Here is a 253,934-nt window from a genome sequence, read left to right as displayed (position 1 = left end):
ACGGAACGCCAAGCACAGGCTTCTGGTGATAAGTGACCCTGGATGCAGCTAGTAATCAGCACCACTGATTAAATCACTTTTAGGGTCCATCCGGTTGTTCTGGTCCTCTCTACCCTAGAAATTAAGCACCAAGTTAGGATGACTTCCAATTGTGACGTGGAGCTTTTTCAAAAGCTTGGGTCACCTAACCTTCATCTAAGTTGGGAGTCATTTTTCTGATTCACCAGATTGGAAGCTACTACCCGCTTAATGTCTTTTACCACGTTCATGATCATAACATATTAATAGTTGTTCAGAAATACTTATTGAATATATTCTCCGTGCCAGGGACTGTGCTAGAGGCTAAGGGGACGGGTCAAGGACACGCTCCCTCTTCCCCAGGGAGCTCATGGTCTGGTGAGAAGGGGAGACAGATACCTTGGAATGCAGGGCCGGGTGGTGAGTGGCGAGCCAGAGGTCAGCCAGTGTGCTTGTAGGCGGTGAGGAAGTTCCCCCAACTCCGGCCGTGGGGAGACGGAGGAAGGTGAGGATGTTTGCGCCAGCGGTGTCTCGAAGGATGAAAGAATGAACGGGCTGGGCTGTGCTAGCCCCCAAGTAATGGCTTAGCCAAGGGACAGTATGGCTTGTCCTTCCATTTCCTTGTCACTTGTGATGGTGAATTTTCTTAACTCCCTTAAAATTTAGCAAAACAGCCATCCTGACTCTTGTTGCCGACCTCTGGTAGCTCTCCCGCATGGAACACAACGGGTGGGTGTTGGATTAAGCCAGTGACGAGCTGGCCTGCCCTTCCAGAATTGAATCTTTCTGCTGACTCGCTGGGGGGTCTCAAATGTCCAAAGGGAAGCCGCCTTCAGCAGTCCTTGCCTGATCCAGTTCTGGTCCCCTGTTGCCTAAGACGCTGAGGGGGCCCTTGGGCGGTGGAGGAGGAGGGAGGAAGAAAGGACAGATGGAGTGTGCCCCTCTGGCTCGTGCCCCTTACCACTTACTACTCTGGAGGAGAACGTGGGCTTTGGGGCGCCCTTTCTTAGACCTTTGCCCTGGAAATTACTCGCTGTGTAACCCGCAGCAAGCTTCTTAGCCTCTCTGTGCCTGGGCGTCTGCATTTTGCGGCAGGACGCTATATGAGCTGTTCATTGATACCTTCTTTCCCTCCCAGCCCCCTGGGCCTCTGTGTTTCTAGAGCAGTGCTTCCCACCCTCTTGTGCACCGTCGCCACTTGAGGGGTTCCTACGCATTTCTAAGAGCCCGGCCTTGCTCCCCAGATACTCTGATTTATTTTCTGAAAAGCTGTCTAGGTAATATTAATATGCTTCCAAGATTGAGAATGGCCGTTTTAGAAAATGCCCATGGCGCAAAGATGAAAGGTATGAAATTCGTAGCTTTTAAATTTAAAAAGTTGCCACCCCGCTCAACAGAAAATGATGAAAAAGAAATGTGAGCAAGCAGAGTAAGGACTTTTTTCCTTTTTTTTTTTTCTTTTTTCTTTTTTCCCCTGCTTCCTGCTTCCAGGGGAACTGGGGAGGGAAGAGAAGTTCGACGGAGAGTTTCGACCCGGCTGTGTCTTCCCTTCCCTTCCCTACGCTCATCAGAGCAAGGAAGGCCGGCCTTGAAATCCGATGGCCACATAGTGTGAGAAGTGTTAGGAACAGAGTGGGTGTCACTTTGAACTTCCAACCCCCCCCCAGTGGTATAGGAAGACCCCTCGGGGTCCCCGTGAGTGCCTTGTGGGGTGTGAATATTCTTGAATATATCCAGTAAGTACTTCTGAACGTGCGTTGGGGGAGAGAGAACTAGCTAGTGAGCCACCATTCCCAGGAGATTGGAGAGACAGAGACTCTGCAAACGAAGGAAGCAGTGCAGCCAAATCCCCGTGGAAGGTTCTAGGGCTGCCCTGGGGAGAGGCAGGGGCTGTGTGGGGGCTCTGCCTGCCGGAGGAGCGCTGGCGGCCCCTCATCGTGCTGCCCCAGGCCTCAGGGGGGCTGCCCTGTGGCTCCCACGCTGGTCCACCTGCCAGGGCTTGGCCGTGGAAGCCACTGGAAATGAGCGGGTCCTTGCCAGGACCCCTGAAGCAGGGAGCCAAGAAGTGAACCTCAGAGGAGTGCGGCCTGAGGCCATCGGCCAGGGGCCACCGGGGACGGGGCAGCCTCACCCGCTGAAGTCTAGAGTCACTGAGCTGTGGGTCGTCCTGTCCGTCCCCACCGCACACTCTGCGAAGAGGAGCTGGTTCCTGGAAGACAGGAGGGCCAGCACATCAGACCACCTTTCCCCTGTAACTCTCCAACACAGGAGGGGGGGGGGGGGTCCAAGCAGGGCTGAGAGGGGGGAGAAGAGGTTTACTTAGAGACTCAGAAGAAGAGAAGATCATGTAGCAACATAGGAGCGCTCTGGTCGCTGCAGCTAACGGAGAGGAAGGAACCAGAACCAGCTGCCCGTAAGGGAGCCTTCTCCAAGCCAGTTGAGGGAAAAGCACAAACATTTTGTGTTTATCCTTCAAAAACCTTGTTACCCCTCAATAAATCACTTACGCCATATAAAATTCTTCGCAGAAACCTGTTGGACGCATCTGCTTTTTTCCAAGTTCCTCCAGGATTTCCGGAGACAGGCCCTGGAGCCCTAAGCTATGCGTGGACGCTCAGAGGATCCAGATGCTTCTTCTTCGTTATGAAGGGGCCTATCCTCTCCGGTTCCTCCACACGTGAATACTAAAGCTCACTCCCGAGGCCTTTACAACTTTAAAATGGACTCAGTTTTAAATAGCGATCTCTAAAACACCCCGAAACGTATTAGTTTTCTAAGATCTCAGCGCAGGGCTTGTCACCCGCGGCACGGCTGACACTTGGTGACCCACTTTGTTGGGTTGGAAGGTGCATAGGAGCATCGTTGGCCTCCCCTCGCTGGATGCCAGCAGCGACTCCTCAGTGGTGACTACGGAGCGTGGCTCCAGAAGATGCCGATTTTCTCCTCCAAAGTCATCCCCAGAGGAGAACCATGGCATCAACTCTCCCTTGAAGATGCAGAATCATCCTGAATAAAAGTGATTGCCCCGCGTGGTACAGTGAGGCCTACAGTACAGCTCTGCCCCCAGGCTTCACCAGGAAGGGGCTTTGCCCATCATTTCTACAAAGAAATGTCTTGTCTCTTTCCGTCCATCAGTCATTCCTGATTTACTGCCTAAACAGATGCATTGTCTGAGAAAGGACTGAGAGGGCTTTTACCTTATTCCTAAGGAGAAAGAAGAACAGGAGAAGGCAGGAGGAATGATGTGCTTATTGCCCTGTAACTCTGTACAAGGAAAGTACTAGAAGGTTTTGTTTATTTTTAAGGTTAAACCAATCCATTATCAGTTCTGCCCAATGATACCTTTTTTTTTTTTTAAGATTTTATTCATTTATTCATAAGAGACCCAGAGAGAGGCAGAGACACAGACAGAGGGAGAAGCAGGCTCCCTGCGGGAAGCCTGATGTGGGACTCGATCCCAGGACCCTGGGATCACACCCTAAGCCCAAGGCAGACGCTCAACCACTGAGCCACCCAGGCGTCCCCCAATGATACACTTGACCTTCGAGTGACAGTGTTTTGAGCCCAAACTCTTTTCCTGAGAGAGGGGCATCAAAGAGGATTGGGAAGACGTTACTTATGTGGGCCTTCAGGCTGGACTGAGACCATCGGACACAGGAATCGAGAGCATAGAAACAAGCCTAGGCCTGCACCAGTCATCTTGTCATTAGCACGTGGCTTTCATAGGTTCCAGAACCTATAGTTTGCAAAATTGGCTCTTTTCAGGCTGCTTGCATTACTTTGGTTTACCTTTGGGTATTTTTTCCTGCTTAGCATGGAGTATGTTTCCTTTCGGAAACGTTCGACTCTTTCAGTAGCACTAAGGGAAGAAAGAAAAGCAAAGTGCTGTCAGCAGGGCTAGACCAGCACAGCACTTGGTGGGCGTGATGGAGACAAGAGAACTCCAAGAGAGACGCACAAAGGGTCAGGAAGAGAAGCTGAAGGCCTCTACCATGCAGCCAATTCCCTCACCACTCGGTTTGCTCGTTCTTTCGAAGATTCTTGACTTATTTATTCAAAAGTGCAATTTCTTTCCAGCTCGCTGGTGAGTAGAGGGCTCTGGCGGTTAGCGGCGGTGCTTCTAGCGGCTGCCCTCGTGGAGCCTGACCTCTAGATCAGTGGGTATTGCCACACCATTCTCATTCAAGAACAACAGGAAGTCAGGTGCTCTCCAATTCTTTTTCAGACACAATGTGCACCCCTGGCTTCATTGTGTATGAGTGACATTGAAAAATTAGAGAAAGGTTAAGTAGAACCTCCCCAAGATTATTGATAAGGTCCTCAGGGATAGTGCAAAGAGCCAGGAGGCTCATTTATTTTGGTAAGCAGAAGTCGGGGTGATGTCTTGACAGCACATGCATCCATCGTCCGCAGTTCTGGGATAGATGACAAGCGGCAATGCAAAAGGCAAAGGAGTGTTTGTTGAGTGGCCACAACAGTGATTTTCCAAGACGTCAAAGTGACTTTCACACTGGGAACTAATCTAAACTGGGTCGTAAGTAAATAGGATAGACAATACAAATTCATCATAACAACTATGCTGGAGGTCGATAACAACCCACCACCATAAGCTGTGTTATACCAGTTTAGGCCCAGGTCAAGGACGTGCCTGGTAGGTACGCGTGTCTCAACGGAGATCCAGTCAGAAAGCTCTGCGAGGGATGTGAGTAAGTGAACAATGTTATTGGCAATCTATAAAATGGGATGAAACGACTTAAACTTGAATTTGAAGAAAGGCGTATTGCACAACATTCTCACGTGTCTGTGGAGGAAGGAGAAAATAAACCCATTTTCAAAAGGATCATTTTGAAACTCCATAAATATCAATTCCTCGAATATTCTGATATTTTAATATTTAATATTCTAATATTTGGGATGCCTGGGTGGCTCAGCAGTTATGCATCTGCTTCCAGCTTAGGGTGTGATCCCAGGGTCCCGGAATCAAGTCCCACATCAGGCTCCCTGCATGGAGCCTGCTTCTCCCTCTGCCCATGTCTCTGCCCCTCTCTGTGTCTCTCATGAGTAAATAAATAAAATCTTTTTAAAAATACTCCAATATTTACACTTTTAAATGAAGGCCACCAGGGAAAATGTGCTTACAGAATTGTGCAGAGAAAAAAAACATTTTCATGAGATCTTTCTTAGAAGTTCTCGTTTTTTGGTAGGTAGTCCTCCTCATATGGGAGAGGAAATCTATTTCTCTAGAGAACTTTCCTGCAATAAGTTGAAGCAAATTGTATGGGAAAAATTAGTAAGTTAAACACATCCTATGTGGTATTAAGTCATAACTAACTCAGGAATTATCTACGTTTTACATTTACTAATTCCAGTCAAGCACATATTCTAGGTTTAAAAAAAATCTGTAAATTTTATCTTATTTTAAAAGATTTTATTTATTTATTTATTTATTTATTTATTTATTTATTTATTTATTTATTTATTTTAGAGAGGGGAAGGGAGAGAGCATGCACAAGGGCAGGGCCAGAGAGAGGGAGGAGGGAGAGAATCTCAAGCAAACTCCACACTGAGCTGCAAGCCCCATCCATGCAGGGCTTGAAGCTGGATCTTACCACCCTGAGATCATGACCTAAGCCGAATCCAAGAGTCCAAAACTTAACTGACTGAGCCATCCAGGTGCCCCTGTACGTTTTATTTTATTGCTCATGGATACAGAATTGTTATAAGTTAATCTCATAAGTGAAAAAGTTGTTTAAGCATAAAATAATCCTGTTTTATTGTGAAAATCTGTGAAATGGTTTTTGGTACATTTTTAAAAGTTCATCTTTAAAATTAAAAAAAAAATCCAAGAATTTTTATCATTTTTCTTAAGGTTCTGATGAGGAGGAACTTTGAAAATTTCAACTAATACATTTTTTTCACCTCATGCATCAAAATTAATTCTGTGGAAACTAAAATACCAAAATTTTTTAAGCTAAGAAAGACTAGAAGAGGGTGACTGGGTGGCTCAGTCAGTTAGGCATCTGCCTTTGGCTCAGGTTGTAATCTCAGGGTTTTGGGATTGAGTTGCACGCTCAGCAGGGAGCCTACTTCTCCCTCTGCCTCTGCTCCTTCCTGCTGCTTGTGCTCTCTCTCACTCTCTATCTCAAATAAATAAAATCTTAAAAAAAAAGAAAAACTAGAAGAAAATATAACTGACTACTCATTAACTTTTAAGGTTTGTGGAGTACTTTCAAAGGTTAGATGTGAAAGAAATTATAAGGAAAAAGAGGAACATATTTGGCTTCAAAAATTAAAACTTCTAATCATCAAAATAAGCCAAATTAGCAAGTTGGAAATTAACAAGGACAATAGGAAAAGGTATGAACTTTCTAGACTTGAAAAGATCTATATATCTATAACCTCGATACCAAAACACAACAGGACAGTCCTAGGAAAGAAAATTATGCAAAATTATTACTATTAATGTAAAAGTTCTAAATAAAAGGAAGGCAAATAAAATTCAATGGTATATTAAGTGCATGTGTGTGTGAGTGTGTGTAATACTTAATCAATCAAGATCGAACCCAGGAATCCATGGATGATTGGACTTCAGAAAATATAGAAATGAAACCAGTGGAGTGCTGGAGCTAGCTTGTACTGGCTATGGGAGCTGACTGTCAAATTTTCAGGGAATAGGAAAGGATGCTATTCAGGAAAAAAGAAAATGAATAAAAATGATAGGTAGAATGATAAATGTAGAATGGAATGAAAAACAAATGGTGAATAAGAGTAATAAAGCACAATAAACATTGCGTAATATAGTAAAAAATAATGTTCTGCAGGGTTTAACATATGTATGGCATTTTAAAATAGCACACAATTTTATGTATGTCAGGAGTTTCATTCAGCATTCTAAGTTTCTTACATTGTCTGGGAAGAGAGTAAAATCACCATCAAACCTTAGAGTTAGAATGAACAATTTAGGCACCACAAAACAGAACAAATAGATATTAGCCCAATAAAAATGGGCCAACATAACAAAAAGGCAATTCAAGGAGAGGAAATAAAAATGACCAACAAATCAATAAAAAATATTCAGATTCACTGGAAATCAAGGAAATGCAAATTATCATCACAACAGGACATCAGGCACCTACAACCAACTTAAGAAGGAGGTGGATCTACTGATAGTGGTGTCAAGAGGAAGAGCAAGAGGAATGCCCTTTAAAATTACAATTCCAAGGAACTGATAATACAATAAAAACTATCTGGTAGCATGCAAAGGAATATGATACGAGATTCTCTAAATAAAAAACCAACATAAAAATTATAACCAAAATGTAGTCCAACCATGTTGAAAGCTGGGGAAACTATGTGTCTAAACAACTGAAGGAAGTCCATGTTAATCATGATTGTGTTATGAGTGCTTTGGGTTCTGTGTTTTTCTAGTTATGCTTTAATGAACACGTATTCGTTTTTAATTTAAAAAATTTAATTAAATATAAATTTAATTTAAAAACTAATTTTTAATTTAAAAATATAATTTAAGACTGGGTGATGGGCACTGAGGGGGGCACTTGACAGGATGAGCACTGGGTGATATGTTATATGTTGGCAAATTGAACTCCAATAAAAAAAATAATACTAAATAAATAAAAATGTAATTTAAAAATTCAATGTAAAGCTTAGAAAATTACATTAAATTTAAAACATTAATTTAAATTTTATTTTGTTAAATTTAAATTTAATTTATTTAATTCAAAAATTTAATTTTTAATTTAAATTTTAAAAATTACATTAAGGAAAGAAGCAGGTGTTATATTGGTTGGGTTAAATATGTAATATAATTTTTATATTCCTTTTCCACTCCAATGTCATTTGTTTCTTATTTTTGCTTATCATAAAACGGGGCTACTATGTACATTTTTGTAAACTTATTTTGGTGTAATTTTATAACATTGTTGTTGAAGTGTATACTCAGGAGTAGAAGGATATAAAATATTCAATTTGATGATAAAACTCCAAATTATTTGGGGCACCTGGATGGTCCGGTCAATGAAGTGGTTCCAGCTCAGGTCACGGTCTCAAGTCCCGAGTCAGGCTCTGTGCTGGGAGTAGACAGAGCCTGCTTAGGATTCTCTGCCCTTCCCCTACCCTCCCTCCCCAAAAAAACCCTCTAAATTACTTTAAAGATTGTTTTCACTTCTGCTCATATTCTCTAACAGTGTTTAAGACTCTTCTCTGTATCTGTGCCAATATGTAAAAATGCTTCGTAAATTGTAAAAGCTAGGTAATAGAATGAGTTAATATTATCAGTATTGATCTTCATAATTATCTCACAAATTTCATCAGTCTGCTTATTTCCATGAATATTTTTTATCTAAATAGAATGTTTCTTTTGGTGATCTCCCTCATTAATTCCTACTATTGCTATTAGTAGGAATTGCTTTCTTCCACATCATGGATTATTCTCTGTTGTATTTCTGACTTCTCAACTTGAATGAGTAGCTCCTTCATGCTTGCTTTTCTTTTTTCTAACACATACAAATGAAGTTATGTATTCCCTTCTAAACATCACTATACTGATAGCTCGAAATTTGCTATCCAGTGTTTTTATTATGATTCAGTTCTAAGTCATTTTAAGTTTTAATTTTTTTAAATTTTATTTATTTATGATAGTCACAGAGAGAGAGAGAGAGAGAGAGGCAGAGACACAGGCAGAGGGAGAAGCAGGCTCCATGCAGGGAGCCCGACGTGGGACTCGATCCCAGGTCTCCAGGATCACGCCCTGGGCCAAAGGCAGGCACTAAACTGCTGTGCCACCCAGGGATCCCCTTAAGTTTTAATTTTTATTTCTTTTTTGACATAAGACTTTTTTCAGAATTATTTTTTTAAAATTTAAATATATGGGGTCTTATTAAATGATCTTTGTGTTTTCTATTTCCAGTGTAACTATATTGTGTTTAACAAATGTAGTCTTTATGACTTGACTGCTTTGAAATTTGTTGTCTCATACCGTATCACCTAACAAATGTATAGTCAATATTTGTAAATTTTCCACATATGTTTAAAGGAATGTATGTACTCTCATTCATTAATATCTACACGTTCTTTAGATCAAACTTGTTCATTACGTTGTAAAGATCTTTTATATTCTGATTCTTTTCTGTGCATTCAAGCATTTACTGAGTTGTGTATTAAAGCTTTTCACTATCGTGATATAGTGGCTAATGTCTCCTATTTAGAGTTGTTACATCTTTCCAGTGAATTTAATCTTTTATCCTGACTTAAGTGTTCTTTATTTTGCTTCAGAAATCTGTTTTAACAAATATTAATATGCTAGATTTCTTTGGGTTTGTATTTACTTGATATAAATTTTTCCAACTTTTAGTTTCAACCTTTTGCTGTCATGTCTTGTAAAAAATCTTGATTATTCTTTTCTTATTCCACCTCCTCAATCTCCAACCCACTTGTGCCAGAGCGCTGCCCCAGCTGCCAAATGTTTTTCTTGTTATACCTAAGAATCTATTCCCTTAATGTTGATTGTGATTATTCATGTTTTAATTTATTTCTGTCATCTTATTGTATACATTTTATTCTAATTTTTGTTCTGGATCTTCTGTTTCTATTTATTCCACTTCCTTGTCATTTTCAGTACATACACATTTCTACTCTTTTAGAGATTATCTTTCATATTTTAACACATATATTTAAGAAAAACTAATGTTAGGTAATACCTTTATCCTTCCGCATAATATAGAGAATTTAGAAAGCTTTAACCAATCAATTCTATCCACTTTATATCAATTGTATTCCATTATTTTAGCTTTGTCATGTTATTTTTAACTTTTAGGTTAAACATTATTGCTGTTTTATTTTTTTTCATTTTTTTAAATCTTTTTTTTTTTTTGCTTCTCAGATCTTACCTCTGCGATCATGTACATTTTTAGAAGTCCCTTTCTCAGTGGCCTCTGAAAGAAAATTTGTTTTTTAATCCCAGGTTGAAAATCAATTTGTTTCAGCCTATTAAAATATTATTCCATGTCTATGGCTTTTATTGCTCCAATTGAAAAGTTAGCTACTACACTAATTTTATTACTCGGTAAGTCACCTCTGTTTTTATTCTGGCCTCTTTTGATATAATCTCTGTTTCTTTGACATTTTGTTCTGAGACTTCTCAATATTTGTCTCTGGATTTCATTATGTTTATGGTTGGGTTTGTGATGCTATTCTTCAATCAAGCCTGGAGAATACTAAGTCATTAATCATTTTAAATACCAATTCTCTTCTATTGTCTCTGCTATTATTATCCTCATCTACAGACATACAAACTGAGTCTCGGGTTATTTGGCTGGCTGATGTCAGACAGCTACTAACAGTGGAGCTGGGATATGAACCCAGCTTCAATTCCTTAGCCTCTATTCTAAACACACATACCAGATAGCCTCTAACCTTGTTACTCTCCGTTCCTGGGGACCGTCAAAACATTACTATCAAAGTTTATTCTGGAATAATATTAAGGAATACTCAATAAAATGTACAGTGAAAACCAAATTTAATGGATAAACTTCACTTGAAATAAGGGTTACATATTATCAGCTGAAGAATTTGATGAAAAAAAATGCTGACTTTACATCTGTACTAAGATTCTTCGCTTCTTGTGCATCTAACAGATTGCTATTTGTTAACCAATCGCCTTTTTCAGAGAAGCAAGAAGAGGACTGCTGTGTCCGTGAGCTGGGTCAACAGCTGAAGTATTCCTTTGGAAAATGAACACGACCTGACAAGCCGAAGGAGTTCTCAAGCAATGTGCCATCTCAAACTGGTTTAGTAAGGAAAATGGGCAATTATTCCCCTTAACTGTCAAATGAGTATAGCTGCCCCTCTAAATGCTGGGAAATAAAATCAATTTGAGAACAAACAGGGTTCGTCAAACTGCTTGAACAATTCAATGTCCTGGAGATTAAAAAAAAAAAAAAAAGAAAGATTTCCTCCCCTTTTTACTCCTATATTCAAGGAGTTTTGCTTTCTGCCTTATTATTCTTTTTCACTCCACCTCCCCGATCTCCAACCCACTTGTGCCAGAGCGCTGCCCCAGGCTGACACACGCACACACTCACAGGCTCACTCTCGTTCTGGTCACTCACAATGGGAAGATTCACAACCGTGGTCCTCTACGTCGGAAGCTAAACTGCTGCCCCTACTACATCTGTCATCTTCTCCAGAAGCAGCAAGAGGATTTTGAAGGACACAACATAGTTATTCAGATACAAAGGAAATAATTTTGTCTATTATCTGTGTGTTGCCGTTGAGCATTTGGTAGGCCTTTCGTTTCTATCATCATGAGTCTCTATTTGCTGTCACTCAGATCTGCTGGCCATCCCGCTGAGAAGGTACGATGCTTTCTTTGCTTTCTACATCATTCTGAGAAGTCGAGGCTGTCATTGCTTCCAGTGAGGTCCATTATTTTATTTCGCAAGTATTCTTCCCTTTTAGTGGCACAAATTGCTGCCTTCAAATTTGTAATGCCCCAAAACTGTTTAGCTCTCCTAGTTTAAAATTCATGACATGTAGTGATTGTGTTATGTTTTCTACACGTGGATCATTGGTGATTCAACCATAACCTAATTCATTTGGCAGCCTCTGGTTTTTCTCTTTTTTCCTTCCATTCAGCCAACATACTGTTACCAATGATCTTTCTAAAATGCAAATCTAATCATGTTATTACTGTTTTATATTAAAAAAAAAACTCTCCATCATGTAGGGGCATTTCTCAAAATTTATTCCCTCTGATATTATATACATTGTCCCTAAAATAAATAAAAACAAGTAAGGCTGGGTCCGTTGGTAGAATATTGACTCTTGATATCTGGGTCATGAGTTCAAGCCCCACATTGGGCATGGAGCCTACTTAAAAAATAAAAAATAAAAAAAAATACATACAAATAAGACAATATTAAAAAAACTAATCCAAGATTAAACATATTGGGAAATCTGCATATTGTAATTCCCTCTTAGAGTTTTACAGTGCTGTGACAATTCCTGCAGTTGAAAATGCTGCTTAAATTGGACAAACTCAGAATTTCCCCAAACTGACACTACATACTCACACACCCACCCACTCCCACCGGCCGCATACATATTTAGGGGCTGGTGAGGGAAAACATTTACTAAAATCTCATGGAACTCCATTCTTGGGAAAAGGAGACTTTACGTGAAATAAGTTTGCAGTCTTCTGTATGACACAGGGGGCCTTCCTTGCTATGGTCAGGCCCTCCCTCTCTTCTTGCCCTCTGCTTCCAGCCAATCACTCACTTGCACTTTGGGTGCATTTGTAACATCTTGTAGCTTCCCCGATGACTCAGTGTTTCCACAACTTTGTATCTTTACTTGTATTTTATTTTTATTTTTATTTTTTAAAGATTTTACTTATTTATTTTACAATGAGAGAGAGAGAGCACAAGCAAGGGGAGGGGCAGGCAGGGGGAGAGGGAGAAACAGGCTCCCCACTGAGCAGAGAGCCTGACACAGGGCTTGATCCCTGGACCCTGGGATCATGACCTGAGCCGAAGGCAGATGCTTAACTCACTGAGCCACCCAGGTGCCACTTTACTTGTATTTTAATCTGTGTTGGGAAAGGTCTTTGTCTGCTTGTCCATCCAATTAATGTCTCATAATTGTTTAGGATTCTGTTTTTTTTTTTTTTTTAAACTGGTTCCTTTTGTGAAGCCTTCCTTTGTCAATAAATGAAATATATTGATAAAAAATAAGGTACCCTAAACTGTTGTAAGAGATATTATTCTGGTTGCTACTGAAATTGAAATCTTCTATATTAATAATTCTATATGAAGTGTAATTATACATGCTTAAAGCACGCTGGTTTTCCATTTATGATAAAAGAAACCTGGTTTTGAAAAAATATATTGATTTTTTTTCTTAGGGAATAAATGAGTTTAAAAAAAATAGTAAATAAGTAACGGCTCATTAGGTTATGGCAAGATAGCATGTAAATGATAAGGCCTTGAGGAAATACTGATGGAAATCAGCTTAACACCTCCCTATTCAAGATTTGTAGTGTCCAGTAGGAACACCAGAGGGCTCCCAATCACAAGCACTTGAAAACATATGCTTGTAAAAGATGGCCTTAGCTCAAGAGAAACAAATCCAGCAGGGGTTAATAGCTCTACTTCCTTGACTACTAGTTTGGTTTAAAACATTTTGCTAGGCAATTTACATACTTAAACTCATGTATTCCTCACAATACCCCTTAAAATGAGCTGTTATCACCTCCATCGTATGGGTAAGCAATTCAGATAAAGGACATTGTTTATTTTTTTGTTTTGTTTTGATCTGATCTTTGGAATTCCACATTGTTTCATGCCCTGTGCTAAGGAAGGCTTTGATATAGGAGATCTCAATTATAATTTGCTGTAACCCTGTGGATTATATTGCATTCCTTATATTTGGTGAAGAAACAGGCTTAGAGAGACTAATGTTGCCCAGGATTACATGGTTAAGGCAGTGTAATTTTACAGTTTACATCACAAATTCATGTGCTTAGAGCTGGTGAGAAAAATGTCTGTATTTATATATATTTATCAGAAAAAAAATAATTAAGAGAATGAGCCACTAGCTTGTGATTGGGAGCCCTCTGGTGTTCCTACTGGAACAAACCTAAAGCCATCGTTGATCACATGACTCAGGGTTATTCTAGAGATGCGAGGATTAAAATACCTTTGCCTCAAGACCAAGAAAGTGAGTGCTCTATTAAAAAAAGACAGAGAGAAAATGAACCAAAGAGAGATTCCAGGGTAATAGCTATAATTATTATGGTTTAATAACTCTGTCTCGATTCAGCCAATATTTATGCTGCTAAGAGCATTTCACTAGAATCTTGGGTATTTGCCACAAAAACTTCCATTTTATTTTATATTACAGTAGAAATATCATGCAAGAATTTTAAATCTTAAAATTTTAAATGTGATAGTAGTCCTACATTAGAATATTTACTTTAGTAATAAATAGACTAGGAGAAAAACGTGACTAGAGCAGCCTTGGTTCCTGACTGCAAAGATCACTATAGAACGAAGCATTGGCCTTTGCACAGGTTTGTCCCATTTGCGTGTTCTGGCGCTCTGAACAAATATTTCCCTGTAACAAGCCTTTCTACCTTTGATAATGAGATTGTCCTCTAAATTGTTTTGAAATGTGCAGATCCTAAGTTATAAGCAAGAGCCTACAAGCTATAAGAAGTTATAAGCAATATGATGAGTTCAGTTGTTTGAATTTAGGCCAAAAATGGTTATGTCTGCACAGGAAAAGCATACTTGTTTTGTTTTTCCAGTTTTATTGAGATATAATTGACCTACAGCGTTGTGTAAGTTTAAGGTATATAGCATAAGGATTTGAGTTATAGATTTTGTAAAATGATTACCAGAGGTTTAGTTAACATCTATCGTCTCATGTAGATCCTCTCCCTCGACACCAAAAAAATATATGTTTTTTCCATTGCAACAAGAACTCGGGATTTACTCTGTTAACTCCTTTCAAATATATTCTACAGTGGTGTTACCTATGGTTATAATGCTGTGCATCACCTCCCTAGGACTTACTTATTTTATAACCAGAAGAATCTTGTACCTTTTGATCGCCTTCATCTAATCACAAATCAGATCTCTTTTTCTATGACCTGCTTGTTGTTTTTGATTCTGCACAAAAGTGATATTATACAGGGTTTGTCTTTCTCTGTATGACTTATTTCATGTAGCATTATGTTCTCAGGCTCCATCCATGTTGTCACAAATGGCAGGATTTCCTTCTTTTTAATGGTTGAATAATATTCTGTTGTACATATATATACCACAACTTATTTTTCCATCCGTTTGTCAGTAGACACTGAAGTTGTGTCTCCATGTCTTGGCTATTGTAAATAATTCTGGTATATATATGAGAGTACAGATATCTCTTTGATGCAGTGTTTTTGTTTCCTTTGGGTGTATTTCCAGGAGTAGAGTGGCTGGATAATAGGGTAGTCCTATTTTTAATGCTTTAAGGAACCTCCTTACTGTTTTCCATAGTGGCTGCACCAATTTACAAGCCTACCAACAACTCACAGGTACTCCTTTTTCCACACATCTTCACTAATAATTGACATTTCTTACCTTTTTGGTAATAGCCATTCTAACAGGCATGGGGGGGGGGGTATCTCACTGTGGTTTTGGTTTGAATTTCTCTAATTATATACTTGTTGGGTTTTTAAGTTCAATTTAATTTATTTAAGAGAGAGAGAGAGAGTGAATGAGCAAGAGAGAGAGAGCACACATGCTTTCTCAAGTTGGGGGAGGAGCAGAGGGAGAGGGAGAGAGAGAATCCCAAGCAGACTCTGCACTGAGCACAGAGCCCAATGTGGGGCTTGATCTCAAGACCCCAAGATCGTGGTCTGAGCCAAAATCGAGAGTCAGACACTCAACCAACTGAGCCACCCAGGCACCCAATACACTTGCTATATAATGAGAAACTTGAAAGGACCAGAGGACTAGTTGAATTGTGTGGTCCCCACCTTGAAGGGATGGTAACTCTCATGAATGCACCAGTCAGGCAGAAATAGACTGTCTCAGGCCTTCCCTCCAGGGCTGAGTGGGGCTGGCCGCCGAAGTACTATCCCTACCTCCGACTGTCAAGGCAGACGTGGACTGGAAGAGGTTATTAGGGTGGGAAGATCTGCCATAAAAAAAACCACAGACTGGGTCAAACAACAGAAATTTATCTTCGCACAGTTTTGGAAGTCTGAAGTCTGGGATCAAGGTATTGGCAGGATTGGTTTCTACTGCAGCCTCTCTTCTTGACTTACCGAGTGCCCTGTTCTCCATGTGCCTTCAGGTGGTCTTCCCTCTGTGTCCCCATCTCCTCTTCTTATAAGGACGCCAGTCATGTTGGATGAGGGCCCACCCTAATGGCCTCATTTGAACTTAATCTGTTAAAGGCCATTGTCTCCAAATACAGTCATATTCTGAGATCCTGGGGGGTAGTATTTCAACATATGAATTTCAGAGGAATATGATTAGATTAATCCCATAATAAGGGGTAAGAATTATGACTATTATCTGAACTAATGTTCTTGTTCTCTTTCCTATTTAATCTGTGGGTTGGTGGGTGGTAGCATTACTATTTATTCACATTTTCAAGTCTATTTATTCACAGAAATGTTCCCATGGCTAATTTCTATTACAGAACCAAGAAATCATTATTTTTAAATTTTTGTTTTTATTATTTTACCAGATACGATGTACAAATAAGTTACGTCTTTTTCATGTAAGTCTATGTGTAATGCACACACATGCACAGACACACACAGCAGTGCTGTGCTGTTAAACCAGCTCTCTGCACCATCTCCCTACTCCCACCCTCTGAAAAACTTCCAAAATGCTCTGGTTTGCAAAGTTTGCCAATTCTGTAATATAAACACTCCTATCTTTGCTGATTTCCAATTATCTACTTGATGTTACCGAACATGAAGTTTGGAAAAGATGAAATAATCGACTTTCCCAAGGTGATGGAGGCCAGCTCCAGAACATGCACACAGAAACACACAAATGAGTGTGTGTTGAAGGTTAGTGTAGTTTTTCTTGCCTAAAATGTCTGAAAAATTGTCTTCTTTCCCTTCTTGTTGGTATATTCATCCCATAACTCTGTATCGATGCCTCTCATGTTCCCACATCTCCTTAGCCCATCCTTTCATCTCCACCACCCAAAGGGAATCAGCTGCTGGCAAGCGTAACCTGGTTTCCATCTTGGGAGTTCTCTTGGGAGTCTCTACTTTAGATGCTCTGTGGAGACTGCCGGGCCCTTGAGATTCATGTACAAACATGAAAGGATAAAGGAGTTATTGTTCCAGAGAGCAACCCTCGACAAATGGGGATCAGAGAAGGTGAACCCAGATCTCCTCTTCTGTCTTTGGGTGGGCAACTCTGAAACTCATTCTTCATGGCTCCTTAGAGTGTCTTGTGGGATTGAGCACAGCGCCTGCAGAGGCGACCACCTTGACAACGCGTCTGTGAATAGGAGGCTTTCCTTTCTTTCCTGTGTCATCCCACCAGCTGCTCACCTCTGTTTCTTGGATTTACTTCTCAAACTATTACCTTCAAGATCTAATTACCTTCAAGAACTTTTACCGAAGATCTAATCTTGGGCTCTGTTTTTTTTCCAGGTATAGCCTGAGAGACTAGGCTTATTACTAAAGCTACCCGATGATGATTTGATGAATTTTAATTAGCACCAGCAATACTGACGAGGCTATCAAATTTTTATCTACAATATATTAAATTTGCTTTTTTTTGGTTTAACAGCAAATGAAGATTATTTGTCTTAGACTATAACTTCTAATAGAGAAAAAGACAGTTAAATGTGATAAAATCCAAACGGTTCCTGTAAGAAAGAGAAAATATTTGTGATATAAGGTATACAAAATTAATTGCCTTGAGCTTCTTCTATTTAAGGTTTATATAACAGCAAAGTATCAAAGACAAACAAAAATATGCTTAATCAGTACACCGTATTTTTCCCACCCACATCCACAAAATATAGGTTCTTATTGTCACATCGTGGAGGTAATACATTTAAGGACACAAAAAATTATTTTTTTTTAAGAATTTATTTATTCATCTATTTTAGAGAGAGCGAGCGAGCGAGTGCGAGCACTCAGGTTGGGGAAGGGGCAGAGAGAGAATCTCCAGCAGACTCTGTGCTGAGCATGGAGCCCAATTGAGGAACTCGATCTCATGATCCTAAGATTAGGACCTGAGCCAGAAACCAAGAGTCAGATGCTTAATGGTGAGCCACCCAGGTGCCCCAACACACAAAATTCTTAAACAGTGGAAATGGTTTTGGAAATAATTGTCATAATATTATAATAGCAAAATATTTTGATTAAGCCTATTTTCACATCTGTATTTGAATTACTCCATATTCATTCTGGATTATAGGTTGGGTCATATAATTTTTGACTTAGGTTTGAACTCTTTAAGTATAAGACAGTTATTTCTGATTACTGATTTCTGATTACTTTTGTGTTTTCCCTTCTCTTTCAAATAGTCAGGAATCAAAAACTTCATACTGAGGCATGCTAATTCAAATAAAATTTAAAAAAAGAAATACTTTAACCACACAAAATAAAGAAGACAAATATAAAATTCAAATCTTTAAACTTTTAATGGAAAATACCCCAATACATAACCAGATGAGTAATATCATATTTAAGTTACTTATATAGAACAAAATAATTTTATTTTTTCCCAATTAAAAATATTTTTTAAAGATTTTATTTATTTATTTGAGAGACAGAGTGTGAGAGACAGAGAGAATGAGCAGGAGGGAGGGGCAGAGGGAGAGGGAAATGCAGACTCCCTGCTGAGCAGAAAGCCTGACCAGGGGCTAGATCCCAGGATCCAGAGATCATGACCTGAGCTAAAAGCAAACACTTAGCTGACTGAGCCACCCAGATGCCCCCAATTTTTCCCAATTAAAAAAAAAAAAATAGAATTTGAAGCAAAAGAAAGACATTTCTTTTCTTTTTTTACGGGTATATGTAAATTAGAAACTTTTTGACAGGTTCGTTGACATACAATTGACGTTAAAGCCCTATATTTAATTATAAGGTATACAAGTCAATGAGTTTCCACATGTGTATCATTTACCACTGAGTTAACATTTTCTGAGAAGTTTTGTCATGTTCCTTTGTAAACTCTTCTCTCTGTCTAGAACTCCAAGTACATATACATTAGAACTTTTATATTGTCCCACAGATCCTTAAGATTCTATACATTTTTCTTCAATCTTCTTTTTTTCTGTTCTTTAGATAAAATAATTTTTATTAACCTATCCTCAAGTTTACTGACCCTTTGCTATTTCCATTACACTCTTGAACTCATCCAGCAGATTTTTCCAGATACCACATTTTTCAATGCTGAAGTTTTCATTTGGTTCTGTTTTTAACGATTTCTGTTTCTCTGCTGAGACTTCCTCTTTTCATTCATTTCTTCTTTTTCCAGCTTTCTCCCCTCCAGGGATCCCCTTTGCCCTGTCTTCTTTCTGTAGTTCTGAAGGCAGATAAAGATGGCAGATGGTTCCACTGGGATGCCAGCAGCTGCCCTCTACAAGCATGCCTTTGGGGCAAAATCATTAGTGGACAAGAACTGAGACCCTCTCCACCGTGAGGATTGCATCTCCACATTTTGACTCCCCACCACATTCTGATTGATCTTGTTTATTCTCAACTTTTTCAGGTGGTTGGATTTTTTTGTTGTGTTCCATGAGAAAGGATCCCTTGTAGGGGGTTTACACTAGTACCCCTCAGAACATTTATTTTTATTTTTTAAAAATTTTATTTGTTTATTTGAGTGAGAAAGAAGAGAGCACAAACAGGGGCAACAACAGAGGGAGAGAGAGAAGCAGGCTTCTTGCTGAGCAGGGGGCTTAAGGTGGGGCTCGATCCCAGGACCCCGAGCAGACCTGAGCCTCTCAGGCACCCCTACTTTTGTCTTATAAAACACATTTTAGGCAGATGGAATAAAAGTATGATGCAAAGAGCTAGAATTTTATAATAAAACATGGCTACCTGAAGCTTTAAGCACTTTTGTTCAGCCTCAAAGCAGTTTTTGATAAACCCTTTTGGGTTTATTTAAGAGTAATAGCACCAAGTTAAGTTGAAGCAGCCATCTAGAAATAGGTTTCAGGTTGTTTGCAATTGATACTTCTCTGTTCTGCTCCTGGTCATATGTCTAATGAATTGGATTATTGCAATTTTTCAGACCTATATTAATTCATTTGTATGGAATATAAACAAGAAGAGTGTTCTTAAGGGCTCTTAGCAAAGATATGAGAGATATTTAACGCTGTGTCTTAACGACCTGATAATTTTTTAGCAATAATGTATGAAGTGTTCCAATAGAAACCTCTTATTGACTTCAGTGGCCTTAAAAAATCTGATTCTGGGGTTGCCCACATGGCTCAGTCAGAAGGGTAAGCATCTGCCTTAGGCTCAGGTCATGATCTCAGGATCCTGGGATGGGGTCATGCTCCACACTCAGCAGGGAGTCTGCTTGTCCCTCTCCCTTCCCCCCTGCCGCCCCACCCAAATTGTGTGCAATCTCAAAAAATAAAATCTAAAAAACAAAACAAAGCAAAACAAAACAAGAAAAAAACACAAACCCCTGATTCTGCTTTCTATTTTTGTAATTATTAATTATAGCCTAATACTGAGCAAAGTTTAAATACCAAGTAATGGAAGGTGAGAACTGGATCAATCCATTCTTTTTTTTTTAAGTTTATTTATTTAGTTTTTAGTAATCTCTACACTCAACATAGGGCTTGAACTCATGACCTCAAGATCAAGAGTTGCTTGCTCTTCTGACTGAGCCAACCAGGGACCCCTCAATGGAGTCTTTCAAAAATGTTTTTCATCAAACCAAATGGCATTGGTATTTAGCTGTGTAGTGGATCGTCAATAAATAGTCCTCATGAAGCAGCTCCAAGAATAATGGAATGATTCTGAGTGCTTCTGGTGGCCACAGGAAATTTTACAGTGATGTGTGGGGTTTAGGTCACAGATTTCCTTAGAGGAGGACTGAATGGTTCTAGCAAGGAGCTAGCAACATGACTCCTAAAGTTCTTTGAGCAGTCTTTATTCTGTTGCTCAGATTCGGCTTACGGCCTCCTGGAGTTAATTGCAGCCGCCAGCCTTTCCTGCAGGGCCAGCTGCTTTTTATGGTCAGAGGAGATAAACAGAGGCTCAATAGGGGATCTATTTCTGGCCCTTGAAAGGGCCTCTGTGCCGCTGGGGAAAGGGGGAAATCATCCAACCTCCTCCGTGGAAGGCCTGGATGATTTCTTGGGGGCTGTCCTCCTCATCCTGGCACTTCCTGTACCCAGTTTAAATAATAGATCAGCTAAGAGAAACTAGCTTTACAACGTCTTAAAGTATGCAATCACGTCTAACTTGGCAAACCAAAATTCTAATTTGGCAAGCCAAGATGTGTGAATTGGATGTTGAATTACTGGTCCGGATAAGAAGCGTATTAATTTAGGGTCACAATTACAACCCCGGGACTGTTAATAACATTCTCTGGGTCAAGAGTAATTTGCTTGAGGGAAGGGAGAAGGGAGTTTCCGTTCAGCGTGCACTCCTCTGGGCCTCCTGTAAGAACAGTATCCACAGTATACTTATTTCCGTTGTGCAGTTGTTTAAGATCTAACTTTGCAAAATGCTGAAGGAGGTTTTTAATTGCTGTAGTTTGATTCTATTACCTATTGCTGCCAAGGTCACAGCGCCCACCAACAGAAAGTAGAATCCAGGCCTCTTGACACTACCCAGACCATCACATTTAGCTGATGTGAATTTCATGGTTAGAAATCCAAGCCAAGAACAAAACCCTTCGTTGCAATAGAAACATGAGGAAAAAATATCTTCTTTTACGATGATTTTTATTTCTGCAAAGAAACAGCCTCAGGTCCATAAACAGTACTTCCATCTTTATTTTTCACTATTATCAAGTGACTACACAAAAATGCATACTGTGAAAGGAGATAGAAAAATTTGATCCCAGTTCTAGGTAATAAATGTGCCACTCAAATGATTTTTTAGAGAGATGGGGTCCACCTGTATTGCTATTTAACTGCTTAGACTCACTTAAATTAGGATCACCGCCACAAGTAGAAGGGAGTAGTTGGAGTCAGGTTCTGAAAGGTTAGGTGACTTTCCAATTTTAATGTAAAATGTTGCTGCCATTGTACTGTAACAAGCAATCACATTTTCTAGAAGAAAAACAATGCTTGTATCAAATGGGTTGTTCATCGTAAAGAATTCCCTGCATCCTAGAACTAGGTTATTCTGGGAAACAGAGGATGTGGAGCGGGTTTTCCAAGTGGAAGTCTGGGCTACTCCATAGATTGCATGGTGGCCTAGCTTGGATCCTGTCTTAGGGCTGACCAGAAAATATCTCAAGTTTCTAGAGAACTCCATATAGGAAAGAGGGGAAAGTATTTTTTTACTTCTTCAAAAATATTTGTTGAGCCATTGATCTCTGCACATCAGACAGTGTTCTAATTACTGAGGCACCACCTACCAGGCATTTTAATCCTGCAACAACCCTTCTAGGTAAGCGTATTCTAATTTTACAGATGAAGAATTTGAGGTGCAAAGAGGTTAAGTAACTTCTAGTTCCCTGAGCTAAAAAGGAGAGCCTAAATTTGTAACTTGTCTATCTGGATCAAATGTCTATGTTCTTTCTATTATGCATGGTATGCATATTTATACATGTATATACATATGCATAAGGGGACACATATATATGATATAGGATATGTATAATATATATCATAAATTAAATATTTGAAACATATTTATACTAAAAGTAATGGTAGTTCATCTAAAACTAAAATTTAATTAAGTGTCTTATATTCAGTCTGATAACCATAGGGTTGTAGTCTCCTCCTGGCTGGCAAGGAAGCAGCAAGATGTCATCATGTTGCTCTAATTTTATTTCATGTTGGATTAGGACCCACCCATATGATTTCATTTTACCTTAATTACCTCATTATAAGCTGTACCTCCAAATACGGTCTCATTCTAAGGTGCTGGGGGTTAGGATTTCAACCTGTGAATTTTGGGGGATACAATTCGGCCCCCTAAAAGGCCGTACTAGACAAGAGTGGGCCTTGAATCCAATGACTGAAGAGAAGACAACACAAGTCAAAGAATACCAAGGATTGCTGGCAACTACCGGACACGAGAGAGAGGCATGAAACAGTCTTCCTCAGGGCCTCCAGAAGGAACCAACCCACTGAAGCTTTAATTTTGTACTTCGGTCTCCAGAAATGTGAGAGGATACGTTTCTGTTGTTTTATGCCATCCAGCTTGTGGTACTTTGTTATGTCAGCGCTGGGAAACAAATACAAAGTGCTGTGTTCAGTAGTGATTTGCAAAGAATGTTCAACAGTGGAGGCCACGGTGATGTGTCCCATGTGGCACGGCCAGGATGGTATTCTGTGGGAGAGGATGCTGGGCCTGAGGAGCATGGAGGAGAAGATGTTCAGTGGAGCAGGAGAAGATAGGGAACCAGCCTGTAGAAAGACACAGGCACTTGACATGGTCTTTCCGGGTTGGAGAAAGGCTAGAATTGGATCATTTGAACTAACTTTAAAAATCAGTTACACAGATCCAAATTGAACTGCTGAAAGAGACCTTAGAGATCGCCATTGCACTCCTTATTTTAGGTATGTGGCTAACCTAGTATCACCAACCAAATTAGTCAAAGAATTCAAGATAGAAATCCATTGTCGAAACCCTTGCCTGGCACCAGTGTTGGAGCCTGGCCTTCTCCTAAATGCATGTGCGGTGATTTTTATAGCACAGCAGGAGCTCAGTACATGTTTACTGAAAAAAAAATTAACTGAATAAATAATATTGAATGGATTTTCAATGAATGAATAAGTCAGAGAGAAAATAATCTTGCCGCTGTCAAATTTTACCTTTTCATTTCTTTAAATTCCAAATGTACTGAAAAAAGGACAAGAGTCTTCTCTTTTAAAAACGTTTATTAAGCATTGCTAGATGACGTTGCATGATGTATCACACACATCATGCGAGTAAACAGCACTCCACAGGAATCCATACAACAGCTCATACAGTGACAATAAAAATAGTTGATTCCCATTACAGTTTTCATCCAAGTAGAGTGTCATTATATCCTTCCATGAGATCTGATCTCATAATTAAGATTATCCTTCCATTCTAAACCAACCAACCAAAAACAATAAAAAAAAAAAAAAAAAAAAGCCCAACCACAACAAAAGGCCATAGGGACATGACCAAAAGTCCAAAATTTGACTCCAGAATATTACAAAGTATCCACCTTTTGAAAGATTTGCCCCTAAAATTTGTGTGATCTGACACTTGGGTTGTTTTTACTGCCAGCAGCAAGTGAGACTGTATTTGCTAACAAGGAGCAGTACACTGACACGTATCCACTGAAAATTCTTGAGGTAATAGATTTTTAAATTTTACTGCTTAAAAAAAAAAATCTGTTAATTTCCAAGTCCTGTCCAGCAGGACATATCTGTTGGCAGGAAGATTCTTTTCCTCTTTTTATCTTTGTCAAATATGTACACATATTTTCATATAAAACCTGTGTCTTTGTCTTTTCTAAGCACATGATTTATTTTAATTATTCACCATACATTCATCAGGAAAAGTTCAATTATATACTATGATACATGAAGAATACAACAAAACCGGCTTTTTATATAAAGCTAACATAAAAGCAAAGACCAAGAAGAGCAAAATAACATTATACAAAATATCTTGGTATTGATAAAGCCCACTGTGAATGATTACATGTATATAGCCAAACACCATGTGGTTCCACATCTGTGTAGACGTAGATTACAAATAACATATTGCCAAAGACAAGCTGTAGGAAACAGATCAAATTCCTGAAGCTCCATATATTTACTTTTATTTTTAATGCTTTTCTGTAAAGTAGTTTTGTCCTAATTGGAGCTATAAAGGCTGACAGCCATTCCAACCTACGTTTCAAATTTTAATAATCAGCATTCCTTTTTTTTTTTTTTTGCAGTTTAAAAGTACATTTCAATAATAACGTCTTCAAATTATGATGTTTAATACCCTTTTAAAAAATTCTTTAGCTTAAAAATAAACACTGAATTTAAGAAAAATATATTGGCTAACCTGCTGTTCCAGAGATAATACAGTGGGTTAAGGTAGCAAATGCAGCCTATATACAAGACTAAAGATACACTGTCTCATCAGCACTTTAAATACAGGGGCCAAGGAACACTCACAAAAAATATATGGCTCTTTAGGTAAGAAATAAAGTCAAGTGAAAAAAATAAGGCACTAATAACATATATAAATGTTATATACTCTCATCACACAAAGCACCATATGGAAGGTTAAGGAAGTATACATTAGTGCTATTGGAAAAGGGAATTTATTCCCCATTCCTTACTTTCTTTTCAGTAATTAATGCATAAACATTGAAACGGTAGGGGGGGAAATTATATATTATACAAAAATCACAACTCATGGAGCCAACAGCAGGAAATATTCATTTGGAAATAAGCTGATTACTCTAACAATGTAAGAAGTTAAAGTCTTCGAATACTCCCTATTTTCCAACATTTTCACCTCAATGGGATCTGTTACTTCCTATTCCAATTCTCTTTCAGGGATCTCTACATAGTATTACCATCTAGTTTCTCATTTTATTTCTCCTGCCTCTTTTAAAAAATATACTCAAAATAGTTTCCTCCACATAGTTTTATGAATACCAAAGTTAATAGTATGACAAATGAAATGTAGAAAAAGTTAAAAAATAAAACCACATACACATTTTCCAATATCATTGAAAGAGAAAATCTCTTTTCAGCTAGGCTCATTTTAAACATGAGAAATATTGTAATTTATATTACCTGGAAATTGGTTACAAATTTTACAGAAAACAAAAAATACACAATTTAATGAAATGATGGACAAGATCGTTAGAAACCACTAGTGAGAGTCGTTCATTTTAAAATTAAGAAATTTCTTCTCCTTTGCTATTGTTCATGAGAATATAATTAAAATGGGACATATTATGATAATTCGAATGGGAAATGGCTATATCTAGAGCTGTAATTTCTGAATATATAGCAATAACAGATTAAACACTGAAATTTATTTTTTAGCATTTTACACTCTTTTGAAAAAAGAGAATATGAATAATTTAATTGCCCCATAGTTTTGCAATAGATATACACATATAAATATATTTGTTTCATGAATATATCTCATGCCCAATTTTATTTAAAATAAAAACAAAACCAACTTGTAGTTTCTTAATAATGTATTAACATTTTAATGCCACTGTTGTGTTCCTTCTACACATTATTTCTGTGATCTTTCAGAATTTACTACTTATTAATAATTGATTTCAAATAAGCAACAAGTTTGCCAATTAATTTTTACATTAAAAATCTATAAGACGTTGTTCTTGTCAAGGTACATGGTAATGTGCATATATAAACCAATTACTGTTCTGGGTCATAAGAAATATGATTGGTCTATTCTTTTCAATGCCATATACAGAATTTTAATTATGATGAAAATGTTCTAATAACAAAATTAAAGCATTGCCATATGAAACTTAAAAAAGGGGCCTGAGGGAAAATGTTTGTAGTCAGCTGATAAAAACTCATGATACTTGGTCTAGAATTTTCTTTATAAAGCACACCTATTTTTTAAAAACTAAAAAATTCAAATATATAAAACATTTAGATAGTTTTTACTTGAAAGAAGCAGTTAAAGTATATTTGGACATAGAGGAAGTAATATGTTAATGAAAAAATATTATTTTTAAGAATTTGACTGGATTATTGAGACGATTTCATTAGGTGAATACCTAACAACTTCCCAGGGAACTGATGATCAACAGCACAGGATCTCAGCTAGAAGGAGAAATCGGAAATAACATTATTTCAACAATTACTGGGGCCCTTAACACCCAAGTTTGACTTTCCCTTGGACTCTTCCATAACATATACCCAAACTATGCTAAATATACCTGAATGTTACTTATACCTAAATCGTATCACTGAAGATGTTGAACATTTGCAAATGACAAATGGTTTCTCTAGAATAAGGCTAATGTCACGTACATTCAATGTTACTACTTTATATTATCAAAATGTCTAATAATGTTCACGGAGTATGAACCCGTGCTCAAATCTTATATACAAATGCTATACTACTTAAAGCCAGTCCCAAGTCCAAGCTGTAGGACTTTTTGCTGACACAAAGACCCAAAACCAGACACGTGGCCATTTTGGATGAATCATAAAGGACTTGGGATCAGGTCTGATGAATATCCACATGCGCTCTCTGTCCAATTAATAAGCAAACACAACACTGACTTTACAACATTCATGAAGCAATTTCTGAAGCTTGGTCTTAGAGTATTATAGGCTCTCTGATCCAATTGACATCTGTTCATTTTATTTCTTGTCAGAGGGGCTAGGCAGGGGTCTCCAAATCCCATCAAGAAGAGGGGTGCTCCTCACATATTTCAATTTACAAAGTACGCCAAGGTGAATTTACTACCAGAGCCAAACTATGGAGTCCTTTCAGAATTTGAATTTCATTTCACTAGTCAACAGAGTTAGTGAGATGGAATTTAATCCACAGTTGGCCAAGACGGGAAGGGGACAGAAGAGGGAAAAACCTAGATTACTAGGAAATCTAAAGAAAACGGGAACTTCATGTTGAAGTATATGAGCATTACTTCAAAAACAGGGAAGAAAGTCACTTAATAATGACAGTGACAAAAATAAAACAGTGACAAAAATGTGGGATAAACTTGAAAAACAAAAATATTTTCTATGCCAGTAAGTCTGTATGACTTAAGTGCTGCAGAGTTAAATATACCTAATTAAATTTCTTTTATAAGCTGAAAGGAAGTGACAAAGAGGCAGTGGTAATATTTTGTGTATTTAAAAAATAATTTTTTTTGCCTTTAAAGTAATATTATTCTCAAAAAAGTCACTTTTTTAGCCAAAACATAAATAAAAATTAAAAATAATATAGATCGTGATACACGTAATTACATCCTTCTATAATTGGCAATCAGTACCAGGATCTAAGAGCTGTGTGATTTATGACGGCTTCAGCTAATGCTCCAAACAGACAATTACAAGTCTCACACTATGTGACTCTCTACTTCTTGGATTTTGATAAAGTCGGCTAAAGTACTACTCTCGTAACAGGGATCTACAGTAGCAGTCCCACATTCACAATTGGCTATAAAATGTGTATTAGCCCCATCCTCAGACCCAGAGTTATAAAGGAGCTCTACTGCATTTCTCCTTTGAGGATTTGCATCATCGGTTTGCATTTGAAAAGGTCACATTTCACAATCCTGAATAAATCCCAAAGTTTAGAACTCTGGTTCAGACCACGTGTTAATGCTTCTCTAAAGTTATTTCAGTTTTATATATAATTTAGATGTATGTATTAAAAATGGGATTTTGCAACTTATTTTCCAGAGGAAGGAGATCATAATTAAATTACAGAAATTTTAAAAAATAATGCTCAAGGTGGCTGTTGGTGATAGTTTTGATTTACTACTAGTTTCTAGCCAGTGGAATTTTTATAGTTTTCATGAAAAATGAAAATGAAGTTAAAATGCCGTAGAAGTGAACTTAAGATTTTAACAAACATTACAGCTAGGTTATTAGGTAACATTTATTAATTACCTGTTATGTTTGAGCTCCTGATATCAATTTTTAGAATTAGTGTAATTTCAGGAACTTAGCTATGTTTTTTTTTCTGAGGATATTTTACTTGTTTTAAATTTTTGGCTCTGATTTCTACCCTCCTCCTCACCCCAAATTTAAAGAGGTGACTTATATTTACTAATACTGTCATTCTACTGTCTCCATCAAAATATATGTAACCCCTTTTTTAATTCTGTCAAATTACTTAAATGGCACAAGTATTTTAAAGTGCATTATTGAATTTTAAGGCTATATTTATAATAGACTTTAACACAAAACAATAAAGCTGACAACAAGAAAAATTACTTTCAATAACTCGGATAGATTTCAGCAGCAGGTAAAAAAAGATATGCATGTAATCCATTGTAAAGACTCACATTAAGGCATATGGGCAGTTTGCTATAAAATTAAAAAATAAAATGGCTTTTGGCATGATTTAAAAAAATGTACTTAATGAAGGATGTCAATCTCATTTAGGCCACTAGCTTTTTCTATAATTATAAATTTAACAGGCAGCATAAAGTCAAATGTTAAACACAACTGCGATGTTTGACAAGGGAGAAGCTGGATCAATGTCTTGGCAGATGGACTTAATTTGACGAAGCTCAAGAAGGTATATTGATGGTTTGCACGTGCCAGAGCGAGCTTCTCACCTGTCTCATTTTTCCTCCTCTTTTGCAGTGAAGAGGAGCTAATTAGAGTCAGCAGAGGAATGGAGAAAAGCCAGACTGACTGGACAAGATTACAGTGGTTTGATGATATTTTAGGGGAGCCAAGGGCCATATATTTGGGTGGTAGGACTGAATGATAAAGGCTCAGCTAGGGGCTTGGGGCTCAAGAGATGGTGGGTGGCAGAGGACAGGCCATTTCCAGATAGGCACCGCTGAATCCTGATACCACAGTCCAGAAAGCACAGTGAGAGATAACAAGGTTGTGATCTTGTTGTGTTTAATTATCTTTGATTGCTTTCCTGTCTGTTCTATCTTCAGCATCAATAGCACCTATCAGAAAATCAAAGTGGTGGCAACAAGCGGTTGCTTGTACCAAAAGGTTTGACCCTTCTTCTCTTCTTAACTCCACATGCAGAACGTCTTAGGAAGCTTCTGGGATTCTTCAAAAAATGAGTGTTTCATGTTCTTCCAGACTTATAAGCATCCCAACAAACTACCAAACCTTACAAATAATCAGATTTATTTTTTGTAGATAACTGTGATCATTCATGATTTCCAATATATTGCTTCCTATTTCTCACAATGGCATAATTAAGTTCCTTTGTGGTGCAACATGCATGAACATGGATAGTATTTTAAAAATGTGCCAAACATTATCAGTTTAGCTATTTCCTTTAAATCCCTCAAATTTTAAAAAGGGGCAATCCAAATATCAATGGATCTTATAGGCATCCCACATTATCTTATAGACATCTCATTGCATTTTCTTTATTGGAATAAGATGGACTTTCCTTTATGAGTTTTGGCCACATATTTATTTGGCTAATCAAGCAGGAGGGAAATTATCCTGCAAAAGATGCTTTTCTTTAAAAACTCCTACATAATCTTTCTTTTTCTCCAAGAAAAGGGTCTCAAATATATGGTTTCATTCACTGAAAACACAGTAAAATTTTATTACAAATATCTTATAAAAAACAAATTTCAAAAGTTATGGAAATGTGTACATAAAGTGATAAAAATATATGTAAAAGTTCTTCGCTGATGCTTTGTACTAGAGAAGTAAAAACAATCTCAATGTCCATTCAATAGGGACTAATTAAGTAAAGGATAGCCCCACAATGGAATATGTAGTAATTTACAAAAGAATGAGGTAACTCTATTTAAACACTTATGGAAAGGTGTCTACTAATGTATAATAAATGAAAAATAGTCATAGAACATTAAGACTATTATTCTATTTGTATAAAACTAATACACATTGGACATATACAAACACACACATATTTGCAGAAAGTTTCTGGAAGGATGCATATCAAAACATTAACAGTGGTTACCCCTAGAAAATAAGGGGTGGGGCAGAGAAGATGAATTTGTATTTTATAATTTTATAGGGTTTGATTTTTTTAAAGGAGTATATATTACATTTACAATAAAAAGTGACAAGCTTTGGATAGAATGCTATTTATTTTATGTGTACGCTTCTTCTTCTAAAGTAGCTTTTAGAATTTATCCCAAAAGTTACTACTGTTTTACGTTCAATGTTGGCACCAACATATAAATAATCCTTCTTATTTTCTTCTTTCTTTTTAAAGATCTTGACAATACTTAGTAAAAACGTTTACAAATTACTATTTTAAGTCACTATCAGGGAAAAGCCCAATATATACCAACTTTGAAAGAGAAAAATGCATACATTAATTTTAAAAAAATCTATGAAATAGAAAAATGAAAACCCTGTGCAACACTGTGTACAGTATCTCAAGCATTGGTGAAAGAGCCTTCATTGATAACAGACACCAGTTTGTAGCTGGGAAATTGGAACGTTTCTAAATAATATAAAAGTATCTCCAAAAGATAAGTTATTCAAAGGAAGGAATAAAAATCCCTGAGTAGGTCAAAGACAAGAGATACAGTAACCTAAGAAAATAGATTATCTAAGACCAGAGAGTATATTATTTAGCCAGTTGGTATATATGTATGTGGCATTTGTATTTATATGCAGCTAAGGAAATATTATATATGTGTGTATGTAGGATTACATATATATACACACACACACGATACATACACATATCCACTAGATTTAGAATTCATAACATTCACATATTGTCAAGCTAACACGTAAGTCCAGAAAAAATGAATTTACAAAAATTAAGCACTTTTATGACAGAATGACAAGGATTTAGGATAGGAATTTTCATTCTCTTGTTTTAATACTGGAGCAGATACAATAGGCACTCAAAATTATTTCTTTGATGGATGGATGGATGGATGGATGAATGGTAAGATGAATTCGTGAAATTAGAGCATCACTTTTTCTTGCAGTGTGTCATGCTTTAGAAATATGCCATTGTAGAGTCATAAATGGCACCCTCTCCTCTACCTGAACATAGACTAGTCCAGAAATCGCAGGATAGCTATTCTGAGTGTTACTCAGAAGGAGTGGAATTGTGCTAGCTCATTATCCATGCAAGCAAACTTCACTATCATGGACTTTTTAGGCCTAATAAAAATGATAAGTACTTTTCTATTTCAGAGCCCAAGACAAACTATCCATGTTAATGCATGTTTTATCACAGAATTTATTATGATTCAGATAAGGCTGCTGACAAATAATGCTACATTGATGCAGACGGGTAATTCTAAGGATTTGGAGATAAGCACAAACTTCAGACTTCTTAGGGGTCTTTACCCATTATTCTGATGAACTTTCATGATGAAAACAAAGGAATAACATAGTTCAGTTGCTCATCCTTGTCTACTTTTTAAAGACATCTCAGTTTGGTAAAACTTCCTGAAGATATTTCCTTCATTTTTCCAAAACTGTTTCTATTTCAGAAAAACCCATGAACACAAAAAGTTGTGTTTTCAAATGACTCCATCCATAAAGATATCAACACATTTGATAGTATTTGAGCAGTAAGCATAAGAAAAACTCTTCAAAACTGTATTTTTTTAAATGAAAATCTTGGAGACTGTTAAAAAGATAAAAAAGAGAAAGAGAGAGAGAGAAAGAGAGCTGAGGGTAGTAAGTGGGGTTACCAATACTATCACAACTTGACCTAAAGCAGAATTATCTGTAATTACAAGCTGATTAAAAAATTAGAACAGTGATTTGTTTAAAGGCTTAAGCAGTTTTTGCTACAGCGAATTTGTTTTTTAAACTAAATAATCCCATCTGAAGGATTTGTTCATTTAGTAAAACATGTATGCCAAAATATAAGATCTGAAAAGACTGAACATTCTGGCCTTGAGAATTTCCTAAAAGCAGCCTATCAGTTTCATCAGTTAATAAAGTTTGATGATCTTTGAGGTGACCTTGCACAAATTTCTGGTGTATGTGTGTGTGTGTGTGTGTGTGTGTGTGTGTATGTGAGAGAGAGAGAGAGAGAGCAAGGAATAGAAAGGGTCAACATCAAAATAGACTGTTGTCTACATTGACTTTAATTCAGCATATTACCAAAATATGCCCAGAAAGGAACTGTCCTCTTTAAATACGTCTATGAAAAAATGGAAAAATAGTGTAGAGGCATAGAAGTTGACAAATACAAGGTTATTGGACCTAGTTTTAATACATATACTTATATTCACACACATTCACACCCCTGCACATATATACTCCAGTAACTCATGATTCTTCTCAGTAATTTTGTTTCATTAGTTCCCTTTTGGGCATTGAGATTTCTAACAATTACAGCATCCAAAGGATGGAGGAATTATACTGCTTGGGCCCCAGGTAAAGACAGGCGCATACGGTGAGCCTTCATCTTCTGAAAAGTGGCCTCGCTTGTTTGTACAGGTGGGATGATTTCAGCTATTCACACCAAGTCTCAGAAGAGGGCCTGCAAGGAGGTTTAGGTACAAAGAGGGTCCAAACAACGCTTAAGAGAGGCATGCTCAGACAATTCTGAGGATAACTGGTTCTTAATTAAAATATTTTCTTCCAAGAACCAGTAAGAAGGTCAGAGCTATGATACAGATATTTATAGTCTATGAAAGTGACCATTTTTCAAAAGCAGCAAACTGTATAAGGAAAGGACAGGATACCATGTAGGGAGTGCACCGGCACGAGAGGCATTGTGGCTTGCAGAGAACCACAGGGAGATGGGACAGGACGCAGTGTTTCTCAAGATGTGACTCTCAGATGAGTGTGCCATTCTGTGTGGCTCCTACCCGGCCTGGCCTAGTTACATGAAATCATCCGCATTTTACCAGTGCATTCCTGTCCGTGATCTCTTTCTCTGTTTTTTACAAAGGCAATAGATAGGAAATACAAATAAACCTGAGGGGGGAAAAGACAAAAACAAATTAGGAGGAGAGGCATTTAGGTTTACATAGTTGAACAGTTCCCACTTTCCATTTTTTGTCTTGCAGTCTTTTACAAATAATCGCCATTTAGCAATGCATACAGATGAACAGGGGGGAGATACCTATGTCATGAAGTGTTCTTTACTTCTGTAACATTTCATTCTGTGTTAGTTCTCTGTGGTTCTCTCCTCCTTCTAAGAGCCTCTATGACACCAGTTTGAACACGGGATTGTGTTTTTTGTCAAAATATCTAATCCTAGGTTTGACTTCTTTACTATCTCTAGTTGCATCATTTGCAGCCTGATAGGACACTTTGGTTTCAGGCAGGATAGCATATGGGCCATAGAGCCAAATGCCAGGTTCAATTCCTGGTTCTTCTTCAATTCCACATATGAAGTCCTAGTAAGCCTGGTTTCCTCAACCATTAAATGTAAATAGTAAGATTATCCACCTCCTAAAGTCCTTCCTAGATTGTAAGGACGTGAATACCAGTTACTGTATAATTCTATGTGTCCTGTACATGTAAATTGCTTGCTAAATAGAACTTCACATATGAATATTTGTTTTATTTAGAATAGAAAAAAGAAATCCCGACTACTATGTGGGGAACAGTCATAAAAACAATCTCTATCTATAGCGCTGAATTTAAAATTCTCTAAAGCAATGGTTCTCAAAGTGTGGTCCCTGGACTGGCAGCATCAGCGTCACCCGTTATCTTCTCAGAACTAGAAATCCATGGGCCCTGCCCTGGTACGGAATCAGAAACTGAGGGTAGAAACCAGCAACCTGTGTTTTAACCAGTCCTCAAGGTTATTCTACAGCATGCACTGCTCTAAAACACGTATGTCAATATACTTGTATGAATAAAATTATACAAATCACTCATCCATTTTCCATTTGCCAGTGCTGTGGTCTATGTTGGGTATCAGTTCCCATCCACATTGAAGGTATCTTTTTTGGCCAAGGGACCCTTTTACTAGAACAGCCCAATTACCCAAGGGTATACCAGAGTCCTTTTCCTTCATGCTCCAACCTAAACTCAGAATCGGAAAATCTAGGTTCTAGTCCACTACACTCTTTTATTAAAATACTAGTTGTATTAACTTTGGTATTGAAAGGGGATCAACAATGCTTTATAAAATACACGAATCAAGGTCTTTATAGACCACAGAAGTGTCACGCAAATACACCCTACATGAAACACACTCTTCTGAATCTATAAACCTTACAATGATTGTTTATCTAAGGCAGGCATGGGACAGTTACATCCACTTAGTAACTGACTCATATTATTACATTTACACTCATATTCTCTCTATGCCACTTAGGAAATTATAATTTCAGGATATGTTAAGTGTTTCTTACCGATTACAACTGCTATGGCCCCTAGTGCTAATCCCAAGACCAGGATTAGAGGTGCAACGAATAATTTTCCAGCTGGAAAACAAAAGACAAAACCATTTAGAGTCTCAAAACTAATTTATCCAACAATTTCAGCAATGCTTTTCAATACCATGGAGTATATTGTTTTTTTGAGAAGTCTGATTATAATTAAGGCAAATATTTCTCTTAGGAAATGTATCGGGTGTAGAACAAACATACTTATGTAAATTCAGTAACTCCACAGAAGTCCTGGGCACATTAGTCAAACATTTCATAAAGCACTGAAACTTTATAACCAAAAAAAAAAAAAAAAAAATCCAAAGTTCTGGCTCACTTTCTCCTACCAGGACCAGTCATCTTTGTGCTTTTCCTTTAGATCTCTTTCATTTTCATTTTTCAAGATTCTGAAAGATCAACAAAGGAATGACACATTCTGGGTTGGCAGGAGAAAATCTAATTAGTTCACAAAATGGAAAGCTAACAGGTGCTACAGAGGGCCTACCTCCAAGCCCATATCTGAAAAAGTGACTGACTTACTTCCTGGGTCCAAAGAAAAGTAATAATACAAATACCTAGCCAACTGAACTATAACTGGGATGCTTGAATATTGTTAGAGGGGCACCTGGATGACTCGGGTGGTTAAGTGTCTGACTCTTGGTTTCAGCTCAGGTCATGATCTCAGGGTCCTGGGATGGAGCCCCGTATTCCCTTCTGCACTCAGTGGAGAATCTGCATGAGGATTCTCTCTCTCCCCCCAACCCCCTGCTCTCTCTCTCTCAAATACATAAATATCTCTAAAAATATAAATAAATAAATGAATATCGTTAGAGAAAATTACTAATAAACATACAGTACCTTGAAGGTTATTCAAGTGAATCATTTTAATAAGTTCAGAGAGCAAACTGATGTGCCAGAGGGGATGGGGGAGGTGGGGGGTGGGATGGGCAAAATGGGTGAACGGGAGAGGGTTATATAGGCTTCCAGTTATGGGATGAATTAAGCCATAGGAATAAAAGGCATAGCAACGGGGCATAAGTCAGTGATACCTGTCAGAGCGTTGTATGGTGGCAGGTGGCAGCTACGCATGTGGTGAGCACAGCATAAGGTACAGAGAGACTGAATCACTATGTCATACACATGAAACTGATGTGACGTTGTGTGTCAACTGTAGCCAAAAGGCATTTAAAAAATAAATTGGAAGGTCTGCATTGGTCCCAGGGAAAAAGTAAAATAAAATGTGAGGGAGAGGAAAAAAAGGAAGCAGTGATAAGAAAGCTAAACGCTTCACGATGCCAAAGGATGGCATCAACCGGCACTTTCTTCCTAAATAAATACCTGAGCAGTGATCAAGTACTAGTTCCGCATAAACGGGGCGCAGAGCTCACGGTCAGCATTACACTAACTTTGAAAGGCGCTAGCACAGAAAAAGAGAGGATCGTAGTTAACATCTTGTGTAGTGATCTTGATCCGAAGGCACGTGACCCGGTGGTACGGGGGCACAGGCCAAAACAGCAGGAGACGACAAGGAACAGAGGGGCTTGGCCTTGTGGGGATGAACCAGCAACACTACTCGACAAAGTAAGGGCAGTAATTTGGAATAAGCAATTCCATAAAAGAGAAAACACAAGGCTGCCATTTGTTGGAAGTTCGTCAAAATATCAACTTTTAAAATTTTTTTATGCTGAAGGAATGGTCTTTGGAACCATGACCAGACAGAGAGAAAATTCCATCTTTGATATCTAATTTTAAAAAATCACTTTTTAATTGACACAATGTCGAATCATGGGTTTTATTTATTTATTTATTTATTTATTTATTTATTTATTTATTTATTTTTTGCCAATGACAGGATCCAATGAAGTAATACGAAATCCTATCGAACAATGACATTTTCTACATTCTGAAAGCTATGCTTAAGAGTTTAGAATGCACTGGCTTGCATATTTTATTTTTTTAAAGATTAATTTATTTGCAAGGAAAAGAGAAAGAGAAAGAGAGCAGGGGGAGGGGCAGAGGGAAAGGGAGAAGCAGACTCCTCCCCGAGCAGGACACACTGCAGGGCTTCAGCCCAGGACCCTGAGGTCATGACCTGAGCTGAAACCAAGAGTCGGACATGTAACCAACTGAACCCCTCAGACACCTCCAGCCTGCATATTTTATTTTTTTTAAAATTTTATTTATTTATTTATTTATTTATTTATTTATTTATTTATTTATTTTTAAAGATTTTATTTATTTATTCATGAGAGACACAGGGAGAGAGAGAGGCAGAGGGAGAAGCAGGCTCCATACAGGGATCCCGACGTGGGACTCGGTCCCGGGTCCCCAGGATCACACCCTGGGCTGAAGGCAGGCACCAAACCGCTGAGCCACCCAGGGATCCCAAGTCTGCATATTTTAAAGGAATCTGTTTTTTCCTATATTCATCACTCAGTGCATTCATTCATGTTTCCTTTTTAAAATAATATATTTTCATAATAACAATGAAGCATGATTGCGAAGTAACAGCACTGATTTTTTTCCCCCCAAACATCACAGAACTCAAAGAACCAATGTGCTCTTTCTTTGGGAAGTAATGAATTTATTTCAACCATGTAATCAATGTTTAATACATGTTTAATTTTACTTTTGAATCTTTTTTGAGGAATTAAGCACATACTCTCTTATTCTTAGATTATTAACAATTCATTGAAATACTATTCTCAAGAACTGAAACAAGTCTATTATATCCATATATATCTTGTTTAAATAGTCATGTAATTTTCTGTTCCTTTTTCTGTCATTTTAGAATATACCTGTGAATAAACCATTGTCAGTCTAGATTTCTCATATTTTAAAATGTCTTTCACATTACCATCCAATTTCTTTGCAAAAGAATTGTATGAAATTTCTAATTCACTCAGTAGGATTAAAGTCCAGTGTTGAGTATTCAAACTTTAATTTACATCTCTCTGACCACAAATAGCATTGACTATTTTAAAAAATGTTTATCGGGGGATCTCTGGGTGGCTCAGCAGTTTAGTGCCTGTCTTTGGCCCAGAGCGTGATCCTGGAGACCCGGGATCGAGTCCCACGTCAGGCTCCCTGCATGGAGCCTGCTTCTCCCTCTGCCTGTGTCTCTGCCTCTCTCTCTGAATCTCTCATGAATAAATAAATAAAATGTTTAAAAAAATGTTTATCGGCTACTTGTATTTCTTCAATTCTGGTTCCAGACTTCATGTTGTTGTTTTTTTCTTTTAAACTGGATACTTACTTTTGGAGAAGGGTCTATTGCTTTTGTTCATATAAATTACTTGCCATCTAGAAATCAGTTAAAGACCTACATTTTCTTTACAACTTTATGTTTTAATTTAATGCCTTGAGCATTTGTATGTAATGTTATGAGAATTAAGTATTTTTTCTCAGTCACTTTTATTCCCAGCACCATTTTTTGAAGAATCTGCAAACTCCCACCTGGGCTAAACTCATCCTCAAATCTCTGTTCTCCCTCATTCTTCAGGAGCAGAACCTCTGATCCATAGCTGGGCACATGGTCACATGGAATGCAAACCATGTTTCCCATCCTCCAGATTAGGAGAGAAGATCAGGCCCTTTCTCTGCCTCTGCCCCTGCCCAAGGACATCTGGAGGCTGAGGGAGCAGACTGGATTACATCACACAGGCAGGGCTTTGCTATGATCCCTCTTCCCTCTTATGTGGGAGGGAGAAGCTAGGGTTGTGACTCATAGAGTAATTCCTTTTCTACCCTTTTGTGTGGATGTGAGAGGTGTGGACCACCCCATTTGGAGTTCTGGTCCAAGAGCAGTTAGAGGCAGCTGTCCTGGAGGTGGGAAAACATGCGGGAGGAAGAGCTTATCTGAAAGCCAGCTGCTGCCCACGTTGTCAGGTTCGTCTTGCACACACGGAGTAGGAAATAGGCCCCAAAGAAAACCATTTACAGAAAGCGCCCTGTAAAATTTTTAAATAAAAACAGAAGAGACTGCGCAGAGAAGTTGTTTCTCTGCTGACAATGTTCATTGGCTGTGCATTTTACAGGCTGTTAAATAACTCAACTCTATTTTATGACCCGAGAAGAGGATTCTAGTGGCATCCCGAGGATCCAAGGAGACTGTGTTCCAATTATCACTGGACAAATAGGGCAGGAAATAACTTCCCTTACTTAAGAATGATTAAACCAAATAACAAAAAGGAAAAAAAAATTATGGCCAAATAAAAGATTATCTAAAATAAAACATGGAAGGAAAAAGCTTGCCACAAAATGTCACTGAAGTAGGGAAAAAAAGGAAGTAGTAGTGCAAAAAAATTAGGATTTTGTGCTTTTTGGTTGCTCTCTGTATATACAGACTTACAAATGGGTTACAGCTCAAAACTTAATTTACAGCTTATTTTTTTATTTTTTAATTTTTATTTATTTATGATAGTCACAGAGAGAGAGAGAGAGAGAGAGGCAGAGATACAGGCGGAGGGAGAAGCAGGCTCCATGCACCGGGAGCCCTATGTGGGATTTGATCCCGGGTCTCCAGGATGGCGCCCTGGGCCAAAGGCAGGCGCCAAACCGCTGCGCCACCCAGGGATCCCAATTTACAGCTTAATATCTTCATGGTAGTAATGTTATAAATAGGGGTTAGATTCCCTAGTTATCCCTCCAAAGTCTACTTAACTAAGAAGTAAATACTGGGTATACAATTACAATATATACAAGCAAATATATATTACATATATTACATATATTACGTCCCATATATATATAGCCTTAAAAACGAATCCTGACTATATTGCATGCTATTGGTTGTGAAGAATTACATTTAATTAAAAGCTGAAAAATATTAAGGACATTTTTATAGCGGTCATACAAGATTTTAGAAAATGATGGTTTCCATAAGTTAAAATGAACTTTAAAACATATGTCCCTCTCCCTAATAGAAACGCCCCATTGGCGCCAGCTTTGTTCTGATTAGCCATCGTATGAGTCTAGTAAGATGAGTGGTTTACAATAGTAATAAAGTAAATGAAGGTTAAAGAGAGATAAAAAAGATTTTCATGAAGTAACTAGGCAAAGGTAGGTAGAAAAGGGGAAATGTGGACGATGTTAGAAAGTACTGCACATACGTGAGGAAGACTCTCAAAGGGGGGAAATAGTGGAGTTGTAATGAAAAGGAGAGCAAGAGACCCCACAGCGGATCTCTTCCAAGGAAGTGAGGAGCTACTGGAAGAAGCAGGATGAGGTCGGAAGAACATCACATCACACAAAGGGGGCAGCATGAGGCCAGAGCAGGAGCCTGTGTTCATGTTGGTGTGTTTGTGTCTAAGACCCTGTACTGCTGAGGAGAGGGAAGGGCGTAAAAACTCAATTCAAAAAGGCATTGCATTTGGATATTTGAACTTGGGTTTGTATACAACGAGAGCATCTGGTACTCATTTCATTAACTGTTCGTTATTAATATTAACTAAGGATACAATAAAAAATACATACAATGGCAGCAACTATATAGATACAGTAAGACTCAGTACAGGGCTCTGAAACATAGGGATATTTATTTATTTATCTATTTGAGAGAGAGAGAGAGAGAGAGAAAGAGAGAAAGAATCCTAAGCAGCTTCACGCACAGCAAGAGCTGGAGGTGGAGCTCGAACTCACCACCCCGAGATCACGACCTGAGCCAAAATCAAGAGTTCGAGGCTTAACTGACTGAGACACCCAGGTGTCTCATAGGGATTTTCAAAAACTGTTACTACATGGCCTCCATGGATGAAGAGAGGCTATGTGTAAGACCTGCTGTTAGGTATTGTCAATAGAAAAATAAATGGAACCTTGTCCCTCTCTCATCAAGTGGCTTTTACAGTGAGGCTTCAAAAATTTAAAAGACTAATTTACATTTCTGCAGTATAAGGAATTTGTTTTTCCAACAAAATCTGCTTGCTCATAGAAGTTGTGTCTTGCTAACAAATTTATTTATTTATTTTAAAGATTTTATGTATTCATTCACGAGAGACACAGAGAGAGAGAGGCAGAGACACAGAGGGAGAAGCAGGCTCCCTGCAGGGAGCCCAGTGAGGGACTCGGTCCCAGGACCCTGGGATCATGACCTGAGCCAAAGGCAGACACTCAACTACTGAGCCCCCCCATGTGCCCCTTGCTTACAAACTTAAATTTCCATTTTAAACTCAGAAGTAGAGAAAATATCTTCCTCCTGTTTTTGGGTAAAGCCCCCCCCCCGCCCCCCCCCCCCAGGATACCTGACAGGTGCTCGAAATTACCAGGGCTATTATATTTGAGTTCTCTTATCACTGCTTCCCTCCCAGAAAGCACTCCTATGGATCAGGTCAGATACTCACCGCAGACCGACCCTCGCACTAATCTCCTTAGATGAGGTCTCTCTGGGAGGTAGCGATATTTGCAGCCAAATATACTGAGGTTTGATGTGTGGTCTCCAAAGAAACGAAGCTGGCGGTATCTTTCCCCACATCGATAACAAAAATTAGTGTTACACTGTGAGCAGGTCATATGGTCACATCCTTCGGTTCTCTGGATGTGGATCTGGATCAGCGACAGAGGGAAGGACAAGGAAAAGTTATTACAATTCTTTTTAAAAGTGAAATCCAGCAAATGGCATTGAACAAACCAGTTTCACCAGCACAAAAGCCTCCTAGGGCGCTCCTGAGGTTATCGGTTCACTTACGATCACACTGCTGCCAAGGCAGTGTTTGAATCAAACACTGTAACCCCTGTGTCAATCTCAGTGACTTTTTTTTTTTTTTTTTTTAACCTCAGTGATATTTCATGTACTAAAGCTTATTGGCTCATTTGGACCAACATATAAGCAGACATGTCCCAAAGGAAACCCACTTCTCTCGCTAGACCTATGCCTAACTCAATGGTTAGCAGGCAATTTAAAACGCTGCAAAAGTATATTTTGCTTACACTTTGATTGGCAAGAATGAGGTAACTGAGGAATGAGAAGAGATGATGAAGAACATTCCTTAAAAGAAAGGATTATGTAAAGCTTTGTGTGCATAGAAACAGGAAAGCACAGAAATCTTTTTTTTTTTTTTTTTAAGATTTTATTTTTAAGTAACCTGTACACCCGGCACGGGGCTCAAGCTCACAACCTGAGATCAAGAGTCACAGCTCCACGAACTTGACCCAGCCAGGCACCGGGAGCAGAAGTCTTTCTTTGAGGAAGGAAATGATAGCAGCTGTAAGTGTATTCACAATACCATTTCAGTTGCCAACTCTAATATCATTTGCAAGCTCGTTTCCAGGACTGTTTATACAACGCCATCTGTTAAACTCAGCATCTCCCTCTATTGTTGCCGTCAAGTTACACGTAAATACAGCTTCACCCACAATGTCACACGGATTGTACTCAGATAGTCTACTAGGTACCCAGCGTGGGGGCCAGCCTCAAGCACTGAGGCCGCGTTATAATAAAGACATTATTCCTTGAGATATAATTGGATATATGGCTCAGAATCCTTATGGACCCCGATATAAATTGGAGCCACCTTTCATCCAAGTATGTGCACCCTTTGTTGGGTGGATAACCATGAAAGAGACCCTAACGTCGCTTCATAAAGAAGAAGAATATTCAGTTACATTGTCCAACCTCTATGTGATTAAAACAGGATCACCAGACACAGTCTTCCCATTTCTCTATAGAGAAATGTCCCATTTGAGACATTGAAGTCCCATCCCGTTCTTGTTTATTTATATATTTATTTTTATATATAAGTTCCTTGCTTAGAAAATGTATTTAAAGTGTCCCCAATACCATTCTGACTATTATTAAGTTTCTATCCATGACTTGGCTTTGGGATGGGTGGGTCAGGGAGCGTTTTAATGTAATTGGGAGCTTCACAATTAACATGTGAGCCAAACTCACACCACTGGTTGCTTCTTTTCAGTGAATATGTGGCTGCAGTCCACAACTTTACACATTTTTTTTTTTTTGAAGTAAATTCTACACTCAACATGGGGCTTAAGCTCACAACTCCAAGATCAAGAGTCGCATGCTCTACTGCCTGAGGCGGCCAGGTGTGCCAACTTTACACATTTCATTTGGAATCTGACTCTCCTTCCCCTGATCCACAAGGTAGAACTTCCCCTGAACTTCTGCAGTAGTACAGTTATATATTTATATTTCTCAAAAACCCCCTCAATGATTATGGAAATGAGATAAAAATCATCCAAGAAAAAGAGAAGTTGTTTAATGTGAAAAAAGAAACTAAAAAGTTAAGAGATCAAGCTGTCCACAACAAAATATAACATTATTTCATAGTTTTTGAAAATAAAAATTTTGAAATTCCTAACTCCAAAGCATATGCAGTATTTCAGTTTTAGTGGTTAAATAGCCAAAAATTTGAACTTCAATTTAAAAGAACAATATGAATTTTTAGAAGGACTTCTGAGGGTGTTTTAAAATAACAATACATAGTAATCATAGTAATGGTGAAAGTCTCACTTGATAATACATATATTTGTGAATCCATCCTCTATCCATCTATTCATCTATCCATCCATCTACCTACCCACCCTCCATCTAACCATGTATCTACTTACCTACCATCCATCCATCCATCCATCCATCCATCCATCCATCCATCCATCTACCTATCTACTGGAAAGTTTCTAGGCAATGATGACAGTTTTGAAGAAGTAATAACTAAATAAAGGGCAGCACATTACAGGCAGCACAATGATCGGCACACAGCAGGCACTTAATAAATGATAACTGAATGAACTGAGAAAGAAAAGTGTACTAAGTGGTTGGCAGGATATTCGGTATTGAAAATCATTAGGCTAATTATAGGTTAAATGTCCATTCCCTTCCAGTGGTTGATTCTTGGCAGGTAAGCCTCAGCTCATAGGGAGGTCGAAAAAAATCTGGGCTTTGACTTCACGGAGCCCTGTGTTTTAATTCTGTCTCCAAGCTGTAGAAAAAGAGGTTACTTCTTGCTTCAATTTAGATAATGTTACTTACATGAGAATAAAAATGTGATTATATATACGGTGCCTAACCCACTGTTGGGCACATACTGAGTCAGGTCAATAGTATATCGATTCCATATATCCCTTTTCCCACCTAAAAATGTGAAAATCAAATTGTGTGATCAATGTAACTGCACAGCCCTTGATTGCCGGGTGGTCCCCTTTCTTATGTTTTCATATGGGTGATTCTTAGGTTGATGCTAAACTAGAGAGTATCTTCCTAGATAGGCAAGGTCTAGTTTGTGGTCAGGTGCGTATGAGCATCTCTGGTCCAGGGTTACTAATAAATCCTTTTATTAGTTGATAAAAGCAAAACTTGCTTTCCTGCTATTGGCCACTTCATCTTTTTAAATTAATTTTTAAATTTAATATTTAAATTTATCTTTAAATGAATCTTATTAAATTTAATTTTTTTTCTTTTACCTGACAATCCAGTCAGAACAAATCCAGATTTTGTGGGACCCGAAGATTACCTAATTGGAGGGGCCGTCCTGAAGGAGAAGAATGTAAATCACAAATACACTTGACCCTTGAACAACACCAGGGTCAGGGGCACTGATCCCCTCTCTGGTAAAAAAGCCTGCCTGTGACTTCGACTCCTCCCCCAAAATGTACCAATAGCCTACTGTTGACCTTTAAAACCTTACTGATAACATAAATCGTCAGTTAACACATATTTTGTCTATTGTATGTATTACATACTGTTTTCTTCTGATAAAATAAGCTACAGAAAAGAAGATGCTATTAAGAAAATCATAAGGCAGAGAAAATGTATTTACAGTGAATCTTCACAGTTCAAATCTGTGTTGTTCAAGAGCCAACTGCACGAATTAGATACAAGGCCTAGGAAGGGACTTGTATGGGTGAGGTCTCTACAGCTTGAGCTCTCTCTAGCTTCTGGATCATTTCTCCCCCAGTCCAGCACTTCCTCTCTCTTGTGCCTGTTTCTGTGAATGATTCCTGGGACCAAAGCCGTTTAGTAGTAATGGCATTCCACAATACCAGAGGCCAAGGGGTCTCGTGGGCCCTTGAACCATTGCTCATCCTTCTTTAAACCCCCGAGCACTAGGAGCAACCATGTTCAAAGACAGCTGCTGGGCACCCAAAATAAAGCTTACTTCATTGTCAACTCAACTTCTTGACAGTATATTGTATTTGATCTTTAAGTGGAAATAAGAACCCTTATCAAATTTCCTGGTCACATAACAGAGTGTTGAATGTGAACCATAAAGGGGAAAGGACTAATATTTGTTTAGAGCCCATTACGTGCCAAGTATTGTACATAGATTAGCACCTTTAAGCCTCGTAACGGCACCATGAGACTGGTACCCTTATTCATAACCTGAGCTCGGAAAAGTAATCTGCTTGAGTGAACAGAGAAGGATTTTGCTTCACATCTGTTTCTTTATTACGCTCAGCAGCCTCTTAGTATAAACTTAAGGCTAAAACCAGAGGGCCAACAGTATCTTTTGCTAATTGACAGCATAATCTTTGTACTGGTCAAACGTACATGTCTGCTCTCACACACCAGGCCTATCTTGAGTCTTTCTGCTTGTTTTAGCTGCTCTCTGGACCAAATTACATTCTTCCTGTAACACAATATCACAACTTTTTCTGACAGGAAACATGTACTAATAAGCAAAGCTTGTCATTGACATTCACTTGCCTCAAAAGTTCACGTACAATTGTCACTGCCATCTTGTCTGCTTGTAACATGGCTTCATTGGGCTCTAAAATCTTTATGTGGCATGTTCATTATTTCAGTTAAATAGCAAAGACTGTAATTTCTAGTCGCTTGGAACAGTCTTTCTTTCTTGCTCCCTCTCTCTCTCTTTTTAAGATCTTATTTATTTATTTATTTATTTATTTATTTATTTATTTATTTTTAAATTTTTTACTTATTTATTTATTCATAGAGACAGAGAGAGAGAGAGAGAGAGGCAGAGACACAGGCAGAGGGAGAAGCAGGCTCCATGCGGGGAGCCCGATGCGGGACTCGATCCCGGGTTCCCAGAATCACACTCCGGGCTGAAGGCGGCGCTAAACCACTGGGCCACCGGGGCTGCCCTAAGATTTTATTTTTTAAGTAATCTCTACACCCTACATCACGCTTGAACTCTACAACCCCAAGATCAAGACTTGCATGTTCTGCTGACTGAGCCAGTTCAGGCACCACTTTCCTTATTGTTAAAATAATATTCTGAACACAGCAGGCAACTAAAATATCGTTAGCCCGATAATCTTTCTGCACAGGAAGTTGATAAAATTCTAAACCTTGTACGTTGGAGGATTATATGGTTCTAGAGATTAACACAAATATCTTACACAAGACAGGCAAATATTTATTTATGAAAAAGTGGTTTCATAATTTATCAGCCTTTAAGTATGCAACACTTCTTTTCATAGTATTATAACTATCTCTTGATTATATATATTTTACAATTTGATAATTACAGAGAAATGAACTGACACAATGTGAATGAATGTGCAACAGGAGACATTACTTTTCACATGTGCTAAGCAAGTCAAAACACCCAGGGGATAATAAATTTCATGTGCTAAATGAGTGCCCTAAGTATATCGTTAAAGGTCATACTTTGACAATGCCATCTTTGTTTTTATAATTTTTTGAAGATTTTTAAAAAAAAATTATTCATGAGAGACAAAGAGAGAGAGAGGCAGAGACACAGGCAGAGGGAGAAGCAGGCTCCATGCCAGGAGCCTGATGTGGGACTTGATCCCAGGATCCCGGGGTCATGACCTGAGCCGAAGGCAGACACTCAACTACTGAGCCATCCAGGCGTCCCGCCCTCTTTAGTTTTAGAACCTAAAGCCTGAAAATATAGCTTTAAATTATATTAACATATAGTGCATTTTATTTCTCAGTGAAGCTACTTTTACTTGGTATTATGGCTTTAAAACATTCATCATTTTATCTGTTAACAAAACATTAATTTGGCATCAAAATTCTGGTTTTACTTAAGAGATAGAGTATGACAGACAAGAAACTCCTAATCCATTGGATCAAACTGATGACTCATAAACCAAAACTGTCATTTGATTTGTTATTACTCACAGGATTTCTTCTCTGCATCTATAATAAATAAGAGCGGCTGATACTTAGAAAGCTGAATATTTAAACACTACACTTATAAATCATATATTGAAATGTTCAGAATATACCAGATAATTCTTTAAAAAGAGCTTGAGGGGCACCTGGGTGGCTCACTTGGTTAAGCGTCTGCCTTTGGCTTAGATCATGATCTCAGGGTCCTGGGATGGAGCCCTGCATAGAAGCAGAGTGAGTTTGCTTCTCCCTTTTCCTCTGCCCCTCCCTCCACCACCCCAACACCCGCTCATGCTCTCTCTCTCTCAAATAAATAAATAAATAATCTTAAAAAAATAAAAGGAGTTTGATATTAAGTCCACTTATCGTTGGTTAGATACGACAACATGGACCCTTTTTGAGTCTATGGCCTTCCTCATAAGGCATATTAGCACCTGTAATAAGATATTCATTAAAAAAATCATATGTATATATTCAAGCATCTGCCATCCTCGGGTTGTTTACATTTTGTTTAGTAAAATGCCCACAAAGTATCTAAAAAACAGAAGAAGAATTCAGCCATTAATTTTCACACAGATTCCACTTATCATCAGGTGGGAGATTAACAATAAACGAACTGCTGGATATCTAACCTGTTTTATAATTAAATCAGTACAGATCCCTGGGGTGCCTGGGTGCCTCAATCTGTTGAGTGTCTGACTCTTGGTTTCTGCTCAGGTTGTGATCTCATGGGTCCTGGGATGGAGCCCGGAGTTGGGCTCCGTGCTCAGTGGGGAGTCTGCTTGGGGTTTTCTCCCTCGCCTCTCCCCTACCACTCATGTGTATGCTCTCGGTCTCTCTCTAAAATCAAATAATAAAATAAAATTAAATGAATAAAAATCAGTATACATCTGCCCATAAGTATTTTTCTCTATCTTCACTAAGAAATGAAGGCTTATTTTATTCCTTAAGCAGGAAATAATAACTAAATTAACTTACATATTATTGTCACCAAAACATAATTCATTGATGTTTAAAAGTAGTTTTATATATGTATTTGCCTTAATGTTTTTTTTTTTTTTTATCTGGAAGAATTCATTAGAAGCAACAAATATGAGAAGTTTTTTTTTAAAAATCCCATAAATAATGCTCAGTTCTTTACTTAGCTGACTGCACCAGTTCTCCATAAAATAGGAAATTTTAAAAAAGCAAACATAAACACAAAGTCTTCCAATATTTGATAAAAATCTTATGAACCTAGAATTCTTGTCCAACTACAAAATAAATAATATATGAGGGCAGAAATAAAACATTTCCAGAGATGCTAAGACTCCTCTGAGGCCACCACTTAGAAGCACTTTAGTAAATGAATGCATGTGAAATTCAAGAAAAGGCCATTGAGGAACATACAAAAAAATGTAAGAAATCTCAGAGAAAAAGCTGGAAAGCAATTAGTCCAATTTAGAATAGGAAGTCAGTTGATTTCAAGAACATCTCTGAAAAATAACAATGGAATACACACCAAGCACTGAAATTCCTGAGGAGCTAAATATTAAATAACATGATAAATAAAGTGGGCATTTCTACTCTCAGTAGAGGAAAAAGAAAAGCAATGAGGACTTTCAGGAAAAACAGAACAAAAGACAAAATAAGTGCCACATATGAGGTGTAAAAAAATATGGCCCAAGTGAGTAATTGATAGTGAGCAAGGATGCTAGAGGCATTTTTCCTAGAAGCTCTGCACTCACAGAAAAGACAAATGTAATCCTAATTCCATAATTACATGTTCTTGATTGCGGAAACATGCCATTGGTTTTTAAATGTTAGAATCATCCTTTAGAAAAAAACCCAAAGTATTAAATACTATGTTAGACTAGAATGTGAATGCTATTACATTTAAAAATATAAAAACAAAGTAACAGCTTATAGAGAATGGGAAATAAAGAAGAAGCAGAAAGAACTACAGGAAAAAAAAAAGAACTACAGGAGAGCTAGGTCCTCATATATCATCTAAAGTTGTCAGAATATCAAACACATGTTTGAATACATTATTTAAAGGTAAAAGGTCACCAAAAGAAAAATTAAAGTGGTAACTTATCAAAAATTGGAAGAAGAGAGAAAGGGGATCCGTAAGTGAAATAAATCCTCATTTCTGGTATTAAACCAAGAGTGGTCACCTCAGTGATGGTGGACTACGGTGAAAAAACAAACAAGAAGCTGACTGCAGAATTACTTGGCGTCTCCTGCTCTGTTAGCTTCTTAAAGCCAATACTCTGACAACTTTAGTTGCCTTCCGATGCACTGATGTTCTTGGTATAGAGAATGTCACACATATTTCAAGTTGAATCTTAGGACTGATTCATGATGACAAAGCTGTTTTTTTTTTTTTTTTTTTAAGATTTTATTTATTTATTGGAGACAGAGAAAGAGAGAGAGAGCACGAGTGTGGAGGCCAGAGGGAGAGAGAGAAGCAGACTCTCCGCTGAGCAAGGAGCCAAAAAGGGCTTGATCCAAGGCCTCAGGAATCATGACCTGAGCTGAAGGCGGACACTTAACCAACTGAGTCACCCAGGTGTGTGACCACGTCTTTGAGGAATGCAGAGTACCGGCCACTGCTGATTCCCAGGGGGAGACCTGTACTATAAATTAGCCTCTAATTTTCTTCCTTCTTCTTCCCCATACTTCCCTTGATCCCATGCCCCATGTGCTCAAAAATCTTCAGATGCCAGTTCTTCCCCTTTTCTCCTTCGCATTCCTCTTCAACCCTTCCTCTTTAAGGCAGTATTCCCCTTAGCCTGCTGATAGCTCTGGTGTCTTCCCATCCTGAAAAATCCTTCCTGTAATTCTACACAACCTTCTGACCGGTGATTATTGCCCCCATCCTTCCAAGGATTCTTAAAAGAATATACTCCCTCTTTTTTTTATTCACCTCTTAATCCTTCTTCGGTTGACTGCAAACCCCATGTTACTGAAACATCCAGGTCAGTTGTCTTTCTCCAGAAAATATTCATTCATTCATTTGCTCAATAAGTATTTCTTTGCTCATTGATAAAATCTGACATGGCTCTTGTGCTTAAGGACTTTGTTGTCTGAGGTGTAGACAGATATTAATCAATAATACAGATAAACAGTCACTCATAAGCTATGACAAATGCTACGAAGGAAAAGGGTAAGGTGTGAAGAGAATACTTAATAGGAGGAGCTTGGTCTGGTTTAAGGGTCAGGAGAGGCTTCTCCAAGAAAGTGACATGGAGCTGAAAGATTAAGGACAAGTAGGAGTTCAGCAGTTAAGAGGCTTCAGAGGTAGGAAATACATCCCCAGCACAGCATCTTCATGGCATCATATCCATGAAACGAGAAACAACCTGTCCAGAGTCTTCACAGCATTTCTCATTCTGTATTTTAAAACTCTCATTTATCTGTATTCCTCTGGTCAAATGCTCTACTCTCCCAGTTAATAAGATCTAAAAGGGCCCAAGATCATGTATCTCTTGTTTGTTCTTCTATTAATGGATCCTGTACCATAGCATGTTCACAATGAATATTTACTAAAAAAATAAATATTGCCCATGACCTTTTAACTGACAAATCCATTTGTTTGTTTAAGATTTATATATTTATTTGAGAGCGAGGGAACGTGTGTTGGTGGGGGAGGCAGAAGGAGAGAGAATCCTCAAGCAGACTCCCCACTGGGTGTGGAGCCCAACTTCGTGGGGGCTCCATCCCAGGACCCCCAGATCATGACCTGAGCCAAAATCAAGAGTCTGCCGCCTAATGGACTGAGCCACCCAGGGGCCCCAATCAACATTTTAAATTCTTTTATTTTTTTAACGTTTTAAATTCTTATCTCATGGTACCGCTTATGGCATTTACCTGGTTGATCACTACTTCCTTCTGACCTTTGATATGCTCTTCCTCCAATGCCACCTTTCTTCCAGGTTCTCTTTTCTCCCTCAAGTTCCCATTTCTTCACTCATCCCTTACTTCTATCCATGACCCACCATGTTGCACATACCATTTGGGGGATCTCTCCCCTATTCAAATGGTTCCAATTCCCTCCGCCGGATCTCATTTCTTCACTTACACTGTGGACCTGGCTCCTGGGCTATAGACTCATGTAACACCTGTCTGTGGTCACCCGTACCTCTGTGACTTCCAGCCATTTCAAAGTCAAATGAGCCAAACCAAACTCATCATCACTTCATGGCCCCCTGTCTCAACAACAACAAAATAAAACCAGGCTGAGCTTCATTATTTTACCTCAGTTTATGGTATCACCATCCATTTAGACACCCAAACTCAGTATTTGGTGGTTATTCTCTTGTTACACTGCACAGCCGCATATAATCACTGCGGTCAGCTTTAGCTGTTTATTTAATCTTTTTCTTCTCCAGCCTCTTGACCACTAGCTCAGCTCATACTGTCAACATTCTAGACTTCTACAACTACCTTCATAGAATCAATAGCAATCAACCTAAAATGTAAATCTGATACTATTATCCCTTGCCTACAGCTTTTCTGCCTGGAGGCTAAAATCCAGGTTTCTTTACTTTGCATACAAAGCTCAGACTTCTGCTTGCTTCTACAGCTTCACCTTTCACCACTTCCTTCTGTGAACTTTACTGTCAGGGAACCACAAAGTGCTTGTGGCTCCTGCACACAGCACACATTTCCTGGCTCTGTGCCCTTGTACTTTTATTTATTTATTTATTTTAAGATTTTATTTATTTATTTGAGAGAGAGCAAGCAAGCAGCAGAGAGGGAGAAAATGAGCGGGATGAGGGGAAGAGGCTGAGGGAGAAGCAGACTCCTCACTGAGCAGGGAGCCCTACATGGGGCTTGATCCCAGGACCCTCAGATCCTGACTTGAGTCGAAAGCAGATGCTTAACCAACTGAGCTACCCAGGTGCCTCGCCTCTGTACTTTCATAATCTCACTTTTTTTTTTTTTAAGATTTTATTCATGAGAGACACGGGGCGACGGGGGGGGGGGGGGGGGGAGGGGAGCAGAGACACAGGCAGAGGGAGAAGCAGGCTCCATGCAGGGAGCCCGATGTGGGACTCGATCCTGGGTCTCCAGGATCAGGCCCTGGGCTGAAGGCAGGCGCTAAACCGCTGAGCCACCCGGGCTGCCCAATATAATCTCACTCTTGGATACCTTTATCACGCCACAATCCATCCAACAATCCTCAACAACCTAGCTCCCCCTGGATTCTTCAAGAGGAATGAGCTATCCCTTTAACCACGAGCCTTCTTATAATACTCTCTACAAAGCCCCACTGGTTGATCATTGTCAGTGTAACAGCTGCGTCTCCCTTCTGTGAGTTTCATCAGAAAAAGGCCCACGTTTTGCAGAGCATGTCATGGACTTTCACTAAAAGTCTCTATGAGGAGGAAAGAAAAATGACATTTATTCATTTGACAATTTTCTATTTCAGCTGCAAAATATATACCCAGTTTTATTTCTTAAAATTTTTATTTAAATTCAATTTTATTTTATTTTATTTTATTTTTTTTATTGGTGTTCAATTTACTAACATACAGAATAACCCCCAGTGCCCGTCACCCATTCACTCCCACCCTAAATTCAATTTTATTAACATATAGTGTGTTATTAGTTTCAAAGGTAGAATTAGTGATTCATCAGTTGCGTACAACACCCAGTGCTCATCACATCATGTGCCCTCCTTACTGCCCATCACCCAGTTACCCCATCTCTCCACCCACCTCCCCTCCAGCAACCCTTAGTTTGTTTCCTAGAGTTGAGAGTCTTTTATGATTTGCCTCCGTTTTCATCTTTTTAAACATTTTTCCTTCTTTTCTCATATGTTCATCTGTTTTGTTTCTTAAATTCCAGAATCCTCAGATATGATACTAAGCTGATACATTTTGGTGTGCCCATCCAGATATTACTTATTCAATGCTTTTTGATAAAACTTTAAGGTATTACACAATAAAAATAACATGATAGGCTCAGTAGTACGTAAGTTACATCTGTTGTCTCATTTAAATCTCCAAAGAAAGTAGTGAGGAGGAGGTAATTACCACACTCCAAAACGTAAAAACTGTTTCAGCAAGGTGAAGCGACTGGGCCAAAAAAAAGAGGCAGGGGAAAGTGAATTATGCTCATTCATAATTTATTGTGAATTTGGAATTAAGGGAATTTACCTGTCATGATATTTCCCTTCAAATATTTTATTCTCTTAAATCCTCTAATAGGATGCTACAGGCAAGAATGTATTGATTCAGAGAAAATGACTAATTTGTTCCTGTTCACATAAAATTAACTCAAAAGCTATGTCTGCGGGCTCTAATATCCAAACCGTAGCTATGTGGTCCTGTGGTTGCTGAAGAAAGAATTTGGAGTATTGATAATGACTTTCATAGATAATCCTGCAGTTCTCCAAGCATTTCTCACATCCCCCGCCCCCCCCACACACACACGTGGGGGCTTTCAAATTGTGCTCCCTTCCAAAAATAAAGTATCTTCTCCATGGCTCCCACCTCACACAGAGTAAAAGCTTACAGTGACCATATGACTTGTCACATTCTGAACACACTTCCACCCCATGATTCCTCTGACCTCACCTCGACTTCATTCATGCCCCTCTAGCCACAGTGCCCTCCTTGCTCTCCTTCAGAAGCATCAAGCATGTTCCTCTTTCCAGGTCCCCATATTTATTTTTCCCTTTGTCTGGAATATTCTTGCCCAGCTATCTGCACGACCTCTTCTCTCCCTTCATGTCTTCCAGCAAAATTCAGCTTCTTGGTAATTAATTACGTTCTCCTATCTCAACAGGTAATATGCCCCTTAAGTGCTTTATCTCCATAGCACCACAGTACTTGTCACTGTGTAAAATAGGGGATACAGATCCTTTTACCATTTTTTTTCTTTTACCATTTTAGTTAGGATAATTCCTAAGCAACTTATGGTTTTTGGTTTTTGTAAATGGGATCGATTCTTTTTTTTTCTTCTGCCTCATTGTTAGTGTATAAAAATGCAACTGACCTCTGTGCATTGATTTCATACCCTGCAAGTTAGCTGAATTCCTGTATCAGTTCTAGCAATTTTTTGGTGGAGTCTTTTGGAAACCCGAAAGACTGTCTGTGAAGAGTGAAAGTCTGATTTTTCCTTTGCGGATGTGGATGCCTTTTATTTCTTTTTGTTCTTTGATAAGATAATGTATGTATAAAACTACAATGGAGACTGAGATATAGTAAGTATCAGGATGATGATGATGATTATTATTATGGTTATTATTATAGTTATTATATAAAATAGTTATTATATATTATATATAACAGTTATTATAACTATTATTATTATTATAACTGGTATACTGCTGATACCAAGGCATTTTTATGAATAAAATACAGATGGCATATCAGAATTCAGCATACCCTATTAATAGTTTGACATTTCTTTTTAAAAAGAAAAGTGACTGGGGACCCTGGGTGGCTCAGTCCATGAAATGTCTGTCTTGGGCTCCAGTCATGATCCTGCCAGGGTCCTGGGATCGAGCCCTGTGTCGGGCTCAGCAGGGCATCTGCTTCTCCCTCTCCCTCTGCCCTTTCCCTCTCTCACTTCACTGGTGCTCTCTCTCAAGTAAGTAAAAAAGAAAAGAAAAGTGACTATCCTATCACCCAGAAATAGGGAATAATTTGACCCTGGAATAAAATAAATGATTTATTTACCCATTAATCATAAATCATAATATATATTACTTTATGAAAGTATGTAATTTCCCAGTTAATTATCTTTATTCAATGTCTTGCAAAGTGTCCTAAACAGAGATGTGAGAGTATTGACACAAGAGGAAAATTAAGGGGTCAGCTGCATGTAATCTAGTCACCTGTGACTAGATTTGTACCATATCATACAAATGTTTATTTAAATATTTCTCTTATCGGACACTAAGTGAGATGGTAATTTGGGGGAGAGATATTTGAGTAATTCCCCTTCAATTTTCCTAATAAAAAAACCCAAAAAACCTGATCCATGCACCTGGGTTGCTCAGCGGGTTAAGTGATCTTGGAGACCCGGAATCGAGTCCCACGTCGGGCTCCCTGCAGGGAGCCTGCTTCTCCCTCTGCCTGTGTCTCTGCCTCTCTCTGTCTCTCATGAATAAATAAAATCTTAAAAAAAAAAATCCTTAGAGGTTGTGTAGGCAAACAGCGATGGTTGAATGTCTCCAAAACGCTACGATGTTATTATCCTTCAGGTCCCTTGTTAGATTTTACTTATTTTTCATCACGAACTATTTCAAATATTTAAAAAATTAAAGTTAATAATGTAACAGGCATACATGGATTCACCATCCACATGTAATAATGTTAACATATTATAACATTTGCTTCAGAAATATTTTTGAAGAGATAACACTTCCTTTATATATGTTGCTTTCTTTATACAATTGTTTGACTTCCTGCTTGCTTTAAACTGGCCTGCTACAAATTATCGGGTAAAAGGGTCTGAAGGTGTGTCTACCTCTCTTCTGAAAGTACCTTTGTTAAAAAATATATATACTCAGAAGATGGAAACCTGGCCTTTGGATAAATGGAGTTTTAACAAGTCAAAACTTTACAAAGGAAAAACATGATATGGCTAACAGTCAAAATTTGGTTAAGACAAGTAATACTAACTGACAAATATTAAACCTTTTGGGAACAACCAGGAAACTGGATCATTAATCATTTTTGCAAAGTGTTTACCCACATTCTTGATAAGATTTATTTATTTATGATAGACAGAGAGAGAGAGAGGAGGAGGAGGGAGAAGCAGGCTCCATGCAGGGAGCCCGACGTGGGAATCGATCCCGGGACTCCAGGATCACATTCTGGGCCAAAGGGCTAAACCGCTGAGCCATCCAGGGATCCCCTATAACTGTTTTTATCTATAATGAAGCTTATTAAAATATTAATGTTAGAGAGTTCCAATTCCTTTAAAACCTACCAATTATTCATGCCTTTAGAAATATCCAGCTGAGGTTTTGCTATCACCTGACAACACATTTACGAATAAATTAAATATTTATTTTGAAATTTCCTAAAATAAACAGACTTTTCAAAAAGTATGTGTTCATCAATAAAATTGTATGGCATAGCCACTTTCTGGGAAAAAAGTAAACAATAAAACAGATTGCTTTGGTTTCCGCTTTTTTATTTATTTGTTTATTTATTTATTTATGATAGTCACACACACACACACAGAGAGAGAGAGAGAGAGAGAGAGAGAGAGGCAGAGACATAGGCAGAGGGAGAAGCAGGCTCCATGCATCAGGAGCCCGATGTGGGACTCTACCCCGGGTCTCCAGGATCGCGCCCTGGGCCAAAGGCAGGCGCCAAACTGCTGCGCCACCCAGGGATCCCTGGTTTTTGCTTTTAATGTAGTTAGTGATATATTACTCTACCATTAAAGAACCATAATGACATACACTTTAGAATAGTTTAAATATTTGAACTTTTATTTTTTAATTTTTTATTTTATTATTATTTTTTATTTTGAACTTTTAAATGAAAACATAAATACCATTTGCACTTGAAAATGGCTGAGATGGCAAATTTTGGGTTTCACCACAGTATAAAACAGCACCATTTGACTCAATATAGTTTCCAAAAAAACTTCATTACAATGTAAATCTAAAGTATGTATGTGAAATTGTCTACAAAATGTGTTTACTCATTTGTTCTGTATTGTATAATCTTATGTTTGTTAATTTTTAGGTGTGCATCTCACTTTTCATTTTCTTTGGATTTGAAATTCTTTTCCTCATTAACTCAGAGTTTAATATCTAATCTGTGCTGTAAGATACAGCCTCAAAATGAATTTTTACATGAAATTGAACAAATATTCTAATACTTCCATCAAAACTGAAATCCCCTACTTGCTTTAAGTTTAAACTAAAAATGATCATAAACCAGACTTAGTTATGTCATAACTATGCTCAAGAAAGACATTTTAAAATTAGTTTATATTTTCTGTAGGCTAAGAATTTATATTAGACAGAAAACACCTTTTTAAGATAAAAAATAGTGTTTACTTCAGCAGCACATTTACTAAAATTTAAGATAAAAAATAATGTTGGGGTGCCTGGGTGGCTAAGTCAGTTAAGCAACTGACTCTTGATTTTGTCTCAGGTCATGGTCTCAGGGTTTTGAGATCCATCCCTGCATTGGGCTCCCCACTCTGTGGAGAATCTGCTTGAACTTCCCTCTCCCTCTACCCCTCTCCCACTCTGGGGCACACAGGCTATGAACTAAGAAGTAGTAGATTGAAATAAAGATGGCTAAGTAAAGTTAATCTTACTATGCTGCTATTAATTTTTTATAAGAATGTCTTACACATAAACAACTTCCAGAAATGTTTATATACTTTTACCTTGCTATAAAAAAAATCCCACTAAGAATAAATATCTTAATCACATATGGAAGAAAAATATTTCAATAATAATTCTGGTCATCTGCCAAAATTCAATTATAAGTAATAATTTTGACTTCTCAGCATAGGTCAAATCTCTTCATGATATCATTCCATATATTAAACTGGTCTTTCCACTTGAGCAAATGGCAAAATCTCATTCGGGAAGACATTACAAGCATAGTCGTTTTATTTGGAATGCTACTAAAATAATGAATTAATAGATTATCAAACCATGTTGGGACGGGTGCCTTTTACAAAAGCATAATCATTTAATACCAATATGAGCACAGAGTTTTCTTGAAAAATTAGCAGCAGCAAGATTAAGAAGTTCTTTTCCTCTGTTTCATTTTTTTTTTTTTTTAAGATTCTATTTATTCATGAGAGACACAGAGACACAGGCTTCAGGAGAGACACAGGCAGAAGGAGAAGCAGGCTCCATGCAGGGAGCCCGACGTGGAACTCGATCCCGGGACTCCAGGATCACGACCTGGGCCAAAGGCAGGTGCTAAACTGCTAAGCCACCCAGGGATCCCCTGTTTCAAGTTTTTATTTAAATTCTAGTTAGCTAACATATACTGTAATATTAGTTTCAGGAGTAGGATTTAGTGATTCATCACTTACGTGTAACATCAGTGCTCATCACAACAAGGGCCCTCCTTAATACCCATTCCCCATTTAGCCCATCCCCCCACCTGTCCTCCATCACCCCTCAGTTTGTTCTCTATAGTGAAGAGTCTGTTTTATGGTTTGCCTTCTTCTCTTTTTCTCTCCCCTCTGTTCATCTGTTTTGTTTCCTAAATTCCACTTACAAGTGAAATCATGTGGTATTTGTCTCAGAAGAGAGACTTTTATATATATTAATTTAACATGTGGCTAGAGAAAAATTGCAAATCAATGTGTGGGGGCAGAATTATTTAATAAACAAGTAGGTTGGATGGTCTTAATTTGGAAAACATTAGTATAGGTATCTAACACATAGTAAACATCAAAATTAGTTATGATTAGGTTAAAGAGTTAAAATATTTAGAGATTAAATAGTTAAAAGAAAAGGAAGAAAATAAACTGTTTATTAGATTTCTGGCTGATATATAATTTTCTAAGCTTAGGAGCAAAATATTTACAAAAGGTATGTAAATATATAAAATATGTGTATAAATATGGTGTGTTTGTGTATCCACCCAAAAAGAATGATATATTTGGTCAAACTAAAATTTTTAAAAATACACGCACATAAAAAAATTAAATTAAATTAAATTTAAAAATAAACCTCACCCAAACTATCATTGATATAAGAAGATAGGAGAGAAAAATGTCAGAACGGAAGTTAATACTTTCAAACAAAGACCTCATATAATCTGATACAAAAAATATGACCTGACCTGATCCATACAAATGAGCAAAGAATATGCAGAGGAAACTCAAAAGACACATTACAAACTAAAAAGTACATGCATTTATTTTATATTCAGTCTAAAAGCAAACAAGGAGATTCAAAATGTAAGAACAAAATATTTTTAAACTCCTAAAATAGCATTTTAAAAATACTTGAAATGGTAATAAGAAATGCCTATATAGAAACAGGTCTTCAAATGTTTCTGGTGGAATTACAAATGGTTTTATCTTTTTAGGAAGCAAATTGGCAATATGTACCAAATGTTAAAAATACTGATATCCTTTAACCCGGTAATTGACTCTATCTTTAGAAATATAAGTTTTAAATACCTAAAATAGGGGGAAAAAGGTATATTCAAGCTGAACATCAACTCATTCTTTAGAAAATAAAAAAATATATGTATATAAGTAAACAAAGTCAGCACTGGTATCTAGTAGTAGAAGGATATTTATGCCAATATTACATAGTTAATAAAATAACTGTTATGGAAACTAGTAACATGAGAAAGGTTTGGCATAATAAGTGACAAAACAAAGAATATCAAATTATCCGACTAGTACAATTAAAACTTCAAAAAGTTTCTAGATGGAGGAGATACCAGTATGTTAATAGTGAGTGTACTGGTGTGGCAAGATTTTCAATAAATCTTTTCTCTTTCTTTTCCCAATTTCTATTATGTTATATGACCTTTATAAACAAAACATTTAATAATCAAAATAATAATTAAAATTATGCATCAATCTAAGCAAATATACCTATGCAGGGTACAAAAAAATTTAAACACATTTAAGTATCATTATTGAAAACATATTCATATGAAAATATATTTAGTTCACTTGCAAGCATTATATGAAAATTTTCTTTTTCACAAACTCCTAGCATCTTCCTTTTTTATATTTATAAATTTTATTTTAATTTTTTGAAGTTAAAAGAAATGGTTTTAATATACCTGTTTTCACTTGTTAATTCAACAGTGATTTCTATTATGCATGCTTCATATATATTTATTTTCCAACATGCTGTATTTATAAATTTTAAAGGATTATTTATGAAAGCAAAGCCTTGGAGTATAAGATAAACATTAAGTCATTAAGGAATATCTCCTCATGGATTTCTGCTATAGGAGTAGAAATGTTTCATGGGGGAAAAATAATTTTAAGGTCCAACAACAACAACAAAATCACAGTTAAGAAAATGCAAAGATACAAAGTTTTATGCCTAAAAGAAATGAAAAACTGAACCATCTATATTCAAAACAAGCCCTAAAATGTGACTTAAATTGATATAAATTGTATGGAACCTGAATCCCACCAGAAAGTAGATTCTCTGCTATACACCAGTCATGTCAACTAATTCCATGGTTCCTTGGCTCCTTTCTTTTCAGCTATTTAAAAGCAAATTCCTTCTCAAGCCTCAACATTTCAGCAATTGCTTCAAAAAGCAACTAGCACGTATGCTTTCTCTCAACTGTTTATCTATATTTTTTAAAACTGTGGGAAGTTGTTAGTGCAGTCAGAAAACTTCCCGTGGGCTGCTTTTTTCTTTCTATATATCAGAGCTCATTTAATGTTAGACTGAAGGATTACAGTAACCACTGTATGTTTTTATGTATTACCTCCATTCATTCAGATTTTCCCCAACGTATAACGCTGCATTGCTCATTCAGCATATAGTCTTGGAGCCAGGCTAACTGGTAATTGTTTTCACAGCTTTCCAGAGAAATATAAAGTATACTTTTGGATAGAGTGTTAAATAGAGTGACTTAACAGCACTCCTAAATTCCTACTGGTCTTTATTTAGTTGAAACTGAGTAGTAGCAGCTTTGAATAAACTGGAAAGGCAAGAGCTAGGGGGAAGGCCTCATTTTTTTCATCATTCTTCAATAGATGAAAAATAAAAGTGTACTGAGCAATTGATGCAGTGATCTGGAACAACCCTAAAATCAAAAGGATAATTGTGGATGAATTTGCCTTCCACAGGGAAAACAAAGAAAGCTTTAGCTCAAAGTGCCTTAGACAACGCTTCTAAGAAAGCCAGGTCATCAAAACTATTTCAAAAATTTTTTCAGTTGCCAAGAATGCAACATGTTATTTCAGGCAATACTTCTACTTACTATACGGACAAACTTGAACATGAAACTAATATAGTGAATCTGTGCATAATATTTATGTTCATTAACAGGCTTCAGAATATACTTCACTACTTCAAGTTTGATTTTAATTAATTTTTAACTATTTTCTGAGAACTCAAATTTTATGTATCTGGTGCTAAGTCTTCCGGAAGGAACTGCAGAATTGTTCTTAGGCCCAATCTAGACTGATCTCTAAAGATTAATTTGGCAAAAAGTGGAAAACATTTATGGTAGAGTGTATATATATACATATATATACACACACACACACGTAATTTTCTAAAATGAGCTTTGAGGACCAAAAACTCCAAACTTCAACAGATTCCCTATCCTGTTAAGTATCAAATCCACAGTTTTCTGGCTGGCTTTACTTGCTGATTTCTCTATAGGTTAGATTTCCCTGGCGGTTTGCATGGTTGGCTTTCAACATCTAAATCTCAGCTTAAATACCTGTTAACTCTTGATTATTTATCTGCATGATAATCAGGAGAAAAATGAAAAATGAGATTCATAAAATCCCCAAGTCCTGACTTCCATTATTAGCTTCTATGATTTACAAAAAGCAGGTGATGAGCTTAATGTAATCCTAACATGATAAGCAATGCAAGAGGGAAAGAAAAGCAAAGGATTGTAAGGATTCAGCGCCTAATTGCGAAGTGATTATAATGCATGTGACAAACTAGAAATAATACTTTTAAATCAGTTCCATACTGACTTTTCCCTGTACACACTTCTCCATTTTTAAATGGAAAATAAAAACTGAAGTTTAAAGTCAGTAATTATATGGAGCCTCCTTAAATTTTGAAGTATAATGCAACTAAGAAGAATGTACATTATTTATATATAAAATCTTCCATTTAGTCATATAATTACTCTTCTAAAATGAATCAGCCTATATTCTTTTTCTCCACATCTGCATTAAGAAAGTTATGCACGTTGGGGCTCCTGGCTGGCTCAATTGGTTAAGCAACCGACTCTTAATTTCGGCTCAGGTCATGATCTCAGGGTCATGAGACTGAGCCCCAAGACCGGCTCCAAGCCCAGCAGGAAGTCTGCTTGAGATTCTTTCTCCCTCTCCCTTTGCCCCTCCCCCTGTTCACACACACATGCCGTCTCTCAAACAAATAAATTAATTAAAAAGAAAGTTATGCATGTGATTCACTTCAGTATTGTAAATAATACTGCTCAGCGATATCCAGATGCACACGTTTCTTTTCTTTTGTAGAGGTTTGTTATCTCACCTTGCACTTTGGACACTTCTGAGCGTTCCTCTGTCCATGCTCAATTTCGCTGGCCCAGTGACGCAACAATTTGTCCCCTTTTTTGTACTCCTTGCAGTTAACACCTTCATGCCAAGGAGAGTGGCACTTAAAACACCAGACGAATTGGCAAGTGGGGCACTGGATCTGTATGAGAAAAAGAAATATCAAGCACTGGTAGACCTACTGAAAGTGTTTAAAGGAATAAGAATGGTGGTGCTTGAGGAAATTAGCTAAAAAGGTTACCATTTGTCTAGATTTAAAATACTGCTCCGTCTACCAGATTGAACTATAATAAGATGTGAAGATTATATTATTAAAAGAGGAAATAATTGCTTTGGTATGGATGATAAGGCTGTTTGTACACTCTACTGGAATTAAACACTGGGCCATTCTGGAAATAATTTTGGCCTTATGAAAATCTTATATCAAAGCACAAAGTAAAACCTGAAGGCTCACAATGCCCCTAATCTACACACTCAGGCTGCTGCCTGTGATTCACCTTTCCCTTGAAACAATTTCCCAGGCATTTCCAATGCTCTTCTTACCAATGGCTTCATTCACTTTTATAAAACCAAAGCCTCATAGATACTCCATCAAATGAAAACCACACTGGGAAATAAACTACTCTTCTGGCATTTGCTAGTAAGTACCATTTCAAGTCAAGGGTATGCTTCATTTGCTATTAGTCTAAGGGAAGTCAATTATAAAATTAATACAAAGAATCCTATTAGAAGTATATCCGTATGGTGATATGGCCTGTACTTAGGAAACCATCAAAAAGACGTCTTTGTACTTTCACCACGTGAGAGCGTGTGTTTATGTTCACTGAAAATATTTGTCTTCCACTTGACATGGAAGACATGTTATCTGGCTTCCTTTATTCCGAATGATAGTGAAGTATCCCATTCTCATCTAATGTTTCTGGTCTTCGTTCTCTAAGAGCATAGGGGCATAGTTTGACTTTCTCAGCCCTGTTTGACTAATGTGAATGAATATAATGTCTCACTATGACCAAGACTGATTACAATTCTTCTCTGTGATCCTATTATTTGATGCAGCGTTGCTGAGTTCACCGACTACACTTTGAAGATTAGTTAGAATCTCTTTTGGTAGACTGTTGACAACATCACTACTTGCTTTTTGGGAAACCACTTTTTTGGACAATAATGGTTCCAAATATAGATTAACCAAGGAGCAACTATAATCCCAGCTCTTATGGTTATAACTCAAAGCACTGCAGTTTTCACTAACATCAAGAATACCCAATGTTCTTCCTATGTAAATATGAACTAACAAAAGTACTTTTGCTTTTAATTTCTATCAAAACAAAACAGAATTTTGTCATAACATTTTAAACATTCTATTTATTTATTGAAATTCTGTTATGTGTAATGTTTATACTGCTGCATGACATCAGTATTTATTTTTACCCACAAAATAATGCTAAAAAGTAGGTGCAGTCACAAGTTTACAGATAAGAAAACTGACTCACACAGATTAAATAACATGCCCAAATTAACATAGCAAGCTTGTGTTAAGAAGAAACTTAAACATAAGTTTGTCTGGCTCCGAAGCCAGCATTCTCTTCACTGTGCCAAACACTCCTTCACACTAAACAGTATTCTTTCTTTGGCAGTTGAAAATCAAAATGTAGAAGTCAAAGGTCATATGGTTAAGCTATTCAGTAAGTCAGAATTCTATACGACTACCAACATATGGTGAATTTTGAAAATCCTTTTCAAAATTTTACTTACATACATCAGAAGACCCCCCTTGGTTAAAAAAAAGAGGCATGTTACTACGTGGTCATTTAAAATAAACATTTTTGCCTTCTCTCATCATTAAAGTTAAAAATAAGTCATCCTAAAGTAAGAACAATGAGAAGAAGTGGGTAAACTCCAGATAAAACGATATAAATTGATCATTCCCCCATGTCCTTGAACAATGAGGAATAAATGCAAATTTCCCACAGGGCCTCTGTGAATACAATTTTCAGATGTCATGAATGAAATGGGGAAGAAGTCAGAGAGACTTGCTTTTCCTCACGTACCTGCCATTATCTCAGAAGGGCCTGAGTATTTAACTAAGTTGTCTTCTGTTCAACATTATTAGTAATTCTAAGTCACTGACCTCTAGCCCTGTCGGAAAAAAACAAAAACAAAACAACAACAAAAAAAACACCTCTTTGGTTTTTAATCAGTCAGACTGCATTTATGAAAAGAACAGAAGAGTGAATGAAACAGCACTTTGACACTGGGATTACCTCTGTGGATGTCAGACATCACAATGGCTCGAGGATCTCTGTGACCAAATGCTGAACTATCACCCCTGTGGTTCCCAAAGAAGACAGAAATGTGTGATTCTCCTAAGGCACCAGAATGATAAGGGGTCTTGATACTGGGGTGTCTATACCAGCGACTCTGGCTCTCAGCTTTGTGCAATAAACATCTAAGTCCCACAGCAGATCCTACTGCCAATCCTCACCAACAACACGGACTCCGCGGCAAACTGTGAACAAAGTTTTGCAGCAAGCTCTCAAGTGAAGATGAATAATTTAAATACAGACCCAACTGCTTACTGTCTCTCACTGAAAACATTAAAATAACTATTGCTTGGCTCTGGATTAAGACCATAAAAGGACTAAGAGGCAAGCCCAACCATCTTGTTCTGCATTGTCTAAATTCGAACTTTCTGATCTGAAGATGCCTTATTCCATGGTGGCCTTAACCATACTCAAAAGTGGCCTTATATAAAACACGTATCGGCATCAATGCTGCATCTTCCTCCACTCCTTTTTTCACACGTACTCCTCCCCATGAGATGCCATCTCACAACCACAGACCTCCCACACAGATTGCCTGCCTTCTGAGTAATTCTATTCACACAGAGGTCGCTATGTTCTATCCTTGCTACTCAAGGTGTGGTTGGAGGAACAGCAACATCGGCATGACCCAGGAGTTAGCTGGAAACAAAAAATTCGTGTCACAGCCCACACCTACTGAATCAGTCTGCGTTTTCCCAAGGTCTCCTGGTGATTCACATGCATGCTAAAGTCAGAGGAGCTCTGCTCTGTACCATCTGATTCCATCAGGGATGAGTCCCTAAGCAAAAGCATGTGTCTTCTGGCGGGTAGGCAGCCACCCATGAGGTGGCTGGCCTGAGCTTTATGCAGGAGGGTGCTCATTGCTGAACAGAGATGAGGCAAGGCGGATTTTTTTCTCCTGAGTGAAATGGGGAAACACATCCACTTTACCTTTGTTGTGGAGATAAAGCTAAGAAAAGCTGAGTGTCTACAGCACTGATCACAGGAGAAGGGGACAACAGAGAGTCACATTTAATGACACAACAGAGGGGCTCTCGTGCTACTAGAGTGTCCAAGTCTCTGTGAGGCCTGCCTCAGTGGCTGCTGAGGCTGCTTTCCTGCCCTTCCTCTGGAGCCTTGCAGTAAAACCTCATGAACTCAGGTAGCTTAAAAGAAAGCACATCTCTGCCTCTTGTAATTGGAGAAAGTCTAATTACCAAAATCTGTCTATTGAAATCTTATCCAGATCAAATGCTATTTGCTTTGAGATGTCTTCCTTATTCCTCCCAAACAGATTCAGCATCTTCTCGGACTCATATTAGACGTGTAGATGTCTCTAACAGACTACAAATTCACTGAGGACAAAGGCTGTCTCGGGCAACCTGTATTTCCTGAGATAAGTAACATAGAACTTTGCAATTTGTAAAATTACTTATTTTGCACACAGCACGTACTACATATTGGCTAACATGAAGTGAATTCACAGAAAAACCAACATATCCAATTTATGACGAACGGCTGAGATGGTATCCTTACTTCTTAGATTACCAGATGATGTTTACTAAATATTTTATACATGTGACATTTTACTGGGCATTAGGATCATGATCAAACTCTTCTGCAAGACATAGGGCTACAAGTGTTTCAAAAATAAAGTTATCAGAGTTAAGAATCTTGATTAACTTGTCCCCAAATCCATGAAAGATAAAAAAAAAAAAACAAAAAAAATCTTTATATTTTAAACTTCTGAATTCCTTTAGTTTTTCCAGAAATCTGGGCTACTATGACACTCAGATGACAAGTTAAACCCACCAACTTTCCCTAAGCAAATGGTATTTTCTCTTGAGAATTCATACCAAATTAAAAAAAAAAAATCACCCACAAAGTAAAAACAGAGTTCAAAACCAAAGAGCACCCCAGAAATGTCTATTTGGGGGGGCCTAAATTCTATACACTCCTATATACATAATAATTTCAAACAAATCACAGAATACTTACTTAATATTAAAATATTAGACAGTATCTATTTATAAATGGAACATTGCAAATATGAACTAAGAAAAGAATTTGCTTTATTAGAATTACAGATGCTCAATAATGAAACATATTCATCAATTCTTTTGCCTGTTTGGCAAATATTTATTGAGCACCTTTGAGTAGCACATACTGAATGTACTGATTTTAGCCACATAAAGAATAAAATACTTATCCTCAAGGAATTTACTGAAGACCAACAGATACAAACTCACAGAACTATCAAGCCATGTGATAACCACTAAAATAGAAGCTCAGACAAGTGAGTTCCTGGGAAAGGTGCTACAGGAAGACTGGAAGGCTAATGTTTAGACAGAATGTGGCCTTGAAGTTCAAGGGGGACTGTCACTGGGGCCAGTGATGGGGTCGTACTTCTGGCCCAGCCTCGGCTGCCACGGAGAGCCTGAAAGCATCCTAGTGCAGCAGGGATGGAACAAGTGTTCTAGTGGGGCCCAAACAGAGATGTCACTTCAGCTGGTTCAGTCCTGAGCCTTGATGAGGTGTCCAATATACAGGGTTTAATTAGTCTTATGTTGATGTTCCAATACTCTTTTAAAAAATTTTTTTAAATAATAAATTTATTTTTTAATGGTGTTCAATTTGCCAACATACAGAATAACACCCAGTGCTCATCCCATCAAGTGCCCCCCTCAGTGCCTGTCACCCATTCACCTCCACCTCCTGCCCTCCTCCCCTTCCACCACCCCTAGTTCGTTTCCCAGAGTTAGGAGTCTTTATGTTCTGTCTCCCTTTCTGACATTTCCTACCCATTTCTTCTCCCTTCCCTTCTATTCCCTTTCACTATTATTTATATTCCCCAAATGAATGAGAACATATAATGTTTGTCCTTCTCCAATTGACTTATTTCACTCAGCATAATACCCTCCAGTTCCATCCATGTTGAAGGATGTTCCTATACTCTTGATGTGGCTTTCAAAATACAGTGGTCCAGAAACTTCTTTCATTTAACACAGAAACTATGGCTGTCAGACTACACTGTGTCCTAAAGAAACTGATCGATATATAAATAACAGGGAAATCTTGTGGTTATAAAAAGCTTTGTGATAACTTAAGATGACTTTCTTGAAGACAAGATGATTGTGAAGAAGTACAGGGCATCATCAAGAGGAGAGAAGTAGTCTTTGATGCATGGCCTCAAAGCAGCACTATCTGCTCCCTTAATAAGATCAAATCCTAAAGCAAGAGTGGCGTGGAGGGAGGTTCTCCACATGGAAAAACATGGGCTTGACTTCTTGTCTCGAATCTTAATCCCTAAGATTAGTCTCTGAGTCCCCTCCTACTTGGGGATATCTCCCCAAACACCATGCCAGTAACACGCAGGCCTCATAAGGCACCGTTCCCTGAACACAGTCCAAATGTGGCCTAGTGACCCTTGCCTTAATTTCTCACAGCATAGCTGAAACCAAGCCGGAAAATGAAAGGGAAACTTTCCTAAAGGTCAGGGATCAAATGAGGACAACAAACAAACAAACCCCCCCGCCCCAAACAGTTAACACATGACAAGATAACCTACATGGAGTTAGACAGTGGTTATTCATAAAAATGGCCTTACCAACATCCCTCATATTGGTTTCTAGGCTCCGTTGACATATGTAGCACACTATTTATTGCACAATACATCCACTTTAGTACTGGCTTTCATTTTAAAGTGGGAGGCATGTTATTCTAGGGGTTTTGTCCTTTGAAAAGAGTCCTCTCTCCCTAATTTGAGGATCATTGTTTCATACCAATCTATTTTGTCTCTGCCGCCTGGAAACACCGTTAAGCATTTACAGACTCTTCCTTTAAACCTAGAAAACAGGGTTCAGAGAGTTATCTGTCTGAATTTATGTCTTGTCTGAGGACCTACCGCTTCATAGATGAATATAAATGGTACTGGAAGAGTCTGCCCTCATCTGTGTAGTCCCAACTCACTAGCCAGAGCAGTATGGCATCATCCCATTCTCAACAAGATGTCGGTTCTGAACACGACACAGTAAGGCTAACATCGTGTGGAGACAACCCACCAAAAGTAGCAGGAGGGCCATCTAATTATATAGCGTACCTGAGGAAATTGGAGTATTGTCTGTGACCAAGAGGTGAAAGCAAGAGATAGATCTCAGCCTGAAGGTAACAATGAATTCTTTGGAATGATTTTAGAAGTAGAAAGTTCCTTAAAAATGGAAGTGTTTAACCAGCATCTGAATGGCCACCTGTAGGTATTTTGTAGAGAGGACTTATGCTCATGTAGACTGTTGCATTAGGTTCCCATACAGATCCAAGAGGGTAAATACGGCAAGGGAGGAATGCACAGTATTTAAGTGAGAAATGCAGGCCCTTCACGTCTTCCAGACCATTTTATAATGAGCACCAGATCTGGCTTACTTTTACTCACTCTTTAGCATGTCATCAGAGAGAAATGATTCTTCAACTTGTCTCTTGGGTTGAAGACCCAAGAGATGATGTGATGAAGCAAAAAACCTCAAAAGCTTTCAATCTCATTGTGGGTCAATTTGTGGTAGCTATGAGCCTTGATTATTACAATTATTGTATTTTTTTTAAATGTCAGATGTAGGTTAAGACAGTAAATGAATTCTAATATTTGGCCTTTGTTGTTAGAAGTTCAAGTAAAGATTCCATAAAATATTATGGCTAATTTATGCATCAATGAAGGAAACAAAGAACAACTTTAGCAAAGCACCTCATTAGTAACTAGAGGGGAAAAAATGCATCCTAATAAAACGTAGTAGCTCTGCATCATAGCTGAGTATTACACATTTTTTCAAAGTTAGCATATATAACACACCCTTTGTTTAAGCTGGCTTCTTTAAACCAGACTAGACACCTTTGTCATTATCTCCCTCACAAATCTATGCTAGCAATGATCATTTAGGAAGCTACACTTGTTTTCTACAACCCTGAACATCAATGATGCATTAATGCCAGGAGAAACTGGCTCATGCACCACCTGATTCTCAATTTGTAACACTGTCAACTTAAAGTGATGGTGAGGGGGCGGGGAGGGGATGAGAGCAAAGTAGCATGCTAGCCACACTGTCACAGGGAAACTTCAAACATTTTTATACATGGGAAACAATTCTCAAATTATCTTTACCAAATGAAACTTTAAATTTATTTATTTATTTATTTATTTATTTATTTATTTATTTATTTATTTATTTAAATGACAATTGTTCATTGGAGGCACAACTGAAGATGTGAAGCTGGGATCTGAACAAAGGATTGGCAAGGCCCCAGAAGCCTAAATAGTGGGAAGCCGCTGTGCCTCTTAGGGCCATAGAGACAAAGGAGGAAAAAGGTTTCTGCAGCCCAGTGAGAATTAGCAATATGGGGGAGGGACCATCTAGGGGGGGAGGTACAGTCCTAGAGGGACACAGCTACTGCCAGACCTTTGTACTGAATCAGGAAGGGAGTGAGGAAGTAATGCATCTACTGTTCTCTCCTTCCACCCTCTTGTCTCCTGCCAATGCCAACACTTGGCTGAATCCAAATAGGAATTGAGATGTAAGGGAGTCTGGAAAAGCAGTTCAAAAAGGCAGTTTTCTGGAGTACAGGACAGGTCAGAGAGGGCTGAGTAATAGACACAGGAAGAGGGTAAATGGAGTATTACCAGAATTCCAGCCTTCCACTTAAGCACATTTTAAAGTACATTAATTAGGAACAATAAACCCATTGACTTGATTATAAAGACCTTAGAAAGGTTCTTTTACTACACAAGGAAATAATGTATTTGCACAGTTTTATAAAACGCGATTTCTACCCAGAGGGTTTAATAATTACAAGAGAGGGGGAAAAGACTGTTAACTATATAAGGTAAGAACACAGAGGGAGTTTCCCCCATGACATTTTACTGGCTTTTTCTTCCACCTTACAATGAATCAAAGTACCATTCTGTGAATTTTCAAGGTTCTGTTTATTATTTGTGGGAAAAAGAGTGGAGTTATTGCCTCAAGGAAACCATAAAGAAAACGACCTTTCACACATTCCCTGCATTGATTTATGCATGCCCTTCAACTTAGTCCAAATCAGTATGAAAAGAGGGACCATTTCTTGGTCTACACTTGGAAATGGGAGAGAAACCTAGAACTACCCCTACCTCAGTAAAACTCCCAGGCATAAAATGACTACATTTAATCATTTGTAATTTTCTCCTCTTTTTCATAAAAAAAATGATAACTTTCTTTACCTCTGAACATGTTTTATCCATTTATGTGAATGTAGTCACCTGCCCCTGCTTCAACCTCGTCAAATATTAATGCTTGCCAATCAGATCCCTCCTCAGAAGGTCCATGTTTCTTGGATATCTCCCTGAAGCCCCAAAGGATCTTCAAACTTAACATCATCAATACATTTCAAACCGAATTTGCTTTTCACTCCCCAAACCTGCTCTTTTCCAAGATATGGTCAATATCATCCCTCCTTAAAATATATATATATATTTACTCCTTTACTACCACCTCCTCCTTTACTACCACCATCCATCAGGCATCCAATCTTTTATTCCACCTATCTTATTCTTGAATCTTCTATCTCCTTCCTAGAAGCCCAGGGTTGCTCATTCTGTGGCCCCTGCCTAATAATGATAGCAAACATAAGAATTTCCAGCAAGTGTTAAGCACTCAGGATATATCAAACATGGTGCTAAGCACTTTACATGTGTGACCCAGTTTAATTCTTACTCTGCCCTCCTGACAGGTACTGTTACTAACCCCAGTAAGATGTGAAAACTGTACTCACGGGTGCAGAGCTCATATGGGGCAGACTGAATTTAAATACAGTTGGAAGCCAGTGCTCTGACCCACCTTTTCCAGCTTGGCAAATTCAACATTTCAAAGCTCAGTTTACTCTAACTGAAGCCTTTTCAATCCCTCCTGTCCTTTCTTCTCCAAGTGTTCTCAGCATTTTCTACCCATGTTTACTATAGACACATTATTATGTATGCATTGGCCCATTTCTTAGTTCCTCCAACAAATCTATTTTGAGAGCACAGTTTTTCAGATGCAGGGCTTGACACAACTTATCAGCAGTCAGCAAGCCTGGACCTGGCCTCTTAGAGACCAGTGGGAGAAACTCTAAGCAAATAATCACACACATAACACTATAAAAGCCCAGATGATAGTTGCTATGGATAAAAACTTCTGGTGCTGGGGATATGTCTGTCACCAGGCATCACATGAGCACCATTAAAGCCATAACTTCAGCATTTTTATTTTCCCCTCGCTAATGTGTTCACTGTATTGATAATGCAGTTACATTAATAAATTCTAAGAATGGCTTAGCTTAGAAATTAGATATTTTTATTGGATTTGAAATTAACTTTGAAGAAATGGAATGGTATAATATTTTGGCCTCATGACAAGAGTTGCAGGAACAAGAAGACAAATGTTATGAAGGAGAAAGACTGGATTTGCACAAAGGCAAGGTCATCTCAATGTCAATCTCTCCATTCAGGAACATACTTCTCTTTGATACAACAGTAGTTTAATGGAGTTCAGAACATAATGCAAAGCTCCATGTACTCAAACTTCAGTCAGAGGGGATATGCTGAGAGAGGGCTTGGAAGGATGTACTCTTCTTACTGCTTGGTGATATATTCTGCTTACCCCTTTCTCATTTGCAAAATACAAAGAAATTTAACAAGTAGTATTTATAAGTCTATTCAAATGAAATCCCCACATGTGACATTTTAGATTTCAAATATCACACGAGATGTACCCAAAGGTATTTCCTGCTATAAAATAGCCATGATATTTCCAAGCAATTTTAACCTTTTTATTTAAGCGCTTCTAAATTGACAGAAATCATAATAAATGTTCAAGGTGTGACATCCTGGATCACAGTATTATAATTCAATAACACAAAAAAATAATATTGAAATATATATTACAAAGAGTTTCATCAAAAGATACAAAACCCACTTTAGGGGGCATCTGGGGGGCTTAGTGGTTGAGTGTCTGCCTTTGGCTCAGGTTGTGGACCGGAGTCCTGGGATCAAGTCCTGCTCCAGGCTCCCTGCTTCTCCCTCTGCCTATGTCTCTGCCTCTCTTTCTGTGTCTCTCATAAATAAATAAATAAATAATCTTTAAAAAACACTTTAGCTTTACATATTTAAAATATAATGTTTATTATATATAATATTTTTATAATATATTATAAAAAGAGATTTTCAATTGCTCAGACATGTTAGACATTAGCAATAATCTTTTTGTTTATTTCTGTTGTGTTATGATCCAATTCATTACATTCAAGTACATTCAAGTACTTGAATTCAATACTCTGAAAGTTATAATGAACTACATGGATTTGGAAGTGGGTTCTGTTATTGGGGAAACAGAATTTTTAAAAATAGACAAACCTAAAAATATAGTCACTGATTTGCCGCAAAGAACAAAGATCGTAGTCTCAGCATAGGGTGCTATACTATAATCATGAACGTCACAGTTGGTTTGTTGAAGAAGCATCCATGTCTGACCTCTCCTTACTCATAATATCCAGACAGGCATGGGCACATAAGCCAAGAATTTATGTTAACATATAGAGTTTAATGATGAAAAATGCTATGTAAATGTTAGATTAAATAGTAAAAATCATTGCTTCAGGAACTATGTGAATTATCCCTAGAACTTTGTACAGTGTAGAATGAGGGGATTATTTACCTTTTCTGTTAGGGATCTTCTCTCCAACCAGAGTAAAGTGAGTAATAACAGTAATCATCCCCAAATTCTGCGGTAGCTTTATTTTTCTTGAAAGTTGTTTAATAGTTTTACTTTATATTGGGATTTTCATCCCTCACAGAAGCAAATTTCCTCTCTCCTTTGCTCATCAGAAGTAAAAAACTGAGCTTACTAGGTCTGAGGTCTTGATCCATTGGCCCCCTACATCTCTTCTTACCTACAACCCAATTGATGGACATTGGAGGAAGCCTGTTATTGGGAAATATTATCAGTGTGCCCTCAGTTCACTCAAAATTATACAAATATAGGATCTTATATTTTTAAATTTTTACATATTTCCCTCTCAATACAAGTGCATTCTGATAAATAATGCTCACCACCAAATGATTTGGTGACTTGGGATAAAATGAGATCTATAAAATTTTACCATAGCTATACTTGCAACTTAAGCCTTTCATCCATTTCATAAGAACAATATATTTTTAAATGATTTCTATTTTGACTCAATTATGCATATATGTTTTTAATTATTCTAAATTCCAAAATACTGCAATCTGAGTGTGTGTGTGTGTATATATATATATATATATATATATATATTTAAATATTTTATTTATCTATTCTTGAGAGAGAGAGAGACACAGAGAGAGGCAGAGACACAGGCAGAGGGAGAAGCAGGCTCCATGCAGGGAGCCCAACGTGGGACTCGATCCCGGGACTCCAGGATCACACCCCGGGCCGAAGGCAGGTACTAAACTGCTGAGCCACCCGGGCTGCCCCTATATACATATCTTTATAAATATGTATTAATTGTATCAATATATGTACTTTATAAACAAATAAATTATATAAAAATGTATATTACATATGATTCCAAATATAAGTGAGAAAAAAATATGCTAAGTTATGGCATAAGAAGTCCTCCTAAAACTGGTAATTTCTGATCACATCAGTAACATAAAATTGAAATAAAAATAACTACCTAAGAATATACAGAGTCAAATAAAAGTATATTATTGCTATTAAGTCAGTATTCAAAATCACTGTACATGTATTATTTTAGTTATACAGTTTTGCAACCTCAAAAATGTACTTTTTAGGGGCACCTGGGAGGCTCAGTGGTTGAGTGTCTGCCTTTGGCTCGGGTCGTGATCCCTGGGTCCTGGGATCGAGTCCCGCATCGGGCTCCCCGCAGGGAGCCTGCTTCTCCTTCTGCCTCTGTTTGTGTGTCTCTCATGAATAAATAAAATCTTTTTAAAAATGTACTTTTTAGACAAGAAAACAAAAGGAGTTTCCTGCTAGCTATCAGTCTAGACTGCACAAAGATAGTAAATAAAAGAACTAACTATGAGAGCTAAGCAGTTTCAAAGCCCAGTTACTCCTGAAGAGGCTAGACTAGCCCACTGTAGCTCATCATCGTAACCAGTGGGGGAAGGACTTGCTAAACCACACTCCCTCAAAGTTACAGAATGAATACCATAGTGACCACTGCTTCCAAGGCCGGAACATGGGCAAAGACTTACCTCAAATGGAGAGGACATCAAACAGCCCTTGAAACCACTTCAATCCTGCCATTCTGCTGTAATGACAAGGATGGAAAAACTACTGCCATGGGCCTCATCATCTTCTCGTTTCATTTACTGCAAGGGTTCCCAGTTGTGCTGCACACTAGCATCACTCGGTGAGCTAAAAAATGTGCCAGGCAGTCACTGAGGGGTGGGCCCGGGGCCCTGGTTGTCTAAGAGACCCCCCAGGGGGTGGTAATGGACAGTCGGTGCTGTGAACCAGGGATTAGCTCCCACACTTTCTGCTCTCAGTGCCCGGCCTCCATTCTTGTCCTCTTGTGACATGCCCTACTAATGCTGCAAGAATGATCTTTCTGTAATGCCTACAGAATTAAACTCCAACTTCTGAGCACAGTGTGAGACTCAACACCATCTGCTTTTAAATACCTGGCCAGCTGCTCTCCCTGGCTCTCTCCCCACTCACCCTACCGAGCATTGGTTTCCAGGGTGCCTGCCTCAGCCTCGGGGCCAGACTTACTCATTCCTTGCTCCGACATGTTCTCCAATGTTTGTCTGTTTACCTGCCTGGAGAACTGCATCTTCTCCAAGAACTTTTTCCTCATATCCTAGCCTCCACTCCTCCATCAGTGTTCTCAAACTATGAGTGTATTGGGGTTCTTGTTTTTGTTTGTTTTGTTCCCTTGGCTAGTCATATTGAACGACCGTTCAATTTTAGACCTGTGTTTTAGAACACAGGTCTCTCTTACCTTCATGAGACAATTTTAGAGCAAGGACTATGCCACATTTACCTCTGCAGCCCCTAAACTTAGCATACTGTCTAGCCTATACTGGCAGTTTGTACCTGCTGAATGCATGAATGCATTTTATACCATTCTCACTTATTACAGACAGAGCCAGAGGAGATCCACCTTGGGTTCACCAAAAAAGTTAAACTCACACACACAAAAAAGGTTAGTATTTACTTAATATTTAGTGACAATTATTTTAAAAGATTAGTCATTTAATTAGGCTACTAAGTGAATTTTAAGCATGGTTAAAGTCAAAGAAAAACTTTCATTAAATCCTCAAGAGTGCACGTTTATCATCAGCCTCCCCAAACTACATATTTTCAGAATCACAGTCAATAAATACTCACCTTAGACTTCGGTAAGGGAAGGAAGCCCACTTAATGCCCACCACAAGTTGGCCTAATTTGGCATCATGTGACATCTAACCCACAACTCTGGTGAACATGCTTACTTTGTATTTGCTTTCTGATCTGGAAGGGGTGGGGATATGTCCTTTTTTCTTGAAGGTTGTAAAGTGCTTGCACTGAGGACACGGCTTGGTGCTGGAATCGATACGGCCAAGTTCCAAGAAGTACTTATATTTGATGGAATCTTCATGTGTTAAGTTAAAGACAATCGTTCTTTCTTCCAGGAATTCAAAACATTCTGTGATAGGGCATTTGATTTCTACTTGGCCAAGTTGTACCTGCGTAAAAGAGCACATGGGAGACAAAAGAAAAAAAAGGCACGGTTAACTTTCTTTTCTCTTTTTTCCCAAATATTATTGCTTATTTCATGATTACAGTAAAGGATTTTCCATCACTTTTCATGATTTCTAACATAATAAATGGTAATCACGTTGGTACCTACATTAGGCAGTACCAAAAGAATCACTATTTAAGGTTTTCAGAATGATTTACAGCATATTTAAGCATTCTCTATCATCCTATTTGTAACCTTGCATGGATCTAAGCCACTGGCTCACCAAAGAAGCAAATTATCATCTCATCCTTCGGAAAATCTCAGGGTAAAACAGCATTCAGACAACGTGCCAGCTAAAGGAACAGCTAGGATGAAAAGGTGATTCAGATTTTTCAACCTTACGACAGAGTACCTCAGCACTAAATTTAGGGAAGCTGAAACCACTTTAAAGAAAAAAAAGGATTTGAAAGTATACGGATACACATCACCTTGTAGTTTAAAAATATTCTAATAATAACTTCATTTTCCCCGACTCTTCCATGTAACGAACATATAATAGTTTCTATGTCATCAGAATCACAGGAACAAGTAAGAAAATGACATCAATCACATTTTTTTAAAATTTGTATGAGATTTGGCAACAACTGAGGTCGTTTATAAAATGAATTTCTTCCCAGGAGCACGGCATTAGTTTAGGGGAGGGGAAGAGGATGTACTATACTAGTATATGCTAGCTACACTTAGCATTTGGTATGGGATTCTAAGTAAGGTTAGCATTAAGGATGATAGCATAAGATTAAAGCGTGGTTAAAGTCAAAGAAAAACTTTAATTAAATCCTCAAAAAGTCCACAAAAGCATGGACACAACTAAATTTTGGAAGATGAAGAAAATAAACCAATTTGAACCGAGTTCCACGAATGTTTTCTGTAAGTAGTGAACCAGAGGTGTTTATTATATTTATATATTATGGCATCGTGAGCTCCTTTTGCATGGCCTACATGGCAAAGGGAGGCAGTGAACATTCCCAGTGGCAAAGCATCTCGTTCTTTTTCACCAAGGTGAACCTGACGTTCCGAGAAGGCAAAATACGTTGACCGTAATGAGAAAAAGCCCTCTGTGAAAACTGAGGGAGGAACGGGGGAAAAAAACATCCTCACAAGGAGCAATTTGAAAACACACAACTAACATCACAGTAACTTTTCTCTTAACTTTGCTGTTTATCTGGCACAGACTTGAAGATGGGTAGTTGAGAAGCCACAGGCTGAAGGATACATGGGATGACACATTTAATACAAGTAAAGGACATGAACCAGACTGAAATGAAATTCAGGACATGAAATCTGACTTTAGATCAATATCCTTAGGATCCACCTGCTGAAAGTGTCCATTGCTACATAATTTTATACTACTCTTACACAAAACACAGTCTAGAGAGGTTTTTCAAACATCAGCCCAAAACTATTTTTCTACTTATGATGTCTGCTTATAACTCCAATTGGATTTTATTATTAGACTTGTTACAGTTATGAAATGTCATTATAAACCCAATTAAGTCTTATAATACATTGTTCTCAGATATAGCTCAAGACATAAATCCTCCAAAGATTTTAAACAGACAAAAAAAACCATGCATGACATTATTAGAAGCTGAATTAAAGAAGTGTATAAGAACTTTTTAAAAAATCAATAAAAGTTTCCTCTTTCAATAGTCTATCAACATTCATGAAGCCTGCTTCCGAGCCAGTACTGGGCGAGGCACTGGAGCTTTGCAGGTGCCCATCAGTAGAGGAGTCATGACACAGAGCGGGGAGTCAGTCTGAAAGGCGACAACAGGGTGCCAGGAGAGGATACAGGGGAGGCGCAGTAACCTCACCCAGAGATTATGGGTGAGATTATAATTAAGATTATGAAACCTTAAGTACCCTCAGGAGGTTCAGGGGAGGCTTTTTGGGAGAAGTGAGGGTTTCAAGTGAGATCTTACGATGAGTAGGACTGAGTCAAACAGGGTGAAGGTGTTTCAAGCAGATAGAAGATAAGGACATGGCCAAAGGCCTGGAAGTCAGAGGACATGGCACGCTACAGCAGGGGTACTCCGTATTTTCCCCACATTGACTGGATCAAGTGGATATTGCCCTAAGGGGCCTGTATCCTAACTTAAAGAGGACAGCCTTAGAGGGACTGAATGATGACCAGTAAGACTGGACCACAAAGTGAGAGCATAGAAAGAGAAGGGCGTACAGACGAACTGGGATCAGAGCACGAGGGCAGAGCATGGAGCCATCCTAAAAGTCTGCATGTTTTCATATGAAAATTAAAGAACTCCACAGTTTTCAGTAAGTGAAAAACAATTTCTTTTCAATCCACATTGAAAGAGCTCCCTTGGGCCATTTCAAGTGACTCTTGCTTATTGGGGAGCAGGGTAGGAGCCAGTTATTTTGCTCCCAGGTCAATGTTTTAGCCTGGCCTCCCTCCCCTACCGATTTATTTTAACTACGCAAATGATAACAACGGAAGTAGTAGGTTCAGAGCCACCCAGGAAGAGTCAGGTCTTATACAAATGGGATGTAGTTTGGGGAACAAAACAAGGCAGCTCAAGGGAGCAGGTTATCTTGTTACCCCTACAGCTACCCTGCAGGAGTGTGTGTTCATTACCACACCACACTGGGCATTACCCTCCCATCCAACATCCAACCGGAGGACCTTATCTTCACTTTTTCAAATCTGCCTGCATATCAATCCCTTTCCATAGAACACACAGTTTCTTCATGCTCTCAAGCTCTCTGCATTTTGCCTTTTCCATGACTCTCTTCTTTCTGGAAGCTCCCAAATCCCTACCCCACTGCGCTGAACCAAATGTTCCCTATTTTATTAAGCAGATAGAAGCAATATGATATTTCCTCGTCTTCCCACTACCAACTCTCTCAGAATCTATGTCTGCTCCCCATCTTTTCTGTCCTCCTTCCTTTTAAAGTATAGGGCCTGTCTCTACTTCTAGGACAGCTGCTTGAGTCTCTTAAAGTGTTTGCTGAGAATTCAAGTTTTATGGCCCACCCAGGACCTACAAAATTTGAATCATCGCTGGTAATCAAGCTAGTAATGGGAAGTTTGGAAAAATTACTCATGCAGTTCTTTGAATTACTCATAGTTCTTCATGCTAACAATATCTCCCTTTTCATAATAAAATGCTATTCATGACCAATGCAATCTCTTGGCCTCTACATAACTATCTTTTTCAGAATAATTTCCTCAAAAAATCACTACCGAAAAAGTAATCATGATTAAGCAAAGTACATCCACTTATTTATTCAACAAGGTATATATTTTATCAGTTTGAGGACACATTTTTTTCAGCATTTTAGTATCTCGAAAGTCAGGACTGTCTTATCATCAATAGGCTTTAGCATTGTCCCATAGTTTAATTTGCAGTTTTTATTTTCTTGGTGGCACATAACATAATACTGCATCCTAGAATTTGATCATGTCTTAGATTTCAGTGAAATGTGGTTTTTACAGGTTGGGCATCATGGACTCTGGAGAAATGAGAAGAGAGACACACAGAGCTTCTTTGCAGGAAATCTGTGATAATTAAATAAGCCACGCAGATTACGGTCAGTGCTAGAGGGAACTGACTGACCACCAGGGAAGGGATCTCTGAGGAGGTGAGAACCTGAATGGGGAACTAAAGTGCCCATAATGCAGAAAAACTGGGGAAGAGACTACGACGGGCAATAGAAGCAAGGACATGGACCAGGGCACAAGGTGCCTAATGAGCTTGTGTTCACAGAACATTAATGAGTGACCGAGACACATACCAAATGAGCCAGAACACACAGGTCTTGTTGGCTGTGATAGGAAATCATGGATTGTATTCTAAACAACAAGAATCATCGACTAGCTTTATGAGGAGGAGTGATACACCTTGATTTACATTAAAAACATCACCCAGGCTCTTCCTGGAGAATGCGCTGGAGAAAGATGAAAGTGAAGAATGGGAAAATAATAGGCCTCAGGATTGTAGCTTTCTTCTTACCAGTGGTCTCTGACTGTTTCAGCCCCCTAGCCAGTCGATGATGGATGACTGAACTAGGTTGACGGGAGCAGCGAGTTATGGGGCACACTGTGGAAGTGGAATCAATGGGGTTTGGTGATGGACCAGATATTGAAAATGGAGTAAAGGAAGGAAGCAAAGACAACTCTAGGATTTTGGCTTGAATAATCTGATAATGGGCCGATGATACTAAGGAGTGTCTAGTAAAATATGGTCTACATGGATATGTGATATTTGCTGGAAAGGAGTCACTGCAAATTTAGTGTGGTAACAAGAATAAAGATCATTAATTCAGGGCAGCCTGGGTGGCTCAGCAGTTTAGCGCCTCCTTCAGCCCAAGGCCTGATCCTGGAGACCCGGGATCAAGTCCCGGGTCTCCCCACATCAACCTGCTTCTTCCTCTGCCTGTGTCTCTGCCTCTCTCTGTGTGTGTGTCTCTCATGAATAAATAAATAAAATCTTTTTTAAAAATCATTCATTCATCCAAAAAACCTATCTTTAGCTCCTATGATATTACAAATAAAAGATATAGGTCCAAGATATAAAGTAGCTTAAGCTGTGAATCTTGCCCTTGTGGAACTCGAGAATACAGCAATCAAATTTGTGTTGATACTGATGATTTGATGATGCTGATTCACTTAATATTTTACCCTCTGTTTAAAACATTTTTAAATTAGGGTAATCATAAACATATGCAAAAGTAAACAGATTGAGATTATGAAACCTTAAGTACCCATTCTCCAGCATCAACAGTTATCAACTCTTGGCCAATCTTGTTTCTTTTGTTCACTGACCCAGAAGGTCCTCCCATATTATTTTGAAGCAAATAGCAAACATCATGTCATTTCATTCATGAAAATTTCAGTATGGAGCTAAAGAAAATTAGTCCTTTAAAATGCATAACCACAGGGCGCTTGGGTGGCTCAGTCAGTTAAGCATCTGCCTTTGGCTCAGGTCATGATCTTGGGGTCCTGGGATCAAGCCCTGCAGCAGGCTCCCTGCTGAGCTGGAGGTCTGCCTCTCTCTCTCCATCTGCCTCTCCTCCAGCTCATGCTCTCCCTCTCTCTCTCTCTCAAATAATTAAAATCTTTAAATAAATAAATAAAATATATAACCATAATACCAAATATCTCCTCAAATGATAATAATTATTTAATATCAATTTAACAGTCAAATAACATGTCATCTAACTATTTCAAGGATTCAATGTATTTGATATATTTAAAACAAAGATATTTTACTTTTTAAAGACTGTATTTATTTACTTGAGAGAGAGAGAAAGAGAGAGTAGGGGAGGACAAGAAGGGGAGGGCAAGAAAGCAGAAAGAATCTCAAGCAGATCTTCACTGAGTGCAGCAGCCCAACTTGAGGCTCAATCTCACGACCCTGTGATCATGACCTGAGCTGAAGTCAAGAGTCAAATGCTTCACTGACTGTGCCATCCAGGTGCCCCCAAACAAAGATATTTTAAATTTACATTGTGTTCAATCTAATTCCAGTATTCTTATCACTGAAAAATATACTTCCCAATTCTTCTGGACAAAAACATGTCCATTCTCGTGAGACAAAATTACTTAATGTTAAAACAATCTCCAAGTGTATACAAGAGATACTATTATCCACTTGACATTCAAGCTAAAAGGCTAATTTGCCACTTGGGACAACTCAAAAGTTTTTTAATGGCGCAGGTGAGGGGGAGCCTCTGGAAAAGTGTCAGATTAAATCATCCAAAGAAAAGGACAGAGAAAGTTTAAAACTTGGACTTCAAAGCTCGATTTATCAAAGGTATGGTTGACGATTATGATCTTGGTTTTAAGTGTTGGTCATAATAGTTTGCAGGGTGCCTAGGACTTTTGTTCACTTTATATCAATTTCCTCTTTCCTTAAAAATGGAATGTGTTAATATGACAGAGGAGAAGAGACTACCACAACCAAAGCAACAACAATGATGAAATGTACACAGCTCCTCCTACATGCCAAACACTGTTCTTTTTTCTTTCTCTATTTTTTTTTAAAGATTTTACGTTCTTAAGTAATCTCTACATCCAGCATGAAACTCGAACTTACAACCCTGAGATCAAGAGTCACATGCTCTACTTACTGAGCCAGCCAGGCACCCCTGCCAAGCACTGATCTAAACTTTGTCTGTGTATTAATTACTTTGGGGAGCATCATAGGAGCAGATTCATTTTCAGATTAATTTTCAGATTAATGGATGACTTTTAGATTCCCCATGACTTTATCATCAGTGGTTATAGGAAAGTGGTTGCTTTACTGACAAATATGCTTTTCTGTTTACTTAATAGCTATATCAGAGCATTGTGGCTATTGAGTTAAAAACAAACAAACAAAAAAAAAACAAAACTAATGAAAAACATCAAGCCAAATATCCCAGAAGTTCTCTCAACCCCAAGCAAGATAAATCCAAAGAAAATCACATTTAAACCCACCAAGTAAAAGTACCAGGTACCAAACACAAAAAAGTATCTTAAAAGCAAGAGGAGATGGGCGCCCAGGTGGCTCACTCTGTTAATGTCTGCCTTCAGCTCAGGTTATGATCCCAGAGTCCTGGGATGGAGCCCACATCAGGCTCCCTCCTCAGTGGGGAGTCTGCTTCTCTCTACCCTTCTTCCCTTCTCCTTCTGTCCCTCTCCCTGCTCATACTTGCTCTCTCTCACTCTCTCATAAATAAATAAAATCTTTTAAAAAAGAAAGTAACAGAGGAGAGAGATACTCCCACATAGAAAACTTCAGCCCCCAAGTGCCTTGCTGGTAAATTCTGCTGAGAATTTAAGGATGAAATAATACCAATATTGCACAACTACTCTTAGACAATAGGGAAATGGGTGTGTGGGGGGGAAGGGTTACCGCTCAAGTTGTTTTATTAAGTCAGCATAATCCTGATACTAAAATCTGATAAAGACATTGCAAGAAAGGAAAATTACTGACCAACCTCTTCATAAACAAAGATGCAAAAATCCTAAAACAAAATATGAGTAAGCCAAACTGAACAATACAAGAAAAAGGTAATATATCCTGATCAGCCATCTGAGTGGCTCATTGGCTGAGCTTCTACCTTTGGCTCAGGTTGTGATCCTGGGGTCCTGGGATCGAGTCCCACATCAGGCTTCCTGCAGGGAGCCTGCTTCTCCCTCTACCTATGTCTCTGACCCTCTCTGTGTCTCTCATGAATAAATATAAATAAATAAATTTAATAAATAAATAAATAAATAAATATAAATAAATAAATAAATAAAATCGTTAAAAAAATATCCTGGTCAAAGAAGGCTTATTGTAAGAATACAAGTTTGGTTTAACATTCAAAGATCAAATTAGTGTAACTCACATTAGTAAGGGAGAAAATAATATGATTATCTCCACAGAAAGAGGAAAAGTATTTGACAAATTCAGCATTCATTCATGTTAAAATCTTAGCAAACTAAAAAGAGATGAAAACTCTTCATTAATCTGATAAAGAGTATTTATTTAAAAACCTGCAATAAACATCACACTCAGTGAAATACTGAAAGCTTTCTTCTTGAGATTCGAAATGGATCAAGTATGCACTGCCACCATTATTCAGCATTGACTAGTGCTCATAGCCAATGTGAGAAGAGAAATGATAATAAAACAATCAGAAATGAAGATAAAAAAGAAATGAAGATATAAAATCTTCCATTTCTTACAGATTGCATAATTACATATGCAGAAAACTCAAAACAATCTACAAACTATTAGGATTTATAATAGTTTGTGAATTTAGTAAGTTTACTGAATAGGTCAACTACACAAAAAACAAATGTTCTTCTATAACTGGTAACCAGGGATGTGAAAATAGTATTTAAGAAATCTTATTTATAGCAATATAAAAAACATGAAGTAATAATAAATCCAACAAAAGATGAATAATACTACCCCACAGAAATATGTGAACTATTTTTGAGAAAATAAAAAGAAGCAAATGAATGGAGGGATATATCAGGTTCTTGAATTGAAAGTTTCAACATGATAGAAATGTAAATGCAGTCATGTTTATCGATAAAATTTCCTGCAGTTTTCTATCTCCTTTCGTTGAGGAGAAAGTGAGTTCAGAATGACAAGCTGAACATAAAATACTTATGGATGGTCAGGATACTCCTTTTTTTTCTTAAGATTTTATTTATCTATTTAAGAGAGAAAAAGACAAAGAGAATGTGAGCAGGGGAGGGACAGAGGGAGAAGCAGACTCCCCCCTGAGCAGGGAGTCCAACTTGGGGCTTAATCCCAGAGTCTTGGGATCATGACCTGAGCCAAAGGCAGGCGTTTAACCGACTGAGCCACCTAGGCGCCAGGTCATGATATTCCTGATCAAGAAAAACAAAGTAGTAGAAACTTGTTTTACCCGCTATACGATGAATCATAAAGCTACAGTAATTGCATCAGTATGACACTAACACAAGAGACAGAGAAGATGGACAATGACAGCTGATAGCACAGAAAAGAGTACTGAACAGAACCACTTGCATATGGACACTAGAGACCTAGAGACACTGACACTACAGAGCAGCATGGAGGATAATTATTTTCAAGAAATTGTTCTGGGTCACTTAAATATCCTTTAAAAAATATGTCTTGACTTCTACCTCAAACTAAGTGGACTTGCAGCTATAATTATAAAGGAGTAAACAATAAAACTTTTAAAGATGATCTAGAAAAATATCTTCATGATCTCAGGGAAGGGAGATATTTCTTACACATGACACTAAACATACTCCCTACAAAAAAATGGATAAATTGGATGAAGTAAACTGTAAACCTCTGTTCACCAACAGGATACTGTGCAGAGAGTGAGACTGTAAATTAGAATGGGAGAAGATACTTGCAATGTGCAAAGACAAAGTTCTGTTCATCCAGAATATATAAAGAACCTCTCCTCTCCAAGTCAATACGAAAAAGGAAGACAACCAACTGAACAGAAAAATAGTCAATGCACTTCACAAAAGAGAATCACCAACAAACATGAAAGTGTGTTCAACTTCATGAGTTATTAGGGAAATGTATCAGGGAAATGAACATTAACACCACAATGTAATTTTAAAGAATTGAGAACTGAGTTTTCATAGCACTTAGAGAGTCAGCAAAATAATATTTAAATAGCTAAAATAATAACTATATAATTAATGCAGTATTTATTTTCTATTCAATCATGCAGCTTTTTTTCTATACACAATCATTTGCTTATGTAAAAATTCTTTCTTCTTTCTTCTCACCCAAATTTCCATGCTCCCTTATTCATTTAAGAAAAAAAATTAAATTTTAATTCAGCTCTTTGATCAAGGTCAGAAATTCTCATAATTCAAAAATCAAAAAGTATGAGGTAGATAAAAATTAGCAAGTCTCTCTCTTAAAATCATCTTCATTTTCTATCCATCCTACCAAATGGTTGCTGTTTCCTTCAAGAAATGTTTTAGCACATATAAGAAATGCAAGTATATGTATTTTGTCCCTTTTTTACCCAAATGTTAGCAAATGATAATCACTGTTTTCTTCACTTGACAATTAAATTGTGGAGATGTTTTCATATCACATAGGAAGGACTTCCTTTGTTTTGTTTTTGTTTTTTTTTTAATTTATTTTTTATTGGTGTTCAATTTACTAACATACAGAATAACCCCCAGTGCCCGTCACCCATTCACTCCCACCCCCCGCCCTCCTCCCCTTCTACCACCCCTAGTTCGTTTCCCAGAGTTAGCAGTCTTTACGTTCTGTCTCCCTTTCTGATATTTCCCACTCATTTTTTCTACTTTCCCCTTTATTCCCTTTCACTATTATTTATATTCCCCAAATGAATGTAAACATATAATGTTTGTCCTTCTCCGACTGACTTACTTCACTCAGCATAATACCCTCCAGTTCCATCCACGTTGAAGCAAATGGTGGGTATTTGTCATTGTTTCTTTTTTTAATAACTGAGTAGATTTCCATTGTAGTATGCAGCCTTATTTCTAATACTGTAGAACATTTAGATTATTTCTAGGATATATTTTGTTATGGCAAATAATGCCATAATGAATGCCCTTATATGTAAATTATTCACATGTGGGCAAGTATATCAGTAAGATAAAAATGCTAGATTCTTTAAGAGGGTAACTTTCAAATTTTAATCAGTCTTTAAGAATACTGGTATAAAGGGATTTTTCAAAATGAAGCACTGATTACTATCTAGACTGAAAGAAAAATGTATATGTAATACATGCTCAGATAGACAGAATGAGTACATATTCATTTAACTGTTAAAATTTACTTTTTGAAAGGCAGAAGTTTTAGAACAGACTAGATATTTGGTCACACATTAGAGAGGGAAATACTTCTAAAAGAAAAATTTTGAGCTTTTTTGTTTACATCTTACCCACTCTTATTTCCCCATCATTATGTTAATCTAAATAAGATATTCCAATTTCTTACAATCAGAATATAAAGACACTACACACACAATATACTGAAGGAAACTCAAAATAGAAATCAGATGTAAGACTCTGCTGCTATTTATGTGAGTGTCCTTGAGTTTCAGGGGTACGCACAATCAACTGTCTTAGAAACGACGAATTCACCTTTAGGATTCACTGCTGTCTCCAAAACTGTGTAATTATAAAGTGTGCTCTCACTTACAAAAAGATCGACAGTGCACTTAAGCTTTCCAGCTTAAGCTTCTTTAGCTCGAGCTAAAAAAAACATCAGTAGAGTGTAGTAGTTAGAAGAGCAGAGTCCAGACTCAGATTGGCTCTGCCTCTCACTATTAGCTCCTTACTCTCTTCCTCAGCTGGCATCTGCATCTGTAAAACCAGGATGGCAATATACCAACCGAACTGGGTGGTGTAGAGGACTGGATGGGCTAATTTGTTTAAAATTCCTACAGTACCTGACAGGGAAAACTCAATAAAATATTTGCTGATATCTCTCTTCCTTGATATTTAGAAAACAATATTTCACAAAATTAATTTTAGAAATAAAAAACTCTTATGATGCTTATGTCTTATTTGAGAACATTTTAAATCCTCAATCATTCCTAATTCATAATTCAGTATTCTCTTTTTTTTAAATAGATATTGAGTACATTTTTTTAAATTTTTATTTATTTATGATAGTCACAGAGAGAGAGAGAGAGAGAGAGAGAGAGGCAGAGACATAGGCAGAGGGAGAAGCTGGCTCCATGCACCGGGAGCCCGACGTGGGATTCGATCTTGGGTCTCCAGGATCGTGCCCTGGGCCAAAGGCAGGCGCTAAACCACTGCGCCACCCAGGGATCCCATATAATTCAGTATTTTCATTCATAATTCAGCGTTCTTCCTCCAGAAGCATACATTTAAAGGAGGATAAATGAAGCACAAATCACATGAATATATTGTATTCCAATAAGGAGGATTAAAATGCTGAGGTACATAAGGAAAACAGATATTATATATTTACACCAAAAGTACCCAAAAATTTTCTTAAAAATTTAACCAAGAATGGAAATACAGACACATAGATATGGAAATATAGATAGTTCATAGTAATAAATAGGAAATGGTATTTTTAGTTGATCTAGTACCAGAGTAATAATTAGCATTTAGGAGGGAAGGCTTAGTTATTTATTTTCTACCCCGAGGTTTAATTTCAGTAAAAAGAAACAAGTGAAAATTGTTCGAGACGAGAAATGAGAGAAAGAGACGAGAAACAACTTTAAGCTTTAAAACACTTACAAAACCCAGAAGAAACCTTTTATAACTTCATTCTCTCTCTCTTCATTGGTTTCTTTCTCTTGGCCTTCAAAATATGCTTCAATATCCTAAAATGCCAAGAGCAAGTGGTGGTCTAGTTATGGAAAACTATTTTGCCCTTCCACAAATCATGGTATAGTCTCTTAACAACTCTGAAAAGTGAAACAAGAAAGCAAAACTGCAAATGCAGGTGATTTTGAGGATCTAGGAGTAGGGAGATTAATACCATGGACTCAAATCTTGGGCATATTTAAGCTAATAGATTCAGGGACAATTACTGCAAAACAGACCTGTTGGCCTAGAAGAGCAACGGAGCAGTTCTCCAATTTGTTCCCTGAACACAAGATATTTTTAATTTTCTCCTAGGTCTTAAAGAAAGCATTTGCTCATTCTTCTTAGTGAGGGATCTTCAAACACTTGAAGATAGTTGTCAACGTCCCCTCAGTTGTTTCTCCCAGGGAATTATCCCCACTTCTCTAACTGTTCCTCATATATTGTTTGGAATTCTTTTCTTCTTCCTAGCTTTCCTGGTAAAAGTGTACCACCCAGAAACCAAATCCATCATTCAGGCCAGGTGGTCTGGCCGCTGGGGAAACAGGATTATCCTCAACCACAGTAAAAACTGAAAGAAAGGAATCGGAAAAAAACCCTCCCAGGAATGATAAGTTACTAAAACTAAGCCAAGAAGAAGTGTAAGATTTGAATGGGCCAATTACAGGAGAGGACCTAATTTAGGGTATCTTCTAGGAAAGCGTCTCTTCCCCAGGTTTCTCCTCTGCTGCCATAGAATATTCTCTTCTCCCTCTTCCTCTCTGTGGTTTCCTCTCTTTTCTCATCTCATCTGTTCTTCTCATCTTGTCTCTTTCTCACTTTGTCTACATTTACTCTCTTTGATCCTTAAATTGGGCTCCTACAAAAATTAATCTTACATTTCTTAAAATAACCAGCTCTTGGGCTTATGCTTTATATATTTTTTTATTATTTTCCTTCCTTTGGGTTTTTATGTTTAGGATTATCCTCTCTATGCTTTTTGTTTCAATTATTATTTTCCTAATTTCTTAAGAAAACTCCTTAATCCCTTGTTTTCTACTTTTATTCCTTAGTAACGAATACAGTTTTTTCTACGTTCTAAAAATTTTGGAATGAAATATTCCGCCTTCATTTTTTTCTAGGCACTGTATAAACTTTTCATTTCCTCTTTAAGTGTTAATTTCAATTTCTTTTTTCGTAACTTTTTTCTACTATTTAATTTCACCTTTGCTTAATTATGAATATAGTAAGTGATCTGTAAAATCTTAATTTTAAAAATATTAAGGTTTTGTTTCTAGCCAATTACATAATTTAGAAAAGATGTTTCTGGGATATTAACATCTTCTACTCTAATCAAGAGATGTAAGATTCTATATGGATTTCTATTAAATCCCAGTTTCAATGGTTTAAGTTAATTCTTCTAGGGGCTCATTAATGTATTCATGTACTCAGTCTGATTCTGAAAGAGGAATAATTAAAGCTGCTTACTATGTATCTTTTCTAATTTTTTTGTACTTCTCATTTATGTATTTTTGGTTTACATATTTAACTGCAGCGTTTCTTGGCGCACACAAGCTTATGACATTATCTTCGTCAACAGTCTTCTCCCTAGTTGGCATTTTTATATTCAAATTCTACCTTTACTTCATCAGAAATTAGTACTGCCACTTCCTTCTTTCTATAGGCATAAAACATCTACAGTTTGGCTCATTTCTTTTCATCTCAATTTCTTTGCAAAACACTTTGCTGTAAACGATTCTGTGGGTGAATTTCGACTCAATACTCCATTTTTCTTCAGTGCCTACCATGGGCAAGAATTTATAGATGAATAAAATGTCATCCTCAAGTAGGTTTTGGCTTATCAGGGGAGAGAAACATGGGCATAAATGATCACATTTCAGGCAGAGAAGCATAAAGGACAACCAGTTTTGACTGTTCATGGAGAAGGAGGTATTTTAGTTAAACTATGGATAAAAAGGACCACAGGAGTAGATCTGGCTGTCTTATTTCTTAAATAGGAAAATATATGAAAAATATTTTAAAAGATATCTGATCATGTTAGTTAAGGAAATATTAAAAATTGTTTTATGTAAGTAATGGTATATGTGAAAAAACATTAAGTGAGGGAGAAGAAGGAATGATTAAAAATTGATTTTTTGGGATAGCTGGTTGGCTCAGCAGTTTAGTGCCTCCCTTAAGCCCAGGGCGTGATCCTGGAGTTCCGGGATCAAGTCCCACATCGGGCTCCCTGCATGGAGCCTGCTTCTCCCTCTGCCTGTGTCTCTGCCTCTCTCTGTGTCTCTCATGAATAAATAAATATAATCTTAAAAAATAAAAATAAAAATTGATTTTTCATTCTGTTGTATTATTTTTTTTTACTTAATGCTCTAGTATTTTTGTTAAAATTTTGATTTTACAGAATTTTTGTTTATGCATAAGTATTTTCTGAACTATAGTAAATGGTAGATGCAGAATTGACAGAACCAAACTTTGGGTTGGTCTTGAAAACAAGACAGGATACTGAGAATTATGAGGAAATTCAAAACTGAATTAATGAATATTACTTGTTTGTCTCTGACTACACTTGGTAGTCTTAGTTTATATCCTGTACCAGGGCAGTAATGAATTCTGGGCTTTACCCCTAACCCTCTGTAGGATGCAGTGGAGAAAGTAGCCATTTCCTAAGTAAACTAAACCCTTGGGGTATCCCGCCCACACAGTGCTGCTGTCATTGAAGCTAATTCACAGAAAGCAATGTTCCTTTCCTGGAGCTGGAGCTGATGTCAAAATAGTTATGTGCAGGTTTTTTAAATCCAAAACTCTTTCTTCTTAAGAATTGTTTAACAAATAGAACAACAAAATCACTTCTTACAATACTACTTATAAACTTGAAGATACTCCAAGTTTGACACTTAAAAAAAAAATACATGTTCTATATTTTTACTCACAACCATTTAATTGTTTTTCCTACAGGTTTTGGTCTTTCAGTATTGGCAAGCATCACTGCTTTCCTAGACATTAAACCGAGTTCACATAGTTCTTTAACTTAAAAAGAGCAATTTCAACAGAGCCTTTTCATGCCAAAACAAAGTATCTTTGTGCACCATCCACCCAGTTCTAGGAATAGCATGTTCATTACCTGGAGTTTTTAGATTCAATAAAGAAAAATATAATTCCTTCTTCCTGGCTTCTATTCATTATTTCCAAATATAAAATACTGTTTAGTGTAGAGTGATCAAATTTTCCTTTATATTTCCCAGAAACAAAGTTAAAGTGTATTTGAGTATGAAAAGAGAAAAGAATATGTATGTTTTCAAAAAACTGTCCTCTTTTGATGTTTGAATTTTAATACTTCCAAAGTAGGGAGGAATCTTATTCCAGGAGTAAAGCAATCTCTTTTAAAAATTTTAGTAGGATACTAGAGCTCCTGGCTGGCTCAGTAGGTTGAGCATGTGACTCTTGATCTTGGGTTTTAAGTTTGAGTTGGATACAGAGACTGGATACAGAGATTACTTAAAATAAAATCTTTTAGAGGCGCCTGAGTGGTTCAGTCGATTAAGCATCTGACTCTTACTTTTGGGTCAGGTTATGATCTCAGGGGTTTGTGAGACTGAGCCCCTCAACAGGCAGTACACTCAAAGAGGAGTCTGCTTGAGATTCTCTCCCTCTCCTTCTGCCCCTCTCCTCACACTAGCTCTTTCTCTCTAAAATAAATAAATAAATAAATAAATATTTTTAAAAAAATAAATCAGTAAACAAAATATTTTTTAAAATACGAGTAGGACAGAGGGGTGTCCAAAAATGACTTGCCTGGTGAATGGACATACTGTAAACTCTCAGTGAAAAGTTTTGTGATTAGACTGAAAAAAGGACAAGAAGACTCATGATATCTTGATTTACTTCAGATACATTTTAGAAAATCCTACCCAGCTTCAACTGAGTTTTTTCATTCTTTAGGTGACTGCAATACAACAATAAAAATCTCTTGACTGTGCTATTGGCCAACAAGGTAAATATAGCTCATGTTTTAGAACTGAGATAGTTCAAGTGTGAGGTTTTTAATTGAAATAACAATTCATTTCAGAAAACTAGCTAAGATAAAGTATAGGAAGACAGTATGATAGAGACTAATTAGAAAACTGTGAACTATATGGAAAAAGTAGAACACATCACAATATTTTAACAGAGTAAGAAGTAAAACTAGAAATCGAGTTGCTTCTCAGAACTCTTCCACCTTTCTCTTATAAGCCAAATATGAGTATAATAACATAATTTAAAGGTTTTTATATAGTATTTATGCCAGTACAGTATTTTTATAGTATTACATATACCTGAGGCCTACTGTGGGTTCAGTTCCAGACCATCATAATAAAGTGAATATTGCAGAAAAGTGGGTTGAATGAATTTTTTGATTTCTGAGTGTATTTAAAAGTTATGTTCACACTATACTGTATATAAGCATACATTATATTAATACAATAATAGATGGATCATACATTTATTAAGTATATAATAACATTTCTTTTTAAAAGACCCAATGTATATACCTTAATTTTCAAACATTATTGCTAAAATTTACTATCAGGGTGCCTGGGTGGCTCAGTTACTACCAGGGTGCCTGGGTGGCTCAGTTGGTTAAGCATCCAGCTCTTGGTTTCAGCTCAGGTCATGATCTCATGGGTCCTGGGATTAAGCCCTAAGTCAGGCTCCATGCTCAGCAGGGAGTTTGCTTGAAGATTCTCTCCCTCTCCCTCTCTCTCTCTGTCTCTCTCTCTCTCAAATAAATCTTTAAAAATAAATAAATAAAAAATGCTAGCTATCACCTAAGCTTTCAGCAAGCCATAATCTTTTTGCTGGGGGAAGGGTGGGCAGTCTTGCTTCGATGTTGGTGGCGGCTGACTGTGTGATGGTGGTTGTGGCCGGGGTGGCTGTGACAATTCCTTAAGATGAGACAATAATGAAGTTTGCCTCATTGATAGGCTCTTTCTTTCACAAATGGTTTCTCTAGAGTATACAATGCTGTTTGATCTCAGTAGAACTTCTTTTTAAAATTAGAGTCAATCCTCTCAAACTCTGCTGCTGCTTTATCAACCAAGTTGGTGTAATATTCTAAATCCTTTGTTGTCATTCCAATCGTCTGCACAGCATCTTCCCCAGGAGTAGATTCCATCTCAAGAATCCACTTTTTTTTTTTTTTTTTTTTTTTTTTTGCAATTCAATAAGAAGCAGCTCCTTATCCATTCAAGCCAGTCCCATCTTCAGGCTCCACTTCTAATTCTAGTTCTCTTGCTGTTTCTACTACGTATGCAGTTACTTCCTTTGCTAAAGTCTTGAACCCCTCAAAGTCATCCATGAGGTTTGGGATCAACTACTTCCAAACTCCTATTGATGTTGATACTTTGATCTCTTCTCATGAATCACAGATGTTCTTATTGGCATCTAAAATAGTGACTCCTTTCCAGAAGGTTTTCAATGTACTTTTCCCAGATTCATCAGAGGAATCACTACCTATGGCAGCTATATCGTTATGAAATGCATTTCTTCAATATAAGACTCAAAATGATTCCTTGATCCATGGGCTAAAGGATGGATGTTGTGTTAGCAGGCATGTAAACAGCATGAATCCTTCGGTATCTCCATCAGAGCTCTTGTGTGACCAGGTGCATTCTCAATGAGCAGTAATATTTTGAAAGGAATCCTTTTTTTTTTTTTTTTTTTTGTCTTAGCAATAACTCCCAGCAGAAGGCTCAAAATATTCAGTACACCATGTAAACAGATGTGCTGTCATCCAGGCTTTGTTGTTATATGTATAGAACACAAGTGAAACAGATTTAGCATCATTCTTAAGGGTCATCCCATTCTTAAGGGATTTCTGGAATGGTAGATGAGAATTGGCCTCAACAAAAAGTCACCAGCTGTATATACTCCTAACAAGAGTCCACCTGTCCTTTGAAGCTAGGCACTGACGTCTCTTCTGGAGCTATGAAAGTCTTAGATGGCACGATCTTCCAATATAAATCTGTTCCATCCACACTGGAAATCTGTTGTTTAGTGTAGCCATCTTCATTCATTAGCTGAGCTAGATCTTCTGGATAATGTGCTGCAGCTTCTACATCAGCATTTGCTACCTTGTCTTACACTCTTATATCATGGAGATGGCTTCTTTCCTTAAACCTCTGCTAGCTTCAAACTTTTCTTCTGTAGCTTCACTTCTCTCAGCCCTCACAGAATTGAAGAGAGTTTGAGCCTTGCTCTGGACTAGGCTTTGGCTTAAACAAATGCTGTGGCTAGTTTGATCTATCCAGACTACTTCTTGCTCTATAGTAAAGGTTAAATTGTAAGCTTTCCAGAAACTTCTGGTATTGTCACAGTGAACTTGATGATGATGATGATGATGATGATGATGAAAGCAGCAGGGTAACATTTATTGGATATATAACAGTCACATACTGTACTAAGCACTTCCTATCAGTCACCTCATTTTTTCCTGATAAAGATCCTACCAGGATCCCAAAGCACAGAAGAGTAAGTCATTTGACCAAGGCCACACAGAAAGAAAATACTAAAGCTTCAGTTCAAACACCATGACTACCAGAGTCTGGACAGTGTCACTCTGCCCCTGCAGATCTTACCCTAACTTGGCAAAATTAGCTATTTTGACTAATAACATGATATTTTTAAAAAATATTTTATTTATTTATTCATGAGACACACACACACACAGAGGCAGAGACACAGGCAGAGGGAGAAGCAGGATCCATGCAGGGAGCCCAATGTGGGACTCGATCCCAGGTCACCAGGATCAGGCCCTGGGCTGAAGGCGGCGCTAAACCACTGAGCCACCCGGGCTCAGTATTAACATGGTATTAATAGTGGCCACTGAGGGTTCTTAAATGCTTCATCAAAAGCAGCAGATGCTTTTCTCAACATGATACTTGCATGAGCAAAAACCGTCTAACCTTTACCTGAGTCCACCGGCTGCAGTGTGTAAACAGGCAGGTGGTCTCCAAGCTTGTCTGTGCTGTCATCATTGAGTGGCAGCCCTTCTCTGGGTGGCGGGGAGTCACCCCTTCCTCACCTATGAACCATTTCTAATTTTCACTCCTCAGGGCCTCACCCTCAACCTTCCCTTTCAGCTGGCTGATACACATGCAATCAGTAACCTCACCTTCCACTTGCAGGGTAAAAGCTAATGTGGTCAGATGAGAACCCTTCAACTTTTTGTTACCCACACATAGGGGGTGCATTCTCTTCCATCCGCCCTTCCTCTTTGGTAGAAAGCAGAACCTCTCAAGCTTCTCAAGAATATATTACAAAACTGCTTTGTCAGGGATCTCAACTCTCTCTGGTAACTTCAGACAATGAAACATATAAACATGCTGAAGCTTCTCTTATCATAAAAACAAAACAAAATAAAAAGTCATTGGGACACCAAGTCCCTTAGTCTCCATGTCTTATTCTCCTTCTATTTCCAGCCAAGCTAATTGATAGAATATTTAATGTTCTTTTCTCTGTGTCCACATTTAAAAACCCACGACTATCTGTCTCACAGCTCTCACTTGAAGTCTCTCTTCTCTACAAAATTACCAATGACCTTCTTGTTACTAAATGCCCTTGTGAATCCTGGCCTTCGTCTCCTCTGCATCCCTGACACTGTTGACCTCTGCTTCCTTCCTGACCTAGTGCATCACACTCTCCTGTTTCCTGATACCACCTTCTTTCCTCTTTGTGGGTTCCTCCTATGTCTATCCGTTAAAGCTTCCCAAGTCTCCAAGGTTTTGTTTATAACAGATTGTGCTCGTTGACCTGAGTGCTATTCCTCCACTGCCACGGTTTCAACTCTACACATTCGTGGAGGCTCCCCCATGTAGGCCCCCAGCCCAGATCTCTCTACTGAGCTTCTGATACTTCTAGGTTATTCCCATGTCTCCAAATACCTCAAACTCCGTCTAAAACAAATCATCATCTCCCTATCTTTTCCTGACAGCCCACTTCATGGTCCTTGTCACAGTGAACGGCACAGTAACCAGAAAACAAAGTACTTCCTCCTGACTTCTCTTCTGCATCATCTCTCCCTCAGCAAATCAATCAACGAAATCCTACTGTCGTCACACTTCAGAGAACCATTTACCTCTCTTGATTTCCACTGCCTCTAAATCCAGGCTTGGGCTGTTACTCTTTCTAAAACATAAATCTGATCATGATAATCCACTAGGTAAAGTACTTCAATAATACTCTGTGTGCTCAGGATAAAGTAAAAATTCCCTACTTTGTGAAATAAAGCCCCACGTCATGATTTGACTACTTTTCTGGACTGCTGATTGCCATTTCCTGCCATTGCAGACTACATGCTGGTCACACTCTATTTGCCCCTGGAACATGCTGTTCCTTCTGGGACATTCTCCACACACACTTTTCCTGCTGAAACACTGCAGGTCTTAGCTTTGATGTCAAACCCCTTTGGGGAAACTTTCCTAATCCTTCAAAACTACATCATGTGATTCTTACTCACCTGTAGCTAGCCTGTGCTAGCAATCATCTTATTTATCCCATTCCAGAGTAATGGCTTGCTTTCCCCATTATCCCATAAACTCTTTGGGGGCAGGAACTGCACCTTATTTATTCTTACATCTCAAATACCTCTCCCACCACCTTGCACCGAGTAGGTGGCTCAATAAGCATTTGTTGAAATTCAAGAAGAGGTGAAAATAGCTAGTGTTGGTTTTCTAGGTAATGATCAAGTGATCAGTCTCCAGCCTCAGAAAGCTACAGGTCAGGCAGGAAGCAGAAATACTGATGAATAAGGAGGGCCTGGAGCCGTTGGTCCAAGGATAGCATCTATTACAGGGGAGGAAATGTGATTTTGTTTTGTCTAGTGTATGAAGTGGCATTGTAGGTAGAATAATTGATGTCCTGTTCTGGACTATTTTAAGGGGTCCTGGGAGTGGGAGAAGGAGTGACAGCCTAATTGGCCTTTATCAGTAGTTCTAAGAAGATAGAAATGATCAATCATAGCTACCCAGGCAGAGACCTCACACAGGCCAGAAGCCCAGCCTCCCTTGAGGGGTATGGCCACGTCCTTTGCTGGCCACAGCTCAGCTGCTGTATCCAATGTGCTAACTGAAAGAAAAAGGCTGGGATGTGGGGAAAGAAGTGCTTCTGGCCCTTAGGATTTGTCATCCCATTATTCCTTGTCCAAGTCCTTCAAAGTGTTCTTCAGTTGCTCTCACTTGAGCACAGATGTTTAAATTTTTAAAAATAATTATTTATTTTTAATGCACCAGTTGTGAGAACTGCTACTGGTTGGCCAGAATTTCGTTGGATCCCTACTATATATAGTGGAACTATATAAATATTATCTGTTGAATAATCTTTATTGTTTTTTGAGAGTAGAAATATGTTTTTCCCCCTCTATGCCAAGTAGATCTGGTTTGGGCCTCACTTGCTAAAACGAGAAGAGTGGTCAGTCATTCTGCGGGCCTGGCATGTGGGGGGGTGTTTGATGGCAGTCTCAGAGGGCAACTGAGCGTGGGCAACTAGAAATGATTCTGTGAAGGAAATTTGGAAAACAGAAAAAGGGAAAAATCTGGCTTTGTCTTATTCAAATATGACCAATATTATCTACTCACATATTTCCTTCTAGAATGGACTATATTCTACATCACTCTACATTCAATTTGGTATCTTGCCTTTCCACATAATACAACACAAGCATTTTCCATGGTATTGCCATCTAATCATTGTTTCTCAATGTTGTGTAGTATTTCAGAAAATGGAGGAGCCACAGCTAACCTGTGGAGGCTGTTTCTAATTTTATGTTATTATGAATAATGTGGTGATGAATGAGTTTATGCATAAAGCTTTTTTCTGTATCTCAGGTTATTTCCTTAGGCTAGAGTCCCAGAATTGGAATTATTGGATCAAAGTATGTGATTATTATAAGACTCGTGACACATACGCCAAACTGCTTTCCGAAAGCTACATTTATTTACGGTCCATGATAGTAGCCATTTTACCAGACCTTGCTCTGAGGAGTAGCCTCCTTAAAAAAACAAACGTACAAACTCAAACAACACCAGAGACCTCCAAATCTTTTGCCTTTAATGTGATAAGCAAAAATGACATTTTTTTTAATGCATGTGGTTTAAAATTTATTTTTCCTAACTGTAGACTTTAATATAGATCGGTTCACTTACTTGTTTTCTCCTTGTATGTAAATCTTCTGGTCATGTACTGACCTGTGATAGTCTGATGCTCTATACACACTATACAATATTTATAGAGATTATACAATATTCCATGTGAAGGAAGAATAGTTTCCAGCAAGCTGAGCCAAAGCAACAAGCCTGGATCCAGAATCCAACCTTGAACAGATGTTTGCTTGGCAGCCTCGTTGCAATAATTAACATCAGAAAGCAGGGCAATTAAAAAAAAAAAATACAACCAGATCTCACATCTATGAATCATGGTTCTGTAAATGTCCCAAACCATCTGGATGACTGGGCTTCAATCCTCCATTTCAAGAAAGACTTGCATGATAGCACTGGAAGCCAAGGGATCTCTGAATAACCAAAAGCTCATAGGATATTGTTTGTCTGCCTCTTAAATCACTTCTCATTCTCTACCTTTTAATAATAGTATTGATGTAGCTGTCTCAAGCCCTCTTTCCCTGGGATATATACTTCGCATAGGCACATGCCACATTTTATTTACCCTGGTATCCTAGGGAGTACTGGGACCCTGCCCTGCATACCGTAAGCACTTAGTATTTGTTTGTAGAAATAAATTGCAATCGAATAATCAGAGCCTAGGCAGACTTTGCCCCCAAGCCAAAGGGTGTCTCTTAATTGCTCTGGTAGCTGTTTCTCCTTATGATAAACAGCTCTGTCTAAAGGACTGCTGATGGTGCGAAGTCTGGCACGGGACAACGCACTGCTTGGGAAGAGCAACCCGAAGAGGACAGGACTTGGCTTTTCTGAGGCAGGTGGAGTGCCTTCACAGCACCATGGTCCCGGTCCAGTTTGACTCTGAGGTTCTCCATAAAGCTCACTGAGCCTGGAAGCAATCTGGGAGTTTAATCTGATAGGCAACACGGCAATGTATTCTTATTTTAATGTGCATTATTTAATCAGAGGACTTTCTTTTTCCTATTCCCAATAAAGAGATAGTAACAGGTAATTCTCAAAGGAAAAGAAAGGGGCATCCACCGTTATTAGCAACCTCAAGAGATTTTCAGTTTGTTGTCTCAGGACTATGGATGGATGGGATGGCTATTTCTACATTTAACTAAGACCCATGCCACACTGTAGGAAACATGCTTATTGCCTTCCATTCTACATTGTTTCTTTGGCAAAATCAAAACCTTCACTGAGTTCTTGTATTGGCAAAGTATTTATTAAAGCACTTTTTAAAGCTCATTTCAATATTTTATTCATTTATTTATGATAGACACACAGAGAGAGAGAGAGAGAGAGAGAGAGAGGCAGAGACACAGGCAGAGGGAGAATCCATGCAGGGATCCCGAATTGGGATTCGATCCTGGGTCCCCAGGATCAGGCCCTGAGCTGAAGGTGGCGCTAAACCGCTGAGCCACCTGGGCTGCCCTTAAAGCTCATTTCTTAAAAAATAATGCATGGCATAGTTTTTTCCTCAAGTTATTTCTTTCCAGCTTTCAATTTTGAAGCATCTCAAGTTTTTCTACACCCCTCTTTTCACTCCTCCCTCTCTCACACACACACACCCACACACCCCATTATCATTATTATTGTTGTTGTTTTCCCTAACCATTTAAGAGAAAAGGGACTTTCTTTCACTTAATGACAATCCAATCACTGTATCAGGAAACAGCACACATAAAATATTTCTACCTAATACATATCCTATATTTACTTTTCCCCCAAGTGTTCCCAAAATATTCTTCTCAGCTGATCCTTACAAATTACTTGGGTCCAACCAAGGCTCATACAATTCACTGGGCTGCCATTTCTCTTTCATCTCTTTTAATCCTTCAGCTTTTAGAAAAATAGTTTGTCACTAACATTTTGAGAAATTCAGGCCAGTGGTTTTGTAGGATGTCCCACCATCTAAAATTGTTCATTATTTCCCTTGAATCAAATCTGAGTTAAACATTTTTGATGATGTTTACTTCCCATGGTGTCAAATCAAGAAGCACATACTTCTAGTTTACACATTATTGGTGATGACAAGTGTCATCATTCAGTTATGGTGATGTCTCCCAGGCCTTTCTCTTGCAAAAGTACATTTTCCTTTTGTAAATAATATGTAATCTTACTGATGGCAAATGATACTTGCCATATGACTGTATTTTGTTCCCCAACAATACTTTACCCAATGGTTGCATAATCCACTGACAATCCTTCCATCAATCAGACATTGTGCTGGAGTTGCAAAATGGCCATATTTCTAGTTCTATTATTCCTCCTACATCTATTAGCTGGCATTCTTCTTTTTATAAAGAGAAAGGAATTTTTTTAATTTACTGATTTTTTAAAAGTTGAGGTACAATTGAAACATTATATTAGTTTCAGGTGTAAAACATAATGATTCAATATTTGTATATGCTGTGAAAGGATCACCACAGTGAATCTAGTTACCGTCCTACAAAGTGGTGCTTTTTTTGTCTTGTGTTGAGAACTTTCAGGATTTACTCTCTTGGCAACTTTCAAGTATGCGCTGCAATATTACTGATTATGCTATACATTACATCCCCATACGTATTTTGTAAGTGAAAGTTTTTTTTGTAAGTGAAAGTTTGTACCTCTTAACCCCCTTCACCTATTTTGCCCACTCCCCAACCTCCCTGCCCTCTAGCAACCACTGTTCTGTTCTCTACACCTATCAGTTGTGTTTTGTTTGTCTTTTAGATTCCACATATAAGTGAAATGATATGGTTATTTCTCTTTTTCTGTCTGATTTATTTCACTTAGCATATCTCCTTTAAGGTTCATCCTTCTTGTCCTAAATGGCAAGATTTCATTCCTTTTTATGGCTGAGCGATATTCCCAGTGTATGTGTGCATCACATTTTCTTTGTCCATTCATCCATCAGTGGACACTTACATTGCCTCCATATCTTGGTTATTAAAAATAATGCTGCAGTGAATAAGGGGTGCATATACATTTGAGTTAGGGCTTTCGTTTTCTTCAGCTAAATAAATACCAAGTAGTGGAATGACTGGATCATGTGGTAGTTCTATTTTTAACTTTGTGCGGAGCCTCCATATTGTTTTCCAAGGTGGCTGCAGAAATTTACATTCCCACCAAAATTGCACGAGAGTTCCCTTTCTCCACATCCTCCCCAATACTTGTTATTTCTTGTCTTTTTGATAACAGCCATTCTAACAGATGTGAGCTCATGCCTCACTGTGGTTTTGATTTGCATTTACTTGATGATTAATGATATTGAGCATCTGTTCAAGCACCTATTGGCCATCGGCATGACTTCTTTGGAAAAAATGTCTATTCAGATCCTATGCCCACTTTTTAAAAATTTGAAATACAACTTGGGGCACCTGGCTGGCTCAGTTGGTAGACTGTTGATCTTGGGGTTGTGGGTTCGAGCCCCATTTTAAAATCTTTAAAAAAGGGATAAAAAAAGAATTATGACCTTTCTGCTTCTAAATGAAAAAACCAGGAATGACAGTGACAAATGAGATTTCAACATTGGATATTGTGATGTTACTCAGTCTCATATCTGAACTCAGGAAGGAAACAACTGAGTTCCCAAACAGCTAAATACGCAGGTCCAAAAAATGAAGGTACTTTTTAAACTGCCACTTTCACTCCAAAGCCCATTCATCTCTTTCAGCATCCCAAAGATTAAGCACATGTTCTGCTCAGCTATGTAATAAAGACTTTACCCACTTTTTAATTAAATTGTGTTGTTTTTTGCTACTGAGTTGCATGAGTTCTTTATATATTTTGGATAATAACCCCTCCTCCGATACATGATTTGGAGATATTTTCTTCCATTCTATAAGTCGAGTTTGAGGAAGATAGGTATTAAATCTTCTTTGAATGGTTGATAGAATTCATCAGCAAAGCCTTCTGGTCCTGGGCTTGGTTGTTCAGAGGCTTTTCATTATTGGTTAGATCTGCTTACCAGTAACCAGTCTATCCAGTTTTACTATTTCCTCATAATTCAGTTTTGGAAGACTACATTTTCTAGGAATTTACCCAATTTCTTCTCATTGATGTATAAATGTTCATAGTAGTCTCTGTGATCCTTTGTATTTCTGTGGTATCTGTTGTAACTACTCCTCTTTCATTTCCAATTTTATTTTCTTGAGTCCTCTCTTTTGTTCTTTGGGAGTCTAGTCGTCAATTTTATTTATCTTTTCAAAAAACCAGTTCTTAGTCTCCATTTTGTCTTGTTAGTCTCTATTTCATTTATTTCTGCTCTGATCTTTACTATTTCCTTCCTTCTAATAACTCTAGGCTTTGCTTATTCTTTTTCTAGTTCTTTTAAGCATAAAAAAATATTTACTTGAGATTTCTTTTGTTTCTTGAGGTAGGCCTATACTGTTATGACTCTTAGAACCACTTCTACTGAATTCCATTGATTTTGGTATTTCATATTTCTGCTTTCATTTGTCCCTAGGTATTTTGGATTTCTCCTTTGATTTCTTCTATAACCCAGTAGTTGTTCAGTAACATGTTATACACAGAGATGTGATCCCCTGACCTATGTTACCAAGAGCGTCTCTGTATCCTTTAGATGTGGAGCAAACCTGAAGCTTGCCTCTCAGGCTGAAGCTCTAGGACAAGTAAATAGGTCTTTTTCAGAGGAAGGTGTGGAGTGTGTTTCAGTCTGCTATCTGTGAGATGTCCTGCGGGTGGGAGCCTGCCAAGAACTGTCTCTCCAATTGTGACAGTCCTTTGGGACTCAGGAAGACAAGCCTCCCTGGCTACCAGAGCCAAGTGATCAAGGGAAGTCTCTGGTGTGGTCTGCATCTGCCCATCTGCACATGCCCACTTCTGGATAGTGCAGGGGCAGGGCACATCTCCCAGCTTTAACAGGGCGGCAGGAGAGGGCAAGCATACGGGGGAAAGGAAATGCTTTGCACTGTGGGTGGGAATGTAAACTGGCACAGCTACTATGGGAAACAGTACAGAGGTGCCTCAAAATATTACATATGTAATATTTAATTAATAATAATATTTAATAAATAATAATATGGTCTAGCAATTCTATTCTCAGTATTTATCCAAAGGAAACAAAAAGACAACTAGAAAAGATGTATGTATTCCTATGTTTGTTTCATCATTATTTACAACAGCCAAGACATGGAAGCAACCTAAATATCTCCTGATGGATGAAAGGACAAAGAAAACATGGTGTGTATGCACACACACACACACACACACACACACACACACGGGAATATTACTCAGCTGTAAAAAATGATGAAATCTTGCCATTTGGGACAAGGAAGGGTCTTGATGAAAATATGCTCAGTGAAATAAGCCAGACAGAGAAAGATAAACACTGATTTCACTTATACTGGAATCCTAAAACAAACAAGCAAAACACTCATACAGAGAACAGATTGGTGGTTGTCAGAGGCAGGGGGTGGGTGGTAGGCAAAATGCAAACTTCTAATTATAAAATAAATAAGTCCTGGGATATAATGTACAGTATGGTGACTAGAGTTAACAGTATTGTATATTTGAAAGTTGCTAAGAGACCAAATCTTAAAAGTACTCATCACAAGAAAAAATTTATAACTATATGTGGTGACAGATGTTCACTAGACTAACCGTGGTTGTCATTTCACAATGTATACAAATATCAAATCATTATGTTGTACACCTGAAACTAATATAATATCATATAACAATTAGGTCTAAAAAAATAGAAGGCAAGATATTGGTGACAAAAGTAGTCCAAAAATTGGATATGTTAGTACTAAATCTTTTGGTGACCTTCAATACATCTGTAAGACGTATTCAGAGACAGATGCTGACAGATTAATCGTGCACAGAATTTAAAAAGCCATACATATGCAATGTTTTGCATTACCAAATACATAACACAATTTAGAACAGGGTTTTCAAAATTAGGTAAAGTAAGTTATAGATATTATGAGCATGTATTCTTAACCATCAAATGAGTGCTAACAATGTGCTGTGTACTTGACAAGAAGGAAGAGTCATCATTATACATTAGGGACACTGGAAATCACAAACATCCTCCTTAGAATTAATTTTTTTTAATGTTTAGCAATGGAAGTAGATATAAACTAAAAACTCAGTTTATGATAGAGCGTTCAAGCTAATACTTCACTTTAGAATAGAAAACTTGAGGCGCCAGGATGGCTCAGTAGGTTAAGGGCCTGCCTTCGGCTCAGGTCCTGATCTCAGGGTCCTGGGATCGAGCCTCGCATCCGGCTCCCTGCTCAGCAGGGAGTCTGCTTCTCCCTCTCCTTCTTCCTCTCCTCCCCCCAGCTCATGTGTGCTCTCTCTCTCTCAAGTAAATAAATAAAATCTTTATAGATTACATCGATTAATCTTTATAGATAATAAATCTATAGATTAATCTTTATAGATAATAAAATGGAAAACTTAAAAAGCTCTAATAAATAACTCTCCTGGCCTTCGAAGTAAAAATGCTGTTAGTGATAGGACCTTTAGCTGGAAATTGATTAAATATCCAGACATGATCACTTCTGGCTTTAAGGGTAATAAAGCCAAACTGCTTATCCAAATGTTACCTGATTTCCCATCGCCTATCAAAACCTTAATAAGTTAGAGAGCCAAATACATTTGTAGTAACACATTAAAATAGTATTAATAATACCCAACACTGAAAATATGTACAAGCACTACATCAAGTGCTTTGTATGCATCATTTTCTCTTTATAACATTCATATGAGGTTATTTTTATTGTTATAATTATTGTCATTATCCCCACTTTGAAAGTGATGAAACAAAGGCTTTTCAAAAGCAAAGTAATTTTCCCAGGGTCACAGAACTAGACACAGTTGTCTAGACAACTTAAAAAGTAGTTGGGTCAGTCACTATGTGATTGTCCACTCTATTTTTCTCAATATTATACATGTATGCTATTTTTATACATATATTTTTAAGATTGATTTGAGAGAGACCACACACATGTGAGCTTAGGGGAAGGGGCAGAGGGGGAGTGAGAGAGAGAGAGAGAGAAAGAGAAAGAGAGAGAAACTCATGCAGACTCTGCACGGAGCAAAAAGCCCAATGCAGGGCTCGGCCATGACCCTGAGATCATGACCTGAGCCAAAATCAAGAATCAGCAGCTTAACCAACTGTGTACCCCCAACCAAAATACACCCCCATGTTATGTTATTTTTAAAAGTCAAATGATTCTTACAAGGTAGATAATAAAAACAGACATCTAATACTAACCCCTATTCCTGAAAGGCAAGCTGTTTTCAACTTTTAGCTGCTTCTTTTGTTACTGCCTTTATGAGTGTAAAGAATATGCTTATGCTCTTACATCAGAGATTATCTGTTGATTTCTTCCATAGCAGATTAGAATGGAGAACAGTCATACTTTCTCACCATTTTACTTATTTCCATCCTCCCAATAGAGTTATAGCACAAGTTTTTGTTCATTAATAATCCACATTTAGAATATTTTGACTACCTAAGGAATATTTACACATTATGAAGACATTTCTTACATAACTATTGCATTCTGAGAACTTTAATTTTTCCTTGTTTTTTTTTTAAATTGAAGTGTAGTTGACATATAATGTTTTATTAGTTTCAGTTGTCCAGTGATTGGACAACTGTATACATTACCTAATGCTCACCACAGTAAGTGTGCTTATCATCAGTCACCATTCAAAGTTACTATAATATTATTGACTATATTCCACATTCTGTACTTTTTACCACCCAGACATACTTATTCTATAGCTGGAGCTTTAAACCTCTTAATCCCTTTCACCTATTTCGTCCCTCCCTCTACCCACTTTGAAAATTTTTAAATTAAAATCCCTAGTACTAATATTTGCTACAACTCTCCAACTGAATTGTAAACTTCCCCTGTAGACTATTTCCCACCTAAGCAGATGAACCAGTTTATCAAGTTCCATTTCTTCTTCCTTAGAGCACACTTTCTGGAGCCCTGTGTTCTAACATGAACCAGAGCCAGGCCTGCTGCTTCTCTCCTGTGTTGGAGTCCACAGTCTCCTGGATTCCATGTTACTCATTATCTTGCTTCATTTATTTCCCCCGTTTAGACAGAGAACATCCTTGTGGAGATGTCATGCAATCCCTATTTCAAAGTGAAGCAGCAGGAAGCTGACTGGAGGTCTGTGATCCAGCCTCATTGGCTGCCTGAATCACTGTTATCGGGTGGCGACTGGCCTTTTTTCTGGGAAATCACCAAGTGTCAGTAACCAGTAACCTTAGGTATTTCCCCTGGTGCTATTCACTTTCTCCAGAGGAGAATCCCCCAATGTTATGCCTGGGGATGTAGGCCCTGCTGCCAGTGCCGGGGCATGTGGCCAAGCCGGGTGTGGGGCATTCATTACTCCTTATGTGGATTTAGCTTCAGGTTCCCAAGGACAGATCCCAGGCCCACCACTGATCACCATCTTCTAAATATTTTGGTGCCTCATATTCTAAAAACTGAGATTCACTGTTGTGGACTAACCTCTAACCCTTCTGTAATCACCTAACTTCCAAATCGCTCTACTAAGTCACTTATCCCTCCATGTATGCTCTCATTCTAAAAATGGGTCTGGATGCTTGACCTACTATTTTCTTTTCTCTTGTTCTCATTGTCCTTGTGACTCAAAACCCAAGTTCTGTGAATGCTAATGTGTTTGACAAACCTTCAACTAAAGCAAAAATATTATGTTTTCAATGAAATTTTTTGCACTCAAAAAGATATGTCCTTGAAATAATACAATGAGCTCATTCTGTTGTATCAAAATGAAGTATGGATTAAGCTCAGTTCTGAAAAAAGTTGCAAATAATTCTCATTTTTTTACTTAACACCAGGTCCCCCCATGGAGTTCCAGCAAGTTACTTAATTTTATGAAAAGAATGATAATCACAACTTTCCTTAAATGTGAGGTGGAAGGCCTAAGAAATTAATGAAAGTACTTAACAAAATATGGATATAAAGCAGCTGCACTTCTTGGTTCTGTACTTCACTATTGATGCAAATATCAGAGAAAGGAGGCCCCTTATCATGCCTCTATGAAGAATACAAAGCTATTCTTAAATACTTACATCTTAGTCTATTACAATTCTCAAACAGCCAGTAGAACTGGCTAGTGGTTATATTTATAAAAACTCTAATTCTATTGGTTGTGTATTATTACAAGTTTGGGTATAACCAAAAATAGTATAAATGCATCAGAAAATCTTATTAACGGAAATATGTGGTAACTTCTTTTGTAAAGTGAATAAATGCTTCTCTGTATCACTGGCTTTGAAAATCTGTATGTTTTATTTTAACCTTTCACCACAAAATATGTTACTTCATTATAATGCTATGCTTGTGCCAAGATAACTACTGAACACAATTTAAATAGAAGATTAAAGTGACTGGGGCCCACACTGCAAAAATATATGCTCAGTTAAAATTAATAATAACTTCCAAAAAAGTTGATGACATTTAAATATACATAATTAGGGAAGGAATTTATTCCCTACTTTAATCACAGAATTACATACACTTGAGCTTAAAGACCTTTGAAATACATGATCTTAGTACTAAGTGGCAAGAAATGGGTATATTCCCAAAATTACATTACCTATCCAGAAACGTTTTTACTCCATGATAGATTATTTTTGTTATCGTATGCATTCATATATCTTTTTCTACACCTAACTTCTAATTCCACATAACTCTAAAGTAGCTTGTGATAAGATAAATACAATAAAACTGCAAAATAGGGGCAATAGAACACTTGCCAGTTTATTGAAGAGCTAATGTTGTTGATTTAAAACCCTTGATAAAAAATAAAAAAAATAAAAAAATAATCAAAAAAAAAAAAAAAACCCTTGATAAGGAGAACTACAGTGAATCTCCAAATTTAGCTCTGTGTTTACCAGTGTACACACAAGTTGGAAAAACAATGGGGTAAACAGCTGTTATTGTCCAATAAAGGAATCCATGCCGACTCGCTGGGAGAGAGAAAAAGATTTTTTCCAACATGAAATTCTAAGAGAATTTGTATGACTCTTCATATAAAACATATTGAATACCATGAAAGGCAGCGCAAAAGTAGCTTTCAAAAGATGTTTTCATATGGATATATATTTTATATGTATAAAATATATTTTCTTTATATAACATATATATACGTATATATATATTTTTAGTGTACTCACAGCGAAGATTTATTACAGCAAAAGGGAAAATAAGCATAGGGAAAAGATATATGCAGCAAAGTCCAGAGCAAACCAGGTGCTAGTTTCCAAGGGTCCTCTCCGAGTAAAATCCCACAGAATGTAAATAACCCCTCTAGCATCAGACAATGCGTGTGAAGTGCTATAGTTCATTAGAGACGCACGGCCCAAGGTTTCTACGGAGAAATGTTCATGCAAGCTCTCTCTGCCTAGCATGTACCAAAATTCCAGAGGAGTTTTTTCCAAGGAGAAAAGAAGTTTTTTCAGAATAAACCATACTGTGTATACAAACAATTTAGGCACACTGATCCATTCTTATCGTACTGGGGAAGTTTCCCACCAAAGTCAGAAAATGCCTACCACTTACATTCCCCTATAGCAGTCAAGGGTCCAACTTGCAAGAAGGGTTTTCTAAATAGAGCAGCCTCAATTTAACTCTGAGCAATGTCAATTTAACTCTTTTCCAGACAGATTCCATGAAAATAATGCACCAAAGACCCACTAAATTGATTTCACAACCCATGAAAGGGTCATGACTCAGTTTGAAAACACAGCTTTAATGTATCCTATCTTAAACAAACAAACAAAAATCCCTCTACTGACACCATACTTCCTCCTAAAGCTTGTGATTGTTTTCTCTGGTCTTTTTCACTTAAAATTTGTCAGAATGCTCTATGTTTTACCTTTACTTTTGCACTTCCAATTCAGTGTTTATTTTTTTTGAGATTTTTAAATCTAAGAAAGTATAAAGAATTATCAGATAAACATATCCCTTTTACCTAGTAATAATACCCATTAAGTTGTTATATTTGTTTAAACTTCCATTTGTGTATGAATTTATGCTTTTATTTAAGAAATAAAATAGCACAAATACCAAAGTTCCCTTTAATCAGCCCACTACTTTGATTTTCTTATTTCTTCTTCTAGTGGCATTCATTGTCATTAGGTGGGCAGGCCTCCTTCAAATACTCTTTACATTTATGTATAGGTACAGTCACTCAAATATATAGATGACACATTGTTCTGTATTACGCCTTTTTTCATTTAGCCTTTTTTAAGACCTACTTATGTTGGCAGATAATGATTTAATTTTTTTGGGTTGAAATGCTATATAATATTTCATCATATGAATATGTCATATTTTTATTAATCCAATCTGGCTTTGGTGAACTTTTGAAGTTGTTTCTAAATCTTAGTTCTTATAGGTAGTATAGCAATGCATATCTTTACACAGGTTATATCGTGTGAATGAGTATCTCTGGAAGTAAAATTCTTTTTTTTAAAGATTTTATTTATTTATTCATGAGAGGCAGAGAACAAAGGCAGAGGGAGAAGCAGGTTCCCTTTGGGGGCCTAATGAGGGACTTGATCCCGGGACCCCAGGATCATGCCCTGAGCCAAAGGCAGCCGCTCAACCACTTAGCCATCTAGGCGGCCCTCCAGAAGTAAAATTCTTGAGTCTTCGGGGAACCATGTCTCTTTTTACATTGTTATTTTAAGATGATGTGAAAAACTTGACGGGATGAGCATTGGGTGATATGCTATATGTTGGTAAACTGAACTCCAATAAAAAAATAAAATGAAAAATAAAAAGATGATGTGAAAATATAAAAAATAAAGAAAATATAATTATATAAAGGTTCAGCATATATGGATGTGCCATTATTCATTTAACCAACATCTACCATTCACTAAACTTTTCCATGTTTTGTCTATTATTTAATAAAGTGATGATCATTTTAGTAATAAGTATGTATATGCATATCTGATTATTTTTTTTTAGGAAAACCCATAAAATTGCTGTTTGAAAATATGAACATTTTAAAAGACATGTGATACATCTAATAGATGGCTACTTTAAAAACTGACTCTGCAATTCTATGAAGAGATTTTTTTACAAGCATGAAAATAATGAAGTTCAGGTTTGTAGCTTTCTGAATACATGACCTCATACAGGACGCTTCATGTGCCCCTTTTTGGTGACCTAGTAAAAACCAAATAGTATACCCATCTATATCAAGGAAACTGCTAAGTGGAAGCTAAGTTTAGGTGAAGTCTGTGTGTTTTAGGCACTAGGTATTTGAATCTCAATGTTCAATGTTGAATCTCAATGTTCTCAATGTTGGTGGCTTTCCACGAAAATAAAAACACAGGACTCATAAATGAGTCTAGTTACAGGACTGGTTCATCTCAGGGCATAAGTGGCCTACATAATATCGTGAGCAGGGTCAACATGGTTCGTCAGTAATCCACCAGCTATGGGTATGATCAAAAGTTAAAGCAAGCAAATGACTGAGTCCCCCCATCAGTACTATACTATGAAATAAGAAAGAGATGACCTTGATCTGGAGTAGTATTAGTTTTTAATTAAAAAAGTAATTTCCCTTCATTAAAAAAAAATAGATCCCTTACAAAATTGTACCCCAGGTAAATGAATGAGTCACTGGAGAAATAGAAGTCTTTATTACTATCCATCAGAATGTCAAGCATCTAACCAACATGACAAGTTTGGTTTTGAACCCTTTCTCACAATAATTGGCTGAAAGATTCAGTTATCTATGGAAGCCGATTATTCTTTATCCAGTTGGATGATCTAATTGTATAGAGAGGAATTCATATCCTATTAACTGAAAGGACACTGCTCAATTAATAGCTGTACCACATAATTTAGTTATAATATTAAATAGGAGAAAACAGCTTTGGGGCCCTTGAGTGGCTCAGTCACTCAAGCATCTGACTCTTGATTTTGGCCCAGGTCACAATCTCAGGGTTAGGAGATCCCCACATTACTGGGCTAAGGTCTGGCTCTGCATTCAGCATTGCATCTGCTTGAGATTCTGTCTCTCCCTCTGCCCCTTTCAACCTGTGTACACATGCTCTCTCTCGCTCCAATAAATAAATGCATCTTAAAAAAAAAAAAAAGGGAAAAGAGTGGAATTTAGGATCTGAAGAAAAAAAAAAGACAAGAGCCTTATACCATTTATAATTTGATTTTTTTTATCTCATAGTTTCATCATTTATACGTACCTCATCAAGTTTTTCCAAGGATTTAGCAAGGCATTTAAAGTAGAGCCCGGAATACAGTACAAACTCAATTAAGTGTTAATTATTACTATCATTATTATTCAAAATCTTTCCTACCCACTCTACAGTGGTGTTTTGGTGGAAACACAGAAGAGATTCCAGAGTATCCCAGGATCACTTGGTTTAGTGAGGGCCATCCACTCTGCCAAGGGCAGGGAGCACAACACGACTACCTGAGGCTACCTCTGCATATATTAGCCCCAAATCTGATACAGTGACAATTCCCACTTAAAGACTAACAAGCTGATGAGTACAAATCATAAATATAATTCTTTTTGTAAATAGAAATTGCCAGACTTAGTATAACTTACGTATATAGACTGGAGGGCATTATATTTCTAGGATTTATACTAACTCATTTCACAAATTAATTTTCTATCACATAGCAATAAATAATAACTGCCTTTACCTATTGGTGCTTTTATGTTATTTACCTTATAAACATTATCCAGTGAGTAAATAATGGTCAAGTAGGGATTTGAACTTTGATCTCTCAGACAAAAAATCTTGTGCTCTTTCCAGTTGCCCATTGAGATGGCACATTGATTGACTGAAGTACAATGAATATACATGGAATATTCTTGTTATATCCCTTCTCTCAAAATTCATATGCTAACTTTTAGGAAACAAACATTTAATATTTTATATCTGAAAAACCCCTATGACAAATGGATGTGTGGTTCAAAGATATTTTGCTCATAGCTCTGAAAGGATACCTTCAATTTAAGGCGTTATGAAGTAGGCATTTAAAAAGGAAACTGAATGTAATCATCAAAATATAATGCACGTGAATGAGAAATTTAAAGATGATCAGAGATTTGCCAATGAAGCCAAAAATAAATTAAACCAAATTATTACTTCTAATTTATTCAAAAACTGTATTAATGACACATGCATATTATAAGATTAAATATAACTTTAATTCCTACATGCTGTCTGCTGCTATACTATGCTAAGGAGACACCACCAAGGAAAAACACAGGAACAAATTCTTGGAAATTTCTGAATAGAATACATTTCAGTAAAACAGAAAATTAATGTTTTCTAGGAATATGTAAAATATTCTTATAATAAATCCACCTTTATCAATGAAGCTCAGGTTAAATTATAGTCATTATCAAAGATTTTTATTTTTCTAAGATTTATGTATTTATCCTAGAGAGAGAGAGAGAGTACAAGCAGGAGGGGCAGAGGGAGAGGGGGAGAGAATGTCAAGCAGATGCTGTGCTGAGCGCACAGAGCCCGTCATGGGGCTCGATCCTAGAACCTCAAGATCATGATCCAGGCTGAAACCAAGAGTTGGATGCCCAACCAACTGCACCATGTTTTGTCTGTCATTTTAAAAAGTGATGATCACTTTAGTAATGAGAATTTTAGGTGGCCTGGTGGACAAGGGAGGGCCAAGCATGGTACTTGGCAGATCCTAAATCATTTCTCGTATCTCTAGTCTATGGCACCCAAGCATAACAGCATCAGGGAAACTACTAAAGCCCTCTGAACCCCGGAGTTCCTGGTTTAACCTGTGATGTAATGGGGTGGCTAGGAACAAAAAGCACCTCTTGCTGTAAATTTTGCATAAGACATTAAGCAGCTTGGTCTAGGAGGCAATATATATTTCAACAGAAGCACTTGCTTTTTCCTTTAAAGTCTAAGAGCTAGTGAACTATCTACACAATGAACTATTTTTACTGAATATTTTTAAAAAAATCCAAAGAAGCATTTTTGAACAAAATTTCCTATAGATTCAATATGATACAGTTTTCATCAGAAGAACAGAAATGGGTAGAGGCATTCAAATGTGCAAAACACAATGCTCCCTTGAGCTACTTTATGAACTGCTTATTTAGAAGACAATTACATCGATGCAGATATTTAATGTTGTATAACAATTTTTTACACCAAATCAGTTCATACATTATATTTAATGAACACATGACAACAAGAAGTCTCAATCGCAACTAAAGTTGAACGTATTTGATCACTAGTAAACCAAGAATAAACAAGTACATGATAAAACATTATGTTCTGGAAATTCCTATCTTAAGAGGAAATAGTTTCTAGTCACACTGGCAGCCTTATATCTGCTACTTAATAATACTCAAAGAGAATAATTCAATTATGTGGAATGGGTGAGATGCAGGGAAGACAAACAGTACCCCCTGAGGATGGCCAGACAACTCTTCTCTGTGAAAGCTACACCTGCCAATCTGAAAACCCATCTGACCCTTGGATTTTGTCAAAAAGAATGCTGGGTTGTGTTTGCATCAGCAAAAGAAGGTGGAGGCAGACAAGCAGGAGCCAAAAACACTATTTACAGAAATAAGCGAAATTATCTGAAACAATATAGAAATCTGAATATTTTAAAAGATTCTATACTATGGCATAGATAAGAGATCACCTGGAAATAAAATTGCAAGGACATCAATAGTTATTGTAGAAATTCCTTCTAATGAATGTGCGCAGAGAAAGAATGCAGCTTGTCAGCAGGTTATCTCTGCTGCTCGTCAGGACAGTAAAGGCTTTGATACTTGTCTATGTTTTCAGAAGAATAACACAATAGAAGTGATAGTAAAGGAGGGAGGAGGGAAGGAAGGAAGGAAGGAAGGAAGGAAGGAAGGAAGGAAGGAAGGAAGGAAGGAAGGAAGGAAGGAAAGAAGGAAGGAAGGACAGACAGAAGGAAAAAAAGGAGGATGGAAAGAAGGAAGAAAAGAGATAAAAGAAACAAAAGACAAAAAGTACATCTAATCATGATGTCAGGAGAAGAGACAGTGGTTACGAACCAGTCTTGTGGCATCACGATGCATTATGACACACAGATATAGCTCTGCAGGGTATATCCTTCCCCTTCCCCTTTCTCCTCCTCTTCCCCTTACTCCCTTCTTTCCTCCCTCCCTCCCTTCCTTCCCTCTCTCCTTCCCTTTCTCTGGCTCTCCCATCTCCTTATTCTTCCTAGACAGTGACGGCATCAGCTGAAAGATATTCACTTTTGCTTCTAAGAAAGTGAAAAAAAAAAGTCTGTTCAGGTGCCAGGTCTGTGAGAGGGCTTGACAGAAGTGTTTTGAAGCACTTACAAGGACACCCGCAGCATAAATAAATCTACTCTCTTAATCTACATAAGATTATTGCTTTCTTGAAGTAGCTTGTGAGTGCTGGATGAGAAGAGAACTAGTTCCACAACAGCTCTGGTTTTCCTATCCTATGCCTTTATGCAAGTTCCAGCAACAGACCCATAAACACGAATGGTGAAAAATAATGGGGCAAGGTCAAAAAACAAATATTTTTCTAATGCCTCTGCTCAGGGAAGCACACTCGACTTACTTTCTTGTTCTTTGTGAACTAAGTGATATAAAATAACACGTAATGTGGATTAAAAACACATTTAAGAAGGTATCATATTCAACCATTAAGTCAGGAAAAAAATATATATATATTGTAAATATTTTAAATGACAACCCTGAATGCTAACATAAGTATGAAGAAACTAAAACAACTGATCCTTGAACAAGGTGGGAATTGGGGTACCAAACCCCTGGACAGTAGAAAATCTGCATATAACTTTGACTCCCCTCAAATTTAACTATTATTAGTCAACTGTTGCCTGGAAGCCTTCCTGATAATATAAACAGCCGATTTACACATATTTTGTGTGTTATATATATTATGTGTTGTAGTCTAACAGTAAGGTAAGCTAAAGAAAGAAAATATTATTAGGACAGTCAAAAGGAAGAAAAAATACACTTACAGTACTGTACCGTATCTATTGGAAAAAATCTGCGTGTAGCTGGACCTGCACAGTCCAAACCCTTATTGTTCAACTGTACTCTCTAGTACTGCTAGTGACATAGGAAACTATCAATCTTTCTTGGAAAGTAATTTGGAGACTTTAGTTCAATAGGATGAACTGAGCTGAATGAAAAAAATCTCTCCACCAGACACAAACGCATAAAAACAATGAATAAGATAAAGCATTTTTACCACCTAATGAAGTTTGAAACCAAGAGATGAAAATCTAGGATCCAAAAGAAAGAGGATCTCCAGGGCAGGGGCCAGATACAGCCAAGAGCTGAAGGTAATCAAAGGAAGGGAAAGGAGCCAGTCACAAGAGCTTGAGCCAAATTAAATACACAGAGCCAGAGAGGCCTGCTCCGTTTGTTGCACAAACCAATACCTGACCGAAGGCAAGAAACGTCCCTTCAGCCTTGACTGAGGGTAGAGAGTCATTCCAAGAAACTGGAAACTGAGGCCTACGCTGTGCTCAGGGCTGGGATGTCCAGACTCCCACTGGTTCCTGGACCCCAGGCAGAAACTGAATATAGTGACTGGTCTGAAACTGATTAACTTCTCTGTAAGTATGGTTCTCCAACATGGAGCACAAGGGATGTCTGTGGAAAATGATCCCAGAAAAGATGCCTGTAACAGTAAGGAAGGGTAAGGTTAAAGCAAGAGGTGCTCGTCACCCCAACAAGAGATTTCTGTACCCCAACCACTGGAGACAGCTGAACAAATGAGAAAGGGCTTTATAATAAGGAGGTTTAAAATGTTCAAACCAAAAAATAATAAAAAATAAAAATTAAAAAATAAAATGTTCAAACCGATAAAGGGAAGAACAGAAGCTATTAGGAAAGAATGGGGCCACTGCATGAAAAAAGAGAAAAAGAGCTAAAACCAAAGATACAAGTGCTAGATGAAAAATAGTCATTGAAGTAATTTAACCCACACGTTGATTTATGGGCTTGACAGAGTTGAAGATGAAATTAGAGAAACAGACACTAGATCTCAGAAAATTATCTATAATTTAATTTTATATAAATGTTGGATCTATATATTGAATATACATACACATTCAAATAATTATATTTATTCAAACAGAACAAATCCAAAATAGTGAGAAGATATATATACAAAGTTGTTCATCATCAACTTCAATTTTAATAATAAAAGTCAAAGCCCAGAAATAATTTTAGCATACACTGGTAGACTATGATAAAATTATTATATATTCACATATATATGTTACGTATATGCCATTCACAGGAAGAATGGCATGCTTCTTTTTTTAAAAAAAGATTTTATTTATTTATTTATGAGAGACACACAGAGAGAGAGGCAGACATAGACAGATGGAGAAGCAGGCTCCATGCAGGGAGCCCGACGTGGGACTCGATCCCAGGACCCCGGGATCACGCCCTTAGTCAAAGGCAGATGCTCAACTGCTGAGCCACCCAGGCGTCCCGGAATGGCATGCTTCTATTAAAATTAATTATAAAGTCTGTGGAACAAATTGAGAAATGCATATGAAATAAATCTAAGTGAAAAAAGGGACAGAAATTTCTCTGCAATGATATCCATATAAAATATCTACAGAAAATATACAGAAAAATAACAAATTCAGTAAGACGACATCATACTAGTGACTGCACTATGGAAGTCAAGTTGTATTCCTTTAGTCTTTCTGTGGCTCCATAATTAGAAGTTGAGAACTACCAGTTGCCTGCATTGCATAACACCTATCCCTGAAACTTCTCAACTCCCATATCGCAGTTATAATGTAAATGTTGGAATCTCAAGAAAAACATTCAGGCCTCTCTTCTCTTCATTAAATAAAATTAAGCATGTCCACCATAAAGGAAGGGATACTCTTCTATGCTCCATCTTCATCTGTACTTCAAATGACACAACTGTAGGCAAAAACACTCTCAAATAAGCAGGAGTTCCTTAGGAAGAGTTCTCAGGCCTCTGGTCTTTTGCAGGAGCTATAAGAGACGATACAGACTTTGACAGCACTTTCCTGGACCTGGCTGTGTGCCTCAAAAAATATCTATTGAATTACTATTCCATCACCTTCTCTCACCCATTCCTCAAGACTCTAGCACACACAGTATACATCAACTTCACTTGCATTTTGAAGACTATCCTTAGAAAGTGTCCACAAAACTAAATTTATGCATAATAATAATTTCCTATAATTCCTGATTATGCTTGATGTCTTATGTTCTCTAGAAAACCACATTTAATTTTTTTTTCTTTGAAAACCACATTTAATTAATAGGCAATCTATACTTGAAAGTTTTCTACTGCATATGATTCAGTCACAGAGAAGAACCGCTCAATTATATTTGGGATGTAACACTGTGAATATTTAGCATTACATCTTAAAAATTCTTAAAGATGAAGGGTTTCTTGAAGATTTCAAAGATTTGGATTTAAGAAAAGAATTATAGATTTGGATTTAAGATAAGAATTATTTGAAAAGATTTTTTTAAATATTTTATTCATTTATTTGACAGAGAGAGAGAGAACAAGCAGGGGAAGTGGGAGAAAAAGAAGCAGGCTCCCCACTGAGCAGGGTGCCCCCCGATATGGAGCTCTATCCCAGGACCCAGGAATCATGACCTGAGCCCAAGGCAGACACTTAACCGACTGAGCCACCCAGGCGCCCTGAAATATTTTTAAAGGAGACTTTGAAGGTCTGTTATAAGCGGCTTAGGTAACAACCACCTGACAACTGAAAACCCAATTCCGATGTTGGCTTTATGATGAAATATTTTCCTGCAGAGATCGAGTTTCTCATTCTGTTCCCTGCAAAAAAAAAAGAAAAAAGTCTTTCTGCTTTCTCATCATCATTAGGGAGTTTCACCTTGTACCCTTATGTTATGCAAGATGTATCTGTCTTTAAGTTGCAGAGTCAACATTTTTGCACAGATTTTTTTTATCCTTTTGCCGTCTCAAGATGCTGATATTTCAATATCAAGAAACTTCAGACACTTCCCTGAGTGACCTGGGGCCCAAGGTAGAGATGTTTACAAAATCAGTCCTTTCCATTGTAGCTGCAAATCCTATATACAGGCTTTCAGAAGACACCTTTTGGTTTCCCCTTTGGTCAACTATTAAGCAAAACAAAACAAAACCCTGAATGTTTGTGCAACTATAAAGTCATGAGACTAACTTTCTAAGAAACAAATCCAAATGGACATTTCAACATGAGTTGCGGCCCTTGCCCCTTGTGTATATATTTATGCATTTGTATTTTTACCACTCTCTTTCCACAAAAAGCTTGAATGAACACAATAGAGAATCATTAAAAAACATTCAGAACCTCAAAGGACCTCACTTGAAGATTCTTGTTCATCTTCCAACGAGCGACACTATCATGGCTCAGAACGTTTCTGTATCTGCCTTTGGGGACAGTTTCCTCACCAGGCAAGAAAATCATTCTCATTATCTTGGATTTGCCAGACATGTATTCTCCCTCAGGGCTAGGGCCTTCTCTGCTCTGCTTATCACCCCTCAACTTCCACCTCCCCATCCCTCTTTACCAGATGATTCCCCATCCACAGGAAAACTATCCTGGCTGGAAGCTGGCGGGCATGGTTGGAGGGTAAGGGTAGAGGAAAAAGCACTTAGCCAGAGCGGGGAAAGCTAGGATGCAGGAGGGAGGGACCTCAGCGTGATGGCAGTCCTGCCTGCACCAGCCCCCTGCCCATGCCTAGGTCCACACCTGCACTGGGCCTCAGTGACAGGGTGACAATCAGATGTGGGCCCTGAGTCGAAAGAGATATAATGTCATCAGTATGCCTTGTTTCTTTTAATAAGTGGTTTTGGATCTGTTATTTATACATATATCTAAAGCTTTCCTACTTAATATTTTTTTTCCAAAACCATCTCTGAGAAAGGTAACCTTGGTTACTGAATTTTAAAGAAAACAAAACAAAACTTTAACCCATCAATTAGGAAAGATCAGAAGCCAAAATCTAATTTAAAAACACGCACTTCAAGTGCAGAGTTTTGCAGACCTTGACATTATTTGGCTGCTCGGTAATGAGACTAAACACAGATGTTGGGATCGATTCCTGTGAGTTCCCATCACAGGCCTTCCTTAACTTCTCTGATCCTCAATTTCCTCTCCAAAAACTATTTACCAAGGAGATTCTGAGAGCTAAAGCACAGCATCAATGAAAGGACACCATACAAGATCTGACTGTAGCCACCGAGAGACAGTAAATACTCAGCTTTTCCTTTGCTGATGTGGCTATCCACCAACTGGTGAGTGTTTATTATGCACTAGTTCCTGTATCTCCATTAAAACATGGGGACTCCGAGGCTTGGGGAAGGGACATAACGTTGCCAAGGTCACAAGCCAACAAGCGGCAGTGTTGGGAGTTTAATCCTTATCTGTTTGACCAGGACCAGTGCCGTTTTCCACTACGATAGGCCGACTCTTATCGGTGGAAGCTTGTAGCCTCTCCATTCTGCTTCTTACTGACCTGAACTGGGATAAACCCAGCGTATGTAACAATGTATTTCAGATTGATTAAAAAAATAAATAAGTCCTGGATTGCCATCACAGCTATGTATGTCACACTTGGGTGACAAATACAAACATATATTCAAGTGAAGGGAAAAGCTGAAAAATGAGAATTCTGTTTCATTCCAATCAAGGCACTCTAGACTAAATAACAATGCGAATCATTAAACAGTATGATTGCAGCACTGAAAGTAAGACTCATTACATCAAACCTCATAGGTGGGTCTCTACTATACCCACATATCTGATTTTCAGCTGCCTTTACGTGTCTGAACATGAATGTGTATATGCATGTGTTTTTATATATAAAAGTGGGCCACTCAATCTTGGCTCCTGCCATTACTAAATCAGTATTTCCAACATACAACCAATTCTTTCACTTTCTCCTTATCCTACAATAGGGTTTCCAGACTCCATAGCATCGTGTTTGCCCTTATTTACCTGCTATTTCTGCCTTCCACTGTGGATTCAGAACTACTACAACATACCAAGTCACCTCCTCTGACTAAGAGAGCGGGCAAGATGCGGCCTTTCATCTGCATATAACAGAACCACACAGATTCCACAATATACAAGTCCTGGTTATAAAAATAACACAATCGGGAAGATTCCACTTGGACAAGGGCTATAAAGTTTCCTAGGCCAGCACCAAAGTCATGGGGACACTGGCAGAAAGCAGAGCAGAGGGCAAGGAGGCAGAGAGGCTTCCCGGAGGAAAGCCCAGGCCCAGAGCTAGGCTGACCTTGAAAAGCAACAGAGGAAACTAGGGGGCAGCAGTAGGGAGTAAATAATAGAGTCAAGAGAAATAATAAGAATTGGGATGTCCACAGTGGAAGTAAATGAGGAAATGAAACCCAAGCAGAGCCCAGGCAAGCCAGCAATGCTTCTAAGTCCCTTGGGGACATGAGGTGCGGCCAAGAGGGCCTTTCAGGTATTGAGATGGAAGCAAAAGTGGGACAGTAATTCAAAGCGCCCTGGGCCAGTTAGAGACCATGAAGCTTGTGAGGGGCAGGATTAGAAGACTTGAGGTCATGGTTTACTTTATCCACAAATGAGCACATTGTTCCAGTGCCTGGAAAGTGGCAACTGAATTCCTCAGCAGCCAAACGAGCTTCCCTCACACTCAGTATCAACACACCAGACAGAAAGACGCTTCACTTAGAAGCTCACAACTACACAAAGGTGTCCCGAGTGCCATCATCAAAGTAGGCCACTCCGGGGATTGTTATTCTTTCCAGTACTTTACTCTCTAACGACACTGAAATAATTCAGGGTGTGCCATCCGTGAGGAGTTGGAGTTTGTAAAGGTCTCTGTAACGAAACATCTTATTTCACGTTTAGAATACAAAAAACACTGAAGATCTACACCTGCAAAACCCATCTGAGTACGCCCTGCCTAGATGGAAGCACCGTAATTCTAGAGGCCTGCCTCAGAGTACTCCCTCATCTGTCAGGGATAATTGATGGGAGTAACATTTGTTCTTCAGCTGCTGTGCATTTTTTGTTCACTTATCGTTGCTTTGAATCACACCACTCAGCATTAAAAGATAATCATTTTGTTTCCCTCTCTCAGCACAAATATACAAAATCCATGCAGTGATGCGTGGAGGATTCCATTACAACGTATTCGTATCCCACAAGGGAGAAATCCTATACTTTGTTCAAAATCGTAAAATTAAGGGAGAAAACCAAGACCAGAGTGTGAATTCTGGACTAGCAAGCAATAATCCCTGATTTTAACCACGGCGATTGAAATGTGAACTTCCTATTTCCACACTGAGGGAGTACACACATAATTAGGTAGAAGCTAATTTATTTCAGTTTACTTCTATTACCATTTTAAAAAATTACTACTCAACAGAACACATTATTACACCTCCATCTACCACAGTTTAGGATACAAAGGGCGGTAACGTTCATGTGGGATTCCATGTGCCTCAGCCCGCACTAGATGCTTCCATCTTGAGTTCTCAAATTAAGTCCAACAAACCAAAAAGCACAACTCCATTTGTCACTGACCCCAGAGGCGTAGCCTCTCAAAATAAATATGGTAATAGTACTGGAGGACAGAATGAACACACAGACTGAGAACAAGAGACAAACACATTAAGGATACAAGAAAGGGTATTAAAAGGTTCACATAAATACTGAATTCAGCATTCCCTAACAACTCTGATCGCTAGAGTATTTTCCCCTTCTTTTATTTCCCACATGAGGAAAATCTCATAAAACAGCAGTAGGTGAAAACTAATCAATAGCGAAATCAAAGGACAATTCAAAGGCTAATATTTTGCAAGAAACACCAAAATGCCAAAGGACCACTTAAATATCAATATTCTGCAAAACGCCAAATCAGTAAAAGGTAACCTTTGAGTTGATGATTGAAAATCTAACACTCTATATTCCCCAAGTCGTCTTGGAATTTTTAAATTATACGCTAATTAAAAGATTCATTAGCTCTCTATATTTTAGAAACACCTTAGACCATTAAAAATAAAAGGAAGAATGGGATGCCTGGGTGGTTCGTTGGTTGGGCGTCCAAGTCTGGTTTCGGCTTGGGTCATGGTCCAGGGTCCTGGGTTCAAGCCCGTGCGGGGCTCTGTGTGGGCCATGGAACTTGCCTGGGATTCTGTATCTCCCTCTGCACCCCACCCCCTATCCCACCGCTTGTTCTCTCTCTTTCTCAAAAAAAAAAGGGGGGGGGGACAAAAAAATGCTTAGAATAAGTATGTTACTCTTTAAATCTAAGATTTAAGCTGACTGTATTTTATAAAAATCTTTGTTTACTGTATCAGGACTCTCTCTTCCCATTGATGAAGCACGGTCCTGGACTATAAAGCATGATTCAAACAGGAACACGGAAGACTTCCTCAAACTGTACTGGGTCACAAAATCATTTCTATTCCCTTTAAAACATGCAGATACTCCTATATTTCAGCTAACATGTACATGGATAAAATATATTCTGGAGGACCTATGCCTTTAATTTGCATACAAATAAAAAAAATGTGCCATGTTTTCCTTAAAGATTTGATTAATGTAGGGATCAAAATTTCCTCAGGAAATCATGAAAGAAAAATATTTAGAAATGAAAGAATCAACAGCTGTATTTTTCAAAACTGATAAAAAGTTCTCTTTAGAGCATTTGCATTCGTATAAAAATGACAGTGAACAAATTATAACCACTGCCTGACACTGCTAATACCTCCCCTTGCATTTACACATTATGTGTCACACATAACACATCGTATTTTAACACATTACGTGTTAGTGTTTCTCAAACTGGAATCCAGTATACAGTGACCACCACTGTACTCAGAATTAAAAAAAAAAAAAAAAAAAAAAAAACAGCTTTAAAGAAAAAACTCCTTTACAAGTGATTATTTGTGATTTACATGATTTAAATAAAATGTCTTAAGCATCTAGATTTTTAAATAAAATAAATTAAATTAAATTTATTTTTTACAAAATAAACAAAATACTGTAAGATCAACATAATGACACAACGGGGCAAAGTTTTGTACTATTGATTGCCAAGGGCGAAAGGGAAAGGAACAGGGATGGAAATGCAGAAAGTAAAATATTATCTGATGAGACCCCAGTATTGAAGGCAGGGTTTGGCAGCAGTCCAGATGGAGAAAGGCTTGAAAGAACTGAGTCATCACATAACCGATTCATCCGCACTTAGTTTCAGGGGGAAAAAAAAATGTTCATCACACTACACTGATCTTGTAGCTGAGTTATTGGTTATGTAACGTGTTGGGATCTAGGTTAGAATTTGTTTCAGTCTGATAGCTGAAGAGCAGTGTGAGAAGTGTGAAGTATGGGAAAAGCATGAAGGATGTGTGTGTGCAGTAGGGTGTCAAGTCAACACCAGGAAGTCTAGGACAATTTTTTTTCCTTTAAAGGTGGTTTGAGTATTGCTCAACTTCAAGAAACACTGCTCCATACTTTCCAAAGCCAGATCCTCAGAGCAGCCCGACAGGGCTCACCCCACTTCTCAAGAGTAGGCACAGGTGGCACTTGCTGTAGTTACACTTCAGACTCCAGCAAAGCACGGTGCTTTTTGTACAACACCACGCTAAACATATCAGGGAGCTTGGCCTACGATTTTAAACCTTAGGAGAAGACCAAGAAAGGTCATCTGTATTTGCTGTTTTTTTCTAAAAGATGGGGGACAGGTGAGAGAAGAGCTACACTTGTAGGTGTTCCTGAGACAGAAGGCATCCAGCGAGCCTGGGGAAGAGACATGCTGGGCACATCCACAAAGGAGGCGATGAATCCCTGCCAGCCAGCGCCCGTGCCAAGCTCCCTGTGCCCCTGCGGTTAGCCACTGATGTCGTGAGAGGGCGAGAACTGGAATGGCACTCCTCCAAGAGGAAATCTGAAATGAAATATCCCAGGCCTACCAGTCTGAGGACTAGACTAGCAGACCCGGAACCAGAGCCAGCAAGAGCCAGCAGGCCCTGTTTGTCTTCATCATAGCATACAGTGTTTTTCCTTGCACGCTCACTAGAGCATCTAAGTCACCTTGAGCCATGACGTTGTGTTTGATGTCAAATACTTCTAGAAACCAACTGCTGGTTCTAGACTATCTGTAAAGGTGCAAGCTGATATATTTAAGCTTGAAGACAAAAAGTGGAAAAAAAAAAAAAGAAAAAGTGGCAGCAAAAAGCACTTTTGAGGAACTCAGTTCGGCATGTAATTTATTCAGTGTCTTTTATACGTAAGGTATCGCTCTCGACCAAAATGAGAATATAGATTCCTTGCCAACTACAGGCTTCTAGTCTTTAGGTACTTACAGCCTTAGGTTGACAGATAATACTTGGATGTTTGATAAAGGCTATGACTAATATACAAATAATATGTAGGGGAAATGGTATGCTGAGAATCCTGAATTTGGGCATGTTGGACAAAGAAAGCTTCTGAGATTACATCAGCATTTAAGAAAACTGCAGTTGAATTTGCCTTCATTCCCTTGTCCTCAAACTATGACAATTTGTACCTGTTAGAAAGTCTGAAACAGGGCAAAGGAACTGAGAGGAAAAGGCAGATGGAAGTGACACATTAGGTCTCATCCAAGGGCTGGGATAATGATGGGAGAGCAAAAGGGGGAGGGGAGGGGAAGTATGGAAAAACGAGTTTCAAGTCAGAGATGACCCAGATTTGAGGCAAAGCAACTGGGAGGACGGAGATGACAGTGAGCAAGGGACTCAGGAGGATGAAGTGGTGAATGTTCTGGAGAAAATAGAGGAAATCTCCTGTTGGACATATTTTATTTGAGGTACATGAGGAGGACTGTCTCCCAGGAGATGCTCCCAGTCCACTACCAGAAAAGGGACCCCGGAGCTAGCAACACAGATCAGGGCTAAACACAGAAATTCTGGAGTCATGCCTGCATAAGGGCAGCTCAAGTGATGGGATCAATGAAGTCATAGGGATACTTTCAGGGTGGAAAAATAATAGTCTGAAAGCATTCGTGGATACCTTGGATACCTACGTTAACTAAGAAGATGGGGTCCAGAGAAGCCATCAAGGGCAAGGCAGGGATAAAGCTAAAGGTGACGAGAACTAAAGAAAGCAAGCCAGGACAGGAGTGCTGAGGGTGGGGTGGGGGTGAGCAGATGGAAGATGGGCCAGGACCCTCAAATCAATGTCAGGGGCCCATCCTGGGCCAGGCTCCCTTCAAGGTCCTAGGGGTATATTCATATGGTCCTATGCTTTTGCAGAAATAAGATATTTTAACTGCAATTGGTCAAGAGCACTGTCACTTTCCACTTTGGCTCCTCCTCCACCTCTGTGTCTGCGGCCATTACTACAAGTGAGCACTTTCCAGGTTCTCCTTAAGGAGAATCTGAGTTGGGAATTTAAGAAGTCTGAGTTTTGGGGATATGTCTACGTGATTTCCAGGCATTTCTGAACACAGTTCACTAATTGGTAAGGCCGCAGGATAGAAATGACTTCTGGGTCTTGCTTCCTTCTGTACTGACCCACTTGGAGTCATGACACTAAAGTACAAGGATTATATCACAACATGGATCATGCTCCTACAAGGCAAGAAATACGTGCACAGGGGAGGAGAAACAAGGGTCGAAGCATATGTGAACCCATAGATTTATCTGTACAAAACTCCTCATCATCATCATACACAAAACATTTCAGAGGTTTTGTTCTCTAGGTCACAACAGAACTTCAGTTTAACAGAAACATATCCTGCTTTTTCCTCTCTTTTGATAGAAATGACATGAAATAGAATTTATCAGCATGGCTGTGTTTGTAGGAAACCTATCTATAGCACTAGAGGCAACTAGTCTGTATGAGAGGGTACATATTTTACACAACCCAGCTATCAATAGTATAAATATATTACAATTAACTACTTGAGAAAAATATTGATCTTTATAGTCTATCTTCTAAACTTACAAATTTCTTGTCCTACAGAGGCAATCAAAGTGAATGCAGTAGAAAAAGAGAAAGGCATATGAAGATGTATGTATGAGGCAGTTAATAGGAATGCTATGTCTTAAAAGTATGTGGCTTTGTAGTATTTGTCAGCTTTAATTATAATTTGATTTATTTTTCAGTCAAACCATTTTCTTTGGCATCTAATTTTATATTCACAACTTAGGATTCTTTGTCTTGAAGAGTAGAGCCACACTGTAAAAGCTTCGGACTCTGCAAAACCTGGCTCTACCTCTGATTATAGATGTTACCTTCGAGAAAGCAGTTTTCAGTAGGAAGTTGGGGGCAGAACTGAGGTTGCAATCGATCAAAGAGAATTAAAACTCTTCCTAAAAAGAACATCATGAAAAGTATAGAAAAAGAAAACCACAAACTGAGGAAAGATACTTGCAACACCCGATACTAACAAAGGCCCGGTATTCGGAGTGTAAAAATAGAAATCCTATGAATCAATAAGGAAGAGACAATCCAAGGGACAAACAGAAAAATGTGCTAAAGACACAAAAAAGAAAACATGAATGAACTCTCATCATCCAAACAAACAAACAAAAAAGCTCAAACTCATCCTAAATGTGTGATACACATACACTGAACCATGAATCTTTTTTTCATACTCATCAGATTTGCAAAACACCGAAAGTACGATACTCCAGAGCATTGTTGAGGTTCTGGAGCAACAGAAACGGATATTAGCTGCGAGAGCATGTATATGGCACCACCCCTCTGGAAAACAATGTGGCAACACCACGCCAAGCTGAGGATGCAAATGCTCGTGAAGCACCAGTAGCTCTCCCAGATATAAACCCCAGAGAAACTCCTGTACATGTGCATTGTCTGTTACAGAAATAGCAAGCAACAACCACAGAAACAATTCAAATGTTTGTCAACAGTATATTCTAAGTAAATTGGAGCAATGAACTTCCAAATAGCCATGGGAATGACCCAATGGCTGTCCTAGGCCTCTGCGTGAATGAATCTCAGAAATTTAACTTGGGAGTTAAAAATGCCTGCCATAAAAGAACACTTAGGTTTTTATTTATATGAAGATGAAATCAAGCAAAGAGAAACGATGCTGTTTAGGGATGCACCCATTTGTGACGAGACTATATTGATAAATGACTCAATACAATCCAGGACATTGATTGCCTCTGAAGCAGAGAGTGAGGAGCGTGTTCTGGATGAATTGAACAGGACAGAGGCACTGTTGGCCTGTGTCGTATGCATAGTGGTGAGTAGATAAAGCATTCGTATTAGTATCGTTTATTAAACTCTAACCATGTATTATACATGCACCATCATATGTAAGATATCTTGCAAAATTTGCAAGAGATTAGAGAAAGGCAATAAAAGTATACTACCTTTTAAAAAATTGTGACTGGAGAAGTAAAATTACATCACAAGCCACAAACATCTCCCTACTCAGGATTACACGTACAACCAAGATACAGCAATAATCTTGTTTCATTTCCTTCTTAATGGAAATTTATGTTTTCCTTAGTAATATTTGAGTACTTAACATCCCCTTTATTGCATAATACTAGCAGCCCAGATTTACAAATGATATTGTATGCCGCTGGCTCATCAAAAATTCCTGCTTATAACTACATCCTTGACTATCTCCATGCTATCTCTCAGAGAGCGAGCTCCAGATCCCTGAAGCCGCCAACAGTCAACCACAAAGCTGCAAAATTCAAGTACCAGGTGCAAATTGTAAATTCAAGTATAATTTTTACTTCTTAGAAAATGAAGGCATAATTGGAAATATAATGTCATACAGGTGTCTATTGTAGCTTAGTGGCCTTGAAGAAAAGCAGTGGGCAGTTTGGGATACAGCATTTCAGGATACATGTAAAAAAAGTAGATTGTAAAAACTTTTGTTTCTTACCTATATCATGCTAGTAACTAACTTTTCAAATTGGAAGCAACAACAACAACAACAACAACAAAAATTGGAAGCAACAGGTGCAACTGAATGAGAGAGAAGACTCACAGATTTGGCATCAGAAATTGGGACAGTCTCAGTTACTTCACTTACACGACTGTGTGTGGCGTTTATGAGGCAACTGGAAATTTGAACACTGCTTAGATGTATGATAGTAAGAAATTATTATTAATTGTTTAAGTGTAATAATACGTTATAACTATGTCAAGAAGAAAGAGTCCTTACTTTATAGAGATCCATACTGAAATATTTGCATGTAATTATGTCTGGAGTTTGCTTCAAAATAATAAAGGGAGAGGAAGTGAATGGGAGTAGAGACGAAACAAAATTGGTCATGAGTTACTGTAGTCGAGGAGCACGAGGATTATACTAATCTGTCCTTTTTTTATGTTTGAAATTTTCCATAATAAAAAGATGCATATACTCATTCAACGCACACACACACAGACACACACACACACACAGACACACACACACATCTTTATATCTTTTCTTTAGGCTTTCATTTTACACTGAACGTTTCTTCCAGCTTGCTTTTTTCCTCCTCCTCCCATCATGACTTCCTCCCTTTCTCCAATCCCTATTCCCTAGTCCAGGGACAATTATTTGTTTTCCAAAATGCAAAACATTTATTGTTTCAGGGACTTTCAAGGACTCCTCACTCCTGCAGGAAAAAGGCCCAAATTTCTTGCCCTAAATTACAGGGATCTTTGTGCCTGACACCTCTTGATACCTCCGGAGCCCCAGCGGGTGGCAAACATCTACCTATACCTCCTAGGTGCTCTCCCAGCATCTGCACCGCCCCCCCAAAGGTAGCACCTACCACACTGCAAGCAAATGCTTTTACTTATATGCCTATCTGTATAGTTCACAATTCCTTGACTTAAAAATATGGCATGTCCACCTTTGCATCTCCAAGACCTTGAATAGTTAGTTAGTATATGTAACATCTAGAAAGCACTCAGTGAATATTTGTGTAGCTAGAGAATAATCTAATATGAAATATGAGAGAATATTTCCTCAGCCTTTCCATTTAAAAAAAAACAAGAACTAAATATGTGGTCAATAGATGAGCTAATAATTTTAATATTGCTATTACTACCAATAGGAAATAGAGAAAGGGAGAAAGGGGAGGAAACGAGCTAATATTTATTACTGCTTTGTGGGATTTTTAAAAAATTTTTTTAATTTTTATTTATTTATGATATTCACAGAGAGAGAAAGAGAGAGAGGCAGAGACACAGGCAGAGGGAGAAGCAGGCTCCATGCACTGGAGCCCGATGTGGGATTCGATCCCGGGTCTCCAGGATCGCGCCCTGGGCCAAAGGCAGGCGCCAAACCGCTGCGCCACCAGGGATCCCATGGGATTTTTTTTTAAGATTTTATTTATTTGTTTGTTTAGAGAGAGAGAGAGAGTGAACAGGGGGCGAGGCACAGGGAGAGGGAGAAAGCAAATCCCAAGCGGACTCAGTGCTCAGTGCAGAGCCTGATGTGAGGATCCATCCCACAACCCTGAGATCATGACCTGAGCCAAAATCAAGAGTCAGATGCTTAACCAACTGAGCTACCTAGGTGCCCCATTAGTGCTTTATAACTTTATTCTAAGTATTCTATAATTTATTTGCCAGAAAACCAAAGACACTTGTTAAAAATACAGATTCCTGGGCCCCATCCCAGAATTATTGTACCAGAATTTCGTTGGGCACGGCCCCAGAATCTATTTTTAATAGGTGCCTCACACATTTCTTATGTTAAGTCAGCTTTAGGAATAACTGGCCCAATGGTACAAAGGAAAAGAAAGTTTATATGATATCACATATATTTTTCATTTTAAAGTTCATTGTTATATCTATTATTCCATGATATCCCATAAATTTGCAAATAATCTTAGTGTAGTGCAGGGTCAGCGATACTGGTTTCTCAGCCTATAGAATGCACAAATATTCCATTAAATTGGAGAATTTAGAAGGCTGTGAAGCAGTGTCTTTTATTTATACCTAACCATGACTTCATCATCAAAGAAACAAACTGGTTTAGGCAAAAGAAGCCGATCAGCTTTATTAGCAAGTAAGGATAAATTTATTAAACTTCCAAGTACTTTAAAGTCAGAATTTAACCACAAATTATATTACAACAAAGCATAATATCCTGCTGAACAATTATTCTTCACAAAGATTTGGAATAAAAATCTCCAATGTAATTTTATCATTAAGAAGTTAATTTTATATTTTCCAAAACCAAATCCCAATTCTGAATAACAATAAAAACCCAGTTTCAACTAGAGAAACCTCTTCCACCCTGACATTATTCTAAACTTTAATTATACAAACCCAAATGAACTAATATAATCCATTATTTTGCTCTAGGATCAGCAGAGTAGTTATTACATAGCATTACATCTACACACCATTGGAAATATAAAGCATCACAAAGCATCCTATGTCAGGTACATTCTTAAAATGAATGTTCTACAACATCTCAGTTTCTTGCTTTCTCTTGCTTGACTTTGTATTATTTATGAAGCTTTCATCTGAGAATAGGGAACATGTTTTACTACATGTAGCTGTGTGAGGCCAGTATTAAAGCTACCAGCTAGTTTTATTAGGAAACATGATCCTAATTACAAAAGTGTATCTTTGTGATAAAAATTAATAAATTTCCTACTAAAAAAGTATCAGAAGGTTATTTCTTAACCTTTGTAATGTGGTCTCCAGCCTCACAACTGCACGTGTGATGTCCTAGACCAGCAGTACCAGCATCACCTTGGAGCTTGCAAGAAATGCAGAACTTGGGTTCCATCCCAGACCTACTGAATCAGAATCGGCAATGTTAACAAGATCCCCAGGGATATCATGTGACAAGCACTGCTTTGTAATTTTCATAAATCATTTGGGTCCTCTACATTCAGTCCTAATTCTGGACGAACGACCTATAGGACCTTGGGAAACCTACCTGGCTCCAAGGGCCCAGAGCAACACCGTCCAATAGAACTTTTTGTGACAACGGTAAAGTTCCATACTTATGCTGTCAAACGTAATAACCACTGGTCACATAAGCACTTGAAATGTTGCTATGGAGACTAGAAGAATTGAATTTTTTATTTAATTTTAATAAATTTAAATTTATAGTTAAATAGCATCATGCCATTATCGGCACAGATCTAGAGATCACTGGATAAAATCCCTTCCAGGTTACAATCTCTTCTAAAATCTTAACATTCTAGAGCCAGAAAAATAATTTAAAAAATCATATTAGGGACTGTACTTAAAACAAACATCTTTTGAGTACGTACTACATGGCAAGTAGTCAAGCCTCATCAAACAAAATGAACACAACAAAATCCTTGTCCTCATGGCTTACCATCTTGCAAGGAGAGAAAGACAATAAAGACAATAAGTAAGCAATATGTGCATTATTAGAAAGTAATAAGGCTACGGAAAAATAGAGCAGATTAAGAAAGGATTTAAAGTGCTCATGTGGGCATGAGGGTGAGAGTTTATACATGGGGAGCTGTTAAGAGGCCACCAGGAGAAGCTGACATTTGAGCAAGGACAGGAAGCAGAAGTTAGCCACGTAAGTGTCAGGGAAAGAACGCATCTAGAGAGAGTCAACAGCTACTGCAAGGTCCTAATGTGAGCAAAAGTTTGAATGTGAATGAGGAACAGCAAAGTGTCCCTGGAAACGGGATCTTGAGTGAGCAGGAGTAAGGGGAGAAGGAGTCAGAGAAGTCAAAAGGGGAACTGCAGAGATCAGAGGGTCACAAATCATGTCAGGCCTTCAGAACCTTTACTCTGAGGAACCATAGTAAAGGAGTCACATGTCAGATCTTACATTTTAAATGATCCCTGTGGCTTCATTCTTGAGATCACTTTACAGAGGTGTAAGAGTAGAAGCAGGGGGAATAGTTAAGATATTATTGCTGGATACCTGGCCAGAAATTATGGTGTTTTGGTCCACAGTGACAGTGCCGAAAATGGTGAGAAGCCTGGATTTTCAGATCTATTTTAAAGGCAGACTGATAATAATACTGAGTGAAATAGAAGAATGTAATGTGAGAAAAAGAGAAGGGTCTAAATTGATCCCAGTTTTTGTCTCAGCAACTGGAAAAGTGGAATGGCCATCAAGGGAGACGGAGAGCACTATGGGTGGAACAGGCTTAGAAGGAAATCTACAGAGCTGAGTTTTTGACATGCTAAACTTGAGGTGCCTATTGCGCAGTCAAGGGGGAATGTATCGCACAGATGGACAAAGCAGTTTGGAGTTCAGTGCAACAGCCCAAGCTGGAGACACAGAGCGGAGAATCAACGGCGTATTTGCCAGAAACTGGGTAAGATGACAAGACCAGTGAGCATACACGGAGAGAAGAGGACCAAGACTGTTGAGAGTTAAAAGTTAAGAAGTAACTCAGAAAGGAAGGAACTAACAAAGAATCATAAAAGCAGTATCTGGTGTGGAAAGAGAAAAATCAAGAGACTAGGGTGCCCCTGAAGCAACATGAAGAAAGTGTTTCAAAGGGAAGGAGTGATCGATTATGTCAAATACCATTGAGAAATCAAGTACACAATGTAAGAGTGAAAAAAAAATAGCCATTAGATTAAGCAATATAAAGGTCAATGGTGACCTTTACAAGAGCAGTTTACAGGGGAGAGGTAGAAGCGAAGCTTGATTAAAGTGTGTCCAAGAGACAATGGAAAGAAGAGAAATAAGGAATGGGAGGAGTAAAAGTTTTTGCAAAGAATTGGTGAGCAGAGAAAAGGAATACTAGCTCCTAGGGAAAATGGGGCCATACAAAGATTTTTATTTCTTTATTTTGTTACCTTAAAAAAAAAAAAAAGAAAAAGAAAATAGTAATGGGGCATCTGGCTGGCTCAGTCAGTAGAGTATGTGACTCCTGACCTAGGGATTGTAAATTCCAGCCCCATATTGGGTATAGAGATCACTTACAAATGAAACCTTTAAAAAATTAAAAATAAATAAGAAAACAGCAATTAACAGCTGGTTTGTAGGCTGATGAAAAAGATTCAATAAAGGGGGAAAAAAATCAATGATATAGGACAGAGTTCAGGAAATTACTTGGCCCCTGGGCCAAATCTGGAGCGGTAACTGCTTTATACAGCCCATGAACTATAAGTGATTTCTACATTTCTACATGATAGAAAAGAAATATCAAAAGAAGAATAATATATCACAACATGGGGAAATTATATAAATTCATATTTCAGTGTCCACAAATAAAGCTTTATTGGAACACAGCCATGCTCATCATTTATGCATTGCCTGCGGCCACTTCTGTTCCAACAATGGCAGAGCTGAGTTGTGATAAGAGATCGTATGTGACACTTTAATTGATTCCCACTGCTGCCCAGGGCACCATGAATCACAATGATAGTCATAACTTGAGAGTATTTCAAGTGCCCCAGGTGTTGCTGTAATGTGACATCTTATTTTTTATTACCAATGTATATGCCAAAAGACGAGAAAATAGACTTCAAATGTCATGCTTGGAAAGCACCATAGAGCGTGGATTATTTTGTTACTGAATTAGGCGACGAGGCATTTTGTTTGTCATGTGCTAACACCACAGCTACTCTAAAAGAATACGCTCTATGTCAACGTTACCAGCCTAAGGACTCATCGGAGGAGAACAATGGTTAGACAATTGGGAAAATTTAAAGCAGAATTATCACATCACAGCAGATTGTCTTCACAAAATGTAAAGACCAAACTCGCTGTAGCCAAAGTTGTTTTCAAATGGCATCTTTGTTAGACAACAAAAGAAAGCTGTTTACCAACTGTAACTTAATTAAATCATGTTCTATTGTGGCTGCCAAAAATAGGTTTCTAGACAGCCTTTTGGTGAGAACACTGCTCACAAAGAATTAAAGAAATTGGAGGCAAAATCAATAGTCAATTTAAAAACAAAGCCAATGATTTCAAGTCATTTGCCTCGGCTCTTTATAAGTCAAAAAGTGCTTATTGTCACTTGAGGAGTCAATGCTGAGTTTGAAGTGATAGGAAAATTGGACTTTATGAATAGTCAGGTTGAGACTTCACTGAATGAAAAGAATCATCTTTAACCATCTTTGGAAATCAGCTTTTGCTGGAAACTTTACAATAATTATTAATGAATTCAACCTAGACCTGCAGGAACTACAGCACTTATATGCAGAAGACATACTGCAACAAAATCATCTTGACAACTAACATGTGAGTCACAAGTAATGTCAAATGGCTTTATAAACTTCTTGCATTGCCAAAAATTAAAACAAGAAGGTCTCCATTCCCACACAAATTCACAGCAGATATGTTTTCTGAACTCAAATTATAATTCCAACAACCATTTATTTTGGATCGTGATGCAGTGCAGTGCAATGGAAATCTCCATATTTCAAAATCCATTTGTCGGTCACAAAAAAACCACCTATTGTTTGATACTATTTATATGAAATAAGCAATCTATACAAGTAGAAAGTAAATTCGTGGTTTCTTAGGACAGGGGGCATGGAGTGGAGGGGGCAGGGAGTGACTATTAACAGGTATGGGGGTCCTCTAAGAAGGAACTAAAATATATTAAAATTAGCGGTAATGGTCTCACAACCCTGTAATACTAAATGACATTTAATCATACACTTTAAATGGGGGTACTGTATGACATATTAAATGTATTTCCATAAAGATGTTTTTAAAAATGCACTGAACTATGCAATCTGAGAAGCTTCCCCCCACCCTCAAGTTGGAAGTAATTAGTGTGTAATGTGACATTCTAAAGGGTAAATATCAAGAGAAAAATCTAATAGAATCCCATCAAGGACTTCCAAATAATGAATATGCATACATGCTGGAGGGACGGTATCAGTGTCTGTCAATACTTATCTGTGTGAAAAGATATTTTAAAGATGAAACATGTACAATGTCAGTACAGATTAGCTGTAACAGATGAATAGTGGCAATTAGTATTGATGACAGGGGATATTATGAACCCCAGTGAAGCAAAATCTTACCCCAAAAGAAAGAATTTTATTCTTCTTCATAGATCTGTATTACAAATATAAAAAACTATTTTGTTTTCAATTTTGTCAATAAAAATATATGTGGAAATCTGGTGGGGTTTTTTTTTCTGCTTATAAATTCTAACATAATATGTTTGATTTTGCTCTTGGCCTGCAAAACCTAAAATATTTACTATCTGGCTCTTTACTGAAAATATTTGCCAACCCATGATATAGAAGAAAGAAGCAATTGATGCTGGAAAATTGTTTTCAGTAAGCAAGGCAAAGAAGCTCTTGAATGAGTCCAGAGATTGGTTTAATTCAGACTTAAAAAAAAAAAAAATCTATTTGAAACGATTAGGTCCAATACAACAAGGAGACACAATAATCAAATAGATTTAAGTAAAGGCTAAGGACAACTGGAGGAAAGACATCGATGATGGAAGGCATGCATATAATATCTTTGTAAAAATATCTCAGAAGGTACCTGAGATCCTTTTATGAAAACATCAAAGGGATAGTTGTCCTCCCCTTCCTCTGACCACAAAACGGCATCTTTCCCAATGTGAAAAAAAAAAAAAATGCCAACATGGCAACAAGCAAAACCAACATCATAAAGGAAAGGAAGATATCTGGGGCGCTTGGGGGGCTCAGTCAGTTAAGCATCTGACTCTTGGTTTTGGCTCAGGTCGTGATCTCAGGGTCGGGAGATGGAGCTGTGTGCTGGGCACTGTGCTGGGCATAGAACCTGCTTAAGATTCTCTCTCTCTCCCCCCACCCCCCTCCCCTTCCCCTGCCCGCCCCCCACTCTGAAAAAAAAAAAAAGAGGACAGTCCTCAAGAATGCAGTGTTCATTATCTCTGATCCTATAAGGGTACCTCAAAGTGTATAAAATGAACTTTAAAAAAATTAAAATATTTACTTTCCAAAAATCAAGCACATACTAAAAAGTAGATTTGTGTAACATACACATGTTCACAACACACATTATTAGTAAATGTTATTAACATTTTATCCTTCTGCTTCCTACTTTATGAAAAAAAATAAAACATTACAGATAAAAATATAACTCCTTACCATCCTTCTCTTCTTTAGACACTCTAGTAAGTCGGCTTTGTTTTTATTTTTATACTACACAAAAAACGTATCTCTGAACAATGGGTCATGACTTTCGGTGCGCTTTAAAATGTCACTGCCTTGCAACAGTTTAAATTCTGAAACAGGGCAGCCCAGGTGGCTCAGTGGTTTAGCGCCGTCTTTGGCCCAGGGTGTGATCCTGGAGAACTGGGATCGAGTCCCACATCAGGCTCCCTACATGGAGCCTGCTTCTCCCTCTGCCTGTGTCTCTGCCTCTCTCTCTCTCTCTCTCTCTCATGAATAAATAAAATCTTTTTTAAAAAATTCTGAAACATGGTTGTTTTGTAAAGTTGTATTATATATATACACACACACACACACATATATATATATACACTTATGTTAATATATACAGATTTAGTTAATTAGGTTTAAGTGCAGTTGGGTATTTTACTTTATGAATATATGAGAGTTCACTCATCCATTTCCTAATGATGGAAATTCACTTCCAATTTTCCACTATTACAAATAATGTTGCAAAACATAGCCTTGTACATCCCTCTCACACATGTGCAGGAGTTTTTCTAGAAACCAGTATTGCCTGAACATTCTGTTTTCCCCATATTCTAACCAGCACTTGGTTTGCATCAGACTTTTTGATCTTGGCACTCATAGTGTGAAATATCTCATTTTGTTGTTATTAACTTGTTTCCCTCACTGGTATGAATCATATAAAGTCCTAATAATGAGTATGAACCTTTTTGGTATATGTTATTGGCCATGTGTTAAACGTTGCATTTTTCTATTGAATGATCTTTTTCTCATTGACCTGAAGAAGTTTTTATACAGGAGGGAAAATAATCCTTTATGAGATATATTCCAAAACCATTTTCCCAAGCTGTGAATTGTCCTTTACCTTACTTTAAAGTATTATTTTCTCCCCTCAGAGATTTCTCACTGAGATGAAATAAGTCATTTTCTTTTAGAGTTGTATTTCTCAGAGCTACCTAAGAAATCTTTTCTTATACCAAGGTTACACAGACTCTGAAAATCTATCCTACTAACAGATTTAAAAATTGATTTATACATAGAGGTCTTTAATATATCTGGGCTTCATTTCTCTACATGATGAGATATTACTTAACTTTCATATGGAAAGCCAATCATCCTTATACATTTATTGAAATGTCTACTCTATCCTCATTGATTTATGTGTCAATCTCCATTATGTCCCCATATACAAGTTACTGGCTCTCATTCTTAGCTCTTTTTTTTCTATTCCATTGATTTAATTGTGTATATCTATGAAAAAAAGTATAGTATTAATTAGCTTATTTTTAAAATGTCTTGATATTTAGGAGGGCAAATTTTCCTTCCCTATTTATTAAAAATTTCTTTGTTAATCTCAAACCTTTATTTTCAACACATAAATCTGCTGATATGCATTAGATTTATAGGCTAATCAGGAAAACTGACATCTTTAGACATTGCACCTTCCCACCCAATGGGACATATCTCTCCATTAGTTCAGATCTTCTTGTATTTCCCTCAATGATTAATATTTTCTGTGTAAAGATCATGCATGTCTTTAGATTTACTTCTAGGAACCTGTTTGAACATAATTTCTCTTTCTCCTTGGTTCTGGCTGGTGAATAGTATACCCAAGATTTCTGTGGGTTGCTGCTATAGCTAGTAAATCTACTAAAACTCTTTTATTAGTTCTAATAGTTTATCTCTGAATTCTCTTGCATATTCTCTTTAGGTAATCTTATCCTCTAAAAAATGGAGATTATTCTCTTCCTCTCCAAACTATATATCTTTCTTTTTTCTATTTCAATGGTTGGGGTATCCACACCACGATAAAGCTAAACAGTGACAGGAGAAGCAAGATTCATTGTCTTTTTTCTGCTTCTAAGGTTTCACCACTAAATTTGATATTTAGTATAAGTTTTTCATATATCTCTAAAATCCTAAGAAACATGTTACTTTTTATTTGAATGAATGTTATTTCTTCATCTATTAAAATTATCATATGGTTTCTACTTCTTCGATCTATTAATATGATAAATAATATGAAATAGATTTGTTGATGTTAAATCAAGCAGAGCAGAGGCACCCAGGTGGCTCAGTCCTGAGCCTTCAGCTCAGGTTCTGGTCTTGGGGTCCTGGGATGGAGCCCCACATAGGGCCCCCTGCTCAGAGGGGAGCCTGCTTCTCCCTCTGCCCCTCCCCCTGCTCATGCTCTCTCTCTGGCTCTCAAGTAAATAAAATCTTAAAAAAAAAAGAATAAAATCAAACTATTATAAATAAACAAATAAAGCATATCAGCATTCCTAAGATAAGTTCTCCTTGATTATGAGGTAAGAGTGGCTTTTTGAAATGCATCTGCTGAATTTTATTTGCTGGCATTTTATTTAGGATTTTAAAGTTAGTATTAATGAGGGAAGTGGAGCTACAATATCCTATTTCTTGTTTTTGTATTATGTAAGTCTCCCTTTATGAAACTCATATGAGCTTCATGATATAAACACCTTGTGCAATGTGCAAGCTTTCCTATACACCGACCCGTTAAATGTCTTTTCCAAGAGTTATATATGGTTATTATATGGCAAAGACTGAACTTAAATCTCCTAACTCCAAGCTCTTTTTACTGGTCCCATAAGTAAGCACTACACTGAAACAGATCCACAAGATACTGGAAGAAACTAATTAAGTAATTTTAGTAGGGATAAAAGATCACTATTATGCACCTCTCCCTTTACAAAAGTGTTGGTGATCATGGAAGATGGACTAGAATGGCCAGTATGGGTATTAATATTTCTTACTGGTCATCTCTGTTCATGTAAATGTGTGATTGGAAAAAAAGGTAGCTTGGATACATTGATGTCTACCTCAAATGAGATGACCTCCAAGGTCCTTTCCAGGACTGAGAGTGTAGGATGTAAATCCACTAGGCCACTACTCAGGCTCTAAATTTACATTTGTCCAGGCCATAGTTCATGTGCTACTTCAGTCCTCTAGTCTTTGTGCCTTCCTCTCTATACTAAACAGACATGACTATTCAGATCTCTAGCCCAATACCTTGATTATCATGAAAAGCAAATCATCACAAGAATTGGACTGACTCTAGCTCCCAAGACATAAGAAACCTTTCAAAGTTAGTGGCTCTAAATCATTTTTGGAAAATGGCATGAAAACTCAATAAATGTTATGGAGCTACTCACCAAGGAAAGGATTTTGCATAAGATTTAGGGCATTTATAACTATTCTGAAGATGGTCTATAAACTGATAAGACTAACAAGTAAAGAACTATTTGGGAGGAGCAAGGAGGCTGAAGCAGCAAACAGGAGACAAACAGAAAGCATTCTTTTTTTTTTCCTTTAAAACAAAGTACTCTAAAAAGTGGACCTTCTACTATGACAGTTACACATCTACTTCTTCCCTTTTCTCACAGAAAGCAACCTGCTAGCCAAGGAAAGATGAATGACTTCCCTTCGCAGTTCCTCAATCTTACTCAAAGATAACATCCAAGTACTCCAAATCCATTTCCACTGTTCTCATCAGAAACAAGGAAATTACTTTCACATACCATAATGGCATCAACTCATGACACTTTTTTTCTGATAAATCAATGATGTATCCAAGCTAACTTGGGAAACAAATGTTTTCATATCATACAGAAAATTTTTAAAGGTTTTAGACTGTAGGCACATAAGTAAAACAACTGTTTTCAGGACCTACCGTAGCATCATATGTAAATCTATTATTAGCAATAAATAGTCTACAAGATGGTAATGGCTATGAATTATTGCATACATGTGCTATTTATACAAAATGCAATGCAGGAATACTTTTTTGGGTGGCTGAGGATGGGGTTTGGACTATGGGACTTTTCCATAAAATGAGTATCAACCACATTTTTACTATAGAAAATATTAAAGTATCTATAAAGTAAAATAAACATTGAAAAAAACGTAGTTAAAAAAAGGAAAAATATTTTGTATTACCATATGAACTAGCTTCTATTTTTCAATAAAATAAGTACTTCTGAGGAAAAAAAAAAATGCTAAAGTACTGAGATCCCAAAGTCAAATCCCATTCATACTTATAGAAGAAAAATACTGAACTCACTTGGAAGTGATCTGATTCTTGAAAGGAAGATAAATACGGGGGGTGATAAAGTGAAATTGTTTGCAAAGAATTGAAAGAAGGCATTACAAACTGAATATTCTAACCATAAAATATAAAGTCCAGTTGTTAAATTACTTTACTTTTTCTCAGGTTGTTTTATAACCATGGCGTACTCCTGTACGCCACCCAGTAGGACTAGTCACTCTATCTAATTTGAAAATATTTCAAATTTAGTAAAGACTACTGTTCTGTAAACTACTCTTATCCAGTGGTAACAGTTAATGGAGAGACAACTGAAAAGCTTGTCGCAATACAAATGTATAGGGTTTATATTCTTCTAAAATCTAGGCAACCCCTATACGAAACAAATCAAATCTATTTTAAAGATAAAGACTTAGAGTTTTCTCGTAATTTTTAAAATAAAATCACATCGACATTTTATTACTTCAACTGAAATATTTCTGGTTTTACGATCAACAACAGAGTGTCACTAGAGGAAACACTTCGGGATGCTCTAAAATAAACAAATGAAAGTATAGGCTGAGGGGGAACTCAGTTACTCTGCATAAAATCAACAAAGCAAATCTCTTTTCTAAGTAGCTGCTTTCTCAGGTACTCATACTAAAAACAAGGAAAAGGACAGCCACAGCCAAAATAAAACAGCCACTGCAACGGTAAGCCCGGACCCCAGAGCCCTTCCCAGGAAAGGTAGAGGAACTAGACCTGACACCCAAAGAGAATACTGTGAGGAAAATAAGAATTAGAAGAGACAGGCATGTGTAATAAGGTAGGAATTGACTGAGGAAGCACATGACAGTCGTTCAAAACCATTTTTAAAAGTAAGAACAAGAACAAAGTAGAATTACCAAAGAATTCTAATAACTTCCTCTTACAGCTGAAGGTTGACCAGTAAGACCTCTCTGATCTGTGGGAAACTGAGGTCTCAGTTCCTGTTTGTTTTAAATAATGACAAAAGTGAACTGGTGAGAATAAATTGAGGAAAGATTAAAAACAGGAAAGTGCAAAAAAGTAGCAGAGGACAACTCAATTTCTTTGATAAATTGATTCTTACCATCAGTAAAGTAATAATTATGTACACCTGTTTGAGAGATATTTTCATATTTTTTGATTGGTGACTTTTTACATGGTGTCTTTGGAATCAAACAATTAAGACCAACCAACCAACCAAACCAATCCATCCCAGACAGGTAAAATGTGAAAAGAGACCAAATGGAATGGAGGTTCGAAAAGTGATAGGACAGGAGACAGAACCATCTCCAATGTTGTCACACTTGTTCAAACCACCGCCATGTCTGCTGTGAACTACTGCAGTTGCCTCCCCACCTACCTCCCCGCTGCTCTTCTTGCCACCCCACTCCCCTAACTAAATTCCTTCGCCAGAAAGAAGCCAGAATTTTTTACAGCATTAATCGTCATTTTACAGTTCTACCAAATGGCCTGATGACTTCCCATCACATTTGGATTAACGTATCAATTCTGCAGCAGGGCATCACAACTCTACGGGATCTGGCCTGCATGGACCTCTGTGAGCCATCTCCAACCACACTCCCCCGGGGCTCTCTGTCCTTGACACACAGTAGGCCTGTGGTCCTGGCTTTGCAGAAGGACACTGGGACCCTCTGCCTATGGTGCTCAGCTCTGTGCTGAGGTCTGTGTTCTGCTAGCCCTTGCTCACCATTCAGCTCTCACCTTTCCACCTTATTTGCCATACTATCCATCTGAGCTTCTCTCTCTAGTCATGGTGGCCTGCACACCCTATTTCCACAAGTGTGTTCCTGAGTGTACACACATGCCTGCTCGCTCCACCTCACTTGGAGAGATGCCCTACCCCTAACCCCTTCTCTTCTCCCTATGTATTAAAAACCATTTTTAAAACAATAGCCAAGGTCAAACATTTTCCTATTCCCATAAACACAGTTTTCTCTTCCTAGAACCACTTAAGTCAACAGTCTGCATCACACAATTTAGTCATAAACATCCCTTAATCTTTGCCTGGAGAGTTTATTTTTCATCTACTGAATTCCTAAATTTGCCACAAGGACAGATCACAGACTACTTAAGGGGAATACACTGTCACCTCCCATAGAGAACAGCAGAGTGCTAAGCAAATATTCTGTGTTCTGCAAATATTTTTAATAGAATAAGGGAACTCTAGCTCCCCCTTTCTCCTTTGATTCCTTTAAACCCAACTGCCTACTAGAGCGCAGATCTTTATAGCTCAGACTACAGTGAAAGAAAGTCTCGGCCAGTGGAAAAGATTGCTCTACGTAAACATCTCTGTAACTCACTGATTATCTATTGGAACACGCGCTTCAATTTGTTTTTCCAGAACTAATGATGAGATAAACAGTAATTCTTTGATCTTGTCTCAGCCACAGTCTTATGTTCAGAAGCAGTCACTTTGTGATATGACTGTGCAGAGTTAAGGGCAGTTTATGGCCACAGATCAGCGTGACATTAACCCGCCTGGGAGGAGACTGCCTGCTTGGTCCTGGCCTCTTTAGCACCCTGAGCAAACTAACAGGGATCTTTCCAATCCATCTAGATTACAATAAGCCAAAAGGATATTTGAACACAATAATCCAAAAGTTCCAATAAATTATTCAGTATCCTGATTTTATTTTTTCTAGTTAATGATACAAAACATCTATTACTAATAAAAGTATTAATAATTATGAAAGGAATAGGTTAGAACTAGCTTCCTTATTTTTAATGCTCTTCACTCAGTATTTGGTGATACTGATGCTCTAAGGTCTGTGTTCCTTTTGATACGTTGTTTTAATGACTGTCAGGGCTGAAAAAAAAAAAAAAACACCTCCATGTGGGCACAGAGTGCAAAAAGCGCAGTTACCTGTACTTACTAAATCATTATCCTTATTTTTGGGTCTCATCTACCAATTATACAAAGAATGGTACAGAAATTCAGCCAACAGATTTACATTTTCCCTTGTATCAATGAACTATTCTTACAATTCATCAGAAAACGATAAATTTTTAAACAAATGGGTTAAAACCTGGGAAGCAATTCATTTGGATGATTTTTAAGCAGGACAGAAAATTGTTTCCAAGTTTTTAAAGTTTACTGATCTACTTTTTAAAGAAAAAGACATAACTGAACAAAGTATTTTTCAAAAATCCTGAAATCTAAAAAAAAAAAAAAAAGTATTGGGAAAAATTACTGTTCTTTCAAGTGTATTCTTTCCAAGCTCCTAAGCTCTCCCTTTACCTTGAAGCCTCAATGACTCACAAGGTGGCACTAAAAACGAATAACTAAAAAGGTAAACCCAAGGGATAACTATTTTGGTTGATTCAAACTAGACCTGAAATACATGAATTTACCCATAAATGACTATACTCAGATTTTCACAAATCAAGATCAGCAAATAATCCTCCTATGATATATCATTAAACAATCTTGAGACCTTCACACACACATATGCAATTTTAGCATAAAACACCAACACACGGGACACAGAATATTTTTCTTTATTTTTAGAAGCCTATTCTTTGCAAAGTGTAGCTTTCACAACCATGAGGAGGAAAAATGATAACATAAGAAATTTTAAGAAACACTGAAGTTAAGGGTGTAACTCATTAAACATAGGATAAAATAAGAGCTCTTGGGATTGCACGGGCATCTCTGGCTGGAGAATTAAAACACCACAAAACATAACAAAACCTACTCTGAAAAAAAAAAAAAAAGAAAAAAAAGAAAAACAAAACAAACAAAAAAAACCAAAACAAAACCTACTCTGTACAGAACTATGTGAAGAAGTTCACTTTCCCCACCAAGGTCAGATGTTTACCTAAAAGGGGTGCACTGAGAGTAGGCCATATCAAGGTCATGTCTCAATTGATCCTACCACTCTACAGAGACGTAAACTAATTAACCAAACAGGGAACATCAGAAAAAAAATAGTATCATCAAAAGAAACAAAATGCTGGTGAAATATTATGAGCAATTGTTTTATTTTACCTTCTGTTTCAAATTGTTCAGCAACCAGAGGAAAAGACTGCAGTGGTTTGACTTGCCACATACAACTCAGAGCTAATGAGCTTCAGGAACACTGAGTATGGCCAGTGTGAGGAATATAATCATGTGAGGAAATAAAGCAAGAATCGACACCAGGAAAAGGGAAGTAATTTGCTAGGTAGCCTATAATTAGCCTCTGAATCTTACAGTAGAGAATATTATTGAGGCAAATAGCTTAGGAAGATTTAAAAAGGGATTAGTCATTCACATGAATGAATAAGCCCAGAATTTAGTTACCTGAGCCAGAGGGGGGAAAAAAGGCACCTCATAAAAGCCATATAACCCGTCTGTTTCAGGGTATGCAGGTCCTCAGTCTGGAAGAGGTTTCTAAGAAAAATATATATGCTACTGGAAATTTAGAAATCATTGATCAAATGATAGAATAACCCAATCAAACTAGAATATCACAAACAATAAATATCCAACAGTCGGCCAAACTAACAAAGATTAACGAGGGTGGTCAATTCCAAGGCATCATTAGAAATAGTATTATTTCTGTACAGGACGGGCCCAATCTACAGAAAAATATGTTACCTTGACTGTTTTTACTCAGAAAAAGATACGTAACTTTTCCAAATAATAATTTAACTATTACTGAAGCTAAAATTTTGATACAATGGAAAGGAAATTATATTCTATAGAATAATTATAACTGGGGTTAATATTCAGACTAACTAGAAGCTGATCCCAACCTTGAGATATTTCCATTACAGTGGAATTAATTTAATTCTACAGTATTTAATTTTAATAAAGAGAATGGCTTCTACCAAAGCTTTGCTTAAAACTAGATAAAACTTTATTAAATTACTCAGGAATAAAGCACGAAAACACAACACCAAAGCATATGAGTTGGAACTATTTAATGAAATGATCGCTAAGACAGTAAATAAAAAGAATTAAAATTAAGGTGTAAAAGGTTTCTTACCTGAATTAACAACATTTTTTTTATCTGTCTGAAGCAATGTGATGCTTTAAAAATGCAGTCCCCAATTTTTTGACACTTGCACACACACAAAAAAAAAGCTGGGGTCTCAGTTCTTTCCTCTTGAATCTGGGCGGGCTTGGGACTGCCTTGTCAAGTGACACAGAGTGGCTTCCAGGGTTTGTGCGGAAAAGATCACGCAGCTCCCACCTGGCTCCCTGGAGACTCTGGCTCCAGTGGGTGCCACCCCCCATGTAAGAAGCCTGTCGCCCCGAGATTACCATGCTGGCAGGGCCAGGGGCAGGGACTCCTGCAGATAGTCCCAGCTGAGCCCCCTGCCCACAGCCAGCTCCAGCTGCCACCACATGAGTGAGCTGGCATCTGACCACAATTGCGTGAGAAGTCAAAGGTGTGAACTCTCCAGCTGAGCCCTCCCCAAGTCTCTGGCTGGTACACCACCATCAAAATAAAATGGTAGTCTGAACTCCCTCGGTCCTGGAGGAATTTGTTACACAGGGGACACAATAACTGGAAGAGGTTTTATAATTAAAGAGGTACCTCTGGGGATAAATGGGATGTCAGGATAGAGAGACAGGCTGCAGCCTTCCATCATACTCAAAATTTAAATATACCGTGGAATAAGATACCAGAAATTCAGGCTCAAATATTCACCTTATTGTTCCACCAAGCTACACTTATTATAATTTACTTTCAACCATCCACCCAGCCTTTCCACAAATATTTATTGTGCACCTACTTCATCCTGGGCTCTGAGCTGACTGCTTGCTGTCAACACAGCTGAAAGAACAGTGGCGTTGGGGGCAGAAAAATGAATCAAACATCAAGTCATCACTTACACATATAATTACAAAAGGGGATAGAAATACAATGACTGCAGAGGGGAAAGGCCTCTGAAAGCCTTCACGGCAGATTGATTTGAGTCTGGAGACTTAAGGAAGGCTGAGCTCTGAAGAATGAGGAGAAATTCACTCAGCCAGGGAAGGAGAGAGCAGGCCTGGAAGCGAGAAGGCACGAATGAGCAGAACAGAGGCCAAACCCCAGCAGCAGTGTTATGAACTGAGATCTTTACAGAGAGCAACGGGAAGGTCTTAGAGGTTTCTGAACAAGATAATGAAATGTTGAGATTTTCATTTTAAAATATCGCTTTAGCTATCTACTGCAATACTTCCAATGTTGACAACACCAGCCTCCAGCATATTAATTCTCTATGGAGTAAATAATAAGTCCACTCCACAGATATCCCTTTCATGCCTCCAACATGTCAAGAGGTAAGAAACAAATTAGCAAAAGAGATGAGCTCTACATACTTCAAGCTCTACGGTCTAATGGAACATAGAGCAGGAAATGGGAAATTTAAAGACAGTGCAAGAGGGCACCTGGGTGGCTCAGCGGTTGACGGTCTGCCTTTAGCTCAGGTTGTGATCCTGGGATCCTGGGATCGAGTCCCAGGGAGCCTGCTTCTCTCCCTCTGCAGGTGTCTCTGCCTCTCTCTCTGTATCTCTCAAGAATACATGAATAAAATCCTTTAAAAAAAAAAAGTGAAAGGAAAATCTTACCAGAGGTACAAAGGGTTGTCAAATTTTGGAAGGATGCTTAATCCAGATATAGGGAACCTAGAAGAATTCCCAAAGGAAGAGATGCCTGAGCTGAGACTAGAAAAAATCAGTTAAGCATGAAAGGCAAACAGAATTGAGGGAATGAGGAAAAAAAGTGGATCCTCCTAAGACAGAACCTCATGTCACTGAAGGCAAAGGCTCATAATGAAGAGAGTCACGGAGTGTTCAGGGAACAAAAAGAAGTTTTATATGGGTGTAGGCTGAGAGGGTACCAGCAAATGGGAGTTCGCGCACTCAGGCACGCGTAAACTCTGTTTAGACTCTATTCTAAGAGTAAGAGGCAGACACAGAAAGGCTAAGATGGGGAGTGCCAAGACCAGTCGAGCATCTTATTAAAAAAACCCTCTGGCTGTCGTGTGGAGAACAGACTGGAAAACAGTCCAGATTGGAACACTGGGACCAAGTGGGGAGCTGCTGTTGGAATCCAGGACAGAAGTGGTGGAGGCCTCAGCAGGCAGATGTCCGGAGAAATAGAGAAAAGTAGAGAACAGGATAGAACTATGTTTAGGAGGTAGAACTGAGAAGACCTGGAGATTAATTATGAGAGGTGAGGGAGAAGAAGAACTCAATGATGACTCCCAAGTTTCTGACCTGGGTACAGCTGATGGAAAAGGGGAACCCTGAAGGAGGAGCAGAGCTTCATGGGAGCGGGAAGGACAATGAGAAAAGGGAGATTTAGTTTTGAGACGTTGAAGGTGGCTGTGGGTGGGACAAAGGGAAATGTGCAGGAGACAGATGGCTACAGGTGCTGAAGGTAAGGAGTGATGCAGGCTAGAGGAAAAGATTTGGAAGTCAAGAGCACATAGGTGTTACCTGAAATGCTGGGAGTGGATAAGCTGGTCCCACTAAGAGTAGAAAGTGTGAACCAAGAGGGGTAGGGACATGGCCAACAGTTAAGAGATGGAAATATAAGAGAAAGCTCAAATGGAAACAAAAGGAATGGCCAGGGAGTCAGAAAGAAATAGGAGACTATGTTGCCATTAAAACTTGACAGTAAGCCCAACTATAGCTTTTCTTGACTCAATTTCTCCTGATTTTCTTACGTGAAGATGAGGCCGGGTTTGGTAGCCATCCCATCCCTGGACCTGGGCAAGCATCCTCCACTTCCTCAAAATACGTAATTAAGTTTCTTCTCCTTCTTGGACTAGAAGGCTTGTGATTTTTGTATGATACAAATATAAATTTAAAGGAAAAATAGAACTATATTTAGCTTACAAATAAGATGATAAATGTAAACAATGTAAAAAGTCCATGGGTTTTAGAGGCAAATGGACCTAAATCCCACTTCCACCATTTCTCAGCCACGCGCTTTAAGGCAAGGCGTTCAATCTCCCTGACCTAGAGCTTCACCATGTAGCCTTCTATTACCTAAGGCCCAGAAATGGAGCTGTTCCTATTTTCTCAAACCCGTTATAATCAGAAAGTCAACCCCACCAGTGCCAATGGAAACAATACTGTTCACGGTTGCAAATAACCTCCTTGTTGGGAAATCGATGGTCAGGTTCAACCCTCATCCTGCAGAAATTATCAGAAGCATTAGACAAAGATAATCACCCCTCCCTCCTCAAAGCACCATATGGGTTTGCTTCTGGGTAACCACTCTACCTTGGTTTCCCTCTTGCCTAACTGGCCCACTCCCTTTTAGACTCCTTCCTGGTTCCTTCACATGTCCCAGGTTCCATATTGGTAAACGTTGCTGTGGCCCCAGACTCAGCCCTCCTCTAACTGCTATCACTCCCCAGGTGATCTCATCTAGTCTCATGGCTTTAAATACCATCTACAGGCCCAGAACTTTCAGATGTCTATTTTTTTGTTCCCATCCCTCTTCTCAACGCCAGACGCCAACTGCCTCCTCGGTACCCCTTTGTGAATGTCTAAACAGCCTTTGAAACTTAGCACGAACTCCCAATTCTCCAGAAACCTAGTCCTCCTACGATTCCTCATCGCATTAAATGGCAGCCCCATTCTTCTCATGGCTTTGGGTCAAAACCTGAGTCATCCGTAGCTCTTTCTCTCTCATCCCACACTCAGTCATCAGCAGTATTTGTCAGCTCCATTGTCACGATACATTCAAAATTCAACCAGCTCAAGCCCTCCTCACCTCTAGCACCCTACTCTGAACTACACCATCTCTCTGGATCCTTGCCATAGTCTCCTGACGTCTTAACTTCCCTTCTTGACCCCTATGGTATATTCCGCACAAGAGCCACAGTAAATCTCTTTTGAAGGTTGTTATTTCTGGTTAGCTCAAAGTCGTCTTGTAGCATCCCATCCCACTCAAAGGAAACGCACATTGTCTAGGGTCCTAAAGTCTTCTCTGACCAACTTTCCCACGCCTACTGTTTGCTTCTTATCACTCCCCATCTGATTCCCTATGCTCCGGCCACATGGATCCCCTTCCCGTTCCTGGACCACCCCCAAGCACGTGGGGATCTCTGGAACTCTATACTTACTCCTTCCTTAAATAGCCTCGTGGTTTCTCCCCTGACTGCCCCGACGAAGATCTCTACCCAAAGGTCACCTTGTAAGACTCTCCCTGACAGCCACCCCCCCAATTGTAAATATACCCAGAACAACCTCTTCTCCACCATTCCTTATCATCCTTCTATTGTCTCTTTCTCCAAAGCCCTTATTATCCTCTAATACACTAATTTTTTTCCTTATTTTATTATCTATCTTCCCCCAGCCTTGTATATAAAGTCCATGAAGCCAGAGACTTTATCTATTAGTTATTTATCTGTTTATCTGTTAGTTCTCTGAATCCCCAACAGCTACAGCAGTGACTGATATATAATAGGTATTTAATATATAAGTGAATTAAAAGTAAATTATTTGTGGAAACTTAAAAACTCAAGGGTAATAACCCCAAAGTTGATGAGGCAAATAACACTGATACCGTGGAAAGAGAATGACATACTTCGGGAATAATTTTCCTGTAGACACTTTTGATTTTAAGACGTAATTTGATTTGGGAAGGTTCATTTAGTTTATCACATGAAGCTCTTCTGACAAAGTGAATTTGAACAACATACACAAATGTTTCAAATATTATAAATTTAAAGATTTGCCTTAATGTCATGAATGATCCAAAACAAACTTAGCAAAATGATGTTTTAAGTAAAGGTAGTAAATATTTTGAGAGGAGCAAGCTATTTGATAATATTTTATTTCCAACAATTAAAGCTCTGAGAAATATGTATATTAAGAAATAAATAACAGATGAATTTATTACCTTGGCTTAAACATAATAGGAGGAATTGTAATACGTTTACTGAACGGTAAGCTGGTGTTCAAGAATAGGTTTAATAAAATCCTCCCAAAAAGTAAGGAGAGAAAAAGGACCCACAATTGTCTGGCAACTTAAAAGCTTATTTATACCACCAGATAAAGCTGAGAAAAAACACCATGCATAACGTAGAAGGCCCTAAGATGGCTCCTTGAGGGAACGTAATGCATTTATAGAGTATCTCATGGTACTTGGCCTACTGGTACCCGAGAGATGTTTGTTTTATGCATAAATGGCACACTAATAAATGAATACATTAATTATAAGAAATTACCAATCAGGTGTCTGTCAACAGTGCCCATGACAAACTCAATATAAAGCTGGGAGCTTAAGTCCTAATTCTCTTCTTTTTCTCTCTCTCACATCAGGAATAAGGAAGAGGCTTCCAGAATAAAAGCTGAGCTCTACTGCAGAAGGAAAAAAAAAAAAAATCACCACTCTAAAGGTTTCCATTGACGCCCTGGGTAAGTAGTAATACTCCTACTCGCCGTGTTATTTGAGATCTCCTAGGCAGGGGAGCACAGCGCGGGTTTTGCTTCCCAGCCTCATCTCCAGACAGAAGAGACGGGAAGGGAAACACCCAGGCGGCCCACAGACTAGGCCCTGCTGGCCCAGAACACAGCCCTCACCAGGAGACTCCTCTGCAGAAGTCAAATGTCAGCTAAAACCAGATTTTGAAAGGTAAAAGAAAAAAGATTATTAAAGAGGAATGAAGAAGTTATCAGAGACTTATTATTAGAAACAGAAGAGAGAAATAAGGGCATGAGTCAGTGAGGTGTGAACGCAAATGTTATCGCACCCTTCAAACACACACGTGAGCACAAGCAGGCAAAAATCCGTGCATGGAAGCCTAAGTTGACATATGCCTTAACTCTCACTTTCCAAATGTGGAGAGTGGCTTAACAGATTTCGATCTCATTCTTCTTCACATTTTCAGGGCTATCGAAATCACACCTGGCATGACGGAATGTGAAAATTCACCTGCGTGAAGACGGCTGCATTCAAACTCCACGTTGAACACGTTAGTGTCTAAAAATATACAGGTTGGTTTAAGATTCAACGGGGGGGGGGAGGGGAAGTAGGTTATACTTGTACCCATAAAGGTCTGCATGACTCAGAGTTTAATAATAGGATACATAAGATGTCACCCTTAGGTCACTGATTCTAGGGTGACTATAGTAGACTGCCATTTTAAGACATCACCATCTCGCAGCTGTTTTGTTCACAATCTGTAGAAGAAATGTGTTGCTTGTCTCTATTAATACTCCCCTGACAGGTGTATACATTCCAACTCACATGCATCTGCCAATTGGGAGCGCTCTGAAGCCGAGCGATGAAAGCCACAACAGCTGTTACCTTTAGACAGGCCTTGGTGTGCTCAATTCTCTCCTCTACCCAGAGAGCTAAATATTAATACTTTGTGTTGTAACAGATTTTCCTGTCTAAAACTAAAATCACAAAGGAAAGACAGCAGAGGGGGATTTCTGAAACAAGCACAGTATCTCTCTATGAAATAAAGTAGGCAACCATCTTTCCTGCCAGGGACATGTGGTAGAGGCCAAACCAGCTGAGAAGGTCAAAGCTGACAATGGCTCACTGACCTGCAGGGGGCTGCAGACATCCCCGGGACTGTGTGCTTTAGCCACAGTTCACGGGGAAATACTTCCACAATGAAAGTATCGATGATTTATGTACGCAGACAATATAAACTAATATTATATATAGATATATAAAATAGCTTCCCCTGGGTCATGGCACTCTAGAGCCTCCGAGTCGACAATACCCATGTAGTTAGTGCCAAGGATTATGATTTATCAGTTCACCCCTCCACCATGTCACGTGAAAGGTGGATGACACACACCGTGCTGTAAAGCCATCCCACAAAGAGGGGTTCCCTGCAGCCCCAGTCACCGTGATGATTGGAGAATTATGTTTTGAGAAATAAAACGATTATTTCTAATGCTCAGTCTGTAGGTACTTAAAGTCATGGCCCAATCTGCTTCCTCTGTGCTGAAATAATGCCCAAATCTCCTCTCCGGCCTTCGTTGCACATCCAGCCCGTGGTGGCACTCGTGGAAATAAGACATCTTCTAAAAATCTGTGTCCTTACCTTCCAAGCTCATACCTTCCTTCAAAGAACTCGGCATCCCCTTATAGAAGAACGGGAATGTAACCAGGCAATAGTCCAACTCACATTTAGTAGGCATTTTTAGATATTTGTATAAAATGCTGAAGAGAGGCGGCTCCCCTCTATTTTCTTAAATGATGCTAAACAATGCACTATTTGACACAAATTCAAAAAATGGCGAAAAATGTCACTGATTACTTTTTCTTTCAAATATATCATTTTCTTTTAAAAGAGCGTAAGGGCCCCGCAAGTTCTGGCTTAACAGATTTTAGTCGGTCAAACCCAAGAAAGCTTATAAAATGAGAAAGAAAGCACTCACTGTGCCCTTTTGATCTGGCTCAGAAAGGCAACAAAACAACTCTGTAGTCTGATTTTGTTTTGCTTTAGGACGGGTATGTCAGTACAGATCGTGGTCTGCAATTCTATTTCACCGATGAGGAAATTAAGGCCTAGAGAGGTGAAGTGACATGGAAACACAGACCCTTTGAGTAGAAGGGACCTTAGCATTAACACAGACCAGAAATGTTACAACCACAGGCCTGCATTTTTGTCCAACTGGGAAAAATGCCACTTTCATATAAACCAAAAATCTGTCTAAACAAAAAAACTTAGAATATTTCTAAGTTTAATAGCAAACTTAGCAAACCTATTCTTTTTGTCTGCTTTAAGACTTTGTCCTCTGTCTTAAACATTAAGAAGCTCAGAGTAGAATTTGGTGCCTAAGCAGAATAGTACTTTCTGGCCATGGTGACCCTCATCCTCTCTGTCACTCAGTTCTTCCTAAATTCGATTAACTATTAGTTGAGGGTCGGTCCAACAGCAGGGATAAGGATACAGCAGGGAACAAACATGTATCAATTTGTCTTTGTGGAAAGAAACTTTTTTCGGTATAACACAGTATGTGAATACCATGAAGAAAATTAAAAAAAAAAAAAAAAAGGGAGATCTGAGCGTGGAGTGAGGCTAAACTTTAAACAGTGTGGCCAGGGAAGGCCATTTGGATGACACTTGCATGCACCACTGAAAGAGAGAAGGGGGAGGAGTAAGCAAGCAAAGGGAATGGTATCTAGGGGGATATTCCAGGCACAAGGAACAACAAATACTAAAGCCCTGAGGTAGAGGCGTGCCTGGCCTGCATGACTCATATTTTTCTTGTTTATTATTTTAAATAAAACATGTTCTTCTTTATTGAAAGTTCTGTCCCATACTTTGGAAGAAAATCAGGGACGTTCGTACAATCCTAATGACGACAGGCAAGCTTCAGATTCGCCTCCGAGAAGTTTTTAGTGGTTGTGCAGGATGCCGCACGCACCCTGCCACCCCTCCACTCCCCATTCCTTCTCTTCTCCACTACAGATCAAAATACTGACTTCCTCAAACTAACTTATGGAGATTTAAAAAAAAAAAAAAAAACATCTGCTTTGGGGAAAGGGAATCAAACTGCAATGCAGAACCCCACCCCCCCACCCCCAATTCCGACTACCTCCCTTGAACTTCTAAACCCCTGCATTTGTATCCAGCCTTTAAGTATTGTTACCCTGTCGACATCTCATCACGAGCTACCTTGTATTGTTCTTGCTCACACATCTGCTCTCCTGGTGACTTCCTTGGAGCAGGGCCCCTATCTTGGGAACGTCTGAATCCCACCCCAGGGATCTGCACGGGGATGGCACCGATATCTGCTTGCCGATGATGTCAGAGCAGCTACCACAATGAGAGCAGACATTCCTGCCGGTTTAAGTATCTGTTTGGGGCTAAAGCATGAAAGAGACACCGGCCTCTTCCAGGCGTTTGGATAATCTCCACCGTCTTGGCCACCTTACTGTTTGTGTAACATTCCATTCCCTCTAAGTTTCCCTTCGGGTTTTTGGTCGGGCACAGGACACACTTTGAGTCCACACAGCAGCGTGGATTACCCACCAAACACAGAGGAACCTCCCCGTGTGGGATCCCGGTCCGAACGCTGCGGCCAGTGTCATGAAACCCTATGACGGGAAGGGCACTGGACATAAAACTGTCACACACGAGACAGTGACCTCACAGTCCGGCCAAGCAAACAGATACAGAAGGAACAACTGCAGTGCGTGCAACACACGCGGAAGTGTTTTGCAAGTATGTAAGCAGGGGCCTAAGACTTTGCCAAAAAAGTTGGCACCTGAACCACCAGGGTTTTGGCAAAGACCAAGTAGGCCAACCGGACAGGGGATCAAAGGGCATTCCAGATGGTGCTCAACACCGACAGAGGCCGCCAGACTGGAAACTGCTGTAAGAAGTCCTTCCCCACCGGTGAGGGGAAGCTGGTCTCATGCACTCTGCAGCTTTCCAAGAAAAAAAACAAGCTTTCAAATAAGGAGCTGAGGAGGAGAGTGTCAGCACTGCTTGTTTTTTTGTTAAACCTCTTGGCCTCGCTGCGCTTTGTTTTGCTCGGTTCTGTTCCCTCTTAAAGTACCGCCTGGGCCCAGCTTCGGGGAGGAGAAGTACCTCACTTTGCTGGGGAGGAAGGAAGCCGCTAGTGGGCAAGGGCCCAGGCCTGAGTAAATGAATGAATGAATGAATGAATGAATGAATGAATGAATGAATGAAAAAAGTAAGTAACACTTCTCGGCCACATACAAGTGGAGCAGCATCAAATACTCCCTCATGGGGGGGGGGGGGAGGCGGGGGTGCAGGGAGCAGGGCCTGAAATATTAATTCCAGTCCTTCGCTTGGCCAACTCCATGCAACCTGACAGTACTTTGGGGCCACTCTTTGTCGGTCTCTGGGACACCCAGCCTAGGAGGCACCCTCGTCGCCCAAGCTCCTGCTTGGCAGTTTAGTTTTTAAAAAGGGGGAAAAAAAGACATGCAGCAGGCGACAGTCCCCTGAAGCCGGCTGCAGCTGAAGCCGGAGGCTCCCGCGGAGGGAGGTCGCGGTCGGGTCAGGGGCGCCGTCGGGGGGCGCGGGGAGGCGCGGAGGGGGCGGCGGCGGGCGCTCACCTGGGAGCTCAGGTAGACCCTGAGGCAGTCCTCGCACACGGCCTTCTTGCAGCAGGGCAGCGGCTGGATGGGCTTGTCCTCCAGGCACACCCGGCACATCAGCACCATGAGGGGCCCGTAGGGGTCCCCGAGCCCCGCCAGCTGCGGGTAGGGGGGCGCCCCCGGCAGGCCGGGCGCCGCGGGGAAGGGCTCGGGCGCCAGGTAGAAGTCCAGCTCGATGCTGCCGCCGTCGGGGGCGGGCGCCGGGGGCGCGGGGGGCGCGCTGGTCACCGGGGGCGCCCGCGGCGTGGGCGTGGGCGTGGGCGCGGGCGCGGGGGGCGGGCGCTGCGGCTCCGCGGCGGGGGCCTCGGGCAGGTCGTTCTCCACGCAGAACACGGAGCAAAGCACTTGCCTCCGCGCGGAGAGCGGGCGCCGCGGGCCCAGCACGTCCAGGACCAGCTCGTCGGCGGCGCGGGCGCGGGGCCCGGGCTCCGGCTGCGGCTCGGGCTGCGGCTCGGGCTGCGGCTGCGGCTCCGGCTCCGGCTCCGGCTCGGCGGGCGCGTGCAGCGGGGCATCTCCGTCCCCGCCGCGGCCCCGGGCCCCCCGCTCCGGCTCCGGCTGCGGCTCCGGCTCCCGCTCCGGCTCCCGCTCCCGCCCCGGCTCCCGCTCCCGCCCCGGCTCCCGCTCCCGCCCCGGCTCCCGCTCCCGCCCCTCCCGCAGCCGCGCCCGCAGCGCCCGGGGGTCCAGGGGCCCGGGGAGCGCCAGCCCCGCTCGCCGCCCGCCCCGCTCCGGGCCCCGCCCGCCGCCCTGGGGCTCCGGGCCGCCGTCCGCGCGCGGGCTCGGGGGCTCGGGGGGGCCCGCGGCGCCGCTCAGCGCGCCCTGCTCCTCGCCCATCGCCCGGCCCCGCGGCCCGCGCCGCCGCCGCCCATCCAGCCCCCGGGACCCCCGCCCGGCGCCGGCGGGCAGCGGGGGCAGCGGCGCGGCTCGCGGATCCGCTTCTGCTTCCGGGTCCCTCCGCCGCCGCCCGCAGTCCCCGCGCTCCGGCCCGGGAGCCGCGCACCGGGGAGCCCCGCCGGCCCGCCCCCCGCCGGCCCCGCGCTCCGCCCCCTCCGCCCCCGCCCCCGCCCCCGCCCCCTCCCCCTCCCGCGACGCCCGGCGGCGCTCATGCGGGTCGGGGCGGCGCCGGGGGGCGGGCGCGGTGCAGGGGAGCTGGGAGGCGGGGTGCAGGGGCGGGTCGGAGGGGCCCGGGCCTGTGGCGCCGCCGCGCCCGGGGAGGTGCAGCCGAGCGCCGAGCGCCGACCCGCGGCCGTGGCCTCCCCGCCGCCCCTGCCCGCGGCGCCCCCTCCCGCCGCTGCCCCGCACGCGCACCCTCCGCACCCCGCCCCGCACCCCTACCCCCCCCCCGCACCCTTACCTACTCCCCTCCCCCCGCACCCCTACCCCTACCCCCTCGCATTCCTACCCCTACCCACGCACCTCTACCCCCGCACCCCTCCTACCCCCCGCCCCGCACTCCGCAACCCCGCACCCCTTCCCCCTTCCCGCCCCCTCACCCCTACCCCGGCACCTCTACCCCCCGCACCCCTACCCCGCACCGTTACCTACCCCCTCCCCCGCACCCCTCCCCCCCGCACCCCACATCCCCTCCTTACCCCTAACCCCCCGCACTCCTGCATTCCTCCCCCTACCCACGCACCTCTACCCCCCCACCCTCCGCACCCCTCCGCACTCCGCAACCTCACACCCCTTCCCCCTTCCCGCCCCCCGCACCCCTCCCCCCCCCGCACCCCACATCCCCTCCTTACCCCTAACCCCCCGCACTCCTGCATTCCTCCCCTACCCACGCACCTCTACCCCCCGCACCCTCCGCACCCCTCCGCACTCCGCAACCTCACACCCCTTCCCCCTTCCCGCCCCCCGCACCCCTACCCCGCCGCCTCTACCCCCCCACACCCCTCCCCGCACCCCCCGCACCCCTACTCCCCTACCCCCGCATCCCTCCCCGCACCCTCCCGCCCCCGTCCGCACCCCTCCCCCTCGCCCTTCCTCACCCCCCCTCACCACCCCCTTCGGGGCTGCCCTGGGCCGCGCACCAGCCCCGGACCGCACCCCCGGACCTGGGTTTCTCTGGGATCCGCCGAATCCGAAACCCTCCAACGAGGCGGTTCGGAGAAACGACGCGCAATGTGCTGGCGCTGCGGCCCCTGCCTCTGCCGGGTCGGGCCGGGTCGGGTCGGGCCGCGGGTCGGCCTCGGGGACCGCAGATGCCCCCGGAGCGCTCTGTGCCCCCTGCGCCCGCCGGGACCCCGGAGCTGATACCTAAGAGGTGGCCCTTTCTCCTCCGTGTCACTGTCCCTTTAGGACATTTTTTTTTCTTTAACCCTTTAAAGATCACAGAACAGGTAACACGAGGTCGTGAGATGACTTGGCCTAATTACTAAACTGGATCATGGGGGGGAATCCGGGGGAGTTGGTCCCATTAGCATAACCGTATTTATCTCCCAGCGGGTTTCCAAGACAACAATTACATTTCAGCCAGAATTTGATTATGTGTTGATCTATCTTTATTTTACAGGAAGTGTTAGTCACCCAGACTGGTGTGTTTTAGTTCCCTAAAGCCAATGAAAACATTGTGGGGAAGCCAACCCTTGTTTTTTCATCTTGAAACGGAATTCAATTTACACGTTCATCTAATAGGACGAAGTTGTGAAGTGTGTAGCTTTTTTTTTTTTTTTAATCTCGAAGTCGTTATTGGTTTGTTTGAAAATATTTTCCGAATCAGTTACAAATGCTAGAAAGGCAACTAGCTCTGCACCGCAAAGAGAGCAGAGCAACGTCCAAGAGCTTTTCTGTCCTTTGTGTCTGATGCTCAGCTGCACCCTGGAGGGATGAATCCAATCAATCAGTGGAAATGCCACCTCATTTATCAGTCTGACCCAAGAAAGAAGAATTCTCATTTGGAAGAACAAATGCTATTCAAGGATTTTATTTTATTTTATTTTTCCCATTTTGGCTGATCCATTTCCTGTTAACTGCTATTTTCTCCAAATGATAACCTCTAGTGTTTAATGTTCGAAGGACAGGGACAAGAAGCCTACATGGAAGTGCCCTCTGTATATGCCATCTGACAACTAGTCCTCTTTTCTTTCAAAAGAGACACGAAAGTAATCTGTGTTTTCCAGGTGACAGCAGGCTAAAAGTAAGACCAGGGTAACAATGACGAATACAAAGGAAGCATGACCCCCCAGTGTCCGTAGGAATCAAACACCTTGAGGTCCTGGCACAGTGTGGGGACTGCCACCCCCACCCATGTTTGCCATAGGTGTTCCAAGGACTCGTTCTTGCAGGGCCCACCACCTTGCTCCTTATCCCGCAGGCTTCAGTTCACTGGTGGCGGCTTCCCTCGCCACTGAACCGACTAGAAAGTCGCTGCTAGAAATCCTGAAGGCTCCCCCAAACTCTCAGCCCTTTTCCTTGCCGTGACTGCCCTTCTGCGGGCCTCATCTATCTCTGCGAAAAAGAGAACTGTGGCATGTGGTATCTTCTCCCTCCAGACAGACTCAGACTTGCCTAAATCCTGGGCTCAGCCTCCCCGGTGTTCAATCTGGGACACTGGCAGCATGAAAACGAGTTAAAATGCAAAGTTAAAATTCCGGTCAGACCCATCAATTTCCCCTGAAATGAAATGCATGAAGCACCTATAATGATTGTGATGACAGGATGCACTTTTTAAGGACTGGCTGAAAACATACTTACCATAGCATAAATCTCAGTTATCTACCACAAGCTTCATATTCTCAAAACTGAGACTATCTGCTCCACATCACGCTGTGTACAGCTGTTAGTACAGCATGAGCACTATCTGTCGCTACCAGTTTGAACTCTCAATATTTTTTAATCTGCAAGAGCTCTGCACCTAAAATAAATAAATAAATAAATAAATAAATAAATAAATAAATAAATAGTAAAATAAAAAATAAAAAGAGCTCTGCACCTTCCCCGAAACCACGACTGCCATTGGGAGACAGTGTCAAGTTTGAGAATTGACATAGTCAGCTGCTGTAGATGGATTAAACATTTTTTTCTATTACCGCTTCTCTTATCTTGGCCTTTAAACATGACTTATTTTTGGTGCCCTTGAAAATTTTTCTTCAGACATTAATTTGAACATTAAAAAGCTGAGATTTATTAACTTATTAGAAAAATGTTATGAGATGTCAGAAGAGCTATGATTCATTTTAATTTTACGAGGTAAAGGTGAAACTAATTTCTTGCCTGCTGTGGAGAAGAAATGCATAACATTTAAATATTATAAAATAATTATATAGCAAACACCTGACTTGTTTCTCTACCAGTCTTTCAGATATCCAAACAAGCAAGAAGAAATAGAAATCATTTAATTTTTAAAACAAATTCATTTCCTGTGGCACCTGGGTGGTGCAGTGTTTTAAGCATCCAACTCTTGGTTTTGGCTCAGATCCCGATCTCGGTGTGAGATAGAGCACCCCCACCCCACCCTCCGCCACCCATCAGGCTCCTCGCTCAGCACAGTATCTGCATAAGATTCTCTCTCTCTAATACATAATAAATAAATAAATAAATAAATAAATAAATAAATAAATAAATAAATATTTTAAAAATCCACACATACAAATTCACTCCTGAAGAGGAATGAACAGGATGGAATGGTCTTCTAGGTCTGCTCCTGAAAGACACAGTGGAATGTTGATCCTCACTTTCCTGTTCTCTCTTCTTCACCCGTGGAGGAAGAGAGCCTGGAACATTAAGGGAAAGAGCACCAAGAAGAAAAGAAAGGGACACAATGGTTTCCCTTTCTTTTTCTACCTTAAGTTTCCTAAATCCAAGTAAGAGGCTTTTATAAAATAAAGCTAAAAAAAAAAAAAAAAAAAACCCACAGTTTATTCCTTCAACTTCTAGGATAAAAGCCTAAATGCTTGGAATGTAGATGAAACCAAGAATAAAAAGGAGGACAAGGAACATAAGGAAAGGAGGAAGGGGAAGAAAGCGAGAAGGAAGAAAGAAAGGAAAGAGGGAAGAAGAGAAGGAGGGCAGCAAGAAACGAGGGGACGAAGTTTATCTATTACTACCCAAAATAACCACTTACACATCTTTACTGTATTGAGATATTTCATTCAAGTGTTTGCATCTATGTGTATAAGAATATATTAAATGGGGATCCCTGGGTGGCGCAGCGGTTTGGCGCCTGCCTTTGGCCCAGGGCGCGATCCTGGAGACCCGGGATCGAATCCCACGTCGGGCTCCCGGTGCATGGAGCCTGCTTCTCTCTCTGCCTGTGTCTCTGCCTCTCTCTCTCTCTCTATGTGTGACTATCATAAATAAATAAAAAAAAAATTAAAAAAAAAAAAAGAATATATTAAATGGTATATTCCCTTTTTCTGCCTTTTTCCCTTAGTAATATATCCTGAATATTTTCCATATAGTTAAAATATCTGTACATCAGCATGATTCATGACCATATAGAATTTTACAACATACATGCATCATAATGTATTTAATCAATTCTATTTTATTTTTCAAATTAGATTACTTATGAGTTTATGGTATGTAACACTTAGGGGTGCTCGGGTGGCTCCGTTAGTTAAGTGACCAACTCTTGATTTCAGCTCAGGTCTTGATCTCTGGGTCCTGGAATCAAGTCCTGCATCAGGCTCACCATTGGGTAGGGAGTCTGCCTCTCTCCCTCTCCCTCGTTCCCCCTCCCCCCACTCACAGGCGCGCTCTCTCTCTCTCTCTCTCCTTAAAATAAATCTTAAAAAAATAAAAATAAATAAAATAAAATAAATCTTAATACATTTTCTAAAAAGATATGTAACATTTAGCATATGTTAATATTTACTTATATTAGCATATAACCTTTGTTACCTTCCTAATATACCATAGCATAAAGTCCTAAAAATTAAATTGCTTCAAAAAAGGGGTAGATGTACTTTTGGGGCTCTTGGCACGTATTATCACAGAATCTTAGCACCGATTTATAGTCCCATCAATAATGAGGCTACAAGAGAGTCTACTCTTCTAACCATTCTAAGGAGATTTTTTTTTTAAATTCAAAATGCTGTAAATAACATCTCACTTTTTAATTAATGAGTACATTCTCTTAAAAAAGGGCAAGATCAAATATTAACTGTCAATTACCCTTTGGGTATTTACAATGTAGCATTACGTCATTACGATTCTCTATTCCTGAAATTATGGTTCTGACAGCTTCCTTTCCTCATGTTACTCTTCTTGAGTTACCTCTTTGCCTCTTCCAAAGTGACAATAGTGGTCTAAAAGTGTTCGGAGATAAACTCAGTCATAATTAATACCTCTACATCCATAATACCGATCCTTGATTTCTAAAACACAGATTCATTCATCTATTTGAGTGCACAAACTCATTCCCAGATGAGTACTCTGCCAAGGAAATCCCATCTCTCAACCCACACTGTGGAAGCTCCTTAAGACAAAAAGAGGTCCACTAACTGCAAAATTGACCCTTCCTGGACAGAGAACTGGTTCGGTTCCCTCCCCACTGAAGAAGTCACCAAGACCTTGCAGTTTAAAGGTAACTCAAACTTTCTATGATCGTGGCTATGGTTTTCCAGAAAGATGTCAGCCCTGGCTCTGCATATGGAATCCCCAACCTCCTCTTCCCAAGGCATATAGCGACATGAATAGAGAGGTATGTTCTCTTCGTTCCTTAGCTTCTCTTTCTAAAAAGGATGTCAAGTCACAGCCTTCCCCTGACAGGCTTTGTTTATAGCATAAGTCAGGAGAATTTACAGCCTGGCTCCTCCCTGGACCTGAGACTGGAATGCTTCATTGGTTAGGTAAGCAAGAGCAAGATAAATCTTTCTGTACAGCCCCCAGTACCACCGTTGCTAGGTGATTCACAGTGAAGGAAATAATTTTGTTCAAACTAAAGGATAATCAAGCATCAAAGTAACAGAGCCAAAGATGCACTTGTACAAAACAATACTTTTAACTCTGAAGCATAGAGATTTTTCTTAGCAAGAGGAAATCACTTCCAAATTAGGGAAGAAGTAAAAGGTTATTCAGACCAGATTTGTTTAGAACAATGGGAAATGTTTACAAAACTATGTTAAGTTAAAAAAGGCAAAAGAAAAAAAACCAACAACCATGTAGTGTGTGATATGCTTACAACTATGTAGGCATATATATTACAAAATAAGGACAAAATTAATAGAAGTTATTGTATAAGGTTGATGTTGTTATGATTCTCTTCTTCCTAAAATTTCCAAAATATTATTGCTTTTAGATTGGACAAGAGAGAATAAGATTTTTTTAAAAGAATAAAATAGTTTCATCCTAATGAACAGAGAAATAGGCTTAGTGTTAATAGATGTTATTTGCATGTGTCCTTGTGACAGTTAAGCTAAGCAAGTTTTCCTATTTGTGTTACAATTCAATTTAAGAAACATTTTCTGAATGTCTATTATATCCTATGTCAAGCTCTGGAAAATTTAGCTTACTAATTTGTTCAATGGAGAAAAAAATTCCTTTCCCCCAATTTTCCTTTATTATTAAATTTAAAACATCTGAGAAACACTTTAAACTCTCCAGAGCATATGTTACCTGTATGGGGAAGCTCAGTTCCTGGCATTCGGCACATATATTACTTTTCAAAAAGCGTCTCTAAAGGACATAAACAATGACAAAATAGTCTCCTTAGTGACGTAAGCATTATATGGAACTATGGTTCTCAAATTATGTCCCAACTTGCCCTGAGGCACAAGAGCAAACTCCTAGGGGCACAGTGGGATATTCAAAATTCTTGGGTTACCTAGCTGGCTCAGTTGGTGGAGCAAGTGACTCTTGATCCCAGGGTCATGAGTTTGAGCCCCATATTGAGGGTAGAGATTATTTTTTATTTTTATTTTTTAAAACATTATATTTATTTATTCATGAGATACACAGAGAGAGAGGCACAGACACAGGCAGAGGAAGAAGCAGGCTCCTCATAGGGAGCCCGATGCGGGACTCGACCCCAGGACCCCAGGATCATGACCTGAAGCAAAGGCAGAGGCTCAAACACTGAGCCACCCAGGTGCTCCAGAGATTACTTTAAAAATAATAAAGTAAAATAAAATTCTTCAAGGAATCACAGAATCACCTCTTGGACACCATGAAAACAACTATTGGTAAGTTGTTTGGACCTAATTACTAGTAGGGATTTCTTTTCGCCCATAGAGCACCATGAAAAATAACAGACGCAGCCTGCTGCCATGGACTGAGAAGGCTTGGAAGTTCAATTGAAGACCTTAGGCTCAGGGCAGAAACAACAAGATAAGCACCTTATGCTCTTAGAAATCTATACTCTAAGTTTACAAGAGACATTTATGTAGTCAAGGTTAACTTTGCCTACAGAAAGATTTGATCCTTGCCCCCAGCCCCTAGGAGTCCCCCCTAGGCTCCGCCTGCAGGAAATGAGTCTCTTTGTTGACCTGGAGTCCTTAGGCCGTGCCACATAGTCTATGTGAACAGTGTTATTTATGGTGGGGGAGGTCTTAGGTCACGTGATATCAGTTTGACCTCTGGAGGTGCTGGGAACTAAGAGTAATCACATGGGTGGTTGGGTGGTTAGCCATGTGTACATCACTGACTTCCAATAAAAACCCTGGACACCAAGGCTTGGTGAGCTTTTGGGCCGGCAGTATGCCATTTATGTTGTCACACGTGGTTGCTGGGAGAAATAAGCACTATTCAGGCGATTCCCCCGGGAGAGGACAGCTGGTGGCTTCATGCCTGGTCTCTCTGGAAGTGTACCTTGTATATGTTTGCCTGTTGCCGATGGTAATCTGTGTGTCCTCGTGCTGTAATAAACCTTTCCCATGAGTAGGCATGCTTGCCGAGTTCTAAAGGTCCTAGAGAATCAGTGAAACTGAAGGTGGCCTTGGAAACTTCCTGAACTACATCACTACAGATATGAAAGTTCATTAGCTTTTACAGGTTTTTCGTTTTCTTTGTTTTCCCAAGCAGAAATACCTGTCATTGAGCAGGTATGGTATCAATTACTGCAAGAATAAGCCAAGTTTAATATAAAAAACAACAACAACAGAGGAATAGGGTCCCCTGGGTGGCTCAGTCAGTTAAGCATCTGGCTTCAGGTCAGATCATGATCTTGGGGTCCTGGGATGGAGCCCCACAGTTGAGCTCCATGGGGAGTCTGCTTCTCCCTCTCCCTCTGCCTCTCTTCCTCTTCCCCTCTCCCCACTCATGCTTGCTCTCTCTCTCTCTAATAAGTAAATAAAATCTTTAATAAAAAAAGAAAAAGAAATGCATTATTTTGTTCTTGTCACACAAGAAAGTTGATTGCCTTATATAACAGAGATAAGGAATGGGCCCTTCTGTTTTGCAGGCTGCTTGAAGTTGGCTTCGCCATTTTGCTTGCAACATCTAGCAAAGGATTAAATGATTCTGAAACTTTTTAAGCTGACAGTTTAAGCCATTCGGTTATATTTATTCTTAAGTTATGGAAGATAATTATCTATTTATTTCTTAACACACTTGCTACCAGGTTGGAATGGGAGAACCCAGCTGCCTTTGGGGGCTGTTAAATACCACAAGCTGTTTCTCAAACATTGTGGAATCAATAAAGCTCAAAATATTTTCTCAAATACCTAAAAAAAAAAAAAAAACTCAATATGCAAGTGTCTTAAAAAGCTCTTTATTCACATTTTGCTAACTCATTTGCATTTTATTTTTTCTTATCTTGATAAGACTTTGAAGTTCGTATTATGAGCTTTATGAGGATGGTGGCTTTAATCCCATAATTATATAATGGAAAAGCTCCAGACTAAGTAAATTTATATTTGTATCCTAGTCCCATTTTGCCATTAATTGTCTAATGCTAGGCCTCAGTTTTACTTCTGTGAAATGGGCAGATTGAACTGGATGGCACTAAATTTCACTCCAATATTAAAATTATCATCTTCTATTTAACCAGTAGATAATAATCCCTACTTTGTGCATATCGTCATGAAATATATAGGTGAACGGTTATAAACGATGTATATATCATGATCCATGCCCTGAGGAATATCTCAATTAAAGAGAGAAGACAGATGTCTAACTACAATACTAAATGATTTTGGTGGATGTGATTGTAGAACTATAAATTCAGAAGTACTGGAGCTACAATGCAGGGGGTTTCTGCTTTGGTGGATCTCAGGACATTTCATAGAGGGCCTGGAAGACAAGTTATATTTTTAGAGATGGAGAAGATTTGTAAGGATAGTAAATATTCCAGTAGAAGAAACCATGTGAGCAAACACGTGATAGCAGAACGCATGATGGTGCCTTGGGTGGCAGCTAGTAGTCCTGGTGTCCGATCTTACTGGCATGTAGGAAAAGGACAAGAGATGAGGCAAGAAAGATAAGGTGTCGCAAAATTGTTCAGCAACTTTGTGTTGGATATCGTATTTGTCCTGAGTCCCCTTCTGCTTTTGTGTTCTCTCTGCCCCTGGAGGCTGACGCCTAGGGATTCACACCAGGGGCTCCAGTTGCCCTCCGCCACCCAGTGAAGTTCAACCAAGGGAAGGTGCTAGCAGGTGATCAGAGAATTGGAGTGTTTATTTTTCTGACTCTCAATCTGCCAAGTCCCTGGAGGCTGTCTGTACCCTCCCTCAAAGGCCATAGGTGCTATCATCTCTGGATTCTGAGCATTTCTTCCTTTGGGCCAGAGGGAGAAGTATTAGTTTCATGGGGCTGCTGTAACAAAAGACTGCAAGCTAGATGGCTTACAACCACAAACACTTAACTGTCTTATATCTTTCTGGGAGCTAGAAGTCTGAAATCAAGGCAACCGCAGGGCCATGCTCACCCTGAAATCTGCAAGAGAGAATCCCTCCAGGGCTTGTAGAAGCATCACTTCAATTGTTGTCTCTGTTGTCACATGGCCACCTTCTCCCCACATGTTTCTGTGTTTCTTCTCTTCCTCGAGGCACCTCAGTCTTAATGGATATGGGCCCATCCCACTCCAGTGTGACCTTAGATTAACTGCAAATCTTCCTGTTTTAGAAAGACATAAGATTACTGATAGGAAATCAGGAAAAACAAAAACAAAAACAAAAAAATACCTGGAGCCATATTTCTTTTTTTGTCCCCCTTCACCACTTTGCGTCTATTGCCATATCCCACAGATTCTATCTCTAATGGTGACTACTATTTAATAAATGTCGAGCATCTACTATGCGCCAAGCCCAGTTCTATCCACTGGGGGCAGAATAGCGGACAAATGGAAAAAAAAAAAAACAAACAAAAACCATACTCTGTTGTTGTGGAACTTAAGAAAAAAAAAAGAAAGGGGGAGAAAGTTAAGAAACAAAGAAATAAACATAGCTTATGTCACTTGAGTAGTATGAGGAAAACAAAACAGAGCAAAGGGCTAGAAATGACTGGGGATGAAGTATATGAGGGTGGTGATATATTTTTGTTTTTATACATATATTGATTATATATATATTTTTAAACACATTTTGATATATTTTGGTTAAGGAAGGCCTCAATGACAAAGGAACATTTTGAGCAGCAACCAGAAGAAAGAGAGAGGGGGCCACACGTATGACAAGCAGCATCCCCGGCAGAGAGAATGTGGTCAAGGCCACGGAGTAAGCATTAATAAACAGGAAGATTTGCTGGCCTAATTTAGTTATTTTTGCATTTTACATTTCGGAGAAAAAGTCAATCTTTCATTTTCAACGTCATTTTAAAAGTCCTAATGTTAGTCATACAAGTCAGTAAATCCTATGAGAAATGTGAATAGGTTGTGACTCATAAATACATTTTTAAGATGGTGCTTCTGACTTGTATTAGGTTCTTCTACCATCAGATTCTATTGATATTATTCTGTCTGGGGTTGTGGCTGGGAATTCTAGCACATTTTCCCCCTTTCCCTCAACTTCGTGTAACTTATGATGCCTATGCCTCATCATTTTATGCAGTGCTTCCTCTTTTACATCAAATAGTTAAGTTAGAGAATTAGTCAATGTGTTTAACATGATTATCCAGCCTGTTCTGTGATGCATGATATTTGTTATTTAATTACTTGCTTCCAATTTTAGACATGACTAAGAGATAATGTGAATTACAACTCAACAATGGTGGATGGCACAGGCTTTCCAATACCTAAGAAACCGTTCAGCATCATGCCAGCACTGCTCAAAATGACGTCTGTGTATGAAATTCTACGGGCACACGGGGACATAATCTGCTGACCTCCATTTGTCAGAGTGAGTCATGGATTTGCAAATCCTCTCAGACCCTATGCTTCAGAGAGGATGTTATTATTTTAAGAATAAAATATACCATTTTAGTTCCTGGGGAAAATAAAGTAATAAAATTAATATAATTTTTAATGTTACCAGTGATAAATAACTGTCCATCAACTTGAATCAAACAAGACTTGATTCTTGGGAAACCGTTTTCTTTGTTTCCCCCAGAAAAATTTTATGATTAATAAGGCATTTAAAGTCTAGATATAATTCTTTCTATTTATGCTCATTAAAATGCAGCAGTGAAAACTGAGAGTGTATGATCATTCATTCGTTTTATTTGCAATGATCACTTGAAAGACTATTAAGTGAATTGTTAAAAATAGGAACTTAGACATTTAACTTTTATTTAAGAATTATTTTCAATTAAGTTATAATAAACACCAAATCATGGCATGTTCCTTGCTAGGGAGGACTATGACTGTTGGTTACATGAATTTTCCTCTAATTCCAAAGCAGCCAGATTAGCTATGCAAAGGTTAGCTGTGGAAAAACATTGTGAAGTGTGTGTGTGTGTGTTGGTGTTTCCTCTATCTTGCCTTGCAGCATGGTATTCTGGTTGGGATCTTATGCTGGTCCTTGGAAAACAGTGTCACCCATATACTAATCTGGCTCAGAAATGTTCTCCATTATTCCTTCTATCAAAGCTTACCTTACCTATGTCCAATTCCCTCAGGCCTTTGGCTACCCCCCTGCCCCCCCCCCGCAAAGACAAGGGGCAATTATTGTCATCAATAATAATACCACACATATCTCCTATCTATACTACGAATTACAATGTGTTTTCATGTGTATCATGTCATCTGGTTCTTCAACATTAGACAATAGAATGTCTAACATACGGAAGTCTGCATACTACAACCTGCCACCTGTTTTTGTACAGCTCCCAAGCTAAGAATAGTTTTTACATTTTTAAATAAGCTGTTTAAAAAAGAAAAATATGAAACAGTGCACAATGTCTAAAATGTTTACTATCTGTCCCTTTATAGGTGAAGTTTTCCTATCCCTGGATTAGTATTATAATCTTTATTAAAAGGTGATTAAAACAGAGGCAAAGCTACATACAGGGGATGAGCTAGAAGCCCTTTGACTTTAAATCTATTTTTAACCAGTGCTATTGCTTGCACTCTCTCTATTTCTCTTTCTTTCTCAATTTCTTTTGCTTAGAAAGGAGTGAGAACAGTTAGTCCTTTCTCACTAACCATAGCCTGAGATTCTGCTGACCTCACCCTGCTTACTTACCTGTCTCTTTGAAGCTAGTTGTTGTGAGAAGGCAGTGAAATAGTAAGTAAACAAGACAAGGGGAGAAGAAAGGATGGGAAAATGGGAGAGTTGCACTAATTTTTGAAAATCAAAGTTTCCAAAAAAGAATAGGAGTGATACTTACCCTTGGTTTCCCTGAATTCAAATCTCTCATATGAGCAATTAATAATAAGAAAGATGAGAAGTAGGAAGAAAATGAAGAATAAGTATATATTGGACATTAACTTTGTACCGAGATCTCTTAAGATGTGCTTTTATAAATATTATCTAACTTAATTTTCAACTTATACCAGTATTGCCCTATGCATATCAACTACTCAGAAACCTCTGTGATTCTTAGTAGCTCATGAAGTAATACGGTCCTAAAGATATCCAACAGAAAGAGTAGATAGAGTTAGTAATATGTAGTGATATACTACAGAAGTAAAATCCCTAGAATATACTACGGAAGTAAAATCCCTAAGGATATGGTTCAAATAAACCTTTTTAAATTTATATTTATGTAAGTAATCTCTATACCCCATGTAGAGTTTGAAATCATGACCCAGAGATCAAGAGTCACATGCTTTTCCAAATGAGCCAGCCAGGTGCCCCTAATCCAAATAGCTTTCATTGGACATGCAACATCAGGAATCTTTAATTCCCATCTGTGTTAATGTTTAAATCACATAATCATTTGGTCTTTAATTTCTCATTTGCATAATTAGAGGGTTTACCTGGATCACTTCAATTTATTCCATCTCTAAGGGCTATAAGTTTGAAATACTACCACTAGCTAAACTAGATAATTACATCCTTCCAGGCTTAAAACATGCCAGCAGTTAAAACAATAAAATGCAGCAGTGGAATTATATTAGGATGTTGACTCTCTTGAAGGCAATGAAAATAAAGTAGGATTGAATTCAATAGAAAATACAACTGTTTGAAATAATTATCTACTTTCCTTGACATGATAGCCACTATAATTGAACTTCTTTTCTTAGAGACTTAAAAGTTCTATGTGTTTTTAAAATTTCAAAAAATTAGAACCACAAGTGTTGCTTCTATAGCCATGTCAGTTCCCAGTGGACTGAGCCTCTCTTATATAACAGCTATAAACTCTACATCAAAAACAAAAGTGAAACAACACAAAGACAAACAAAACAAAAAAACTACCTGAAATCTCTGGACTATGAGCCCAAGCAGGAGATTCTGGAAGAGAGTTGACTTTGAAAGAAGGAACTGGCTCATGATGCGTCTCCTGTTTCTATGCCGTAAGCCTAAGGACAGACCATTGTCCATGATGAACAGAGTGGCAGAAAATCTGTTAGAAAACTCAGAGGTTTGAATGGCCAGAGGACTGTTTAGTGCAACATCAACTGCCAAAAAGTAAAAGGGAAATCCCATAAGGAGAGAGCCAGAAGGGTAAGCCACAAATTCTGTGAATTCATTCTGTCAAAATCTCTGGAAGACCCTGAAACACAGATGCTCGGGGCAGCCACCAAACAGCCAAGCTAAGGATAAAATAATTAAACTGAGATGGAAGCTGCTACAAAGTGCAGCATTTATAGTTTTAATCTAGCCAAGTTAATTACTTGTTAAAACAAAACCAACACGTAATTAATAAATATCCAAATCCAAATATCTCTAAAAATCAACAATTTGGAGTAATAAAAAGACTTGAGAATTTCTGCATCATTCCCAATATTCAGGATGCAACACAAAATTAGTTGACATGAACAACAAGGAAAATATGACCCATTTTCAGAAGATAAAACCATCAACAGAGACCGCACACAAGATAACCCAGATGTTAGAAGTAGAAGACCAGGACTTTAGAACAGATAGCATTTATGCTCAATAAGATAAAGAAAATCTCTTCATAATAAATTTAGAAAACTAAGTAAGAGTACAGAAACCACAAAACAGTACCAAATGAAAATTCTAGCTGAAAGAATACAATATCTGAAATTTTGAAATTCACTGTATTGGTATAACATCAGAATGGAAATGACAGAGAAAAGAGTCAGTTAAACTTGAAGATACATAAATAAAATTTATTTAATCTGTAAAGAGGAAACATTTTTTTCTTGTTTTTCTTTTTTTTTTTTTTTTTTTAAGATTTTATCCATTTATTCATGAGAGACACAGAGAGAGAGAGAAGCAGAGACATAGGCAAAGGAAGAAGCAGGCTCCATGCAAGGAGCCTGATGTGGGACTCCAGAATTGCACCCTGGGCCGAAGGCAGGCACTAAACTGCTGAGCCATCCAGAGATCCCCAGAAACGCTTTTTTTTTTTTTTTTTTGAACAGCAAAAGCCTCAGGTACTTGTGAGACAATAGCAAAATATCTAATTCACAAGTACCTGAAGTCTCAGAAGAGGAGAGAGGCTTGGAGATGAAAAATACTTACAGAAATAATGTCCCCAAATTCCCCCCAATTTAACAATCCATTTATTCATGAGAGACACAGAGAGAGAGAGAAGCAGAGACATAGGCAAAGGAAGAAGCAGGCTCCATGCAAGGAGCCTGATGTGGGACTCCAGAATTGCACCCTGGGCCGAAGGCAGGCACTAAACTGCTGAGCCATCCAGAGATCCCCAGAAACGCTTTTTTTTTTTTTTTTTTTTGAACAGCAAAAGCCTCAGGTACTTGTGAGACAATAGCAAAATATCTAATTCACAAGTACCTGAAGTCTCAGAAGAGGAGAGAGGCTTGGAGATGAAAAATACTTACAGAAATAATGTCCCCAAATTCCCCCCAATTTAACAATCAAATATTTCAGCCAACTTTCAGCAAGATAAATAAGAAACTATGCTCATCATATTTGTTGGAAACTAAATAAAAGAGAAAAATTTTAAAGCAATCAGAAAAATGATGTGTTACACACAGGGGAACACTGTTTCAAATAATCACTGACTTATCTGAAACTGTAGAGACCAAAAGATATTGGAACAGCATCCTTATAGTGTTAAAACAACAATACAAAAATGTCAATCCAGAATTGTGTAGCCTGTGAAAATATCCTTCAAGAATAAAGCTTAGGGGTGCCTGACTGGATTGGTTGGTAGAGCATGTGACTCTTGATCTTGGGATTGTGAGTTCAAACCCTACATTAGATGGAGGGATTATTTGAAAATCAAAGAATATCTTTTTTAAAAAAGAGAGAGATATTAAGTAAGGACACTTCAGATAAAAGAAAAAACAGAAATTACTACCAGAAAACCTACCATACTATAATTGGTCATAAAATTCTTCAGGCTGAGGAGAAATGATACTAGATATCAATCTCTGTACTGATGATGACATTAAGAGCTTCAGAAGGGGGATCCCTGGGTGGCTAAGTGGTTTAGTATCTGCCTTTGGCCCAGGGCGTGATCCTGGAGTCCTGGGATCAAGTCCCACATCGGGCTCCTGGCATGGAACCTGCTTATTCCTCTGCCTGTGTCACTGCCTCTCTCTCTATGTCTATCATAAATAAATAAATCTTTAAAAAAAAAAGAGCTTCAGAAATGTAAAGTGTTGTATTGTTATAAGTATAAAATATTTTTTGTTTTTATTTCTTTAAACTCATATTAGTGTTTAAAGCAAAAATGACATATTACTTTCTGGGAAATATCTTTATTCTGAGTTTATTCTTTTCTTTCATTTTTAGTTTTAAAGTGTCCTATCTTATAAGACAAGAGTTCATCTTCACCATTTCTATTCATTAATATAAGAAGCTAGCTAATTCAATAAGAAAAGGAAGGAATATTAGGGGAAAAGAAGTTAGTTTGTCTTTATCCACAAATAACACAATAGTTTACAAAGAAAATTCTATAAAACCTGCAAAGAAGCTTTTAGAAGTAATGAGCATATATAATAATATCATAGGAATCAAAATTAATATGTAAAAATCTATTGTGTTTTATGTATTAGCAGCAATTAGGAAATGAAATTTAAAAATGATTTTAAATAGTGTCAAAAACATAAAATACTTGGCAGTAAATTTAACAAAAGTTATGAAAGACCACTACATTGAAAATTACAAAATATTGCTGAGGCAAATTAAAGAAAAACTAAGTAAATGGAAAAATATACTATGTTCATGGATTCCAAGATGCTATATTATGGAGAACTTAATTCTCCTCGATAGATCTATAGATTTAATACAATTTTAATCATAACTCAATGGCTTTTTTGGGTAAAAATTAACAAATAGTTTTAAAAATTTATATAGAAATGCAAAGGATCTGAATATGCAAAGTAATCTTGGAAAGGAAAAACAAAGCTGAAGGATACATGTTATCTGATTTCATGATTCACATGACTACATAATTCTTTTTTCTTTCTTTCTTTTTTTTTTTTTTTGACTACATAATTCTTAATAAATCAAGACTATATGGGTATTCCCCTAAGGATTAACCAACAGAATAATGGAACAGATATATACCTCAGAAATAAACCCATGATTTATAGAGTCATTTGGTTTTTTTTTTTTAAGATTTTACTTATTTATTCATGACAGGCACAGAGAGAGAGAGAGAGAGAGGCAGAGACACAGGCAGAGGGAGAAGCAGGCTCCATGCAGGGAGCCCGACGTGGGACTCTACCCCATGTCTCCGCGGGCTGAAGGCGGCGCTAAACCACTGGGCCACCCGGGCTGCCCATCATTTGATTTTTTAATAAATGATCCAAAACAATATAACAAAGAAAAGAACTATTTTCAATAAGGGATGCTAGAATAAAGAATTATTCATTTGGGAGAAAATAAACCCTGACCTCTACTCTCATACCACACATAATAATTTATTGGAGATTGCTCTTAAGCCTAACTCTAAAAGCCTTAATCATTGGGTTTTTAAGGAAATCATGGTAGAATGTTTTTGTGACTTGAACATAGGCAAAGATTTCTTAGATTATGGAAAATAATGACTATAAAAAGCAAATTGTGAAATATCAATTTATCAAATTTAAAATTTGTTCATCAAAGACTCATGTAAAACATCACTGAAGCCTGGGAGGAAATATTTTAAAAACATGTATGTAATAATAAAAGACTGGTATCCAACTTGTATTAATAACTCCTATGGCTTGACAATAAAAAAGTAAAAAACCAAAAACCAAAACAAAAACAAAACACACACACACACACACAAAAAAAAAAAAACGAGCAAAGAGTTTGAAGAGAAAATTTCACAAGTGAGGGTATATGAATGACTAGTAAGCACAAGAAAAAATGTGTACATCATTAGTTGCCAGGAAAATTAATTCAATTAAAACCTTAAAGGGCTACCTCTACATAGCCATTGGAATGGCTAGAATTATGTTAATGAGAAAGTTGAGCAAGTGGAATTCTCATACATACTTGCTGATATGTGAAAGGGTATAACAACTTCCTAAAAAGTTATAACAATTTACTGTAAACATGTGTTTATCCTATGACCTAGTAATTCCAACCCTAGGTATTTACCCAAGAGAAAACAAAAAATATCTGTCTACAAAAAGACTAATAGAAGTGTGATGATAAGAGTTTTATTTATAATAACCCAAATTAGAAGTAAAGGGAATTTATTTAAATGTATGTATTTAATATACGGTATAATTATATAATATAAATACTAAAAACTAAAAAAGTAAAAAGCATGGTCTATTGATACACACATTAACAGATAAATTTTTAAGATATTATGCTAAGTGAGAGATAACTGATACAAGAGTACCTGGTATGTTATTTCATTTATTTGAAGTTCTAAAACAGGCCAATCTAATACATAGTAGGAAAATTATGAAAAACAAAAAACAAAAAACAGAAAAATAGTTGGCTTTGAGAATAGAAGGAGGAATTGCTTAAAAAGGAGCATGAGGAAATTTTCTAAGGTAATATCTTGGTAAAAGTTTAGATTACATTAATATATTCATTTATCAAAGCTCAGAAACTAAGAGAAAATGTAAACATATTTGAATATGAATGTTCATATAGTTGAGGGAAATGTACAGATGTCATAATGGATGGAATGGAAAGGTGAGCAGATGAATAGATATGTGATAAAATAAGCATAGTCAAATGTTAATGGTAAAATCTAGGTGCTGGGTTCATGGTGCTCACTATAATATTCTTTCAGATTTTCTGTACACCAGAAAACTTTTATAATAAAATGTGAGAAAAAAAATTGAAACCAGGAATTACATTGTGTAAATAAACAAAAGTTCATCTTACTTAGAAGTCTTGAGTTTACTTAAAGGCATTTTGGAAAGTCTCTTTATACCCCATGCATCTACATAAGCATTTGGGAAAAAGATCAATTTCCTATTAATCTATAGAGTCTTAAAGTTGATTCTTAGGATATTATTTTAACATCAGCAACCTCTTTAGTAATTTACAGATAAAGACAAAATAAATTCTTTATGAAAGGGAGAAAGCTTGAATAAGGTGCTGTAGATTGAATGTTTGTGTGTCCCCAAAATTTATATGTTGACATCTAATCCCTTGATTTGATGGCATTTGGAGATCGGAGCTTTGGGAGCACTCATGAATGGGATTTGTAGTCTCATAAAAGAAACCCCAGAGAGCTGCCTTGCCCTTCTACCATGTGAGGTTACACTGAGAAGGCTATGAACTGAGAAGCAGACTCTCACCAGACACAGAATCTGCCAGTGTCTGGATCTCCGGTTTCTCAGCCTCCAGAAATGTGAGAAATAAATTTCTTCTGTTTATAAGCCACCCAGTTTATGGAATTCTGTTATGGCAGCCTAGACTAAGGCAGGCAGACTAAGACACTAGGCCTAAGAGCTTTATATAGAAGTTCAGAGTTAATCCAGAGTGGAAATTTGAGAAGATGGCTCCAGGAGAAATGTGACCAGATTCTTACATGAAGAGAAAGCTCCAGGGACACCTGGGTGGCTCAGTGTTTGAGTATCTGTCTTTGGCTTGGGTCGTGATCCCGGGGTCCTGGGATCGAGTCCCACATCAGGCTCCCAATAGGGAGCCTGCTTCTCCCTCTGCCTGTGTCTCAGCCTCTCTCTCTGTCTCTCATGAATTAATAAATAAAATCAAAAAGAGAGAGAGAAGAGAAAGCTCCAAGCCCCTGAAACACATTGTCCAGTAATAAATGTCTTCTTACTGTATCTGGCTCTCTTCAGGAATTTAGACGTGAAAGAATGGAATATATTCTGTTTTTAAAAACATGAATGTTGTAATAATTACATCCATGTGGCTCTATTAACCACTTTGAAAAGGAACTTTTCAGCTATTGCTAAACCATCTTACAATTAGTTTTAAAGACAATGAAAGATTTGCTAAACAGATGACTCCTATTCCTGAGCACTCATAGGATATATATATAGCCTTCCTCAGAGAGCATTTTCAGTAAAATATTTTAAGTAACACTAATATTCACTATGATGCTACTGTTTTTAGAGACATTATTAACCTCCAAATATGTGTTTCCTGACAAAGATTTTAATTATAATTTCACCCTATTTTTTTATTTATCAGTAGCACTGTATTCTTAGTTTCAGGGAAAGAAAAGTTTAATGAGTTGGGATAATTGGGTCTTTAACTAAGCAAGAACTCCCTAGTTTATCCTGTTCTGTCTGGCTTGATTTGAAAGTATTTTTGTTTTTGTTTGTTTGTTTCAAGTTTTGATTTACATTCTAGTTAGTTAACATATGGTGTAATATTGGTTTCAGAAGTAAAATTTAGTGATTGACCACATATATAAAATACTCAGTGCTCATCACACCAGTGTCCTTCTTCATACACACACACACACACACACACACACACACACACACACAAAAGGGATTCTTGGGTTGTATCAATATTCACTTTCACTGGCCATTGCCAACACCTAACATAGCAGTTATTTCACTGTCTTGTAATTGTTTTTGTTTGTTCATCTTTTTTTCCCATCGTACCACACACTCCTTGGAGGTAGGGCCTTCACTTACACATTTTATATCCCCAGTTCACAGCGTGGCATCAACTGAATAGTAAAAACTCAATAAATGTTGATTGATGAATAAATGAATACACTTTGTTAATTCACATAGATTTAACTAGCCTCTTCCATGATGAAATAAAGCCAAGTAGAGTCAGAGTGGAGTTAACCAAAAACAGGGACAAAGTAAATATTAATTTATAATTGGATTCAAAGACCAAATTCCAGGAATCTCTATCTAATGTATGAGGGCCTTCTCTGGGGGCACCTTCCTTCCTTGTATTTAGGTACCTGGAAAGCCGAAGCTTCAATCAAAAGATATTGAACATAGCCTCTGTGAAAATATCCTTAGTCGGCAGAGAGCACATTTCTCTAGCGAACATATTCATGTCCCCGGAGTCATTGTCTCTGAGTCTTAAATAACACTAGTTAAATATTGACAGCTATTGTGGTTTTTGCCAGTTGTTCAGTTTTCAATGACAAGTTCAATAAATGTGTTTATGTTGTGTAATAAAGTGCTATCAATTTATTGTTGTGACTAATTACGGTCAATATTCAACTCTCTTATGTTGATAGACTAAGACTCACATATCTGGTTCTTGTCCACTTCCTCAACTTAATTTCATAATGTCTCCTTCCCACACTAATTAGCCACATCAGTAAGCCTTCTATTGTCCCCACAAATACACCAAGCTTATTCTGACCTCAGGGCTTTTGCACTTGCTATTCTTCTACTTGGATTATACTCCCCCAAACCCTTTCTGTGCCTATCTCTTCTCCCTGTTGGAATATCAGCCCAGATGTAACCATCTCAGTCACATCACCCGAAATCATTTTCTTCATAGCACTTACTGCCACATGAAATTATCTTTTTCTTTTTTTTTAAGAATTTATTTATTTATTTATGAGAGAGAGAGAGAGAGGCAGAGACACAGGCAGAGAGAGAAGCAGGCTCCATGCAGGGAGCCCGACCTAGGACTGGATTCCCGGACCCCAGGATCACAGCCCCGGGGGCTGAAGGCACTGCTAAACCGCTGAGCCACCCAGGCTGCCCTGAGTTTTCTTTTTCATTTATCTCACTTGTTTGTTCATTGACTTTTTCATGTGAATACCAAATTCTATAAGAATTGGCATTTTGTGTATTTTCTTCATTGCTGTAAAACCAGCTCCAGTGCTTGGAAGAGTATCTAACACATAGTAGACCACAAAAAATGTGTAAGGAATGACTAAAGATAAAAGAGTCTGCTTCCTTCCAGTAGCTGTTGATATTTAGATTGATTTTTGGAGTCCTACGAACATTTGCAGCCTACAACCTCCTTACCTTTCAAGTTTTAACACCCACTAATCTCTTCAATGAATTCTTAGCTCCTCTGCAAGTCTATTCATTGTGATCACTGGGTAATTGTAAATACTTTGAGGTTAGGATTCTTTTCTTTATTCTTCTTTGTAACTCTACACTTTTGTCTTCTCAATAGTGAATGTGTGTTGAGCAAGGGGAGATGCCCTCTAGATAGCTGGAAATATGGAGCTAGTCTGCAATAAGGAAGAAGGCATTCAATTTGGAATTTTCAACAAAGCTACGGGGCAAAATTCTCAAGGACAGTTAAGTTCAGAAGGAAAAGAGCAGAGAATTCTAGGCAGGAGCTCAGTGGAGGTGGAATTTATTAAAAATAAAAGCATACCCACTTCTAAGAGCAGAGAGGGTGAGAGTGAGGAAGTAGGATATAACAGAAGATAGAATTTTAAGGAGTAATTAATAACAGTGGATTTGGCTAGAAGAAATAGTTTCACTAACCCTGTGGGATCACAACATGATTACAAAGTGTTCTGGAAGAAGGTATTTAGCCATATTATTTAGCATTTAAAAATCCTTCTTTAGGGGCAGACCCGGTGGCTCAGCGGTTTGGAGCCGCCTATGGCCGGGGACGTGATCCTGGAGACCCGGGATCGAGTCCCATAACGGGCTCCCTGCATGGAGCCTGCTTCTCCCTCTCCCTGTGTCTCTACCTCTCTCTCCTCTCTGTGTATTCTCATGAATAAATAAATAAAATCTTTAAAAAAATAAATAAAAATAAAAATCCTTCTTTGCTTTCTTAGCAAGCAAAATATTGAATAAATTATTACAATTAAATGGACTAAGTTGTCTGACCTGTTTTTTCCAGAAGGAACATCCATACAAATCTATTTCCATTACCTTAAATTTACTGGTTTCAAATGTAATTATATCTGGATGTTCTCCATTAATATGCACTTTATTCATTTCCTTTCTTGATAACTTCATACTTTTAAAAAGTCTTTCCTGGGATCCCTGGGTGGCGCAGCGGTTTGGCGCCTGCCTTTGGCCCGGGGCGTGATCCTGGAGACCCGGGATTGAATCCCACGTCAGGCTCCCTGCATGGAGCCTGCTTCTCCCTCTACCTGTGTCTCTGCCTCTCTGTCTCTCTCTGTGTGACTATCATGAATAAATAAATAAAATCTTTAAAAAAATAAAAAAAAATAAAAAAAATAAAAAAAAAAAGTCTTTCCTTTTGTCATAGTCCTGACTCTACACACAGCTCCTAAAGTAATTTTAAAATGGCCAGTGGGGTTGATAGTTCTCTGAGAAATGCAGAGCAGATGGTAGAGAAGGCATTTAAAAACCATAGAAAAAGAGGTCAGATGCAGTAGATAACATAGCTCCACTCTCACCTTAAGAAAAGAAAGGGGGCACCTGGGTGGCTCAGTCAGTCCAGCATCCACTCTCGGTTTTGGCTCAAGTCATGATCTCAGGGTCCCTGGATCGAGCCCTGCTTTGGGCTCCACCCTCAGTGTGGAGTCTGCTGGAGATTCTTTCCCTCTTCCTTTCCCTCTCCCTCTTCCTTTCCCTCTCCCTCTTCCTTCCCCTCTGCTCCTTCCCCCAGATCACTCACTCTTTCTCAAATAGACAAATAACATCATTTTTTTGTTGTTTTTAAAAGATTCTTCTTATTTATGAGAGAGAGCGAGAGACAGCATGGTGGGTGAGGGGCAGAGGGAGAAGAGGGAGAAGCAGGCTCCCTGCCCAGCAAGGAACTTGACGTGTGGCCCGACCCCAGGACTCTGGGATCATTCATGACCAGAGTCAAAAACAGCCCCTTAGCCAACTGAGCCACCCAGGCGCCCTGATAAATAACATCGTTAAAGAAAAGAGAAAGAAGGATATGTCTGCTGAAGAGCTACCCGATGTTGAACTGCCCTTGGAAAAGTGATATGAGACCCTTTTCAGGAACATTAGACCCTTGATATGAGTGTGAAAAAATACATAGAAGCAATTAATTTGTCAATCCAATCAACTTGAGGTTTAGTGAAAAGATCATGATTTCTAGTGCCAAAGCTGGCATGCATTGGTTAAATGATTTGGACAAGTCATTTAGTTTTTGTGTCTTCTGTTCCCATGTTGAGTGAAGAGGGGTTGGATATGGTAACCTATAAGGTCTCACTGACGTCTAATATTCTGTGATTCCTAAGAAGAAGTGTGAATATGGCAAAATAAATAATAAAATAAATGGAAAAATCAGCCTGTTAGCTTTTGCATCTAGATAGAGTGAACGATCTTTTTTTTAAGGTCTCCACATTTCTAGATCCCTTAACCATTTCTTAATTTCTCAGTTATTTTCATTGAGAAATTCTTTTAAAGGTTTTATTTATTTACTAGAGAGAGAGAGAGCACTAGCAGGGGGAAGGGCAAAGGGAGAAGCAGACTCCCTGCTGAGGAGGGATCCCGAAGCAGGACTTTATCCCAGGACCCTGGGATCATGACCTGAGCTGAAGGCAGACACTTAATTCTATATTTCTTCTCTTTACTGCCAAATAAAGTAAACACATAATACATTTTTTAAAAAATCCCCCAAACTAAAAAAGAAGAAAATGCCTAAAGAAAAAGTTTCCAACTCAGTTCATTTTTGTTATATTAGTTGTTAAAGACCAAAACTCCAGAGTCAAAGCAAAAGGAAGAGTTGAGATGATAATTTTGGTTCCTGTAAGGATAATAGGAAAAAAGATTTCCATAAATGATGTGACATTGTATAGAGAGACACACATATTCCTTCCATGTAGGCCCCCAGACCATGAGAGAATGGCCTGTCTTTTCAATTTACTAAGCTCCTCCTCCCTTTACCAAGCAGCTGGTAGTTCTATTGCTGATAATACTGACTGTTTTTTATATATCTTTATTCACTATTTGTAGTTCTCCTATCATAATATTTAGCCATCTTTCTATGTATTGATTGGTGTATATTAAAGATATTAAGTTGTCTATGATAGATATATGAATTTGCTTTATAGATCAGCCAGGTAATGACAGTCAAATACATTTTATTTTAATTGTACGTAGTTGTTGTTTTAAGAGGTCTCTACCCCAGGGGTACCTGGGCGACTCAGTCAGCTAAGCAACCGACTCTTGATTTCAGCTCAGGTCATGATCTAAGGCTGTGAGATCAAGCCCCGTGTTGGGTTCCACAAGAGATGTGGAGCCTGGTGAAGATTCTCTCTCTCTCCTTCTGCCCTCCCCTCTTAAAATTTTTTAAAAAGTAGGCCCCACACTCAAGGTGTGGCTTGAACTCTGACCCTGAGATCAAGAGTTGCATTCTTCTATGGACTGAACCAGTCAGGCACTCCCATTTCATTTTATTCAACAATGATTTCTTATAGGCACCCATGATTTTCCTGGGGAAACAAATCAGATATCAGCCTATAGGTCAGTAGACATAGGAAATGTCTTTAAAGGTCTCACATCTTGGTCTTTCCAACAAGCTATAGTTTTTAGAGTCTCCCGCTACTAACTTACTCTGTAGGATTATAACATAGTACTTCCACCACAAATCCTGTTAGGCTGGCTTCTACTGCTTCTGTATACCTCATGACCCCTTCCCAAATAGTCATTTTTATGTGTTATACTTACTCTATGAATGCTTTCCAGCAAGCAGGACTTTATCTTTCAAAAATTTATAAGGATTAAAAGTGCCAGAATTTTAGCAGGCACATCAAAAAAAATAAAGGATATAAGGGAATGGGTGTTGGCAATGAGGGCAAAGCAATGGAAGAGAATTTTATAGATGGGTTATCTTGACTTTACGGGACCACTAAAACTAAAATAGTATCCTATAAAATAAAAGCATAGTTCTAGAACCAGAATTGTAGAATCAGAATGAACAGATTGCCCAATTTTATGTTCTTTGCAAAAGCTTTTAGAGATGTATGAAATGATAACCTAATTTACCGACAGCTACTGAGAACCCCCAATTTACAGGAGAAAGATCCACATAATAAGAATAATTTTTTGTTTTATAAAGAGGAAAACACTGGGCAAATGTTTTTATGCCATATTGAAATTAACAATTTAATATTTCCATAGTATTACATAACAATAGGTAAACTAAAACTATACCCAAGAAACAAATGAATTATAACAAATTATTAAATTAACCAGTTGTTCATTCTAATATACAAGTGAATGTTGAGATAAATTAAGACTAAGTCACTGTATTATCCAAATTAGATTATATATAATACTCAGCAGAAAAGCTTATCATCTCTCTTTTCTATCTTTTTTTTTTCTTACTTGAAGGCTTATTAAGCACTGAACATTTATAAAAAATTCATTTAGAGAAGTAATATTACAAAATCCCATTTAATCATTCAGGATATGAGTTTTACATTATTAATAATTTTAAAATATTCTGGAAGATGATCAAATTAAGCAATTAAATATGATCAATGGGTATGGATTCATGGGATGGGATCAAGTTTGCCATTTAATTACATTTTTCTTCTCCTTTGGGCAAAAATTTCAGAATTAGATTAAAAAAAAACAACAACAACACTTATGTGAATAGGTGAAAAAAAACTTTCTTCACCTGACTTCATGTAATCCATTGTTTCCTAAGGAAATTCACGTTATTCTGCAGAGCTTCTCTGTTAATGAATCTTCAAATAATGGATTAGTAGCTAAATTTTGAAAGTTAGTTCTTCGTATGTTATAAATCCAAAACTTAAATCATCAATGAATAATAAGGAAAAAATTGTACTTTACGAACTATTTTTTATAAATAGCTTAATCCCCGGAGTGTATAATGTATGATATCTTTTACATTATATTTTCAATGTCTTTCTTTTTAAAGATTCTTTAAATCTTTTTAAAGATTTTATTTATTTATTTGAGAGAGAGAGAGACATAGCAACAGACTCTCCCCCCTTTTAAGGGGGGAGGAGAGAAGAAGCAGACTTCCTGCTGAGCAGGGAGCCCAACTTGGGGCTCATCCCAGGACCCCCAGATCATGACCCGAGCCCAAAGCAGACACTTAACCTCTTAACTGACTGAGCCACCTAGGTGCCCCAATTCAATTTATTTATTTATTTATTTATTTATTTATTTATTTATTTATTTATAAAATATTTTATTTGTTTATTCATGAGAGACACAGAGAGAGAGAGGCAGAGACATAAGCAGAGGGAGAAGCGGGCTCCCTGTAGAGGGCCTGGTGCTTGACTCCATCCTAGGACCCTGGGATCCAGAACCTGAGCCAAAGGCAGATGCTCAACCACTGAGCCACCCAGGTACCCCAATTTAATGTCTTTAAAAGCATCATTTTGTGGCCAGGTAATGACTGTAATGACTGTAAGATTAATCACAATATTAGAGATAACTTTTAGATTAAATTTTTCTCAAAAAAATTTTTTTTCAGCACATGTAAACAGTTCTGGGGAAGGTCTTGGTGATGTGGTCCATGGGGGTATATACCCAGAAACTGAAGCTAGGGTGATTTTCCCCACCTCATACTAAAATCATTTTTGTAAGTAAGTCATTGCTTCATAAACTTTTTGTGTTTGAGACACCCTTTTGTTTTAAAGATTTTATTTATTTATTCATAAGACCACACAGAGAGAGAGAGAGAGAGAGAGAGAGAGAGAGAGGCAGAGACACAGGCAGAGGGAGAAGCAGGCTCCCCGCAGAGACTCCAATGTGGGACTCAATCCCAAGACCTGGGGATCACGACTTGAGACTCTCAACCACTGAACCACCTATGTACCCCTGAGACATCCTTTTGAATACAAAAATGTTGTTGGAAATTTGGAACAATGAAAAGGTTCAAAACAAATTAGCAAAATTTACAGTAGAAACATCTTGCATATAACAAGATCCCACAGAATTTAGAAAAGTATCTATGAAAACCACATTATATATTTGATGGCTTTTGAAAATATGCCTTTGAAAAAAATTCGTTACTGCTCTACACTCTGTCATATACTCACAGAGCAAATTTCATGACTATCCTTGTCAACACATGATTTTCTTTTTTTGTTTTATGACCGATTGTCCTTTTATTCGGAATCACCTGTTTTTACCCTTTGCCTATTTTTCTACTGGTACCTGCATCTTTTTTTTATTTTTTTCTTTTTTTCTAGGGAAGATTTAGTCTTCTGTATGAGACTGAACTCCAGGGCGGCGAGGCTATGTTTATTTAATTCACTTCACAGAGGGCTCATCATTTACATCTTGCATACTAACTTACAAAACTTATATATTTTGAAAGAATAAACGGTAAATGTTTGAAAATTTTACCCTCCATTGGTAAGATTAGCTCAAAACTCCACATTAGAAGCCGATTGGACAGAAGTAGGGGAATTGCACGATATTTAAATGTCCTCTTCTTAGCCAGCCTTCAGATATAATGTGAGTAAAATAATCCATCCAGGAGACTCCACAACTACTGCCAGGTACCTGTGTTTCAGAAGCATTTAAATAGCTCCTTGGTTACACCAGAGGGGAGAACTCTTTGACCCCTTGGTGTGTCTCAACACATGATTTTTCTTTTAACACCAATTGGCCATAACAATAAGCCTCTTATCTTCTCCTTAGTGCCAGCATATCTCATTTTGTCAACCTAGTCATCTAGCTGTTCATGCTGTAATACTATGTAGCTTAATTTTTAACAGAAATTTTTCCACACTAGAAAAAATTTCACAGTACCATACAAAACACTGAAGTTTCCAATAACACCGGTGAACACAGCATGTATGGCTGGGAAAAGTTCTTCCAAAATCTAGTCTGCTTATATGTCGATTTCCTTTTCTTATGCTTTTATATTCTATCTGAATTTCCTATTGTTCTGCATCATTTAATATTTTCCAGACATGTAGTGAACTTTGCTTCATTTCCTCTTTTTTGTTGCTGTTGAGCAGTTGGCCTTCTTAATTCTCCTTTTTCTAAATCCACTACCAATGACTGCTTTTCTTTGGAATAACTCCAACTTTTGTAGCTGGTTTATAATAGAGGTAGAAAGGAAATTAAGAAATCCTTGGATCTCGGCTTCTCGGGTAGCAGCAGAGAGGCACAGCAGTCTTTGGAGTATGTACTTCTCTGCCATACTTGACATGCTCTAAAATCTAGATCATCCAAGTGGTTCTGGAGGGAATGCCATTTTGGGACGGGGAGACTTGGCCAAGGTCCAAAACCACAGTTATTTAGGAGCCTCCCGAGTCATGAGCATGACTCATCATGACAATGAAACTGCTTCACTGTACAAATACCAGTTTGCACCAGTATCGGAGCTCTAATCCTTTTGCTCTAGCAAGGGCAATGTTGTACCTTGCTTGCACTGCCTGTCTGGAAATAACAGTGTGAACTGCTTGTGGTCGGGATGATGGCCAGCGTTCAACCTTTCTAAAACTGCCAAAGAACTCACTGTTTTTGCACAATTGTGTCTGTGGACCCTCATTTCCATTAGACTGGAGGAACTCCAGGTGTTTGCTTAAGGAAGTCATTGAAATTCAATGCAAATTAAGGCCAGATTTCCAGGAGAAGCAATTCAGCAGTAAGAATTTTCCAGGCACAAGATTTCAAGACACATTTTTTTAGATGTTCAATATGTGCCTATGGTATGATGAGTTAAAATAAGCTTTAACTTTTAAAAATACAACCCCTTTTGCCATTTGAAATAAGAAACACTTTGGTAGGGGTATATAAAACAGCATAGAAAGAAATTTTTAAGTTCAGGCAAAACTTGTTTATTCAATAGTGATACAATACCGTTACATCATTTCCCAGGGACTTAAGAAGTAAATTTCCATTGAGAATTTAAAACGAATATACTGACATATAGAAAAACCCAAAGTTCATTGCAGTGGAAAGAAATGAAGATTTATAAACAAATACTATTAATTTTCAAAATCCATTTGTAGTCTACATGGAGCTAGTCAGGTATTGCCTATGAAGGAAGATCCTATATAAAAAGTTTAAAAAAACAGTAAGTTAAGGGACACACACTGGAAACTCAGACTAAATGAAAAGACCGAGTGACACACTATATAAATGCTAAGTTGAAATGTTTACAACTTACCTAGATATACCATTCATAGAAAGAAACCTATCATTTTCTACCCAGGATCCTCATATTGTAGACAAGGAACCCAGATCGTAAATGGGTAAGAGATTCACTTGCTGTCACATAGCTGGCATGGTTGGACGGACTTCTTGGCTTTTGCTCTACTGATAAGTAGATCACATAGTAAAAAATTATACTTTAAACACCTTTTAAATCAATAAACATTAAAAATCTTAACATTAAGAATAGTTATAAATTTGCAGCATTCTGATTAGAGAACATATTTTTTACATATATGATTGTAGAGTAATTAGCTTCTGGTAACATCTTAAGTCTATACATTGATATGAGTATTTGAGTGGACTTGTGATTGTAATAATATGAAGAAAACCCAAAGAACTTTATTGGCATAATAAAAACGATCAGTTTCATTTTAAAATGTTAATGAGTCCCATTGAATAGCAAAAAATGCCATTTTGCCCCAAGACAAACAGAAGCCAAGCCTATTTCCCTGTCAAAAATAATGAGTTTGTTTTCCCTTGAAAGTGTTTCAAGATAGAAACAGGAGTCCTTTTGGAAAGAAAATAGGAGTTTGGTTAAAGGCACAGGAAAGAGAAAGAAAGAAAACAACAGACACATAGCTATCCTTTGTCATTGAGTAGGAAGGAAGCCCCCCTGAGTGATTTTTTTAAAAAACAAATCGCATTATGTCTTGCTCTGCTCAAAGGTGTTCATTGGTTTTTCAGCTGAGTGAAACAAAAAGTCTTTACCGTGGCTGTAAGATCAGGAGACTTTCTCTAGGATGACCCTTCTCTCCTCCAACTCTGCTGTGGACACCTTGGCTCTTTTTCCCCAAAACCATGCCTATGCACTTCTCCTGGGCTGCCTTTCATACTTTACCCCCAGATATCAGTCTGACTGATGCTTATGCTCTCCTAGGGTCTCTCTAGGGTATTGCCCTGGCGGAGCAGATTTCCTTATCTAGAACGTCCTTCCCACACAACTCTTGCCCTATTGTCTGTTTTTTTCCATGAGAGGATAACCTCTATTAGAGCAGAAACAAATCCTTTATAAGAATATACATGCTTTTGTTTTTTTTTTTGGAGAGTAGTAAGATTTCTTTTGCACTTACCGTAATGACTGCATTATAAGTGCTTTACATTCGTGTCCTCATTTTATTTTCATAATAGCCTTACTAGAAAAATGCCATTATCATCATCATTGGCAGGCAGGAGAACTGAAATTTGCAGACGTTACAATATGTGCCTTGAGTTACACAGGAATTAAATATTTGGGACAGGATTCAAACATTAGACCTTTTGGCTCTATACTGAGTGGAAGCAGTAAGAGAAATGGAGTCTCAAAGGAGGTGGGTGGCATTAGCATTCTTATATATCCAAAGTGATACAGTTGAAGCAGAATGCAGGTATAGTGACCCTCGGAGAATAGAATCACAAAGAGAATTTTTACAGAGACCACTAAAAATATATATATGGCATTGCCTAAGATAAACAGAGCTAAACGCATAGTAAGTGCTTAAAAAATATGTGCTTACTTGATGCAAAAAAAATTATTCATGGCTATTATCAAGTCAATTACGGCATCATGTTTGAAGATAGAATTATGAATACCTTAGGTGGACACTGTTTTAAGACCTCATACCCTGGCTTCCTGCCTCACTGAAGCTAATACCGAAAAAATCAGAGAGTCCCTTCATATATAAATATTCCTGGAGTAGACTTTTCTTTTGTTCCTATTCATCAAATGAATTCTTTCTTCTTTTAACTGTACTTAATTTTTCTGAATAAAGTTTCTTTCTTCTGGTGAGTTCTTTTGTGGACTTGGGAGAGCAATAGATGTGTGTTTCATCATCAGAACTCATCTTGGTTATAGATGTCCTCCTATCCAGTAGAACAGATCTAGTTCTACTGAGTGTAAGGACACCCTTTGATTGCTCAGTAACCAATATCTCCCTTTACCTGAACCATGGAGCTGAAGAGCTGGATGCAAGATGTGAGAGAATTTCTCTCATCTCTGAAGCAGCTGGGAAATTGCTAACCAGTTTCTGGAGTAAGTATGTTTCCTCGGTTATCCTTTTGGGATCTTCAGGTATCCTGGAGCACACTTCACAAGACTAAGTCCTGGAAACACGAAGACTGTGGTAGTAACTACCAAAGTCAGCAAATTACGGGACTGGAATGGAGGATTGCATAGGTTTTAGTTGAGTAAATCTATAATCTAGTCAAAGATAGTCCCTCCAATTCAGCCTTCTGTTTAAATGCACAGATTATAAACTAATTATTCTACATGAAACGCAACTGGCTCGTTTGCCTTTTGATGCTTAAATAGAAAATCAATAGTGTAGACTGGCTCAAATTAACACCAGTGAATCAGGCTTCCTATGGAATTAACCAATTATATCTAGTACTGGCCCAAACGTGCTTTCAGAGATTTTTGAGTAGATGATGTAATGATTAGGAGTGGGAGCATTGGAGCTAGACCATGCAGGAACATCTCTACTAACCACAAATATTTCCTTTTGTAGGGCATGGGATAATTCCTGTCTTTAAAATCTCTAGTGAAATCCCTAAAAGCATGGAATATAATTAAATTCAGAGTTTTTCAGGTGATCGGGGTTGTCTGTGTGAATAAATATGTGGTTCAATTGGACTGGCTGAAAAATTCCTTGGTTGGCTTGTCTGTATTTGCTCTTGCAGCTCATAGTGCTTTAAAATGGTCCAGTTAAATCAGACCGTCAAAATGGTGAGGTTCCCTGTTTGATTTACTCATGCCACATACACCCACGCAGACTGTTATGAATGCCACATTTGAGAAAAATCTCCCATTTGTGAAAACATATTGGGTCACATTAAAAAGGAGATTAAATGAATCCCTTTTTCAAAAAGTTTTGGTAGGTAGAAAGGAATGCTGAGGTGACGCCTGTGTAAAGCCAGAACTACAGATGTCTCTTTCTCATGGAAATATGCTCCATGGGCTAAATTTCATCATATTGGGGGAGGGGTGAACTATAAGAAGCATGCTTCAAATTACCCTGAAATGGAAGGCTGGCAAATTAAATCCTGACCTTCTGCAGGGTATTTGGAGTGCAGAGCAAAAAAGCAACCCACACATTTTCGAAAGAAACCCTATTGTGAGCTTTGCTATACCTCAGCGCTGCCAGGAGTGCTCCCTTCCACTCTTCTACATTATGGACTGCAGGCAATTAAGTGTGGGATCCATTTATTTTACTTCTACAGCTTTGACTGCAGGCACACTTTGTTTAATGGGTCTGGATTCTGTTGCTTTTCAATGGAATTACAAAGCCAACGGATTTAAATGCAGATGTAGGTGTATTACCTAGATATATTCTGAGTTCTGAGTTCAGTGAGATGGGTGTTTATAGAAACTAGAGTATCTTCCAGAAGGGAGTGTGTTCCAATGTTCAGCAAGGTGCATGTGAGGATAGGATGACTGATGACTACTGGGACATCTTAATTCCTAGGGAACAATGGGGGTGAGCTGGATTGAGCCATGCCCTTCAATTCAGTGGCCCTGCATGTATGAACAGGGTCAGGAGTGTAGGAAATGATTCTCAACACTACTACCTCTGGTGTTAGTACAAGGGTGGTGACTGAAAAATACCTTCAGCTCTTTTGGAATAATTGCTTGTAATCCTAAAACTGAAGGATTCTAGGTCGAAAGATGGCAAACAGAAGCCGGTGTTGTGTGAGGTAGGTATGATTCAACTATCTTATTTTTTTGAAAGCAGAAGGGTGAGTAAAAGTACCGTGTATTTTTCGTTGTCATTTTACTGCTTCAGGACTTAAATTCTACAGTTAAAAGATTTAAAGATTACACTATTTATTTTTATTTTTACTTTTAAAAAATGTTTTATTTATTTATGAAAGACACACAGAGAGAGAGAGGGAGGGGCAGAGACATAGGCAGAGGGAGAAGCAGGCTCCATGCAGGGAGTCTGATATGGGACTCGGGTCCTGGGACTCTGGGATAGGATCACCCCCTGGGCCGAAGGCAGCACTAAACTGCTGAGCCACCCGGCTGCCCTAAACCATTTATTAAAGTCACTTATTGGTGTCCTTGAATGTGATTTGCTTACCTAGAAAGTCCTCTTAGAGTCCACTCTAAGAGTCCACTGCAGTTCCAAACCATTACCACAATGATTGCATTGTTGGAGTTTGATGGGAATAAGCTATACTCATGTTGCTCTTCAGAAGTTCTGTGTTAAGTAGGCCCCTTGCATTTCATTTTGCTTCTATGCCTTTAATATTACAAATTAAGCTATCTTTCATCTGATCTAATGTGTTGTTTAAGACTGATGTTACAGATTTTCTGTCTGGATGACCTCTTCATTGATGTAAGGTGGGTATTAAATTCCCTACAATTACTATATTGCTGTCTATCTCTTTCTTTAGGTCTGTTAACATTTGCTTTATATATTTAGGTGATCCTATATTGGGTACATAAAAATGTAAATATTCTTCTTGTTAGATTGACCCATTTATAATTATGTAAGACCTTTCTTTGTCTCTTATTACAGTCTTTATTTGAAGCCTATTTTGTCTGATGTAAGTACTGCTACTACACCTTTTTTTTTTCATTTCCACCTGCACAGATTATCATTTTCCATCGTTTTGCTTTTCATTTGTGTGTATCCTTACATAGGAGGTGAGTCTCTTGTAGACGTCATATGGATGGATCTTAATTTTTATCTATTCAGCTACTCTAGTCTTTTATTTGGATAATTTAGTCCATTTATATTTAAAGTAATTATTGATAGACGTGTACTTATTATAATTTTGTTGATTGTTTTCTGGCTGTCTTGTAGTTCCTCTGTTCCTTTCCTCTTTGCTCTCTTCCTTTGTGGTTTGATGACTGTTTTGTGTTTGCTTAGATTTCTTTCTCAAATCTTTGTGTATCCACTATGGGGTTTTGCTTTGTGATTACCATGAGCTTCCATATGACAACTTATATTTTTAACAGTCCATTTTAAGTTGATAACAACTTAAGTTTGAACACATCTGAAAGCACTACATTTTTAAATCCTTCCCCCCATTTTATGTTTTTGATGTCACATTTCATATCTTGTTATATCTCTTAACTAATATTGTAGTTATTTTTACTATTTTTGTCTTTTAACCTTCCTACTAGATTTATAAGTGATTAATCCACTGTCTTTACAATATATTTACCTTAACCAATGAGATTTAGACTTTTGGATGTTCTATTGCTACAAATTAGTGCCTCTTCTTCATTTAAAGAAGTCTTTTCTTTTTAAGATTTATTTATTTATTTATTCATGACACACACACACACACACACACACACACACACACACACACACAAAGAGGCAGAGACACAAGCAGAGGAAGAAGCAGGCTCCATGCAGGGAGCCCGAGGTGGGACTCGATCCCGGGTCTCCAGGATCACACCCGGGCTGAAGGCGGCACTAAATCGCTGGGCCACTGGGGCTGCCCTAAAGAAGTCTTTTTAACATTTCTTATAGGTTTAGTTTAGCAGTGGTGATCTCCTTTAGCTTTGGATGACAGCTTTTCAGGGTAAGATACTATTGGTTGGGATACTATTTCTTTCAGCACCTTGAGTATATTGTGCCATCCCCTTTGGGCCTGCAATGTTCTGGCTGAAAAATCTGTTTGTCTTCTTATGGAGGTTACTTTGTATGTAAAAAGTTGTTTTTCTCTTGCTGATTTGAAGATTTTCCCCTTGTCTTTAACTTTTGACATGTGTCTTGGTGTGGGTCTCCTTGAATTTATTTTATTTGCAACTTTCTGGGCTTCCTGGATATATATGTCTATTTCTTTCCCCAGGTTAGGAAAGTTTTCAGGGATTATTTCTTCAAATAAATTTTTTGCCCCTTTCTCACTCTCTTCTCCTTCTACGGCCTCTATAATGCTAGTACTGGTCTGTTTGATGCTGTTCCATAAGTCCCTTAAGTTATTTTCACCTTTCTTCCTTCTCTTTTTGCTTCTCTGATTGGGTGAGCTCCTCTACCTAATATTCAAGTTCTCTCATACTCTCTTCTGTTCCTTCTAGTCTACTACTGTATTTTCCAGTTCAGTTATATTTTTCAGCTCTTTTTTTTAAAGACTTTATTTTTATTTATTCATGAGAGACTCAAAGAGAGAGAGGCAGAGGCATCAGTAGAGGGAGAAGCAGGCTTCCTGTGGAGAGCCTGAGGCGGACTTGATCCCAGAACCTTGGGCTCAGGACCTGAGCCAAAAGCAGATGCTCAACCACTGAGCCACCCAGGTGCCCCTATTTTTCAGCTCTTGTGACTTCTTCAATATTCTGTCTTTGTTGAAACTCTGTGTTCATCCATTCTTCTCCCAAGTTCAGTGGGCATCTTTATGACCACTACTTTGAAATATTCTCAGGTAAATTACTTATCTCCATTTCCTGATTTTTTTTTTCTGAGAGTTTTATCTTGCTCTTTCATTTGGAACATATTCCTCTGTGTCTATATACTGGTTTATAGTCTGTATTGGTTTCTCTACATTAAATGAAATAGCCATCTTTCCTAGTCTTGAAGGCTTGGCCTTGTGTAGGAAGTAAAGCTTATTGTTCACCTGTGCTCTAGTTCTTGGTTGTTTTTCAAATCTTTGTGATTGTCCAAGCAGACTACTTCGTTTTTAATATCTTCCAGTTGTTGAGATTGTGCCAAGACTAATCAGTGTCTTAAAGGGAAGGACCACAGTCATCACTTTGCTTCAGCTGATTGGAAGCCAGACCCTCAGGGAGCAGCTTTTACAAGACCCAAATATATACACTCCTATAGGACCACAAACATAAGTCCTGTTGGCCACCAGAGCCAGGCTATCTGGAAGTGTCCCCTAAGTGTCACAAAAATCAAGACTCCAAATGAGCATATAACCTCCTTTCTGGAAGAACCTAGTGAGCTGTAATGAGGTAGAGAGAAAACACAAAGACAGCATGCCCTGACCTATGTTCCCTGAGAGCAGCTCTGTAGCATTTAGATGGGTGCCAAACCTGAAGCCTACCTCTAAGGCTAATGCTATGGAAGAAACAAGTAAGCTTCTTTCACAGAAAGGTTGGGGATGCTATCTGTACAGCACCCTAGGGGGTGGTCATCTGCCAAGAATTGTATCTCCAATTGTTATAGTCCAGTGGGACCTAGGAATGTAAGCCCCACTGCCTACCAGAGCCAAGTGACCAAGGTGGCAGTTACAAAAACCAGGGTAGCAGAAGTAAGAACTGGAGCACAAGACATGTATAAGAGTTCCCCTCTGAGAGATGCTCATGCTTTGGAGTATGGCAGAGGCAGAGCACAAAGACCATGTGCACCCTGTGAGGTCTTTGGAAAGGTTTATAGTCTGCCCGTCAGGTTGCAGCTATGATAATAAGCTAATAACCCCTTTTTGTGGAAAGACTGAGCTTCTGGGTGTTGCTTCTTTCTGTGCCCTGGTGGTAGCATCTGTTCAAGAACTCTTTCCCTGTTGGTTATAGTCATGTAGGACCTACGGGCATGTGCCCTCTGGCCATCAGAGCCAGGCGAAGTAGAGGTGTCCTGTGGCAGCAGCTGCTTTGATGTGGTTTCTCTCTCACTTGCTCAACGTGAAGGGGTCTTTGCTCATTGTTAGGGTTTCTTTCAGAGGAAATTGTTCCACATATACCTGTAGATTCAGTGTGCCTGTAGGGGAAGGTGAGTTCAGGATCTTCCTATGTTGCCATCTTGAACCAGAGCCATCAAGTTATTTTTATTATTTATCTATTTATTTACTTTTTAAAATTTTTTGGTGGGGGGCAAGAAGAGAGGAAGAGAGAGAGACTCTTAAGCAAGTAACACTTGACAAAGGATCTGGTCGTAGTTAGAAGAACTTCTAAAAGATATTAGGGTTCCAGTTGGATCTCAACGTAATTGAGGGGCCCTCCTAGTGAAGGAATTTAAGTGAGACCTGCTGATAGGAACTGCAGAAAGAAATAAAAGGTATAGAGGTGATGGTTTTGGCTCTCATAACATTTCTATATAAATGAAGGACTACGGAAAAAAATACCATGAAATATTTTTTAAGATCATATTTTATGGGCAATGCAAGTTAATATTGCGGGCTATCTCTATACAAAACTAAGGAAGCATTAGACTGCAGTGCTATTTTGGGATAAATTATGGGAGAATTGTGGAGGAAATGGGCTCAGAGTTACAATGGAAAGAGAGCCTTTGGCATAAATTGCTTAGACTTAATTCGACATTCTCACAAAAGAATTTGATTGCCCAGTAAATATATCTTGACTGCCCATTTTGTAGCAGGTTTGCAAAGCTTAATTAACTGAATTTGAAAGGTTTTTCCCTTTATTGTTCATTATAAATGTAACTTGTAATTGCTACAATGAACCATAATTACCTAAAGCCAGATTAGATGAAATCTAAGTGCCATTACTATCTCTCTTAATTAGGAGAGGCAAGCTCAAGGGAAAAGGAAAATGTATCCGGTGATGCTGGCTTTTACTTAAGCAGAGCAAGGACACTCAAGGGAAGTGAGCCTACGGTATTCTAATTCTAAGCTTATTAATGAATTAAAAAGTTTACCATTTAAGAACTAGTATTACTGTCCTTTAAAGGGGGTCACATCCCAATTTTCTGAAAGCTGTAGTTTGGCTTTTTCTGTTAAAAATCTTTTTTTTTTTAGGGGTATCTGGGTGGCTCAGGGGTTGAGCGTCTGCCTTTGGCTCAGGGCGTGACTCCGAGTCCTGCGATCGAGTCCCACATTGGGCTCCCCTGCTTCTCCCTCTGCCTGTATCTCTGCTTCTCTCTCTGTGTCTCTCATGAATAAATAAATAAATAAAATATTTAAAAATCCTTTCTTATGTGTGTGTGTCCAATGAAAATCCCTCTTCTAACAACAAAATATAGAAAAAGAATGACTTGATGGTTGGAACCAGTGAATGGGTTTCCAAAATTTAATATTCTTATATTTATTTTTCTTTTCAATGACATGCCAGTTGTTTTAATTTTTTCCAGTATTTTGATTTATAAGGGAGGATAACTCTAACCTAACTTAGATGAGGAAACAAAAGAAATAGCCTTCTCTTTTTTGTGCAGAGAAAATACTTCTGCAAATGTAAAGACTTGCCATATTTGCTTTCTTCTTTTGTAGGCCTTGTAGTGAAGTTGTAAATAATTTAGAGAATTATATAGATGAATTGCTTCAACTGTCAAGACAATACAACCAAAACCAACCAAACAAGGAAAGAATGATGCAGACCTTCTGCTTGTGCGCTCCCAGAGCATAATTTCTGCACTGTGTCTGTCACGAGGCAAGATCTTCCCGTGCGACTCGGTGCTCCTACAGAACTGTCAGCTCCAGTCTCAGGAGCTTCACTAGGAGAATCTGAACATATTTTAATGCTGCTAGGACATTTTATTTTTCTTTCATTATGGTCATACAGGGGCTCAAGAACTTTTTCTGATGAATTCATCAAAAGGGAATAGAGGAGTGAAGACTTTTACATATTTTATACTGGAGTTGGGATACAAAACAATATGATGCCTCCGGTTATCACATTTATAGGAAAAAACTCGAGGGTTGAATTACTTTTGCTATGTGACCTTAGAGAACTCCTTTTAAAAGGGATTTTTAAAGGGATTTGTTTTCTATTAACAAAAAAAGGGATTTCATTTATTTGACAGAGATACTTCTACTGAAATTATGCAATTATGTGGATTAATAGTGTTCTCAACTTTAAAATGGGGTTGTTAATTTTTTTCAAATTTTATTTAAATTCAGTTAATTAACATACAGTGTATCATTAGTTTCAGAGGTAAAGTTTAGTGATTGATTAATTGCATATAACACCCAGTGCTCATTACATCACATGCTCTCCTTAAGCCCCATCACCCAGTTATCCCATCCCCCCACCTCCTCTCCAGCACCCCTCAGTTTGTTTCCTTGAGTTAAAAGTGTCTTAGATGGTTGGTCTCCCTCTCTGATTTCATCTTGTTTTATTTTTCCCTCCCTTCCTCTATGATCCTCTTTTCTGTTTCTTAAATTCCACATACGAATGAAATCATATGATAATTGTCTTTCTCTGATTGAGTTATTTCACTCAGCATAATACCCTCTAGTTCCATCTGGGGTCGTTAATTCTTATTTCAAAGAAGTTTGATGAGGATTTGATGAGTTAATGAAAGCCGAGTGCTTGGCAGAGAAACTGAAACATGGAAAAGGTGCAGTAATGCTGGATGTTACCTAGAGATCTGACTCGCATTCTCTTCTTCCGTGCGTGGCCTTTCACTTTCCGGGCTCCATGACCACACAAACCCATGTCACTCATCTGTATTGTCCCAAATCCTAATCCTAGAAATAGCCATAGCTCATAGAAAGTGCTTGATCAGTGATCATGGATCATGAATACACCATAAGTCTAACACATAGCACATGTAGATCTTCTCTACAAAGATAAAGTATATCAAGTTCCTTTTATGTTGAAAGCTCCTCAAAGTTAGGGCCTCTTGTTCTATTCATTTTCTTCCCTTCATGACACAAAGTGGTTCTTAAATACTTGCTGAACATAATGGCGAGCTCCTAATTTAGTGAAAGCCAGACAGAGCTAATCTTTACTTCAGTGGGAAGGTCTCTATGGGAGCAAATTCTTTTAAAAAATTTTAATTTATTTGGACACCTGGCTGGCTTAGTGGATAGAACATGCAACTCTTGATCAGGGTTGTGAGTTTGAGTCCCATGTTGCATGTGGAGATTACTTAAAAATACAATCTTAAAAACACTTTAAAAATTTATTTTATTTAGATGTATTTATTTTATTTTAGTTTTATTTTCAGAGGCTTATTGGAGATAATTGACATATAATAAGCTATTTATACTTAAGTTGAACAATTTGATGACTACTGACATGTGTATGAATCACAGAAACCATCACTTCAGTCAGGATAGTGAATATAACCATCATGCTCCACATCTTATTTTGTGACCCTTTGTAGTATTTTCTTCTTTTACTTACTGCCTGGGTCCTGAAGGAACAACTTCTGAAGGTCTATTGTAGGGTGGAATGAGAGCCTCACAGCCTCATTTCTCTGTCATTATTTTAAAACACCAAGTAATTCTTTTTAACTGTTTGTGAAATTTTAGATTAAGGATGTTTGGTGACTACTAAGGAAGGGAGAGCTGATGCCCAGATGCATGACTCATCTTTGAGAAAAACCACAAGGGAAAGAGGATTCACTGATGGTTGAGAAAAAGCCAAAGGTCTCCAGGGTCCTTTTTGGGCTTGGGCCTGGATTGACTTCTCTCCTCTATTCCTCTGGATTCTTGGAGGGGAAAAAAAATCTTTACTGGGCACAAGGCACTATCCCTTTATTTTCACTTCAAAAATTGCTCTGTTAATTTGATTTTCCAGCCTCATGTATTCTCTGGGATTTATCCTGAAGAGTTAGAGAATTATCTCCCTGTTTAATTGCTTTTAAACATATCATTTAAATTAAAATCTGCTAGTTGACTTTCCAGAATTTTCTGGAAGCTCTTTTGTTTCTTCTAATGCCACATCATCAGTTTATCTACCCTGGAGCATAAAAAGCACTTATAAAACATCAATTACCAATATTTCTTGGTTCTCTATCATGGCCTCCATATTTCCTATAAGCCCTAGATTACAGTAATTTTTAAATTTCTGTACAACATCTGTAAAAGTTCCTATTTAGAAAAATATTATACCAGACTATAAACAGACCTTTTAAAAAGTAGAGATAAAATACACATAATGTAAATTTTAACATTTTAACTATTTTTAAGTGTACAGTTGAGTGGCATTAAATACCATTCATAATGTCACATAACCATCACCACTACCTATTTCCAAAACTTTTTCAACATCCCAAAGAGAAACTCAAAAAAGACCATTTTAAAAAAAACAGACTTTAGTTTTTTAAAGCATTTTTAGGTTCACAGCAAAATTGAGTGGATAGTACAGAGATTTCCTATATATGTATTGCTCCCTTGACCCCTATGCACAACTACCCTCGTTATCGGCATCTCCCGCCAGGGTGATACAGTTGTTACTCTTAATGAACCTAGGTTGATACATCCTTATCATCCAGAGTCAAGAGCTTACATTAGGTTTTATTCTTGGTGTACATTCTGTGGGTTTGGACAAAAGTATAAATAACATGGGGTGCCTGGCTGGTTCAGTCGGTAGAGCATATGACTCTTGATCTCCAGTCATGAGTTTAAACTTCCTGTTGGGTGTAGAGCTTTCTTAAAAAAAAAAAAAGTATAAATGACATGTATCCATCATGATGGTACTGTGCAGAGTATTTTCACTGCCCTAAAAATCCCCTGTGCTCTATCTATTTATTCCTCCCTGACCCCAACCCCTGGCAACCTGTGATCTTTTCACTACCTCCATTGGTTTGCCTTTTCCAGAGTGTGTCATATAGTTGGAGTCATACAGTATGTAGCCTTTTCAGATTGGCTTCATTTTTAGTCATATACATTTAAAATCTTCCATGTCTTCTCCTGGCTGGATAGCTTATTTCTTTTAATACCAAATAATATTCCAGCATCTGGATATACCCACATTTTTTTTATCCATTCACCTACTGAAGGACATCTTGATTGCTTCCAAGAAGCTCACTCTGGTAATTATTAATAAAGTTTCCAGGGGCAGCTGGCTGGTTCAATTGGTAGAGAATGCAACCCTTGATCTCAGGGTCATGAGATCAAGCCCCACATTAGGCCAAGAGTTTACTTAAAGATCAATCAATCAATCAATCAATTTCCATAAATATTCAAGTGCAGGTTTTTGTGTGGACATAAGTTTTCGGCTCCTTTGGGTAAATACCAAGTTGCTGATTGTTGAATCATATAGTGAAAGTATGTTTGGTTTTTTCAAACTATTTTCCAAAGTGGCTGTGCTATTTTACATTCCTATTGGAAATGAATGAACCTTTCTGTGGCACCATATTCTTCCCAGCATTTGGTGCTATCAGTGTTTGGGATTTGGGCCATTGTAATAAGTACCGTAGTTGTATCTCATTGTTCAAATTTGCATTTACCTGATGACCTATGACCTGGAGCATCTTTTCGTATGCTTATTTGCTATTTCTATAACTTCCCTGATAAAATGTTAAAACAGATATTTTAACAAGATTTTTTAAAACATCATTAATTCAGAAAGTCTGTTGAAAAGATTTGTGCAGTTCCTCCTCAAAGTTGGGAAAGTACACAATGAGACAAAGTATAGAATACTATCTAAGCAGGTATTTATATTTTCTTTTTAAACCACAGCTTTTAAAAGAGTGTAAAAACAGGCTGGAAATATTCTACATTGCACATAGAACAAGGTAGAAATAGAAGATAGAAGAACTAATTAATCAATAAATATACCTTTCCTCAACTTGTTCTCCCATTTTTTTAGACCTAGTTTAAATTGTACTTCCTCAAAGAAGTCTTCCTTGTTAACCTTCATCAGAAACAGTATCTCATTTTCTTGAAATCTGCGTAGCGTTTAGTTTCCTTCATTATGGTTTTAAGAACACATCTCCCTGACCAGAGAACTAGCTCCTTAAAAACAAGTTCTCATTTACTCATGAATAGAATATCTTATTGTATGTCTATCATAAAATGCATATCTTAAACTTTTAAGTCCATTTACTTCTGCATTAAAAATTACTGTTTTCTGGGGCACCTGGGTGACTCAGTCAGTTAAGCATCTGTATCTTGATTTCAGCTCAGGTCATAATCTCAGAGTTGTGGGATTGTGCACCACGTAGGACTCTGTGCTGGGCGTGGCATCTGCTTAAGATTCTCTCTCCCTCTGCCTTCCCTCTGTCCCTGCTCTCCTCTCTCTCTCTCTCTCTCTCTCTCAAAGAGATTACTTTTTCTTGAATAGCCAAAATAATCTTTAAAAAAAGAATAAAGTTAGAAGGCTCACACTCCCTGATTTCAAGTTTTGTACTACAAAGCCAAGGTAATCAAAGCAGTATGGTACTGGCATAAAGATGGACATATAGGGCAGCCCGGGTGGTTCAGTGGTTTAGCGCCGCCTTCAGCTCAGGGTGTGATCCTGGAGACCCGGGATGGAGTCCTGCATCGGGCTCCCTGCATGGAGCCTGCTTCTCCCTCTGCCTGTGTCTCTGCCCCCTTCCCCCCGCTCTGTGTGTCTCTCATGAACAAATAAGTAAAATATTTTTCAAAAACCTAATAAAAAAGATGGACATATAGACCAATGGAATAGAATATCCCAGACATAAACCCTCATGTACATGATCAAATGTTTTAGATAAGTGGTGCCAAGACCACTCAATGAGAAAGGAGCAGTCTTTTTAACAAATGATGTGAGGAAAACTGGACATATAGATGCAAAAAAATAATGTTCAACCTCATCAAATTAAACACATTTTAATTTTTAAAGGGCACTAGCAATAGAGTAAAAACAACCCACAGCATGGTAGAAAAAATTGCATATCCCACATTTGATAAGGGATTGATATCAGGATATATAAAGAACTCCTCTAACTTAATAAAAAAACCTGAAACAATCTGATTAAAAATGAGCAAAAAACATGAAGATATTCCTCCAAAGAAGATCTAAAAATAGCCAATAAGTCCATGAAAAGATGCTTAACCTCACTGGTCATTAGGGGTATGCAAGTCAAAACCACAATGAGGTACCACCTCACACCCATTAGAATAGCTATTATGAAAATCACATGTGGGGCCCCTGGGTGGCTCAGTGGTTGACCATCAGCCTTGAGCTCAGGTCATGCTCCCAGGGTCCTGGGATCGAGTCCCACATCAGGCTTCCCTCGAGGAGCCTGCATCTCCCTCTGCTTGTGTCTCTGCCTCTCTCTCTCTCTCTCTCTCTCTCTCTCTGTGTGTGTGTGTGTGTGTGTCTCTCATGAATAAATAAATTAAATCTTAAAAAAAGAAGAAAATCACATGTGTTGGGGAGGGTGTGGAGAAATTAGAACCCTTGAATATTGTTGGTGGGAACATAAAATAGTGTAGTTGCTATGGAAAACAGTATGGTAGTTCCTCAATAAATAAAACACATAATTAGATATGATCCAGGCATTTCCACTTCTGGGTATGTACTCCCCAAAAAAGTCAAGGTAGGAACTCGAAGTGGGATTTGTACACTCATATTCATGGCAGCATTATATATAATATCCCAAATGTGGAACCAACACAAGTGTTTACATACAGATGGATGGATAAAGATGAAACATGGTGTATACATACAGTGGAATATTATTCAATCTTCACATGGAAGGAAATTCTGACACATCGTATGGTATGGATGAGGCTTGAAAACATTATAAGTAATAAGGCCATGGCAAAAATACTTAAACTACATGATTTCACCTCTATGAGGTCCCTAGAGTAGTCAAGATCATAGGGACAGAAAGAATGATGGTTGCAACAGGGCCTGGGAGAGGGAGAAATGAGAAGTTCATGCGTGATGTGATGGTAAGGAGTTTAAGGTGGAGAAGAAGATGGAACAAGGTGGATGGTGGTGGCGATTACACAACTGTGTGAATGGACCTAATGCGCTTAAAAGTGGTCAAAATGTAAATTTTGTTATGTACATTTTACTATAAAAATCTGAATTAGGGCGTTTGGTCTTATATTCTCTATTTCTTAGATGTCTAAAAATAGGTCTGATGAGAAATAATGAGACATTTTCCCTCCTTATTTCCATGTTTACTAGCATCTTTCTGGACCTTGTTTATGAACAAAAATGATCTAATGAGACTTAATCAGTTATACTCTGGAAACATCTGTGACATCTATAATTTTTCCCAGAATGGAAAATCAACAACAGAATCCTTGAGCTCAAAGATAATCAAATCTAACTCCTTAGCTTTACAGACAAAGATGCGGAGACCCAGGGGGATTTCGTGACTCGAGGAGATAACGCAGCTGCTCTCTGATGCTGTGGGTCCACCGGCATCACTGCTCTAACAGGAGCCAGAAGGTTTACAGGCTGGGTACTACTCGTGCAAATCATATTAGCTAGGAAAACAAAGTTCTGATAAATTCAGTAAACAAGACAGCCATTAGAAAAACAAGATTAGGAAGGGGCTCAAAGAGGCCTCAAGGCTTTGAAGATTTCTGAGCCTCTGACCGCCAGTCACCGCCCTGGAGTTGCAGTGGCATGACCAAGGGCACTCAACTGCTCCCTTCTCTCTGATGCAAATCAAATTTAATTGCAGGGCATCCGTTCTAGAGCTCCTATGAAATTCAGTGAGTTAGCACACACAGTGTTAAACTTTGCCCTACATGATCCGAAGTTATCTATCCCATAAGGGAAGAATGATCTTGCTTTTTTGTTTGTTTGGCTGCTTGCTTTTCATAAATTGATCAGAACATGATGAAAGTGTTTAATTGGAACACATTCTTGAAGAGGAATAGTGGTGTCCCCTGAGAGCCCGGGCAGAGATGCATTTAAAGGGAAGGGGCGGGGTGGGGGGGTGGGGGGTTGGGGAGGGTGGGGTGGGGGTGTGGGGGGGGAGCGCAAGAACTCCCAAGATTGAGTCAAGGTCTAAAGGTCACTTGGAAACTGATTCCACACCTTTCTTTTCCTCTGGCAGACCTCAGGGCCTTGTGGCTTCCTTCCCTTATCGCTGTCTAAGCGTCCTGGGTCTCCTTTCTCCAGAGGGCCTGCCAGGCAAGAGGGCATCCTCTCTCGGATGCCCCGTTTTTGGTGGTCACTCAACAAGCGTACAGGGCCTATTCATTTTAAGGGTTTCGTTATATTCACTACTGAAAAGCAAAATAAAATGAGGAGGAGCAAAGGAAATGTCAAAAGGTTCTCAGTGGTCATGGCGTTGGTTAGGCTAAATGTTTTACAAATGGGATTAAATGTGCCTTTTCATAGTCAGTTTCCACTTTTAGATGTCCCTCTGGAACGATCTATTATTGTTGCTTCTGATTCTTTTATTCTAAAAATGGAGCATCCCAAATTCATAGAGCAGCTATGCTATCACAACTCTAAAATTATAAAATTATTGTGCTATAATCTCTGATTTTTAAAATTTCTTCTTAATGGATTTGTTGACCAAACTGCTGTCTTAAATGTCTAGGAAATTGCGCTAAGAGACACTATTGTAATATATTCTTTACAGAATTTGAAAGAATGAGAAACCATTAAATAATAAACCTATTTATAATTATTCATGCCGTCTAGAAACTCATTAGCTATGGTAGCTTGAGGTTTGCAGATACAGCCAGATAGTAGAGTGTAAGAAGAACTTTAAGAAAAACAACATTATCTCATCCACACCTTTCTAACAGTATTTGTAGGCACACAATAGATGGTTGTTAAATGGTCAAATAAATAAAAGAATAGAGAAGTAAGGAACTGCTCGTTAATTGCTCATTAATATTGCTAAGCCCTTGATTACTTTCTCCATTGTATATTTCCTATTCATCTTTCATGTACTATCATTTGATTGAGTTCTTTCATTCAAAAAAAATTAGTTAAGGTAGTAAAGCCGCAGTACTGGACATTGAAAATAGATTAATCCTAGCCACAATCATGTATCACTGATTAAGAACTTTCTGGGTGGCTCAGTGGTTGAGCATCTGCCTTGGGCTCAGGGCATGATCCTGGGGTCCTGGGATCTAGTCCCACATCGGGCTCCCCTGCAGGGAGCCTGCTTCTCCCTCTGCCTCTGTCTCTGCCTCTCTCTGTGTCTCTCATGAATAAATAAATAAAATCTTAAAAAAAAAAACTTTCTGGATGATGTCAGAGATTGAAGTTGGGTGAGGAAGGAGCAGCTTGGGGACATCCCCGAGTGAGTTGTAACAGTGAATTCACTAAGTAGGCAGGATTAGGTCTCAGGCTTAAGGGAACATCAGTGAGCCTCAAACTCCTGTGGGGACTGGTTTGACAAAGATGCCAATTTTCTTTGAATCATAAACTCCCTTTCTTTTTATCTTTAGCTGTCTTAGTGATGCATTTTTTATGTTAATTTATATTTGATTGTGATTTTTTTCTTTTGCTTGTCAGTTTTGGCTTTGATCATTTCCTTTATCATAAATAAAAGCTTATTCTAGCATTATTACCTGTCCCTCAGAGCCTATAAGAATATTCCCAAAGTACAATTACTTTGTGAAGAAATGTCGCAGAAATCTGACATGAGTTACAATCATTTTGTGGCTGGAGCAGGACAAGTAGTCAGTCATGGACAGAAAAGAAATGTTTTCTGTTTGTTGCTATCTGGGAAGTAACTGCTAAGTCTACCGTGCCCTATGATTTTCTTACCTTTTTTTTTTTTTCCCAAGAAAGGAATTCCAATTACCACAGAAGTTAAATTTATGGTCATATGTCACTTCTAGGTACAATAAATGTTATCTCCCATTAACAAAAGTATATATGAAAATTCAGAAAATACAGAAACATAATTAAATAAAAAAACTTTTAAAAGCCTAGTTGGTCAAACAATTTAGCATCGAAATTCCAAGTTCCTTTTCAAATAAGAGGAAATTCAAGAATTCTGTTCATGCGAAGGAAAGAGTCAGCATGTCTGTGACTTTAGTCTTAAGTCTTTCTCCAGGACCACTTTATCAATAAGCTCATAGCCCTCTTTTACTTCAGACATGGATTAATTTACTGAAATTATTTCCTTAAAATATCAGTTCACATTTCTGTTTTCTTTTTTTTTTTAATGATTGATTTGGTTATTTTAGAGAGAGAAAAAGCATGAGCAGGAGGAGTAGAGGCAGAGGGAGAGAACCCTCAAGCAGACTTGCCCGCTGAGCTCAGAGCTCACCCAACCTGGGGCTCCATCCGAGGACCCTGAGATCATGACTTGAGCCAAAATTAAGAGTCGGATGCTTAACTGACGGAGCTACCTGGGTGCCCTCAGACTTCTGTTCCCTAACTTTCCTGTGGCTAGTTTAGAACAGGTCCATCTGAAGAATTTTATTTTTTTATTCCAGGAAATGTTGAGTTATTATTATACTTTTACATTACTTCAGCTAAGCTTCCCTGTTAGTATAGGTTGGTATCTGATTTGCAGGCAATATGCAGATGTAAGGGCTGCTAATTTCTCAACTGCTTTCTGCCACGCTTTTATTAACATTTGGTTAAGGTGATTCAGTGACAAATGGTCATTCCCATTTACTCGATGCGAAAAAAGATGAGTATCAGAAAGGGAGACAGAACATGAGAGACTCCTAACTCTGGGAAACGAACTAGGGGTGGTAGAAAGGGAGATGGGTGCGATGAGGGTGACTGGGTGATGGGCACTGAGGGGGGCACTTGATGGGACGAGCACTGGGTATTATTCTACATGTTGGAAAATTGAACACCAATAAAAAATAAATTTATAAAATAAATAAGTAAGTAAGTAAGTAAGTAAATAAATAAATAAATAAATAAATAAATAAATAAATAAAAAATACACACACGCACACACACACAAAAATTACTGTGGAAAAATTCATCCAAGGATATGGAAAATGTGATGCAGGAAAGCAGGTGGCAAAAGGCAACAGTGGAAGAAGGTGTTAATATATTGTCCTTAGTATAAATAGAGTATTTATAATGCTGAAATCTAAGTCCCCGTAATAAGCTCTGAATGTTCAGGGGACAAGGAAGAGGATAAAGTAGTTGAAGGGAATAAGCAAAGGGGGAGAATAATAGGAGTTGACATCAGAGAGACGTGACAGTCTTGTCCTGGCATCTGTGTTAAGAACAGAGTTTAGGCAAAAAAATTGAATAAAGGGTGAACATTACCATACAAACATTACAATAATCCAAAGTAGAAATGAGAGCGGCATGGATTTCATGGCAAGTAGTCAGATCCTGGGCAGGTTTTGACGACAGACCCAACAGGATTTGCTGACACATAGGATGTGCAAATTGAGAGACAGGATTAGTTCTATATTTATTGTGTCATCATATATGTCAGGCATTGTGCTAAGTATCTTGGTCTAGAAAGATAAAAAAGGACAGTCCTTGATTTTAAGGAGCAGTTGAGGTAGTACATTACTTTTTCAAACTTTTTGACTACATAGTAAAAAAATAAATTTTATCTGTGACCCAGTATGCACTTATATATATCTGCACAACTGTAACAAAGGTTTCAATAAATGATATTTTCCCATAAATCTAAAACATAAAAAATTAATGTAAAATATGATTTTGGTAATACAAAAATACAATGCTGTTTTATATTTTATTGCATTTAGAAAATACTGGTCAAGATCCATTAAATCAATGGCTTTCAAACATTTTGGCCTCAGGAGCTCTTTATTACTCTTAACAAGTATTACGGACCCTCAAAGCCTTTTTATTTATGCAAGTTATACAAATTGATGTTTATCATATTATAAAGTAAAATGGAAAACTGAAAAATATTTATCTAAAAATTATAATAAGCCCATTACATGTTAACTTATTTTTATTTTTATTTTTATTTTATTTTATTTATTTATTTTTAAAGATTTTTATTCATTTATTTATTCATGAGAGGCACAGAGAGAAAGAGAGGAAGAGACACAGGCAGAGGGAGAAGCAGGCTCCATGCAGGGAGCCTGACGTAGGACTCGATCCCAGGACTCCAGGATCATGCCCTGGACTGAAGGCGGCACTAAACTGCAGAGCCACCCGGGCTGCCCTGTTAACTCATTTTTTTTTAAAATTTTTATTTATTTTATGATAGTCACACAGAGAGAGAGAGAGGCAGAGACATAGGCAGAAGGAGAAGCAGGCTCCATGCACCAGAAGCCCGATGTGGGATTCGATCCCGGGTCTCCAGGATCGCGCCCTGAGCCAAAGGCAGGCGCCAAACCGCTGCGCCACCCAGGGATCCCTGTTAACTCATTTTTAATGAAAAATATCCCTAACCCACAGAAAAATTAGTGGAAAATGACATTGTTTTACATCTTTGCAAATCCCTTTAAGGTATAAGACAACTAGATTCTTATTTCTGCTTCTGTATTCACTCGAATGCTATTTAAATTGAAGTAGATGAAGTAAATTGGCTTTACACAGACATGTAGTTAGAAAAGGGAATAGCATTTTAATAGCCTTTTGAAGGTAATTGTGGATTTTCTTTATTACTACACCAAATTCAATGAGTGGTAGTTTCTTAAAGGTTATTGCATCATGAAATCTGAAACTCTGTCAGTGAATTTTTAGCATTTTTTTTTTTTTTTTTTTTTTTGAATCCGTTAGCCTGGCTTGCACTTTGAATGGATCTTTTACCCATTCATGAGTTTTCATAACATACAGGGATCACTTGGAAAACATTGGTCTACTGAATTATGAAGATTTTCTAAATGTTTATAAATTGTGTTATATAATATCAAAAATTGCATTTGTTAATATCACCATTCATCTTATTAGAAAAGTCATTAAAAATTAGGACGTATCAAGCTCTCAATGGTAGATACAAGTTTTTTTCAAAAATTCCAATTTTTGAAAGCTAGAAACAATAGTGGTAACAGTGATACCCACTCATTTTGTTCACATTCACGATAGTGGTGACCAAATACCTGGGACCAAATAACAGTACTTCCTCAGTTGTTCTTTCAAGTTGAAATGGTAAGTCATTTAAAAAGTATGTCGTTCCTCTGGTAGCTTAATTGCACAAGAATTTTCCTTGAGACAGCATTTTACTTCACTATTCCCCTATCGTCACAGAGAAGATTGAAAAGGTATATCCTTAAGCTGAGATTTAATAAAATTTATTTTCACTGTTTCGTCAAGGACATTCCTAAATGAAATCGATAATTTTTTTTTAAACTGTGGGTGCATTGCAATGAAGAATACAGTGTCTGCTTACTAGTATAGTTTGGTGCTACTGCTTTGATGTTTGCTAAAGGCACGCAGTTTTACCCACTCTTCCATTTGCACCCATGTTGCAAATGTCAACACAGTGGGAAAGCAAGTAACATTTAGTATTATTATGAAAATAGTTTTGACCTAATGGATCTCCTGAAAAAATCTTGTGATCCTCTTCCCTACCCCTGCCACCGGCTCCCCCTGGGTCTCATAGACCACACTTTGGGAACTACAGAGCTAAATTAGCCTGGGGGTAGCCACTAACAGGTGGCCAACCACAGTTAACAGAGTACACATTAAGACAGAGAAACAAAAAACCAGAAAAATTTGGAAGAAATGAAAAAAATGCTTAGAGTTTTGTTTTATCCTTACCGACTGAGGTCATGGCTAATAACTGAATGAAAGAGAATGCAATTTAAATTTATCCAATTTCAAAAACCATATTCTTTCTATATAAATGCCATCCTTTTGTAAGAAAATTTTTGAAAAACCATCACTTATATTTGAACAAATATTTACTTATTATCTGCTATAGGCCACATGCTATTCTATCATTAAGATTCCTATTATTTTAGTATCATAACAGGCAAAGTCTGCTTTTAGTCCAGTGGCAGCAATATTTTCTTTTCTGTTTTTTTTTTTTTTTTTGCAATTTATTTATTTGCTCATTTATTTATTTGTTTTTACAGAGGGAGGAAGGGAAAGGGAGAAAGAGAGAGAGAGAAAATCTTTTTTTTTTTTTAAGATTTATTTATTACAGAGAGATAGAGAGAGTACAAGCAAGAGAGGCATAGAGAGAGAGGGAGAAAATCTCAGGCAGACTCTCCACTATGTGCAGTGCTGACCTAGGGTGCAATCCTATCGCCCAAAGAGACCATAACTTGAGAGGAAATCAAGAGTCTGGCACTCAGCTGACTGAGCCACCCAGGCACCCCTTCACTTTCAGGTCCTTCTAATGGTGTTTTTAGTCTAACGGGAAAAATGAGCCACAGACGTGCACATTCCTAGGATGACTTCTGAAAGCAAAGAGGCTGGACCAAGTCCATAAGCATGAAGATGTCTTTCCTGGTACAGGATGAAGTGAAATGGGAAGGATAGTGAGCATGGGCAAGAGCTCCCATTTATACTCTGCTCTGTCTTGGAAATGTTAAAGATGGGTCTGAGTAAATGAACAGGGAGATTGGGTGCATAGTTTGAAATTTTCTGTTAGATCAGGAGATTATGCTTCTCTGCCCTCTTGCAGAGTTCCCACATGGTATCATATCAAACACAGCTAAACCGTACACATTGAATATTATTTTTGCTATACAAATTTTAGGAGTTTTTATGGTGGTGTTTTTGATAGAATTTGGCCAAAAGAAACTCATTTAATTTACAATTGGCTGTGAATTGATTTCTTGGCAATTATTAGTATACTTGGAATTCTTGTAAAAAAAAAAAGAAGAAAAATAAAAACAAATTATTTGGAAACAACGCAAATTTCTTGAGTTCTTAAATAATTTTTCTTAAAACTGACAAAATACATTTTGCGATATTTAATCATTTATTCTTTGATTTTGAAATTTGTTGTTTTGTAATAATATTTTTCATTTCTCATATAATTTCCCTATATCCTTGTAAAGCTTATTGTGTTTAATGAGTTCAGATCTCACAGTATCATTTGATAGTTTAAGGCCTAGGCTTAGACTGTGCTGTCAAATATACTAGCCACTAGCCACGTGTGGCTATTTAAATTAAAATTAAGGAAAATTATAAGTCAATCGGAGAAGGACAAATATTATGAGGTCTCATTCATTTGGGGAATATAAATAATGGTGTAGGGAATGGAAGGGAAGGGAGAAGAAATGGATGGGAAATATCAGAAAGAGAGACAGAGCATGAAGACTCCTAACTCTTGGAAACTAACTAGGGGTGGTGGAAGGCGAGGAGGGCAGGGGGTGGGGGTGAATGGGTGACGGGCACTGAGGGGGGCACTTGACGGGATGAGCACTGGGTGTTATTCAATGTTGGAAATTGAACACCAATAAAAAATAAATTTATCACTAAAAAAATAATAATAAAATAAAATAAAATTAAGGAAAATTAAAAATTCAGTTCCTCAGATGCCCCAGGCACATTTCAGGTGTCCAATAGTCACATGTGTTTAATGGGTGCCGGGTAGAAGAATGCAGGTAAGGAACACTTCTATCATCGTAGAAAGTTTTATTGGACTGAGCTGATCTGTGCCCATCCTCGCCTGGAAGTATAGACGTTGACTATACCTGCAGACTACACATCAAGTCAATGATGAAGTATTGGGAGAAAGTTCTCTCAACTGGATTGTGGAGGAAAGGAGTATGAAGATGGCAAATTATATGTTTGCAGGATGCTTTGGAGTCAGGTTTCCAAACCAGGTACAAATGACACAGGACAGAGGACAGAGTGAAGAGGCCGGAGGAAAATGTGAATGAGTAAGTGGTGGGTGGAAACAGGGATAACAACGGGTAACAACAAATTCAAGATTTTGAAAATGGGAACATGTGGCACGGAAGGAACACAAGCACCAGTTTAGTCAAAGACAAGAAGATCTAATTCAGGTGTCTGCCTGCTACCCCGAGAGGAAGAAGCAGATGCCTGAGGTCCTGCAGAGGAAGTAGCAGCACAGCCTGGCCACTGATGAGGTGTGATGGCCAAACAAGCTGCCAGGAGACAGGAGAGGCTGGAGAGATGGTACTTCAGAGTCCGGGCAACTGGCAAGTGTCCTGTTTGTGAGTCTGGACTCACTTTGGGAGGAAATGGAGGCTTCGGTGGAGAGGATGGTCGGAGGGTGTCACCATCAGAAAACAGGAAGAGATGTGGGGTCAGGGGTCAGTGGGTAAATGATTCACACACACACACCAAAAAAAAAAAAACAAAAAAAACAAAAAACAAAACCCACCCAAAACCCCAAAACAAAAAACATGGCTCAAGCCTGAAACAGATGGGCTTTCTCAAGGAAGAAAGAAAATAACCAGCCATTCCTTGTTTGGAGGGCGCTTTGCTCCTGGAGAGGAAGGAAGAGCAATGCCAAAAGAAATGCGGACGAAGGGGTCGGTAAGGGTGAAGAGTCCAGAAGAGGAACATTTCTGAAAGCCAGCCTGGAGAGCTTAGGGGGAAAACAATGGCCCAGAGACCTGCAGGTAGAAAAAACTTTGAGGTTAGAAAACGCATAGACCTACCCCTATTATGAATGACATCACCAAAAATCTTTCTCATGCTACTTCATTATAAGAGGGCAAGAAAATGCCTTGGCGCCGGGGCCTGGTGGGCCACATAGAAAATTCTGGAATCAGGACTTTTTAATTGCAAGGAGGGCATGCACCCTGGTTCATGGGGTGACAGCCAAGGAGATGTGGTTCTATAGGCCAGTGTTCCCAAGAGCTGAGTCACATGTTTAGAGTTACTCAGTGAAAATGACTAAAACGTGTGGAAGACAAGGGTGCTTTTCTTGCACATACCCTCTCGCTTAAGCGCCAACGTGCATCCTGTCAAGAAGGCACTACTCTCTCATTTCACGCGTGGATAATGAAGTAACTGAGACAAGAAGGGGCTTACTTGTCTGGTACTATCAGTTCCGTCTCACATGGCCATTTGAATTCTGCCTTCCACATTCTTACAGGCGCACCGGAGGGTTTGGTAACATGTTTCCTTCGCAATAACAACCAGATTCCACCCATCTGGTTTTTGAACCGGCCATCAAATTTTGCTGACTTGAATCTAGTTGCTTTAGGACTTTGTAATGCCTTAAAAGTTCACCCTTATCCAGGAAGAGGAAAGAAATAAGAGAGTTTTCAAAGGTGCTTTCATGACTATGTGCCTGTGTCAAAAATTAGCTTTATGTTTTGGCTCAGACCTACTGGAAATATCATATGCTTAGTATAAATTTTGTCTTTCTTTCTTTTATTTATTTTCAGATTTAAAAAAAATTTTTTTTATGTTTAAGCAGTCTCTACACCCAACATGGGTGAACTTGAACTCACAACCCAAGATCAAGGGTCACATGCTCCACCGACTGAGCCAGCCAGACACCCCATGTCTTTCTGACCAAAATGAGGCCATTTTGTCACAGGAGGAGAGACAGAGTTTGAGCTCCTGTTGCTAGAAACAGACTTTGGAATGACAGAGGAAGGTTACATGTAGATGAAGCTACACCTTACTAGCTGTTCCCACATACAAACTATTGAGAAAAGTATATTTCTTCAAGAACAAACTAGGGCAAAGGTTTTTAGTTGAGAGCTTTAATTAAAAGCAGTTCGCTCCTGTTGGAGACCGGGATTAGATACTTGTTTTCATTTCTATTTTTTCCGTGTGTGTAACATAATGTAAAAAGAGAGTCACAGACAATAAGTCTGATTTAAGCATTTTAAGACTGGGGGCAAACCTTGCATTATCCCCAGCAAACAGTTTAAAGAGGATGAACAGGACCTCATTATGTCACTTCTCCGGGTAAAAGGTTAAAACTTTCCCAAGGCCCTTATCTCCTTGAGGGAAGAGTCTAGATCTCTCACTGAGGTGGAAAGGTGTTTTCATCTGCTGTCCTCGCCCTACTCGTCCACTTCCAGGGTCATCTCCTGTCAACCCTAACCTGTACTCTCCATCTCAGCCTCACAGAAACCTGTCTTCAAGCCCCACCTCACACTTCGTCCCCTGTGGGAATCTTCCAGAACTCCTTGAGACTGAGTCACTCTCCTCAGTGCTCAGTGAAGCTTCCTGGTGACCCTCCTAAGATATTCGGTACTCGGTTCGGTCGTTATTTCTTCCCACATTTTCTCCATTCCCAGTTTTTGAGCTCATTGAGGTGAAGGATCCTGCCTTAAGTAACCTTCGTGGCTAGGTGACCTCCAAATATATCAATACCAAGCATGGTTTATTTTATAGACGAGGTGCCCACCAACGAGAGCTACTGCTGTATGACAGGAGTTGAGTGAATCGGAGGGGGCTGAGGTAGGAGGCCACTGGCTTAAGGAGTGGTAGGGGAACCAGAGGTGCTGACGTCTGAAAACTGGGCTCTCATATTGCCATGTTTAAACACAGCTGAGTTGATGAACAGCTGAATACGAGTGGGATATCAACTGGTGTCTCAGGCTCTGAGAAGGAGAAAAAGCACCTTGTGTTCTGGAGGACTTGAAGGACCCATGTGTGGTTGCAGCATCATTGAATCACTTCGGTGGAAGGACTTGTATGGAAGAGCAGTGATGTCTTTTGGGTTGAACTTGAAAACGTAATTCAAAGTGGTGGCAAGTGCCACGGCCACAGAAGCATAGCGGCCCAAGGCGGTGGGCTGATTACAGAGAATCTACATAATCTCTGACCTTGGAAAATGAATGTCAAATGTTTTTCAAAACCTGCAAAACTTTTCGTGCAGTTTAGCTGTGTTCTAAATCTGTGATTTCTTTCTTTTTTTTTTTTTTTAAGATTTTGTTTATTTATCCATGACAGACACAGAGGGAGAGGCAGAGACACAGGCAGAGGGAGAAGCAGGCTCCATGCAGGGAGCCCGATGTGGGACTCGATCCCAGGACCCCAGGGTCATGCCCTGAGCTGAAGGCAGACACTCAACTGCTGAGCCACCCAGGTGCCCCTAAATCTGTGATTTCTAAAGGGTGTTTCAGAGAACACAGGCTGATGTTACATGATGCTATGAGACTTTCAAGAAACATCCTTGGGGAAAAGAAAAAAAAAAAGAGACATCCTTGGAATTATCTAGTCCATCCTGGCCTGCCTAGGAGAAGTGAGAAGCTAGGAGGCTGGATGCTTAGTGCTTATTCACACGTCGGTTCCACACAAAGTGTCGCAACTGGTGTAGTACGTGGTATAGTCCTAGGGAACTCAATTCTTATAAAGCTCTTTTTTCACAACAGCATTTTCCAAAGAATGTTCCACTAAACAGTAGTACCTCCTACTTATAACAACTCATAACTACTCCTGTTATGAAAGAGAGAAAGGGAGAGAGAGAGAAAGCAAGAGAAAGGGAAGGAGAGACCATTTGCCCAAGAAGCGGTGAACAACTGAATAATTGTAAGGCATCTTTGAGCTCAGCAGATGCCAAGGACACTTCAAGTAGGCAGAAATAGCTGAGACATTCAGGCTACTGCTCAAGGATTTGAATCGCACTGATGTGGAAGTATTAAATGTTCTGAGTTAGAGAGAGACAGGATCAGAAAGAGAATCATCTACATAAGAATGTAAATGACCCATTTAGCTCCATGGATTTATTTATTTTTTCCGTTCTAGTGTGGAAAAAACATCGTAGAACATTTTCCTTTCTTGAATTAAGCACCCACATCTGCATCAGCTGAGCATCCCTTACTCTCATGACACATAAAACAAGGTGGGAACGAGGATGGAGAGCAAGAGGACATGCTCTTAACGGCGAATCACCCCGGGCTTCACACAAGGCCGAAACCTTTCAAGAAATGGAATTTACCTTGAACAACGATTACAAGATGCCAAGTCCAGGGTGTCTCACAGTGTAAATGGTAGGTTTGACCCAAAGAGCAACACAAAACAAAACTCAGACAACCCAGAATGGATTATAGAATGATGTTTTTGAGTGTCTTTAAAATTTTTTTCCCATCAAATTTTATATGACAATTCATAGCTTTTTGGTTTGGGCTGTTTGGGGGGCGGGGGGCGGGGTCCTTTCTCCTCCTTGAAGTTGCCTGAGAGGAAATGGATTTCTGCCACTAAGTCAAAGGGGGCATATTTACATAGTTCCCCATGATGTGACCAGGAAATCCTGTGTAGAAAAAACAGCTGCGGGAAAGGAGGGAAAAACATGTTGCCTGCTTATGTTTTCTTAAACTGCCCTTGTCCCACCCCCAGAGCCATTTAAAATAAGGCCTCAGTCTTCTCACTCTATTTTTTTTTTTTTTTAGCTATGGATGTCAGCACCAAGGCTCATATTTCAGGGTTTGCTTGTCTTCACTGATGAGAACCAAGAGAGGCGGAGATTCAGATGGATTTTTCTCTCCCTCCTGGGGCTGTCTGGTCTCATGAGGGACAGGTGACTCTCCATGTGACGAAGGCATTCCTGCTTCGGAGGCTTCTGATCTCCTGCCCGACACGCTGTCGGGTCTCCCGTTGACGTCTGTGGGCTGCGTGGCCAAAACAGAAAGGAGATTGGCCCTGTGATCTCTCTCCTGAGGGACAGTGACCCTGGCAACCGGGGCTGTCACTCCAGAGCCCACAGCAAGGGGAGCAGCTGCAGCTGCTGCCTTAGGGAAAACCAGATGCACCAATATTTTGAATGTGCTCTCAGCTTTGCCAGGAATGCACAGACTTGTTGCAGTTGCTTTGCAGGATCCTGGTATTTGAAATCTGTCACAGAGCCAGTTCCAATTGGGGGAATAATATGACACTGAGCACGAGGCCCATGTACTAAACTTTCCTTGAGGGTTCACACACGTTCCTACCGACAAGTGCTACGGACCCCATGGTTTAAATAAGGAAACTACCCAGAATGTCTAAGAATACACGGTGAGTCAGTGCTATAAAGGGGAATCCAGTGGCCCATCTCTTCTCCAGTAACTTGGAGCCATTTGTGTTCCAGCCGTAATAATGTATTCAATCCTCGAGAAGGATGGAGCCCTTCTTGACCACCTGGGAATGAAAAATCAGCAAGCTAAATCAATTGCTCTGGAAAAAGTTAATTTTATTTGGAAGGAAGCACTGTTACTGTAACTCAGAGACACGAACTCATGCCCTTTGTATTATCTATATTTGTCTCTGGTGGCTCTTGGGTATCCACATGGGACTCGCTCTCCTATTCCTTTTCTTTGCAGATATTGCCTTGCCTTGATCAGATTCTCTTTCTATAGCCATTTCCCCAGATTGGTTGTTCCTGTCACTTTAGGAAGCGTAAGCATGACAGCTTAAGCTTATGTCACAGAGCTCACCATACGTCTTCCTTGGTCTATTGACAGAGTATCTCGGCCCTCGACTCGAAGGGCATTTGGCACTTTGGAAACTCAGCTGTATTCTTTGATCAGCTAATCAGGATTTTCGCTAAGCCAAAGCAAAATGTAGGAGAAATGAGAAGTCATCAGGTGATGAACTCCCACTGCGGGAGGTTTCACTTCCACGGAGGAGGACACGGGCCTGCTGCGTAAGCGAGGATGTTGTTGGACTTGTTCTCCCTGTGTCTTTGGCCCACAGAACAGTGCCTGGCGTGGAGTAGGGACTGCATGATAGTTATTGAAGGAAAGCATGAGGGAGTGAATAAGCAAATTATTAAGTGGCCAGAGTTTCAGAAGGAGCTCTCCATGTTCTACTGGGACGAGAAAGGAAGAAGACTGCTTTTAACCCTCTTGGCCATTTCTTTTTTCCTTACCTTTAATAACATAAATTTATGTTGTTTGTATGCTATTGAGGGACCAAGATAAGGTCTCTGCTTACCAGTCTTTTTTTTTTTTTTTTTTTTTTTTTTTTTTTTTTTTTTGGTGACAGCTATTGATTCTGACAGCTGTCTTCAAGTCCTGGGACCTTCCAGCGTCAGAGCTATACCAGTAATTCCCTGGAGAGAGCTCTCTTAGGTTGTTGCTCAGATGCAGGGAACGTGAACTTGGTGGTTTGCATCATTGTTTCTCATTTCTAATTCTCTGTGCATCCTTGGTATTCTACTAGTATCATTGCGGAAGTGAATTATTACATTTCAAAAGCATATTTTCAAATCCAATTACAATAATATTTTCAGTTGTGTAAGTAGTTCTTCAATTGCTTTCTGCTAAATAAGGATGCCTAGAGCTCTGCAGAAAGTTCCTTATGCCTGAACTTCTTTTATGGGGACAAATGTCTCTCTAGTTTACGTGTCATGTATCTTTTTCTGACCCTTAATTTTCTCATATATAAAATGGAGTTATATTCACCTTTCGAAGATTTAGTTATATTCAAGAGAGCTCGTATAAAAACACTGAAATTTCAGCACAGGATAAGTATCTTGGTTCAAGCTGCCCGCTGTTAGTATTGTACGGGATCAACATGCGGGCTGGGTGGTGAAGACACGGAAATAAAAAGTACTCTGACTCTACTCTCAAGCAGCAAGGCTTTCAGCAATTGAATAAATGAATCATAATGCAACTGTGCAGTAGTAATAAATGAATAATGTGATTAGGACCCCAGTGATGAACTTTAGCAAGGGTACTCCAGGAAAACTTCCTGGAAAACAGGAACTTTGACTTTAGACTGAAGGAGGAGTATAAACGTGCCAGACAGAGACAATAAAAAGGGTCATTGTAGGTAGCAGAACCGAAATTGCAAAGAGTTGATACATGGGATATTCATGAAATAGAAGTCCAGAATGACCAGAGCCTTCGAAGAGGGTTTAGACAAAGTGCAGGTGGCGAAGCACCAGTCGAGGCAGTCGGGGGGAAGCCTATTGGAGGAACTCGTGTGGTAAGGCAAGGAATTCTGTTCTCTGTCATTCACTCTGCGTTTTAGGAAACTAGTTTGGGAGGTCATGTGGAGGAGAGCAGAGTGGTTAAAAGCATGGAGTCTAGAGCTAGACTGCTTGGATTAAAATCTCACCTCTGCTATTGACTGGTTTATGACTTCAGGGAAAGTTACTGCGACTTCCCGCGCGTCCTCAACTTTCCCAGCTGTAAAATGGGGATGGTAAAGACACACGCCTTGCAAAGTTGTGAGGTTTCCATGAGTCAACTTACACTTAGAAGAGTACCTGGCACATAGCTCGTGTTGGGTAAATAACAATAGTGAATTAATAATAATGAAAAATAAGTCTTGGTTTACATGATAATATAGAATAGATTGTGGATGACATGGAGACAAAACCCAGGTGGGAGGTTTTCTTGTGGACCAGAGAGGAGCATCAGGTCTAAGCCTTCTAGTCAGTTGAGTGGTCTATAATAACACAGAAGGAAAATCCTCAGGTCCAAAGCACAGAGGACTCCGAATAAAACAACGAGGTTTCTTAAAACACAGGTGTGCTTGAAATAATCAGTGAGTGGGGCAGGTACACAAAACACATAGTAGTGCTCAAACCAGGGGCTTGCAACCACCAAGACATGGAGAAGCCAAGCTTTAAGACACGTGCATATTGGAGTGCCTGGCTGGCTCTGTCGGTAGCGCATGTGACTCTTTTTTTTTTTTTTTAAGATTTTATTTATTTATTCATGAGAGACAGAGAGAGAGAGAGAGAGAGAGAGAGGCAGAGACACAGGCAGAGGGAGAAGCAGGCTCCACGCAGGGAGCCCAACATAGGACTTGATCCTAGGTCTTCAGGATCACTCCGGGGAGCTGAAGGCGGCGCTAAACCACTGAGCGACCCAGGTTGCCCCGCATGTGACTCTTGATGTTAGGGTCATGTGTTCAAGCCCCACGTTGGGTGTAGAGCTTACTTAATAATAATAATAATAATAAAAAAGACAGGTGCATATGAAGACCTGAAATTAAGCTCTCTGTATAAAGCTAGAAGCATCAAAGAGCTGCACAAACTATGAAATTGGGACCAGAGAAATCTTTATCTGTCAGCCTGGGGCACATGACAGGAACATTCTATTCCCTACAGTTCCATAATTGGAAAAAGTCACCTGCAAAAATATAAGTAGGCAAAGCAGCCTTCTAATGAATATTAGTCACATTGTGTGTAGATTTTAAGCCAATGAAATGAATGTAAAAACTGTTCCTGAATAACCCAACTATGTGCTATATAAGAAGCAGTTCAGATTCAATGACATGGGTGGGTAGAAAAAAGATGGAAAAGGATATACATGCCAATATTAATTTTTTCTTTAATGGTGAAGGATCGCCTGGGTGGCTCAGTTGGTTAAGGGTCTGCCTTTGGCTCAGGCTATGATCCGAGGGTCCTGAGATCCAGCTCCGTGTTGGGGGGAGGTGTCTCTGATCAACAGGGAGTCTGCTTCTCCCTCTCCCTCTGCCCCTCTTGCTGCCACTGCTCTCTCTCATATTCTCTCTCATACTCTTTCTCTGTCCTAAATAAATACATAAAATATTTTTAAAAATAAAAAGAATGAATGATGAAGCAGACTTCCGAGCAATGAAAATTGCTAGGGAAAAGGAAGGACATTACATAATGATCAAATTTTTAAAAGTATTTTTATTTATTTATTTTTAAGTAAGCTCTGCACTTGAGCCTTGAACTCACAACTCCAAGATCAAGAGTTTCATGCTCAATTGATGGATCCAGTTAGGTGCCACTGTAGTGCTAGATTTTAGACTAAAACCAAGAGGACATAACAAACCTAATGCTGCACACACCAAACATATATGTGAAGGAAAAAACGACATGAGGCAAAAATTGATAGAACTGAAAAAGGAAGTTGAGAAACCCAAAATTATAGTTACCTAGATTGTAAAAGATCTGCGCAATATGATCAACCAACAGACCTACTGGCAGATAAGAGCACTTTGGTCAAGAGCAGCTGAACGCACTTGTTAATAGGTCTCCATGGAAGAGTAATCAAGGAAGCCAGAGCCCTAATGCAAGGAATTGAAGTCAAATACGTATCGAGTATATTCTCTAGTCACAATGAAATCATACCAGAAACCAATAATAAAAAGAAAATAGGGGTGTCTTCAAACACACGTAAATTAAACAACACATTCTTAAAAATGCCTGGGCCAAAAATGAGTCTAAAAGGAAACAACAAAAAAGAACAGAATGGAAATGAAAATGCAGCACATCAAAATACGTGGGATGTAGTTAAAGCAGTTCCGAGAGACAGAGAGAAGTATAGCATTTAACGCTTACCTGAAAAATGAGGAAAGTTTTCAAAGCAGTAATTTAGGTTTCTATCTCAAGATACTATAAAAGGAAGAGCAAAATAAATCCAAAGCAGCATAAGAAAGAAAATAATGAGGAGCAGAAATTGGTGAAATTGAAGTAGGAGAATGACAGAGAAAATTAATGAAACAAAAGGTTATTTTTTTTCAAAACAAAAACAATAAAAATGATAAACCACTAAGCAAGAATGACTAAGACCAAAAGTGAAAAACAGAAATCCACAATATCAAGAATGAAATAGGTGACATCACTCCTCACACTACAGCTATTCAAAGGATAATAAAACAACATTATAAACGATATTATCCTCACAGATTTGACAGTTTGGAAGGAATTGACCGATTCTTTGTAAAACTCAAGCTAGTGCAGCTCATCCAAATCCGCAGAATTGGTTACACACGCATATATAATCAATTTGTTTACCCATCTGTTAAAATATACTGGTTCAAACCCTACTGCAAATAACTTTTAGGCCAACTTTCTGTTTCAGAATATACTTGAGCAAAAAAGGGCAATGGTTAAGAATTCTGGCTTTTGTGGTCAAACACCTCTGCTCTGTTGATCACTAGTTGTGTGGTTTGACTCAATTAAGTAGCCTCTTTCGTGCCTACTAAGGTAAAAGGATGAGAGCAAGGACCTGTCTCAAAAGATTTTGACGACTGAATGAACTCCAGCTTGTGCCATACAGTGCTTGATAAACTGCTCAAAAAAAAAATGATAACTTTTATTAGAATTTGCTGTTGCATCGGTGCAGTCATCATATAATCCACTATCAGTTCCATGTATGAGATAGCTTTGTAGGGAAATCGGATTAGTAGAGTCTTCTGTGAGTGATTGGTATGAAAATGCAGACTTTGATGACAGAGGTCTTGCAAAATGAGAAAAGAAAGCTGTTTATATTGAACTTCTATGTTACAGGTGCTCTGTGAGGAATTTCACATGTCGTATCTCATTTTGTCTGCACAACTAGCCTTGTAGAAGAGTGACTGTTCTTTTCGTTCACAATTGGGATATGAGAAACCTTGTTTCAAATGCCATGTGGATAATTAGTGGCCGATCTCTATTCAAATTCTCCAAGCTCTTATTTTTACTTTTTTAAAAAAATACTTTATTTATTTATTTGAGAGAGTGAACATGAGAGAGAATACAAGCAGGGGGAGGAGCAGAAGACGAGGGAGAAGCAGACTCCCCATGAGCAGGGAGCCCGACGCAGGACTCCATCCCAGGACCCCATAACCATGACCCGAGCCGAAGGCAGATGTTTAACCAGCTGAGCCACCCTGGTGCCCCTACTTTGACTATCTTGTAGCAAATACGATTAAGTCATACTTGATTGAATGGAGATGAACTTTTCTTCCTTTTGATGCTTCATCTCGTTTAACTAATTGAAGCAGTTCACGGCTTGATCTTGTATGCCTGCTGTTGTATCACTTTGCTGGAAATAAGTCATGAAATAATTATGATTTTCATAGTTTCTGGTTGATCTCCCATCAGTTGTCAATATATAGGTTATAAGTTCTGACTGATAAAATTATAGTTAGGTAGATAGTTGGGTAGATAGATGGATGGATGGATAGATAGATAGAGCTGGCGACCAAGAAAGTAAGAACCAGTCAGGCTTGAGCATACATGAACAAAAGACTAATTTGTTTTGCCAAGTATCACAGAACTTGGGCATTTTTAAACCCTTAAGAATATACCCCTAAACTTTAGCAACCAGAAGAAAGAAAACTAGAAGGAGGGTAACAGAGGGAGCAATGACCCCACCTTCCACCACCACCCTCCAATATTTTTAAACATCAAATAATGGAATGTTGAATCATTATGTTATACACCTGAAACTAATATCACACTGTATGCTAACGAACTGGTACTTAAATAAAAACTTAAAAAAACAAACAAAACATTCTTGAGATACATGAAAGAAAATATAATAAATGGAGAGAAGAGGTAATGTACTATACCCAAGGTTTGAAAGAGTCAATACATAAAGACCAAATTTATGTATAGATCCATAGCAATCTGAATTAAAATCTCAATAGTTTAAAAAAATGACAGATCATAGTATACTTGGGAAATCTTTTAAATATTTGTATAAATTCAGATATGAGTGAACGTGCTGTTTTATAAACATGCATTAGTAAAAGTATTTCATGGTAAAAAAATTAGAGTTTGTATTTCATTTGGAAAAAAATAATAAATTAGTCCATATTTAAGTGTTTGAATAAAGGAGTGCCTGGCTGGCCGAGTCTGTAGAACGTGAGACTCTTGATCCTGGGATTGTGAGTTCAAGCCCCACTTTGGGGGTTAGATTGTATTTAAAATTCTTTAAAAAATTAAAAATCTTCGAATAAAGACTCAAATATATTTTTTGCTGTCTTTCTGTTTTTTTTTTTTTGTATCACTCAGGTATTTTTGGTTCAGAGTTCGCTTATATTGAAAATTTGAGTTATTAACTTTACGAAGCTGCAGTTTCTACTTCAATCTTAGCGCGCCCTCTTCTGGTTATTGGGTGGCATGAGAAATTCTGATTTTTAACAAGGGATGCCAAAATTTGCATCAACATTTGTATTTCCGTATAAGTACCGTGATGGGATGAGCACTGGGTGTTATGCTATATATTGGCAAATTGAACTCCAATAAAAAAAAGTCTGTATTTCCATATTTTTGTAATGAAATTTCTGAAATGTGACTGAAAATCACCACTGCTGGTAGTCAGGGATTGACCAGTCTACCTGAACTGCGGTGTGTGATGACCAGGAACTGTTTTTACGCACCAGAAATCTCAAAGAAGCTTATATCTGAGGGCCAGGTATAAGCTTAGGGCCCAAATGGCAACACCACAAGGGGGGAGAAAGGATGAAGGAAGAAAACTGATATAATTTGTTGGTTATTGCATGTCAAGGGAGGTACTAGGTATTTCCCAGCTGTCATCTTAAAGGGGTCAATGGTTGCGAGTTTGACAAAGAAGATTGAGTGCAAGAGTTTAAGTGACTCTCCTAAGATCCCATAACTGCTAGAGCCAGGCGTCAAGGGCTCCTTGACTGCAGATCTTGTCCTCTCCATTCATACGTGATAGAAGGTAGAGAGAGAAGCAGAGCGACGTATGACAGAGACGAGTTTGTGACTTACTCATTCAATTACTCATTTAACAAGCATGGTTATAGTTGTGGACTGTAGAGTATATATGGTGAAAATATGTTAAATATATTTTCATTTAGACTATTTTTAATAGGCAAATAGATTTTAGCCATGAAGATTATTGGATGTCAGTTTACCTCTTCATTACACAATTACTAACAGATTGTGTTCTTCTTAACCTTTTTTTTAACACACAAAAAAAAGGGTATTTAAAAAAAGATTTATTTATTTATTTATTTATTTATTTATTTATTTATTTATGAGAGAGGAAGAGAGAATACACGTGTGGGAGCAGGGGGAGGGACACAGGAGAGGAAGCGAGAGAGATTGAGAATCGTAAGCAGACTCTCTGCTGAGCTCAGGGCCCGACTTGGGCTCAATCTCATGACCCTGAGGTCATGACTTGAGCCGAAACCAAGAGTCAGAGGCTTAACCAAATGAGCCTCCCAGGTGCTCCAAAATTATATTTCTATTCCCCATAGAAGAGGGGGAAAGGTATAAAAATGGAATGTTTTGCCCCCAGTGCTGACTACATAGTAAATGTTTAGTTCATTTTTATTTATGGTTACGACAACTCCGGGGTGTAAGGCATTGAATTTCAATTACCCTGAACAGGTAACCAGACATCCTGACTTCGTAGGACAGTCCTGGTTTACTGCCGCTGTCCTGGGGTAATTGCTCACAGGACACCCCCCCACCCCCATCACTGTTCAAAATATCCTACTTTGGACAATGCATTTAATGATGCCTTTCGTACTTGCAGAAACCAAGGCCCAGAGAACTGAAGCAACCAGTCCAAGGTGACCAGTTTGTAAGTTGCCAGTTGAGAGCTGAGAGCACATTTGACCTCTGCTCTTTTCACTGCACCAATGTTGTGTCTGTCACATTTTTGGAATTTCTCCAGGGCCTCTTTGACCCTCTCTTGGCCTATCGAGGCGTATAATTTATTGCTAGTCTTCAGAGGCTAAGTCATAACTGTGATTGAGCTTCCCACACAAGATGGAATTCCATTTGCAAGAGGAAGCTCAGATCCCGCTGAGCTGACCGCTCATGGATGCTAGACGCTGCATGTGGGTGCTCTGCAGATGATCACCAGGCCCTTCTTCGCTAGGTCACACCCAAAGTTTCTGAGGATATTGAAAGGCAGGGTTGAATATTTTGCCCTTTATTGACTATTTTGCCCTTCCTGGGGGGCTCAATCCGATCAAAGTGGCAACCTTGCTGAGTAATAACTTCACTAATTAGTTCCTGGTAAAAGTGTGTCATTGTCAGAGAGGAGAGAGTCCTTTGTGCTAAAACTTCCAGGACTGGGGTTATCAAATGTGTAGACCCTTGCGATGTAGCCTCAGGACCATTGTCCACAGGTAAACCAGCAGACCAACGAGAGCCAGCATGCGGAATGAATGTAGGGTCAGAGGTGGAAGGTGGGGGGTAGGTTGAAGCCAAAATGTGAGTCGCGCAGCGAAGAGCACCATAGAGGGAAGAAGATGCAAAAGGACAGCCTTGGGAGCTGATCGGGAGGGTGTACCTAAAGGGAAACTGAGTCACCTTTTTTTTTTCCCTTTAAAGCTAGTGGAAGCGGGGGGCACTGAGAAGCCAGATAATAAGATACTATATTTAACAAAAACTCATTAACTTTAATGTGACTCGACCCATTTCTTTTCCCAGGAGAATTTGAATTTCCAGAAGCGATAAGGTAGACCGAAGTCTCATCAGGGGCTGACAGCCTGGACATACTTCAGTGAGGTCTCTGCTTGGAGAAACCTCAACTCAGAGGTGGAGGCGGCCTGCTGTGGCAATTGGTAGGGTGCCTGTCGGGGCAGCGCCACGCATTTCGGCGGACTTAGAGAAGCATCGAGAATGATGATTTTTTTGAGAAGCTCTTCTCTTTCCGGGCTTCGGTCCTGATGTAAAATTCCAAATTAGATATTCTTTTTCTTCTCTGTCTTGGCTTCAAATAACATACTCATAATAAGAGTATACCATAACCCCACTTTTGTGTGAGAAACACTTTTGCGTTTTATGTGGCGAGAAAGGAATACTTTTTTGGCAGATAATGAGGGAGAAGGAGAGAGAGAGATTTCATACTCTGCACTTTGTGCAGAGAGAAACCGTCCTGCATCTTGCAAAGGCACACTACAAAGTCAGCTAGCTGAGAAGCTGCCCAATTTCTGCAAAATCCAATTGGAAGAATCCTTTACCATCTTATCAGCATCCTCCTTACTATCTTGGCTTATTAGGGATTGCCCAAATTGGTCCCAGTGTATGTTTAAAGAGCACCCCCGCCCCCTTTCTTCGTCCACTCACAAGGCCTCATGTCTGGCTCCTTAATAGCCCGTAATCAGGTGAATTGTTTATGCTGTTAAGTGAACGCAGCCTTGTGCTCGAGGTTCCCTGGTGTGTTGCCATGGAAATGCCACGATCACGGATTCAGCATCAGGATTTTTGGCCACACTGTGGAAATGAGCATATAGAGAAAAGGCAAGTTGAGATTAAAAAAAACCCCAAAGAAACCTAAGTCATACCTCGTCCCTTGCTTATACAGCAAACGTATCCTTTAAAGAGTTTAATTTTTTTTTAAAGATCTTGCTCATTTGAGAGAGAGAGAGAGAGAGCGAGAGCATAGGCATGGGGGAGAGGGAGAAGCAGGCTGCCACTGAGCAGGACCCTGGGGTCACGACCTGAGTTGAAGGCAGATCCTTCACGGGCTGAGCCACCCGGGCGCCCCAAGTGTTTAATTTTTGCATTTAACTTTGAAAAATAGAATCCAGGGTAATAGATACGTGAAAGCAGCCTGCTAACTAGAGGTGGGTAGTCTGGAAACAAAGAATAGAGAGATTGCTGGTTTTGCTATTTTGGTTGCCGGTGACAGTAATCGTCCCCTGGTTATATATATGGTTAAACAGCCACAGTGCACGGAAGGCGTTGGGCCTGGCCTTTCGCAATGTAGAGGCCGCTGTCCCTACCAGGTCCACCCCGGTGATGCGGCCGACACCCAGGTGGTACCTGGGGAGGAGGCTCTGTGTGGTAGTTAGGGACTCCGGGCAAGCCTGTCAGCGTGGTTAGGGACCTCGGGCAGCCCCATGCATGTGGTTAAGGATGCCGGGCAGCTGGCCCCGAATACCTGGACTTGGGTCACTGGACGGCCCCCCTGAGATCATAGGGGCCCTTAGACGCCGAGGAGGAAAGCAGAAGCCAGTCAGAGGCCTGCAGCCCTTAGAGACATCGGAGGCTTGGGAAGGACTCCACGCGGTGTGGCTGCAAGCCGGGGAGCCTGGGGAGGCCCTGCCCGCCGAGGAGGCCACCCCGGGCCCAGCAGGTGCCCCAGCAGGTGCGCAGCGGGTGCCGCAGTGGGTGCCACAGCGGGTGCCCCATCAGGTGCCGCTTAGAAACAGGCTTGTTTTTAATAGAGGTAAAACAGTGTGGAGGTGATGGAGAAGGTGGGATCACCAGCTGGTGGGAAGGATGGGAATCCATGAACGTCTGCATCCAGGTTAGCCCGTTAGCACCCAGAGTCCCCAGAGTCTGCACTTCCCTGGGCCTTCCTCCTCTTCGCCAGCTGGTATCCCCCAGGTAAAGTGTCCAGAGCCACTAGACCGTACGATGGATGACACCACACAATGGAGGAGCCCCTCCCCAGCCACGTTTCCCTTCCTAGAGACAGCTGGCGGGAGAAGGATGCCTGTGTTGAAGCAGGCCATGAAATGGGCCTGGACTGTTAGGCCCACAACTCCTAAGACCCTAGTGGAGGTTTCCCCCTTGGGGTTTCCCTAGAAACTACCCCGCCTCCTGGTGTGTTCTCTTCAGAATATTCAGCCCCTCAGGTGTAGGGAGAAGGGAGTTTTTCCAGACAAGCATGAGAAGAGATTGGGGACGACAGGGCATTTGCATGACAGGGGGTAGAATTTTACCCCATGACGACTAAGCTGGTCATGCAGCGGGGGTGGGGGGGTGGGGGTGGGAGTGGGGTGGGGGGGTGGAGTAGACTCCCACACCAGAAATGGTCAAATGGTCATTTTGGGGTAACAGAGGTTCACACCTGGTGTGTGAAAGGCGACTCAAGGATACCAACGTGTGATGGGAGGATGCGCAGCTTAGAAGAAAGTCAGTCGCTTCCCATAGCTGGATTTCTTGTCAACCTTGTGGAGGGTACTAAAAAGCCTTTGTGAAGGTAGACAGTTCCAGAATTTATTTTTAATATCCTCACAAAACCTTATTTCTCACAAGAGCACCGTGAGGTAGATATCATTATTTCTGTGTAGAAGAAATAGTAGAAGAAAAGTAGAAGACGCCGAGACTCAAATAATTACATCATTGCCAGGTGAGGGTGCAGGTGAGGCTCACCCTTGGTGCTTCCTAGCACCAAGGTGGCTTCTGTTTTCTTTCAAGCTTCCCACTGCCTCCGCTAGGATACAGTTCTTTCCCCTCCCCTAGGTGCTTTTTTTTTAAAGATTTTATTTATTCATGAGAGACACACACACAGAGAGAGAGAGAGAGAGAGAGGCAGAGACACAGGCAGAGGGAGAAGCAGGGTTCCCATGGGGACCTCGATATGGGATTAGATCCCAGGACCGCAGGATGATGCCCTGAGCCAAAGGCAGATCTCAACCGCTGAGCCACCCAGGCATCCCTGTGTGGTCCTTTTTAATTAAAAATGAGAATTCTAGGGCTCTGGTAGGTCTAGATAAACCAAGAAATGTTTTCTCTGGACTCCCGGCTTACCAGGTGCTGGCGTCCTCATCACTACCGTGACTGGCTTGCAGACTTCTCGCCTCTCACCCCTGGAGGCTCTGCTAGGTTGGAGGTCCTGGCCACCGGGGATGGAGAGTGGGGAGGAGCGTCTCCTACAACGGAGACGGTCGGTGGCCAAGTGGATGGGAAGCTATACACTGCCACCTGTTCACTTAGGGGTCCTCAGGCCAAGGGCCCCGCGGACACAGCAAGGAAAGGGTAAATGGTCTGTTTTGTTCATTTTTTTAGCATTCTATTACGTATGGGAACGGGGAAGCTTTCTGTCTAGAACTGAAAGGATTCCCCGGAGTGCCTCTTGGTACTGGGGGTACTATCGGCAGGGTCACCCCTGCCTCCGCTAGGATACAGTGATGATGTTGATGGACAATTGCAACCACCCAGGCCTGACCAGGACCAAAGCCTGAACGGCAGAGACTCCTGGGGGCGGGAGGCCCCGAGCACCCCTCCAGGTGAGCGCTCTGCGCCAGCTGAAGATGAAGCAGCGAGAGGGAAGTCTAGACGGAGTGAGTGAGTGATGCTGACTGCTAATTACAGCCCGACTATGGTCGACAACCTCTCAGCACACCTACGACAGAGTGGACGCCACGTGCACAGGGGCAGATCTGCGTGTCGCAAGCAGTGCACGCCAGCAGGTGTCCTGGCTGCCCCCCCCACGTCTCCTGGCCTCTGATTTTACCCGGTGCCGAGGTGGGCAGCTCTTCGTGGGCTTCAGCTCAGCTTCTGCAGCCAGCTGCTCCGTCCTAGGGGTGTAACATGAATCTTTGCACTTTCAGAGTGTGCGTGTGTGCGTGTGTGTGGCTGTAGGGGTGTAGGGGTGTGTGTGTTGTGGATTCTAAAGCCCAGAGCTGGAATCCTTTAGGGCCACCCAGCTGGCTGCAGGCTGGCACTTCGGCGGGGACCCTTGACCAGGGCGCCCCCACGCAGGCCCTCCCGCAAAGCCCGGGTTCCTCACGGCCCAACAGCCGGGTCCGAGGCACCAGCCTCCCGAGAGAGACAGAGCCTGACCGAAGCTGTGCCGTGGTGTCGCTCCCACTACAGTCTGTCTTCAAGGCAGTCACGAGGCAGCCCAGGTTCCAGGGGAGGGGAAAGGTTCTGCTTCTTTACGCAGTGAAGACAAAGCTCCTGGGGAAGCTCGCATGGACGGGAGGTGTGGCTCTGGCCACTTCTGTAGCAGCCAGCCAGCCCACATCCCAAGGATGAGCGGGAATTAACCGAGCTGAGAAGAAGGGGCTGGGATGGGACATGGAGGAGGAGTGTTCTAGAAAAAGAGAGGAGGGTTGCAGGCTCTGTGGGAGGTGAGTGAGGGGGGCTGTTCGGCCTCAAGGCGGACGGCCAGTCGGGGACACTAGACAGGGGTTGCTGGGCAGCCAGGGCCAGGCCCGGTAGGGCCCCGTGGCCCATATTCCCCATTCTCCCTTCACTGTAAAGGAATCGAGAAGACTGGACGCATTTTAAGTGGACATGAGTGCAGGTATGTGTGGACGCTGCGCTGGAGAAGGGGACGCCGTGGCCGGTCTGATTTGCAGGCTTAAGATACCATTTTGGTTACAGTGGGGGGCGGGTCGGGGCAGGTGAGGACAGGTGGCGTGCTAATAGGGACGTGTGTGGGCCTGCTGGTTACAGGGACCTGAGAGGCAACAAGAGAAAGGGACATAAAACAGGGTAACTTGAGTATGGTCAGACCATCGATAGGTTTGTTGGAAACAGATTTAGCTGTTTTATGGGGGTAGGGGTAGCAAGAACATTCAGGAATGACTCAGGTTTTTGACCGACACGCCCAGAGAAAGAAGTGACACTGGTTAGCAAGGGCCCCTCCTCGAGGGGGGGGACTGGGTGTACACTGTGGGTTTGAGGTGCCTTTCACATGGCCAAATGCCAATGCCAGTTGGCAGCGCCAGGTACTCAACATTTCAGAGTATATCAAATGGATCGTCCTATGGCTCAGTGGCCACTTAGAAACCCGGAAGGCATCTTCTCCCAAGTGGTCTCTGTCACATCAAGAATCATGTGTTTAGCCCCTAAGTATACACTGAGCACCGTTAAGTACCCGTCACTGTCCTAAACGCGAAAGACACTGGGGGGAAGAAATCAGAATTCCTGTCCACGGGGAACTCCTGTTCCAGTGATGGAGACAGTCCATCCATGGAAAAATGAACAGGAATTATCGTTGGAAGTGCTACGAAGAGTAAAGTTAAGGGAGGCAGGGCCCTGGAGAGTGACAGGTGGTGGTCATTTTAGATTTGAAAGGGAAGATGTGTTTTATGAGATCATCTTGAACGGCAGCCCGCCGGTGAGGATGGTGGGGGGCCAGCTCTCCAGGGCCAACCCAGTGCCCCCTGTCCCGCTGTGACCTCCTGACTGGGCAAGACTCTGACTTAGGGGCCTTCAGTCACCATCCCAGGCCTTCAGTCACCATCCCACAGACAACAGCCTTGTCCCATGGGTCAACCATATATACGCCAACAGGTCTGACGACCTGATTTTTTTTTTTTTTTAAGATTTTATCCATTTATTCATGAGAGAGAGAGAGAGAGAGAGAGAGAGAGGCAGAGAGAGAAGCAGTTTCCACGCAGGGAGTCCGATGTGGGACTCCATCCCAGGACTCCAGGATCATGCCCTGGGCCCAAGGCAGGTGGTAAACCACTGAGCCACCCAGGGATCCCTGATGACCTGATTAGAGTGAGAGTGCCCACATGCACGTGATCTGATTTTAACTATAGTAGAAAGATACCAAAAAGCCTGAGGTAGAGGAGTGACCTGATCCGAATTATATTTTCAGTGGCTGGGTTGGGGTGCTGTGTGAGCACAGTGTAGAAGGGACTAGGAGGGTAGGAGCGGGGAAGTACTGTGGTGATCCAGAAGAAGGGAATCGTGGCCTGGGTTGGGGTGACAGAGGCAGAGATGCTGGGAGTGGGCACCTCTGGGACTCTGCTACCAATGAGGCTGGGTCGCTTAGGCGATAAGGCCCTGTTAGGCCCGCGCCTCTGCTCTCCGGGCCCTCCTGGCTGAGTCAGGGTGCAGGGCTGCTCCCCAGGGCCTGGCTGGTTGAGAAGGTTGAGAAGCTTGTGTGGTAAGGTCATCTCCAAGTTCAAGCACATCCGTTAGTGATTTTCACCCTTTGAGGCATCTTAGAACCTAAAAAACGAAAACTGGCTAATCATGATGATAAAAGATTTGCTGTCTCCCATCTGAAGGCATTTGCTCCTCCTCTTGTAACCACACTCCTATTACCTTAGCATTTAAATATTTTACTTGCCCTTGACTTCCTTTGTGCCTTAATTCTAAAAATTGTCCTTCAAATCTGTAAAATTGGCTTGGGCTTTTTTGGGGGGGAATCAAGAAAGGATTTCAATACCAAATGAATTGCAAGGAAGGATTTCAATATTAAATGAGAGAGCAAACAAGTGAGCAGTTGAGTAAATAAACTACTTTGCTTCAGAGGGTTTGTAGCAAAGAGCAGAAAGAAAAACATTTATTTTATAGAGGAAAGCTTCAGGAGACACTGTGAAACTTGTTTTATGAAAGGGGGTGACACACTAATATTGATTTCCTTTGAATACGATACCTCAAAAAGTGAACTTGGGTATTTTTTTTAATTGAAATATATTTAACACATAACATAGTGTAAATTTTAGGTTTACAACATATTAGTTTGATATATTTATAGATTTAATATTATTGTCGCAGTAGTGATAATTAGCTCCTCTGTTGATCACAGATGCCTAAGTATTTACTAGGAAAAATTTCTGTTCAGAGAAAAACGTGAACTGTTGGAAAGGATTAATAAAAGTAGCTGTGATTGGGATTTTTTGGATGACTCTTTAGAATACCTTGTTTTCTTTTGCCTGAGGCTACTTCGTTGCAGTCCTACATGGAACAGTAGAACAGATGGGTTAAATAAACATAATTTTTATAAATGGAAGGTATAATTAATATATCACTTTCCAACAAATTTCTTTTTGGGAAACAGCATGAAGTTTTAAAATGTTCTACTGATTAAAATATTGGTAATGTAACAACATTACATTGCATTTGAAAGCAATTTTTAGTGGGATGCTTAAAAGAAATATGTTATAAATTATGAGCAAAACACGGTAGCAAGTCACGTTTATGATTTTTTTTCTTGTTGGTTGTTCTATGTTCAGCTTGAGGACCGTGTCCTAATTAATGATAAGAATTGCCAGCCTAGGGCAGCCCGGGTGGCTTAGTGGTTAGGCGTCTGCCTTCAGCCCAGGGCCTGATCCTGGAGACCTGGGAACGAATCCCGCATCGGGCTCCCTGCATGGAGCCTGCTTCTCCCTCTGCCTGTGTCTCTGCCTCTCTCTCTGTGTCTCTCATGAATTAATAAATTCTTAAAAAAAAGAAATTGCCAGCCCAGATTCCACCAGCCACTAAAACCACAATGCATTTTAGGATTAAAGATGAATAATTCAGGAAATATTTTGGGGAGGCTTTTCTTTCAACATTGCAACTCTAACAGCAGGTGGAATTTAGCAGCACCTGGAATAAGCAGGAACCAATGAGCTAAAAATTGCTTCCTTTCACATCCAAAATATTTCTTATTTTTGCTAGCTCTGTCTAAGGGGAAAATCGAAAAATCGTTCAGAGTGTATGTATCAACGACCTGGACGGTAGAGCAAAGTAGTAGTGGAGAGCATCTCACATGAGAGAAAAGGCAAGTGCTTATGAATCAGGAGGTGAATTGGCAGCAAAATGCACTCTATTGTGACTAGTCAGAGGCACTTGGGTGTGTTGCTTGTCACTTAATATACAGATTCTCACGCGCGCCCCGTACACCCTATTGCTACTACTACTACCCAACATGGGATTTCAATGGAGGGAATTCCTGCCAGGCATACTCATTTGCCTCGCACCCCCTTGCGGCCTCCCCGGGGCTTGGCTGTTGTCGCTACCCTCATTGTTGATGGTTAACATCTTGAAATAATTTATCCAATATTCTGATGACTCCCTGGGAGGACCATACACATCTGATCCTGTGATGCTGCGCAGTGGCTCCCGGCTTGCGCAGGCCTGGGTTAGACTGCACGCTCTCGGTGGGGGTTGTGGCCTCTGCAGGGCCAGACCTGCTGAGGGGTGGCTGACAGGGTGGCTGAGCCTCCGAGGGTCTGAAGCCTGAACATCCAACCACGTCTACCAGGAACCATCACTGGGGGGGCTTTGCTGCATCCTTACAAACGCCTTTGTGAGCCCAGGGGAGTGCAGTTTGCTTCTCATAGTTTTAAAGCATTGGCCAAGGGTAAAATCATTTCAGTATTTCTTGGATCTTGTGGCATTTGTGGAATGTACGGCTTTTAAAACCTGTGTAATTTCCTTGGACTTTGTTTTTTTTCACCTAAATTATCAGAATATAAGGGCAGGATCAATTTACTGGCCTGTGAGTTGAGCAGTTTCATGGCCAATGAATGAGTAGTAATGGCAGGAGAAAGAACCTGTACTTGTTCTTTCTCATGTTAAATTTGCAAACATTTTTCAGTCTTTAGTTATATGTTTCATACGTAACAATAATCATCTGAGTAAACTTTTGTTAACCTAGTATTGTTTGCCATAGGAGAAAAATTGTAAAACCAAGCAAGCTCTGTTATGTTGATAAAATTAAAGAGCTTAAACATCTATTTTTGGTGACGGTGATAATAATAAATGTACTGATTTGCTAAATCAAATGTTTTGCTTTTGATCCAGCCTTAAGGTTAGTTGCAAAAAATTCTTATTTAGAAAGAGTCACATGCAGTTTGAATTTTTTTTTTTTTTTTTTCAGTTTGAATTCGAAGCAGGAGAGCTGGGTTCTTGTCTCACCGAGTGGAAGCATGGATCTCGAGGACACAGGACAGTGAGCAAAGCCGTAGAAGTTTATTAAGCTGAGGTACAGAGAAAGAAAGCTCTGAGGAGTGACAGGGGTCCCCACAGGGCTGCCCCCGAAGGTTTTTAGGGACAGCTTTGTATTGAGAGCTGACGGGGAAGCCTGTGGCCTGGAGAGTCTTGTGCAGTCTTGGTTTGAGCAGGGGCTATGGTAACACCCTTAATGACTTAATTTTTTGTGGTCTGGTGATTTTCTGTGATTACATTGCAGTCTCCAAAGAAAGACCCTCCCTAACATCCAGGACCAGGGGGATCCCTGAGTGGCTCAGCGTTTTGGCACCTGCCTTTGGCCCAGGGCACGATCCTGGAGTCCCAGGATCGAGTCCCACGTCGAGCTCCCAGCATGGAGCCTGCTTCTCCCTCTGCCTGTGTCTCTGCCTCTCTCTCTCTCTGTGTCTATCATAAATAAATAAATAAATAAATAAATAAATAAATAAATAAATCTTAAAACAAAAAACAAAAAACAAAAAAACCATCCAGGACCAGGCAGTCTGGCTTATTCCCTTATCTCTGGTTTCCTTACATCTCAGCACCGTTGGGATTTCTGTAAGCCTGATTCTGTGGCCCCCCACCCAGCTCTCCCTGCCTGCCCTGCCTGTCCTGCCTGGCCCTGCCTGGCCCTCACTCAAATTCAACTTGATTTGAATCAAATATATCCTCCTAGGGCCGCCTGGGTGGCTCAGTCGGTTCAGCGCCTGCCTTTGGCTGAGGTCATGATCTCAGGGTCCTGGGATCGAGTCCTGCATGGGGCCCTCTGCTCAGCGGGGAGCCTGCTTCTCCCTTTCCCTCTGCCTGCAGCTCTGCCTGCTTGTGTTTTCTGTCAAATAAATGGATAAGAACCTAAAAAAGAAAACAATAAAAAAATGAAACCAAACAAACAACAACAACAACAACAAAAAACCCCTTCTAGACCTAAGAGTCCATGACAAAAAGAGTATCTGATTGGACATTTCAATGAGAAACAGTCTCTCTGTCTTCTGGTAGCTGAGGTCCTAACTGATACCTTTTATCAGAACAATGAAGGAACGATTTAATTCTTGTCCTTCTATAATAATTAGTTTAATTTCTAGATGTCCCTATGGCCTCATAATCAATTATTTTATTGTCAATACTTAGTATAAAATCTTGGATGGGATCCCTGGGACGTAGAACCAAAGAATATGTGTTGACAAAAATTAAAACTAAATTGTTTGCTCATTTATTTTGTCGATGAAATCTTTTAAACACTAGATGGCACTGAAAATATAGCATGATAAATTCTGTTTTCATCAGGAGGAAACATTAGCAATCTGATGACCTCATAAGGTGGTGCATTGTTTATATATTTTTTAAACATTTAAAACAAGTAATTGCTATTAGAACTCTCGATTACTGAAATAGGTAATACAATTACCAAACTATGGAAATACATAATCTGTAACGAAAATTATTCAAAATGCTCTTTCAGTGGCCCACGGATTTTGCCTTACTGCAGGCTTTTTCATCAAATGAGTTTTCTTCAAGTTCACTAAGAGGAAGAAACACATTGCAAATGAAAATAATGAATAGGCTCTTGAGCAGTTTGATAAACTGATTAATAATTAAGTGTGATCACATTGATTAAAGATTTAAATTCTTGACACAGAATACTTCCTCCAACAAAGATACCATAAACCTCATGGTATGCCACTACCTAAGGGCATCAGGGACTCCCGATGGACTTGCTATCAAACCAAGGAATATTTACAGTTTCTCATTGCATGACTACTTTGAAATAACTCGAAATCTCATGACTTAAATTTGACAACAGTCCAAAACATTTACTCATTATCAGTAACATTTTGTGAGGCCAAAGGAAACTCGTATGCTATTGATAATAAGAGAATTTTGATCAGTTGTGCTAGAGGAAAGCCTGAGTTATCCTCCTTAGCAGACAGAGACATGAGTCAAGAGTGTAGCCAGTCAACGGGAAAGAGTAGAGTAGCTTGAGTGTTCCATAGTTTCTGGATCTTGTGATATTTGTAGTATTTGCCTGATTTTATTTTATTTTTTAAGATTTTAATTAATTAATTAATTCATGAGAGACACACAGAGAGAGAGGCAGAGACACAGGCAGAGGGAGAAACAGGCTCCCTGCAGGAGGCCCAATGAGGGACTTGATCCTGGGACCCTGGGATCATGACCTGAGCCGAAGGCAGATGCTCAACCACTGAGCCACCCAAGTGTACCCAGTATTTGCCTGACTTTAAAAGTTTGTAATTTGGTATGACTTTCCTCATTTCAAGTATGTACTCATTTCTATATGTAATTTTGTGTTCTTGTTCTTAAACGCAGCTCGAAACACTGTGAGCTTCAGAATCTGCAGGCCTGGATCTCCTCTGCTCCAGTCCCTTTCAAGTCCCACTAAATGTCTGGCTCTTACTTAACTGTCTGGCCTTATGTAAAGTCAGCCCTTTACCTTGTGTTCCTATAAAAAGTAATTATTCATTGTTACTACATACAGTCCTCTCTGTCTTTCTTTCACTACTGGACTTTATTTCTGCTGTTCTATTTGTTTTTTTAATGCCCTTTCTCTCAGCGTTGCCTTTGGAATTTCTACTTGCCTAGGTCTGTAAGACCCGGTTTGTATATTATTTTCTTCACGAAAAAGGCTCGGATCTCTCTCCCAAGCCTCCATGTATCCTCAAGCTGGTCAAGAGTAATTTCTCCCTCATCTAGAAAAATGTATTTTTATTTCTTTTGTGATATACTTCCTTGTATACTTTGCACTATATGTATTTATGAATATGTGTTATTTTCCCTATTGGGCTATTAACTTCCCGATGAAAGAGTCTAAATCTCATCCATATTTACATCCGTTATGGTACCTAGCACAGTAATATATATCTTAGGCAACTTACAAATATATATAAAATAAACTAATGAACCCATGAATGTTGTTTGATTGGAGGGTCACAGAATATGTTTTTCTCTGCCTTTTTATTTTAACTCAATATTTTGGCCTTATATGTATGCTTATATTTAAAATAAAATATGCAACAACCAGAGGCTATTGGAGAAAATAAAAGAGGGTGTTTTCTTCTATTTCCTTAAAGAATCATGGTTCTGTCATGATATAGACAATCTTACAAGACTATCGTTTCCTCTTCCAGTGTATTTTAAATCTATATCAGAAGCCATCAAACTACAGCCCTTGGGCCAGATTCAGTAAATTAGGTTCTTGGACATAATTCTTGAGCATACGTGTGGAGGTTTCCCCACACTGACAAGCAATTCTCAGACATCAATACAGTGTTGAAAATTCAAAGTAATTCTGACACTAGTTACCCGGAGATAGAATCAGATTCCACAGGTAAATGGCTCAGTCCCACAAGATACCAATTCACTTTAGATGTCAATCAAAAGCCCAGGTTGTCACCTGTACTTCTGGTCAACTGGCTATAAATCAGAGGTTCCCATGACTCCTTCCTTGGGTTTGATTAATTTGCTGGCACGGCTCACAGAACTCAGGAAACCCATTTACTCACAAGATTAGCAATTTATTACAAAGGATATTAGAAGATATGAATCAATAGCCAGATGAAGAGATACATAAAGTGAGATCTTGAACCAAAGAATTTCTACCCTCATAATGCTTGAGGCCCAGCATGGTGTCACCTGCAAGAGTTCTGATTCCCCACCCTCTAAGCTCTCTGAACCCCTTCCTTTTGGGTTTTTACGGAATCTTCGTTACATAGGTTTATTAGATTAAATCATTGACCATTAGTGACTGTTTTGACTTCCAGCCCCTCCTGCCTCCTGAGAAATCAGGGCCTGGGACTAAAAGTTCCAACTCCCTGTTCATGATTGGTTTCCCTGACAACCTACCCCTCCCCACCTGTCCACAGGTGCTTTCAAGAAGTTACTTCATTAACACAAATCCACTTCTTGTTTAAAGAGCATATATAAATACACGTGAATGACCAAATATAAATAATTCTTAAAAGCTGCCTGTTTTTCTAAATAGTTGTATTGAAACATAGCTACTCCCTTTCATTTTTTATCATGTCTATGATTGCTTTCAAGTCATAGTAGCAGAGTTGAGTCGTTGCAAGAGAGGCTGTATAATGAGCAAAACCTAAAATCTTTACTATGTGGCCTTTGAAAACAAAGGTTTTGCTGGACCCTGGTCTAAATCTTGTTGGTACCAAGATAGTCAGATGGCTGGAAAGGAGAGTCCAAAAACTTTTCTTTTAAAGAGTTAGTAGGAATCAGAGAACCACTAAAATTTAAGCTTTAGAATTCTCACTTTTTCAGAATGTTTGAAAGGTTAGGGTTGTGTTGGTACGTAGAAACCTTACCAGATAGCAGAAATTATTCAATAGAAAAGAAGGTCATGTACGTTAGCATTTTTGTTTCTCTTTGCTTAAACTTGATTTGGAATCAGGGTTAGATTCTTTTAATTAAATCAAGATGTAAACCCTAAAATGATTCAATGGTTTTTAGTCAGGCCTGTTGCAAAAGAATAAAGTTGGATTATCTCCTTTGAAACAGGTGATGCATAAATGGCCAAACCATTATACATTTCCTATAGTGTTAAGAACTAGTGTGTTATAAAGTTAAGTGTTTTTATAAATTGTCAACCTTAAAGGCAAAACAAGCTGTAGCAAAAGCTATAGGCAAGTCTGGAGAACAAAGAGGGGAAAAGTCTCCTATAGAAGAAAGGTGAAGGGACTTGTGGAGAGGGGCTGTTTTTTTTTTTTTTTTTTTAATTTTTTTTATTTATTTATTTATGATAGTCACAGAGACAGAGAGAGAGAGAGAGAGGCAGAGACACAGGCAGAGGGAGAAGCAGGCTCCATGCACCGGGAGCCCGACGTGGGATTCGATCCGGGGTCTCCAGGATCGCGCCCTGGGCCAAAGGCAGGCGCCAAACCGCTGCGCCACCCAGGGATCCCGAGAGGGGCTGTTTTAAGCAAAAATCCATCAGCATGAACTGGGAGTTCCAAGTGTAGTGGCTTTCCATTGGCTTAGTTGTGGCAAGCTCTCGTTGGGTACGCTGCTGCTGGGCAAGGAGAAAATCTTCCTTTCTCTGGCTAGAGGGCTTCTTCCCAATGGAAATGCAACAGGTGGTACATTTCCTCCTTTTGGCTTGGTCAAGGGTTGCAAGTAGTAGTACAATGTGAGAGCTTCTTCTTCTGGCCTCTGGACTCCATTTTATTTATTTACTTTTATTTTCTTAAATATTTTATTTATTATTAATGAGAGACACACAGAGAGAGAGGCAGAGACACAGGCAGAGGGAGAAGCAGGTTCCCTGTGGGGAGCCTGACCCTGATGCAGGACTCAATCCCAGGACCTCAAGCTCATGACCTGAGCAAAAGGCAGATCTCAACCACTGAGCCACTCAGGCAGCCCTCTCTGGACTCCATTTTAAATGAGATTTCCTTTATTCTGTTTCACAAAATGCAATACAGAGAAAACTGACATCAGGTTAAAATATGTACACTGAACGAATTTCCACAGTGAGCAGTCATTTACTGTGGGCTTCGGTGATGGGAAGGTGGTGTCATTTGGGTTGGTCAAGCCAAGGAGAGGTCTCAGAAGAGATCTTGGTAGAAAGCTGCCAGCCATCAATGTTTCCAGAGAATGGAGAAGGGAGTATTTCTGTTCTGAAGGAGGTTTCTGGATAGTGCACCACAGAATATATACTGCAGGTATATTCTAGGGTTGACCATGGGCCAGATAACTAAAGAGAATTATGGGAAAGATTTCAAAAGATGAGGCAGCCAGGGAACTGGAGGAAAGCAGAATTATACCATCCCCAAATATGCCATTTTGGCATATTAATTATTTTGAATTAAAGTTACTTAAGAAATAGCCAGTGCAAGAGGGACACTCTGACTCTCCTCTGTCCCTCTGAAAGCAGAAAATAAATCTCTCATGTGAAAGGTGCCCTCCCTGTACCAGGAAGGTAGAAGGCATGTTTATCGCCAGAGATAGGGAATTTAGGGCTGAGAAAGCTGTATAAACAAACCTTGTTACTTCTTTGCTAATTTACTACCCCATGCCCAAACCCCTTTGTCTTGTCATTTCTTCACAAATTTATTATTTCCTTGCCTAAAGGGTATAAAAGCTCCTGCTGTAGCTGCTTCTTGGAGTCCCTTACTTTTTATGGGCCTCCAGTATGTATGAAATTAAATGTATTTTTCTCATGGCCATCTGTCTTATGTCAATTTAATTATTTTTTAAAGATTTTATTTTTAAGTAATCTCTGCACCCAACATGACGTTCAAATCCACAACCCTGAGATCAAGAGTCACACACTCCGTTGGCTGAGCCAGGCAGGTGCCCTGTCAATTTAATTATGGAGCCAGCCAAAGAATCTAGAAGAGAAGCTGGGAAAAGTTTTGCACCCCTACAAAACCAAGAGGCCAGTGGATTGGATTGATTATTCACTGATGTTTAAGTCATTAAAGATGACGTGTTTTTTTTTTTTTTTAAAGATGACGTTTAAGTCATTAAAGATGATGTCAGGAAGAAGGAATTATAATGAGGAAGACTATGAGCGTGGTGCCAGTGTTCACAGTGACATAGTCTTCACAGTCTTCCTCATTGGTTTCCTGACTTTTAAGAGGATAATAATTATTCTTCTACATCACAGTTACCTCAGGACTGGGATATGGTTACATGGATCCCTATTTCCCAGGAAATGTTGCTTCACAAACCTTGATTTCTCCAACTCCAGCCTCAGGCTTATGCTAACCTGATAGGCTCACATCAGCTCCTCATCACTGATGCCCTCAGCTCAGCTACGAGCCTCTGGATCATGATCTTCTTTAACACACAGAGTCCTCAGTAACTTAAACTTCCATGTGAGCATCACATCAAATAACTTAGTACTTGGTTCTTTGATCACCTCATCTCCAATTCCCTATCCATCCTACTATACTTTAGCCACCTATGCTACACAGCCATACAGATCCAAGAATGACATAAGTATTTGAGCAAAACAATTTGATGGGCAGTGATACGGAGTTGTCTGAGATTAAACTGTGAGTTTTTAGTGGCCAGATCCTGTATTTTTTTCTTTTTTCTTTTTAAAATATGTTCAGCAGTATTTAACAAAATGTAGTAGAGGAAAGGTTTTGCTCTATAGGAGTGGAAGCTAGGCATGCTAATTAATTCCAGGTACAAGTGATGATCTGGAAGCCCATGAGGAGGGAATTAAGAGAGCTCAAAAAGTAATTAATAGACTAGGAGAAAGAAAATTGAAGGGTCAGTGGGCTAGAGATCTTTCTGAGGTCAAAGGCTGTATAATAATCTTAGGTATGAGAGGTCAGTAAGGACCAGAGTGTGGTCAGAATGGACAACTGAAATTTAATGTTTCTGAGAGGGAGCACCCCCTCGTTATGACCAAGCCTAGGGAGTAGCTGGAGTAGAAATAGGGGTGAGCCCTACTCAGAGGGGGGCCATCTCTTCCAGTGTTGGATGTATAAAAAGAGTTTTGATTGCTTGCTTACTGCCGGGACTTCCTTGAGTCTTGTAGAGAAGAGGGTGTGCAGTTTGGTGGCGAAGGTCTCTCCCAAGAAAACTGGTAATTAATCTGGAAACTAATCCCTCTTAATATTTTAGGAAATGAATTCTTTTAAAAAGTTGTTGAATTGGTTGCTCTGTTCCTCTATAACTCTTGAAAATTGTAACTTCAATTTAGCATTTAATTATATAAATTTCAGAGCCACTTAAAAATTATTTCTCCTAATTTAATTTTTGTCTCCTTTGAGATATATATACTCTTGGATGGCAGGAAGTTTTATTTTTATCCTCAGAGATGATCTTTTTGTTTCTCTGGTATCTTCCATACTGATAAGCCTGAAGAAGGATATGGAACATGGTGCTTTCTGGTGATTCCAATTTTATGTTTTTAGGATTTCTGTCCCTATTTTTTTTTTTTTTTAATAATTGTTGTTGGAGTTGAATTTAACCTCTAGGTGAGTATTGGCCTAATTGGGTTTTCTGGGTAAGCTTCACTTTGTCATGAAGTTTAGGAAAGTGGTTGGGTTATAACTTGGAGACCTTTGCTCTCATTGTACCTTTGCCAATCCATGGACAACACTTTATTCAGGTTTTCCTTTTCCAAGTAGGTATTACTGACAACATTCACCTAATGTTGATTGTTCCTTCACCTTGCCACATTTGTCCTCGTGTAGTCACCTCCTATAATCATCACATATTTTAATTTTCTATTTGAAAATGTATTTTTGATTCTTTTTTTCCTTTGGACTATAGGTTGGGGGTTATAGCTCGACTAAACTCTTAAACTTTAGAATTGATATCAAATAATTTAGGTTGGAATTTGGAATGACATGAAAAGTAAGGTAATTCACATTATCTACTCTTTCATTTTATAAAAGTGGAAATTGATACAAAGAATAGGTAAATGATTCAAAGGCTTATCTGTGATCATGCAGCTTGTTAGTATGTAATCTCATTTGTATAGTGTATATTCTAGGACACCTCTGTAGTCATTCTGTACATTAAACCCTGTCAGAGCTAGCCCTCAGCGAAAGGTGAAGGGGTCTAGGGTACATTGCAGGAAGTAACTGAATGGAAGCAAAAGGAAGATCAATTCAGGGAAGCTGAATAAGTAGGGACCCAGATGGGATATAGGAAATGAAGGTGGGGCTGTAGTGCAGTTGACCAGACTCTATACCCTGACAGCTAATCTTGACAAGAATAACACAACTAGTATGTTATCAGACTGTGAATCAGAGATAAAGATTGGATTCTAAGAAAACCAGTAGGAGCATGACCTTCCTAGTGCAGAACAGAGAAACGGAGGGCCTCGAAGTTAGTGAAGGAAGAAACTACGGTGATGGATGGATCATCTATATGGATGTTGAAATTTTCAAGAATAAAGGTGGAGTGGGGCTAGAAAAAGATGCTGAGGACAACACTAAAAGAGGGAGAGAGACTGAGAGATGTGAGATGATAAGCAATGAAGGGTGGTGTATGGTAAAGTCTATCTGATGTGCACTTCAGGCAATCTGGGGTTTTTGAAATAAGAATGATGAAGGAAGAAATGGAAGTATTATTAGTGAGAAAGAAGGGCACACCCAGCCAGAATGCCCTATAAATTCGAGTATGGGAGAGAAAACACTTTCACATGTGAAAGGAAAGAGAGTCTTCAGAGATGTTTATAAAGAAGTGGTTCTTAAAATGTGGTCCTTGGATAAGTGGCTTTGGCATCATCTGTGAAAACACATGGATTCCATCCTCACCTATTGAACAGAATCTCTGGGGTTGGAGCCTAGGACACTCTTTTAACAAGTAATCTGGGTGATTTTTTTTTTTAGCACCAATAAATCTTTATTCATTGTATTTTGCCAGGAATAAAAAAAGAAAAAAAATCATTTGTGTTATAAAATGATAGCAAACAGGAAAGGAAGTACTTGGAACAGCAAAATCAACCATCAAATAAACTCTCCCCAGTGATGGCATCACCAAAGCCCAAAGGGGCTCAGTTTCCTGTAGTTCAGGAATGAGAGAAAGGGATCAAGGAAAGAAAAGACAGGCACACTCTCTCCTTCCTTCCCTCCCTCCCCATAAATTCAAGATTTCACACAAAGCTTTGGTTTCCAGCAGTAAAGATGGAGTTACATTTGTGTCTTCTATTAAACAATCTTACAGCCACTTTGACATGTTTCTTGCACCTGCAAAAAGTTCCTGAGCAACTTGGATATACAACTATCTTCTCTTCCTTGGTCTTCTGACTTCTGACTCTGCTTTCTACATGGAAGGGCTTCTCATTGCTTCTCTCTACCCAAGGATTAGAGATTAATGGAGGATCAATCAATCCAAGTACAGCAGGGAAAATGTTTGGCATGAATCACATCAAGGAATGGTCTTGACTTGGTGGTTAGGAATAAGGGGTAGTGTATTTCTAGCTTCTTCCGGATTTTTACACAAATCACTTAAGAGTTGTGAAGACATCCCACAAAGTAAATGGGTATGGCAATAGGTGTGTGGGCTTTGGGGGTGATGGGAGAGAAGGGAGTAGGGTTGGAGTCAAGTTTTTAGGCCTAGGGGTCTGGTTAAGAAAAGGAAATGGGGAAGGGGAACACAAAGAAAGGATGGTTCAAGACGCCCACTTTAAGAAGAAAGGTCTCCAAGCTTATGTTTTAGATCTTTTTGCCTGGTGCAGAAACTCTTGCCAAGGATGTTTTGACTATTTTTCTCTCAACACAAAAAGCAGCTTTTCAACAGTAGAGTTCCAAAGGACTATGGAGAAAGACCAACACATATTTATACAAAGCAGGCCAACTAGCAATTACAAAGCAGTAACTTGTGAAGTCCTGCAAAGCCTAGACAAATAAAACAGCTACAGGGGAGCAACAGTTGGGAGAAACAAGAACCCAGGATCAGACACACATCACCCAATGTGTTTTATTGCCTTTTCCCCGTTTCAACACAGCGAAGCAGGTTTGGAGTGATCTCACAGCAAGCAAATAAAACCTTTTTCCCCCTTTAGCTACCACAACACTATTAATCACTACTGCAGGGTGGGACACTGGGTCTGGGCACCAAAAGAATACACTGCTTGTGTTTTTTCTGGAAGCCAAGGAAGGAGAGCCCAGAAGTTTTGAAGGTTAAGGATTTTAGTCCTTACTTGATATACACATCCCTGGGCAGTGCAAGATGGCTACCGAGGTATTGTTGTTAAAACCCAACTTTAGCAACTCACAAATACCTAGACCCTGTTGTGCAAGGTAGGCCTGGCCCAATGCAGTGAAGGATGTATCTGCTATGTAATGCCAGGGCTATGTCCTGGGATCAAAGGTCTGTGACAGGAAACATCTATCACATATTACGTAACCCTCACTTCATCTTGGCTTCCTCCAGATGCCTTTCAGCTGGCCCAGCCTCTCCTAACCTCTTTGTACCACCTTTTCCTGTTCAGACCAATTTCTAGTCTTGCAGTAGAAGGAAATCAAGTCATAAGTCAAGCCAGTTAAAACCCAGTCTCCTATGAAACGTTTAAGGTGGAAGGGTTTCAAGAGGGCACTATGGCAGAAAAGCCAGCCCTAATTGGAAAAAGTGAGGTAGCTCAATAGGCTCTGCACTCCAAATAGTTCTCCGTGGTGATAAAACAGTAAAATGTATTCCTGTTGTGCAGCCCCAGAGCTGTTGCCCACTTACCCCTGGGCTTGCTCATGTACCTGGGAACACAGTGTGGGAATGGGGGCCTTAGATTAAAATGCACAAAGATACGAACCCAGAATAATTATATTAAGAAAAGAAGTTAAAATGCACAAGGTATGCCATTTGCACACAGCTAGTATAGTTGGTTTCCTGAGAAAGGGGGACCCAAGGTACTGCTGTCCAAGGGAGCAAATAAATAAAATTGTGTTGGCCCAGAAATGGGCAATATGGGTAACAGACAGCTTAGGGCAGCAGGTCTGCAGCTGGTCCCTCAACTGCTCCCTTCACCTATCATCACCATCCCTATGTCTTGGGACAGTTCCCGACACCCTTTCCCAGGAATGGGTGATGGGGAGATAAGACGTGGAAAAACCCTGCTTCATACCTGAGAGTTTCCCTCCAACAGAATGTAGTGGCTTGTGGGTGGACCCATGAATCTAGGCTCATATTTAATCTTTTCTATCTAGCATGAGAAATAGTATTATATATTCTTCTTTAGAAGGAAAGCAACTTCCTGATCCAGGCCATTTTTAAAAAGCTGGAGATTCTGGGGATGTTGACTCTATTAAAGCCTGCAGGCTCCAGAGGAGTTTCCCTAAAACCCTCCTTTGCATCTGAACAGAGCATGATTGGAGTTCCTTTGCCTCAACCTCTTCCCCCCAAAAGGAAGAAGGGGTGACTGATGTGGACTTGGCCAGAAAAGCTGGGCAATGCCAGCTACCCACCCTATCCCTACCTTCTCCAGTCTGCTGATTGAGGCCTGCTTCTAGAAATTTCCTGAAGGCAAAAGGACAGGCCCCACCCGCTGTGGTTCAATTCTTGTCTTGTAGGAGCAAGGCCCAACTGTGGATCTCTTTTTCCTCCTACAAGTAGACTGGCTTTGCCTATGAGTAGGGGTCCTATGAACAGCAGGCCAAGCCTGGGCTGGGATGCCTTGAGAGAAGGGGTACTTTGGGGGTGGGATGGAAGCTTATGTTCCTTGGCCTGATGGTCTAGACCCCCATAATCATAGCACTGACTTCCTTTGATAATCCTGCATGTTCCTCCTTTTGGTGCTCTCTCACTCTCCATACAGAATACCCCACCAGGGCCGGGATACGGAGAGATGCCAGGTCCACATCCTCTAGCACTTTCATTGGTGTCTTGGGGCTGCCACCTGCACACTGCTGGCTGGGCACTGAGCTCCCTATAGGCCCCTGAGCCCATGGCCCCAGACCCTTGAATGGGCAGCCACTGGCCCTTGAGAAAGAGGTGGCAGGAAAAGTGGCTGCTGCAGCTTCTCCAGCACCCCACGTGGTGTTTATGACCCCAACACTGGAAAACCATGAGTAGAGAAGGAGGATGAGGAGCATGTTAAGAGACATGGGCAAGGCTGTGAGAGAGTTTGCATGTGATAGGCCTGCAGATTCCAAAGAGCAAAGCAGACTCAGTTAGGAGGGTGGCAGCGGTGGTGGTGGGGGCAGGTGACATCAGATACTCAGCATCTGCATTTCGATGTGGCTCCGTTGGGGGTCGGGGGGAGACTTGGGCCTGAGGTGCTTGGGAAGAATCTCAGTAACAACTATTAGAGGCAACATGTCCGAAATAATTCAAAGGACAATAAAATGGCACTTAAATGTGAAAAACATTTTGTTCAAGATCCAGTCATAACTGTACATCTACTCGCTGCCACTCAGGTTTAATTGTAGTAGCACCAAATTGAAGTCATTGCTTTTACTACCTGAAGGAAAACAAGCAATTTAGCTTCTCAGAGTTTTATTTGTCAGATGTGTCTAACATGAAAACTAATGAATGCTTCTTCATACTTGAAAGAGGAAATATTTCTTTTCATTTTTAATTTTGAGCCCCTTTGGTCTAAATCCTGGAGGGCTGGTGAGTTCGCACGTGTCTGGGTCAAGCCTTCTGGTACGATACAACTAGAACCAAGACAGGGGTTTCTCATTCTTCAGTTATTTTGAAACTGAGACAATGCAATACAAAAAGAAAATTTTTGCATAATTGCAAGTTATTTTGGTCTGTGTCTCTCTTCATAGTTGGCTTAGAGGAGAAAGACAAGATGGGATAGAAGAAAACAATGAGAGCAAAATGAGTTTTACGTTTTCTGCAGTTGACTGCTTTGTTCTTCCACTACTTGACAATGCCAGACTATAAACAATTTGTAAGTTTTTTTCATAAGTACTTATCATTAGGGGTATTTTGTTTTTCTTCACTAAGACAATTCACTCTCATTTGTTTAGTGAAATCTCACTAACATGCCCAAGAAATAAATCATTGAAATTTAGACTATTTGTTTTTAGCCACAAGTGGTTCCCATCAGCACTCATACCTACAGCACTCATTGTATATTTAACCATGCATTGTTAATTCTTTATGTTCAATAAGGCAGATATCTGTCTTAAAACTCCTTTGTGTTCCATCAGAGTTTATAGTACATAGTAGAACCTCATTACATATGAGTTGATTTATATAGCCATGGAAGATGAGGTAGGTTCAAGTTCATTGAAAATCCTGGTTGGAAAATTTGAGATCTGTTCCCTGCTGATGGATGGGTTAATGAACGTTGTATCAATGACCGCATCTGGTGGGCAATGGGAGAAAAGTTCTAGCAAAAAGTCATTTCTGAGAAGTGGGCGGTTATTTGTGCAATGAGAAATTTACAAAAGAAGAGTGAGAGAATTCAAAACTTACCTTTATAAGACTTGTGCTTGTAAACATTTTCCCAGAGTTAGGGAAAAAAATATGTTATAAATCATTTTTTGGAACCATTGTGTCTACTACAATCATTTATTGCAAGTTGCATACGTATATATGCTCTGGAGACCTTTGCTTATCAATTTCCTCTTAGTGAGGAAGATAAGTAGTTGCCTCCCTTGTTGACCACAGCATATACGTACCTTGCATCCGTCAGTAGCACAGTGTTCATCTAAGGCCTCGTCCTAGAAAGTGCTCATGATTTTCTTTGCTTTGTTTCTGGATGTCAATATTTCTCTTTCTGATCTGTTCTATCAAAGATTGGGGTTATCTTGATGCATTAAGAAACAAGTGAATGCTCATATGGCAGAGATTTTTTTTAAGAGATACTTATCACTGCTTTTTGAGTGATAACCCGCTATTCTGTCTTCAATGAGGACAAAGCAATTGTCAATATGCTTAAATTGCTGGAAAGTACACTTGGAATAAACACAAGGAAGTGTCCCTGCAGTGAGTGCTGTTGAGCTCTTAACTAAGGGACATAGGTGATAGGTTGGCCTCAGAATACATTTTTTTAAAATTTTAATACCGTGATAGCTACCATACAGTGTTATATGAGTTTTGGGTGTACAATATGGTGATCCAATGGGTCCGTACATGACTCAGTGCTCATCACGGTAAGTGTACTCTCCATCCCCTTCACCTGTTTTACTCACCCTCCCCCCACCCACCTCTCCTTTGGTAACCAGCTGTTCTCTATAGTTAAAAATCTGTTTTTTTTTTTTAACTTTGTCTCTCTCTCTTTTTCCTTTGTTCATGATTTTGTTTCTTAAGTTCTACATATGAGTGAAATCATATGGTATTTGTCTTTCTCTGACTGGCTGATTTCACTTACCATAAAACTTTCTAGATCTGTCCACGTTGTTGCAAATGGCAAGATTTCATTCTTTTTTATGTCCAAATAATATTCCATTGTGTGTGTGTGTGTGTGTGTGTGTGCAGTTATAATCACGTCTTCAGGCTCCACTTCTAACTCTAGTTCTCTTACTGTTTCTACCACAACTGCAATTACTTCCCCCACTGAAGTCCTGAAGCCCTCGAAGGCATCCATGAGGTCTAGATTCGACATCTTCCAAACTCTGGTTAATGTTGATGTTGTGATCTCTTCCCATGAATAACAAATGTCCTTAATGGCATGGTGAATTCTTTCTAGAACAGTGGATTCTTTTCAGAAGGCTTTCAATGTACTCTACCCAGATTCACCAAGGGAATCACTATCTATTGCAACTAGACACAAAATTTACTTCTTAAAATATTAAGTCTTGAAAACTGAACCTGCTCCTGTGGGCTGTGGAATGGACATTATGTCAACAGTCATGAAAACAATATGAATTTGGTCTTACATCTCTATCAGAACTCTTGGGTGAGCAAGTGCTTTGAGAGCAGTAATACTTTGAAAGGAACCCCCCCCCCCCATTTTTTCTCCAAGCAATAGCTCCTGGCAGAGGGTTCAAAATATTCAGTAAACCATGTGGTTAATAGATGTGCTGTCATTCAGGCTTTATTGCTCCATTTATAAAGTGCAGACAGAGTAGATTTATTCTTATGGGCCTTAGGATTTGGGGAGAGTAAATGAGCATTGGCTTCAACTTAGGGTTATCAGCTGCGGTAGTCCCTGATAAGACAGTCAGCCTGTCTTCAGAAGGTTTTTTTTGTTTTTTTTTTTTTTTTTTTTAGATTTTATTTATTTATTCATGAGAGACACAGAGAGAGAGAGAGAGAGAGGCAGAGACACAGCAGAGGGAGAAGCAGGCTCCATGGAGAGAGCCCGACATGGGACTTGATCCCAGAACCCCAGGATCACGCCCTGGGCCAAAGGCGACACTAAATAGCTGAGCCACCCGGCTGCCCTCTTTGGAGGCTTTGAAGCCAGCCACTGACTACTCCTTTCGAGCTGTGGAAGTCCTACATGGCATCTTCTTCCAGCATAAGGCTGTTTCATCCACATCGGAAGTCCGTCGTTTAGTGTAGCCATCTACATTAATTGTCTCCACTTGATCTTGTGGACGACTTGCTGTTGCTTCTATATCAGCATTTGCTGTTTCACTTTGCACTTTTATGTTATGGAGATGACTTCATTCCTTATATCTCGGCCTCTGCTAGCTTCAGACTTCTCCTCTGCAGCTTCCCCACCTCTCTCGGCCTTCAGAGAATTGAATACAGTTAGGGCCTAGTTGTAGGTGAGGCCTTGGCTTAAGGGAACGTTGCTTCTGGTTTGTTCTATCCAGACCACTCAAACTTTCTCCATCTCAGCAGTAGGGCTTTCAGTTTCTTGTCATTGGTGTAGTCATCGGAGGTGCTCTGTAATTTCCTTCAAGAACTTTTCCTTTGTGTTCACAACTTGGGTCCCTGCAAGAGACCTAGCATTCAGCCCATCTCATCTTTCCATATAGCTTCCTCACTAAGCTTCATCATTTCTAGCTTCTGATTTAAATTGAGAGGCTAGTGACTCTTCCTTTCACTTGAACACTTAGAAGCCATTGCAGTGTTATTAATTGGCCTAACTTTAATAATGTGTCTCAGAGAACAGGGACACTTGAGGAGCAGGTGAGAGAGAGACAGGGAGCAGCTGGTTGGTGAAGCAGTCATAACACACCCAACATTTATTAAGTCCGCCGTCTTATCTGGGTGCAGCTTGTGGCACCCCAAAACAAGCACAACAGTAACAGCGAAGGACGCTGATCACACGTGACCATAGCAAATATAGTAATAGTGAAAGAGTTTGAAACGTTGCAGGAATTACCAAACTATGACAGACACATGAAGTGAGTAGACGCTGTTGGAAAAATAGTGCTGATAGACTTGTCTGGTGCAGGGTTGTCACAAACCTTCCATTTGTAAAAAATACAGTATCTGTAAATTGCAAAAAAGGAAGTGCAATAAAACAAGGTATATGTGCACTTTTTTTAAGTGAAAGAAAATAGCAAGATGCCCACACAGAATGTATATCTGTGGCTGCCTTCAGAAAGAGAAGTCAGGTTTAAAGAAAGAGGAGTTCACATCCCTATTAGACCTTTTTAATTTTGAACCAAGTGCATATATTGCCTTTTCTGAAATAAATAAAAATAATGCATTTTCAAAAGCCATGTGTTACTAAAACAAAACAAAACCTTCAACTCCTTCCTCTGTTGATCAATATGGGATTAAGTTAGATAAATTATGGTGCTCCATATACTAGAATATACTCTGCATCTATTAAAGATCATGAAGTAGATTGGCATGGATAAATTTGCAAGTGAACATGAGTAAAGTGCAGAATGTGCAAAGTTTTAATCTGTACATTTTTATTTTTATTATTTTTTTTTCTTTTTTCTTTTTTTTTTTTAATCTGTACATTTTTAAAGAGCACACAGAGAACATTATGCACATATGCCATCCTATAAACCAGTGTCTTTTCTGGAAGGACCCATATAAAAAGATGAATAAGGATTACCTTTACAGAGAGGAAATAGGGTAAGTGTATGGGGGAGAATGACTTTTATTTGTCATTTCATACATTTCGGTAGTATTTATGTCTTTAACATGTTCACTTATTATTTTTATTTAATGAGTACTTTACTTAAAAGTTAATTTCTATTATGTTTCTGTGAAAAAAAAGTTCAGTGTTGTTAGGAATACTTTCTTAGGGACACCTGGGTTGCTCAGTGGTTGAGAGTCTGCCTTTGGCCCAGGGCATGACCCAGGAGTCCCGGGATCGAGTCCCATGTCAGGCTCCCTGCATGGAGCCTGCTTCTCCCTCTGCCTAGGTCTCTGCCTCTCTCTCTATGTGTCTCTCATGAATAAATAAATAAAATCCTTTTTTTTTTTTTAAAGGCATACTTTCTTAAGTTGATGTGAATCCAAATGAATGAGCTCTACAATATTATAGGACCCTCCTGCAAAAATTTCACAAGTAGGTAGATAGCAGCTAAGCTCCTCTAGCGAGTTTCTTTTTATTTTTCAGTCACAGTTGGTCTTTAGCAGTGATTTATTAAAACTGAGTTGAATTTTACAAATTATTAGCAACAACACCAATGGTGGAAATAGCTGTGTCATGTGCTCTGAAAGTTTCACTGAGCTCTTCCACTGTGGTGTCACCAACCTGAAACGCAACGATCTCGTGTGTTACAAAAGGAGATGATGAGTTCATCTTCTGTCCCACCTTACAATTCCAGGATTCTAACTCTTATTGCCAGGAAGCAGAGGATTTGAGCTTATTTATGTAGTTCTCTGAATTCTTTCAAGATTTTAAAAATATCCTACATAGTCTATATCGGCCATTAGAAATGCTGACCCTCAGCAAGAACATCTTCCACCTGGGTGTGTAGGGACTACCTAGGTAGAGACTTAGGTGATTATGGTTGGTGGAGCAATGGCCCTCCAAAGACTTCCATCCCTTCATACCTACAAATATGTTACCTCATATAACAAAGGGACTTTTGTTGTCCCTTTCACAGATGTGATAAGGGGTTTAGAGATGGGAAGATTATCCTGGGTTATCCAATATAATCAAAAAGGTCATTATAAAAAAATAATTTAAAAAAGGGTCATTATAAGGGGGAGGCAGGTGGGTCAGTGTCAGAGAGAGGTGTGATGATGAAATCAGAGGTCAGAGAGTTAGGGGAGAGATGAAGATGCTGCACTACTGACTTTGAAGATGGACAAAAGGATGTTACCCAAAGAATGCAGGCAGATCTTAGAATTTGAAAAAGGGAAAGAAATGGCTTCTTTTCTTGAGCCTCCACGAGGAACAAAATCCTGCTGACACCTTGATTTTGGCACCATGAAACCCATTTAGGACTTCTGATCTCCAGAGGGGTATCTTAATATCTTAATAAATTTGTGTTGTTTTAAATTACCGAGCTGTCCTAACTTGCTACCACAGCAACAGGAAACTAATGCAATGATTTATAGCTAGAATTAAAATTTGAGGGTCATAACAATTGCATGTATTTCCATCTCCTTTAATACAAACAGAAATTGTCCCCCGAAACAAGACTGAAGAAAATTTGTGATCACCCACTAACAATCAATGATAATATAAAATGTTGTTGACTTTTATGGACAAAAATGTAAGAAACGATGAATCAGTAAGTAAGGTGTTTTTTTTTTTGGAAATACTTTTTTTTCCCCTTTTTATTCACATACCTGGCTTTTAGCTGTAAATGTACACTATTTAAGAAGGAGAAGTTGCCAATAGACATTCGATGAGACTAGGGATGAGGGAAGACCATTATGCTTGGCGTGAATGGTGGAACTCGCTTCAGTTTTTGTTTAGCCTTTTAATATAAATCGTCCTTTAGGAAGATGTGACTTTTTGTAGTGATATTAAATTCTGTCTGTAAAAATGAATGACACTGGCAACAAATACTTAGCAAGTGCTGGTTTACTGCCCATCCATATCTCTTTTCACTCTAGCTCAGCACTTCTCTGTGAGTTTCAATTTTAAATGTCAAGCACAACCAAAGTGGGACTTATGGAGAAGGGAATTTATAAACACAATATATTACAAGTGTCTTGTTTTCCTTCAGAGTTGACCATGTTTACCAAGATTTACTGTGCTTTTATTTCTCTCTGTACAGACAGGGATGAAAGTTGGTGAGAGAGGGCCTGTGGTCATAAGGGCTCACATGGGCCATATTTAAGCCACGGTGCCCCTGAGAGAGGAATAATTCCAGAATTTTCCTCTGATGTCCACCCTCTGCCAAACAGCCTTAATTGTTAAGAAACCTCATGTCCTATCTCAAATGGAAAGTGTCTGGAGAGGTGTGGTGGATGGAAGGAAGGAAGTCGTTCGAATAAAGTCAGGACTACATATCTTGTGGGTGAGTGGGTAAGAATGACTATAATTTGAGACAGATCTTCTTTGATATTAAAGGGAACATAGCTATTCACATCTGTGTCCTGTTCTCCGGAGATTTTTAGTAGATGTTAGAACCGTGGGCTCTGCAGACAGATTGTGTTTGAGATTTGGATCTGTCACTTAGATGCTCTGACCATGTAGAGTGCTGCGTGGCCCTTATAGCTCTAATATCACCTTATATGAATGTTGAAAAATAGAAAAAGGAGTAAGGGAGCGGATTCTGCTACTGTAGTGCTTCCAAGATAGGCCTTCATAGAGAAACACGAAGGAATAAAAATCTCTCAATTACATAAAATAGTCTTTCAATGTACTCTTTTGGCACATGCTGCCTTGATTCACAATGCGTTATAATTAGTTATCTTTTCAGTTTTTTTAAAAAAGGTTTATTTATTTGAGAGAGAGAAAGAGAGCATGCAAGCATGTGAGTGAGTGAGTGGCGGGAGGGGCAGAGGGGGAGAATCTCAAGCTGACTCCCCACTAAGCCAGAGTCCCAGGCAGGACGCATGAGATCATGACCTGAGCTGAAACTGAGGGTGTTTATCTGAGCCTCCCAGGTGCCCCTATTTTTGGTTTCTACATGCATTCCAACAATTTATCTATCTTATTTTAAATGTATTGGAGCTATACTAACCTCAACAATTCCTACTTCTGAATTTTGGTGGGAAGGATTTAACAGCAACTTTTGTTGTTATTCTTGAAATTTATTCTTAAACTTGCAGAATCAGATTGAATTACAGCCATGAAGCGTTAGTGCCCATGCACCATAATGGATTTCAATGATCACAATAAAACTTCTGTAATGAGATGAGTAATAAAAACCTGACCAATTATGCGATATAACTAGATGTTTGATTCAATTCATTGGAAAGTGTGAAAATACTCAACAGCCTTGGTGTC

At 39.2% G+C, this 253,934-nt stretch overlaps 1 protein-coding gene across 1 annotated transcript; it reads right to left on the bottom strand.

Annotated features, from left to right (window-relative positions):
- Positions 1-23,568: 23,568 nt before the first annotated feature.
- On the bottom strand, positions 23,569-156,001 carry RNF217 (ring finger protein 217). Its single transcript, XM_072777346.1, has 6 exons — positions 155,129-156,001; positions 75,718-75,951; positions 61,901-62,065; positions 41,018-41,219; positions 34,665-34,736; positions 23,569-33,273 (listed from the first exon to the last, which is right to left on the bottom strand). The coding sequence occupies exons 1-6, from the start codon at positions 155,999-156,001 to the stop codon at positions 33,200-33,202; spliced, it is 1,620 nt and encodes a 539-aa protein (XP_072633447.1). The 3' UTR covers positions 23,569-33,199.
- Positions 156,002-253,934: the final 97,933 nt, after the last annotated feature.

This window comes from Canis lupus, chromosome 1, assembly GCF_048164855.1.
Source record: "Canis lupus baileyi chromosome 1, mCanLup2.hap1, whole genome shotgun sequence".
In the NCBI taxonomy this organism is placed as follows: domain Eukaryota; kingdom Metazoa; phylum Chordata; class Mammalia; order Carnivora; family Canidae; genus Canis; species Canis lupus.
Note: the sequence above shows the minus strand (reverse complement) of the source record. Positions and strands in the feature narration are given on the sequence as shown.

Coding starts and splice junctions, on each gene's coding strand:
- RNF217 (XM_072777346.1), bottom strand. CDS start 156,001: ATGGGCGAGGAGCAGGGCGCGCTGAGCGGCGCCGCGGGCCCCCCCGAG. Junction 62,066..75,717: donor GATCAGAAAGCAAATACAAA/GTAAGCATGTTC, acceptor TTTCTCATACAG/ATCCAGTGCCCCACTTGCCA. Junction 41,220..61,900: donor AGAAGTGTCCAAAGTGCAAG/GTGAGATAACAA, acceptor TCGCTGATCCAG/ATCCACATCCAGAGAACCGA.